This window comes from Mauremys mutica, chromosome 1 (assembly GCF_020497125.1).
Source record: "Mauremys mutica isolate MM-2020 ecotype Southern chromosome 1, ASM2049712v1, whole genome shotgun sequence".
Taxonomy (NCBI): Eukaryota; Metazoa; Chordata; order Testudines; family Geoemydidae; genus Mauremys; species Mauremys mutica.
This window is the reverse complement of record NC_059072.1, coordinates 82,955,348-83,243,705: the sequence shown is the minus strand read 5'-3', so window position 1 is coordinate 83,243,705 and position 288,358 is coordinate 82,955,348. Positions and strand designations below refer to the sequence as shown.

The 288,358-nt window shown below is 44.3% G+C and overlaps 3 protein-coding genes across 10 annotated transcripts; 2 read left to right on the top strand and 1 right to left on the bottom strand.

Moving 5' to 3' along the window:
• The first annotated feature begins 27,227 nt into the window (after positions 1-27,227).
• Positions 27,228-90,428, top strand: TMCC3 (transmembrane and coiled-coil domain family 3). Of its 2 annotated transcripts, none has more exons than XM_044981013.1 (4): positions 27,228-27,418; positions 83,283-84,199; positions 86,703-86,838; positions 88,915-90,428. In XM_044981013.1, exons 1-4 carry the CDS (start codon positions 27,341-27,343, stop codon positions 89,215-89,217), a joined length of 1,434 nt encoding a protein of 477 aa, XP_044836948.1. In that variant the 5' UTR covers positions 27,228-27,340; the 3' UTR covers positions 89,218-90,428. The 2 variants fall into 2 exon arrangements, with proteins under 2 accessions (XP_044836948.1, XP_044836957.1); XM_044981022.1 differs by having other exon boundaries at positions 27,229-27,777.
• A 9,892-nt stretch (positions 90,429-100,320) lies between these two features.
• On the top strand, positions 100,321-143,633 carry CEP83 (centrosomal protein 83). Of its 7 annotated transcripts, none has more exons than XM_045002056.1 (17): positions 100,321-100,457; positions 112,416-112,685; positions 113,249-113,399; positions 118,474-118,566; positions 118,780-118,911; positions 121,265-121,516; positions 124,385-124,516; positions 127,997-128,111; positions 129,791-129,935; positions 130,060-130,209; positions 130,921-130,996; positions 133,288-133,445; positions 134,559-134,688; positions 138,558-138,638; positions 139,087-139,190; positions 141,184-141,361; positions 142,758-143,633. In XM_045002056.1, the coding sequence occupies exons 2-17, from the start codon at positions 112,534-112,536 to the stop codon at positions 142,941-142,943; spliced, it is 2,235 nt and encodes a 744-aa protein (XP_044857991.1). In that variant the 5' UTR covers positions 100,321-100,457; positions 112,416-112,533; the 3' UTR covers positions 142,944-143,633. The 7 variants fall into 7 exon arrangements, with proteins under 7 accessions (XP_044857991.1, XP_044857993.1, XP_044857994.1 ...); XM_045002058.1 differs by lacking the exons at positions 100,321-100,457; positions 142,758-143,633 and adding exons at positions 100,761-101,108; positions 140,515-140,638 and having other exon boundaries at positions 141,188-141,284; XM_045002055.1 differs by lacking the exon at positions 100,321-100,457 and adding an exon at positions 100,850-101,108.
• Positions 143,634-147,305: 3,672 nt separating this feature from the next.
• PLXNC1 (plexin C1) lies at positions 147,306-233,421 on the bottom strand. The gene is made up of 30 exons (XM_045000887.1): positions 232,306-233,421; positions 222,155-222,283; positions 219,539-219,673; positions 217,698-217,798; positions 210,592-210,706; positions 208,370-208,529; positions 200,962-201,031; positions 199,860-199,959; positions 199,660-199,743; positions 197,336-197,475; positions 190,864-191,043; positions 189,634-189,721; positions 188,878-189,084; positions 187,439-187,541; positions 185,718-185,819; positions 185,212-185,315; positions 182,639-182,692; positions 181,120-181,244; positions 180,385-180,583; positions 179,001-179,147; positions 164,464-164,641; positions 163,429-163,532; positions 160,596-160,650; positions 159,490-159,521; positions 159,302-159,400; positions 156,774-156,937; positions 155,169-155,316; positions 152,788-152,925; positions 152,627-152,701; positions 147,306-150,826 (listed from the first exon to the last, which is right to left on the bottom strand). Exons 1-30 carry the CDS (start codon positions 233,287-233,289, stop codon positions 150,722-150,724), a joined length of 4,425 nt encoding a protein of 1,474 aa, XP_044856822.1. The 5' UTR covers positions 233,290-233,421; the 3' UTR covers positions 147,306-150,721.
• Between the last annotated feature and the right edge of the window lie 54,937 nt (positions 233,422-288,358).

Sequence of the window (288,358 nt, the reverse complement as noted above, 5' to 3'; positions counted from 1 at the left end):
AAGCCTGACTGAATTTTTTTCCTCTTCTCCTGGATTTGTAATGGAGTAGAAAGAAGACCGGAGAGATCAGCTGAGAAAAGTGTAAGCTTTATAGCCATTGGTGCCACTATTACAGCCTTCAGTGAGAGAGAACTCTCAGAAAAATAGCAGATGTGTTTGTAATAAAAGGACTTATGTTTTCTTTATGAACCTCACCCTGAAGGACCAATTGGCCCTGGACTAAGTCAATGTCTTGTAAGCGCAATTATCTCTATAAAAAGAGAGTGTGACAGATTTAAAATCTGGAAGATAGAAAAGGGTCAGAACTGTTTGCACTGTGATCTTTCTAGGCACCAGGGCCGGCTCTACCATTTTTGCTACCCCAAGCAAAAAAAAAAAAAAAGCCCCAACTGCCGAAGCAAAAAAAGAAAAGAAAAAAGCTGCCTGGCCTGTGCCGCCCCAAGAACGGACGGAATGCCGCCCCTTAGCATGTGCTGCCCCAGGCACGTGCTTTCTCTGCTGGTGCCTGGAGCCGGCCCTGCTAGGCACAGCAGAATCTAACAGGTTGTCCTCTTCTTTCTGAGATTAACGTATTTATCAAAATATTTGCAGAAACATCACACTGTCTCTGCAAAATAATGTAAAATTCAAAATACCGTAGGTAGTTCTGAATAAAATGTCTAGGTTTTTTTAAAACCCATTGTAGTTGGTATTATAACTAGCCCTGACATGGTTTACATCATAGATAAGCACAGAGAGAAATCTAAAAGTATTAAAAGAACTGTATGACCTACAGGATCAAATACAACTGTGATGTCCCATGACACTACCAGTGACACAGAGCCTTAGGGCTACACCCACAAAGGGACTTAGGCATTGCCATGGAGAGTGTTGCAGCGATAGCTTTTATCCACAGTATTGAGTTGGGCTCCCGTGCTCCCTGATCAATGTATGTGGAAAGCAAGGTACCCACAAAAGCCAGCAAACCGAGCCAGGAGCTGCCTAAAATAGCCAGTAGGAAATGGTGAGGAGAGGGGTGTGGCCTAATCCCTGCTGCTGAAGGAGAGTTAGGTGCCTGTCTCCACTTGGTGTTCTCATCCAGGAACCCTCTCCTGGAGTTAGGTGCCAAATCCAGGAGGAGGTGATGGTGGTGCCTCTTTGATAACTTTTAGCCCCATGGAAAGAGCACTCTCCTGGGAGAGGAGAGACCCAAATTCAAATCCCCACCTCTGCCTGATGTGAAAAAGGGTATTAAACCCAGGTGAGTGTCCCAACCACTGGGCTAAATGTTATAAGGCAGACAGCACCACCACCACCACCTCCTGCTTTGTGTGGGGTAAGACGTGCTCTGAGAATGCCTTCTGGCTTGGACCCTGCACAGGAAATAAGCAGAGGAAGGCCCAGTTTGAGGATCCCTCTTGGTCTTAGGTGCCCGAGTGACTACCCAGAGGTGGCTGTGTGCATGCTCACTGAAAGAAACTTAGGAGCCCAGGGGACTTTAACCATGGAAATTTAGGTATCTACAGGGTTAGGCAGTAACTGAGTGGGATTTTGAGGATCTGAGTGGCACCTAAATGTTGAACTTAGGTGCCTGTCTCTCTTTGTGGATCTAGCCCAGGGGTAGGCAACCTATGGCACAGGTGCCGAAGGTGGCATATGAGCTGATTTTCAGTGGCACTCAAACTGCCTGGGTCCTGGCCACCGGTCCAGGGGGCTCTGCATTTTAAATTTAATTTTAAATAAAGCTTCAACATTTTGAAACCTTATTTACTTTACATACAACAAAAGTTTAGCTATGTATTATAGACTTCTAGAAAGAGACCTTCTAAAAAAGGTTAAAATGTATAACTGGCACGCGAAATCTTAAGTTAGAGTGAATAAATGAAGACTCGGCACACCACTTCTGAAAGGTTGCCCACCCCTGATCTAGCCCTTAGCTATTAGTGGATTATCAGATGACCTCAATAATGTTGTTGTGGATTGTAATCCCTGATATTGCATCACAGTTCAAATATCTATCACAGAGCATTAGAGGAGTTTGACCATTCCAATTAGAAGACTAAACCCTCCCCCCTTTTCTGTGGTAGTCCCAGAGGAACCAGACGGGTTCAGCAGTGAAAGAGAATGAGGCAAGGTTTGGTGATCCCCACACAGGGGTCTGTGTACCTCAAATACCACAGAGCTCTGTATTATGAGGGCTCCCTTATATATGGAAGAGGACAGTGTGGGGAGTTAGGTTATTGGATACATGAGTACATGGATCCACTGGATATTCTGCTTATGGTGGGTTTTGGGTCACACCAGCCAGAAGAGCTACTGTATCACTGAGTCTGTAGTAGCCACCTCAGTGGTTTTCATGCTACTCTATACTCTTTACAGTCACCTCAAACTAAGAGCCTAGCTACTTGGGCTCCATGCTAGGATTTGCCCTTTAGTAAGATTTATTGTGTGGCTACTTCTTTAGCAGCCCTCAAGCAATGATGGCATAAAACTGAATGTAGTGTAGGATGGGACCCTTTTTTCCCACAAAGAAGGTTTCACTGTAGTCTAGTCTTTCTCCTCTTTGTTTGCTCTAACAATCAGATATTGTCTACTCAAGCTCCCAGACGGTTCATTGGGAACTTTCCTAGTGGCTTTTAATTTAATTTTAATTTAACTTTTATTCTTTTTTCTGGACTTTTTAAATTTTGACATTCACTGATTTTTCTCCAAATATAATATGACTCCATAAGTATTGGGATCAATCCCAGGGATATATGCTGAATTTGTTGATTTTATTAAGGATTTTCAATGATTTATTTTTTTTCAGCCTTTTCATGTTGAATTCATTCTCGTATTTCTTCATTTACCCTTCCTGTTCAATCACCTGCACAGTTTACTAACTTTCAGTCTTTCCCTTCATTAGCATGCACAGACTCAGCTGTTTATTCACAGTGATGTGTGTGTTTGGGTGAAGACTTGCCTTAATTAGTACAAAATGATGCAGAAATATAAAATAGTGTTCCTTGACTTTTGTGATCCACATTTCTATTAATTCTTGGTGCTCTCCTCAGAAATGGAAAAGCTCAAGGGACCATTGTCAGTAGAGGGATGCAGGGTGAAATTACAATGAAGAACATTTGGATTCTTTAGGCAATATGACATAGAAATCTCCTACATCTCAAAAGGAGGAGACCTGAGCATCTCTGAAAGCTAATAATTCCTCCAAAATCAACTGCATACCGCTCAGTAATCATCTCATTAAGTTAGTCATGTTCAGCATCTGCTTCCTTTCCCTGTCATGTTCCTCTAGGATCTGTTTTGAGGCTTCTTCTTTTAAGTATCTATATTCTTCCAAATGATCAGTCATAAGGAAACATTAGTTGCCCTTTCACTTGTATGCAGATGACACTCAATTGTTCTTCCTCCTATCCCTTATTGTGTTGTGATTTCTCCTATGTCTGCCCTGGTTTGCCCTAACAGGTTTAAAAATTTTATTAAGAAGATGTTTAAATAAAAAAAAATGGTACAGAGTATAAGCATAGAAGTTTCTGGTTATCAGGAAATAATGTACAGATTATCAAGAGGTGCAAAGTTCGGTTTAAGATCGAATGGCGTAAGGAATACATAATCTGCAATATCCGCAATTGGGGGTAAAAGGTTAACAGGTTGAAGTACAGACATTGAGATATGAGGGTATGTTGTTCATATAATGGCTATGTTCACATGAGGAGTATAATGAGTGGATACGATGATGAGGATGGATTGACCCTCATTTGTCGAGATTTAACGTTCAGTGAGTTTATGGTCCAACGTTCAGTGAGTTTATGGTCCAGTTCATATGGTGCAACGGATAAAGTCTCTTGGTCCCTTTCTCATAGTCGATGCACGATGTAGCTCCGGCTTATGCCTCCTGGTACTGTCAGTGGCCGGTCACTTGTTTGGTGTAGATGTCCCTAGACCATTGGCTGGTGTCTGAGACCACGAGGTGCTGCATGAGCCATGCGTAGCGTCGACCGATCCCACAGGTCCGCAGCACACGTTCATTGCAGGAGTCCCAGGTGCCCAGGGCTCTGACGATCAGGGCGTTCTATTAAACTGAATCTGAACACAATGGGAACTCTAGTTATTAGCTCCAAGTGGTGGCTGAGCGAATGCTCCCATCTTGGTGATTCTGTTACACAAAGTAGTACCGACTTGAGCCTCAAATATAAAATATCTGGATGCAGTTATGTCTTCATTTTTATTAATGGACATGCATCTTTGGTCTACTACTAGAAGCTAATTTTGATGTGTACAAATCATCTTCAGGCTGAGACCATTGCTCAGCAAAGTAAGTTTAAAGAATTACTGACAAACACCTTTGTTTTATTTTCAAGGCTAGATTGCTGTTGTTCGTTATCTTTTAGAAATCCATACTGGTATTACAACTAGGATGCAGTTAATTAAAAAAAACCAGCAACTCGCCTACTTATTGGAGCATGGCAGGCTGCGCACATTACCTGTGTTCTAATAACTGTGCACTGGCTTCCTCTTAAATCTTGTGTGTGTTTTAAAAGTTCTTGAACTTGCATATATGGATCTGTATAGCTGCTGGCCCAGTTTATCTAGTCAATCGTTTGTCTCTTTAAGTTCGTGTTAATTGTGATCAGAACCAGAAGGCTATTTGGTTTGCTTCAGTCAGTGGGAGCTAGGGCACTCAGTAGTTTATGTGCCAAGTTTATGGAATTTTCTTGTTTATAATTTGGTAGATCCCGTATGTGCCATCATTTTAAGGCAACTGGGATAAATATGTTCACGAAAACTTTTAATTCTCCCTGTATAGTGTTAGTTTAATTATGTTGATTTGGACAGCGTCCTTCAATGTTGTTGTGAAGCATACTATATCAGATCCACCTCAAATTTAAATCCTGCTCATTTCAGAGACTAAAACCAGTGTTGAGTAATTGGTTCCAGCTGTGCTCTCAGTTAATTGCGTGTGTACAATCAATTGCCTTCAATCAGTTTAGTGGGACAGAATTTGGCTCTTGAAATATATTAAATTTATCTCTTCTTGCACAGTCAACTTTACTATAGATACAGAAGAGTCAATGGTCAATGTTTAATGATTGTGCAAATTGTCATTGGCTATGAGGCCTAAATTGTTACTAGTTTGCTCAAAAGGGCTAGAGAAGTTAGTGGGTGTTCAAACTTCGTGTATTACCAAGACTTACTAAACAGAAACTTATCAATAGTAATTGAAGATGCTGTGAAGATCCTTAGCTGATGTCAATTGGTGAAGCTCCACAGAAGTCAATGGGCGTAGGCCAGTTTTATATCACCAGAGAATCTGATCCAATGACTATAATTACTAAGAACCAATTCAAACTCTGTGTGTATTAATTTAGATGGCATATATGGGCTAAAGGTGTTAACACAAATCATTCACTGTCCAACATTAAACAGTTTTAAAGGCGGTTTCGGATATGGTATGCAAAGTCCTCAGCCTGCTTAGTACTATGGCAAACACATCATTAAACATCCTTTCAACCTTTTATTAAAGTTACATAATCCGTTTATAAGCTGACCCCTCCAAAATGGATAGGTAAAAATAGTAAAAACTGTACGATCCTTTCATAAACCGACCCTATATTTCAGGGGTTGGAAAACTTTGGCTCCCGGCCTGTCAGGGTAAGCCGCTGGTAGGTTGGGACGTTTTGTTTACTTGGAGTGTCTGCTGGTATGGAGCCCCTCAGCTCCCTGTGGCCGTGGTTCACCGTTCCCAGCCAATGGGAGCTGCGGGAAGCGGCGAACCGTGGCCACGGAGAGCTGAGGGGCTCCATGCCTGCAGATGCTCCAGGTGAACAAAATGACAATGTATTAGATATTCAATTCAATGATTCCATAGCATTTAAAATGATCAAATTTTGGTGTAGACCCGTTTATAAGCCGATCCCCGCTCTTTGATGCGTCACTTTTTTACCAAAAATATTCAGCTTATGAACGAGTGTATACGGTATTAAGTAAGGATTTCATTTTAACAACACCCCTTGTTCCCTTACCCTTTAGCTGGAGAGAGTTTTTAGAGCATGGGTAGATTGGAGTCTCCAGGGCTTGGTTTGGGTGCGGCACTCCGCCTGCATATTGCACTATGCTGAAGCTATGCTCCAAGTGGTTCTCTCTTATCTACTTGTAAAATGCCATACTGTAGTGAAAATACATATGTATATGAAATATATAAAAATAAAGTCAATAGTGAACAAAGACTAAGACATCTTCCACAGTGTATTTAATATATGTTTTGTTTTTAACTTCTTGAAATTTTCTAAATAGGATCTGTTTAATTCCTGGGATTGTAGGTACTCAGATATTATGGTGATGGATGTGATATAAAAAGCTAATGAAGATAGCATTTTCTCACTGATTTACTGACTGCTTGGTTGTTAACGAATACTGGGCTGCTGGCACTGTTTTGCTAAGGAATATTGAAAGATTAAGAGAAAAACATGTTCATACAAAGAACTACAGTTATAAATGGATACAGTGGACCAAATTCCTGAAGTCTTTGGGGGGACAGCCATTGGCTCAACAGGAGTCTTGTCAAGTAAAAAAGAGTGTAAGGATTTCAGGATTTAGGTTCTAGGTATGAAATAAAAAAAATATGTCCATCAGTAAAATAACAACATGCCCTATTGTGGGATAGAGGGCAAGCTTTAGGCCTGCTAACTGAATATATTAAAATCACTGCATGACTTTCGGTGAGCCAAACCACATCTTGTTCAAAGCAATGATCACAATTTATTTGTTTTTTATTCTGATCTTAAAGGAGGATGTATTTAAAGCTATTTAAATGTTTAGGGAGAAAGTTTAATTTTAAAATGTTTATTCTGCTGCCTTGTCTATGTTCAGTGCATGGTAATGTGAGCATTCCCTGCTGGTCAACTGATCTGCCTCTTTTCCACATCAGTGAAACTGAGTGGCATACAGTTGTGTCTTTGACTTCATTATGATTTTGGGTAGTGGGCCAACAATGCTTGTATAATCAGAGGAATTTTCCAGCTCAGTAACAGAGAAGGAATTTTTATACAGATTTATTGAGACATCTCCAGAAGATTACACAGATTTAGAGAACAGAAGTACATGATTCTCCTGCTAGGTCACTTGTTCTGGAGTTATATGTAAAGATTTTTTTTCTTAACTACCGTATTCCAATTCATTCTTACAGTAATGTTTTAGATTTTTATTGTGCGGCTATACATGGCTTTTGTCCCCAAACTAGAAAGCTGTTTCAACTGTTAGCTCAGATGCTTTATTTCTGCAGACTCAGATTGACAGTGTCCTTGATGCCTCAAGAATCCCTGTTAGTTGTCTCCTCTCTATTCTATAACGTCAACTCTGTCTGCATGAGGACAAGTGTTCTCCCAGACACGAACTCTGATACTGAGTTACTCATCAGCAGAGCTCCCTTCAGAAGTTCCATACCTGTTCCTGAACATAATTCCATCTTGACTCATAAATCTTCAGATATAAATAAGAAAATAGAATTTGAATATGCCAGACCTGTATTGAAGTTCTGTTTGGAAAAGTCATGGAAGAGTGGCTCTGTTCTATGGTTGGTGGTTTCCGATGCCCATACTTGTACACCTTCTAATAAATAAAACTAAGAAGGCTTCAATGATGAATGAATTGTCATTCTCCTTCTTCTCGTCGGCTCACAAACCATTACAAACATAGACATTATGAACCTTTGAGTAGGAAAGTATCCCCCACATAGGGCTATGATAATTGAAAACCATGAGGCCTGATATTCAAAAATGTTGAACAGACCTACTGGGAGAAAGTCTGCACAAGACATTAAATTTTGGTTTTGATTTTTTTGACAAAAGAATTTTTTGGTTACTTTTAGTTTTCAAACTCCAAAACCTGTTGGGTATTTTGTCGAAAATGTTGAAGGAAATGAAAATTTTCATTTAGAAAAAAGGCTGATCTTCGTTGAAAAAATCTTTCAAATGAAAGATTTTTGATCAATTGTAGTGATGAACGTGCAGTTGAGGTCAATGGGAGATGCAGCTGCTCAGTAACTCTGAAAAATCAGGTTCTTGTGTATCTGAGATAACAGAAACCAATAGAGCCACTTGAGAGCCAGAACTGGCACCACTACACCAGAATTTTCTGTTAAACAGGGTGGATAAAAATCAATGATTTAAAAAAAAAATCGGATTCTTATTTTTAAATTGGATTTTTTTTTATAACATGCTTTTTGAGGAAAAAACCTATCTAAAGATAGGATACATAATTAATTAAGATACATTATAGCTCAAAGATCTCATCATGGAATAGAGATTATAAATTCTAATTCTGTAGTATGATACAATATGTTCATGTAATGTTTAAGAAAAGTTTTGTAAATGAGTTCCAATAGTTCATGGATTAGGGACCCAATCTTATGGGGTTCCACAGGCTTCTGTATAGATTATTTAGGTTAATCTTTCCATCTACCCAATGGGACTCAGTGCTCAGTCTAGAAGACACCATCAGAGATGCTTAGTTTTGCAGTTCTCAAACTGTGGATTTGTGTCTCCAGAGGTAACATGCTTGTTAACAGCAAAAATGTTTTAAAATAAATAAATAAATATATAGCAGTGAGAAATAACAGACCTCAACCCTATTGTCCCTCTGCAAATATCTGTACACAAAATCAGTCCCTTACCTCTCTCTACAAGTGCAAAGTTTCAAAAAGTTCAATGAATAGAAGATTGTTGGGGGTGGAATAGGTCTGGACAAGGAGAAGAAGTCTGGAGGTAAATGTGAGAAGCGAGGGACATATGCTTGTTTTGTTAAAATATGATGTTTGCTGTTGAAGAAAAAAATCCAGAATACTTAACATTGTTGTTTTAGTTAAATAAAACAATTTAAATGTCTGTCTGGTGATGTTCTCTTAATACAGCATGGCAAGAAAATCCTCCAAATATTAATGATTAACCCGTTGAATTTGAGATAGTTCAGCTCCCAATGACTTCATAAATATCTGCTTCAATTACCTTTGGTAAATGAAATAACCAATCAGTCATTTTCTGATATAGCTGTAAAACTAATCTGAAAAGTTTTCAAAATAAATCAGTTTAAAAATGTATAGTGTGTACCTTCTAAATATGAAACCTACATCTATCTCTGAGTTGTGAAGAATATGTATTAAGATTATAACAACCAACAAGAATGCACTTTTATGTAGAAAACCATGATTAAATCGAGTCTTCCTGACTAGTGATTTAAATAATGATTTAAATCAATTTGATTTAAATCAAATCCACCCTGCTGTTAAATGTACACCCAAAAATAGTTTGTCTTCTGAATAGTTTGTATTTCTCTGTTTATTATGAGTTCTACTGAGTTAAAACCTGAGAATGACATATTGTATTATTTTGGCAGAATTTGTAAATGCCCTGTAACAAAGAAGCCTGATTACTTAATAATTCTGTTTTTCTAATCACTCCACTAATTACCAAACCTCAGAATATGATGTGTCCATAGGCTGTTATACATCTGGCTGTAGGACTTTCTACTAAACAAAATTCATTATGATAAATATATCAGTGCCTGTAGGTGCTAATCAGCCTATGTCTTCAAAACAGGAAAGCTGATGCATTCAATTTCTCCTTACAATCTTAATAAAAAAGAAGTCCAGAGGGGTGTGTGTGTGTGTGTAATATATTAGTTCTTAACATATGATCTAAATGGAATAATTTGACTGGCCGATCTATAATTAGATTTACCAACTTTGTATTCATTTACAGGCATGTACATGCAGGATTCTTGTTGAGAATGACATTCTTGTCTACAGATCTTGAAAAATTTCCCAAAGACCTATTAAATTTGCATGCCTGAGGTGGTTACAAAAAATGAGATGGGGAGCTGCCCTAGCAACATCAGCAGCAATGCCCTAGTGAGAAGCTCAGATGACGATGATGATATTTGTAATAATATAATACTTAGCTCTTATATAGTGCTTTTCACCAGCAGATCTAAAAGTGCTTTACAAAGGAGATCAGACCAGCCTCAATCCAGCAACCAAAGCTGTTGGAGGAAGCGAGGCATATCTGTCCTCCAGAGCTCCATCTTTGGCCTTTGATAAAATTGAAGCCCCACACATTCTGGCCTCAGAAGGAAGAAGGAGCTTTCTGTCTTGTCTCACTCCAGAGCCTCCTGACTGCTGCTAGATGTCTCCTATTCTATCACTCCCCAGGAGCGTTCAGGCTTCTGTAAAAAGGGGTGGTTCTCCACTACTCTGTCTCTCTTAGGCCTGGTCTACCCTTAAAAGTTTTGCTGGCATAGTGCTGTTGGTTAGGAATGTGAAAAAAATCATACCCTCTAGTTGGCATAAAAGTGCTTGTGCCAATATAGATTATTTTGGTAACTGGTGTAAAATATATTGGCAAAAGAACCCTTTTACTGGTATAAGAGGCGTCTCCACTAGTCCACTTTCTAAGGTAGACAAGGCCTCAGGTTCCTGGTGTGAAATCCTGACCCCAGGGGGAAATTATGGACTTCAATGGAGCCAGTATTTCACCCCAGGTTGTTGCAAGTGGCTGCTGAAGATACTGAAAGTTGCTCACAAAATACAAAGGGGGGGAGGGGGAAGAGAGAGGGAGGAGGAAGAGATCTTTACTATATTAGATCTCCTAAAATTCAGTGGTTGTTCAAGAACTAAGTGGGGCCGGGGGAGGAGAGAAAAGCAGCCCTGACTTTTTATAGCTTAGTAACTTTTGTTAGCTGTGCAAATAATGAACTAACTACTTACCATGGGACTGAAAGGCACTTTTTTCCCTAGCTCCCATGTTTTCCTCAGTGGAACCACCACCAGCAGTGTTTGAAACATTTGTATTCATTTCTCTCCTAAAGACCTCTTCTTTAGCACAAAGGTTCGTTTACATTCTTCTATGTTTTCCTTTTCCTGCTAAATTTAGTTCAAAAGGCAGCTTTAGATCTCACCAGCAGCGCTGAAATAGAAGGTTAGTCGAGAAATACTGCTTTTATAAGCAAGTTCAGGAAACATGACACTTTATACTTGAGACAGATCAAAAGGACAGATCCAGCTCCTGGACCCACACATGGAGGGTGTCTCCCATGAGCAGATCTTCCCCTTCTCAGAAAGAGGAATTTAGCTACCTGCATGCCGCCATCATTCACCACCTCCTTGCCCATGCCAAGACTCTGCTAATACCTTTGCATGCAGTCTAGATCTGGGCTGGAGACTGCATGTGAAGAGTGGGTAGGACAGGACCCTGGTCTCCTGTTGATCCCCTGGGATCTACCAAGTTTGGGGGCTAGTCCAACAGACTTTTCTGTGTAAGGGCATGCCCTACCCACCATGGAATGATTGTCTGAGAGGGAACCATGGATATTTCCTTCCCCAGAGCCTACTCTCTCAATGCTTTTAATTGGAGGGGATAATCTGGGTTGATGTTCTTAACAACAGCTAGAATTCACTGGTAAATTGCAGTAAACTGAGGATGTTAAATGTATTGAGACTGTTAACTCCACTTCATCAAGAAAGACGTAATTTTATACTGTTAGATTCCTAAGCCTTGCATATCAAAAAAGAACTCTTGGAATTTCATATGAGCCTTCAACGGGGCAAAGAGCCAACCCAAAACAGCACTGGATTAAATTTTAAATATCATAAATAATTCATAGTCTCATGATTATTAGTATTGTGTTTAAATGTCATTTCCTCTAGCTGAGATTTCTTTTGGTTTCTGTCTAAAACCTTTATTAACTCCTAGGCCATCTAAATATAGGTTACAGTGCCAGGGTGGAATGAGGCAATATCTTATCACTTACTTTGTGGTGAACCAGACACATTTTTAAACCTCACTAAATCTAAGTCTATGTGACTCTGTCAATCAGAAATATGGTCTTGCTTCAGCAAAGCACTCACACATGTTTCATTTTAAGCACTGGAGTAATCTCATAAGAGTACTCATGGGCATTAAGCTATGCATGTTTATAGGTATTGTGGGATTGGGCCCTTAATAGTAAGTGAATTTGTCGTGGAAATATACAGAAACATAGAGTGAGACCCTGGCCTTATTAAAGTTATTGGCAAAACTTCCATTGACATCAGTGGGGTCAGGATTTCACCCACAGAAACTTCCTTGTACATGAAAGTAAAATAAACTTAATTCCAATAAACAGCCTTGTAAAGGCCCAAAGAAAACAATGCAAAGCATCATATTAAATAAAAAAATACGATAGGATTACATAGTCATGGCTCAGATCCCTGTGGCAACTTTATTGTAAATTGCAGAGTTCGGATGAGTAATATAAAATAATATTGTGTATTTGCTCAAATTAACGTTATATTTGCATTGGACTTTAATTATGCTTTCTACCTGAAATGCACATTTGGAATTATTAGAGTATTACAGAAAACAGGCAGGACTGGGCTTCTGTATAGTTTTCCATTTTGTCGATGCAGCAAGAACAAATTGTCCGAAGGGGAATCAATAATTGCTTTGGGGGCCACGGACCAGATTTGCACATCATTTGCAGACACACAAATCTGGAGTAACTCTTCTAATTTCAGTGCAGCTACTCCCTATTTACGCAGGTGTGACCAAAGCAGAATTTAACCGAAATATTTTTTAGTTAAATTAGCTGTAAAGAAAACTGTATCCTGGATCTCTGAGATACAATACTGCATTAAGAAGAATGGCTCTCCTTCATTTGAGACACAAATTTACTTATCCCCACACAGACTGCTGCTGCTGTTTTTTACTCTAGCTTTAAAAAGTCATGAAAGTCAGGTTATTGGGAACTTTATGCAAATTAAACATAATGGATGTGCATGTTGGCCTCTCCCCTATTAATAGCTATCGTTTCAGGTCCTTATCACACAACTCAGAGCCCCATGTGACATGTTTGGGCCTTGGCTGGTTAAGAGCTGCAACTGATGAGGGGCGGATAGAAATATCCTGTTTTTATTATGCTGATTTTAAATGGGCTATTAGACATATGTATTTAATGGCTCATTAAACAGCTTATTAGCCTGCTAGCTTACATACTTGACATTGCACTGTGCTCATGTCATTTTAAAGGAGGGCTTTCATACCAGAGTGAACTAAACTTGGAAGAGAAAACTATACAATTTGTCATTGTTATGCTATACAAAGCACACAAGATCTTTATAGAGGAGAAGGCAAAAACACTGCATTTATTGAAAATACGACAGTTAGCATATGCTTTTTAGTCTCTCTCTCTCTCTCTCCTGCCAGTTGATGTTTATAGTTACCAGTCTGTTGTAACTTGATGGCCAGTTAGATTGAGCACGAGTGAGGAGCTGGGCTCTTGTCGGTCGCGATCCGATGCTCCAAGGTTTTGCAGGACTGAACCCAGAGCAGTGCCGGCTTTAGGAAGTGCGGGGCCCGATTCAAACAGTTTCGACGGGGCCCCGGCAGGGATGACTAAAAAAACCACATGGGGCTTGTACTCATTGGGTGGTGCTCCTAGTCTTCGGCGGCGGGTCCTTCACTCACTCTGGGTCTTCGGCGGCACTGAAGGACCCGCCGCCGAAGTGCTGCCAAAGACCCGGAGCGAGTGAAGGACCCGCCGCCGAAGTGCCGCCGAAGACCTGGAGCGCCGCCGGGTGAGTAAAAATTAAAAAGGAGCCTCTAGCCAGGGAAGGGATTCTCGGCCACTTGCCCCCTACTTCCCCGGCGGCCCTGCCACTGGGCGCGGGGCCCTCTTAGGCGCGGGGCCCGATTCGGGGGAATTGGTGGAATTGGCCTAAAGCCAGCCCTGACCCAGAGTTCCATGGCAAAACACCCCAGCTTTATAGTTGTAAATTCCCATTTGAGGCCATGCATTTTGCAATGTCATCCTGTAATCATTAGTCCTTAAGTGGTGTTAATCTTGGGGTTTTCTGCTGTTATAATTTGATGGTTATTGTCAGGCTTCCCATCATTATCTCCTATTTGTTGTCTCGCCTTCGGGGGGGGGGGTGCCTGCCTCACCTCTGAGGTGCTGCTAACATGTTTAGCATCAGTTACAATGGATGTTTTCTGATTTTCTCCTGGTTTTTCCAAGTCTCTCACTTTTTCTTGACCATCTGGACATTTGTGATGGCTTTTACACCTTATCTTTTCCTGATGCATGCATTCCTCATGCACACAAACAATCTCTTAAAGTATTTCATATTCAGCAGAATACATTGTAAATCAAGCCTTGCTAAATCTTATAACTAAAACAATTCACACTGATGCCTCAGGCCCTCAACGTTCCTCTAATCTCCTTAACATAGACACAATACAAGATCCTGTCTCTTACTTACTAAAACTTTAAAACAAAGAAATGTATATTTAACTAGAGTGCCTAATTTGTAATACATATAGGAAACCATAGCAGACATCATAACTTATCCTAAAACAAAAGGGTGACCATAATCAGTCATAAGGATTGTTCTGGTTTGTCATTCCTTTCTGCTATTCAAAAAGAGTGGCTGACAGGATAAAATCAAATCATACATTAATTCTCATAGTACAATTATAAAATCCTGCTCCTACATCATCAATGTTCCCTTTGTTAGTACTAAAGGAACTTGGGTCTTATTCTCCTGTCACTTACTCCAGTGTAAATCAGGAGTAACTCCATTGAAGCCAGTGGAGTTGCATCCGTTGTGCATGACTTAGTGAGAGGAGATTCAGGCTCACTTATCTTGCCAGTAATTTCCCTATCCCCTCACAATCCAGTGTCGTTTTCTGGCTGACTTGCAAAGAAGTCCTAATACTGTGTTTCACGTCATTGTTTATTGCTATGGAAATAATTGATGTCATACATTTACTACTATATTATTTATGCAGTTCCATGGTACTTTGAATTTGACATTCCCTGCCTAGAAGAATTACAGTCTAAGCCCCAATCTTGGGAACTTTTTGTGTAAAGTTAAGAACGTGCCTAAAGGGAAGTCTACAATACAAAATTAAGTCGATGTGAGTTAGGTCGACCTAGAACCGCCAGAGTAATTAAATTGGCTCTTTGTGTCCCACTGTCTGTCGGTGGTGCGCGTCCTCACCAGGAGCACTTACATTGACTCATGGGGGGGCAGGGCTCCAGCTATCAGCCCCCCATGGGGCGGCAGGGCTCGGGCTATCAAAGGCAGCAACAGGCAATGTCAGCTACACAGTGTCTATACGGACACTGCATCGACCTAACTACATGAACCAAAGAGTTACACCCAGGAGCGCCGCCAGCTTTTTTGCTGCCCTAGGCAGCGGAAGGTCCTGCCCCTGAAATGCCACCCCTGACAGAGGCGGCGGAAGGTCCTGCCCCCGAAATACCGCTGATGACCGGGGCGGCCGAAGATCCGGCCGCCGCGGTCACCATCCCCCAAATGTTAGTGCCCCAGGCGACCACCTAGGTTGCCTAATGGGTTGCACTTGCCCTGGCTACGCCTCACATGGAGATAGAGTGATTAGGTTGGCATAGTGGGTGAGTTAAATTGGCAGGAGGAACATTGTGGTGTAGATGCCTTACGTCGACCTAACTCTGTAGTGTAGACCAGGCCTAAGTGTTTGCAGGACCATGGCCTAAATTCCAAGCATTCTACATTAGTGTGGCTCTAATTCTACAGTCTTTTAGTGGTAGGGTGTGTGCAGGGATGTGCTGTTGTTCAGGCGTAATGCCTTTGAGAGCTCAGACAAGAGTTGCCCCCAGCTTCATCATTTGAAAGGTGTCATGTGCATTTCTCCAAACCTTGGGCAAACTCAGATACCTATTAGGGAGGAAGGTCTGAATCCCACTGGGGAACCTAGCATCATTGCTTCCCAGGAGCAGTTCTTGTGCCCAGGGGCTACACTAAGGTTTTTGTTTGTTGGTCATTTTTTGTTTGGGCTAAAATGTCCCATTGCTACTACCATCAGTTCAGCTCTGCCAATGGTAGCAGCAGTGGGAGTGCTAGTGTAGACAGGATTCCAGGCATGTGAAGCACCGTGCCATTTAACCCTGCTAAGAACAAGTCTACATTTCAGTGTTTATAATGGTAGTGGGTGCTGGCACCTGGTCTGCACTAGCACCACTCTGACTATTGCTACCACTATGGGTAACAACAGTGGGGAGTTATTTAGCAAAAATATCCCATAGGAAACAAGGCCCGGGAGCACAAGAACTGAAATTGTGACAAGGCCTACACTGGAGCACAAGGGGTGGAGGGCCGGAAGGGGGATGGCTTCTTTCACTGTCTTCTGTATCTTCATGCTCCTTCCGCACACCTGAACAGAAGTTAGGCACAGTCCAATTGTATGAGTTTACTACTGGGTCAGATAGACAATGGGCACTAAGAGCTCAAACACTCATGTACACAAAAATTGCTTTGGTAAGTGGAAAACACAGCAAGAGATTCTTAATCCAAAAAAAGCCTGAAAGGAAATGGATGTAAGGTTTTAGTCTGAAATATCTGAATTTTCATCAGCATCACCATTCCAGAGCAACAAAGTGATTAGTAAACTTCACTCTGGTTTCATGGCAGCTGGACTGTGCACTGGTAAAGAGAATATCTCATTTCCAGTGGGTGTAAAAGGCTCACACTTTGGCAGATACAAACTGGGAATGCTGCTAAGGCAACATGCTCATGGATAACTGGATGTATGGTTTATTATATCAATCTGTAACCCAGTAGCCCCTCCACCCCTTTTTGTCCTTTGACTACAAGGATGTTAATGGGCCACTTCAACTTGAATGGTCCCTTAGGCTATGTGCTAACTACTTATGCTAAATTATCTGTTCCAAGGCTGTGGGAGCCTTCCCAAAAGTTGGGCGGCCAGGGGACCCCGGCCCTTGGCCAAGCGGGAGCAAGGCCAGAGAGCCCACCCCCCCACACACACTTGGGGGGGGGGCTGAAAGCAGCCTCCTGCCCATGTCTCTGCCCTCGGGGTCCCTCGCCCAGGGCAGGTGGAGGGACCCAGATTCCCCACAGCTGCCCATGTGGCTCTTACCCTGACCTGGCTCCGGAGTCACAGCCTGGCCATGATAAGAGCCGCCCGGGCAGCTGTAGGGAGCCATGGCAGACCCTCGACCTGTCTGCGGGCGGGGGGGCCTGAGGAGAGCAGCCCTCAGCCCATGTCCCTGCCCCCTGGGCCTCCCGCCCAGGGCAGGGTGGATGGTCCACAGCTCCCACACAGCTCTTACCATAGCTGGGCTGTGGCTCCGAGCCCCGCCCCTCCGGCCGGAGCCAGGTTGGGGAGAGCCAAGCGGGCAGCTGTGGGGAGCCATCGTGGACCCTTCACCTCCACCTGCCCTGCACCGGGTGGGGAGCCCGGGAGGCAGGGACATAGGTCAGGGGCTGCTCTCAGCCCGTGCCTGGGCTCCCCTGCCAGGCTTCACGTGGGTCTGGATGGGGGCAGGAGGAGGGGGAGGAAGTGGAGGGGAAAGGGTGAAGTCTGCCCTGGCAAAAAGTGGGCTGGCCAGGTCCATCCACTTTCCAAACACTGATCTGTTCTATTTTGTATTTAGCTGTGACACTCTGAGTACCTTTTCCAAACCTAAGAGCTCTGTGTAGCTCGAAAGTTTCTCTCTCACCAACAGAAGCTGGTCCAATAAAATATATTACCTCACCCACCTTGTCTCTGTGAGTCCTATATCATTACACTGAGTTCCATTACCTGTCTGACTAGAAGTGGCACTGATAGACTCCTTCACATAAACTTTTTGCTGGAGATGGTTGCTATAGCTGATGACCTTTTGGGAAAAGGCTTTTGAGTGCATGTTAAAACTCATATGAATACTCAGTACTCTGTGTAGGGAACAAAAGTTCCCATTGTAGGAAGAGAGGAGACCTCTGCCTTTTCAATGATTCTGCCTCTGCCAATACTGGATACTGTGCGTAATATTTCTTCTGCCAACAATAAAGTACTGCATATAATAGCACTTTTCATCCATTGATCTTAAAGGTCTTCACAAAGTAGGTACCATTGTCCCCACTTTACAGATGGGGTAATGAAAACACAGAGAGATCAAGTGATTTGCCCAAGGTCAAACAGCTGAAGAGGTAGGAACAGAACCAGTCCATCCCCATCCACTGGATCACCCTGCCTCCCATTTTTATAAAGAGAATCTTCTGCTGCCCCTCCAGCTACTTTGTGCTCCAGAGGCAATACAAAGCAGTGGGAGCCAGGGCTGGAAATCTGCCCTTCTCTGTGTAGAAATACAGATTGCGGGTTCCCACTTATGTGCCTTAATATCCTTTTAGTTTCTCTAAACATGCTGCATGGCATTTGTAAATCCTACTCCCATTCCCAATTCGCTTATTTTTAAAAGGTCACTTCTTGAATAGACGAGAAAAGCAGTGGAAGTGTTGGGAGTTATGAATTGTGGATAGTGTCAGTACAATATTGACAAGGGAGAAAACTGGAAAAGGATGGAATTGGAGTGTGTCTTTGAGAACAGTAAGTCATTGAATGCTTATGAGAAATTTGAACTTTAAAAATGATATGATGGATGGCTAGGATGATTTCACATTGTTTTCTCATAAACTTAACCATACAACTGAATTTTATAAAGTAGCTGGAGAAAACTACAGGAAGATAAGAGAATTTATCTACTGGTCACCAGTACTATATATGTCACTTTTAATCTAACTTCATATTCTTTAAGTGATGTTGCCAATATCAGGACAAAAATGGACACACAGATTTACACTGATGTGAATATACAAACTGAGAAATGAAGTGTGGTTTCTGAGATTAATGCAGAGAGAACATTTCATGGGGCCGTGAGAAATTCTGTGTTCATTTAACTGCTATGTTAAAGAGATGTATCTCTACTTTAGGGGTGGGGAAGGGACATTGCACAAAGCAGGGGGTGGGGTGGTTGGAATGGGTTTTTTTGTCTGTACTCAGCCAAGAAAAATTAAATATATTCAGTGACCATACTGTAGGATAATGGAGTCCTGGTGTTTATGCTATAGCCCATGGAGAATGTAGTAGTACATTAGTGAGAGTAGGGGAGGGAGAAGGAAGAAAGAGCAGCATTAGATTGGCTAGAACAGGGGTGGGCAAACTATGGGCTGCATCTGGCCTGCCAGCTGTTTTAATCCGGCCCTTGAGCTCCCGCTGGGGAGCAAGGTCTGGGGCTTGCCCCGCTCCAGCTGGGGAGCAGGGTCAGGGGCACTCTGCACAGCTCCTGGAAACAGCAGCATGTCCCTCCTCCAGCTCCTACACGTAGGGGCAGCCCAGGAGGCTCCGCTCCACATGCTGCCCCCACCCCAAGTGCCACCCCCGCAGCTCCCATTGGCCAGGAACCACAGCCAATGGGAGCTGCAGGGGTGGCGCCTGCGGACGGAGCAGCACGCAGCAGAGCCACTTGGCTGCACCTTCATGTAGGAGCTGCAGGGGGGACATGCTGCTTCTGGGAGCTGCTTGAGGCAAGCACCGCCCCTCCCCTTCACTCCTGAGCCACCTCCTCGAACCCCAACCCCCTGTCCCAACCCTGATCCCCCTCCAAACCCCTCATCCCCAGCCCCACCCAGAACCCTCCCCTGCACACCACCCACCCTGCCCCAGCCCGGAGCGCCCCCTTGCACTCTGAACTCCTCATTTCTGGCCCCACCCCAGAACCCACACCCCCTCCTGCACCCTAACCCCAATTTCCTGAACAGTCATGGCCTGCCATATAATTTCTATACCCAGATGTGGCCCTCAGGCCAAAAAGTTTGCCCACCTCTGGGCTAGAACCTTAAATGGTACCTCTAGACTTGCTTGCATTATGAAAATATAGTCTGGAACTTGCCTCTTCCTTCCATCTTCTTTCAAATGGAGGTGATGCAAAGAACTACTTACTAGGTCTGATTGGTAATCATGCCTTTAATGCAATTTCTAGGTCCTGTGGCGTTAAACACATTATTCTGTCTCCTCCTAATCCCCTTTACCAGAAACACTGCTTACTTTGTGCACGCATCATTCCACCAACGAACACTGCCTGCAGCATGCACGTGTTATTTATTACTTGTGTGGTGCTGCCCTGTCTCCCTCTTTGGTGGAGGGAATTGTAGGTTCCATCATTTTGTAGCCTCTTCAAACTTTTCCATGAACTAGGAATAGAACAAGTTCTATATTGTTAAATAGTCTGGCACTTGAAGCCTTCTGTATGTCCCTTCTCCAACTACTTATCTCCCAAACATTTTGCTCAGTTGAATTTGGGAAGAATATAAGGTCCTGCATGCTTCTGAAGAAATGAAGGGGACTAGGGAATGTGGAAGCTCCTTCTTTGGATCTGTAAATTGCATAGTCTGCTTCAGAAATGCATGGTTGTGGACTTTGCTATGAAAATCTGGGAACTAATGCTTCTTCCATTCTTTATTGCCCCATTATTATTGTATTACCATAGCACTTAGGGGCCCCAGTCATGGAGCAGGACCGCATTGTGCTAGGAACTGTGCAAACACAGAACAAAAAGACAGTCCCTGGCCCAAAGAGCTTTGTCCCCATACCCTAAACCAACCCCCCAAACATGTTTTGGATAATGAACCTTACTTCTGTGTTTATGTTGAGGACCTGAAGAAAGCCAACGCTTATTTTAAAGCATCTGCACAACAGCCTTCCAACCTCAACTACTGCCTTTGTCTTACAGCTACATAAAAGCTGCTGAGTGGAATGGCAGATAAGCACTTATGTACAGTTATACTGGATGATTTTGCCTACATGAATAAATCTATGGAGCAAATTGTGCTCCCTTTACACTAGAAGACCCACTGACTACTGGATTTGGCCCGATATTTGGAGATAACTGGAAAAAAAAAAGAGTTGTTAGAATAACAGAAGTAAAACCTACCAAAGGAGTGAGTTCTAGTTCTCTTTTCTTTTTACTTGAGACTCAGAATATTTCCTAGTATTTTACTACATGAAAACTAATTAGGCTCTTGTGTCACATAATTAACCCTCAACAGCAAATCTTGTTTCATACACAATGCTACTGAATTTCAGGTTTAACAAACAAAATGTAAAATGGACAATAAATCACTCAAGGGTGTGTGAGTTTAATGAGATGTATATGTATGCAGGCCTCAGGGGTGCTGTTCCCTGAAGGTTGAGAACAAAGGTGGTGTGACACCAGCCCCAGCGCCAAGAAATGCATTCACATGCATTTCATGAGAACTGAATGTGAAATCCTGCTCTTGTTACTACAGTGTGAAACTGAAACAACTCCAGATTTACACTAGTGTAACTTGGAGCAGAATTTGATCCCTGAACTGTTTAATTATTGCACTGAGGAGGGGAAAAATTGTAAATGCCTCCTGCAACATAAATGAGTAACTCTACAAAATGCTTTTATTTCTACATTGCTCCTGTTGTTAAGGTATTAGTTTAAGTGTATTCATCTAATAGGGTATTCAAAACACTTCTGGACTAGGTATGCTATACTTAGATGTCACTGGAAAGTATATTTTCCTTATATTTGCATAATGCTTGCAGATTTATTCCTGACTTCCATTTTCTATTATATGTAAAGATTTATCTCCATAGTGGTAATGTACAGTGCTGATAAGAAAAATATCAATGCAAGTTGGGTGCCTAACTCAACTCCTTTGAAAATCTGTGCCCTGTTTATTTTGTAGATTTGCTAGACCCTATAAAGCAGGTGTTACGTTAAAAGGAATGGCTCCTGAGTGCTCCACAGTGGTGGCACTGAAATGTTCAACAGAACTCAGTGTTGCCAATGTCAAGAGATCAAAAATCATGAGTCAGGCCCTCAAAATCATGAGATCTTAAAAAATAATAAATGTCAGATTCTTCTTATTTGTCTTTGCCATTTTTTGTCTGCAACCATGAGGGCTTGAAACTTAACTACTTTTTTTATTTTATTTTAGTGAAAGCTGAGATTGTCACATAATCACTGGCCTTGAGGAGCTGGAGCTTTCAGAAAAACTCCAAATATAGTGCGAGTTGACAACACTGGAAATGTGGTGTTCTGACCTTAGCCCATCTGCAACCACCGGAGAAATTACCACACAGTACTCTTTTTGAAGGGAGACACAGAGGACAAAATAGTAGCTGAGCAAGAGTTAGGGTATATCTACATTATGGAGACTATGGTGCTGTAGCTATACAGGCATAACCCCATAGTGCAGAAGCAGCCCATGCTGATGGAAAGGGTTTTTCTGAATCTGTGGGAACACCACCCACCTCCCCAAGCAAGAACAGCTGTGGGCTGTTCTACACTAGAAAGTTATGTAGACCTAGCGACATCATTCAGGGGTGAAAAATCCACACCACTGAGTGATGTAATTAAGCCTAACTCCTGGTGTAGACACTGCTAGGCTGGCGGAACAATTTGCCCATCTACCTAGAGACCACCTCTCGGGGAGGTGGATTAACTACACTGACGGGGTGTTGCTGTAGTGAGTGTCCACACTGAAGCACTACAGCAGCATACCTTTTTTAGAATGTAAGAATGGCCATACTGGGTCAGACCAATAGTTCTTCTAGCCCATTATCCTGTCTTTGCTTCTCTCCACTATGAAAACTGACTGTTAATTCTGCCCTTTGTTTCCTATCGATTAACCAGCTACTGATCCATGAGAGGACTTTCCCTCTTGTCCCTTGACTGTCTATTTTGCTTAAGAGCCTTTGATGAGGGATCTTGTCAAATGCTTTCTGAAGGTCCAAGTAAACTGTATCCATTGAATCAGCCTTGTCCACATGTTTGTTGACCCCCTCAAAGAACTGTAATTCTTGGTGAGGATGATTTCCCTTTATAAAAGCTGTGTTGACTCTTCCCCAACAGATTGCCTTCATCTATGTGTCTGACAATTCTGTTCTTTATTATCGTTTCAACCAATTTACCTGGTAATGAAGTTAGGCTTACTGGTTTGTAATTGCCACGATTGCCTCTGAAGCCTTTTTAAAAAATCTGCATCACACTAGCTATCCTCCAATCAGCTGGTACAGAAGCTAATTTAAGTGATAACCATCAGGAATTCTCATGACAAATTTTTTGGTGGCCTCAGAATGTAGCCACCAACTCCTGCTGGTGGCCACTCTGATACTTTTCCCTAAAATACTTAACTTTAGGAAAAACAAATATGCACATATACACATCCAAAACATTGTAATTTATTTATTGCTAGCTAGTATGTTTAAAAACTGATATAACTTTTCACAGCAGACTTGCTAGCTAGTAAGTCTGTTGTGAAGTTTGTGCTATTAGCCCTAACACAAATTAAGCACTGGATGGCAGAAGGGGGAGGCAGCGGGGCGCTAGGGCATGAGGAGATGGATGGGGGGATTGGGGGAGGGAATGGGGGCCAGGGGTGGGGAGTTGGAGCTGCCCCAGGGTTGGAGCCCAAAGCCCTACCATCCCCAGGAACTCACTGGCCACCCATTCCTCCAGCATGGTGCCCCATGTGTCTCCAAAGATGGTGCAAGGCGCCGAGCCCTGCTGGTGGCCCAAGCAACCAACCCCAAGGTGTTGCATCCAGGAGCAACAGGGGAGGGGTGGGTGCCACTGATTCTCTTCCCCTCACTCCCCCCGAGGCCCCAAGAAAAGCTACTGGTGACCACATGCAGCCATGGTGGCCACATTTGAGAAACGCTGTTACATACCCTAATTAGTAGTTCTGCAATTTCATATTTGAGTTCCTTCAGAACTCTTGGGTGAATCCCATCTGACCATGGGGACTTATTACTGTTTAAATTTATCAATTTGTTTCAGAACCTCCTCTAGGGACACCTCAATCTGGGACAGTTAGTCAGATTTGTCACTTAAAAAGAATGGCTCATATGTGGGAATCCTCCTCACATCCTCTGCAGTAAAGACTGATGCAAAGAATTCATTTAGCTTCTCTACAATGGCCTTGTCTTCCTTAAAGGATGATCTTATAATTAAGGCACTGGACTCTATGGCAGGAGAACTTAGTTTTATTTCTGGATTTGATGTGCACTTTCTGTGTGGCTTTGAGCTAGTCGCCTGCAATACTTTAGCTTCCCTCATCTGTAAAATGGATATTAACATATTTCTTGTCTTCACTGAGGTTTTATGAAGGGTAAATGCACTAATTGTATGTGGGACAATCAAATACTAAAATTGATGAGCATCACCGAAAACCACCTAAGTAATTACAGCAATAAACAAATGTTATTCTTCTGATTTATCTTACTCTGCTTTCAAAACCACATACTCTAACATGACACCATTACCGTGCATTATGAGGAAGAGTTCTGCATCAATAACCAATTTCACACATGCTTCCATAGTGCTTACAAATTGATGCAAGTACAGAGGAACTCTCCCATTTGTCATCATGGAGTTGCATCTTTATTATTTATAGCTACAAACCCAGGGTTTAGACAGGAGATCAAATAGTCTTTAACGAAATTGTTCAAAGTACTGAAGAGCACTGATAACAATCAGATTTTTTCTCACTCATTTGCTTAATTCTGTTTCTTGCTAGCTATTAAATAATATTTTTGTTAATACAAAAGGTGAAAAAGTCAACATCCTTTAATAGCACTAGGGAGAGACTTTCAGCTGGGAATGTAAGGAGACTTGGCCCACAGAAATGTTGGGGCTATTTGATTCCCTTGATCCTAACAGTTCTCTTTCCTGTATTTGTATGTATAAAGTGAGCAAATCTGGCCTGACATTTGTTGCAAGAGAAAACACAGAACCCCATTATACCCTTTTTACAGTCACTTCTCAGCATATAACTGCTCTTTTAAGAGGTTCCTGGAGCTCTTATTTAAACAGATGACATTCTGCTGCGTTGTGGGGCTGAAATGTGTGGAAACAATAGCAACACTAGTGATAATAGTGTGATTTATAGAAGAGGTAGAAAATAAACATCCTAATCTTTTTTGTGGTGGAAACTGTGTAGGGTAAAAATAATTCCCAACCTTTTAAATGGAGACAGTCTTGGGCATACCTGCTCTCAATCCACACATGCTGAATTTTCCACTGAAATTATCTCCTGGAAAGATGAGCAGAGTCACATCACTGGCAGAATAAGAACTCTGATTTCTGGAAAGTGAATGCCATATGGCACAGTTCTTTCTCATTTCATATTTTGTAGCTCAAAGAATCATATGACCATAACATCAGCTGACCCATAACATCAGCAAATGATGTTATCTGCCAGTCATCTGGTACTGAGACTGAGTTAAGTGATATGTTACATACCACAGTTAGTAGTTCCGCAATTATATATTTTACTTCCTTCAGAAATCTTGGATGAATATTATGTGGTCCTTGTGACTTGTTACTGTTTGATCAATTTCTTCCTAAGCCTCCTCCATTGACACCTCAATATGGGACAGTTCCTCAAATCTGTCACTTAAAAAGAATGGTGCAAGTGTGGGGATCTTCCTCACATTCTCTGCAGTGAAGATTGATGCGAAGAATTCATTTAGCTTCTCCGCCTTGTCTTCCTCAAGTACCCCTTTAGCACCTTGGTCATCCAGTGTCCCTACTGAATGTTTGGCAAGCTTTCTGCTTCTGATGTAATTAAAAAATGTGCTGTTCTTGATTCTTTTGCTAGTTGCTCTTCAAATCCTTTTTCAGCCTGCCTAATTATACTGCAGTGCAGCAGCTGTAGCCTTTCTAGTGTGGACATACACTATATTGATGGACGCATTGGACATTGGTGGACACTTACACCTGGAAATTAGGTCGGTAGAACTACCTTGCTCCACACCCATGAGCGACACAGTTAAACTGATCTAACCCGGGCTGTAGACAGTGCTAGGTCAACAGGAGAGTTCTCCTGTGACCTAGCTATGGCCTCTTGGGGAGGTGGAATACCTGTGTTGATGGGAGAATGCTTGCCTTTGGTCTAGGTCAGCCTAGGTGGTGATTGGGGGAGGGAATGGGGAAGCATTGGCCCCTCCCCTGGGTCTATAAGTAGGGGTTGGGCCATGCCCCCCTCTGGAGCCACAAACGCTGGAGGAGCAGACAGCCGGTGTGAGTGGCCAACCTTCCTGTGGGCAGTAGGGCTCAGGCTTCCGGCTTCAGCCCTGGGGTGGCAGGAGGCAAGCTTTGGCCATGTGGTGGCAGGCTCTGGCCACTAGGCTTCAGGCTTACCACCACCCTCATCGCATCTGGCCCCTGCTGCCTCCCCTCGCTCCTGACCCATCCTCCCTACCCCCTCTCCATCCAAGGCTTAATTTGTCCCCCGGCTTGCCAGGGCTGAGTAAGTCTGCTGTGAAAAGTGATATTTGCAAAAGAAACAACAATAACAAAAAAAAAACCCAACATAAATAATATATGGAGATTTACCTATCTGATAGAACTGGAAGGGACCCTGAAAGGTCATTGAGTCCAGCCCCCTGCCTTCACTAGCAGGACCAAGTACTGATTTTGCCCCAGATCCCTAAGTGGCCCCCTCAAGGATTAAACTCACAACCCTGGGTTGGCCAATGCTCAAACCACTGAGCTATCCCTCCCCTGCCACATGCAAAACACCTTATTTGTGTTTCTATTCTGTTTAGGTCCAGAAAAGAATAGGGATGCCTGTATGTTGTTGTTATTGAGTCTGGGGGGAAAAAACCCTACGTAAATACATTACAATGATTTGGACAGGTACGTGTGCATATTTATTTGTTTTTCCTGGAGTTAATTAAGTTTTTTGGAAAAATTGTCAAGTGCAGCAAGACCTGGTGGCTGCAGGCTGAGGCCACCAAACAATGTGTTGTGAGAACCCCAGGTTAGGGCATGTGTACAGGGAAGCGCTAGGGTGGTGCTGCTGCGGTGCTGTAAGTGCAGCCAAGCCCTTAGCCCTGGGAGGGAGAGGAGAGCGGAGGGCTTAGCTAGTACAAGTCCTATCTAGCCAGTGCCTCTCACCCAGGAGCACTAAACGGACCCCCAGATTTAAACGGGCTGAAAGGCAAGAGCAGGGCAGTTTTGGTATCTGCGGTTGAATGAAAGGGCGGAGAGACGCGAATGACACCGGGAGCAGAGCGAGGGCCATCGCCCCTGCCTTGTGCAGGCTGAGCCTCTGGGCTGCCCGGGAGCCGCACGGCGACACGAGCCTGCCAGAAAACAGGGGGTTGGGCCCCTTTCAGCCAAGCGCCGGTGCCTTCCCCCGGGAGCCGCTGTCTCGCTCAGCAGCGCCCTGCCCCCGCAGCCTCCGGCGCCCTGGCGCTGGGAATGAAGCCCGGCGCTGCTGCGGGACTGGTTTGCCCAGGGAGCGGCCCCAGCGCTCTCGGCGCCCCAGGCAGGGGCGCGGCTGCCGGAGGGTTAACGGGGTTACGGGCGGGGGCAGGAGGAGCCGCTGCCGGGCGTGTCCGCCGCTCGCGCACCGGGCTGCAGCCAGGGCGGGAGGAGGCAGAAGCGCCGAGGCGGCGAAGCCGGGCTCCCCTGCTCCGGCGCAGCTCCCGGGGGCGCTGCCGGGGCTCGGGGGGAACAGCCGCTCGGGGGCACCATGCCTGGAAGCGACACCGGCCTGGCTGTGGACAGGACTTACTCGGACCCGGAGAGGCACCAGCGCTCCAAGACCCGGGTAATGCCCCTCTCGCCGCGGGGGCTCGTCGCCCACCCGCCACTGCAGCGCCCGGCTCTTCCGTAGCAGGGGCTGCCCGGCGTCCCGGGGGGCTTGGTCCGGCCGCCCTGCGGGTCTGGGTTGGCAGTGGCTGGCCCGGGGGTTCCCGTCAGGAGCTGCGCGGCTTGGGGGCTTACAAGGCGCCTGTCAGCTTGGGAGCCGAACCCGACCGCTTCGGCCACGGTGCGGCTCCCCTCACGTTTCAGCGCCTCTCGGCCCGGAGCAGCCGCTGGGTGCCTGGGCAGAGAACGCACCTGGCCCGCTGCTCCATCGCTCCGCGCCGGATTGCGCTGGCGGTGGGGCACTGGTGGTGGCTGGAGGTTAGTGGGAGCGCGAGGGGTGAGGGATTCAGGGCCGGCGCGTGACACGCTCAGTTCCAGTCCAAAGGTAACAAACCAGCTTGCTTTGCTCCTCCCGAGGACTCAAAGCCGCGGCCGTTGTGGGGCTCGCAGCTGTGTATTTTTTTTTTTGAAGCGAGGTCAACACATTGAGAGACTGAGGCACTGCCATGTAACAAGCCCGCTGCAGCTCTGTGTAGTGTGTAAAGCAGTGGCAGCGTGAGCCTTGCATTCAGATGTGCTTTTGAAAACATGCTCTCGGTTGAAACCTGGACCAAAACGTAGGTTCTCTATTTTTAAATAAATATCACAAAAGAGCTATTTCGATGACTATTTTATTTAACCTAAAGGAAAACTTTTAATAAACTTTCCCATTCAGTGTTTAGAACCCAAACATTGCTTCATTGCTGTGTTGCGTAAGAAACTGAAACTGAATGACTGTTGACAGACTGTAGAAACTGAAGTTTAAGATAAATTCACTAAAGACACTAGCTCAAGCTGAGACTAATGGAAAACAACTACAAAACGTGAACAGAGAACTGGCTGTTTAATTCTTTGAATATTAACTGTTCATGCTTAGACACCCCTGGGATGTCTCCCTCAGAAATTGCTTAGGTAATACAAGCAAAGGCTCTTTTATTTCAATCTCTGTTAAAGTGAAGATCTGCAGAGCAAATTATTTCTCTACAGTAGGGAGCAATTATTACTGCTCACTCCATCTCCCCCTCCCTCCGTTGCTCGTTCTCCCCCATCCTCCCTCACTCGCTCGCTCATTTTCACCAGGCTGGGGAGGGTCCCTTTTCGACCTGGTGTTTGATTGAAAACTGGACACCTGGCAACCAACATGCTAAAATTACTTCTAAGAGGGTTGGAGCAATATATTTATATACTATAGATTCCATGATGTACAATTTCATTGGGGGCATTTTTCTCATGGTGCAGTGGAGGTTAGATTTGTCTTGTCTGATTATTTTGTGTCTTTTTTTTAAGAGACTGCATGATATCTGCATGTACATGCACCTGTTATATTAGTGATCATAATATGTGTGTGTAATTACATGTCTGACTGCACTATGGATGGGACTAATGGTTTGGCTAGCTTGTGTACAAATTTCAAATCTCCAGCTACCTGTTCAGTTTAAGCAGGTGAAGTACTCTCTGTGTTTATGACTCTGGTTAAGCAAAAGAAAGCAACCCTGCTCTTCATTGTATTGTAATTTCCTCTTGCTGGCTCTGGCTGTGGGCAAAAATAGCTGTTCTGCTTTCTCTCTTCTACTGAGACAAGATATTTAGTGCTTCAAAATAAATGAGCTTCACAGCTTGAAGTACTTGGATTATTTATCTGTAGAGGAAGACTGCTTCCTTTCCCTATATAGAATGCTAGTCTTTCTTTCCACCCCTCCCATCTCATTAAATGGCACTGCTAGACAAGAGATAGTGTGCTTCAGATTGTTTCTGCATAATGAAATGTTTTAAATTAAGTAACCTCATTCACTGTGGCTTTTACTGTTGGTATGCTATCAGCATATCATGGCCTTTGCACTATAAATTTGACACACGTTATACATAAACCAACAGTATTGATGTCTACTTCTTTGTATAGCGTTGAGCAAATTAGTTTTATACCTCCTAATTCTTTTCTTTCTGGAAGGTAAACATGGTATATCGCTTAGCATGATGACAGAAGAAAACTTGTGTATTATTCTTGATGTGTCTTGATTTATTTGTGAATTTAAACTGAAGTCTCTTCAAACCGGCAGATTGACTTAATAGCTCGAACAAAGCAGCATGACCAGTTTTCAGTATTGCCAACTCCAGGTGTCCAAAAATAATGAAATTTCTTTTTTATTTGCATTCTGATGGCTTAAACATCAGGGTTCATATTTTAAAGCTTTTCTCTGCAACCATGAGGACTAGAAACTTACTTTTTTTAAATGCAAGCTGAGGCACTGATCTAATCACATGACTCTAGGAGCCAAGGCTTTAAGAAAAAATCCCAATATAAAGAGACCAGTGATAAAATCAAAAGAGTTGGAAAAAACTGAGTCTTGTGTAACTGGATAGTTTTATGCATCATATGGCTGGAGGTTGGAAAAACTCTGCTCTCACTTACCCAGGACAAGTAGTTTTATCTGGATAAGTGAGCTGAATAGCTTCTGGCTCATTCCCTGAGAATTTGGAAAGGAAGGAGCAGAGTAGTTCAAACTCTGCTATCCTTTAGCTGGAGGGGTTGGGGTGAGTAGGAAGCAGAGCAGCAAGCCATGCTGCTGCTTTGTAGTGAAGGAGGGTCATTTCTTCTTTAATGCGAAGGGGAGTGGGAAGGAAGAGCAGAGCAACTGAAGCTGTATCAAGATGGTAGAATCTCCGGAAAGGGAAGAAAAGTAATTTTTAAACTTCACTGTAGTTAACATGCCAGAGGCTCTTCCTCCATTTCACTTTCTACCTGAGACCACGTAGAGAAGCCGTCAGACCTCTTTGGCTTGCCTGCTAGCTAAACAGCAATGACCCCAAGCTGGGGGGCAATCCCATTTTCTATACAGTCAACACCATCACAAAGATTCCACTGCCTAAAAGAGATGAGCACTTGAATGAAGAACAGCTGTCTCATTCTTGTCTGGGAAAATTAAATTGATGCTGGTCAAGAAGACGCAATGTTTTGAAGAACTAGCTAGGCCACTGTTTTCTCCTCCTTTCAAGGTGTCTTTTCCTCCCTAATTCATCAAAGAGGTGCAAAGCTTCAGGTTTCTGCAGAATTTAGTATCCGCATCAAGAAATTCTGTTTGCTAGGAGACTTTGCCCCATCCACCCCAGTGAGGATCTGGCCAAAGCAATCTATGCATTCATTGCTTCCATACTGGATTGCTGTAATTCTGGGGCTGAAGGTTGAAGTGATACAGAAACTTCAAATTGCACAGAATGCAGCAGCTCACCTTCTCAATCGGAAGAGCTGCTATAGTATGTCATCCCTGACTCTGAGCTCCACACCCTCCACTGGCTGGTTCCTACTCCACTTCTAGGCCTTGGTTAAGATTGTGGTCCATCAACAACTGCATCTCTATCTGTAATCCATTAAAACAACTGAAGTCTTTTGGAACAATGCAGTTAACAAAAGCCAGGCAAAGAAGTACAGGAATTCCTCACTTAAAGTCGTTCTGGTTAACGTTGTTTCGATGTTAAGTTGCTGATCAATTAGGGAACATGCTCGTTTAAAGTTGTGAAATGCTCCCTTCTAATGTTGTGTGGCAGCCACCTGTTTTGTCCGCTGCTTGCAGGAAGAGCAGCCCGTTGCAGCTAGCTGGTGGGTGGTTGGAACCAGGGTGGACCAGTAGCCCTCCTATCAGGGCCGGCTCTAGACCCCAGCACGCCAAGCGCGCGCTAGGGGCGGCATGCTGCGGGGGGCACTCTGCCTGTCGCCGAGAAGGCGGCAGGCGGCTCCAGTGGACCTCCCACAGGCGTGCCTGCGGAGGGTCCGCCGGAGCCGTGGGACCAGCAGACCCTCCGCAGGCACGTCTGCAAGAGGTCCACCAGAGCCGCGGGACCGGCGACCGCCAGAGCGCCCCCCCGCAGCGTGCCACTGTGCTTGGGGCAGCAAAATTCCTAGAGCCACCCCTGCCCCCTATCAGCTCCCCACTCTCCTAAATTCCCTGTGCAACAGCTGTCCCGCCGCCTCCACTGCCATGTGTTGCTCCTGCCCTCTGCCTTCGAGCTGCTCCCAGAGACTCCTGCTTGCTGTACGGAGGAAGAGGGGGGCTAATGTCAGGGTGTCTCCCCCTCCTCCCTGCTCCTGCACCCTGCTTACCCCATCTTCCATAGAGCAGGGGGGAGACACTACGGAGGGAGGCAGTAGCTGCCATCTCAGGTCTCAGCAAGCTGATTTAATTAACAAGGCAGTGTACTTAAGCCTGCGGTCAGCTACTTAAAGGGGGAATGTACATTTTTTTTTAAACACACAGGTTGTGTGTCTCTGTCTGCCCTCCCTCCTTTCCTGCTGCCTTGTAGATTGTTGTGAGAGTTAACCCTTGAGGGCTCAGTCAATTGCTAGTTCATTTAGCAGTAAGGCATTCCCTGGCAGGGGCGGCTCTAGGTATTTTGCAGGCCCAAGCATGGCAGGCAGGCTGCCTTCGACGGCTTGCCTGCGGGAGGTCCCCGGTCCCGCGGATTTGGTGGCATGCCTACGGGAGGTCTGCCGAAGCTGCGGGACCAGCAGACCCTCCGCAGGCATGCCGCTGAAGGCAAACTGCCTGCTGGCCTCGCGGCGACCGGCAGAGCACCCCCTGTGGCTTGCCGCCCCAGGCATGCGCTTGGCGTGCTGGTGCCTGGAGCCGCCCCTGTTCCCTGGGAAATATCCCACCCTCTGACTTCACCACCTCAACCAAGCTTCACAACCAAGCTTCACCTCAACCAATCATCATCACTGTGTACCAGTATTAAATTGTTTGTTTAAAACTTATAGTGTGTGTGTGTGTGTGTATCTCTCTCTCTCTCTCTCTCTCTCTCTCTCTCTATATATATATATATATATAGTCTTTTGTCTGGTGAAAAAAATTTCCCTGGAACCTAACCCCGTCGTTTACATTAATTCTTATGGGGAAATTGGATTTGCTTAACATTGTTTTGCTTAAAGTCGCATTTTTCAGGAATTTAACTACAATGTTAAGTGAGGAGTTCCTGTACCAAGAGTCTCATTGCTTTCACAATGTCCTTCAAGACAATCCTTTTTGGAAAAAAACCCAAACTTTTAAAGCATAACCAAATAGGGATTGCCCTACTCAGTCATATCAATGGTCCATGTAGTCAGATGCCCTGTCTGATTGACCAGTATCAGATGCTTCATAAGAAGGTGCAGGAAACTCTAATTACTGTATTTCCTGCCCATAAGTAAAGTTTTTTGTTTTTTGCCTTAATCCACATCAATTAGTGGCAGGTTTATAAACTGAAGGATGAGTTTATCCAGTGCTTAATTTGTAATGAAAAAGTTGCCAGGGCTCAAGGAATTTGGTGCTGGGGCTCAAGCAATTTTTTTACATTGATAATTGATGCAGCAAGCCCAGAAGTGCCGGGACTATGAACTGCCAAGCCTAGAGGTGCCTGGGCTCAGCCCTGACAAGCCCTATCACAAATTAAGCACCAAGTTTATCCCTTCTTAAAAAATGTAAATCTATCTAATATAACTGGATGTTCTCATTACTTGTATAAATGCCATGTGGTTATTTATTTATTTTATTATTACAAAAATTCCTTTTCTCGCCTAAGTCTACTTAGGAGTCCCCTTCTTTTTGCATTATTAGAAAAGGTAAAAAAAGAAGCATTTGATCCACCTTTGCTGCTGTCATTCATACTTTTTATGTTCTTCTCTCATGATCCCTTTCATCCAGCTCACCTCAGTCTTTTTAATCTCTCCTCATATAGAAGTCTTTTGTGGCCTCTAATCACTTTCTTTTCTAGATCATCTGTTTTTCTGCTATATCTTTCCTTGGAATCGCTAAGAGAGTTGGAGGAGAAACATGAAGAGACCTAAAGAGATCAGAAACACAGGGAAAATGCAACAATATGAGATTCAGCTTGGAAAAATGCAAGCTAATGCTGCTGGAGCTAATGAACTAAGTTTCTGTACCTGGCTTGGAGATAGGACCAGTAATATGATGTCTGGTGTGAAGATGGAATGGGGTCTGGGGTGAAGTAATGTTACACACATTTCATAGCTATCACAACAATTGGAATGAAATTAATACTTGGTGTAACTCCATTTAGTTTCAGTAGGTTTATGCCTGGGTGAATGTGGTTCACTGTGTTAAAACAATTAGTAGATATTTACTACAGTTCTACAGTACCTGGTGAATGACATGTTGTAAGTATCAGAGCTGGTAATTCCATATGTTTGAATGTTCTCTGCCCATATTCTTAACTAGTGTAAATTTTAAAGCATTACTACATATCCAAGTGTTATGTTTTTAGGCCTTGACTAATGCTCAACCCACATTTTTTTCTTATCAGCATTATTTTAGCCATGTTTTAAGAAACCATTGAGGACACATCATACCGTGTGTAATGCTAACAAAAATTATAGCAGGATGGTACTGGAGATCCAAAAACATTTTTTTAAAAAAAATCAATGACAAGTGTCTGCTTTTAAAAATTATTTCAAACAAGTGACAGTTTTGCTACAAAATTCAGATCTGGTTTTCAGACAAACTCAGGGTTTTAGATTTGGGGATTTACAGCATTTGATATAGAGAAATGGATCTGAACCAAAATCCTCAATGGAGCTTTATGCTACAGAAGCATAACTAGAATGTACATTTTCTGTTTATGATCAGTTTAACTAGCTATTGTAGCTCCACTATCCACGCTAAGTGCAGTGCAAAAGTAAACTGCATATATGGTGAAAAGGAAACCACACTTTTAACGTGTTTAAGTTTGATAGTCTAAGTTAATAATAGATACACAAGTTCTTTTACAAGTGCATTTTCAGAGTGCTGGATAAAATATTTTTTCTGTGATGGTAACATGAGGATTTCTATTACAATATAATCTATACTTTATATGTACATTTTACGAAATGGTATATTGACAGTGTCCCTGTAAATATCAAGCTATTTCTAATGAAAGTATTGTAAAAGAACCCCTCCAAAATATTTTGTATCCAGGCTACTTGAGCATCTGTACAAATGTTCCTACATTAGGGGAAAAAAATTCAAGATAATGTGATGAGCAAAACACTATTCAAGCCTCCTTAAAAGCTGATATGGCTATCATTATCTCACAGCATCTCTGAAGACTTGGGTGCCCTGTCCTGAGGTACACCTCTACCCCGATATAACGCTGTCCTCGGGAGCTAAAAAATCTTACCGCGTTATAGGTAAAACTGCATTATATCGAACTTGCTTTGATCTGCCGGAGTGCACCCCCCCCCCCCCGAGCACTGCTTTACCGCGTTATATCCGAATTTTTGTTATATCGAGTCACGTTATATTGGGGTAGAGGTGTACTATAAAATGACGGGATGCCTACTGCCAGGATGCTAGGAATAGGAGGGAAAAAAATCTAAAACTGCAGGGGAAAAAAAAGAAAATATAACTAGGATAAAATGAATGCTTTTTGTTTTAGAGGATGCTCCTAGCCAAACACGGATATTTCAACAATGTAATAGAAGAGTTTTCTAAATTGCTGACTTTCAAAACATTTTTAACTGAATACTCCAGTAGAACAATATTGAACAGCAGGGAGCTGACAAAGTAGATTTCTTTTGTATCCGTTCAATTTCCAGATTAAATACAGCAGAAATAATAATGGCTGCTGTTATTTAAAAAAAAAAATTGCTAAACCAAGTGAAATAAGGTAGGGTGAAAAAATTGTTACACAGTTCAGTATGTATTTTAAAATGTTTGCCTGTGTCTCAGTGTACTACTAGTTTATGCCTCAGTCCTGTGATCTGTGCAAATAGATTCTTGTGCCCACACATATTTCGGTGGTAGATTAAAGGCCACTGTTCTCCCCCCCCCCCACCATTGCTTCTATGAAGATGATTGCAAAATGGAAATGGGGACCAGAGTTCTCTTCGAAGTTTGAATGGATTTTTGACTGAGAATTTTTGAACCTGGGTAGATGTGTGTGAACTTCGCTTTGGGTCGCTGCCAGAAAATTTTGCACAGCTCTAGCCAAAACAGTGCAATGACTCATTCCTGTTGCTATGCCCCTCGTGGATCCTTGTTACTGTGCATATTGCTTGCAGGATCAGGGTCTAAGTTAACTAATTTAAACATAGTAAAAAAGATGTTTTGTGTACACACACACACACACGCTTGTTTTAATTATTTGGTTTGATTCTCTTGGTTTAGTTGGTTTGGGTAACTTTTAGAAGGACGCTTAATTTGGCAGCCTTGCAAAAGGACAGTTACTCTGGTGGAATGCAGACTGTGAAGCTGATTTGATTTGTACTGCTGTTCAGGTTATAAATCAAATGGGCACTGCTGGATATCAAGTTTCAGCATCTTGACACAATAGGCAAATGTGTTGCAATCCAAGCCTGACCTCAGTTTGGGGAGATGTTGAAGAGGGAGTGTAATTGGAGGGAGAGCTTAGGAATCATATGGTAGAATGAATGAAAGTATTGATACTTTTGGTATTTTCAGATAAAGTAATTTGTAACTTCCATTAGTGTTGTTAATTAAACCTCACATGTCAAAATATGCAAAATAGCCTTAAATCAAACTTTAATACATTTGAAAGCACCATTTTTCTTACTTTGCCTATTGGTAAAATTTTGATGATAATTTATGGGTGTATGAAGGAATTAATGTTTACCAACATTTACTGATAAAAATCTAATCCTAAACCTAGTTTTGAGTCAGGGAACCTGGGTTCTTCTATTCCAAATCCTTCCATCAACTGGCTGCATGGACTTGAATAAGTCAGTGACCTTTGGATCTTGCTTAGCCATTTGTACAATAGGATTAGTAATGCTTATGTGTCTTTATTTGATATCTCTGGATGAGAGAGGCTGTGTGAGTGCAAAGTATTATTTGTATTATTATGTTATTGATTAAAAATAACTAAGGACCTGATCCAATATACACTGAAATCAATTGGGGTCTTTTCATTTACTTCATTGGTCTCTGGAACAGGTCCTAAATGAATATATACAGCCTGTTTTCATAATTCTGTCCTAAATCAGTAGACTATAGTTGTAGTATAATAGATGTATCCTTGTAAAGTTTCATCTGGTTTAAGTCCAAGGGTTGGTGTTAAACTTCTAAAGGAGTGATCTTGTGTCAGTTTTGGTCCTAAATCGGTGTGGTGTTTGATAACTAAATTGAATTTTTTTTTTAAATCAGAGATAGTGTTAACAGAAACAAAGAAATGTCTGGGTTTTTTTTTAATTGACATGGTCCTTTGAAAGTGTCTATCCTTTTAATTGCTGACTAAGGACTAGATCTACCAAACACTGTATGTGTCTGTCTTTACTCATTTCATGTAGTTCCACTGAAATTAATAGGACTGTGCATTTCAGTAAAACTACTGACATACATAAAGATTTGCAGGATTGGACCCTAAAACAGTAATTAAGGGAAGCTTTCAAATGACGTAGCAATTGTCTCTCATTCAAGAGGACAAGTCACACAGACTGAAAGTGAATTATAGCCTGTAGATGACATTAAGTCAGGTATGTTGACTTCCATGTGTTGGACTTAAAAGTCATTGCAGTTTTTTGTATGCACTAAGGATTTATTAATTTAGTTAGTCTTGGGATTCAAACAAACCTTCAGGACAGGATTGACACATTTGAGATTAATCCTACTTCCTTTTTAAAAAAAACAGATTTATTTAAACACGTAACAAGAGATTACAGGAAAAATGAGGTGGGAATGCTTCAGTGTCATTGATTTAAAAAAAAAATATCCACAGTGGATTTGTAAGTGTGCTTCTGATATCTCAGTATCAGAAATACTATGATGGGAGGGACAAGTCATCGGGGTTGGCCAAGATGACTTGTATTTCTGGATTTGCAGCATTAACTTTTCTATTTCTATTCTAAATTATGTTACATTTCATACAAAAAGTATGAGCTAGCGCTTAATGTAAAATACACTGTCATATATCAGTGTCTGGTCATGTGAGTGCCACAAAATAGAAACACTTTAAAGTCAGAACTGGCACTAACATTTTCTAATTCAGTACAGTCTATCTTGGTAGCCTACAGTGCATAAAATATACCTAGGGCAGCTAAAGATGCATTATTTTTCTCACTTGGTGGGAGATTGGCTTATTTCTCTTCTGGCTTAAATCAATGGGAGGTAAGGCTATGGTTCATCAGACATGCTAAGTAAGAATTCCAGTGTCCATTAAACATGTTTCAGCAGTTATAGTAGACAAGATGCTTTGGTTTAAAATTGCAGATAGCCAAGAGGAAAGAATTGAAAACCTGGAGCTACTTAGTAATGAACTTGACCCCATTCTAAAAGGGCTCAAAAACTGAATGAACTAGAATTGTAATCTAGTTGGTAGCAGTCCTTAAAGTAGATGCTGTGAAGAAATTATAGAATTTTATTTGCAGTGAAGTATAAAGGTGCTGGAGAGGGATGACTTCAGTCTCACTTGCAGTGTTTAGGCTCCATGTATCATCTGAGACCTCAAGCCTCTTTGTGACTCTTGGAGAACAATGAGCAAAATTATAAAATTGCCACATGAACCATGGGGTGGGAAAGTAAACATTGGTGTAAGAAGCTTTAGCTGCTCTTTGTTTTTGGAGTTGGACTATTCTGCAGTAAAAACAGAAGAAATAAAATATTGCACATCAGCATGAGCAAGACTAATCAAATCCATTAAAATGTTAAGCAGTAAGACATACGTCACATAAATCCAATAACTCTAGTAGCAGTTCCATTTTTCTGGCTCTGTTTGCCAAACCATTTCTTCCTCCACTTGGGGCTGTTCTACCTTGTTCACTAGAAATTTGCAGTATCTTGGAGTGAAAGGGGAAAGATACTTATATGGCTGGCCTTTCAGCTCTACTGTCAGCCAGCCAGAAAAGGCCCAACCATGTTTCCAGGCCCATATTTTTTTGCTCTCTCTTGACCCACTTGGAATAAGCAAGAGGTGTTGCAGTCAGCAGCACTTCAAAGCAAGTGTGGAAAATGGGGACCTGTATACAGTTAGGCTTATTGTGCAAAGCTGAAAGTTCAGTCTTAAGGGCAGACATGGAAGTGTCTTTTTGTTTCTCTTTCTGACCCCACACACATGCAAATAGAAGAATAAAATTGTAATAGCTGCTATCTCTACAGTTACTGAGGTTTGTATGATGTACATATTATTGCTCAATATGCAAATTAGCTCATTTTTGTGACTTGTACTGTCATGCTAGGAGTTTCGGTTTCATTCTTACTGGAGACTGCATCAGGTTTCTTGTTGGTTCATGTCAGGACTGTCCTTAGCTTTCTCTGCCAGACCTGCAAAATATTTTGTCACTTGCTTCCTTACTCCCCCCAAAAGCTAATTTTCTGTGCAACGTTACCCTCTTCAGAAAATGACTGACTCTAGTCTGCCATGACCTCACACCTCACAGTGCATTAATGTAAATAAATGATCTGTTTGTTGATTTCATAAATGACAGAAGTATGTGCCCCAACCGTCCCACCCCAAAGGAGCTGGCAGCCACCTGATATGGTGAAGTGGATAGCAGACATGTGCACTTTGGATTGCATTCAGCTCTATCATACAAAAGCCCAGCAGATAGTACCCCCTCACACCTACTCAGATACAAGTGGAGTAGCACTCCTGTGAGTGGTGGTCATACAAGCAGTATAGCTGCACCAGCATCAGGTATCTGCATGTGTTAATGGCAGTGTTCCTTGTCCACACTAAAATAGTAAATACTTTGCTAATGGGATTTCAAGTAGCATTTTCTACAGAATATTTTAACTGGCTTATTGCATAGTTGTTGAGCACTACCAGCAACATTTCTGTATATCATCTGTAAACTAAGATATCCAAACAATTTTGACGCAGAATTACAGAAATTCCAGATTAAAACAACAACTGTGTTTCTCTGCTCTTTCTTTTCTTCCTTTCTTTGCCTGTCCCCATCCCTCTTGGCCCTTTTCATCCCTTCAACTTATGTATTCATCTGTCTTTTCTTCCCCAATTCTTTCTTTGCATTTACACTCATGGGGCAGAGCAATAATAGGGTAAAGCAGAGAGGAGAGGCACTTTCATTCTGGCTTTATGGGTCAGACTGCAAAGCAAAATTGACTCTTGTACAAAGTTGTGGAACCTTCTATTGCTCACCAAAAGGAGGCAGCCAGTCAGGAGCTCTGCCTGGCTCAGGGAGAGCCCACTCCGCCACCCAACACTTTTGTTGAACTATGTGACTTAAGTAGGGGGCATTGCTGTGCTGACAGATGCTCCGCTCCTGTGCCTTGCCTAGCAGGTTTTTCTACTACAGAACTTCAGTTAAATACCAGGTAGCGTTATATATATTTGCATGAAATATGTGGGTTTGATTGTTTTTAAAACCTGATGCTTCAAAAATTTCAAGAGTAGGCCCCTGCTCCACCCATTTTACTATTTTTCTGCCTCAGATTTTTCTACTGCTGAAATCTGAATGTTGTCATCTACCCCACCTAATATTTCAGACTGAAGTGGGTTTATACAGAGGGGTGTTGGAGAAGGAGAGGGCCTGTTGTGAAGAGTGATAGAAGAGTTGCAGTACTTGTATAACAAACTTACTAAGGTTTGGCTCACTGTCTTAATTGTTAATTGACCTAAGCTCCAGTATCTTACGACCAGTCAATTTCACCTTGACTCTAATAACTGGTTATTTCAACCCGTTTCTGTAGCTGACTTGTCCACAGGCAGCAAAAAGTTCTGTGCCTCATTGAGACACCACTTTTGCTCATCTGTGTTCTGGGATTAAACAATCCTCCTGGGAGACTGAGAGAGTGCAGTGGGTCTTCGCCGTTAAAGCACAAAAGCTTTGTGTTGGAAGAAAGGTTGGTAAGGTGATCAAGTTGCATTGGTATTGCTGTTTTTTATTGACGCAGCACCGTTAGTGTCCATGCATTTACAGATTTTAAAAAAGACAGGTCCCTAATTAAAGGAGCTACACTCTCAACTAGACACAACATAGAAAGGGATGCCTATAGGAAGGTGCGGGGGAGGAGGATGCAGGAGGACAAAGTTTACATAGCTGAAGGTTCATGAGGCACGCTCTTTGTATAAATATCTTAGTAGTTCCATTTTGTTACAGTTTTATATGTAAAAGTGTGAAGACAGTGTCCAGAATTTCCACCTACGGTGGAAGTCAGTGATGGAAGGCTACTTGAGAGAACTCATCACTTCAGTCACACAAGTTCTGGTCGTCCAATTGAAAGATGCTGTTGCATGCTCCTTTTTAGATCATTTTATTCAGTGCTTATGTTGTACTCTTGATTCTCAGAGTAAGAATACATTAGTGTTGTTGTAAGTTTCTGCTCAGATCAGATCGGTCAGTGCACTCTCAAAAGTTTAATATCTTACTTTCAAAATGTGACCTGTAATCTGCAGGGAGTAATTGCTGCAACTACTCCTGAATAGACACGTTGACATTTAAATATAGTTTTGGAGTGAGGGAAGGAGACTCATTCTGCCCTTCACCTTCCATATTTGGGTCAAATAAATGTTCCAGAGTTGTTAAAATCTGGAGGTGGTTAATTTCTGGAGGCTAGTTCTCAAATTTTATGGTACAGTATAGATCAGGGGTTGGCAACCTTTCAGAAATGCTGAGCCGAGTCTTCATTTATTCACTCTGATTTAAGGTTTTGCATGCTGGTAATACATTTTAACATTTTTAGAAGGTCGCTTTCTATAAGTCTATAATATATAATTAAACTATTGTTGTATGTAAAGTAAATAAGGTTTTTAAAATGTTTAAGAAGCTTCATTTAAAATTAAATTAAAATGCAGAGCCCCCTGGACCAGTGGCCAGGACCTGGGCTGTGTGAGTGCCACTGAAAATCACCTCGCATGCCGCCTTCGCGTTGCTTACCCCTGGTATAGATAATATTTTTGTGTCAGCTTTCTATATGGTGGCTTGTAATTTTTTGTGACAATACTTGGTGAACTGCAGCACAAATTCCTATTGTTAGAGAGAAATGCTCTTCCTCTCTCCCCACCCATGTTACCCTGGCAGTGAGAGAACACAAAGGTCACTCAATGTTGTACTATTTCCAGAGACTGCAGTCATAGCAATGTATTTTTAAAATGCTAAAATAAGAACCATAAAAATTTAACTAAGAAATTGTCAGAACATGAATTTAAAAATAACTGTAAGAAGGAAAAAATGGAGGTTTGTGTGTAAATAAGTGTGTTCAATTTTTGTACCTAGTCTTTTGACACATTCTGTATTAGATTTCTTAAATAAACTTTTTGTATCTGTAGACTGCCCACTGACAACTTGAATTTGTTATACTGAATTAAATTTTGCTATTGCTTACATCTCATGCAAACCCGTTGACTTGTGGAGTAACATTGACACAATATTTATTAAGAGAAATTCTGACTCCAGTTACATCCCATATGCTCTGTTAACTTTGGGAATTGTGGTGTCCTCAGAATAAACTAAAGCAGAATTTCTTCCACAACAGTAAAAAACGTTTTAATAACTGCCTCTGAATGTTTATTAAGAATATGTTGCTGTATGTTAGTGATAAATATTTTATTTGGAATGTTAATATACTAGTGACTAATAGACTGGCTAGACAGAGAAATATATACTCTGTTACTAAAGGATATTTGGTATGAAATGTAAACAAGAAGAATCGAGACTCCAAATAGCTTTTAAGAAGTCTCTTGTCATATCTTTAATATGTGAATCATCATATCAAGTGTGTTCAATGCCACATAGTTGTAGATGTCATATGACTACTAGAAAATCTTTCACAATATTAGTATTTGAGATGTTTTTAAAATTCACCTCAGTTATTCAAGTGTATCTTTGTTACATTATGAAAATATATATAAGTATACCAGCAAAAAATGAAAGTAGTAATTTATTTTCATGTACTAATTACTCCCCACTAATTTTTGAGAGGTTTTACTTTTATATCAGTAGTTCCTGGCATCGTCTGTGGCTTTGTTTAATATACTATGGAGATTCAGTACCCAACACTCTGACTTTCTCTGCTGATTTAAACAGGAGGTGGCTTCAATCTCTGTTATGATTCTCTCTCCTAGGGCAGAAGGTCTATTTGTAGTTCTTATCTTGGCAGTTGCAAAATAATTATTTAGGGGTTATTTATATTCATAACAGTACAAAGTGATTTCAGTCTAATACCTCTTTCCTAACATAGAAAAATTAGCAGTATCATGGCAGGGGCTTTTGTAATTCTTTTTTCTTTTAAAGACTGAAAGTATTAATCATATTATTACTAACACCCTCAGATTTGCAGGGAGAGACTGAGTAGGTATGTCTACACTGGCAGAGTTACAGCACCGCTCAGAGAGCATTGAAGGGAAACCGCTCTTGTGTGTTCACACTGTCAGCTGGCCTGTGCAGTAGCGTGTTCACACTTGGGGCACTTGCAGCGATATTTGGAGCAGTGCACTCTGGGCAGTTAGCCCACAGATCATCTCTTCCTCTTCTGTTGCTAAGAGTTGTGGGAAGGCGGAGGGGTTATGGGGCATCCTGGGTCCTGTCCCAATGCCCCATGATGAATTGCTTTGCATCCCAGCAATCCCTGTGCTTCTGTCCACATTTGGCACCATCTTTCTACTGTTTGTGTACTGTGCGCTCTGCTCTGCCTCTGGTCTGCAGGAATGGATCCTGCACTGTTGACCAATATGCTGCTCGCTCTGACTAATACATCATGAGTGGCTGTGGCATTATTCCTTCAACTACAAAGGCAAGAGGACTGCGACATTGATCTCGTCATGCGTAGTAGCTACGACACAAGATTGCTTGTTGCTTTCATCAAGGTGCTGACCACAAGCACTGGCTGTTGGGCTAAGTTCCCTCTAAGCTGTGCAGCTGCCTATTGAGCTCCGCACAGGGGCTCAGGGCTGTGGCAGAGAGAGAGCTCTCCCCCGCCACGGACCGGCCACAGGAGAGGTGCCCCTCCCCGCCAGCCGCAGGGCAGACCTGCTGCGGGAGAGGTGCCCCTCATCCCCGGCCTCACCCCAGAACCCACACCACCATCACCCGAATCCTCTGCCCCAGGCCTGAGCCCCCTCCCAAACCCCTCATCCCCAGCCCCACCCCAAAGCCCGCACCCCAGCCAGATCCCTCACCCCCCACTCCCACACACCAATCCTCTGTCCCAGCCTGAGCCCTCTCCCACACTCCGAACCCCTCGGCCCCCACCCCCACCACATGAATTTTGTTATGTGCACCAATATGAAGGTGATGTCACACATCAGACACAGGTTTGATACAGGAGTGGGTGGGTGAGATTCTGTGGCCTGCATTGTGCAGGAGGTCAGACTAGATGATCATAATGGTCCCTTCTGACTATGATTCTATGTCTATGATTCTGTCACCTCCATATTGGTGCACATAGACGTAAAAAATTAGCGGGAACTCCGCTGGTGGGATCATATTGTCATGCACATCTGGGATGACGAGCAGTGGTTGTAAAATTTTCGGATGAGGAAAGCCACGTTCGTGGGACTGTGTGATCTCGCCCCAGCCCTGTGGCACAAGGACACGAGAATGAGAGCTGCCCTGCCGTTGGAGAAGCGTGTGGCAATTGCTCTGTGGAAGCTGGCCACTCTAGACTGCTACCGATTGGTCGCTAACCAGTTCAGAGTGGGAAAGTCGACCATTGGACTCGTGTTGATGGACGTGTGCAGAGCCATTAATTGTATCCTGCTCCGAAAGACCGTGATTCTGGGCAACCTGCGTGACATTAGGGAAGCTGATTTGTGCAAATCCATCCACAACTGTGGAGGGGCGATAGATAGGATGCATATTCCAATTCTGGCACCAGACCACCTAACCACCGAGTACATTGATAGGAAGGGGTATTTTTCAATGGTTCTCCAGGTGCTTGTGGATCACTGTGGACATTTCATTAACATTAACATTAACATTAACGCAGGCTGGTCTGGAAAGGTGCATGATGCGCATCTTTTGGAACACTGGCCTGTTCAGGAAGCTGCAAGCAGGGACTTCCCCCCCCAGACCAGAAGATCACCGTAGGGGAAGTCAAAATGCCCATTGTGATCCTGGGAGATCCTGCCTACCCCTTAATGCCGGGGGCTTATGAAGCCATACACGGGGCACCTTGACAGCAGCAAGGAGCGGCTCAACAGGCTGAGCAAGTGCAAAATGACTGTTGAATGTGCTATTGGCCGTTTAAAGGCCCACAGGTGCTGCTTAAATGGGAGGATGGACCTGGTCTATGACAATATTCCTATGCTTATAACCACGAATCCCTCTAATTGTGTTGGTTTGAAAGCAATCTTTATTCTATTAATTGAAAGCAAACACAGCCCTGTAAAGCAACAGGTAATTTTCTTAAGACTTCATATTGCATCGTCTACACCAATCACAATCACCTCCTACCATTACAAGCACTGCGCTCCCAAGCATAGCAACAAATATTAGTGGCTTTCAGCTTCAAATTGCTGCCTCAAGGCATCCCTGATCTTTATGGCCCCGTGCTGCACCCCTCTAATAGCCTGGTCTCTGGCTGCTCAAATTCAGCCTCCAGGCGCTGAGCCTTAGCAGTCCAGCCCTGAGTGAAGCTTTCACCCTTCACAAATATTATGGAGCAGCTGGGACTGGACAGCCTTCTCTCCCCAAATGCTGATGAGGTCCAGCAGCTCGGCATTGCTCCAAGCGGGGGATCACTTGGTGCGTGGAGCAGGCGTGGTCACCTGGAAAGATGCACTGAGACCACTGCACATGTCACCGAGCAAACAGGAAGGGGAATTTCAAAATTTCCAAGGAATTTACGGGGTGCGGATGATGGTTGGCAGTAGACTTCAAAGCGATGACCAGAAAGGCAAGAATAGACATTGTGGGACACCTCTTGGAGGCCAATCACAGCGCTGTAATTGACCAGCACCATAGCGCTGTACCCCTGGCACAGAAAGTTGTACGCCTCTCAGGGTCTGTGGCGTGTGTGTGTGTGTTTGTGTGTATATATGTATATAATATATATATATTTTCCCCAGCGCTGCAACTGTGCAGTTTCTGCGCACTAAGTGGCTTGGCAGTGTGTACACCTCGGGAGGTACAATCCAGAAAGCTGCTTTACTGTGCAGAAACTTGCCAGTGTAGACAAGGCCTAAGTAATCTTTTTATACTGTACTCAGCCTTTTATCCTTTAAAAAGGGAGAATATGACTTGAAATGATAGCTTTGTAGACACCTCATGAGTTATGTGGAATTTTAAATATTGATTAGTCTGTTGAAACGCTTTTGTAGTTTTTTCTATCTGAAAAAGCAAATAAAAATTAGTGAGTTGGAAATATTGCAATGTTCTGGTATTTAAAGATAGAATATTTTAATAGATTTCTGACTGCCAATTTAGTCTCCTTATTGTGTTTTTTTCCTTCAGAGTCAGTTTCTTTGTGCATATTCATTATGATTCTGCCAGAATGATGCATGATCTGTTTATTGTAGATATTCAGATCTGTTTACTATTGTCCATTCTTTATGTAATGTAACTTTGCTTGGGAGAAACATATATTAGGTTCAAAGCTTGACATACTTGGGAGCCAACTATTACAATTATTGTCTTGGCTCAAAAACTGCACTACACAAAAGTGATCCAATCAATATGTCAGTTAAAAATTTACCAGTTTGGATTTAAGGCTGTCACTGCTAATAGCAGCAAATACTGATTTGGATGAGTCTATATGGAGGGAGTGGGAGGCAAAGAAGCTAAAGACACCATTTCAGTGGCAGGTGACTTACTCTATTTTTGAAGTCAGATTTTTTTTTTCTTTTCATAAAGCTTCTTTGAGGAAATGCCTTATGTTCTCCAATCACATTTAATTTGTTATGCTTTTTCAGTACTGCATACAACTGTCTCCCGTCCCCATCTCCTTGCCTTGTCCCCTTGGGAAAATGAGAATGTACTGAGCAGAAACATGACGAATGGTGACTGTTGTGTTGTAGGAAGTCATACTGACCTTTTTAGGTCGGAATTTTCCTTTTTTTTTCTTTTATAGCTGCATTGTATCAAACAGCTGGAGCTGTTTAAAATTAATTTAATTTTGACAAAAGATCTGCTTTTGAACCCCAGTGAAATAGATGCTACGTGCTTGCAGCAGTTTCTACAATTATTTTTTTCCATTTCTGAGAGAGCTTTCATAGACATTTTAGCTGAGTGACTTCACTTTATTCCTCCAGGAAGGAAGAGGTTGGGAAATGAGGATGGAGGGGGACATGGAGAGCAGGAAGGTAACATTAATTGTCATTAATAATGGTAGTTTGCAGCCCAACAAGGAATTTTATTGCCGTGTTAGTTCAGAGAAATTGCCTCTAACTACCAAATTAATATGACTAACGTAAAGGCAATTGCTGTAAGATTAAAAACCTTATTAATAGGGCTTTTCTTTTGAAAACTAAGTGTTGCCGCAATGACTGGATGTGCATGTTGCTGTGTGTGACCCAGTATATTCAGCCAGAAGTTTCTTGTGCTGAAACTTCAAAATAGCCTACAAAAATTATAGTTCTGGCAATGCTGATTATATTGTAACAAAAAACTCATGGTATCGTTCCATCATAAATTGTTTATGGCTTAATAAACTGCCTGACCAAAGGTTATATATAACCCATAATAAACTCTTCTAAATTGCACTGTAGAAATGTGACTTGGAAGGCAATTCCTTCCAATCCTGTGTAAGGTTTCATGAAAGTATGATATATTTCGGACTCTTCAGGCAGTTTTATACAACCTTCAGCCCCAAATATTCCCCAGCAGCTCCTGCAATGGGTTTTTGTCACATCCACCTGGAGGGGTGCCAGTGCACACAACACCTTCCATGGTGCGTTGGCACTGGAAAGCTACAGAAAATAAACAGGCTCATGCACTCTGGGAAACAAACAGTAGATCCAAACAGAATACTGTCAGGAGTTCTGCTTGGAATATAACTTCTGGATGGGAAAATAGAGGCAAAACTTTGGAGGGAGAGTAATAGGTATCAGTGTCTTGGATAGAATTTAATTATCCTAGGTGTGGGCTTGCTCTTACAAGCTGACTTCAATTGCTGGGTTGATCCCTCATGATTAAGGTTACGATTTAATCATGGGTATTTTTAGTAAAAGTCATAGGTCATGGGCAAGAAACAAAAAATCACGTCCTATGACTTATAGCATAAATACCCCAATTGACTCCGTGGCACCAGCAGCCGCTGTGGAGGGAGCCCTCAGGACCTGCTGCCCAGGGCCACCCGAGCAGTGGCCGGTGCGACTGGCCCCGGAGCCAGCTGCTCGGGTGGCCCTGGGATCAGCCATACTGGCCACTGCAGAAGTCACGGAGGTTGCAGGAAGTCATGGAATCCCGTCCCCCAGGAAGCCCTATCCATGATGTCCTCTGCAGGGCTTTGGAGCAGAGCCCGGAGCTGGAGCGCAGAGCAGCTCTGGAGCAGTGGAGCTGCGGTTTTTGCCTGGAGCTGGAGTGGAGCCGGAGCACAGCTCCAAAGCCCTGGTCCTCTGCGCTTCTTCGGAACTAAGTTCCAAATATACCGTACATAATCCCCTCGATTTTTTAGATTGCCTCTCTCCTGGATCCCTGTGACGTTCCCCTCTTGTGTTATCTGGACTGGTGATCTGCTAGGTCACTCCAGTCCTTGATTCTGGGAGCCAGCCTTACCCTGCTCTGCTGTGAGAACCCCCTCTCCTGGGCTGTTCATGCACAGCCTCTGGCATGTAAGCTGTTCCTTGGATTGTGCAACCAAATGACACTAGCCAATATCTCCAGTCCCAGACACAACCCTAGGAACCTCTGTCTTGCAGTGTCCAGTTATGCCCACTGGACACTGCAAGCTTATGAGTTTGTCAGTTTAACAGAGAAACTGATATGTACCAGGCTTGTTATCCCAACAAGAGTTTCTGACATGCGTCAAACCAAATGCACTGCTTCAGGTAGAATAACAAACAAATTTATTAACTATGAAAGATAGATTTTAAGTGATTATAGGTCAAAGCACAATAAGTCAGATTTGGTCAAATGAAATAAAAATAAAACACATTCTAAGTTGATCTTAACACTTTCAGTGCCCTTACAGACTTAGATGCTTCTCACCACAGGTTGGCTGGTTGCTCTTCAGCCAGGCTCTACCCTTTGATCAGAGCTTCAGTTGCTTGGTGGTGATGTCTGTAGATGGAGGTGGAAGAGAGAGGAAGAGCCTGGGAAACGTCTCTTCCTTTTATCATGTCCGTTCTTCCCCCTTGGCTTTGCCCCTCTTTCCTCCTCCCTCCCCCGCCCCGTTTCAGAGTCAGGTGAGCTTTACCTCATCGCAGTCCCAAACTGACTGAAGGAAGGGGGGTGACTCACTGGAGAGTCCAACAGATCCTTTGTTGCTGCCTAGGCCAGTGTCCTTTGTTCCTGTGAGGCTGGGCTGGGCATGTTCCATACATGCCCTGATGAGGAGTGAACTGTCCCTCTGCTCTTGGAGAGATTTTGCATGGGCTTGCTTTAAGCCATGAGGACACATTTTCAGCCTCATAACTATATACATGAAATTGTATACTAATTGAATCTATTTCCCTATGTTAAGTTCTCCTCACACCTTCTATGGGCCATCTTAATTATCACTTCAAAAAGTTTTTTTTCCTCCTGCTGATGATAGCTCATCTCAATTGATTAGACTTTGCCTGTTGTTATGCATACTTCCACCTTTTCATGTTCTCTGTATGTATAAATATCTCCTGTCTGTGTGTTCCATTCTATGCATCCGAAGAAGTGAGCTGTAGCTCACGAAAGCTCATGCTAAAATAAATTTGTTAGTCTTTAAGGTGCCACAAGTACTCCTGTTCTTTTTGCGGATACAGACTAACACGGCTGCTACTCTGATACATGAAATTATAACCTGTAACAATGATTACTGTAACATTACTATAACAACAATGTTCAGTGCATCATGAGCCTTCCGAAGACACCCTACATGACAAACTTTGCATTAGATACCACACAGCCATAAGGATGAACGTGGGGATGCTGGGTATTCCCCCGAGGTACAGAACGTCACAATCCCCTTAAACGATTTACTTAGAACTCAAGTACTTGTTAAAAACTCCTGTTGGACTATAGGAGTTCACACCTCTTTTTCACGCATTTTTAAAGATATTTGGAAACACCTCAACTATTTTAATATTTGATAGAATATTCAGTTATTGGCATTCTCAAAATTTGCAATCTGGAATACCAGGATACTGGCTGTGTACTCCTGGATCCTTCTAGTACAGGGGTTCTCAATCGGGGGGTTGGGACCCCTCAGGGGGTTGTGAGGTTTTTACATGGGGGGTTGCAACCTCCACCCCAAACCCTGCTTTGCTTCCAGCAATTATAATGGTGTTAAATATACAAAAAAGTGTTCTTTAATTTATAAGGGGGGGGCGGGTCGCACTCAGAGGGTTGCTATGTGAAAGGGGTCACCAGTACAAAAGTTTGAGAACTACTGTTCTAGTATGACTGTCACCAGTAAAATGGCTAACAATATTGGCATTTTAAATGGCCACAATAGTTTTTCAAAAGAATATGACAGTAGGAAAACCACACGTCTCCATGCTGTTGTTAGTCTGACTGCAAATTAAAAGGCAATAGTGAATGAGTTTATGTTGTGGAATTACCAATTTTCTGTTTTTTTCAATTGAAGTTTAGATTCTGGAGAACACTTGAAATACTATGTGTCTAACCTGCATAGCCTCACAATTCACATATTTTTCACTCCCATAGATTGTGTTTCCAGCTCATGGTTTAGGGTAGTAATCTCTGTTTGCTATATATTCAGCCTATGTAATTAACAAATCAGTATGTAAACCTCAATTTTATTTAATGGTACCACAGGTTGGAATACATTAGCTGAAGTGCCTCTTGTTAGCTGGCCACTGCTGATGTCTTTGGGCTTTTACTGAGAAGGCCCTATGAATGGGAGGATGCTGCTTGAGTTTATAGCTTGTAGGTTCAGATAATTGACCACAGATTATAGTAGGGTATTTAATTTTTAGCAAATGCATACTTGGCCATAGTGCATACCACTTTGTGTTAAATCACAATGCTACAGACGATTATTCACAAAAATGTTCCTGAAGCATTCAGTCTCTAGACAGCCAAGTAATTTTTGTGTGTGTCTCTGTGGTTTCTGGCACAGATCTGGAGATGTTTATGGGAAACAAACACAATAACACAAGTTCCTTGTATTTTAGTAGTAATCACTGATAGTGATAATTCAGTTAACTGATTATCCGTGATATAATGTGGGATGTCTGACTTCTGATGTGTGCATACTATATCACTAAACTGTCATGTTTGCTGTTAGTTTCATTTTAACCTTTTTGGTGACAAATCTGAAAGAAGGAACCACCAAAAAATAGGGTGTTTTTATAGAACTATTCTCTTTTCCTAATCTGTGGATGAGTTAGGGCTCATGAAAGAACAGAACTGTTCTAACAAATCTACGTTTTGTACCTGCTTTCTGAATTTCATTCCCAGAATATTTTATACTTGCTGTTCTCTAATATTTTCTTCATTCAACAGAGGCATTTAATTTTGTTTCTGGCTGCATTTTAAAAAACATTCCGGTATTTGATTAGATAGCATGGTAGAGTTCATGCTTCTGTGTGTGAACATGCTTGAGGAGACAAATGAATGGCAATTGATGATCTCACTCAAGTATTTGGAAATTTTTCCATGCCACTAATTGCTACTCAGTTTGGTAGAACTATTTTAGCTTAAGCAACTCTGGGTGCTACTGCTGAAACTCTAGATTGGGGTGCCTGGGCAGAGCTAAGTGAGTTTTTAGAATGATTGGTTCTAATGCATGCCATTAATAGTTCATCCTCAAAAGCACTGAAGGAAGAAAATCATGACATTCATAAAAAAATTAAATGAATGTTCTCTTTTTTTGGAGTGGACTGTTACATACTTTATTATCATCAAGTGTTAAATGTCTGTATTAAGGAAACTGTTAGCAGAATTGGTGGCTTTTTGGCTCTAGCAGCCATTTTTCAACACCAAAATGAAGCTGGAAGCATCAAACCTTAGGCCTAAAAGCTATGATTGTGTCTATAATTTATAAACTCTGATATAGCAAGCCCAACTCAGAACTTTCCTGTTATCCTCTGTAATATCTCAAGTATGTGACATACAGTGGATGTTAAGCAGGAATGTTCAGTAAAATAAATCAGCAAAGAGTGTGAACCGGTTCATGGAAGTACTTTTGCTGTTCCTTGATTAGATTATAAAGTGCTTTCATTGGTAAGCTAGTACATCTGGCATAATTTTAAATAATATTGACTGCTTAGTCATACCCACCAATGGTGTTCCAAATGGCAGGTTAGGGTTTTTAAGTTAGGAAATGCATACAAAACCAGCCTGACATTGGCAGGCTATCGTTACTTATTTCTGAACTAGCACAAACAAAATTTTGCTCTCTTTACCGAACTGAAAATATTTCTCTTCAGCTTTGTGGAGTTGGTTTATATACCTGTTTAGAAGTAGCTGAAAGGCACTGCTTGAGTTGCAGCTCAGACTGAGCTGCACATGTTGAGAAAACAATAGGGTTTTTTTAAAAACAAGATTCTGTCCACCTACACGCTTTCAGTGTGATACATTATGCCTTGTATGTAACACCTGCTATTACGAATAGGAGTTTATGCCTGTCAGTTTTAATGTGATGATGGAAATGTCCTGAAATATGATGGCAATGTGTGTGCTATTTCCCCCCGGATAGTCACTGGTCTACGTAAATCGTAACAGCCTACTTATTCTAGCATTTGTTGCTCAAGAGGAAGAGGTCTGTGCTGTGGGTGTGAACCTCCAGTAGTGACCTGTTCACCTCCCAATCAAGCAGGAAATGCAACATATACTGTTCCAGAGGGGCCCTAAGTCACCACTGTCACGGTGATGCTCTATTTCGTTCATGGTCCAAACCATCTGAACTATGCCTGTCTGCCACTACCACTCCTGCCTTGAGTTTTATGCGAAATTTGTCAGGACAGGGTGTGAGTCATTCTTATTGAGCCCATGGCACTGATCATTTTTCCAACATTTTCTGATCTCCTGATCCAGGGGAACACCAAGATCAAGCATCCCAATGCACTTCCGCTTCATCTCGGAGCCTGGTTTTTAGATGAGCATTGTCCTTAGAGCGATCATGTTTTGAAGCTGTACAGAACGTCCTTTCTAATAATAGGAAGGATTCACTAGAAAATGTTACCTAGCCAAGTGGAAGCATTTTTCTGTCTGGGTGTATCAAACACATGCTCCCAGAAGCTGCAGATGTTACTTCCATTCTGGACTATATTCTTTTCATAAAGACAGCAGGTTTGTCCATCAGCTTTTTATGGGTCCACTTGCCAGCAATCAGTGCACGCCATCCACCTTCAAAGGGCTACTCGATCTTTGTGCACCCACTGACTAGCAGATTCTGGAAAGGCCTAATCAGAACCTTTCTGCCTAAGAACTAGTACAGCTAAGCTTATGTTAAAAAACAAACAAACAAAAAAAAAGCACTACAGCTGCAACGATGGAGCTATGCTGCTGTTTCTTAGCGTATGTGCAATGTGCCTCAGGTGGCACATGACCAGGATTCATCACTAAATTTGGTCTGCTGATTGGATCATTAGCTTCCCCAGTTCGGGTTGGGTACTGACAGGGAGTGCGATGTGAATGCTGATCCATGCCCCCCGGAGCTACGCTGCTGCTGCAGCATTTTAAGTGTAAACAAGTCCTGAATATGAAGTCCTCAAAGTATTCTAGTCCTTTCCTTTCTTTTATAGATCATACGCATGTGATCATAAATAACTGTCAGTTTCCTGAAGCCAGAATTGTTTCTGAATGGCCAGTCATCTTATTGCTAATATTGGTTGAGTAGCAAAGAGCAAGCTATTTTCCTTATATGCTTTTCACTAATTACTGCATGTACTGATTGATTTTCAATTACTGCAAGCTTTCCCAACTACTTAAATGGTGGCAAAGTAAGTTTTAATTTGCAGTTTAATTTATGCTGTTGATATTGCAGGAGAAGGAGCCTGTGTCAATGTCCATAGTGGACTTCTCCGCAAGACTAAAATTTCTTTGAACTTTAATGTTTCTGCATTAAATACAATGCAATGCATTTGTTGGTTGAATTAGATTACACTTGTATTTGAGAACTGAGTGAAACATACTGATTTTAAACAAAAACTATTCCTACTTGTGCACAGAGAAGTGATAGACTGAATAGCTACACCAGTAGCTTAGGGTATATAATACTTAGCACTTTAAAGATACAAAGCAAACTAATGCTGAAAGTGTATGAAATTCTATCACTTAAGTCTTCCTCTAAGATAGCAAAAGCAAAGTAACTTCATGCCCTATAATATGGCTTTTGATTTCCAGTAGTTACCATTTCCGAATGTTTTCAGCTTCAGAAACCAAGCCCTGAAGGGGCAGACAATAGAGAGGCAAAAAAATGTAAGATTGTTTCTTCCAGCATTCAAGGCCGATTGAGTTGTCAAAGCCTGGCACGCAGTATGCTGCACTTGGTTTACACAATGGTTCATGTTTCTGCAACTGCATCTTGCTATTATTGGAAGCTTCCTGCAAAACTGTTTTCAGTAAAGTCGCTGCTGCTTTTATTGTAAAGTGCACAGGCAAAAAAGAATGGCACAGTGCTTGATCAAGCATCCTGTGAGAGACCTACACTAACCCTAGGAAAGACATAAGAAAGCTTGTATGCTTTAATAAACAAAAGGTTTTCCCTCAAACTCTCTCATACTAGGATGGAAAGTATCCCCTTACCTGTTGGCCAAAAGCTTGGTTTACAGGGGACTGTTAGAGAGTAGCTGGCCTTTTTAGAGGAGATGGTCACAGCGCTGCCTGTGACTAATCAGCTGCCTCCCAGCTGAGGCCATGTTGCTGGGGATTATAAAATAATAATAATTGTAAATATACCAATCTCCTAGAACTGGAAGGAACCTTGAAAGGTCATTGAGTCCAGCCCCCTGCCTTCACTAGCAGGACCAATTTTTGCCCCAGATCCCTAGGTAGCCCCCTCAAGGATTGAACTCACAACCCTGGGTTTAGCATGCCAATGCTTAAACCACTGAGCTATCCCTCCCCACCCAAATAGGATATAGGATACCTTGAAGAGCTCAGCTGAGCTCCAGGGAACAAGTTGATTCCTGTGAGAGTCCGCAGGTCAAGGGAAGGAACCCAGCTGTTAGGATACTTCCAGGCAGATGGCCTGGGGTGTGAGAACTGCAGGGAGTAAAAAAGCTCCCTGGGGCAGGGTACTGGCTGAGAGGGGCAAGGGAAAAGGGTCTGGGAACCGTAACTCATGTTAGCCAAAGGAAATATTTTGTTATTTACCAAAGTTTCTGTTTAACCAGTAAATTGTGCCCTAAGGCAAGGGCCTGAAACAGACGGTGGTCTGGCAAAGATCATTTCTATACTGGCGAACTAGCGCATTGGCATATGGGGAGAGACAGGTATTTTTTATTATGTACAAAGAGCATTTCATAACCCACCCTCCAATCCTGCATAGTGATTCTTCAGTCTCTCCCTGGTAAAGAGAGCTCCATTCCTGGATGCCATATGGCATCTACTGAAATGAGTACAATAAGGGGGAGTCTCAAAAAAGCAGAGAAGTTGAAGAAATACTAGTCTAATTTTTGACCTAAAATAGCAGAATCTGTAAGTATGGTGTCTAATTCAGAATGGTGTCTTATCTGAATCGATCCTAGGAGCTTCTTCATGTCTAAATCTGTGTAATTAACACTACGTGAGCCCAGAGTCTTCAGTTGTCAGTGGCACCTCAATACTTCTTTTCTCTTTCACCTGGCAACAGCTCCTTGGATGTTCACAACAATGATGGCACTAGTTGCACCAGCCAGCCTGTGGGTGGGAGTTTACATAATCCCATATTTCATCTTGCTAATAGTGCCAAGTAGCTTGAAAAGGCAACTCTGGCAGTAAAGAGAATATGGGTCATGTTCTCGCACTTGAAACTTGTGACCAGTTCGAAAGAGAGCTCTTTTACCACCCTTCCACTGCACACCAGTGACAGAAAAATCAAATCTCTGTTGAACAGAACACTGAACTGAACTATCTAAATGCAGGATTTGAGAACCTGGTGACTGTATTTGGACTAATGGCATCCTGTGATAATCCTGCACTGTGGTAAAAAATTCAGTTGAGACGATTCAAGCCGGTCATCGGGGAGGGGGGCAGGAATCCACAACTTTCACTTGTAAAGATTGCTTTAAAATTGTCTGTTGTAGTGCAGATGGGAACACTTCAGAAAGTGATCACAAAGGCATCTTGTACAACTACCAGAGCTTAGATATGAACTGCAAACATCTTTCAATCTTGCTAGACCTGTTCATCACAAGGAATGTTGGCAGGCTGCCTGGTGTGTCAGTAGTGATTTTGAATACCAAGTCCTTTCAGATTCCACACACCTGCTGTAAGAGGCTTTTGATCAGCCAATCTATTTAGATTTTATTACCTTGCTATGTGCAAAATAATACGTAATAATAATAATGCTATGTGCAAAAAGATATCACGTTGATATCTAGGTAATTTGGTCCCAAGTGCTTTATGGACCACAACCAGTACCTTAACTTCCATCCACAAGCTAATTTGAAATCTATACTGATTCTGGAGTGCTGTCAAGCTGAACACAATCTGGACCAGTGCTACTGTATGGGACTTACCAGGTCCTGTAATGAAGGTGAATACATCTTCATCTTCTATGCAGCCATGACGAAAAACTTTGAAAAACCTCAGTTCAGATAATCCAGTTTTGGGAAAAGATTTTCAACACCAGTGCTCTAACCAGATAGTACAATAATGTGGTCAGGCGAGTACCTAGATAGCCTTCAGTAAATTAGATAAGGGAACAGGTCTATATAAATAGGCGACCTATAAGAATGGGTCCAGGGAAGATGCCCCTCTATTGATAGCCGAGGATGAAATTTCATTATAAAGTCCAGCTAAGCCACTGACGCAATTATCTGTCAGTTGAATGGCAGGCTTTCTTAGAACTATTTGGAAATACAAATACTGATTCCATTAGCCTCAGAGAGTGAACAAATAAGGGCTTCACTCCAAGCAGATGCCCTGATCTTAAACTAGAGTAGGTATTGGCTGGTCTACAGCAAAAGTAAAATTCTCAGTCCCAGACCAAACTTGGGATCCAAGGAGTGGCCAAACGTGTCACCTGAGCCAGAAGCCATTTGGGGAAAGTCCCAGGATGGCAATGAGATGTTGTAGATTCTGTATTAGTCATGACTCCAAGTACCTTCATTTATTTAAACTTCATAAGCATCCCTCCCAACTGTACATCAATTAAAAAACTATTCCACATACATCTTTTAAAAAATGTGTTTGCACACGTAATAGCTTGCCAATACAGGAAGCTGAAGACTCATTGTGAGGGGGAGGAGGAAACCTCTTTACCAAATAGCCAAAAATGATTATATAGGATATGCTCTGTGTAAGAGTAAAAACGTTTAGAATAGACCGGCAAAAATGCTGACTGTAAAGGTGCTTAGAGGTAATACTTGTACCTGTATATATTATATTCTAGTGATTTCAGGACCTGAGACCTAGATAAATTTGAAATCTGAATATTCACTTCTGCTTATCAAACCCCCAAATATCAGCTAAATGCGAAATAGTCTTAACAAGCTTTTTCATGAATTCCTTCAGTACCTGTTAAAGATCTTTTAAGGCTGTTAGTATTTGTTCAAGATAGATGGATGTTGAAGATTGTTTTGTTTGTTTGTTTAAATACTTTTGAATAATTTTTTTCTTAGAGCTTAAAATAAATGCATTGGACGCTAACCCTTACAGAACCTTTATTTATTATGATAATCCCTTTAAATAAATTTAAAAAAAAGTAAAAACCCATATACCAAATGGGGAAATTAACCAGGAATGAATCTGATATTAACATGGTTTTTGGCTGCTAATACTAGAATCATATAGAGGGAAATCCTTTTTAAATGAATGCTTAGTAGAGGGAAATCTATTCAAGGACTAAATTCCAAGTGTATATAATGAGTTAGATTAATTTACCACCTACATCTGTGGTGTATTTGGCTCAACATTATTATTTGTGCCATACATGTTCCTGAATGTCTTTATTAAAAGATTGAGACCCTTTTTTGAGGTTATTGGGATGGTAAAACCAAAGTTTCTGTTCATAAACAAATATATTCATCTGGCAGGAGAATTAGAGCAAGTCTGCAGGAAAGGAGAGGGGAGTGAGTCTGGATTTAGAAGTTTTAATCTCAAGAATATAAAAATTGTTAGTTTCTCTTTTTCTCTGTAAAAAGAAGAGGCACCATACTTCTTTTATGGATTTATTGCTTTTTAAGAGGGGGGGAAAAAGCACTCTTCATTCCTGTGGTTCTGACGTTTTAAAAAATGTGTTCTATGTGTATGCAGAAATACTTGCTACACTATTTAAAAACAGTGTAGCAAATACTTAATCCAAACTTTTTTTAAGGGAGTTCCTGTATTACAATGGTTCCCAAACGTTAACAACCTGTGAACCCCTTTCACTAAAATGTCAAGTCTTGCCAACCCCCTCCTAAAAATGAATATTTCCAGGGATTTTCTCCTTTACCTGCATATAAATTATAAAAGCAATGATCTTGGAAATATAAAATTTGTTTTTATGACATGATTATTGCACACTATTTATTATTAATTATTATTTATCATTACAGTATTTTTTTTTACATTATGAAAACGGCAACACTTTCCCAAGATCTCACTTTTGTATCTTGTATCACTTTGAATAAGCCTGTTATAGAACAAGGCTCCTATGTTTCATCAAGGAGTATCAGATGTGAAACAGCATGAAGGTATTTAAGAAGCCAACTCAGAGAGTTCCTCCTACACAAGCATTCAGGTCTTGAGCAGTCCAGGCAAACAACGCACGTTACAACAAAGCTTAAACTTGTTCTTTATAATAATTTTAAAAACAATACTAGCTGCCTATTTAATTTTAAAAACAGCAAAAAATATCCACCTCCCTTTCCATTTCTTATAAGGAGTCTTGAAGTTTAAATCTCCTTAGTGTGATAGACATGCTTGCTTTGATCTGCTTAGCTCTTGGAAGTCCAGGGGCTCTGGGCTGCTGGTTCTGTGCTGCCCGGGGTCCCTAGAGAAAGCTCTGTCCACCATTAGGGAATTTTTTCCTGAGAACCCCCTGTAAACCCCAGTTTGGGAACCACTGCTGTATTACAATAAATTCCTGTATTTTGAATCTACTAAAAAAGCATATATGTGCAAGAGAAAAGTGTAAATTTTTCCACGAAGTGTTCTGCTATAATAGCTTTAAATGTTGGTAATAAAACTAAGTGTATCAGTGCTTCTGCTCCCCAAAAAAGCTGATGGACTGAAGAACACTCCCATGAAATGTCACCTCATTAGGTACCTTTTGAGAGAGCTTTATAATAAGCTCAGGGTTGTTATAAAGAGAAGAGTGTGTATGTTGGACCCCATTACGCTAAATTAGACCTCTTTGCACCAACTCAGACTCCCCTAGACCTACCTCACCCACTTTGCTCACATATTGAGCAGTCTACATTGGTGTAATATACATTCTGAGTAACCAGAAGATGCAAGTCAAAGTAGTTACCACCCTACTTTAAATTATAACTTTTTACAGCCTTCCACTTCATCAATTTCTAAGTTGCATTAACATAGACTCCTTAATATAGGGATAGAGTGGGTGTAAGATGTATGTCTAAAGGAGTCTAAATATGAAAAGGTCTAACTTACACCATCTTTTGTCACTTTTAAATTCAGCCTTATTTCACAGCAATATTGTGAAAGCTTGTAAATACAACATTTTAGATTTCAACAAAACATTAGCACCCTATATATGCTTTGTAGTAAATTCTATAAATAATGGACTGAAGTTAGTTTGGAGTCTTAACCATAGTGCTAACAGCAGCTGTAGTTATAAGGAAAAGGCAGTTCCTGAGGCAAGGAATTGTCAGCAACACCAACTTGTGAAGGAGCTAAGGTTTTGTTTTCTAAGATAACTATGACTTACACAATGTATTCACTTTTTGGTAACTTATTTTAAGGAGGACATCTGGAGAATGCTTTTCCCATAAATAACAAATTAATTTGTCTGAAAATTGTAAATAGTCTAATTAATAATTCAAATCATCACATGGGAGCCATATTTTTGAAGGCTTAATGGGGGAATGTTTTCATCTGTTCAGAGAGCTAATGTGAGATCTATTGATCATCGTTTATGCCTTGAAAAATACCTAGTCTTCTAGTTCCATCTTTGGAAATAGGATTTTCTTTTCAAAGGTCTCGTGGCTTCTGTCTGAATTTAACTTTGTTTGTTTGCTACAGGAACCAGCAGCATATAACTCCGTGAATGCATTAATTATTCAAATCCTGGTGGGAAGTGGGGGTAAAGCATAACCATAGACTATGTGACTTTTATCTGTGTCAAGATCACAACAAGGGCAATCAAGGCCCAGGGTCTGAGCAGGGGCAAACCTGAGGCTGGGAGTAGCAGAGGAGTTCATCAGGGCCTCCCAGAGGGGGGGCAAGAGGGGCAATTTGCCCTGGGCCCTGCAGGGATCCCCATGAGAGTTTTTCGGGGCCTCTGGAGCGGGGTCCTTCACTTGCTCTGGGGGCCCTGGAAAACTCTCGCGGGGCCTGGGCCCCCGGAGCTTCTTCTGCTCCGGGTTGTCATCGGCAATTCAGCAGCGGGGGGTCCTTCTGCTTCGGGACCCACCGCTGAAGTGCCCCGAAGACCCGTGTGGGGGGTCCTTCCGGCACTTCGGCGACAGGTCCCGGGGCAGGTCTTTGGCGGCAATTCGGCGGCGGAGGGTCCTTCCGCCCCGGAACCCGCCGCCGAAGTGCTGGGTCTTCACCCCAGGCCCCCTGAATCCTGTGGGTGGCCCTGGAGTTCATAGGTTCCAAGTCAGGATGGATACCAAGGGTCAGAATCTGAGTCAGATTTCAGGGTCTGAGCCAGGAGGTGAAATTCAAATCAAGTTTAGGTCAAAGCCAGGAATTCAGCAACAGTTGTCAGAGCTACAGGAGATCTGTGCTGGAGACTTCCTGGAATGCCGCTTGGGTTTATACAGGACAGGAAGCCAATCAGGAGCCAGGAGGTTTGTTGTCCCTCAAATCTTTGAGGTGGAACCTCCCATGGTGGCCTGTCTCCCCGTCTTCCCCCCCCCCCCCCACACACACACCTTGGGTCATGGGAAATGGAGTGCAAGCTAGTTTCATCTGCCCCTGGGTAGCATCCTGGAGATGTCAGCTGGCTGTTAGCTCTGCAGGCCTGGGTTCTAGACCTACAAAGCTTTGCAATCCGTTTTCTTTGCTGTTTAGTTCTGCTTGTACCTTTCCATCTGTTCAGAGAACAAAATACGCTAAAGGATGTTATTTTGTATTACTCTCTGTAAATTGTAGCAATAACATGCTTATAAATTGCATAGCAAAGCCACTCCGGTGATGCAAAGCATGTCCTTACGGATGGTATTAGTAGAAGTGGACCCAGGATGAAAAAGAATCTAGTCCAGCAGTTCTCAAACTTCATTGCACCGTGGCCCCCTTCTGACAACAAAAATTACTACACCACCCCAAGAGCAGGGACTGAAGCCCGAGCTCGCCCAAGCCCTGTCACCCTGGGCAGGGATGTCAAAGCTGTCCAGTGGCTTCTGCCCTGGGTGGGGGCATGTAACCTTAGCTCCCCGGCCCTGGGCGGTGAGGCTCGGGCTTCAGTTCTGGGCCCCAGCAAGTCTAACACCAGCTTTGGCAACTCCATTAAAATGGGGCCGTGACCCACTTTGGGGTCCCGACCCGCAGTTTGAGAACCTCTGATCTTGTCAGAAGGTTCATAAGAGGTGAAGGCAGGCTGGGAACAGTTTGGATGAGATGCTGATTGTGGCTTCATTTGTAATCAGATCATATTGTTGAATAGACTGCTAACATCTGCACCTTTAAACTAGAAAAATCTGATAGGATTTTTAATACATGGGTGCCACTGGAAAAATAAATGCCAGACTAGCTACGAAGAGACATCAAAAATACCAAATGCTTGAAAAATGCTCAGTCTTTCCCTTGAATGAATCTTGAACAGATGGCATTTCTCATTTTAAAAACATACCGTAAATTAAGTATTGAATGGCATTAACAAGTGCATCAGGCTTAAGGTAGCATTCAGTATTTTTCTACATGCAATGTCTTATTTACCATACATCAAACAAGAAACTTGATATATAGTTGTGATAACAAAGGTGAAAAATTGTTCCCTTAAACACAAAATATATCTGGAAAACTTTACCTCTACAGGAAGCACAAATTCCCACTATGTATGTTTACAAGTATGTTTTTTGGTGGTAGATGATATCTATAAATAACCCCATGAGCCTGTTTTTGCTATTAATAACCAACTTTTCAGTTTCTTTTCAATAAATGTGGATTGGGGAAGGATATGACTGGTCTTAACCACCCCATTTTTAAACTTTAAACGGTCAGCCTAAGGATGCAAACAGAGATATTACAATGAGGTGTGTATCTCTTGGATCTATAAAAGCCTTCCTCTGTAGCGTGGGGCACAGGTCACTTGCTGGAGGATTCTCTGCACCTTGAAGTCTTTAAACCATGATTTGAGGATTTCAATGGCTCAGATATAGGTTAGGGGTTTGTTACAGGAATGAGTGGTTGAGATTCTGTGGCCTGCGTTGTGCAGGAGGTCGGACTAGATGATCATAATGGTCCCTTCTGACCTTAAAGTCTATGATTCTATTAAAAGCATTTCAACAGAGAGCAAGCCTCTCAGAGTCCTCTTCCTATTTTTCTTACTTTAACTTCCCTTCCTCCGTGGTCTTGTATCATGTTCTTTCAGAGGACACTGTGAGGTAGTTAATGCTGCTGCTTAGTCAGCCATGGGGCCTGCTTTTAAAAATGCCCACTCCCTCTTCAAAAAATGAGAATTCCTGAGGTGAGTGTGTTTTCTGTATCTCTTCTTCCTATCCCCAGCCCAGTTGGCGTGTGTGTTACACAGATGAGCACACATTCACAGAAATACTGTTGGGACGCCTAAGCAAATGTCTTTTAGAAAAACACCATCACCCCATTCCCCTTTCTCTTTACACTGAAAGTATCGAGGGACAATTGGAATAATACTTTAAAAAAAAAATCTAAGGTATTTTGGGGCATGGAGTAAAATGGTTAGCCATGTTCCTTGGTTTTCGTTACTATCAAATGTAATACTTCCCTTTAGACTGTGAAATGAAAGTGCTGTGCAGGGTGTTTCAGCTTCCTACACAACTTCCCCAGCTTTGTGCTGATATGCACAGTAGGCTGTTAGCACAACAGAGGGTTTCTGCCTTTCACAGGGCTGGCACAGTTAACTTTTAACTGTTCGCTTTAACTGAATTTGGTCTGAGGCAGCATTTGTTGCATATGGGGATCAGGGCTTTGTCTTGTCCTCCGTATTGTATCTATACAGCCTCTGAAGCTGCAGAAGGATGTACTGGTGGCCCTGAAGTTGGCCAGACTATTACAGGAGACATCTTCCCTGGAGGACAGCCAAAAGCCTAAATCACAAGCAAAAAGGGAAGTAGGGGGCACGATGGGGAGGTGTGCGGGTGCTCATGCCAGGGAGTGCTCTGCCTTGCATTGCTTTTTCTAGATCTGTGTTCTAGGCCAGTGGTTCTCCACCGGGGTACACGTACCCCTGGGGTTAACACAGAGGTCTTCTGGGAGTACATCAACTCATCTAGATATTTCCCTAGTTTTATTACAGGCTACATAAAAAGCACTAGCGAAGTCAGTACAAATTATAATTTCATTCGGACAATGACTTGTTTATAACTGCTCTATATACTTTACACTGAAATGTAAGGACAATATTTTCCAATTGATTTATTTTATAATTCTATGGTGAATGAGAAAGTAAGCAATTTTTCAGTAACAGTGTGCTGTGACACTTCTGTATTTTTATGTCTGATTTTGTAAGCAAGTAGTTTTTAAGTGACGTGAAACTTGGGGGGTACTCAAGAGAAATCAGACTCCTGAAAGGGGTACAGTAGTCTGGAAAGGTTGAGAGCCACTCGTCTAGGCTTTCACAGCCTGTAGGTGAAAGTTAGCTTTCTGCATGGCCACAAGAGTGCAGATGGATGTGTCTTGAATCAGCTTCTATGTGGACACGGGCGGCTCTAGGAATTTCGCCGCCCCAAGCACGGCAGCACTCTGCGGGGGGCGCTCTGGCGGTCGCCGGTCCCGCGGCTCCGGTGGACCTCCTGCAGATGTGCCTGCGGATGCTCCACCGGAGCCGCGGGACCAGCAGACCCTCCGCAGGCACTCCTGCGGGAGGTCCACCGGAGCTGCCTGCCGCCCTCCCGGCAACAGGCAGAGCGCCCCCCGTGGCGTGCCGCCCCAAGCACTGGGGTCTGGAGCCGGCCCTGTATGTGGACTTCCCATTCTCTTTGTCTATTGTCTGACCAAGAGAGCAGTGGTTGTGGCAGGTGCCCATCTCCTCTCTACTACTTCCCTTGAGGCAGGGAAGCAGTAACTAGAATTGACATCAAAAGCTACTCTGAGCATCTTCTATTGTTCTCATATACTTGGCATAGAAATTGAGCTGGGTGGAGTATGTGACTCAGTTCCTTGGAAGGAGAGTCTTCAGTAACTAGAGGGAGTAGACTAGTAGCATCTATCTTCACTTTAGAAATGTGGTGATGGTAGTGTTTTTATTGCCACTCTAGAACAGAGCAATCTGTATTGCTTCATAGCCAGGCTGGAAACAATTTGGGGCTGGAGAGAAACCCATATTATCTTCCAACTTGGAAATCGTCTCTTCATCATACTGCTTCGTATAAGTCAGGTTACCCATCGCTGTGGAATTCACAATACATACTCCTGGGGATTTAATAAAGTCCACCTGATTTTGAGACTGTGCTATAATAATTAAGCATTATGTTATGAGCTGGCACATCAAAAATCTTTTCAAATAGAAAATGCATGGATTGCAGAGATATGGGGGTTTGGGATTTTGTATCATGTAGAATAAAAGCTTACATTTTAAAATGTTAAGTTTATCTATAACTGTTGCATATGTAGTCTTGTGGAAATTGTTGCTACTGTTGTACTGAGCCAGATTAGTCCAGGATAACTTTAATTTCCTGTACGCTTTGATATGAATATTTCCATCCAAACAGGTATCAGCATGTATTGTCTGCAAAGATTTACAGTCTAACTGCTAGGTAAAATACATCCCAGATAAACAGCAAAATAATAGAATTATTTTAAGATAATAAGAAAAAGAACATACAAGAATTAGTAAAGCCAGCACAAAAACGATAGCAGGAAAGATATAACTGAGGTATAAAGCACTACAAATTTGTCGATGCAGATTTTTATTTAAAACTCACTCTGCTGCAACATTTTAATCATTTGTATAAGGAGCGTGTTGAACAGAAAATCTCATTTTACTAACAGACTGTTTTTGTTAATTCAAATTGAATAGTGTGTGTGTGTGTTCTATATTTAAGTCTAAGCTATAGTTAACATTGCATATGACATCAGTTGGCTACAGTAGGCATCTGAATAAAGCAAATCTCTCTCTTAACTCAAATAAGATTTGCCAGAATATAATTTGAAGAATTCCTGCTCCCCTTTATCAGCATTGTACATTACCTGAGAGGAACTAGGTATCTCATCCTGGGACAAGGTGCAATTAGATATTGTGTAATATAGTCTTTTCTGATTGTAATCCTGAATTATTCTTTTAACTAGTATGGCCTCTGGAGGACTAATTTGAAATCGCCAAGATTTCCTTTAGGACATTTAGATCTAAATTAAATTGTGATCCTAAAAGTTAAAGACTGGCCCTTAATCCTCTCCTCCCTCCTCCAGTTTTAATGAAAGCAGAATAAATCAAAGAGCTTTTAATATGAAGGGTCAAACGCTCATAGCAGTTACCCAAAGGAAAGGCAGTGATGTCAATACATGCTGCAAACTGCCATACATGTCTGTCTCTGTCCGAGGCACCACTTACTACTGCCATTGGTATTATTACATTTTTTTATTGACCCCGCTGTCTCCTACAACAAAGTCTTTGACCAAACCTACTGTATGTAGAGCCAACTTTTATTTAAAGTATCTCTATGTAGGATGGGTTTCATATTGTATTAGTACAAGATACTTCTGTGTTTATACTTCTGTGGTCTTTGGCTCTGCCCCCTGTTGCTGGCAATCTCTCAGATAAGCGTTTGTTTAACTTTACTGCTTTTAAAAAGCTTTGTTCATTACCAGTGTACAAGTACTTTGCCAAATATGCCTCAAGGTAATACAATTAAGTCTGTGGGTAGTTCCTTCACTGATAGGTTCTTACACTGCACTTATCACTGTAGATCAGGGGTAGGCATCCGATGGCACGCTTGCCAAAGGTGGCACATGAGCTGATTTTCAGTGGCACTCACACTGCCTGCGTCCTGGCCACCGGTCCGGGAGCTGGAGCTCGGCATTTTAATTTAATTTTAAATGAAGCTTCTTAAACACTTTTCAAAACTGTATTTATTTTACATACAACAATAGTTTAGTTATATATTATAGACTTATAGAAACAGACCTTCTAAAAACGTTAAAATGCATTACTGGAATGCAAAACCTTAAATTAGAGTGAATAAATGAAGACTCAGCTCACCACTTCTGAAAGGTTGCCGACCCATGCTGTAGATTCTGAGCACCTTCCAGTAGTGGATTTAGCAGCATGAGTAATATCTCACATGTGGTTTGTTCGTGCTCTCATCCGCTCCCAAGGGGGAGAATTGTGTATGCAGGGTGGTGGTGTATTTTGGTAGGATTTTTTCTTGGTTGTTTGGGGTTATTTTGTGGGGATAGAGGGGTTGGTGGTTTTTTGGGGGGGGCGGGGGGGTTGGCAGTGTTTGGGTTTGCTAGTTTCTGTAGGGTGGATTTGTTTTGTTTAATGTCTGTGTTTTGTTAGAGAAAGAAAAGTCAAACAAAAGGCAGCTTGTTCTTGGAGCAGAAGGTGGTGAAGTTTGTGATGGTCCTTTAGTTCCTGGGGAAGTTCGTTCCACCCCTGACATTTTAATCCTAGCCAAACATTATAGATGGATAACTTTCAGTTCACAAACCTCCATATAAGGAAAAGTCTCCCTTGATTTGCTAGTAGGGGTATGTAGTACCGCATAAAGGATACAAAATTACTACTTCAGCTTGTTTTGAAACACTTCAAAGGTTTTTGAACTACATTTTAATAGCGGCCATGAATCTACATTTAAAAATTTTTCCTGAAATTTAATTAGAGGCTGTTGTTCAGCCAATTTTTTTTTAATCCCTGAAATTTAAATAAAATGAATGCTGTCATAAAATTATATCCATGTCAATTCAAAATTACTTGAACCTTTTTTATAATGTAGACCATTTTATAATTGATTTTTGCTTTTTAAACTCTATCTAATAAATCCCACTAATTGTGGAATTGTCCTGTTTCATGGATTAGATCATTTAACTATGGAATTTTAAATTTTCATTAACTGGGTGTATCATTTTGACTTTTCAGCTGGACAAGTCTCCTGTATTTTTAGTCTCTAATTAAAATGAATATAACTTATTGATTTGTAGTTTGTGAAATGGAATTTTTAGTGGACTAATGCAGTAGTGAAGGTTATGTTAGTAGATGTGTAGGTATTCAATATTTGTTTTAATACAGATTAGTAAGAACAGAGTCAAACTGATGGCAATCTATTGATAAAATAAGAAATGGACTGTGTTTTATGGTGAAAACAGGGAAGGGGGGATGGATTCCAACAGTTTTAGTCATGCATTGTTACAGATGAAATGCCACATTGCAAGGCATAGCGTTTTCAGTGATTAACTTTCTGTACTGGGCTTAATTGGATGCTGCCCAAAGGATTTGGTTTATCAATATTAATTTAAAAACAGCTAGCAAAATGCATTATTAATAAAGAATATATATGATAAAATGTTATCAGCAACCCCATGAAATATATTTGATCTTTGGATAATGGATTTCTAAAATGAGGGCTGTAGGAAGCGAAGTCATACTCTGATAAAGAACCAATCAGGATTCCTTTTCTTTGTCAGAGGCTGTCAACTTGGTTGTCTCCTAAAGTCATTCTAATAGCTGTCCGTACATTTTAGAACATCATAAGGGGACAAAAACAGGCATTAATAATTAATTTTCCTGTATTTAATATGCTTTTCACAGAAATTAGTACCAGCAGGAACAAAAACTCAGAATTCTTTCGCTTAAAAAACAAAACAAAACCCCAAAACACGTTTGGTTTTTTTTAACATAAACTGCTGCAGAGTCAACTTTAAAGTGTTGTTTTTTTCAGCATAAGGTTTTGTCACTTTGTGAACTCATATTTGGTGTAGAACTATTTTGAATTGACAGGTTGATATTTGAAAACATTATCTCACAAACCCCAGATTCACTAGAAAACACACTTGCAATTTTTTATTTATGTATTCATTTTTTGAGAGTCTGGCTTTATTTGATAGTTAAATATTTATGTAGTTATTTTATTTTCTCCAGTGCAGACTGCATTACACAGTTATAGGAGTGTTTTGCATATGCATTAGTGTACTTCTTTCACAATTCGGAGAACTGCCCTAGTTCAGCAGTTCTCAACCAGGGGTCTGGGGCCCTTTGTGGGGCCACGATCAGGTTTCAGGGGGCCAGCCAAGCAGGGTTGGCATTAGACTCTCTGGGGCCCAGGGCAGAAGGCAGAAAGCTGAAGCCCCGCCACCCAGGGCTGAAGCCAAAACCTGAGCAACTTAGCTTTGTATGGCCCCCTGTGCAGGGGCGGCTCTACGAATTCCGCCGCCCCAAGCAGGGCGGCGCGCTGCGCCGCTCGCGTTGCCGGGCGCCGGTCCCGCGCCTCCGCAGGACCTCACGCAGACGTGCCGCTGGTCCTGCGCCTACGGTGGAGCTTCCGCAGTAATGCCTGCGGGAGGTCCACACGAGCCGCGGGACCAGCGCACCTGCCGCAGTCATGCTTGCGGGAGGTCCGGTCGTCCTGCGGCTCCGTTGGACCTCCCACAGGCATGACTGCGGAAGGACCGCCGGACCCGCCTGCCGCCCTCCAGTTAAAATGCCGCCCCACGCGCGCGCTTGGCGCGCTGGGGTCTGGAGCCGGCCCTGCCCCTGTGCTACGAGGCCACGGGTAATTACCCTGCTTGCTACTCTCTAATGCTGGCCATGGCTTTTATATATAGAAAAATAGTTGTGGCACAGGTGGGCCGTGGAGTTTTATAGCATGTTACAGGGGTGGGAAAGGAGATGCTCAGAAAGAAAGGCTGAGGACTCCTTCCTAGTTGTTATAAAGAATAAAGATTTTATTGTTAGGAATCCTAATTGTAAATTATTCTTTACTGTGACACCAAATTAGTTCAGGAAGTTACCACAGTGGAAAACCTATTTCATTGCTGTACAAGGTTGTCTTTCAGTATTTCTTTAAATATTTTCAGTTTTGGCTAGTATTTTTATTTTGTAAATATGTCATCTATATTAACTTTTGGTAACAAAGACCTGTTTTGTTCTGGAGGAGAGAAACTTAAGGAAAACTGATTTTCTTGGGAGGAAAGTCTAGCTTTATAATCTGATATTTTTATTTTGATCTTAAATTAGTAAAAGAAGCACATAAGATGTTTCCAGTTATAGAAATGTAAGAAAGAAAATCCTGAAAACTTAAATCTTAAAACTTAGTAGCTCAAGGACCGAACCCACTTACTTCTGTGTATGGGGTGTGATGTGGGAAGAAAGAGGAGACCAGAAATATGTGTCATCTTCTTCATTACACACCCAAAACCATGCCCTCTGCAATTCAAAAGAATAAACAATCATGGATTGTTTTTGCATTACGATTAAGTACAGTAACACACAATCAATCAACGTTGGGTTTTTTAAATTGACTTTAAAATAACTACAAAAACAATGAAAGGAGGAAGACATTTAAATAAGACAATCATCACCATTACATTAGACTATACAATTTTGCATCCAGACAAAGACAAGTCTGTTGACTCTAGCTAGTTTCTGGCTTTCTTTTGTTTTCAAATTTGACACAGGAAACAGTCAGTGTAACTGTAAGGTCAGTGTAAATTAGTTTCAAATGCAATGTTAAAAACATTGTTTCTTCTTTGAGAGCTTGCTCAAGTCGATTCCATTCTAAGTGCGCATGCGCCCACGTGCATGGTCGTTGGAGGTTTTTGCCTTAGCGGTATCTGTAGGGCTGGCTGTGGCTCCCCCTTGAGTGCTGCATTCATGCATCGGTCTATCAGGCACGGCCGGCCCATGCCCTCTCAGTGCCTTCTTACTGTCTGTGGTGGTTAGTCAAAGCACCTTTCCTTGCATAGCAAGGGTTAGCAGTTTCTTCTCTCTGACTTCGAGCCTCAGGGCCTTGTAAATTGTTGTTTATAGTAGTTAGAGTTAAGTAGATAAGTGTAGTTAGGAATTAGAGTCCCAGGAGGGACTTCATCCCAGGCGGGGCATGCCCCAGTCTCTGGGGTTTAATCCCTGCACGGACAGTAACAGGCCCATGCCTTTAAATGACCCCCACAGCAGCTGCCTCAAGTGTTTGGGGGAATCACCATGTGAAGGACAAGTGTCGTATTTGTAAGCATTTTTGACCGAGGACTCAGAGTGTGGGATTTCATTTGCGGGCTCTCCTCCTGGAGGCTCCCCTTTGTCCGGCTTCTGACCCATCCCACCAAGACTCGCCTAGTGCCTAGCACACCCTTCCTAATCCTGAAAGCAAAAGAGGGTCTCAGACCAATTCTGGACCTGCATTGCCTCAACAAGTCTCTCAGAAAGTTGAAGTTCCGGCAGGGCCGGCTCCAGACCCCAGCGCGACAAGCACGCGCGTGGGGCGGCAGTTGTCGTCAGGGGTGGCAGATTGGGCCGGCGGACCTGCCGCAGTCATGCCTGCGGGAGGTCCACCGGAGCCCCGGGACGACCGGACCTGCCGCAGGCATGACTGCGGACGGTTCGCTGGTCGCGCGGCTCGGCTGGACCTCCCGCAGGCATGACTGCGGCAGCTCAACCGGAGCCACTGGACCAGCCAACCGTCCGCAGCTGCGGGAGGTCCAGCCGAGCCGCGCGACTAGCAGACCCTCACCAGTCAAGCCAGCGGGAGGTCCGCTGCTCCCGGGGCTCCGGGGCGTCTTCCGCGCATGACTGCTTGGGGCGGCCGAATATGTAGAGCCGGCCCTGAGTTCCGGATGGTCTCCCTGGCCTCCATCATCCCCTCCCTGAATCCAGGAGACTGGTACTCCGGCCTCGACTTATTTCCATGTTCCAAGGTCACAGATGTTTCCTCTGTTTCATAGTGGGCGGACGCCATTTTCAATTCACGGTGCTGAAAACATGAGACACCATGAACACTATTTTTCTCAACCGGGAAAAAATGTAAATGTTACACTTATGATAGCGTTGTCAAGTTTGATTATACTTTTATAATTTTTGTCAACAGTTGATTGTCTGCACAACATATTTGTTTAAATAGTGTATAAATTATACTCAGCAGCTGAATGAGAAACTGTGTGCGGGAGCTGACCCGCTCTTACCTGTGGTGCCCCAAATTTTCGGGTGCGCTACGCAGCCGCATATGCTGCGTATGCCTAAGGACGGCCATTGGGAGAACGTTGTTTCCTCACTTTTGAACAGTGCTCAAATTACAGGGGCACTTGGTGTGGAGTACTTTAACTATGTAACCTTAACATGCTCTTAACACTGAGCTAGATTGCCTTTAGGCCTCGCCTTCACCACCCCAATAGTAGCCCTGGGAAATATTGTGCCTCAGAGACATCTCTTTGAGGCTCAATTACCTCCCACCATCTTCCTTGCCTCAGGGAAGCAAATAGTAATATGCTGCTTCCCTATATCAGAAACAATTTCTGACATTCCCTGTGCTGGCAGAGCCAAGGTTTTGCCCTCTTCCCATCCCTTCCTGCCCACTTACTCTTATGCGCACAGGGCCCACTTTCTCCTGCATACCTGGACCCAAGGTGCAGGTAGCCATGTATGGTGTGTGTAAGGGGTAGTCAAATAGTTTTAGTCCAAGCCCATAGTCTTTATGGCATTTGCGTGTGTTGTAATGTAGGGGTGTGTCTTAATATTTTGAGCATTTTAATGTTACTATAAAGTTATGTGCTAGCATCAGTCGAGGTGCTACTAACCAGCAGCTGATAATGTTGGGTTCTTGAAAGCGTTTTGGCAGAATCTGAGCTGCTTTGCAGCTCTCATTATAATTGTACACAGCTGACTCAGGGCCCAGGCTGCTAGTGCAGCTCCAGTTTGCTGTTCTCAGCAGGTTGTGATGATACAGTAGAATGAAAGGACAGGGTATAAAACTTTACAGAGTGCACATATTTTTATGACCTGACTTGATCCAGTGCTGCCTTGAAAAGTAGCTGTTTGCTGTGGGTTGTGCTGGGTTTATTGCTACTTCTAGGTACACTGTGCATGGATTTTTAATCTAATAAAGTTATTTAGGATTGCCTACGGTACTAGTAAGATAAGCTTGCATACATTTTATTATTATATGGGATATGCATGCTCATTTTTTGGACTTGCATATATTGTTTACACTTTTAGACTAGTGACTATCTTTTTTACTAAGCTGAAGCTCTTGTGTTGCTGCATAATATGATAGGACCACTAAAACACATCATCATGCCTTATTTGCTGTGTCAGTTAAATCTACACAAATCTAGTCCCTGAAAGAACATATTGTATTTAATCCTGAAGTACAAGTTTGTGGTGAATATGGAGCAGCTCTATAATAACTTCAGAATATTCTGTGAGCTGGTTATTGGGGTGTTTACTTTTTAGTATATGGGGATAAATATTGGGATGTTTACTATAGGACTCTGCTGGGTTAAACTAACAGGACTGTTGGGGAAACAAACAAGAGGGAAATCAATGACTCGGAGATAAGATGCTCCAAGAACACTTGACAGGACAGTGGAAGAGCAGTTGTCCCAGAGGAGACTGACTCTCAGCCTCCTGTTAGAGTTGACCAAAGTGGTTTTGGGCAGCAGAACCAAAAGCCCAGGAAACTGAGAAGACAAGGCCTACTGGCTGGATGGAAAGTGACTCTCTCACACCACTGTTTGCAGAGTAGACCTACCCTCAGAGTGAGAGAATTGCATGTTTGCACCTGAGGAAAGGTAAAGGCATGAAGCCTGACACGTTGAGGGGGCGGCAAGGGAGGGAGAATTGCAGCTAGCCCTGGAACAATTACAATGTTTTGCATAGCACTGAAATTTGACATCTGCGTTTTATTTAATTTTGCCAACTCACTAATTGTTAGCTATTCCGCCTGTCATGTAGCTTTTGCAGATTTTTATCATCACTTAGACAATTCAGTATATTATATAGGATATTAAACTGTTTTCACCTGATTAATGAACTGTATATATCTGCAATTCTTTTGAGAGCAGACACTTGTATTTTTTGAGCTTCCTTTGTTGATCCAGTGTGAGGAGAAGGGAGTGAAGGAGAGGATAAGCAAATGACTCAGTTCATGTGCGGAACAAGATGCAATTGTTTGTATTCAGGATGTGCTGCTGCAGAATTAAAACAAATCAATCTGCTTGATGGAATCATTGTTCTGTTGTTTATAAATGAAACCTTGCAGCAGCATCAAAGAAATAATTCATGCAGACCAGTCATGGTGATTCTATCCAGTTTTAAAGTGATTTTAAAATCTCTAAATGGTAATGCTTCTGGACTCCACAGTAGGAACGAAACTTTAAAGGCCCCTGTGGCAGAGAGTTGGGGCTTAAAGAAAAACATAAAATAGCACAAGACTAGCAATAAAATCTAAAAAGTTGGCTACAGTGCAGAACAGGCACATTGCATGATTTTTTAGGGAATAGGGAAGTATTTGTGTAAGTAGAGGGTGATGAATCGGAGTGGGGAAAGGCTCTACAAACCAGAGAATGGGGGCATTGAGGAAGACGGGAGGACATAGGCGCTGACTCTGGGTGCTAAATTAGCAGGTGCTTTGCATCCACCAGCAGCCAAGCTCCCCTCCCGCTCGCTCACTGGCGGCCCCGCCGGTCAACTTTTCCCTTTTTCCCCCCCCAGTGCCTCCTGCCCACCGTGGATCAGCTGTTCTGTGGCATGCAGAAGGTGCTGGGAAGGAGGGAGAGGGATGGGAAGAGGTGGAATGGGGGCGGGAAGAGGCATTGGGGAAGGGGTGGTGTGGGGGTGGGGTCTGGGGCTTAGCTGGGATTGAGCACCCCTGGGGAAAGTTGGAAGCCGACACCTGTGTGGGAGGAAGATAAGCCTATGTTGTCACCACCATTTTAAACAGGCAGAAAACCCAGCATGATTTTCTGTCCAACTTTAAAAGGGTTTGAAAATTGCAGGTATATAACATTTCACTTGGCTCTTCAGAGATTTTTTTCACATTGCACTGGAAAATTTAACTTTTTAAAAAAGAAATCTATTACTGAATGGAAAAAATCCATAAATTCTAGTGCGGGGGAGGGAAGTGTTTCTCACAAGTAGTAAAAAAATGAGCAAGATAATCGATTTAGAAAAAGGAATACAAAATGTCTTGTATCAACTCTGAGAGGACACCCACACATTGAGGCCTTGTCTACACTAAGGAGTTTTGTTGACAAGTCAGCTTTCGTCGCAAAAAGGGTGGAGGTGTACACACTACAATGTTCCTTCCACCAACAAAACTCTCCTGCTTTGCTGACAAAATAAATCCACCTCGACGAGAGGCATAAAGCTTTTTGCGTCAAAGTTATATTGACAAAGTGTCAATGTAAATACTTGGCTATGTTGCTGTAAATGGCCTCCGGCAGATGACCCACAATGCCCATCCTGACCGCTTTGGTCAACGGTTCAAACTCCACTGCCATGCACCCAAGCACACAGGCTTCTGCCCCTCCTCCTTTAAAGGCCCAGGAATTTTTGAAATTCTACTTCCTGTTTGCTCGGCATGGACAGCTCATATTGCATCTTCCCAGCTGAACATGGTGGCTCCATGTGGCAAACAGTCTCCTGCTTGGAGCACACCTGAGTTCTTGGCTCTGCTGGCACTGTGGGGAGAGGAGGCTGTGCAGTGCCAGCTGCGCTCCAGCCGTAGGAACTTCAATACCATAGGGAGATGGGAGGAAGCTTGGGAAAGAGAGCAGAAGGAAACTGGCTGCACAGGAGAGAGGAAGAAAGAGACTGTCATTTGGAGGAGAAAGCCATGTGAAGAACTGGGATCCTGAACTCCTTAGAGCAAGGGTTCTCAGACTGTGGGTCGGGACCGCAAAGTGCATCGCGACCACATTTTAATGAGGTTGCCAGGGTTGGCGTTAGACTTTCTGGGCCCCACGGTTGAAGGCGAAGCCCAAGCGCCTCCACCTGGGGGCAAAGCCAGAGGGCTTCAGCCCTGGATGGCAGGGCTCAGGTTACAGGCCCCCCACCTGGGGCTGAAGCCCTTGGACTTTGGTTTTGGCTCCCCGCCCTGGGGCAGTGGGGCTTGGGCTTCCCCTCTGCCCCCCCCCCCGGGATCCTGTAGTAATTTTTGTTGTGAGAAGGGGGTCGCAGTGCAATGAAGTCTGAGAAGCACTGCCTTAGAGGACTCTGCCCTAAGCCCAAAGAATGTTTCAGAATGGTTAGAAAACTGAGGTAGGGAAATTCACACAGCTACAAAACTTGTCTGTTTGCTTCCTTTATCACATGTCCCCAAAGAGGTGAGCTGTAAACCCAGAGTGCCCCCTAGGGTGGAGCTCTGGGAAAGGGTGTGCTTTAAAACAACTGAGTGGGGGTCGAGTGCAGCTGGCCTGCAGGATCCCACTTCTGTGAAAGGGTAACCAACAGAGACAATGCCTGGGAAGTGTGCCACAGAGCCCAAGGAAAGAGGCAGCACTGCACCCTGCTTCAGACCTAGGGAAGCTTAAGACCACACAGGTCTAACTTGTTGGGACCCAAACACAGCAGCCTAATGAGGGGGAGCCCAATGAGGGCTGTGTGTGATACTGATGTTGGAAACGTAACTTCAGCTTTCCTGATGTGTCCTTGCTTACAGTCTCACAAATGGTAATGTTGTATTAAAACAATAGACTGGCTGTGATATGACATCAAGAGGAACAGGTTCCATACATCAGGGCCTCCTATGACAACCACCCCTCTCATTTTCCTGTGTGGCCACAGCTCAAGCTATGGACCTGTCAGAAGGTCTGCATAGTGCAGTATGGACAGGTTTGCATGGCGGTGAAACTTTGGTCCAACAATTTTAAACCTAGGCTTATAATGCAGTGTGGATGCTTAAACATGGGTTTGGAAAGACCGAGTCCACCAGCCTGTGTCCCACAGATCTGGGCTTGGAGTACAGTGTAGATATGCCCTGAGAGTATGTCTACACTGCAGAAAGACACCTGCAGCTGCAAGTCTTAGAGCCCTAGTCTACAGACTCAGATTTGAGGGACTTACATTATGGACAAAAAAATAGCTGGGTAGATGGTCCTGCTCAAGCTCTGAAATGAATCCGCCCCCCCTTTGGCATCAGAGCCCAAGCGGGAATGTCTCCATGGCTATTTTTAGTGCCATAGTATGAGCCACAGTCTGTAGACCTGGGCTCTGAATTGTGGTGCCGTGGGTTTTTTTTGCAGTGTAGACATACCCTGAAGGGCTAGCTTTAGGTTTCTGCATCAGAGACTGCTCCAGTAGACTTCAGGAAGAACAAAGGACTTGAAAGACACAGGAGGAGGAGGGAATTGTGAACTGAGCATATTTGATAAGGAGATCTCTCGTTGACTTTTTGGCTTTGTTTCCACTAGTAGGGGAAACCCCCCAAACTACCTATAGGCTGTGCACACAGTCAGTCTATAGAAAGTATATGCACTCGTCCCTGTTTCTCCATTCTCTTCTTGCGCTTTGTTTCACACACCTCTAAAAATATCATTTTAAGAAAAGACCGATGCTGTTTGAGGCATGAACTGTTTTTTTGCCATGTCCCTAATACAGTGGGACCCTGATCTGATTGGACATCATATAGGCACTACTTTAACACAAATAATTCCCCATTGCCATTTTTGTGGCACCAGTTTTCAAAGCACAAGCAGATGTCTAAAAACAATGCGCTTTATTTACATCAGGTTGCCTCTTACCCAACCCCCACTTCTCCAAAATGTGTTTATGCTAGACAGAGGATATGCATATTAATTGTTCGGCCAGTATTAAAGTCCTTAGCCCTGAACCTGATTCAGTGTTCTGAACAGCTGGTCTAATGTCCTCTCTGGATTACTGTACTTCAGCCCAGGAAGGGCTCACGTGTGTAGTCCAGGAAAGGTCTCTTAGTGCGTAAAGGCTGCGTAGGTGCTGGAACTAGGGGTTCTGGGGGTGCTGCCACACCCTGGCTTGAAGTGATTTCCATCATATACAGGGTTTGCAGTTTGGTTTAATGGCTCCCAGCATCCCCATTATACAAATTGTCCCAGCACCTCTGAAAGGCTCCCATCTGGCCTGCTGGGCTGTTTGTTTGCTTTTTATTTATTCTACACGTTTTAAACAGGCATTTGCAGATGCCCATCCAGTGCTCTGTTGAACTCTGGCTTCCCCAGCAGGAAAGGCCCTGGCTGCTCAGCTCCTGGACTATAAATCTCTAAACCTATCTTAAGCAGTGTAAATGGTACAAATACCTCTCGACTAGGCTTTTTGGGGATGGTGTGGTCCTTCCCTCCACAACATAGCACTGTTCCTCCCCACACCCCCACCTCTCTCCCCCATTCTCACACCTCACCCCGCAAAAAACGCCTAACGTTTCCGTTAACAGCCATTGCATGAGTCTGAGTCTCCTCAGGGAGTTAATGGGATGTGTGTCTAACACCACATAAGCACAGTAGATTCCTTCAGGCTCTTAGCTAATGCTTTGCGTTCCTCATTCTGGCCTAGTGCCACGTCTGTCTCAGGATTGCTTCCTCTGCTGCTCAACAGCTCCTATCCCAGTTTCCCATTTACTGCTCTTCTTTTAGTCAAGACAGCATATTTCCACTCCTTTCAGACCGCCCCCAGGTAGCCTTTGTTTTTTTTAAGGGCTCTCCTTCACTGATGCAAGACACAAATGGTCCCGATATGCTCCTTGCATGGTTAGCATGAAGGTAACTGGTGCTGCCACCGCCTGCAAAGGTGACTTGCTTGACACCGTTTTTGGCTGATGTGAACCCTCACTCCGTAGTTGCCTGATTTGCCTTTATACCTTCCTGACCTGGTAGGGAGGGGAAGGCACATAGCATAGGTAAGAACTGAACTTTGTGACCATTAGCTGTTCCAGCAGTAAGGGACATGAGGGAGAAGAGACCTGGTTCAGGCTTCTATCCAACTATTGCGAAATATTTTTAGAACACTTTTGTACTAAAGGAAGTAAACACTATAAAGATTGTAGTCAGAACCACCCATTTCTGGAAGCAATGTACAGTTTGTGCTGGATAACTTCAATGACAAGTCTGACGTGTGTGTGTGTGTGTGTATGTGTGGTTCACGGACTTATTTTAGGATAACTTTTGTGTCAAGGGTTATTCAAAAGTGATTTGCATTGTTTCTGGAAGCTAATATTTTATACTAGGCTTCCCGCCATCCCCTTTGTTGATTTAGCCAGATACAGTAAATGCTTCTGATCAAACATTCATTTATGTGGGCTAGTGGACTGACTACATAAACGCCTGAGTTATAATCCTGATTCTGACACTGATTCTCTGTGTGGCCTTGGGCAAGTCATCTAATGTCACTGTGCCTGAGTTTCGGCACATGTAATATTGGAGATGCTTATCTGTCACAAAAGTATTGTGAAGATTTATTAGCTATTGTTTGAAAAGTGGTATGTAAAGCTAAGAAATTATTTTTACTGTTAGTTATAATGTCTAAGACCATTCTGGAAATAAGATCTTGCATATCAGTGACCCACCTTAACAGTGTAGTATTTTTATCACAATTTTTGGATGGAACATTGAACCGCTGTGTGTGGAATCTAAGTTAATATAAAATGGGATTGGCTTAATAGAGCTGATTCTCCTCTTGATGCAGATATGTAATTATTATTAGCATTCTATGCAAGCACGAAGGGAGTAAATATTCCTGTTTGATTCATTAAGCATATTGCTCAATATTTTTTCATGTGAGCAAATTGGTGAGGTGCTCAGATACCACAGTGAGTGGACTGGCATAAGAACCTGAACAGACTGCCAGTAGTGAATGGCTCCTATCATAGTCCAGATGTCTTGGGGTACCTGCTTGTGGTCAGGCCTGGCGCTGAGGTTTAGGCCTCCCTTGATTTCCCTGCACATGGGATATAAACATTCAGGCAGACCTTCAGGTCTCTTTATTTGGAAGGTCTCTTTATTAACAGGAAAAAAAGCCAACAAAGTATAAGCAAAACCTCTACCCCAGGGTCTTAGGCTGGGAGACTGAGTCAGTTTTAGTTTCTGCCCCACATGAGTCCACTAGTCATCTCTTTCCAGTGTAGGAGCAGGATTTTATATTTGTACTATCAGAATTAATGTATGATTTGATCATCCTGCCAGCCACCCTTTTTGAATAGCAGAAAGGAATGACCCTCTGGGACATTGGTAGAGATGCATCTGACAGACTGCCAGTGTCTCTACTGATGTTCAGGCAGGGACCGATCAGAATAATCCTTATGACTGATTATGGTCACCTTTTTGTTTTAGGATAAGTTATAATGTCTATTATGGTTTCCTATATGTATTATAAATGAGGCACCCTAGTTAAATATACATTTCTTTGTTTTAAGGTTTAGTAAGTAAGAGACAGGATTTTGTATTGTGTCTATGTTAAGGAGATTAGAGGAATGTTGAAGGCCTTGGCCACAATGTGAACTGTTTTGATTACAAGATTTAGTAAGGTTTAATTTACAGTGCCTTTCTTGCTCAGCATAAAAACTGCTGTATACCTTTGAAGGTCTCTGTAAAAGACTGTTTGTGTGAATGAGGAAGGCCATTGTTATAGCCAGATGGTCAAGGAACAAGGACTGAAGAGACTTAATGACACCAGAGAACCATCAACGTACATCCATAATTAAGGAAGGGCAGATTGAGGATCCTGAGGTGGAGGCTGGCACCCCTAAAGACAAGACAATTGATTAAATCAAAACCAGGACAGGATGGTGTTTTGGAATGTTAACATCAAAAGATATCTCCAATTAAGGAGTAACTGGTCACAAACTGACACAGAAACATCCATAGACTTCAACAGAGAAAAAAAGACTAAGACCAGGGTGCTTGGCCATGGGACTTTGGGTTCATCTTGCCACAACTCTAGGAGCATCGGATCGCGACCAACAGAAGCCGGCTCCCCTCTGCGACCAATCTAGCTGGCCACTAGATTGATCCAGACTCTGGACTGGTAACTATGTAACCCTTCTGCTGAGCCGAAACGATAGCAGCAAGGGCCAGGTTCAATACATAGGGGTCCCTTCCCCACAACATAATGCAAAACCAGCTCGAGCCCCCACCCAGTGACCTGGGAAAATCTTACACACACCCCTGGGCGCCTCGAGGAGGCAATACTTCCCCTCTCGCAAGCACAGAGTCTTGGTGTCACAGAAAAGATTTAATTACATAAGATAAACAACAACAAGCATGAAATTTGGAAAATACCTCAACTGGAGTTCATAGGTCAAACCGTGAGCAAAGACCCACCCCAGCAACTTCTATAAACATCAACTGGCAGGACTGTGTGCATTGTGTGTGTGTGTGTGTGTGTAAAACTGAAAAGCATATGCTAACTGCTGTATTCTCCATAAATGCGGCGTATTGCCTTTTTCCCTGAAAAAGATCCTGTGTGCTTCTTATAAGCATAACACTAGGCCTATTACCACTAGGGTTTTCTCGACTTAGGCCCCTTTCTCTGGAGTTAGATCTCTTGCCTTTACATGGGTAAGGTCCTCCTTTGGGTCCAACTCCATGGAGACCAGTCAGCTGCCGCTCTTCTCCAAGGCAGCACATTGTTCCTGGCAGGCTGGGATTCCTACAACTGTTTGGGAGATCCTTTTGTTGAGACCAGGCGGCCTTGGCTGCCTGTCATCTGTAGCTCTCCTTTTAAGAATCTCCTGTCTCCAGAAGTACACCTTCTAGACTCTCTGCTCTGGTGAGCTCTCCTGATAGCTTCTTTCCTCAGAAGCTTCCCGTTTCCTTGGGAGTTCTTACCCTAACTAAACTCAGATAACCTTTTTATCAGGTCTGGCTGTCATTCACCAATTAACCTTTAAGTAGTCATCTGGGGCAGTGATTTAACCTTGGTGGTCCTGCAGAAGACAGTCACAAGCAGGCTGGACCCTGATTCCGCTTAAAGGGGCCAGTCACCCTGGGACATCAACAGTAACCAATATTCTTAACAAGAAATAATATCAGAACTGTGCTCTTTGCATTCTTAGGACTACTTGTCCCAAAACATAAGTATCAGTGTTACACTAGCTGCTTTTTATACTCTATCAATTCATAGAATATCAGAGTTGGAAGGGACCTCAGAAGGTCTTCCAGTCCAACCTGCTGCTCAAATTAGGACCAAACCTCAGACAGATTTTTGCCTCAGATCCCTAAATGGTCCCCTCAAGGATTGAACTCACAACTCTGGGTTGAGCAGGCCAATGCTCAAGCCACTGAGCTATCCCTTCCCCCTTTTGTAGTAGACAATGCTTGCAAGTCTAAAAAGGCATACAGTAGTTGGAAAAGAGTGATTCTGTTCACACTACATGAAGTTAAGTAGCCAAACCCTTTCTGTGCTATGTCCCAAACGAATTTTATTTTTTATTAATAGGCATTTGTATTGCATGTTTCTTACACAGGATCTTGAATAATTGATTCTTGCATCATCCATTCATATTCCTATAGTGGCAAAATGCAAGAAAGGCATACGTAAAAAGCCCTAACCATGCATGAGATTTATCTAAAAGCAGTTTTGCTATTGAATGCTCAACAAAATGCCCTTCTGTATGGATGAAATAAATGTCATACATGAGGAGAATTGACTATGCAAGGCTTAGTGTTCTTTCATCAGTTCTATTGTCACGGGGCAACTTGTGCTGTAAGTGCAGTGGGGGACTAGGATGAACCTACTACTCTTGCTTTCATTGATGGTCTAAACTGCCAAGACTAAAGCTCAGCTCTTCAGAGATGAAAAGGTCAATGTACTGCAAGTAACCCCTGGCATCCATTCTAGTTCTTCCTCTACATGCTATTTTTAGTGCTAAAATGCATTTATTTTAACTATTCAACTTTTAAAAAGCTGAATGCTCGTTTATCACAGCGGTGAATTAAATGCTTGCCAAACTCTGTGTGGTTTATGGTGCTATGTAGAAAAATACCCAAGGCATGACATTCAGAACAAAAATACAATGTGAGGACTTGGGGGAAGGAAGGGGGTGGTGATGGTGAAAGGGTTGTCCAAGATTTACTACCTATCACAGGGACTGTTTTGAGTCAGTACGAATGCCTTTAACTTATTTGGACTGGAGTTTTTTCCCTCCAAAGCTAGCTGAAGACAGGCTGTATTTTCTGGCACTTTTTTTAAATGAAGACTTTATGTGATGCATGGGAAATCCATTATGGCCAGTATATTTGAAAAAAGCAATCTCTATCAATTGGATGCTATGGCTGATTCAACAAAGTGCCCCCACTTATATCACAGGGGATATTTTGGTGTGATAGTGATCAGATATATGAAAATGTTGTCCTGAGATAAATCCTACTTCACTACTCCATAGTAATTTTATATGAGAAAATATTGTACTACTTATGGAAACTGAGGCTGTTTTGATATGATATCTAGATTATTAATCAAGCTTTAGTGCTCTGGCCAATTCTCATCATCAAGTGGCTTAATCACTATTCATCTACTTTATTACACTTCAGGAGAATACTTACCAAGTTCAATGTGCAAAACAGCTAAGCGATTACAATTGAATGCAATCATAGGATTCCAATACTTCAGACACTCTTCTTTTCTTGAGAGTTGTGGGGCATTTAAATCACACACTGCCAGGCTGATATTAAAATATAATCAATTTAGCAGAAACAAACCAGTCATTGGAAACCTTCAACAAACTTGAAAAGTCAGATGGGTGTCCAGTTCTCTCTGTAATGGCTACACTGAAAGCTAATGGATGCTGTTGGATCTGACTGTAAATTGGGGCTCATGCTGTCACTAAAGCTTACTGAAAATTGCAAGACACCTTCGTCTAGATGAGTAAGAACAAGTGTTTGTTTGATCAGTTGGATCCATAACAGGGCTTTAGCTCAGTAAAACATATTGGATAGTACAGTGAGAGATACAGAAAGAGAGAACTTGACCACTAATAAGTGTCCATCCAGCTACAATGGGATGTTTACCATTCATGAATGATATAAATCTTTTGATAATAGAAAATCTAAAGGGAATGTTTCCTGATGCTGGTAAGCATTTTTGTGTTTAAAAAAACAACACCCCGCCCCCCCCACCACGTGGCTTTACTTATAATGTTCTGGTTTTGATTCTTCGTATTACTTTTACCTTTTTTTAAGCAAAAGGCAAGCTACTTGGTTGTCATTTGTCAACTCAAGCATGTATTTTCATACCCATATTGTACATGGCTGAATAAGTAGCATGTCTTCGCTTTCTACATTATTTAACATAACTTGTGAGAAATACTTTAAAATATGTTCAACACATATTGAACTCGTAAGTTACTTTCTGACCAGTGTTTGATATAAATAGTTTGATGGGAAATCCAATTTTGGGTAGAATTGAAATATAAAATAGAAACAGCTGTCTTCAATTTGAATTTTAATCTCTTTTCAGGTGGAAAGACATGACATGAATACTCTGAGCTTGCCACTTAACATTCGCCGTGGGGGTTCAGATACCAACCTCAACTTTGATGTACCCGATGGGATCTTAGAATTTCACAAAGTCAAACTTAATGCAGATAGCCTGAAACAAAAAATTTTGAAAGTTACAGAACAGATCAAAATTGAACAAACAGCCCGTGATGGAAATGTGGCTGAATATTTAAAACTGGTGAACAGTGCAGACAAGCAGCAGGCCGGACGTATTAAACAAGTCTTTGAGAAGAAGAACCAGAAGTCTGCTCACTCCATTGCCCAGCTACAGAAGAAATTGGAACAGTATCACCGAAAGCTCAAAGACATTGAACAAAATGGATCCTCCAAAAGTTCCAAAGATATTTCGAAAGATAACTTGAAGGATATCCATCCCCCTTTAAAAGATGGCCATGGCAAATCTCGTGCCAGTGGCCAAGGTGCTGAGAGCAGCAAATCGGGTGTGCCAGGTGTCTCCTTGACACCACCAGTGTTTGTTTTCAGCAAGTCAAGGGAGTTTGCAAACTTGATCCGAAATAAATTTGGCAGTGCTGACAACATTTCTCACCTGAAAAATACCCTGGATGAATTTCGTCCAGAAACTAGTTCCAGGGCCTATGGTGGCAGTGCTACTATTGTGGCTAAACCAAAATATGTTAGTGATGATGAGTGCTCAAGTGGGACATCTGGCTCTGCAGATAGTAATGGGAACCATTCCTTTGGGCCTGGTGGGACAAACGCTCTGGACAGCCAAGCAAAGCTTTCCATGATCTTGGAGGAACTGAGAGAAATAAAGGAGACACAGTCCCAATTAGCTAATGACATAGAGAATTTAAAAGCACAGTTTCAAAGAGACTATGGTTTTATTTCTCAGACATTGCAGGAGGAAAGATACAGGTATTTTCTTTTTCTGTTCTTTTGAAGTGGCTTTTGCATGGCTATATGAACTGATTCAAAACTATGTGATGAATTTTTTTTTTAAAGGTGAACTTGTGTTCAGTAATCACTGTCAGGTACCAAAGTTCTTGATTTCTTCTGTTAACCTAAATTTGTGACAATACTACTTCACAATCTGATAGAACTGATAGTTCTGTGCAGTTGTCTAAGGCTTTTCTGGAAAGCTTCATTATCTGATACTTCACTGACATTACATTAAGTGAATATTGCATACAATTAGTGCCGGTGCTGTCATTGCCAATGGACTGCTCCTGATTTATTGTAATTTGGTGCCTAATAAGTGGTGTCTGATGTAATAGAGCTTTACAGTTGACAGTACTTCCTTATTAATGAGCCATTTCCTGCAATGTGCTATGGTATATGTTCTCAACCACATTGTTATGGGACTGTGAAGTTTGAAGACACAGTGTAACAAAGTATAGAGAGATTTGGTTTTAAATACTTGAACACGGTGTGACAGGTTGGATCACAGAAACCCCCCTGGGAGCTGCCAACTGATGTGCCAAGACTACCTCTGCTCCTATCTTCCCTGCCAGCTCAGGACTCTAGCACCCTGTCTTGCTGAGCCAGACACTCCAGTCTGCTCCAACAAATACCCAGGGCCTGAATTACTTGCCCCAAAGCTGCAGGTTTACCTGAAAGCAGCTCACAAAAGTGTGCTTGTCTTTAACACTCACATGCCCAACACCCAATGGGGTCTAAACCCAAATAAATCCGTTTTACCCTGTATAAAGCTTTTGCAGGGTAAACTCATAAATTGTTCGCCCTGATAACACTAATAAGAGAGAGATGCACAGTTGTTTGCTCCCCCAGGTATTAACACATACTCTGAGTTAATAAGTAAAAAGTGATGTTGTTAAATACAGAAACTAGGATTTAAGTGGTTCCAAGTGGTAACAGACAGAACAAAGTAAGTCAAGCAAAATAAAATAAAACACGCAAATCTGTGTCTAATCAAACTGAATACAGATAATCTCACCCTCAGAGATGCTTCAGTAAGTTTTTTCTCGGCCTGGACATGTTCCAGGCCTGGGCACAATTCTTTCCCCGGTACTGCTCTTGTTCCAGCTCAGGTGGTAGCTAGGGGATTCTTCATGATGGCTCTCCTCTTTGTTCTGTTTTACTCCTTTATATATCTTTTGCATAAGGCGGGAATCTTTTGTCTCTCTCTGGGTTTCCACCCCCCTCACTGGAAAAGCACCGGGTTAAAGATGGATTCCAGTTCATGTGACATGGTCACATGTCACTGTAAGAGCCCAAGCCTTCATTCCTCCCAGCCTGTCTCACAGGAAGGCCTGCAAGCAAACAGAGCCCCAGTCAATTGTGCTGGTTGATGGGAGCCATTAAGATTCCAAACCACCATTAATGGCCCACACTTTGCATAATTACAATAGGCCCTCAGAGTTATATTTCATATTTCTAGTCCCAGATACAAGAGTGGTACATTTATACAAATAGGATGATCACACTCAGTAGATTATAAGCTTTGTAATGATACCTTACAAGAGACCTTTTGCATGAAGCATATTCCAGTTACATTATATTCACTCATTACCATATTTTTATAAAACCATATAGATTGCACATCATCACACACGGCTTCCTTGTGGGCTCATTAGCTGCTTGGTAAACCCTTTAACATCCATTGTGGAGTGTGAGTTATGTTCTGCAGTGTATCAGCACCTGGTCCCAGAGACTGAAAGCAGACACAAGGTAAATTTTTTTAAGGTGACTAGTGACTTTTTAGATGCCTCAATTTTTGAGCTTCCCAGCTCAAGATACCTTAAAGGATCCTGCTTTTCAGAAAGTGCTGAACACCTGCCCTCTGAAAATCAGGACTATTTAAGCTCTAAAGTTTAGGCATCCAAAGTAACTAGTCACTGTTGAAAATCGTGGCCCCCTGAAACATATGCAGAACATCCCATTTGTCATATTAGTTGTGATAATAAGTGTATCGGTTAATGAGATCGATATAGTTTCTACTGTGCTAACAGATGAAGCATTCATACAAACACAATACTTATTAAAATTTCCTTGTGTAGTTCTCCAAGTGTAGGGAAGGCAATTTATTTCAGTTTGTTTATATGGTGGGGAAAATATGTAGAAACCCCCATGACAAGATTTGAATTGTGATCTGAAAGGAGGAAGAGCATGAATTGGATACACTTATCCACTGAGTTATTTTTATATTGCAGTATTAAAATGCCTTGGTCTTTCAAACATTGTTCTGTTATTTCACCAACCAGGAGCATTTACAAAGAGCTTTCAGCCTCCTGAGTAAGTCCTTGGGAAACTTCCCCCCAATCCCTTTCATTACAAACCAAAGTGGTGGTGACTTGAGATACAAGGAAAGATTACTTTAAAGTACAGATGCATTCTAACATGGTGTAACATCATTTGTGTAGAAGGAGCTAAATTCAGACTTCTTTTTTTCCTGAAAAAGGTATGAACGATTGGAAGACCAGCTAAACGATCTGACAGATCTTCATCAGCATGAGACTGCAAACTTGAAACAAGAGCTAGCCAGCATAGAAGAAAGAGTGGCATATCAGGCCTGTGAACGGTCACGAGATGTTCAGGTATTTTATAATCAACTTGTTACATAGCCTAGACATTTTGCAAAATTTGGAATAATGTTTGCATTTAAGGAATTTAGGCCCAATTTTTTACCTAACTAGAGTGAAATCTTGGCCTCACTGAAGTCAATGGCAGAATTCCCACTGAAGACAATGGGGCCAGGATTTTACCTGCTAGTGTTTCATAATTGAATGAATAAAATCCTGTGGATTCTATATGGTGTCTTACATCTACTGCTCTGTCATCACTAGAGGAATAAGGAATCTACTGCTCTAATGTAAAATGCTCCGAAATGCAATAATTTTGCTTTCCCTGCTGGCTCTGTAACAGCAGTAAGAGAACCCTATTCCCAGCTGTGTGCTTAACATAAAATAATGTCCAAACCCTTTCCTAGCTGAATACTAACATAGCATGGCAGAGCCCTATATAAATTTTGAATTTATTGTAGAAAAACGGTATAGTTGAAAGCTGACTGAGATCCCAAATTATTAGTAAAACACCCATGTAGACTTGTGAATTATAAATACAGTTTAAAGATGAACTGAGAAGTTTTTAACCTATCAAGACCTTTTGTTCCCTGTGTTTCGCCTGCAAGAGTTGTTCACTTTATTAACGCCTAAAGTAGTGAAAAGAAATTGCATTTCTTGTATTGGTTTATGTTTTTAGTGATGAGAACTTTACCACAGTCAACTAAACACAGTAAATAAAGTAGAAGATTTTAAACAGATTTGTTTTGGAAAGTATGTATTTATTTACTTGTCACTTATGTTTGCACATATGTTGGGTTAATAATTGTGTGGGGGGGTTATTTTTATTTAAAGAGCATTTAGTTCACCTTTAAACAACAGCCAGATATATACATTTGGGTTCAGAACAAAAGAAACATCAAATGAGAAAAGACCAAGTCACTAAGGGATGGGGAACTTAATTTCAAAATATAGACTAGAGATCCATGTACAGAAAGTATAAAATGATGATTGAAGAAAACAGTAAGTCTGAGTAGCTGTGTTTTTGAGTGCAGGACATTTCCTAAAGATTAATGGCAATCCTGGGGTCTTGGTTATCCTCTTTTCCCAGATGATCGGAATTTGTGATTTATTGTATAAAAGAACAAGTTGGAAAGTGAATTATAATTACAGTATTATTTAAACAGCTAAACATTTCTGCATTGTACTTGTTACAAGAAAATATTAAGAGGACTGTATCTCCATTTAAGCTGACATATTGATATTTAAATGATATAACTGTAAGCAAAGTTAGGCTGGAGAGTGGCCAGTGTGACTCAGTTTTATGTTCTCCAGAGACATGCGTGCTCACAATGCATTTATGACATGGATCATTGTACAGTGGGTGGCATTCAAGAGAATTAAAGTGAATGAATGGAGGTATAAACCTAATGGGTCCACATTGCAGTTGATTTAATTGGTGTCACAGCAAGCCACCAGTTTCAATGGTGTACGCGAAGAAACTAATTTTGGTGCTGGTTTGATATAGTGAAATTACCATGGTAACAGCTTACCCAGTTTTTCAGCTCACCAGAACAACTTGAACCTCTCTAGTCTGGCACCCTCAGGTCCTCCTCCTCCCTCCCAGAGCTCGAATGCCGTGAATCAGCTGTTCGCGGCACTCCGGAAGTGCTGGGAGGGAGAAGGAGATGGTAAGCACGGGGCCGCCGGTGTGCGTGAGGCACGGGGGGAGGGAGGCAAAAGGGGGAAATTGACAATGGTGGATGCTCAGCACCCACTGATTTTTCCCCGTGGGTGCTTCAGCCCCAGAGCACACATGGAGTTGGTGCCTATGCCGGACCACAGATGTTGCCGGACCAGGGAGTGCCAGGTTAGAGAGGTTCAACCTATACATTCAGAAAACATGAGACACCATGAACACTATTGTTCTCAACCAGGAAAAAATGTTACACTTATGATAGCGTTGTCAAGTTTGATTATACTTTTATAATTTTTGTCAACAGTTGATTGTCTGCACAACGTATTTGTTTAAATAGTTTATAAATTTATACTGAATGAGAAACTGTTTTGTGTAGAAATGTAGCTGACTCTTATTTTCCTTTTTGTCTTCAGGAAGCCTTGGAATCTTGCCAGACTCGGGTTTTTAAGCTGGAGTTCCATCAGCAAGAACAGCAAGCGCTGCAGTCAGAAACTGTGAATGCCAAAGTACTCCTAGGGAAGTGTATAAATGTAATCTTGGCCTTCATGACTGTCATTTTAGTGTGCGTTTCTACCATTGCAAAGTTTATAGCTCCTATGATGAAGAGCCGTTTCCATATCATCTGCACTTTTTTTGCAGTGACTCTGCTTGCAATATTTTGTAAAAATTGGGATCACATTATCTGTGCCATAGAAAGGATGATCATACCAAGATGAATCCAATAGTCCGGATCTTTCATTTTTTTAAAGAAATGTGTGTGTACAAACTACCAAAATTTTTTATTTTGCAATTTAAACATGCAGACTGGATGAAGGCTATAAAAACACTTGAATGCTAAGGTGTAAATACTTCAATTTATACTCCGTGGCAGTTATTTGCCTATTCAATTATACTGTATGTAATTGGCTAAATCTATTATAAACTGCTCACTGGTGTAAATCTTCTGCCTTAATCTTACCAGCTTTCCACTTTACAAACCAGCACATCTACAAGAGGTCATGCTACTGGTGGTGTAAGAAACCTGAAGTGTATTGTGTCATTAACTAGAGTGAGGAGGAGTAGTGGTGGGAGTGCATTATAATAAGCATGTACTTGCACCATTCCTATTGGATTAATTCAGTTGTCAAGCTTCCCATATGAACCAGGATAGAATGGCTAGCTATATTTTACAATATTAGGAAATACCAGCCATACTTATAGTATTTCCTAATGCTAGATGATTTAACATCTGTGAATTAGAAACTGGGAAGGTGCTTAATTACAATCCAGCACCGTTTTCTGATGTTTCTGCCAGTAGGCCCTTACTCAGACAGATTCTTTAAATGTTATATTTTCCCAACAATTTGATATGACTAGAGTCTCTTGTGATACAGATTAGTAAGTATTGTATCCTAGAGCTATTCTTTATCATGTTTAGGAAATATATAAATGTAATAACATGCCTCCAAATACGATGCAGTGAATGAATTATAAGATCACAAGGATATCTTAGAAGAATAAGTAAACTAGTAACCAGTGCTGATGCCACTATGTTGACTTCAGTACCTCTTCTGGTCATATTTCAAGCTTTGCAGATTGCAAAGGGAGAGCACATAAACAATTGTTTAACTTCTTAACAGTCAGTTGATAAGCTCTCCAACGAACATAAAATAGATAACACTAGGCCCCAAGTTGGAGTAGGAGTTAGTAATGCTGAAGGAAATTGGATGCCGAGAGGTTTTTTTGCTTCAGGGTTCCACAGGGGATGTGCAGGGACCACCAGGTCAGCAGGGTTGGGAAAGAATGTAAGTTTGTATATTAGAACTAACCGTGCAATGTCTTTTGTGAGAAATTCCTGAGAACAGTGTTTTAGACATCAGACAATAACACCACTATGAAACAGGTAGGTTGTTTTAAATATAATTTATTTTGCCTGCTCTAGAAACTACAAAATGTTTTTCTTGAAATCCTTTGTTTCCTGGGTAACCAGATATGATGTAAAATAATATATATGAAATAAAATACCAAGATTCTCCTCCACTCATATGTATCCAAAAAAATGACACGTCTGGTTATTTAATTTAATATTTAGTTCTGTTTGCTCTAAAGATATGTTGTCATGACAGCATTATTGTTACTTTGATCGCAGGGGTAATTATGCCTGAATTTTAATCAAGTGCAATAATTTGTATGGAAGTCTTTAGAAATTCTTACATGGAAAAAAGGGAAAAGCACTTTGTCCTTTCTTCACCATAACATGATTTATAATTAATCTAATAGCTTGCTGTGGCTTCAGGGGCTGAACAAAGAGCATGGTTAATGATGTAAATAATGATATAACCGAGACTTTAGAAAACTAAATTTTAAAAAAAGTCATTAAAGAAATTCTGATATGTGCAATGTTTTTTAATATAGAAAGGAACAGAATCCGGAAGGATTGTGATACTTGACTTGCTGCAGGCACAGGAAATTAATCAAATAGAATACACCCACTTTTTCCTAACTGGACCTTGTTCAATCTTCCAGAGGAAGGTGGAGGAAAATAAAACAAAAACTTGCTGATAGTGGCATGACCTTCCATACCTCAAACTTAACAGTCAGTTTAACACTGTATATGTAAGCAAGAATTGCCATATATTCATCCAAATCCATTTATTCTCAAAGTCACTATTGGTATCCAAGTAGTTAGTCCTCTTTTCCTTGATTTCTGAAAGCAAAGAATTCCAAACACTGATGACCCTTCTGAGGGGGAAAACAGTCAGTGTTATGTCTAAAGTTTACCTTTTTCAATTTGCAGGCAGGTCTTTGTGTGTTCCTGTTGCTGTTTAGTTCAATGGGATTCTTATTCCCAATTCTTTTATGATGCCCATTTAGGTATTGTTTGGATATATTGCATTAAAATTTCATCCCCTAACCAGTCCACCCACTCATAGCTACCTCATTTTTCCAGTTGATAGGCTGTGGAGATTACAAACTGTATCAGTTGAAGAGATTAAACAGATCTTTGAAAAACTTTGAAAAAACGTAGCTGCTCCTTTCTGGATTTACTCCAGAATTTGTACATCCTAACAGAGGATTTCCGTTGTTTTGTTTATATACTCTTTTGATGCAGCTTGGGAACCTTTTGGCCTTTACTGAATTAAACAATAAATTCCCATCTTCATTGCAGCTAACATGAATATTAAGTTCTTTTGTTGTCAGTACTTTCCAGTTCTTTAGCCAGCAATTATATTTTAGATTCAAAATCCTTTATGACTTGTATTAAAATCCATCAGCCATTTTATAAACCATTCCCCTAATGTATTTACATTTTTCTTACCAATTTATAACTTTAAATCTAAAGATGAGTTTGGAGGGGATGGACCTAAAAGGAAGAGCCCCAGTAATGACTCTTGACATAATATGCTAGTGACTTCTCTTCATTGTAATCCATTGCCACCCTTTTTGTATCCTCCATTTAATCATTTTGATATTCAATTTATATACCTGCATTCCAGGCTGTACAATAGAAAAATCAAGCATTGATATAGTACTTTTGTTAAATGGCTTACAAATGTCTACATATATGTAATATGGATGCTACTTGTCAGTAGCTTTACTGAACTCAGGAAAACCATTGTTTAGTTTAGCATAATTTAGATACCTTTATTAATTTAACCTTGCTGATTCCAATGTAGAAATCTTGAATTTGTGACCCATTCTGACTGATCTGTCTCTGACAATTTCCAGGATCAGGACATAACAAATTAAGCCTCTTTAACTATGCAGAAAAATCTGTTACAGCCATGCTTTGGGAATACAAAGACATTTCTACTCGGGTAGAATATGGTAACTACTAACAAGTGATCTCCATGTAAAATGAGAATGTAATAGTCAAAGGAACTGTTTTACACTTGACTGATAAATCTGGCTGACTCCAAATCAGAAATAGCGAGGTCTTACATAACAGATGCAGTACATTACCATATTGTCTTTGTATTGGAAATAAAACACATTTAAAAATCGCAAGACATCTCTAAAGTAAGAAAAAAGAAAATGCTTCTCAGTGCAAGTTAATACAGCCCTAACCACTCTGTCAATCAGGCACTTTCATCTTTATAGGTTCTCTTCTGAGCTCTATCTAAAACCATACCAATGTTCCATTGGCTGTCGCAACCAATAGCAATTTCAAGATCTTTTTCCATGAGAACTGCTCAGATTTCTTTATGGATCTCACATCTTCTGTCAAGTCTCCCCATCTTCTTCCCTTCTCTTTCCCTGCTGCTGTCCCAGTCCTTTGGTAATCTTTCCCTCATGTTCTATTTTAATATAAATTTAAAAAACTAATTAAAAATGCTTCAAGATACCATATTTTTCCTCATTTTTACTTCAGTAATTTGCATATGTCCTGTACTACTTGCTGACCCCAATCTTCACTTTCCCAACTCTTCCAACATTTTGTAATTTTTTTCTCCTTATGTACCCTTATCTGTGGTAAGCCAGGGTGTCTAACTTGTGTTAAGGAAGTGGAAGGTAGCCTTTAATGCACTACTGGCACTACAATGCTCATGGCACTCAATCCCTTTAAGTGTGCCAAACTCTTTGAAACTCCCTCTCCCAAAATATGTTGAATTCTTTTCTCTAGCTGATTCTGGCTGGCAATCAAAGAACCACTTCATTTCATTATGTTATGATCACTCTTGCCAAGTGTATCTTCAGTCTCAAGATCCTTAGAAAGTTAATCATAATTGGTTGGAACTGAATCTAGTAACCCTAGTCATTCTGGTTAGCATCCTGACTGCTTGAGAGATAAACACATCTTTGAAAGCCTCAAAGAGTTTGATGGTAGAATCCATACCTGTTGATTCCTGGAGAGTTAATTTCCCATGACAGTTACCTTCACTGTTAGTTTCACTGTTAGCTACCTTTCTAATTTCAGCCCATTGATCCAAATCAAGGGGTTTCTTTAGGGCTTCCCACACAAACCTAGTGAAAGATGCCCACATAAATTTAGTTCCACTGTTGTCCAAAGTCACTGATACTACTCTGACTGGATACTATCCTATTCAATTTCTTCCTGCCTTATATACTATAAGTTCAGTCCTTCATGTAACCCAGTGGTGCTTCTTGTTTTATTAAGCTCCAGTTATACTAGTTCTGGCTTTTCATAGATAGCTATTGAATCTGGCCACTGCTTGTTTAGTATTAAAATGCATAACATTAAGAAGTGGAACCGCTACTGGAATACTGTGTCCAGTTCTGGTGTCAAAATTTCAGGAAGGACGCTGATAAATTGGAGAGGTCACAGAAAGAACATTGAGAATGATTAAAGGGTTGGAAAACATGCCTCACAGTGAAAGATTCAAGGAGCTCAATCTGTTTAGTTTATCAAAGATAAAGTTAGGGGGTGACTTGGTCAGTCTATAAGATCCAGATGCTTAATGTATTTAGGCTCGTATTCTATTCTATATAGGTTTTCATACCATGCACATCACCATAGTATCTGAGCACCTTCCAGTAGTGCATTAAGCAACATGACTACACACATCTGTCACATATTGTTTGTGTTCTCATCCTCTTCCCCAGAGGGAGAAGCATGTGGAGTTGAGTGTCGTGTTTTGGTAGGGTGGGGTTTTGTTTTGTTTGTTAAATATAGCTGTTGCTATGTGTTCATGTTTGAGAAGAAAAGATCAAAGAAATGTGCCTTGCACTTGGAGTGGAAAGTGACAAGGTTTGTAGTCCTGGGGGAGTTTATTCCTGTCTCACACCATCCCTGGAGAAGGTTCTGTCTCCTGCATAGACAAGCTTTACTCTTATTGTTGAGAGTTGCATTGTGCCAGAGGAGTGAAGTTGTTGACCATGGTCTTCATTCCAGAACCTTTGGTCTTTTAGGTATTCTGAGCCCAGGCCATGGAATGCTTCGAAGATAAGGACTGAGACCTTGAACTTGATTTGAAATTCTATGGGAAGCCCATGTAGGGAGCAGAGGACAGATGTGATATGCTCATAGTAGTCTGTGTTGCTGAGGAGAGACGCACTGTAGCATTTTGTACTAGTTGGAGTTTCCTAAGTTCCCATTGATTTCAGTGAAAGTTAGGAGCCTAAATACCTTTCAGCATCTTTGCATAAGTACCAACATTGAGAACAGAGATTTGATAATAGAGGTCTCTTCAATCTAGCAAAGAAAGATATAACATGAATCAATGGCTGGAAGCTGAAGCTAGACAAACTCAAACTAGAAATAAGGTGCAAATTTTTAACAGTGAGGGTAATTAACCCTTGGAACAATTTACCATGGGGTGTGGTAGACTGTCCATCACTCAAAAGTTTTAAATCAAGATTGGATGCTTTTCTAAAAGATATGCTGTAGTTCAAACAGGAATAAATGCAGGAAAGTTCTATGGCCTGTGTTATACAGGACGTCAGACTAAGTGATCACAATGGTCCTATTGGCTTTATAATCTATAATTTACAAAAATTTGCTAAACAAGCTCAAAATACTAAGAGGATCCAGAATCACTTAGTGTAAAATTTTTCAAAAGCACCTAAGTCCTATTTTCAGATGTAACATGCTCTGAGACATAGGCGCCTAGATTTTATATTTATTTTTTTTAATAAGGCAGTTTTATAACTTCTTCCAGATAAACAAATATATATTCATAGTCAAAACTTGAAATACAGTACTGTAAAAACAGACAGGTTTTTAAATGAACTTTGAATGCCAACAGAATGAGCTTAATCTGGTAGTGAAGCAGAGTTCAGTTTAAAAAATGAACATTTTACATTAAAATAATGTAAGGGAAAAAGAAAATATTGCAATTTACTGAATTGCTTAATCACCCTTGAAGAACAAAAAGCACTATAAAATCCAGTTTTGAAGCCAGTAAAATCCTGTCATCTGTTTTCTAAGAAATTAGAAGACAATGTACATACAGATTGCATGGGGACTTGATTGAATTGTCTTGTAAATTTGATTTTATTGCATATGTGTGGTGTACTAAGTTGTACTGTTGGTAGAAAGCGCTTTCTTTCAATGAATCTATCTCCCTTCCTTTTTTGTAAGGTAATGCTGACTAGACAGTACCAAAGAGTACTGAAAGCTATTTATTTTTATTGACTGAAAATATTTGTGTCAGCATGTAACCTTTGTATTTCGTATCACTTTCATTTTGTGCAGCATGGTGTAAAAATGCATCTATTAATGTATGTAGTGTATTTGTATATTTCTTGGTGTGGTCATGATTGCTCAAAGGTGCCATTAACATTTTTTTAAAATAAAAGTATTTTAAATTTAATTTGCTGTTAAAAGTTCATTTTCTTACAACTATCATCTAATTAGTCAAATCCACCTCCGTATAGTGCTTTCTCTGTCCCTAACTACATTTCTTAATGGGAGAGCATTCTCCAGTTTCAAAATAGATGAAAACTATTCAGATTTTGAGTGCTATACCCTGTGGGTGTCAAAAATTGAGATCTTGGATTTTATTTACAGCTATGGCTTGGCAGTGGTGTAAAGGTCAGAGGAGGAACCACTAGACTTTTTTCCCCCAAATTCAGTGTGAACATGATATATGGTGAGTTGGTTTAATTTTATCAAGTGTTTGGAGTCATTTGGGACTTTTTCTCTGGACAATTGAAATAGAAGCTTGAAGTTTGTTTATTTATTCTAGTGTCAGAAAACAGGTTTAGGCACATCACAAAATATTACTACTGTTGAGAATATATTCTTAGAATGTTCATATTAAGTATAACAATTCTTAATTAAAAAAACAAGTGCTCATGAAAGGTGTTAGACTGACAGCCTTTGGGACTAAGGTCATGTATATCCAGACCACATACAGCACAGACATAAGCAGTACCAGCAGGCCATTTTGCTCTGTGGCTGTGCATCAAACCTGCTGTTGAGGAAATGGGATAAAATCGTTTTCATGTCCAATCAATTGCTTCCCCTTCTAAGTAATGCCAGTTTTAGTGCTAGGTTTTGATGTGACTGCTAGGTGCTTTAATCTTTAGTAAAGAGATCAAGGCTAACTCATTTCACAAACTGTAGGTTGTCCTCAGACTGTAATAATTGTTGGTTCTTGCTAATGTTGGCTGGATGCATGTTGGTGGCCCAGAGGAAAAAATGCTCTACATTACTAACCGTCATACTTAGCCCTCATAAAGGGTTTTATATGCTTGTACACATATAGCACCAAATTCAACTTGTTGAAAATGAAAGAGGCATCAGCACTGGGGTGGCACAAAGCATTGATTTGTGTAGTGGTAGCACAAGGAGGCCAGGGCCCAATTGTGCTAGGCAGTGTACAATGCCATCCTGTACAAGGATGAGGGTCCTTGCCATGGAAGAGTTTACACTCCAAGACAACAGTTCGATACAAGAAACAGACAAGAGTATATATGAGGAAATAATGAGATGATGCTGGTCAGCATGATAACCAATGGCTACAGGAAACAATTGTCAAGTTTTGGTAGGCATCATAGCAGAGAAATGTCTTAAGGGGGTATTTGAAGGACAACGTAGTTATGCAGATATTTACAGAGAACTCCACCCACACATAACAAGGTTACATGTTTGAAAAAGTATTTAAATGGCCAATGTAACCTGGGTTGTGGAGATGTCACTGAGGTCAGAATGTGGTGGGCCTGATGATGATGCACGATTCTGGTCCCCTTGATATTGACACCGGTCCTCCCACTTCAAACACCAGTCTCCGGCAAGGCAAAAAGAACCGTACTTGACCTTTAGGTAGAATGAACAGGGCTGACAAAAAATCTTTTCCTTTTAAACTGAACATGTTTGATATGGAAATCGAGAGTAACAAATATGGAATCTCCTGAGGCCTTTTTTTAAACAGTCATTTTTCTGAGAACTACACTTTACAGTCCTATAAAACTACTGTGCTTTGCATCCAAAACAAAAATCTTAACTTTTTAAAACAAAATCTTTGTTGACTTTGGAAAAAAACTCAATCTGTATTCATGTTGTTGCAGTATTACAACATATTGCTACAGATTTAATGCTTTTCTCCCTAAAAGCTCCACTTGTTACCATTTTGCTACTGAAATTGTCAAGATATTTATCATAACCTTATGATAACATTCTATATAAAATCATACATTTTCACATGATTTAATCTAAAGAGAAACAAATATTCAACCATTTTTCCTAGACTTATTGTTCTTGATCTTTGCGAAATAATTGTCACACGTACTAGCCTTTTCCATATCTAGGATCACAGCAACCTCTAGCGGAACTAATTGTAACTGTAATTTTTTATGCAAATCTATAAAAACATCCTGGTGATATTTAACTTTGTTTGTTTGTTTAATGGGGCTAGGAACATAAATGAATCACTCTTTGTGATATACAAAGTGAAGCCTTTTTTAATTCATTCCCTATTGAAAGGAAATGCATTACTAGACTAGAATGATTAAGGACTCTTCTTAGTCAAAATAAATCTTTCAAAATATGTTAAATATTTCATCAAAAGTACTTGATAACTGTTTTGACTGCTCTTACTGATTCATAAAATAGTATAAGTCCATTCAAATATAAATGAATTGGCACTATTAAGAATACTGTGAATGTATTTGTTCTTGTTAAACAGTTGTGTAATGGGGTACTGGCATTAGTAACATCCACCTGCCTTTATGATCTGGAGTTAGCATTGTTGAGTATAAAATATGATGTATAGCTTCCTCCTTATTTGTCTGAAGATGATTATTTAAAAGAGTTAGACACTGCAATTGTCAGAAACTGCTTCAAATTGTGTAAATTTACTTTAATTACAACCATTTTTGTATGTTTTATTATTCCCTTCTGTTACCCCAGAAGCACATCATAGGAATCAAGGGATTCTGGGTCTGAAATTTGGTATAATAGCTTGAACTTGTTTTTCAGTGTTGTCTGCAATGCATTTTGCACATTAAGTTTTGTTGTTCTGCAGAGGAGTTACCATGAACACAGGCATACAGCAGTTGAGCACTTTCACCTATTTTCTTTTATTGTCAAACACTTCTGCAATATAAGCAGACCCAGAAGAGCAAATATACCTTACCGTGTACACTGTATTTAATGCAATAATTAACTAGAGCAGTGTTTCCCAAACTTGGGACACCGCTTGTGTAGGGAAAGCCCCTAGCGGGCCGGGCCGGTTTACCTGCCGTGTCTGCCGGTTCGGCTCAGCGCGGCTCCCACTAGAAGCAGCAGTCAGTATGTCCCTCGGCCCATGCTGCTTCCAGCAGCTCCCGTTGACCTTGAGCAGTGAACCAGGGCCAGTGGGAGGCGTGATCAGCTGGACCTGCGGATGCGGCAGTTAAACAAACCGGACCGACCGGCCAGGGGCTTTCCTTACACAAGCAGCATCCCAAGTTTGGGAAACACTGAACTAGAGGTATATACTGCAGTACTGCTGGAAGTGCCCTGTTGGCATGACCTTGCATGGTGCATGTGAAGTAACACTGCGGGGGGGGCACACCGTTTTCAAGAGCTTGACCACACCCTGGTGGGGATGGAGTGGGGCACTCTTCAAAAAGTAGGATTGCCATATTTCAACAATCAAAAAAGAGGACGAGGGAGTCCTGCCCCCATCCACTCCCTCCCACTTCCTGTCCCCTGACTACCCCCCTGAGAACCTCCAACTTCTTGTCCCCTAACTGCCCCCTCCTGACACCTCCCCCACCCTAACTGCCCCCCCAGGACCCTACCCACTACCTGTCCCCTCACTGCCCCAACCGTTATCCACACCTCCACCCCCAGACAGACCCCTGGGACTCCCACACCCCATCCAACCACTCACTGTCCCCTGACAGGCCCCCCAAGAACTCCTGACCCACCCAACCCTTCCCCTGTTCCCGACTGCCCCCTCCAGAACCCTCCTGTCCCTTCTCACCCCCCCGCGCCCCTACCCCTCAGAACCGCGTGTCGGAGCGCACAGCCCGGTGCCCGCCCCCAGCGTGCCGCGGAGCAGCCCCCTGGCCAGCAGGGTCGGGAGGAGCTCGACGCCCGGCAGGTGTAGTGACCGATACCGCTCCCGTAGAAATGGGCCTGTCGGCATTTGCTACATCAGGTAGCCGTTTAATACAACAGCAGCTTCTAACATCGGTAAGTATCGGCATGTGCTGCCGGTGGCACAGTCCTACGGGGCACAGTATCCTTCGCTACACCGGAGCCCCCTGCGAGCGGCACGATCCGGCCGGCTGCCCTGTCAGCCGCACCCCGCTCTGCATTGGGGGGGGGAGGGGAATCCCGGACATTTTTAGATATTTACAAATTCCCCCGTTGCTATTTTTATCCCCAAAAGCCACATGTGGTAACCCTACAAAAGGGCATCACTCCCCTGCCTGATACCAGGCAAAATCCTGCTCTGGTTTGTTCCAGTACCGGGCAGGGCCCAGGCCAGCCACGAGCCCCGGGGATAAAGCCAGACCAGCGGCCGCCTTCCTCTGCACCCCGACAGGGGGGAGGGTGGCGCTGCCTCCAGCGGAGCTGGGGTGACCCGACTCCTGGGTGTAGGCGGTGCCGCGGGGGGGGGGCGGACTGGGCGCTTCCCCCCCCCCCCGGAAGGGGCAGCGCGGGCGAAAGGCTGGCAAGGAAAGCGGCGCTGAGCCGCCCTTGTGCTGCCGCCGGGGCCAGGCGGGGCGAGGGGCCAGGAGCCGGGCGCGGGCAATGGGGCGGCCAGGCAGCGCCAGCCGCGGCAGAGACGCGCCAGCCCAGCGCCCTTCCCACTGGGGGCGGGGCCCAGCGTTCGCGCGCCTCAGGCGCGAGCCGGTTTCCAGGGTCCCCTCGCTTCTCGTCGCTCAGCGCTTCCCGGCCTGGAGGCTGCACTTCCGCCTTCCCACGAGGCTTAGCGGCGTCAGCCTGATTGGGAATTCCGGGACGCTGACGGGTCCCGAGCGGGCTCACAGCCGGGCGGTATGGGGAGGGGGCGGGGCGGACGGCTACCGCGGGAGGCGAGGCGCCATTTTTAAACCCTCTTGGCGGCGGCTGCTGCGGGTGAGTGAGGGGGTGGCTCGGGCCCTTGCGTGGCGGTGTCCCGGTTGCCCCGCAGAGCGGTCCGGTCTCTGCCGCGGACGGGGCTCGGCGGTTGGTTCGAGGCTGGCGAGTCGCCGTTCTCTCCTCGGCCTGGCCCCGCGCCCGCTTCCCCCACCCCCGTGCCTGGCGCTGCACAGGGCCTGGCGCTGCACAGGGCTCCAGCCCCGGCCTGACGGGCGGCGACTTGTCCGGTCCGGGGTGAGCGGCACAGAAACCGGCTGCGCTGGGCGCTGCTCAGCGGGACAGGGGGGCACGTCTCCCTCCCTTGCAGCTGTGCTGCTGGAGCCCCGGGGCTGGGCGCCGCGCCCGCCGCGGGCTCCTGCTTCCACCGCTCGCTGCAGGGTGCGAGCCGCTCACGCCAGCTGTGGTCGCCTGACGGGAAAGGCCCCCGGGCCTGTGCATCAGCCCAAAGGGAGCGTGAAGGCGAGGACCAATGACTTGGCAACCGGCGAGAGAAAATCCTGTCAATTGTGACCTGCGAGTCACTGGGCGTTGAGTCCGCTCATCCGCCTCGGGGCGGATACAAATCTCATGCATGTTTGTGAAAATGGCTTAGCCCCTGTAACGAGTCCGAGAGGTTACATCAACACAACTTTGTTGGTTGCAGTCGCTGTAAGGGACGCTTATTTTTCTAGTGTAACCGAAACTAGGAAGTTCTCTAGCGTATATCACTTTATCAGCACTATTATAATTATCTATTGCTTCTGTGGTGGCTTTAAATAGCTCATGGCTATCTGAGAGCCATACTTCACACATTGTTAGGAAAGAAGTGGGGACTGCTGAATTGAGATGGGCGTCTCTCTCACAATATATGTAAGAGATTTAGGAATATTTTCCAGAAGGGGTGAGGTAATATCTACCTTGTCTCGCTAATATCCTGGGAGGACAGGGCTACAACTACACTGCTTACAACAATGTATTGATCTGTGTCAGAGTTCCTGAGTTAACTGCATGTCCAACCTCTTTGTGGCCTCAAGACACCCCACTTAGGTCACAGGCCTCCGGCATTCATCTTTCTCTGGGTGAAATCCCATGATTTGCTTCCTGCAGATTAGGGCCTTAGGGTGCAGACCTTTGCTATTTTTTATGATCACCTCATTAAGTCTGACTTCAGTTTAACACCTGAATTTGTTCTCTCAGGCCAATGATATTATCCAGCAACCAGCCAGCTTTCATAAAGCGAAGTACTATTTGTTCAGAACAAAACCTTTTAACAGAAAACATATCTTAAAGCAATAAACAGCTTATATCAACTGACATACTAGGTGGTCCTCCGTCTTCCATATGGAGACCCTGGTAGGCTTAAAATATTTAAGATCCTCCCACAGGGCCTGTGTCAGTTCTTGGGTGGTGGTATCCCTGTCCTTTCTCAATCAAGTCAAAGGCTTTCTGCTAAGGTCTTTGAACCAGGTCAAACCAGTCCATGTGCTTTTTCCCTAGGAGGGTGAAACTTCAAAAAGACTTGTTAGCTGGATTGTTTCAGTACTGGAGATTTGCATTAATTACTCCCCATTGTCTTTAATTCTTGCATGAAGCATTCTTTATCAGACCCATTTAGCCAGGAATACAATCACTAACAAGCCCATACAGATACATATTACATTTATAAAGTTAATACAATAGTATTTGAATATTCCACAATTCCATAGCATTATGTCTGTCCCTTCTCAATATAATAGGTGTTGGATATTCAAATATTCCATAACATCTGTTATAAAATATTTATGTAGGTATTTCTACTGCATTCCTCACTGTGGCATCTAAGGGTATGTCTACACTACAAGACTATTTCGAATCAACTTAATTCGAATTTGTGGAATCGACCTTATGAAGTCGAAGTTGTGTATCCACACTAAATACACTAGTTCGACTGTGTGAGTCCACAGTAACGGGGCCAGTGTCGACTTTGGAAGCGGTGCACTGTGGGAAGCTATCCCACAGTTCCCGCACTCCCCGCTGCCCATTGGAATTCTGGGATTTCCCCCCAATGCATGCTGGGGGGAAAAAATGTGTCGAGGGTGGTTTTGGGTAACTGTCATCATTGAACCGTCAATCACGCCCTCCCTCCCTCACTCCCTGAAAGCGCCTGCGGGCAATCTGTTCGTGCACTTTTCTGCTCAGTGACAGTGCGGGCGCCACAGCACTTTGAGCACGGATCCCGCTGCAGTTATGGCCGTTGTCAACTCCTCGCACCTTATCGTCCACCTCTTCCACAGTCAGCTGCTGAGAAATAGGGCTACTTTTCAATGGTGCTGCGAGCACTGGTGGACCATGGGGGACGTTTTACCAACATCAACGTCGGGTGGCCAGGCAAAGTTCATGACGTGCGTGTTTTCAGGAACTGTGGTCTGTTTAGACGCCTGCAGGAAGGTAGTTTCTTCCCGGACCACAAAATAAGTCTTGGGGATGTGCAGATGCCTATAGTGATCGTCGGGGACCCAGCCTACCCGCTAATGCCCTGGCTCGTGAAGCTCTGTGCAGGCGCCTTGCACAGCGACAAGGAACTCTTCAAGTACCAGCGAGCAGTGAGCAGCGTGACCTGAGACTGTTCAGTTTCTTTACAGAGAAGCTGAACCTGCCCCTGTTTCTTTACCAAGTTACTGTTGACTAGCATCTGCAGTTACATACCCCGCCCACCCCATTTCCCCAACTTCCAACACACGTTTAAAAATAAAATACATGTTCCACTGTAACTTTACAAAGGTTTCTTTATTGATGACTTTGCGTTACAGGGTTGAAACTGGGACACGGACTGTGCTGGGTAGGGTGTGCAGTGATGTAAAGACCGCCTGTAAACTCGAGGAATGACAGGCTCCTGCTCCCAGAGCGGTCTGCAGTGCCGGACTGGATGTTTCAACGGAGCCTGCCATCCCTCCTTTTTGGGACTCTGTGTGCGGGGGCTATGTGGCCTTTTGGCGGGGGAGGACGGATACAGATTTCTCTGCTGCGTGGCTCGGTGGTCCAGGACAGGGACCGTTGCATGAGATCTGTAACCCCCCTCCCCCGCTACAAAGTCACGTACCCCACCACCCACACAGAACCTGCAAACCACCTCCCATACCGACCAGGGTGCGTACTGACTGCAGTGTGTGTGTGACCTGCTGCTGATCCTGCTCCCATGTCTGTACCCTGGTAAAGGTGATTGTCCTGTCCAATTACCAACCCCCTTCCCCCCCTTCAAACACAGTCTCCTCTAAAAGAACATGACGGAAACAGTAATTAACAGAAAAGTATTTTTTATTATCAACTAGACAGTTAGGGGATGAAACTGGGATGGGGGCTTGGGTGAGGCGGGAAGGAAAGGACTTCTCAAAATTTAGGGTATGAAAGCTTTTGGGTACTTGAGCACTCTGCTGGGGTGCAGTGACAGTTTTCACGGCCTCTGGCGCCCGTCCTTCTGGTTATTTTGGGTGAGGGGGGTATGGGACTTTGTGGCGGGGGAGGCCGGTTGCAGATACACTGCAGGGGGGCTCTGTCCTCCTGCCTGAGGTCCTGCAGAACATGCACAAGGCGCAGGAGCATGTCCGTTTGCTCCCTCATTAGTCCAAGCAGCGTTTGAGTCGCCTCCTTGTCTTCCTCACGCCACCTCTCCTCCCGTTCGCTGTGTGAGTGCTGGTACAGAGAGAGGGTCTCCCTCCACTGGCTCTGCTGGTCCGCCTCGTCTCGGGAGCACCCCATAAGTTCAGCGAACATCTCGTCCCGTGTCTTTTTATTTCGCCGCCTAATCTTTGCCAGCCTCTGTGAGGGGGATGCTGTGGCAGGTCTGGACACAGTCGAAGCTGTGTGATGGGAAAAAGAGAGTGAATTCCTTGCAAAGATACATTTTTGCGAACAATGAACACAGTCTACTCTGTCTCTGTGAATTCTGGGTTGAGATCCCAGTGCCTGATGGGGCAAAAACCATTTTCGTGGGTGGTTCTGGGTAAATGTCGTCAGTCATCCCTTCCTCCGTGAAAGCTACAGCCGACAATCATTTCAAGCCCGTTTCCCCTGGATTGCCCTGGCAGATGCCACAGCGTGGAAACCATGGAGCCTGTTTTGCCTTTTGTGCCTGTCACCGTATGTGTACTAGATGCCGCTGACAGAGGTGGTCCAGCAGCGCTACACAGCAGCATGCTTTTGCTTTTGCATGACAGCAGAGATGGTTACCAGCCATACTGTACCATCTACCATACCATAAATTGGTAATAAGATGGGCATCGTTACCAGTCCTTTTGCACTGCACCATTTGCTGCTGTCATAAGTGCCCCTGGCTGCTCTTAGCCAGGGGCGCAAAAGCCAAAATTGGGAATGACTCCCTGAGTCAATCCCTCCTTTTTGGTATCTAAAAATAGAATCAGTCCTGCCTAGAATATGGGCAAGTGTACTAGAGAACCACTGTATCAGAGAACCAGAGAGCACAGCTGCTCTGTGTCAAATCCTGCATAGATTATGAGCTGTATGCTATTCACAGAGGGTGCTCCTGCAACAACCCCACCTGTTCATTCCATTCTTCCCCCAGCCTTCCTGGGCTACCATAGCATTGTCCCCCCACTTGTGTGATGAAGTAATAAAGAATGCAGGAATAAGACACAGTGACTTGTTAGTGAGAAATGAGTGGAAGGCAGCCTCCAGTTGCTATGATAGTCCAGATAGGACATTAAGGAGTGTGGAGGAGAGGAGCCCAGCATCCTGCTGCTAGTCCAGGGGCAATTGAATCTTTTCTTTACACATGAAGGGTGGGGGCTGATGAAGCTCAGCCCCCTGTTGCTATGATGAAGACGGTTACCAGCCATACTGCACCATCTACCATGAAAAATTAGGTTCACCTGACACTGGGGGACCTGATAGATGCGAGTCGGCATGGTTACCAGTCCTTTTGCACTGCCCCATGTGCCAATAGGCTGATGATGAGGACGGATACCAGCCATATTGTACCATCAGCCATCCATAGCGTGGGGGGAGCAAGGATGTTGGTGTTGAGTGCTGCACCATCGCGTCTATCTGCAGCATTCAGTAAAGATAGGGTGACATGTAAAAGAGTCAAGAGAGGATTGTTTTCCCTTTCACTTCTGGGGGTGGGTGGGGGGGTGCGTAAATTGCCTAGCTATGCCCTGACCCACCGCGGACACTGTTTTTGACCCTAGAAGCATTTGGAGCTCAGCCAAGAATGCAAATGCTTTTCGGAGACAGCAGGAACTGTGGGATACCTTGCGTGCTCAGTCCCCCCTCCCTCCATGAGCGTCCATTTGATTCTTTGGCTTTCCGTTACGCTCGTCACGCAGCAGCGTGCTGAGTCTCTGCTATGCCGTCTGTCCGGAGATTTTTTAAAAATACTTTGGACCAGGCGTAACATTACAGTAATTCCCCTAATTAGATGCAGGACTCTCCGAGCGAGATCACCCTGAGGACGGTCACTGAAGGAGATAGAGAGCGCATGCTGCGTGAAAGCCAGCACAAACCAGGGCCCTATGCAGCCGTGCTCGGGGAGGCAATGCTCCCTGAGTACCTCATGAAAGCCTCGCGCGGAAAAGTGTGCTACCATGGAGCACCCAATAAGGCAGCTCTCCCCAGGAACCTCCTGCGGAGGCTTTTCGATTACCTCCAGGAGAGCTTCGTGGAGATCTCCCAGGAGGATTTCTGTTCTATCCTCATATATAGAGAGACCTCCTTTTCACATACTTCAGATTCCTGTTATATTAAGAATAAAAGTTTACATGGTTAAAGCACTTACAGACTCCTCCTTCCCCTGATTCAGGATCCGGGTTAATGGCCGGGGACGGTTGGTAGGGGATCTCCGTGAGGGTGATGAAGAGATCCTGGCTGTCGGGGAAACCAGCGTTGTAAGCGCTGTCGCCTGCCTTGTCCTCCACAAACCCTTCCTCATCTTCCCCGTCCGCGAACATCGCCGAGGAACTGGCCGTCGACACTGTCCCATCGTCAGAGTCCATGGTCACTGGTGGGGCATGGACTCCACCATGAGGCTCCACCAAGTGAGGCTCCGTAGCGTCCGTTTGCCGCTTTGATATTTTGGTAGCCTTGTCTGGGGTCCTTGATTTTCACGCGGCGCTGCGTTGCATCCCGGCTGTATCCTCTGTCTCTCATGGCTTTGGAGACCTTCTCGTAGGTCTTTGCATTCCGTTTTTTGGAGCGCAGCTCCGAAAGCACAGACTCCTCGCCCCACACAGCGATCAGATCCAAGAGTTCCCGGTCAGTCTATGCTGGGTCCCTCTTTCTATTCAGAGATTACATGAACTCCTCTGCTGGAGAGCTCTGCATTGCTGCCGGTGCTGCTGAGCTCGCCCCGATGTCCAACCACGAAATGAGATTCTAACTGTCCAGACAGGAAAAGGAATTCAAATTTTCCCGGGACTTTTCCTGTGTGGCTGGTCAGAGCATCTAAGCTCGGACTGCTGTCCAGAGCGTCAACAGAGTGGTGCACTGTGGGATAGCTCCCGGAGCTAGTAAGTTCGATTTGCATCCACACCTAGCCTAATTCGACATAGCCATGTCGAATTTAGCGCTACTCCCCTCGTCGGGGTGGAGTACCGAATTCGAACTAAAGAGCCCTCTAGGTCGAATTAAATGGCTTCCTGGTGTGGACGGGTGCGCGGTTAATTCGAATTAACGCTGCTAAATTCGATTTAAAGTCCTAGTGTAGACCAGGCCTAAGAAAGTTACAGATTTTAGAAGTAAATACAGTATACCAAAGAATCTCCTATGTATCTCTCCATTCGCTGTTCCTTGTTGGTGGGTGGGTGTGTTTGGTTTTGGTTTTTATGGGAAAGGTAGGTCAAATCAATGACTTTCATGGTGGTTCTAATTTCTCCTAGTAGTGAGATCCTCAGTCATTAGTATATTGTCAGAAGATCTGTGTTTCCTGCAGCAGAGAGTCTTATTCTTTTAGGCTGATGGTAGTACTAATTCACAGTAACACAGGTGTACCGAGAGATCATGGGAGGTGATCTCAGGGAGGTGGTATTGGCTTTGCATTCTAGAACACTGAAATAAGTAGATAAACAGATTATTCTATACATTATATGAAACTACTGTTAAACTTTACACTTACAGTAATAACTGAAGGAGAGGGTGGTAATTTTTTTTTTTTTAATGTCTGATACAATTAGCTGACACAAGGCAGAATACTACTTGTCCTGTTCTGCGATGGCCAAAAAATTATGTTCAGCCTTGTTATCTAACTTCATTGATCATACGAGTGTTCAAATATGGTATTATTTTGTAGGTTAGACCAGGCTATAGTAATGAAAGCAGAGCCTTGAATGAGTTATGCAGGTAATCCTAAACAATTGCCATTGAACACTGAAACCACCATTATGTAACTTGGTTATGTCATATAACTCAGAGTGATGCTTTGGAGTTTTCAAAATTTAAATTAGTATGATTACATAATTTTCTCTAAATTTAGGTTGACTTACCATAGTTACCATTTACAACTGTTAGTAACAAAAATTCTATCAATATATTTTTAAAAAACAATGTTTTTAAATAAGATTTTTTTTTAAATGAATGGTGATATGGTGACTTAAAGGCCTGATATCTCTGAATTTGCCAGGACTTGAAGCAAAGGTTGTAGTCCATATTAAAAAACAAACAAACAAAAAAAACAGACACATTCTAACTCTCTAAGTGAGAGGGACAATAAGGGACAGAATTAAGGTGGTTGGAAGTTTAGCAGATAACTTATTCACGTTAACATTTTATTCTCCTCTCTAACATTATTTTAAAGTTAGATATTTAGCTTTTTAAAGGGACACATACACTCCTACACCCCTTGATCGAAGAATCAACACTCATTCCTATGGGTGTACATACGCAGGATGATATAGTAAAAGGTTTTACAGACATGAATTTGGGATGGCTGTTTTAGTCAATCACAACATGCCATCATATACTCTATATGCCAGATATTTTACAGAAAAACTATTTTTAGAAATGCTTGAGTTTTAATTTGAACTATATAAATATTTCATATTCCTCTTTTTCTAAAGTTAGATGACCTTAGTTATAATAAATTAAACTGTACAGTCCTCAGAGAGAGAGAAATTATAACTAATTATAACTCTTTTAAAAAAATAAAAAATCCCAAACTCTGTATGTATTATCTAATCATGTTGTGGATTTAATGTATGATATATGGCTGTAAGCAAGTGTCTTCCATTAGCTGGAAGTGATGCTTGCCTTACTAATGTAGCCCTAATAAGGCAATTCAATATTATCTACTTATCCAAGAATGAATATTGCCTGTCCTGGAGCATGCACTAATGTGATTTGGTGAAAGAAATACCGTGTTGGGGTGGCAAAGGAAAGAAACATTTTGGCATATTTTTTTGTTTTTAAAATGGTGATTTTGGATGTGGACAAATTGGAGAGAGTCCTGTGGAGGGCAACTAAAATGATCAGGAAGCTGTGGCATATGACTTACGAGGAGAGGCTGAGGAAGCTGGGATTGTTTAGTCTTGGGGGGGAGAGAGATTGGATAGCAGCCTTCAACTACCTGAAGGGGGTTCCAAAAAGGATGGAGCTTGGCTGTTCTCAGTGGTGGTAGATGACAGAACAAGGAGCAATGGTCTCAAGTTACAATGGGGGGAGGTCTAGGTTGGATATTAGGAAAAACTATTTCACTAGGAAGGTGGTGAAGCACTGGAATAGGTTACCTAGGGAGGTGGTAGAATCTCCATCCTTAGAGGTTTTTAAGGCCCTGCTTGACAAAGCACTGGCTGGGATGATTTAGTTGGTGTTGGTCCTGCTTTAAGCAGGGGATTGGACTCGATGACCTCCTGAGGTCTCTTCCAACCCTAATCTATGATTCTGTGATTCGATTGAATGTTAGAAGTCACTGACCATGGATTAATCAGCAGTGTTTATTAAATGGTCAAAGGTGCATGTTATATGCAATTTAGCACTTGGATGGCAACTGTGTACTTATGCAAGTCACTAACTTTAATGGGACAATGTAAAAGTGTTTTTAAAAACTGATAAGCTTCAGACTTTTATGCAGGTTTTAAAATCTACCACAAGATGTCACTGTAATCTAAAACAGGGTTATTTGGTTAAATAGGTACCACTTACTGTTTTGACATTTAAAAAACCTGTTTTGTAAACTATGCTTCTCTTTCCTGTTCTCAGAATCGGACCTTCTCAATATCCAGTTCTTCCTTATGAAGTGTCAAGTATCAGAGGGTTAGCCGTGTTAGTCTGGATCTGTAAATGCATCCGACGAAGTGGGCATTCACCCACGAAAGCTCATGCTCCAAAACGTCTGTTAGTCCATAAGGTGCCACAGGATTCTTTACTGCTTATGAAGTGTGTCACTGCAGGTGAACACTTTAGGTGCTGTGTGCCTTGCTCCTCAAGCCGTGGAGCATAAATAGCAAGAGCCATTAGAACAGGGGTGGGCAGACTTTTTGGTCTGAGGGCCATGTCAGGTTTCCTAAATTGTATGGAGGGCCAGTTAGGGGAGGGGTCGTGGACCGGCCCCCACATCCTATCTGCTCCCCCTCCCCCAGAACCCCTGCCCCATCCACACAGCCCCGCTCCCTGTCCCCTGACCACCCCTGGATCCCCGCTGCCCCATCCAACTCCTCCTCTCATTTCTGACAGCCTCCCTCCGGGACCCCTGCCCCATCCAACCACCCTTTCTCCCTGTCCCCTGGCTGCCCCCGGAACCCGTGCCCCTGGCTGCCCCCTGCTGCCTCATCCAACCCCCCCTCCTTCCTGACTGCTCCCTGGGACCCCTACCCCTATTCAACCCCCCTGTTCCCCTGCCGACCGCCCCGACCCCATCCACGCCCCGACCCCATCCACACCCCTACCCCCTGACCATCACCCCGAACTCCCCTGCCCTCTAGCCAACTCCTCCTGCCCCCTTACTGCACTGCCTGGAGCACTGGTGGCTGGTGGTGCTACTGCTGCGCTGCCCGGTTGGAGTTGAGCCATGCTGCCGCCGCCACCGCCCCACAGCACAGAGACTGGATCAGACTGTGCTCTGCAGCTGCACTGCCCTAGGAGCTCACAGCCCTGCCGCCCAGAGCATTGCACCAGCGGCAGAGCGAGCAAGCTGAGGCTGCGGGTGAGGGAGGATAGCGGGAGAGGGGCCAGGGGCGAGCCTCCGGGGCCAGGAGCTCGGGGCTGGGCAGGACAGTCCTGTAGGCCAGATGTGGCCTGCGGGCCATAGTTTGCCCACCTCTGCATTAGAAGGACTGTGGTATTTTGTAACTGAGGGTATAAAATTTTCCATTTCCCAACTCTCCCTCAGTTTCTCTTTTTTTGATGGCTGGTGTGTTCACAGAACCTCCACCTTGTTTTATTTGCTTCAGTTTTAGGCTCGTTCTGCTTGTTTGTGTGTGGTTTTTCTGCTCAAGCAAGGTAGTCGTCTTGACCAAATCTTTTGGGAGACTCAGATCCATTTTTTGGAATTAGGGATGTTTTGCTTATTTTCTTGTTCCTTATCTCTGAAAATTGCTTTCTCAATTCTGACGCCTTTACAGCTTGGGACTTGGAATTTAGTTTCATGAGAGTACAGATCTGAGTCACAGTAAAGTTGCATTTTAATGGTGGCCACCATAGTCCTTTTCAGATGGAAACTCTTGGCTTGGAAATTCCTGTGTGTTGTCTTGGCTTTCTTCATTTGGAAGGTCTGCCTAAACACTCTTTGTAGCCCTCAGAATTTTGATCTGTTTTTGACCACTTTTCCTTACACAGATATTGATGCACCTATTGAAAAATATTATGGGATTGTGCTTGTAATCGCTACCTGGTCCTTATTCTTGCTCTTGAAAAGCCTGGATTGAAAAGTAGATTGCTTATTCAGAGGGTTCTTCAGTATTTGTTTTCCTGAAGGATTAGTGCTCAGAATTGGAAAAGCAGAGGCAGGGAGAACAGTCACTGGAAGAATAGTCATAGTCCTTTTCCTCACTGGATGGCTCAATTCTAATTTCTTCCTCCTCTGGGCAAGTTTGGACAAGACAAGTCAAAAGTAAAGCCAGTCACTTCCGGCACTTTGCCTACATTAGCACTTCAGCTGTTACCAACACTGCCCTCACTATTAGTAATGGTGGGAAAAAATTCAGGAAAGAAATTAACATCAAGAAAGCCTTGGATTTCATACCATCTATTTTTATAATGTATGTAATATGGCATGTGTTTTTTCTCTGTGTGGGAGGCATGTGATTTTTGGGTAAGGTCTTGTAGATTGAAACACATTCTTCGGGATAAAATTGTTAGCATTAAAATGGATCCACAAGAGTTTAGTGAATGTTGGAATGCTAGAAAATGAGTTACGTGTAAGGCCCTAGTTGAATCGTGGGATGATTGTCAATAATTGTGGCTGAGTTGTGGATAAGAAATGGAAAATTGCAGAAAAGTAATAACAGACCTTTATAAATTGTAGTAATTTGGAAAAGCCAGAGAAGACCTATTTGTTTAAGAAATATTTGCTGGAACAATATAAACACTCAAGTATTATGTTATGCCTGCTAATTTTTTTGATAACAAGACATTTTGCTGCAACTATATTGCTGTCATTAATGTCCAAAGCTGATAGCAGGAGATTAATATTGTGAGATCTGTAATTTCTGCAATATCACAAATTACCGGTAAGTAGGGCCTTATATATAGTACTTCAACTATATTTGAAAACAAGTTAAAGTATTTGCTGTAATGATACCTAAAGTTTAGGGAATGGAATCGGAGTGGGGGCAATAAAAATATTAAAAAATAGAATAGCAAATAGAATTAACTTTGTTAAGACTCACGCATTGTCAACACTGGGATTTTACTTCCCAGTATAGCTGCTAAAATCAGAGTAGCCAATATTAAGGAAGTTATGAAGCTTTGTAATATGAAAGCATAAAATAGTGTGTGAAGCCTTTTGAACCATGAATGACTATTACTAATTAGTTGCACTTGTGTTTGTAACAGGTAATTTGGCCTCCTGGGATGCCATCAAGAGAAAAGGTGGAGGGAATACTTCTGAAGGTGGTAGATTTGGGCTGAATTCATTTTTACCTGGTTGTCAACTCAATAATATTTAGCCAGGATGGATACTTTCACCAGCATACTTCATCCAATAAGTGGAAATAGTGATCTTGCTGGTTCACAAGAAGAAATACAAAAGCTTTTAATTGATGAAAGAATGCGGTGTGAAAATCATAAAACAAATTATCAAACTCTAAAAGCAGAGCATACAAGGTACAGTACTTTACATGTCTGTTTTCCTTATTTTGTTTGAGCTGTTAAAATCTAAAATGGAAGGAAGGGTTTTTGTTTTTTTAGCTAATTATCTGTCTGACTTTAATTTGTAGGAGTAGCAGTACAAGTGTTTACTGGATTCAGTCATGAGTTCTGTAAATTGCTCCATTGAGGAAGGGCTTTGATTGTTAAAATACTCAGTGTCCAACAGAAATGTACATTACTACTCATTTGTGCTTAAGGACAAGTTTGACTGTTAGTTTTCTAAAATAATACTTTGTTATTTACACAATAACAATTTAAAGGTCTCAACATATGCGAGATGAGGGTTCTGAAATATTCAGTGTATCTGTAAATATGAAGTAATTTCAAGAATTTAGAATAGTAACCATGTCAAATGTATTTTGGTGGGAGGGCGGAAATGATACCTAGTAGATATTTTGTCAGATCTGATGTCTTTTTACTTTTGCTTCTGTACTTCTGTTATTCTGTAACTTCAGATCTGTTTTTAGAGGGTAAATGGGCAGCCTTAGTATAAAATAAAAATACTGTATATTTTGCAGGTTACAGGATGAGTATATGAAATCACAAAATGAGCTCAAACGGCTGTTAGTTGAAAAGCAAACCATCCATGACAAATTTCAATGTCTTCTTGCTGAACTCCGAGGGGAATTATTAGATAAAACTAGGGAACTAGAAGAACTGAAGATGCAGGTGAGACAATGGTTACTAGAACTTGATATGAATTTCTGTAGAAACATTTCTGTAATATATCTTTATCAATGTATTGTGTGTGTTAGCCTTAGGTTTTCTTTCTGCTTGTAATTGGATCTATTACAGCCATGTCCTCAAATCACAAATCCTCTTGTAATTTTACTGCAGGAGCACAAATGAAATGACAGTTAAAACTTCTGGTAGCATTTAGATCTTCTAAACTCTGTTATCATGCATTCCATGAATAGTAGTCTCTATCAGTCTCTTGAAAAAGTGCCACTGATGGCACACTCCTTCTTTACTATGTTCTAGTACAGGGGTGGGCAACCTGTGGGACGCATGCCAAAGATGGCACGCAAGCCGATTTTTAATGGCACGCGGCTGCCTGCTGGGACTCTGCGTGCCATTAAAAATCCTGCCAACGCGGCAAGCTGCAGAGTCCGTGCGCCCGGGCCAGAGCGTCCGGCCGAGCGCAGCAAGCCTCCGGCCCCTCCTCCGCCTTCCCCTGGAGCCTTGCCGCCGCGCACGCAGTGCTCTGGGGGCCGGGGCTGTGCACTCCCGCAGGGCAGCGTTTGGGTCCGTGGGAAGGGAAAGACATTCCCCGCTCATCCGGAGCCCTGCCGCCTCGCGCGCCGCGCTCTGAGGGGCGGGGCTGTGCACGCGCGGCGGCAAAGCTCCAGATGAGCGGGGAGCCTCATGGTAAGGGGTCCGGGGCCGGGGGGGTTGGGTAAGGGGTGGGGGCAGTCAAGGGACAGGGACCAGGGTGGATGGGATCCTGGGGAGGTGGTTAGGGGCGCGGGGGGGGTCTCTGGAGGGGGCAGTCAGGGAGCAGGGGGGGTTGGATGGGGCATGGGAGTCCCGGAGTTTGTGAGGGGGCAGGGGGTGGATAGGGGTTAGGGCAGTCAGGGGACCGGGAGCAAGGAGGGTCCGGGGGGGCAGTTAGGGTGGGGGGGGGTCTCTGGAGGGGGTGGTCAGGGGACAAGGAGCTGGGGGGGTTGGATGAGTTGGGAGTTCTGGGGGGGCTGTCAGGAGGTAGGCGTGTGGAGAGTGGTTGGGGCAGGCAGGGAGCAGGGGGGCGTTGTATGGGTCCAGAGTTCTGGGGGGGTCCCATCAGGGGGCAGGGAGCGGTTGGATGGGGCATGGGAGTCCAGGGAGTTCTGTCTGGGTGTGGATAAGGGTTGGGGCAGTCAGGGGGCGGGTAGGGTCCTAGGGGGGCAGTCAGGGGACAAGGGGCAGGGAGGCTTAGATAGGGGGTGGAGTCCCAGGAGGGGGTAGTCGGGACAAGGAGCGAGGGGGATTCGGGGGGGGGCAGTCACCCAGCCCTGAGCCCTGACCCCCCCCCCACACACACACCCAGCCCTCTGCCCTGAGCCCTGCACCCCCACACAACCCCAGGCCCCTGCCCTGAGCCCTGTACTACCTAGCCCTCTGTTGACTCCTTCACCCCCCCCCATGACCCCAGCCCTGACTCTGGCACCCCCACACATACCCAGCCCCCCTACCCTGACACCCCCCCTCACACGCCCCCAGCCCTCTGCCCTGACTCTTGCACCCCCCACATCCCAGGCACCCTGCACATCCCCACCCTGAGCACCAAACGGGAGCTCCTGCACCCCCACTCACATTCCCACCTGCACCCCTCACACCAAATGGGAGCTGCCCAGGTAAGTTCCCCCACACCCAAACCTCCTGCCCCAACCCTGAGCCCCCTTCCTCATTCTAGCTCCTTGCCAGACCCTTCACCCCCAGCCCTGTGCTCGGTCCACTCCCACCCTCAGCTCAGTGCAGAGAGAGGAAGAGAATGGGCCAGAACCAGGGAGAAGGTAGGTACCCACTGTATGTGGGCAGGGCTGGGACCCCAGACTGGCAGCGGGCTAAGCGGGTCCGGTAGCCGGGATCCCGGCTGGCAGGAGCCGGCGGATGGAACCACTGAGTGGCAGTGGGCTGAGCTGCTCAGCCCACTGCTGGTCTGGGGTCCCAGCTGCTGGCCTCGCACAGCCTGCTGCCAGTCTGGGGTTCTGGCTGCCAGACCCTTCCCAGCTGGTCCCGGCCACAGGCCCCACTCAGCCCACTGCCGGCCTAGGTGAACAGAACCCGAGACCAGCAGTGGGCTGAGCGGGCCGGTGGCATAAGATCAACATTTTAATTTAATTTTAAATGAAGCTTCTTAAACATTTTGAAAACCTTGTTTATTTTACAATACAACACTAGTTTAGTTATACAGTATATAGATTTGTATAGAGAGACCTTCTAAAAAACATTAAAATGTATTACCGGCACACGAAACCTTAAATTAGAGTGAATAAATGAAGACCCGGCACGTCACTTCTGAAAGGTTGCTGACCTCTGTTCTAGTATTAATAATGTCAGGTTCTCTCCTTTTTCGGGGATCAAAAATTAGTTGGACTGGTTATGAAGAAGGATGAAGAAAATTAGGGAGACACATATCTCTTCCCTGTGTCAATAGTGCAGCTGGGATTCTGCTATCCTCACTGGGATTTCAGTCAGCTTATGCAATGCATTAGGCCCTCTTGCTCTGTGAGATGGTGACACAAAAAGAAAAGAGTCTTTCATCCTGTGAATGAAGACCTACTGAAGGGAGAAAATTAAGCTTCCATTTTCCTTCAGCCTCTTTTCTTCCTCTTTCATCTGTTGTTTTTATGAACTTTTATCAGCAGTGCTTGTTTTCAGCCAAAGATACCACTTCTGCAATTTGTTGACTGAGAACATATTTTCCCTATTGCTAACCTCTTTAGTCAGATCGGTGCCTCATAAAGAAAGCTGTTTCACCTGTGGCACTCAAGGTCTGAACAGGTTCTGGGAAGAAGCGTATGATAATGCCACTATTCATCATTTGTCTTTTAACTATTCCAACCTGCAATATACTGCTTGCTTCAGCACATACATTGTACCTGGTACAGTGGGGTTAGCTAAAATTCAAATTGTGCAAATCACATGTTGACTATCAGGATAGTCTTTGGATGTTGATGACATTTTCAGTAACTATTTATCATTTCCCCACAGCTTGGAAAGACTAGAGTTGACTTTCCAATGACTAGTCCGTTTTGTGACCAGTGTTGATCTGAAGGTATTTTGGTAGTCAAGGGGAAGGTTTCATGTTAGCTATTCAGCTGCCAGTGAAATAACTTTCTAGCATTCTTTTTGAGCAAACCTTCATCTCCTGTATTGAGCCCTCTTCCGCAGATCAACATTTGCCTCAGGTCCTTCACTTACTTTTTGCCTGTGGTATCAGCCTCCCTGCAGTGGGATGGCTTTGTAATGATCCTGTTCCTGTCCAATCTACTCAAATAAGTTCTTCCTTAGTTTCTTTTACAACTGCAATCTGCTTGTCAGACTCCAAGGGTTTGTGTGATCCAGCATGACACATGAATCACAAGAGCTTTCTAGTTAACATAAAAACATAAATTCTTAGGAATTTAACAGAATGTGGTCAGGGAAAGGCAATCTTGTCTGATTGAAAATTCTAAAGATCTTCTGTCTACCCACAGTTCAGTATACTCTGAATGAAGAAGAGAAGTCTTTTGATGCTGCTTCCAGAGCTGATCTTCAGGGTCTGAAGCACTTCAGGGAAGGGGTGGCTCCAGGCCCCAGCACGCCAAGCGCGTGCTTGGGGCGGCATGCTGCGGGGGGCGCTCTGCCAGTTGCCGAGAGGGCGGCAGGTGGTTTCGGTGGACCTCCCGCAGGCGTGCCTGCGGAGGGTCCGGTGGACCTCCACCAAAGCCGCGGGACCAGCGGACCCTCTCCAGGCACGCCTGCGGGAGGTCCACCGGAGCCGCCTGCCGCCCTCCTGGCAAATGGCAGAGTGCCCCCCGCGGCATGCTGCCCTGCTTGGGGTGGCGAAATGTCTAGAGCCGCCCCTGCTTCAGGGGCCCAGAATGGCAAAAGAAAAGTGGAACTTGTCAGAGGCTTTGTTCTTATAGGAGGCAATTGAGAGTTGGTGCAGGGAGCTCCTTGGCCATCCAGCATCTTGCTATGTTGGATTTAAGCCATTATGGTCTGCTTTTTTTTTAGAATTCTAGGGGCATTTGTTCTTTTGTTTGTAGGACTCAGGTTTTTTTCCTGTCAAGGTGGAGAGAGTTCTTAAAGGCAGGCTATTTAGTTAAAAAAAAAATAATTTTTTTTTAGTGAATTGGCCTTATCTGTTGGCATATTCTACTAAAATCAAAATGGAGATATTTTAAACACTCTTCCCACCTCTTTTCCCAAAATTCTGTTTGTTTTAAGTAATAATGCCACATTTCTCTGGTTCTGCAGCTACCACTGAAATCCAGTCAAAATTCAATGAAGGGTTCAACCTATTGCCAATCTGATTTGATATATGCAAAAGCTAGACACCAACAGAGGTTCAAAAAATTGCTATAATTTAAAAAATACTATATCTCAGAGCAGGATGATCTGTATTCTTTAAAAACAAACAACAAAACTCTTTTTGGGCCTTAATGTGAGAACTGTAACCAGAAATCTTTCACTCTTCATCAGGAAAATGAGAATTCAGTAAGACCATGCCCAGTGCACTTTTCTGAGGGCTTTTTCTTTTCTGCCCTCATCTGCTTATGGATGTTTTCCTGAATCAATTCATAATTTTTTAATCTAGTAATAAAGAAAAGAGAGCAAATCACTGAAAAAGCAGAATGAGAATGGGAAGAAAACAAGTCCTTCACTCTTTGAGCATTAGACTTGAATTACAGCAATTAAGGAAGAAGGCAATAAAAAAGGTAGTGAATGTACTGTAAGGATCCTGAGTGTACCTTATCTGAAGAACCTGAAAGATGATGTAGTTGCTGGATTTATTTCATATATATTTAATATTGTTAACCTTTGGAATGTTAAATTTTTCCCTAGGAAAGCACATCAATTATAGCTGAATTGATTAGCTTTTTATGAAAGCAGGAAAAAATTAAAAATAAATTTTATAAATGGCATATGTTCATAAATAACTTTGTTTAAAATTGTATGTGAAATGTTTCATTGCTCAACATTTGTTTTACAATATGAATTGCTTAATATGTCTGTTGTTTGGTTAATTATTCTACAGTACATTTGTTTACATCAGGTACTAACTCCTCAAAAGCTTGAGTTGTTAAAAGCACAAATACAACATGAATTGGAAACCCCTATGAGAGAACGCTTTCGGAAACTAAATGAAGTAAGTAGTAAGACGTATTTAACTTCTCTTTGTCTAGATTGGGGGAGGGCTTGTTTGGTATTTTGCTTGGCATAAAAATGGCGTATGAAAAGATCATGGGGAAATTCCATGGATGATTCATGAAATAAAACAAAAGTATTAAGTATTTACTTTTATATGTTTATCTACTTCTGTGCTTGAGTGAATCTGTGTTCTACTTCCTAATTAATTTAGGAGGTAGAAAAATACAGAACAGAATATAACAAACTTCGTTATGAACATACCTTCCTCAAATCAGAATTTGAACACCAGAAGGAAGAACATGCACGTATTTTAGAAGAGAAAAAAATAAAGTACGAGTCTGAGGTAGGTAGAGAATATGTAATATAAGTTAAACAACTGTAAAATTGAAATATTTGAGGTATTTATAAAAAGATTTTTTTAAGGTTTTTGTCATTTTAGTGTAACTATTATAATTTTGTCATCTTTTTTTGTATTCTTGTAATATGTTGGTTATCAGAGTACTGTCAGCTCTCTTAAATTTTTGTCATGGTCTGGTCCATAACAATTTACATCAATTTGTTCAAGATATCTTATAGAAATATCAGTTGTCCTATTGCAAATAATAGGCTTGTCTTTAAATGACCGCCAATAACAATGCTTGCGAACCTTTTTTATTAGCGTTGAGAGATTTAAATAGATCAATACATCTTCTTCAGTCCTAACTTAGTAGCTCAAATAGCCTAAATAAAAGTAAATATAGAATTTGTTCTATATCTGATGACTAACCCAAGAAAAGGGCAGCAGAAAATACTGAGGTGAGCAGGAAAACTTGTCCGTTCTCAAATTTCTCAATATCCTTTTGTCTGCCATTTCTGAGAAATTTTCATGATCTCTCTCCTATTGACCCCTTAACTTGTTTCAAAATTTGTCCTCACCTATGATTTAGCTCTTGGATAAACTATTTAATGATCTGTTTTGTTTGGGGCCAAGTTTTCAAGAAAGAGTCAAAACTGCAAATGCAAATATATGCACAAGTAAGTATATAATTACCAGTTGCACCCCTGCATGTACCTCTTGCATATTATATTTAGGTGCTTACCTGAAAATTTAGTCCAAACTGATATTTATTCTGAGACAATATGTAAATCAGTTATGTGCACAATCAAGTCTTGAGACTCAAAATATTTCACGTCTTCTGTTTTATCAACTTTTTAAGATTCAAGAATTGCTGGTTAGCTTTTGAAGCTCTCTAGTTTTAAACCTACATTACTGTTAGAATTATAGGTGAAATTATTCCCATACTCTCCTATTGCAGAGACTGCTTTGTTTTCCGTATAGCTAAAGCAGGCTCTGCATTTCTTACATCTGCTGTTGGCTGTCATTCTTGTCAATTTAATGGATCCATGCTGGAGCCGTGAAATTGACAAGAAAGCTACAGGGCGGGTTGGAGGCTCCTGCTGCCCAGGGCTCCTTGCTCCCAGCCAGGCTGCACCCTCTCCACACAGATCCCGGCTTCCCCCTGGTGGCAGGGAGCAGGAAATGGAGAGCCCAGAGGGGCAGCTAGGCTCTCAGACCCCACCCCCTTCCCGCCACTTGTAAGTCAGTGGAAGCGCTCCAGGTGAGGATGCACACCACTGACAGAAGGAGGGTAGAGTGGACATGAACCACCACAGTAATTACATGGGACAACTTACCTTTCTAATGTAGACTTAAACTCAGGGGAAGTTGTCCCAACTGGCAGGCTCTTGAGGGAGGGACAATCCTTCCTGCCATTGACTGAGGGCCAGGGGCGGCTCTACCTTTTTGGCCGCCCCAAGCAGTCATGCGCGGGAGGTGCCCCGGAGCCGCGGGAGCAGCGGACCTCCCGCGGGCATGACTGCAGAGGGTCCGCTGGTCGCGCGGCTCGGCTGGACCTCCCGCGGCTGCGGACGGTTCGCAGGTCCGGCGGCTCCGCTTGAGCTGCCGCAGGCATGCCTGCGGGAGGTCCAGCCGAGCCGCGGGACCAGCAAACCGTCCGCAGTCATGCCAGCGGGAGGTCCACTGGAGCCGCGGGACGAGCGCCCCCTCCGCAGTCATGTCTGCGGCAGGTCCGGTCGTCCCGGGGCTCCGGTGGACCTCTCGCAGGCATGACTGCGGCAGGTCCGCCGGCCCAGCCTGCCGCCCCCCCGGGAAAGGGCCGCCCCACGCGCGTGTTTGCCGCGCTGGGGTCTGGAGCCGGCCCTGCTGAGGGCATTGCAATGAGATCCTGCAGCTGGCAAAGGCCAGCTGACTTGGGCTTGCGAGGCTCGGGTTAAGTGGCAGTTTAATTCCGGTGTAGATGGTTGGGCTCGGGCTATAGCCTGAGCTCTGGGATCCTTCCACCTCACGGTCCTATAGTCCTTGCTCCAGTCCGATCCTGAACACCTACACTGTTAAACAGTCCCTTAGCCTGAGCCCTGTGAGCCCGTGTCAGCTGGTTTGGGCCAGCCCTGGGTTTTTAATTGCAGGCGCTGTCAGGCCTACTTTTGTCCCCTGCACAGCCAGCAGTCTGAAGTCTGATTGTAGTGGTTCTGTGGATCTTATTACTCAAAGAAAATAAATTAACATTTAAATGCAGAAAGATTTCCCTGTTTAATGCAAATTGCTGATCTTTTCCTTAATTATCAACTTGGGTATTATTTTGGTGACTGACAGCTAAATAATGTAACAGTTGTATATTTTTCTGTATAACGATTAGATAGCAAGACTGGATCGAGATAAAGAAGAACTGCATAATCAGCTGCTTAGTGTTGATCCCACAAGAGACAATAAGCGAGTGGAGGTACTCCTAAGAGAAAAGGCTCAACTACATCAAAAATTAAAAGGTTTAGAAGCTGAGGTAGCAGAACTAAGAGCAGAGAGAGAAAATAGTGGTGTGCAAGCAGATAATGTCCAAAGAATACAGGTACGGCAGTTGGCGGAGATGCAGACTACAATGAGATCTCTGGAGGTAAGACGTTTGTCTCCCAGGGGAACACAGGAAATAAATTTGGAAGTTTTTGACCAGTAGGCTCTGGTTCCATGGACATGCTAAAGAATTAAACAGTTTGCATTTTCCGAACTTACTCTCTACTTCTGATTTTATTTTTAAGTCATCACTTCTCAAATTCTGCCATAGAATGGGCTACATCTTAACTGAAAGATTCTCACAGACCATGTCCCTTCTCACCCACAGTTCTATTTGCAGTCACTTAAGATGCATGTGTGAACTGCAGTTGCTTAACTGGAATTTAATATTGGGATAGTGTGTGTGTGTTAATTGTCTTTAACATTTTTTAAAAGGACAAAACTTTTATTGTATTAATTATATGTTCTACTTTTGCTCTTCATTTAAGCAGCCCCACTCACTTGTTATGGTCATGTGTTTTCTGCTTGCTTGCCTACCACATGGTACTCATGTTTCCTGCACATGTTGCCACAACTTCCTAGCTTCCTTTTCTTGTCCCCTTGCACATACTTCCCTACTGTAAGGTCCCATCTATCCTACTTCTCTTCTGTACATGCTTTTCAGGTTTCAGTTCTCCACTGAACATTCCTCACTGGCTTGAGGGCTTCCGCCCCATTAATGGTTCCTGTTTTTCGCCTGTTGGCAGCTCCAGTCTGTGGTGGCTTTTCTTCCTACTGTGTAGCTGCAGCCCATAGTTAGACTGGCTTCCTTTCCGTCTTACTTTTATAGGTGCCCAGGCTCTTCACTGCAATAGTTTGTCCAGACGTCCTGATTTTATAGGGACACTCCTGATATTCGGGGCTTTGTCTTGTATAAGCACCTATTACCCCCCACCCCTTGTCCCAGTTTTTCACACTTGCTATCTGGTCACCCTACACTGCAGTGAGCTGTATCTCTGTAAAAGCAGCTAGAAACAAGGAAGAACCAGCACTAGATGCCTGCCATATTGCTGTGGATTACCATCAAGTGGTCCTGAAGACCACAACTTGACAAACGCTGCTGTAGATTTCTTTTTAAATGGGCACGGCATATTAAAGACCTATTAAAATGCACTTCAGTTTGCTTAGATCTACTCTAATCTTAATTTAGTAATTGTTTAAATCTTATTGGAGAAAAATAACTTGATTGAAGTCAATAACCTGGGTTAAGCATCTACTTGAAATTTTACTAAAGTGCTCTCTTCCAACACCACAAAATGCAGAGTACTGAAACTGTTATTTATCCTTTATGATGTTGACTTTACAGTGGTACACTGTAGGTGTTTTGTGCTGGGGCATGCGTCTACAAAAGCCTTTTTGGAGCACTGCTTGCAGACACACGTCCTTACAGCCTAACAGTTTACTGTCGGAGTATATAAATACCTGACCCCTCTAACCAAGCTTCAGGTCCTCTTGCCTCCAGAAGGCTTAGAGGTGTGGGAGGTGCATGAGAGTCTGTGGGGGCAATGTAGTTGGAGAACAAGTGTTACTCTGAGTAAATTAGCGAGACAACATCTTGTACAGCAAACCTCTACTAAATATAGGCTATGTTTTAATCACGGGTAGTTTTAGTAAAAGTCATGGACAGGTCAGGGGTAGTAAAAAAAAATTCACGGCCCATGACCTGTCCATGACTTTTACTATATAACCCTAACTAAAACTTGGGCCGGGGGGCCGCGAGCGCTCTGGGTGGGGGGGTCGGGACCCCCACTGGTGCTGGGAGAGGGAGCTGGGCAGCAGTGCGTGGTCTGGGACCCCCCCAGTGCTGGCAGGGGCTGGCAGGCTACCTATCTGGCTCCAATCATTTTGTCGCTGCAGCTCCTACGGGGAGGGGCGGCCAGAGGGGCTCTGTGCACTGCTCCCGCCACAGGCGCCAGCTCCACAGCTCCCATTGGCTAGGAACAGCAGCTAATAGGAGCTGTGGGGGCAGCATCTGTGGGCACAGGCAGTGCGCGGAGCCCCCTGGGCCTTCTGCCTAGGACAGGGGTGAGCAAACTTTTTGGCCTGAGGGCCGCATCTGGGTATGGCAGTTGCATGGTGGGCTATGAATGCCCGGTGGGAGAGGGGGACTCTATGGGGTGTAGCATGGGAGGGCTCTATAAGGGATGTTACCGAGGTGGGGGCAGGGGGGACTCATCGGATGGGGGATGCTCTGTAGGGGTGGTGCCGGGGACTCCTAGGGGCCCTGCCGGCAGTGACACCACTGCCATAGGTGGAGGCACCCTAGCTGGGATCGGTGCAGCCCCTGGGCGGTTTCTAGGCTCTCAAGGGTGGGTCTGTAGGAGACCGGGAGGGGATTGGGCGAGCTGACGCATGTGGGGGCTGCTGTGTAGGGGTGAGGTTCCAATCCCGGAAACAGCGTGAAGTTGTCCTGCACAGTGCGGCTCTACATGCCAGAAGATGGTGCTCATCAAGGGAATTGAGAGTCGGGGGTTGGGGAGCACTGCGTGGGCAGAGCGGGGAAAGCCCCAGACCCCACTCCCCAGCAGGAGGTCGAGGGCCTGATAAAAAACGTCTGACGGGCCAGAAGTGGCCCGCAGGCCATAGTTTGCCCCCCGTGGCCTAGGAGCTGCAGGGACATGTCGGTGGGAGCCTGGGAGCGCCCCCGCACTCCTACCATACTCTAGCCCTGAGCCCCCCCCCACACCTCCAAACTGCTGCTGGCCCTGAGCCAGCACCAGCTGCTGCAGAAATCACAGAAGTCACTGAATCCATGGCTTCTCTGACCTCTGTGACAGACATGCAGCCTTACTATAAACATGTAATATGTAAGCCAGTAGTGCCCAAAAAGCCCTAATCAAGATTGGGACCCTATTATTCTATACAATGTACAAATGCATATCAAGAGATAGTTGCTGCTCCAAAAAGCTTCTAAATACTTTTTTTATTCAAGGCAGAAAAACAGTCAGCTAAGCTCCAGATTGATCGCATTGAAAAAGAACTACAGATGAGTAATGAGCAGAATACTGTCTTAACCAGCAAATTACACAAAGCTGAACGAGAAATCAGTGCCTTGGCCACTAAAGTAAGTGCTTTTGTGGTATCAGCAATATATTTTCACATCTGGTTTCAAGCTGAAGGAAAAGGCAGTTTCATCTGACTTTTTAAAACCATGTTTCACTTTATTTTTAAAGTAAACTATTTTCTGCCCTTTCAAAGTCTACAGTATCCATAATAAATGTTCTTTAATTATAGCTGGCAGGATAGATATGGAGTCTGTAATGCTAGAGAAAAACATGATCACTGTAAGTGTCTTTGGAATCTGAGATTTTGATCCTTATCTCATTCTGTGGATTTTTGTTTGTTTTTGTTTTTTTATGATGTGCTTGAAGAGCCACATTAGTACTATACTAGATTTTTCCAACCGCTAATAAAATATGTCTGGGTGCTATCAAATAAGGGTTGTGATTGCTTACTTTAATAAATATCATCAGGCTATAGTAATAAATCTAGCAACTTTGTTTAGAACTTGAAATGAAAAAGAAAATTGGATTATCAAGATTTAGTTTCTGGTGGTTTTTAAAAGAATTCTAGCTAAGAACAGTGTTACTTGTCTAATGAATCATTAATTTTATAGACTGAAGTAAAGAACTCTGTGTTTTTGTATTTTCCTTTCCTCATGGAATTGCTCTAAAAAGTGCCCATCTGGTAACTTTCTTCTAACAGTCAAAACAACTTAATTTTCCAGAAACATTATTTGACTTAATGTTAGCTTTACTTCTCATTTGTATATCAGAAAATACACTCAGAATTCTAGTCCCAGAGAAGAAGATGCTTGGACAGACATTATTTTAACAATCCTCACCGCTTCTTCCCAGTGCATCTTGGAGAGAAGTCCATTGGAAATAATAATATAAAGTAAACCTTAGTACCTTCAGTCTCTACTGGAGAGATTGTGGTTAGACTGCCCACACCATTTCTGAGATTGCCCACAGATCTGCAACTTCTGGTCACACACATACAATACTATGCAGAATACCTTCAACACAGGTTTGGTTTTGTCTTTTTTAAAATCAACAAACAAAAACTGAAACACTTATCTATTGCCTTTTGGAACATACCCCCCAAAATAATAAAGACATCCGTTCAAAATATTACGTTATTTAACAGCTGTTGTTATCACCATAGTATGGCTCAAAAAGAAACCTAACACAAGAAATGTGAAAGATGGAACAAATCACAGTCCAAATTTAACAATCCCAGAACTTGTTCAAGATGCGCTTAAGCACACCCAGTACTCACAATACAAATCAACAAAAAAGACAACCTCAGCCCTGAATTACATTTTCCCAGGCAGTATGATCCTAACCTTCTGTAGGAAGAGGACAAAACACCAAACAACCCACATGCCTACTCATGTAACATGCCACACCTAGTTCTTATTTATCTAATTATTTGATCTAATTATTTATATTATAGTAGCATCTGGGGATCAGGGCTCCATCAAGGTAGGCATTGTATGAACAAATAAGAAGAAAGCCCATGTCCTGGAAAGTGAGTGCCAGGTAACTTAACAAAAAAAAAAAAAAAAAAAAAAAGAGAGAGAGAGAAGAAAAAGAGTTAAAACAGCCTGGTCCTTCTGTCCCTTTTGTGTCTTGTTTGCTCCCCATCAGAAGCTGTACAAGGGGTATGGAGCCTTGGGATTGTGTTAATTTTTGTTCCCTGTAAGGCCGCAGGAGTGCTAAGGAATTTGACTAGATAGTACTGTTTTTGGAGAGTAGAAACTTCCATCTAAGCAGGTCTGCTCCAAGAATGTGGGCAGTAAGTCCCTCCAGCGCTGTGCTCCCCTCCCACTGTGCATCCAGACAAGCTTATTTCAGAACACAGGTCCTTTGAGTGCACAAGTGATTTATGTATCCTCCTTGGGTTTGTGCCTCAGAAGGCTCCTTAAGTATTTGCTGAATTGCCCTAAGATGTTCTCAACTTCATATTTAAGCATCCAAATCCACAACGTAGTTACTTAATAAGCTACTGTGTCATTCTTAACCTTTTACAACTTGTAAGTGCTAGCAGATTGTAATTACATTTGTCATTGCAAATGGATTTTCATTATAAGTGCTTTCCTCTAGATATTTAATTCTCACTGACCATGTAATTACTGTGCAGTAAGAGCCTAAACTATAGAAAGTTTCATGTAGGCAGTAATTGCCTTTAGTGATTTGATGTCCTATTTAAAACTACTGTTTTTATGAGGCAGCTTTTATGCATTACAGTTTCAGAAAAGATGCATCTGGTTTCAAATTATTTTAAAACTATGAACAATTGGATTTTTAAGAAAGTTGTGTAGCAAGCTATGATTTCTAGATGCTGTAAGTTGCTGTCAGACTGAACTGAATAGGGACTTTTTCAGAGGAATTATTATTTTTCCTGTATTTTTGTATCACTTCATATTATTAGAATCTCTGTAGCTTCATTTTGGCTAGAAGTTGAAGAGGTTTAAGCCAGGATGGAAAAACATGAAAGCTAGAGTGCTGGCAGGTTGACATAAAATGGAGAAAGCATCAAGGTCCATAATACTGGACCAATGTCTTAATGAGGCACTTCAAGTGAGCAGCCTTCTAAGCACAAGCTGCACAATTTTGGGACATCTGCTTGTAGAAGTGTACGCTTCAAAATATCAAGATACCACATTTTGTTTAGAAATCCAATCTGTCTCATTGGGTGTGCAAAATCACAGTAAATAAAAGAGCACAAGCTTTTTCTAAAAAGGAAGCTTTCCAGTCTGGTGCTTGTAGCTGGCTGGTTCAACATGACGTATTACAACTCTAGTATATGATACCTTAGGGCTAGTCTACACTTACCAGCCGGGTCGACGCGGTGAGTTCGACTTCTCGGAGTTCGAACTATCACGTCTAATCTGGACGCGATAGTTCGAACTCCGGAAGCGCCGCGGTCGACTCCGGTACTCCACCACTGCAAAAGGCGGTGGCGGAGTCGACCTTGGAGCCGCGGACTTCGATTCCGCGGCGTCTGGACGGGTGAGTTGTTCGAACTAGGGTACTTCGAATTCAGCTACGCTATTCACGTAGCTGAATTTGCGTACCCTAGTTCGACCCCCCTTCTTAGTGTGGACCAGCCCTTAGTAACTGGTTGAGTGTCTGCTCTGAGTGCATCTTTCCTATGGTGATGTATAGTGCAGAATTAAGCATGTGCAGTAACTCATATTGTTACTTGTAATTTATCCAATAATTTCCAGTGTCTTCAATTTGAAGGATTTATGGAAAGAAAGTGGCAATGGAGTATAATTTGGGGAGTGACAGCGTATTAATAGCCTTATTGTTGCTAAGCGGATATGGGATATATAGCCTGGATGCTTGGTTACTCTGAAGTGGCTATATGAAAAACAGTGGATGAAAAGAATTTTTCACAAAGTGTATTTTCTAGAATAAGCATGGATTGCCATTGTTTAAAGTATTTTCTTGTAAGGAAGATGCCATATGACAAGCTTGGATCAAAATAATTGCTAGGGTATATTAGTGATTTGGTTTTATTTTCTAATTAACAGGTAGATGAACTTAAGCATTCACACAAATTAGAAGTAACTAATGTCAGACTGGAGGCAGCAAGAGCCAAGAGTGAGGTAGAAAGAGAGAGAAACAAGATTCAAAGTGAAATGGATGGTAATGTGCAATTAGTATCTAATGGTTTCTGTTGTAACCTGCAGCTCCTACCACACTACAATAAAAATTAACCTCTGAAGAAACACATTGACTATCTGCACTACAATAGATAATCTGAAAATGAATTTGCTGTCTAAAAACATTGTCGTATCCCCTAATCCACCAGGTGTAGAAGCTGTGTATGAATGACTCTCATTTTATGTAAATTCATGAATCCAGGACATATTTTAGCATAATCTGTGCTATTTCACATATTTAGATAACTTGCCTTGTCAATTTTATTGAATATTGCCAATTGTATAGTCAGTTTCTTTTTCTCTCTGTTATAATTAGTGCTTGAGATAAGGGTTTAATGTCTACAGAAGACTGACAATGGGACCTCCTGTATTCCATGATTCTACAGCTGTAAAATTTGCCACAGAGTTAGGCTCAAGGATCTAGGGTTTCATCTGAAGAAAAGGATTGTTTCTAGCCTTCATGGTTTTGAAGAAAATCTTCCAAAAACAGTTGGAATGTTATCAGTGCATTTGTTATCTGCCTGAATAGGTTGACAGTCTGAAATAACAGCTTATAGGGGTGTGAATGCCAAAGCTTCCTGGGGGCCATTTAAATATCAAGACAGTTAACTGTTTCACAGCTGATCATTTTAGCAGAACATTCACTTTATCCAACAATCCCAAAATATATCCTTCATTTTCCTGGATGAAAAAAAGAAGCTGTCAAAATCTCTAGCTTCCTCCCCAAAGTTCTAGAAATATAGTTATTTGCTATCAATACAAAAATATGTAGTCTATTGAAAACTGAAAATGTCAGAACAAAGTAAAAACAGTTAATTTTAATATTAAAATAATGTACTTACTTCATTATTTATTTTGATATTTCATTCCACAAACCCCTTCACTTTTAAACTTACCTGAAGCTGTTGCAGCATTTTCAGTTTCTTACTGGATTGCCTAATAAATCAAGGGTCAGGTCCATCTTGCCATTGAGTACATGGGCCCTGAATATCACATTAGTTTTCTCATTTCACTCTTCTTACAGTCATAGTATTTAATCATTCAGAATCACGTGGGGCAGTAACTTTTCCACTACTGTTGATGTTTCCACAAATCTGTTTTCCATTGTAACTGGTCTCTGGTACATTAGAGTTTTAGGTTTTCAATATAGTCAGTATTCTTCCCAATTCCACTCCAGCTTGTTTTAGTGAATTAAAATAGGGGATATTCTCTAACTAGATCATTAAAGTTCCATTAGTGATTTATTATTAGTTTCCCATCAACTTCAGCTTGTACTCTCTAAGTATAATGCATTTGTTCACTTAACTCTTCCATATCCACAATGGAAGGTTTTATCCAGGGGCATTTGTTTAGCTAATATGGTTGTATACTAAATCTAAATTACAGACTCAGTTCTTAATCCAAGTCTATGCTGCTTATTTTAGTATTTTTAGAAAAATATTTAGTCATGGTTACATAAGAATTAGTCTCTAAATGTGTTTTCTATTTTAAAGTATTTTTATTTAACAGTAGTAAAAGCCTTGCACATTTTATCTCATTAAAATGATGGAATATTATGGGTGAGTGAAAAGTGGATTCACAGTTCCATTTTATCCGTGTTTGTAAAATGATTTTAATACTTTAAATATTTCATCATGCTGATGTATATATTGTATAAAACAGGATTGCATTCAGACAATGAAATTCTCAAGGCAGCAGTTGAACGCCACAAAGTGCTTTTAGTAGAAAAGGATCGTGAGCTCATTCGTAAAGTACAAGCTGCCAAAGAAGAAAGCTTTCAAAAACTTGCAGCATTACAGGAAGAAAAGTATGTCCACTTGTTTACTGCTCTGTTTTTAAAAAGGGTAGGGGACAGTATGACTTAACTTGTTTAATGTTATATTCAACTGAAAATTTTTGTTATCACTTTGTCCTTGTGAACATTGTTTCAGGTTAGAACTTGAGAACAGATTAGCTGAGTTAGAGAAAATGAAAGTGGAACAAGATGCTTGGAGGCAATCTGAAAAGGATGAGTATGAAGAGAAATTGCGTGTTATGCAGCTGGCAGAAGAGTCTATCAGAAGGGAGCTTCAGAATGTTAGGTAATGTATGTGGGTTTTTTAAAAAACCTTGTTTAAAATATACAAAGTGTTTGTCTTAAAATAATTTTTTTTAGCTTCATATAAAAAGGAAAACAAAGAATTAATAATAATTTAAAAAACAAAGCTCAGAGGAGTCATGGGTTACAGAATTTTAAGCAGAATATCTTTTTTCCCCCCAATAAATGCTGTTTAAAGTAATTTTTAATTAGTTAAATGTTAAAAACTGGTCTCTTGAGGCTGCTGGTTCAGGCCCACAGCCCCAGAAACCCCTCTCTTTCCCTAGAATTGAGTTTTTTGTGAACATGTGGCAAATCAAGAGGTCTAATTTGATTGCTCCTACTCTGTAAGCACCTTGTTCTGTACAAGTTTTAACTTAACAGTTGTCAAAGTTCTCAGTGGAGTTCTACAACTGTTTATCACATCCAAATACACACATGTATAAACCCCAGTGTCAAATCAAGGATATATAAAATCAGGCAAATCATTGGAATCTGACATTAGTGTAGTCTAATCATACAGTAGAAACACAACTTCTTATTTTATAATTGACGCAAGAGTGTATTGTTGAGTATCAGCCTTTCAAATGGTTAAACAGACTTATCTGTTTAACTACTAACAAGCTGAATAGTTGTTTTAGAATAGTTACATTTTAATTAATTATAATTATAATTAATTATAAACAAAAATAATTATACCTATATTAAATGTTAGGTTAAAACTTCAACAGCAAATTGTACAGTCTGAGGAGTTAGAAAAAGAGAAAAGTGAAAATGCTGACCTTAAACAGGTAAGAGTTTGTATCATACTGTGATATTTTACTGTGAATGGTCTTCCTCCCTTTATTCATTTAAAGCAAAGAACTCATGTTCATAGTGAAAATTCTTTTTTTTCAATGCTCTTTAAAACTCAAAGGGCAAAAATGGATAGAGGGACGGTCTTTTCTGAGCCCTTATAAATGGATTTATCACAATCTTTTGCTTCAGCTACTTATTTCTCTTTATGTAGTCTAAGGATTTCAGAACTCAGAATGTTGCTGGTCCTTTGGTCTAATAAATACTGTTAATTGGAGATCCAGGTTCCATACACTTATAAACTGTTTCTCGGTAATACTTCGTATTTACATTGCACCTTTCACCCAAGGTATTTCAAGTGCTTTACAAACATTTTATAGATTAATAAACTCAGGTGAAGTGGCTTGCCAGAACTGCACCATGAATTGGTAACAGTGTTGAAAATACAATCTTAAGTCTCCTAACTCCTGATAGGCCACGTTGTCTCCTGGGTAACTAATGAACCTGACAGATCCTTAAAGAAAGGGAGACTGCAGTACAGGTCTGTCCCATCTTAGGCGTATTTAACATGTGCGATTTCAGCTTTACGCGGTTGGCAAAAACAAGGGAAAAAAAGCAAACAAAAAAAGAGAAAAATAACAATTTAAATACAGTTTCTGTAGTGCGGGCGATTTGTCCTGCCATTACACTCAATGTAATTTTGACTAAACGTGATTTTCGCTTTACGCGCTGACTGTGGAACGTAACCCCAGCGTAAGATGAGACAGACCTGTACATATTTCATGCTTCCCTAGAATCTAGTTATGGAGCTGTGTCTTTGAAAAAGCTGGCTACTTATTTAGCCAGAGTGAATTTACCAATCACAGTTTCAGCTGATAGGGAAAATAGGTAGATGTCTACAGTGAAAAAGACCAGTTAAGAGTGAAGATATTAATAAGTATCTTAAAAAAGCCCACCTCATACCAAAGACAGTTTCGGTGGAATTATCAAAAATGTTCAAGTGTTGGCCAAACTGTTCCTGGTGAAATCAGGTAAAATTCTTATTTACTTCAATGGGAGCAGAGTCAGACCAATGCTTAACACTCCTGAAAATCCCACTTATTAACTTGATGAGTGAGTAAGTTCTGTGCCAAATGCTCTCTTCCAGATAATCATAATTTTTTTTTTTTAATTATAGAATATCAAGGTTGGAAGGGACCTCAGGAGGTCATCTAGTTCAACCTCCTGCTCAAAGCAGGACTAATCCCCAGCCACATTTTTACCCCAGTTCCCTAAATGGCCCCCTCAAGGATTGAACTTACAACCTTTGGTTTAGCAGGCCAATGCTCAAACCACTGAGCTATCCCTCCGCTCCCAAAAGCATGGAAGGGAAATAAAGCTCAAGTTTGGTTACCCAGGGATCTTCTAACGCAAAAGACAATACATAATATTTTTCACAGTTGCCACTATGAAACAGAGTTAAATTTAGAATTCTGGCACTTACCTGAGCTCCAGTTAGTTACCAGATTTAAATGTTGTCTAATACACCAAAACTCCTTCAACTTACTCTGCTCTTGTAAAATTTCATAACAGCATTGTAGTTATGGGTGAAGAGGCGCACATATTATGTGCTCTTGTCTTCAGGCACATGTAACTTTTTCCCAGAAAAAAAATCTCTTTGGACTGAAATGTCTCATACTTGTTTACGGTCTGGAGAAGAGTCTGCTTTTTGTTTGTTTTTTAGAGTTTGAGGAAAATCCATTTAGTGATTTTTGAGTTAATTGTCTGGCAAAATGTGTGTTCACATTAAAGAAAACTGTTCATCTGTTCTTTTGCACTTGCAGCTGACATGCAGGGTGGTTATGCAGGGGAGTGTAGAAGTTGTACTCCCCTTGACAGTCATGTAAGGTTGGGCCACAATCCTGGCCCTTTGTATTTTGGATAATTGACTTACTTATTCTGTTAAATTTGTCTGTGATGCTTCAATATTTTATGAGTGTCAATGTCTCACTGCTGGGCTCTGTAATTTCTGCAAGAGCTCCAGCAAGGGGTACTAAAGAGTAATGACTTTTGCTTATGCTATCTCTCCCTCCTTGTAACCTCAGAGGAAACCTCCTGCCTTATCCACAGAAAACGTATTGTAAAAGTTCCAGAGAGCAGGCAAAAAAGACATACATACTACAAAGACATAATGGGACAAATGGCCAGACATCATGGCAACCGCCTCCTCCTCCCTCCCATTATCCCAAACTACTTGTCACTTGTTCATATTTTCCCCCTCAAATAAAAACATCTTTTTCTTTGGTAGCAAATTCATGATATGCAACTCCAAGTGGCTTCACTTTCTCAGTCTGAAAATGACTTGCTCGACTCTAATCAAAAGCTGAAGGAAATGGTGGAGAGATTAAAACAAGAATGTCGAAATGCAAGAAGTCAAGCAGAAAAAGCTCAGCTAGAAGCAGAGAAGTATGATTTACTTTTTTGTCTGTTTAATTTTTTTTTCAAGCTTGCATGTAGTTCTTTAATAGTATTTCTCACCATTGCTATGGCTTACCGATAATATAACAACGCCCCTCTTCGTCCAGATCTTGACTGTATTATGAGAAAAATGAGAATTCTTAGAGTGTGCTTTTAATTTCAACTTCCTGATGTAAAAATGGATTTCTGTCTTGTGATAACTTTAACAATATGACAGGTTTCAGAGTAGCAGCTGTGTTAGTCTGTATCCGCAAAAAGAACAAGGAGTACTTGTGGCACCTTAGAGACTAACAAATTTATTTGAGCATAAGCTTTTGTGGGCTACAGCCCACTTCATCGGATGCATAGACTGGAATATACAGCAAGAAGATATTTATACATACAGCGAACATGAAAAGGTGGAAGTAGCCATACAAACTGTAAGAGGCCAATCAACTGAGATGAGCTATCATCAGCAGGAGGAAAAAAAACCTTTGAAGTGATAATCGAGATGACCCATAGAATAATATGGATACGCGTCCATTTTCTGTTCACAATTGACCCTTGTTGAAATAAGAAATATGTATGGGATTAAATTCTGGTCCCATTGAAGTCAATAGCAAAACTGCCATTGACTTGAGTGGGGACGGGATTTCCCCTATGGCTTCTGTTGTAGCAATTTTTGCAGTGGATAAAGGCAAAATGGCTTGTTTCTATATTTGAAAAGGGTTTGGCACTGCTCTGGCCAGTCTCCACTACATTCTAATGTGGCTCCCACAGGTAAAGGCAGAAATTTGTCCTCTGCACATAATTTATGGAGTATCAGAAGGCTAATCCAAAGAAAAAGCTTGTGCAGCCATCTGTTTTATTGGAATCAGTCTACAAAGTTAGCCATTTTATTTGAATTAAGCCAATAATGAAGTTATGAATTCAAAAGTTCAAATTTGCAGAACTTCGAGAGCAGTTCAAATTTAAGTTAGATACTTCAAACATATGGTTCAAGAAGGAAAGAGTGGGTGAAATAAAGTGTATATGTCAGAGATCCTAGAGGCTGACATTTATTAAAAGAATTAATCCAGCGTTTTGTTTACACCACCACTCTTTAAAATGTTGTTCTCCTAGGATGTTAGAATACCGACGTGTAGAGTGGTTGGAAGAAAAGCATAAATTTATTCAGCGCATCACAGAAAGAGAAGAGAAGTATGACCAGGTGAAAGAGAAACTACACCGGGCTGCTGTTGCTCAGAAAAAGGCATGTTGACTCTTATTTACTTCAATGCTTATGAAGAGAGAGAGAGCTCAGCTTTCAATTTGTGCATGCAGAATTATTTTTTATATTGACATTTTAATGGCAGCATCTATATACATTAGAATGGCCCTGTTGGGTTAGACCAAAGGTCCATCTAGCCCAGTATCCTGTCTACCGACAGTGGCCAGTGCCAGGTGCCCCAGAGGGAATGAACAGGTAATCATCAAGTGATCCATCCCTGCCCATCCTGGCTAATAGCCATTGATGGATCTATCCTCCATGAATTCGTCTAGTTCTTTTTTTGAAACCTGTTATGGTCTTGTCCTTCACAACATCTTCTGGCAAGGATTTCCATAGGTTGACTGTGCGTTGTGTGAAGAAATACTTCCTTTTATTTCTTTTAAATCTGCTGCCTACTAATTTAATTTGGTGACCTCTAGCTCTTGTGTTATGGGAAGTAGTAAACAACACTTCCTTATCTACTTTCTCTACACCAGTCATGATTTTATAGACCTCAATCATATCTCCCCTTAGCCGTCTCTTTTCCAAGCTGAAAAGTCCAGGTCTTTCCTCATACGGAAGCTGTTCCATACCCCTAATAACTTTTGTTTCCCTTTTCTGAACCTTTTCCAATTCCAATATACTTTTTTGAGATGAGGCGACCACATCTGCACACAGTATTCAAGATGTGGATGTACCATGGATTTATATAGAGGCAACATGGTATTTTCTGTCCTATTATCTATCCCTTTCTGAATTATTCCCAGCATTCTGTTTGCTTTTTTGACTGCCGCTGAACATTGAGTGGATGTTTTCAGAGAACTATCCACAATCATAGAATCACAGAGTTGGAAGGGGCCTCAGGAGGTCATCTAGTCCAGTGGTTCTCAAACTTTTGTACTGGTGACCCCTTTCACATAGCAAGCCTCTGAGTGCGACCCCTTCCCCCCTTATAAATGAAAAACACTTTAATATATTTACCACCCTTATAAATGCTGGAGGCAAAGCGGGGTTTGGGGTGGAGGCTGACCGCTCACGACCCCCCCATATAATAACCTTGCGACCCCCTCAGGGGTCCCGACCCCCAGTTTGAGAATCCCGATCTAGTCCAACCCCCTGCTCAAAGCAGGACCAATCCCCAACTAAATCATCCCAGTCAGGGCTTTGTCAAGCCTGACCTTAAAAACCTCTAAGGAAGGAGATTCCACCAGTTACCTATTCCAGTGCTTCACCACCCTCCTAGTGAAAAAGTTTGTCCTAATATCCAACCTAAACCTTCCCCACTGCAACCTGAGACCATTGCTCCTTGTTCTGTCATCTGCTACCCCTGAGAACAGTCTAGATCCAGCCTCTTTGGAACCCCCTTTCAGGTAGTTGAAAGCAGCTATCAAATCCCCCCTCATTCTTCTCTTCTGCCGACTAAATAATCCCAGTTCCCTCAGCCTCTCCTCATAAGTCATGTGCTCCAGCCTCCTAATCATTTTTGTTGCCCTCCGCTGGACTCTTCCCAATTTTTCCACATCCTTCTTGTAGTGTGGGGCCCAAACCTGGACACACTACTCCAGATGCGGCCTCATCAATGCCAAATAGAGGGAAACGATCACGTCCCTCTATGATGTTAGTCTTCTTGGCAACAAGGGCACACTGTTGACTTATATAGCTCCACATCCACTGTAACCCCTAGGTCCTTTTCTGCAGAACTGCTGCCTAGCCGCTCGGTCCCTAGTATGTAGCAGTGCATGGGATTTTTCTGTCCTAAGTACAGGACTCTGCACTTGTCCTTGTTGAACCTCATCAGATTTCTTTTGGCCCAATCGTCTAATTTGTCTAAGTCTCTCTGTATCCTATCCCTACCCTCCAGTGTATCTACCACTCCTCCCAGTCTAGTGTCATCTGCAAACTTGCTGAGGGTGCAATCCATGCCATCCTCCAGATCATTAATGACTCCAAGATCTCTTTCTTGAGTGGTAACAGCTAATTTAGACCCCATCATTTTATATGTATAGTTGGGATTATGCTTTCCAATGTGCATTACTTTGCATTTATCAACATTGAATTTCATCTGCCATTTTGTTGCCCAGTCACCCAGTTTTGAGAGATCCTTTTGTAGCTCTTTGGAGTCTGCCTGGGTCTTAAGTATCTTTAGTATTTTGTATCATCTGCAAATTTTGTCACCTCACTGTTTACCCCTTTTTCCATATCACTTATGAATATGTTGAATAGGACTGGTCCCAGAACAGACCCCTGGGGGACACCACTATTTACCTCTCTCCATTCTGAAAACTGACCATTTATACCTACCCTTTGTTTCCTATCTTTTAACCAGTTACCAGTACATAGGAGCACCTTCCCTCTTATCCCATGGCAGCTTTCTTTGTGTAAGAGCCTTTGGTAAGGAAACTTGTCAAAGGCTTTCTGAAGATCTAAGTACACTATATCCACTGGATCACCTTGGTCCACATGCTTGTTGACCCCCTCAAAGAATTCTAGTAGATTGGTGAGGCATGATTTCCCTTTACTAAAACCATGTTGACCCTTCCTCAACAAATTATGTTCATCTATATATCTGACAATATTGTTCTTTATTATAGATTCAACTAGTTTGCCCAGTACTGAAGTCAGGCTTACAGGCCTGTAATTGCCGGGATCACCTCTGGAGCCCTTTTTAAAAATTGGTGTCACATTAGCTATCCTCCGTTCATCTGGTACAGAAGCTGATTTAAATGATAGGTTACAGATTAGAGTTTTTAGTTCTGCAATTTCACATTTAAATTCCTTCAGAACTCTTGGGTGAATACCATCTGGTCCTGGTGATGTTGCTGTTTAATTTATCAATTTGTTCCAAAACCACCTCTAGTGATACCTCAATCTGGGACAGTTCCTCAGATCTGTCACCTAAAAAGAATGGCTCAGGTTTGGGAATCTCCCTCACATACTCAGCTGTGAAGACTGAAGAATTCATTTAGTTTCTCTGCAATGGCCTTGTCATCCTTGAGAGCTCCTTTGAACCTCGATTGTCCAGTGGCCCTACCGGTTGTTTAGCAGGGTTCCTGCTTCTGATGTACTTAAAAAAAAAAAAGCTATTACTTTTTGAGTCTTTGGCTAACTGTTCCTCAAATTCTTTTTTGGCCTTCCTAATTGTATTTTTACACGTCATTTGCCAGTGTTTATGCGCCTTTCTATTTTCCTCACTAGGATTTAACTTCCACTTTTTGAAGGATGCCTTTTTGCCTCTCACTGCTTCTTTTACTTTGTTGTTCAACCACAGTGGCTCTTTTTTGGTTCTCTTACTATGTTTTTTAAATTGAGTATATATTATATCAATATTCTCATTTAATATGAGGCACTCTAGTTCACCCATTTTATTATTTTGTAATTTTATATATTTATATATATTTATATATATATATATATATTTATATATATAAAAAATAGCAAAATATATCAGGTGTTTTAAGATAGGCATAAATTCATGTATTTGAGATTACAGTAGTTGTAATATGCTTTATAGAAGCCAAACATGTTGTTCAGTTAAATATTTTTTTGTTATTGGTGAGCTTGGAGATGGACCAAGATAGATACCAGTAGGATGACATTTCCCTTTTTAGTAACATCTATTTGGTACACTGTTCCTCCCCAAGCAACTATCTGTTACACACCCAGGGGTTGGTAATACTGTTAATGGAAATATTGAATTTTATATATTTGTTTCCCCCTAAAATTGCATGTTCTGGAACAGCTAGAACAAAAGGAGAAACTGGTTATTAATTTTTCCAAGTCCATGTGTTTTAGATCTTAATAAAGCATTAGTTAGTAATTTTAAGCACCATAAATATATAATACAGGATACCTGCATCTACTTTATAAAACAGAAAACAGGTGTCAGTTGTTTAACATTGATGTTGCCATCAGCAAGTGATGTCAGAGAGGAAATAAAATCTACAGTTTCTAAGGTATTATTTATATTTCTAAACAATGAGTACATGGTGAGCTTATCTAATTTGCCTATCAATTTGGCATTGTCTTACAAGACTTAGTAGCTGTTTCAATTTCCCAACAGCTGGTTTAGAATTATCTATAACCTACCCATACAACTGGATACTTTGTGTGTTGCTGCTTTACCTTCCTTTACAGCATGTTTCATTCAACACCGGGCATTTGGGGATTCCAAGCCTCTTTTCTGGTACATTACTTTTCTAAATCAAAGAAAGGATGGAAAGCAAATGTATGCTTATGTTTTCTTTCCGCCATTTTCAACAAAATTACATCTCTTCATAAGGAAATGCTAAAAATTATGGAATTTTGTAACTGAAATGCAAATGCAAAGTAGATGTAACTTGATCAAAATGATCAAAACAGTTGACACAACTTCTAAGTGTTCAAAATGTGTGTGTTTGACAGAGAAAGGCTCTCAATGACAATAAACAAAAGAGGCTGCAGGAGAAAATAGAACTCTTGGAAGCAAAGAGGGAAGAACTAGAAACTGAAAACCAGGTGTTAAACAGGTAATAAAATATTAGATTTTGTTTTAATTGGTCCTTAGAATTGTAAGCCAGTTGTTTTGAGGTATTTTGTTTCTAGATTGATTGGTGTAATAATTCTGTAAATGAATCTCCTAAATGATTTGATTTACCATTACAAAATATTTGAGATGTGTGTAACTTACAGGTTAGTCACCGGGGCCCAATCCAACTGCATTCTTGTGGGAGACCTCTGCTCCTGCATGGAGACCCATTGAAGTCAGTGTGCTGTTGCAGGATAGGGCTGTTGGAGCTATTTTTGTATTAGGAGGCCACCATACTCTTGAGAATTAACATACAAAATCCTCTTGTTAACTTATTTGCATGGTAGTGTTTATTTCCTTGTCGTGGCTTTAGCAGTTTAAAACTTGGTTGTAGTAGATTGTTAGAATGTCAATGAAAAGTTGAATTAATACTCCAAGACAATTAAATTTTTCCAATATTCCAAATATATTTAAAGTACCGAGGTTTAAATGTGAGATATTTTCCCTTTTGAAGGGATTTACTGCACATGAAAGTGAAGAAGCGTAAGCTCAGCCTAAAATGGCAGGTGCACCGTACAACAGGCTAGAAATAAGTTTTCTAAGGTGACTTTAAGGGCAAACTAAATTGTGGTGTCCAACAGGAAATATGGTTGCCTTAATTTGGTTTGTAGACATCCAAGTTATGTTTTTAAAAGTGTAATGAATTCTGATAAAGGTTTGTTGTAGATCCTGCTCACAAGGACAAACAGCTGATCTGGCTTTCACTTAAACAAATCTTTGGGTATCGATTGCCTGACATGTCCATCCAGCCAGGGTTGGAAATGAAACACTGATTTCCCATCTTTCCATCAGTGCTGAATTTGTTAAAAAAAAAAAAAAAATGGTGCTGGGGCTCAAGCAATAACGATGGCCTCCCTCGCACAGCATGATCTCGTGCACCACTGACAGAAGAAGTGCTGGGACTGCACCTCAGCATGAAAAGAAGTGCAGCGGTTGAGCCCCAACACAAATTAAACTCTGCTTTCCTTGTAAATTTCTCTGAGCTGCAGCTATGCCCTGTACTACACTTCACAGAGAGGAGATACACCATTAGCTATGTACTTTCTTCTTGATATGTAGAGTAGGGAGCAACTGCCTGAATGGAACAAGAGGATGATTATATCAAGCCAGTGGGCCAAGAAGGCAAATTATGTTTCTTGACCTGCTCAGTGACATTTACAAATAAACTGCCAAGAGAGGGTGACTTTCATCCTGTAGTTGAATGCACTAGTCAGTTAACAGATAATAGGGTGTACACACAGTGATGTTCAGTTTTCTTATGCTAGTCAGACTGAGCAGATGGCAGCAGGAAGCTCGCATCAGAAGGGTCCATCGCAATCAGATTTTGGACATTTGGGGAAAGAGGAGAAAAAGATATTATGACTGCACCAGGAGTCTCTTGAGGAGGAGGTTTGTTAGACTGGGAAGAACAGTGCTGAGAGAAGGTTAAAACAGATAGCAGGGTACAGTGTGTGAGACTAGCAGTATCACAGACATGCAGGTAAGTGGAAGGAAAGAAAAGGAAAAATAACCCAGAAGAGTGTAAGAGAACCAGACTAAAATCTTCTTGGAAAGATACGGCAGTTCCTGGTTCTTCCAGTGCCTTTAGAGCATATGAAGGGTCTGACTCATCTTTGATTTAAATATTTAAAAAACAGTCTTAACTATAGTACTACTCACTACTGTGAACAGTACATTAAAATCTGAATTTATTTCCCTGCTGTTCAGTAAATGCTAGTCTGTGAGACTGTAGTTTATATTGTTAGGTGTAAAATGGACTTCCCAAACATTTAAACACGAATAAAGTGCTTCTCCTTGTTCTATATGGGCTATACACGTCCATCCTGAAGCAGCTCTTTATTGGGACAGTGTATAGCAACGTGTTAGAGAGAGATGTGTTTCTGTGATATGGTACTCTTAAGCATTCTGAGCAATACGAACACCTTATTTCATAGACAGAATGTTCCCTATGAAGAATACACTCGCCTTCAGAAGAGATTAAAGGATTTACAGCGCAGACACAATGAATTCCGGAGTTTAATTCTGGTTCCTAACATACCATCGCTCAATCCAGTCAGTGGGATGTCATCTACCTTAGTTCCTGCGCCTGAAATATCTTTTCCCCATCTGCAGGTGGTGATGTATTAAATATTACTCAGATACACATTTATTATTTCATATATCTTAGCAAAGGATGGAGTTAGTTGCTAACCTGGGACATAAATAGTGGTTACCAAAGTAAAGTTTCTGCATTAATAGTTTAGGCTATTAGTACTGTTTAAAAGCATAAAGGGAGGAGTAATGAATGCTCTCATATTGTGGCCTAATATAGAGAGAATTGATCTTATAAAATACATCTCACTAGACCCACTTCAGATGTGAATCCCTTGTTTCATTTTTTGTTATGCAGTTGCCATGTGGTGGTGGTGGTTTGTGGGTAACATTTAGAGTTATCTGGGCAGTCTGTTGTGTTGTATTGAGAAATGTTTTCCTTTTTGTGAAAGTGCTCCCAGCCCTGGAGCAGTTACAATGGCCACAAAGTCAAAATTTGTAACAGGAAATGAAAACACCACAAGCACAGTTATAATTCTGCTGCACCCTGCTAGCAACTGCTTCCCTTCTGATTCCTCAGATTTACACATCATCCGCTACTCGCCCCATCCCAGGCTCCAGACTGTTTTGTCCCTTTTCTTATGGTTCCACCCCCAGCTGTGAATCTAGTCTTGAGCAATTCACTGGCTTCGTTATTTGGAAGAGTGGTGGAGAAATGAGAGCCTCATCTGTGCATGGGCGCAAACTGAGGGTAGGTCTACACACTGCAAAGGAAAACCCGGGGCACCTGGGTCAGTTGACTCGAGCTCAGGGCTAAAAATACAGTGTAGACATTTAGCCTGGGTTTGAGACCCTCCCCCATTGCTGGGGTTCAGAGTCTGGGCTCCAGGCTGAGCCCGAATGTCTACCCTGCTATTTTTACTCTGAAGCATGAGTCCTGCAAGCCCGAGTCAGTTGACCCAGGCTCTGAGACTTGGTGCCATGGGTTATTCTTCACAGTGTTAGATGTACCCACAGAAGGGAGATTCCAGTGGCACTTCCCTGCCCCCAGGATCAAAGAGGTGTTTGGTGAATGTGGATACTCCCCTTAAAAAAACAGGACAAAGTGTAACAGGGAGAAGAGGCAGCTCCCTCTGCCTCCCTCCGACCATATAGTTTGCTCTTCCACTAAGAGGGTGCCCTGGTATTGGCTCCTGCCTGTGTCATCTGTTAGGCTCTGAAGTGCACTGCCGAGGGAGCGACTGTCATTCACGTGCACATTCCCCACTGCTGTTCATGTCATGAACGTCAGGGGCAATGCTTGAAAGCAAATAGAATAAAGACTTTAACAAAAAATGTTGTTTTCACATAAGGTAACTTTAAAAGCACTTTTATTTAAAACAAGTAAAGGGGACAGAGTAGGGGACAATGTCTCTGCAAGTGTTAACAAAATGTAATGTTTTTGTGTTGTTTTTTTTGCTGTGTCCCGAACTCCAAGGAGGAACAGCATCAAAGGGAGCTCTCCCTACTTCGTAAGCGGCTAGAAGATCTAGAAACCACACAGAGAAAACAGCTGCAAGAGCTCGGGCCACGTGGAGAGCGAGTTAGGCTGGGAGTGGACAGTGACTCTGGTAGAAGCAGGATGGTGGAAGAGGATGATATACAAACCGAGGACTCCAAATAAAGCCTGCAGGTTTTAATTACCACTTGACTTCACTACGTTTTCCTTGTGTAGGGTTTTTATTGAGTGCTTTGCCAAAAACATATTTGTATGTGCCTCACATTGGAAGAAAGGATGAAATATAATCTGCATAGTTTTGTATTTTTGATGGAATGCAGTAATTTTAGTCAAACTTAGATATACAAGCAACCTGGAAGACAAATTTCTCAAAACATGCAATGATCGAGTTGCACAAAAAATGATTCTTTAAAAAGAATTGTCAAATTTTGGGTTGCATTTTAAGCCATTTAGAAAAAAAAAAAACTTGTTTGGAAAAATCCCTTGGAATAACTGTTTGTTCAGGGATTTTTCCCTGCCCCTCCACCCACCCACCCACTCAGCTTTTCTGTTACTGTGAAATTGTGCTGTGTTGCTAGCACATTTTTTCTTAAAAAAACCAACCATGATACGGGATCTGCAAAGAGATGAAGGAGGAGGAAAATAGGTCACATTTTGGACAAGAACAGGACCATAACAATGTACCTTTTGTATTTTTAATATAAAAAATAAAGTTATGGGAGAACATGGCTATGTTACAATCAAGGTTTTTATCAAATGCTGCATTATAGATGAAGTATGAATATTTACCTTTTATATCGTTTAGAGAAGTCTCAATTTGTATTTAATATATTGTCTTTGTTTACTTAAACCTGATCACATCTATTTATTCAAGGTTTAATATATTTTTTTTAATTCTCTGTCATCTTGTATTTGTTTTTCATTTAACTAGAGCACTGGTTTGATATCAGGAAACTTATAGGAACTGAGTCTTTTTCTCTGACCCGATGAGAGTTGAAATCTTTCTGGTAGTGCTGCAGTGGTTCTCTTTCCTATTTCATGTGCCCACAGCCACTTCCTGGAACGTGACGCTATAGCATGAACAAGCACATAATCTAGTTCTTTAATAGTTAATACTATTAGCTAAAACAGATCCCTTTATGTAAAGTACTACAAAGGAACGCAAAAGAGTGGCTCAATCACAGGAGTTAACACCTTTCCTTTAGCATCTGTCCAAACAGGGCCAGCTCTAGGTTTTTTGCCGCCTCAAGCAAAAAAATTTTTGGCTGCCTCCACCCCATCCCTGGGCTCTCCCCCGCACTCCCCTGATGCCCTAACCCTGGGCCTCCCGCCCCACCCACACCCCCCTGCCACCCCAGCCCTGGGCTCTCCCCCCAACACACACACTCCGTGCTGCCCTAGCTCTGGGTTCCTCCTCCTCTCCCCCCCACCAGTGCCCCCCCCCACCCACACACACACCCTGCTGCCCCAGCCCTGGGCTCTGCCCCCTCCACCCACACCCCCTGCTGCCCCAGCCCTGGGCTCCCCCGCACCTGCACCCTCCTTCCACCCCAGCCCTGGGTCACTGGTAACTTGCTCCCAGGGTGAGTTCATTCAGCAGGAATTTTGGATGTGCACAGAACACAGACAGGATTGGTTCCCATATAGTTACAGAGCTGCAGTAAAGTGGAACAATTTTCAGCTTGTGTGACTGGAGGATATCTGGATGCATATTATAAGACTGTCCTCCATAAATGAGGAAAAGTTGAGGTGCCTTTATTATTCTTTTGTTCCACTCTCTGTTTCTATAGGGAATTTGCCAGTGCAATATCACTGTCTTCCTTTTAAACAAATACAACTTTAAAAAAAGGCAACGGCTGTTGAAAATAGCAATTCCAGTCCTAATAACCACTGGGAAGCATTTCTTGCTCAATTTTATCCTACTTTTTCTACAGCAAGTTACAGTGGATCAGTATATTTGATTTGGGAGAAATGAAGTAACAGCTGCCCAAACTGAGCTTGAGCACTCCTGAATTTTGAGGTGTTCAAATCTGGAAGGCAGGTGCTAGATTCCATTTCTGAATATTAGCTAAATCTGGAAAGGAAAAGTCAATTTCTGCTTCCATGGCTCAGAAGTGGAAATCCTCCTACATGCCTAGTACTGTATCTAAAGCTGCCAAAGTCCTCTAGTAGAGCCTCCCCTCCCTTACTTTTCATTTTAAATTCTAGTGGGATCCACAGGGCCGGCTCCAGGCACCAGCAGGTGCTTGGGGTGGCAATCTACAAGGGCCCGCAGTCCCTGTGTTTTTTGCCTCCAACCAGCGTGCCGAATTGCCGCCATGGATGGCGGGGGCAGTCCATGTGCCGTTAGGGCGGCACGCGCATTTCCGCAGGGGCGGCAATTTGGCAGCAGCGTCTCTGTTTAGCTGTCCACGGCGGCGCAGCTTCTGTCTTCCGGCGGAAGACCAAAGCTGCACCGCCGCAGACAGCTAAACATAGAAGCTGCTGCCAAATTGCCGCCCCCAAGAAGCTGTGCCGCCGCGGACAGCTAAACATAGAAGCTGCCGCCAAATTGCCGCCCCTGCGGAAATGCGCATGCCACCCTAACGGCACACGGACTGCCCCCGCCGTCCGCGGCAGCAATTTGGCACGCTGCTTGGGGTGGCGAAAACAGTAGAGCCAGCCCTGGGGATCCACATACCTCTGTTGCTAGGCTTCAGATAGAAAGGGGCACTGTCCATTTAGTCCACCCAATTCCTCTTTTGAGGGTTGCAAGGTGAGGTCACACCAGTATCCCTAATCCAGTCTGGGGATGTCTTCTGAAGGGGGTATCTGGGCCAAAGCTGCCTTCTCTTTGGGCATACTTATTCCCCCATTCACAGTGCCACCCCACTCTAGCAGTGAGCTCTCGTTTCACAGCAAGCTGCAGCATAAGGTTTCAGCTACCATACTCCCTCCCCCTCCCTTTCCTGTTGATAGCAGCCAAGGGAATGCTGGGAAATGTAGTTTTTTCCCTGCTCCAGGGCTGGCTCTATAGGCAGGGAGCTAACGCAGGAACTACAGCTCCCAGGCTGGAACCCTGCTGCTGCCACCCCTACAAATGGGCTGCCCCAAGAACCTGCTTGCTTTGCTGGTGCCTAGAGCCGCCCCTGTATCCAAACTCCCCTCTTCTCTCCACCCCCTGCATTTCAGCTTCTCCCAGGAGTGCACACATTTGAACACTACTTCTTTTGGGGAAAAATCTAAAATTTCACATATACTTTCTAAAGAAAATTAATAAGCTGCATTTGTACGCCAAGCAGAGTATGGTAATTGCTTAACATAGTGGAAGTTGTTTCTAAAATCTTTAGAAGTGATCTGGAATAATTTAATCCTTGTTGGCGCTGGAACTAGGTTTCCCAAATTTAATGCACATTAAAATGTGTGTATATTAGTGCACAAATATATTAGTGCATAAATATTCAGATATAAAATGTAATTGGCAGAAATAAAAACTTACACTTTAACCTCTCCCCCCAGCTACATTCTATTCAGTAAAAAAAGACTTCATTGTGGGAGCGACCAGTGCATTGTCAGAAGGAATTTACAGAGTCTGGGTGCCTCTGTGGAGCCTGGCTCCTGTATGGGAGAAGAGAGGGCCATAGCAGGAGTAAGGACAAACAGTCTCTCCCCAGGTTTAGGGGGCCTTTCCCCACAGACCCTGGTGATATAGGGGTTTGGGAAGCCAAACCCATGTTCCTGCATTGGCTCTTTATGCCCTCCTCTTAACAACACTTGATGGAAACCCTGCAAGGTAAACCTTCAATTTCTTAAACATTGCCACCCTCTATCCCCTTCTGTGAACTAGCACAATGCATGTCTTAAATTGCCATCCTAACACTAGCATTTAAATGGCCTTTCAGGGCATTGACCTCAAGCCTTAGGACACTGAAAACATAGCGCTGCTCCTCAGAACTGCATTGCTGAACTCAGGATAAATCTACTTGTCCTGCATTCTTCCTGGCAGCCGCTACCTCTCTTGCACTGGGAACATGCACAGGGGATTTCCCCCACCTCCTCCTTCCTATACATCTGCAGAAAGTCAGTAGGTCAGAGTTTCATGCCAGTAACTTTCCACTGCACTCTCAGCTGATGCTGCGTGGCATGTGCCTTTTTTGTTTCCGAGCCACCTCTTTTTGGCTTCCAAGAAGGAAGCAAGACTTGTCATTCAGGTGGTTGATGGAGCATATGTTAGAGTCACTCCAGATAAGAAGTCTAACAGAGTTCCTAGGTGACATCCACTTTGATTGATTGGCTAATTCCTAAGTGCTAAACTTAGATGAACAGGAGGGGAGGGATTAGAGAGATTTTTGCAAAGCTGGAATAGCATGGTAGCCCTGTTGGAATGATTAATAGTACGTTTTACGCCAGTCACTTAACCCAGGTATCACTAGAAACCCAGGTTGCTCTGACATGCCTCCTATTATTACAGTAAGTAACTGTTTCAATTTGAACACTAGTAATTAAAAAAAAAAAAGACACTCTAAAGGACAAAATAAGTTGGTCAACTAAATTTCAAATACATTTTATTCTGAATAACTTATACACACATCAAGATGCATCTCTGCTCTGTACTTACTTGAAACATCCATTTTAAACAGCTTAAATTCTGTACAAAAGGGGCTACTTTACATGTTAGTAGGGTTTAACATTACATTATACTAACTGCAAAATAATGCTTTACAAGCTAGTGTTAGAAAAACAAATACTGTTTACAAATAGTTAATTTGCCTGTAAACATCTGAAAATAAGTTCAAGACAAGTTGGTTGTTTCCCTTACAACCAATGCTGTTAACTGGTAATTGTATCTGTACGAGGGCTTGCTTTAATCCACAGACTTTCCAAAACAGGTATGTGATTTGACTGTCAGTGTTCTCGGGGTGATGAAATGTCAGTGGAGTGCAAATACTAAGTGCATTCCATAATGGTTTACAATCTCACCCAAGGTTCTAAAACAATCTACAAACATTTGATTATACATTTAATTGCACTATAGGAGACCCACTTCACAGGTTGGTAAGCCCGGGTATATGTTTAAATGATTTACCAAAATTTGGAGTGAAGCTACTGCTGAGACTTAACTAAAATGCAGTAATCCTGGTCCTGTGTGGGATACAAGTGCATTACACCTGCTTCACCATTTTACCTCTTAGCTGGTAAGCAGTGGCCCCAAAACAAATACAAAACAGGACTGACTTTAATGTCTCTGCCCCTTTAAACACATGCTGATTACGTGCCTAAAGAGGGCTATTTCCATTCCTTCTTCCCAAGGGCAGGGAGCCTCAAGCAGCACTGTTTCTATGCCTGCTAACGGGCACTCTTGGAAGGCAGCCTCCACTACCCCATCTACACAAGCGGTTAGGCTTGGCCAGAACGATTGCATTTCCTTTTAAAGAACAGTCACCAGCACCCTGAACTGTAACCGACCTTTTACCCCTTCCTGCCTCTCAAATCTCCCTGCTCCACTCCTATAATAGTCACTTCAAATGTGTTGTTTAAAGGCTACAGCAGGACCATTAAACATTCCTAAAAAAACTCAACAGAGCAGCTAAGGTGGATGGCTGCAGTGAGTAGTGGTTGTACCCACAAGCACTGATTTTTGTTTTTGACAGTGGGTGTCCCCACACTGACTTTGTTCCCCTCCTGTGAGGTCCCACTCTGTGCCCCCCCTTTAAGGGAGTAGTGGGGGTGGGGGGCAGAGCGTGGCAGGGCAGCCCTGTCCAACAGCTGCTCGGTGGCACAGCTGCTGAAGAACTGATGGGGGCGTAGGGCCAGCCACTGAACAGCTGATTGGTGGCCAGCCCCATGGGTGCGAGCACTCCCTGGTTTTTCTCCAGCTTGTCCCCTGGGTATGTCACACGGTATTTTTACAGTGGCTACAGTCCATCAAATATAAACATCAGATAAAGTTATTTACTAAATACGTGTGAATTAAGGGCTCCCCTTTTGGGTAAAAGAAAGGGAAATGTGTGCATGTGCCAGACAAAGGCTGGGAGGGGAGGAAGCAGAGCTGCAGCCAACCTCCCCCTTTCCCCAAGTTAACAGCTGGGCCCTGCTGCCCTCAGCGGGTGGTTAGCACGCCTCAGATTTGGCCAGGCATAGTTGTGGCACTGCGCCTGACCAACCCCTAGCACTTCCTGCAGAGATAATTAATGCCTGCTGTGGGCCTTCTACCCGCTCACGGAGGCAGTAACTAGCAGCACAACTCCTAACTGAGCTATGCTGTCTGGGGTGCAGTGTCGAGGTGCTTGCTGTTCATGTGCACGGCTGTTCAGAGCCTCAGGAGTTCGAAGCAGCTCAAGGACCATGCTTCCTCCTTCAGGAAGTTACTGCACCAGTCTTTTCCCCCTTATCTACACCTCCTCCTGCAAGTGGTTGATGACTCAAACTCAGTGCAGGGCTTCCTAAGTAACTGTTTCCCTTTTGTGTCTTGCTGTGAAAGGAGAGATATCCTTTAGCTGCACACCAAACCTAGTAGAAGGCTTTAGCCTTAGCGAGCCCAGCTGGACAGCAGTTGCAACTGGGTCAGCGAATGTAGCTACAAAACAGTTCCAACATACAGCATAGACAGGACCTTACTCATGTGCCATAGGCTAAAGCTCTGCATGCTCCAGAATGGAAGTGCATTGTGTTTGGGATCCCTGACTCAGTTAATACTGTAATATACATGCAGCAAAGTAGTCTATAAGGTGCCACAGGCCTCTCTGCTGCTTTTACAGATCCAGACTAACAGGGCCACCCCTCTGATACTTGTAATATACAGGAGTCCTGAGCTAAATCTGATGGCCTATAGGAGTTTAAGGCAGTCAGGCACGGATCTCTTTAGCAAAGCCCAGGTGAACTGTATGTATCAAAAAGTAGCACCATAGCCACAGCAGTAAAAACATCAGCAACTATGACTGACTTTTTTTGCAATTTCTTAGAATAATCCTAAACTTCCAACAGAATACTTCACTTGTGCTCTCAGGCAAACTACTAGCTTTATACATTTGAGAAACTAGTAGCCACAGTGAAAACTAGAGTCCCCTCGTCCATACTAATCTACACGGCCACTAAGTAAATCTTTTATCACCCCAAAAAAACAAACTCCATTTGATTTAGTGAAATAATTGGAATGTTTGGATGCAGTGTATTTATATACCATCATCAAAACATAAATGTGTTCAAGAGTGTCTTGATACTCTCAAATCTTAGCAATGTAAACTATGGAACATGTCCTTGGAACAGTTGATTGCACCAGCAACCTAATGTTCTACCCACCTTTGGATTCCTTCACATTGAGAATTTCTAAAACAAGAATCCGTGTACCTTGAGTTAAAAAAAATGGCTCCTCACATCTAGCCCTGGAGCCTCTCCACCAGCTTTTCTGCTAATACTGAATTACCTGGGCATAAGTGCTACTCGTCTATTGTTGTCAAACAAAACTAGCACATTTTTGTGTTTAAGGGGGAACAAGGGAGGGGAATGGTACTTAAAATAGTATTTAAGACCACACTAAGATCAATGAGGTGTCAGGGTGTATGACCAATTAGCACTATTCTCTGTTAATAAGGTGGCAGTGACCTACGAAAAACATGCTTAGGGGAAAGTTTCTTTAACTTACAGTGAGTACATTGGTTTCTGCATGTTTATTTCATTTTGAACTACGTGGGGCAGACTTTCAAATCGGAGGGTCGGGGCACACAAATGTACTAAACAGGCTCAACGCATGAGTACAAGGCTCACATGCACTTTTACATGCCCATATTTGAAAGTCTAGCTCTGTATGTGTGCCTGTTGGTTATGCCCTACACTTCAAATACTTTAAATGGTCTGAATGGAGAACAATATCCAAATGGTAAAAAAAAGACATAACCAGCCAAAACACTAGTTTGGTACCAGCACCTGTAGTTTAAAAATCACAGTCTTGGGCCCGCGTCCTCTGTTCACATCCACTTGCATTTTTTCTTTTCATCAAATAAGGCTTTTATATGCAGGAGATCTTTCTGGGCATCTTCTAGCCCCTGTTCTCTCTCTAATTTACTTTGAATCTGTTGACAATTAATTAGAAAAAAAATTTACTTTTTTTGCTACTTGTTTTAAACACACACTTTCTTCTCATCTGAAGCTATCGGTGGTAAGATCTGGCTGAACTTGTGCCTTTAACATGTTCTTCAAACATTAACACTGTTTCTGTGCCTTGCTTCACACGTCATTACAATCACAGGATCTACAACACTTCTGCTGAAAATAGCAACCACAGTTTAAACCGTCCTTCCCCACCACCAAAAACCCCACACGACCTAGTTACTAAATGTAAGGCCAGCACACTACCCTGGGGCAAAGAGACTGCTTTAGAATTGCTCTTGTATCTCACCCCCCGCACTCCCGTGTAAGCTGGTGGGATAAATTATACACGTGGCCTTGGGCCAGAGGATGTAAAGCAGAGCAGCACTGCACTTCGAATGCCCTTTGCTGGCATTTAAATCCACAATATGGCAGAGGAAGGGCCAATAAGCTTGTAGTTGCTGTAGGTCAAAAGCTACATGGGGGCCAGGGGGCCCAGAATGGATGGGGTAGGTTTAGGTTTACCACATACTAACAAACCATAATTACTAGGTTAGAGGGGCTTGCAAAGAAAGGCTCTGGAGGCAATAGTTTAAGTACCCTAATAAAGACAGATGCGAGACACTTTAAAAACCACTACCAGAGTCATTTAGCAATTCTCGTTCTGCTTTGATGCAGAATTCAGGTGAGTTGAGTTGAAAACTGACCAGCAGACTGATAAATTCTGGGGAACCTGCTGGTGCTGTGCTGCATAGGAGCGTCTGGTCTGCTAGGAATGGACACTTCCCTGCAGTAAATCCCAACTGTCCCCCACACCATAGTCCCACTCCTCTTCCCCACCCAGCCCTGCTGCTGTGGCGCACATCACTCTAGGACCAGGCTCCGATCAGCACCCTTATTTCACCCGGTGTAGGGGGAGCCCACTCACAGCAGCGTGCAGGGATTTTTCTGGCATGGACGACTGAGTGGTCACTTGCTGACGAGGTGGCCGGGACCTGAGAGCAGATGCGCAGGGAGGTACCTCTCTTGACAGTCACAGCTGGGATTGGGGAGGACTAGCGAGGTGGGAGGTTATTTTCATGAGGACAGGATGTGGACCAATGGGGCCAGGCAAGAGGTCAGTAACAGCCAGGAGAATACTCCTCCTTGCTGTAATGTACTGAGGAGGAATTTGCTCTGCTGTAGGATTAAATGTAGCTATTGGTTTTCATAAAGTGACAGCCATACAACAATAAACTCTGGCCCAGCTCCTCAGTGGCATACAGGCTCTTACCTTCCATTGAAAACAATGGGAGTTAGGTGACTAAATAACTTTGGGGATCTGGGCCTCCCATTATCTGAATCCCAAAGAGTTCCAGGATCTCCAGGGAAATGCAACCCCCAGTCCTGGATGGGTTGTGACAGTTGTTTAACAGTCACTTAGCAACATTTCCAAACACTTTGGGGCAGGGAGCAGAACACAGTCTCCTTCTGCAAACTGCAGGGAGAATTTAAATTCACTTTTGTTAAAAGTGGTGGCAGGGAACGAGGTATGTTCTGAATCTTAACTCTATGACTTAGTCCAAAGATACTAAAAATATAGCACATTTATCCCCATGCGAGGTATTGGTTCTATTCTGACTCAGACAAGCTCTGAATTACCAGTAGCCTCTGACATTTTCGTGGAGGTCTCCCAAACAGGCACTCACCAAACTAAACCCTGCTTAGCTTGAAAAGTCAAACATCAGTGCCTGACGTGGTTAGTCTATATTAACTGCATAAATAGGAATAACAGGTGGTCTTACGTCATCATAATATTTTGCTACGTATTTGTAGATTTCAGTCAAGGCCACGTCCTCATTCAATTCATTTTCATGTTTCTAAAAAAGAAGAGAGATCTGATGAGACAGTTTTGCTTTTTAAAACGTAACAAAAAGTTAGTAAAGTGTCTGGTTATTAATGATACCTTAGATTCCTGAGTTAAAAATTCTTCTACCTCTGAGGGCAATAGAGGCAAATCCCTGATTGCTTTATAGTAAGCTTTCACCTCCTCCTTGTAGAGTGGAATATCCTTAGCATAGAGAAGTTTATTTGTTGGTGCATCCTTAAAAAGAAAACATATTATGAAGACTAGTAAATTTTAACAACACAAATTTGCTCAAGCTTCTGCCTCCACGCAGTGGATTTGCTGCAGTTTCTGGTTGCAGAGTGGGCACGTGCTAAGAGAGTCGAGCTTTTGCAAAATTGAATTTCATGAAAGTTACTGTAGAACTATTTCTACTGGGCTCAGGAGTACTAATTACTATATTTGCCCTGCTTGTGAGAGCTGAACTAACACTCTTGAGACTGAAATTCTATTTATGTACAGAACATGGGCAGCAGCTGTGTGAGTTTCCCTTACATTAACCTGCCAGTGGTCCTAGCCCTGCCTTGCAGTGGGCTCCTCTCTAAGGATGAGAGGACGGTTTAATATTACTGAAAGAGCAGGGAGATTATATGAATCTGATGCTTAGAAGAATGGCTTTTCGTCTTGGCTTTAACAGTCTAAAGCGATACTGACCAACAAGCCAGCCCAGCTATGCCACTGCTAATCTTCCTTGAGGAATGACCCTCAAAATATAAGAGATTTTTTTATATGAGCTAAAGCCCCTCTTTGAACCTAAGATTTCAGGGACTAACAGCTAGTGCTCTCCGATTTCAGTAATTGTTTATTTATTTTAAATAATGGGGAGTAAACTGTGTATGCTTATAATTAACTTTTTAAATATCCCGGCACTACTATTAGTGTTTTAAAATAAAAATAAACAAATAAGTTTATTTGACAAGTGACTGAAGAATATTTTAATCTTAAGCTTAGAAAAGTCATGCACAATCATGAAAATAACATTTGTTGTCTTTTTAAGAACTAAAAAACTCTTAACTGCACTTATAATACACATAGCAAGATTCAGCTTGATTTTTTTTTAAAACGGCTAATATAAGCCATTGCAGGGCCGCCCGGGGGGGGGGGGGCCAGTGGGGCAATCTGCCCCAGATCCCGGGCCCCGCAGGGGCCCCCATGAGAGTTTTTCGGGGCCCCTGGAGTGGGGTCCTTCACTCGCTCCAGGGTCCCCGGAAAACTCTCTCGGGGTCCAGGCCCCTGGAGCTTCTTCCGCTCCGGATCTTCGGTGGCAGGGGGTTCTTCTGCCCTGGGACTCACCGCCAAAGTGCCCCAAAGACCTGCGGCAGGGGGGTCCTTCCATCCCGGGACACATCGCCGAAGTGCCCCAAAGACCCGCAGCAGGGGGTCCTTCCGCCCCGGGACCCGCCGCTGAAGTGCCGGGTCTTCGGCGGCAATTCAGCAGCAGGGACTCCCCACCACCAAATCCTCTGGGCGGCCCTGAGCCATTGTATCAGTAATGGTTTCTAATGATGGTGAGAGCAGGGAGCATAAATCTAACAACAGGAGGGTTTTAATATGTAGGTGACAGCAGTTTGGAGTTTTCCATCGAATTATTGGTCAATTTAGCTTAGTTTCAAGAAATCTAAAGTCCTATTATCAAATAACTGTTTTTTTTAAAAAGCGTCCTTTCTCCAATATCCACCTATTTTGGATGAGCAAACTGGTACAGATCAAACAGGAAATAACTCAATTTTTGTCTGAAACTTTTTTGAGGCTCAGAATTGTCTAGTTAACATTTTAAAAAATCATTTTGTTTAACCCTGTATTTTCTGGTTTAAGCCAGAAGGGGAAATAGCAGAAAAAATGACTTTTTTTGAGCTGGACATTTTGTAAGAAAGGCTCGATCTGTGAGATTTCCAAACTGGCTTCTCCACCAAAGAAGTCTGGATATGTTCAGATAAGCAGCCAACATTTTCCAAAAGGAACTGCATCACATCTCCAATGCTTTTCAAGTTTACCTATTATTATTCTGGTTAGCAGCTTATCAGCAGTCTTTGCTGCATGCCTCATTAATGTATGGTAGAAAAATCTGGACTTCTGGTTTAATAATTTTAACAGCTCTAAAAACTTTTGATTAAGCACAGATGCAACTTTGACCAAATAATGTGGAACTTTTCCCCCTCTTCATCACACTCTTTAAAAATGGCAAGACGGAAAGGAACATAGAGCATGCCTGACGAAATTTAGACTAGCTATGACAATTCCTAGTTAAATTCTCTCTTAGGTACATCTATCTGGATTGTTCAATTTCTTATTTTCCTATGAGATAGAGTAACAATGGGTGAAATAGGAGTTTTATCACTGACTGTCACGTTAGCCAGGATTTCATCCAAACAGCATTACACAATTAAAAGTAACACTATTCAGTCTGGAAACAGCAAAAAAATATGAAGGCCAAGCTTTACCTTTCCCAGCTGCTGTTCTGTTAGAGAAAAGGCATCCATGAAAGCTTGTGCAATTACTGACAAACAGCCATCTATATGTGGTGTCTTCTTAATATCAAAGACAAACTGAGGGTTCTTCAATATATTCACCCAGAAGCGAAGAGGAAGACTAATCAGAGAAAGAACACACACTTGAAGTTCAGCAGCTCAAGCCACATGACTTATTCAGTATTTAGAATTCGTTACACCATGCAGACAGGCACAATTCTGAGCTGCTCATTCATGCAGTAATGGACATTAGTGAATGCCACAAAGCTACCAGACCAGTCAAATCCATGCTCTAGCTCAGGGCCGGCTCCAGGCACATGCTTGGGGCGGCACCTTGTGCCGGGGCGGCGCGCGGGGTTTTTTTGGGGTTTTTTTTTTTGTTCGGCGGGGCAGCGTTGGAGGGTTTTTTTTGGTTTGTTTTTGTTTCAGCCAGGCAGGGGGGAGGAGGGTGTTTTGGCAGCGCTCGGGGGGGGCAGGGGCTTGGGCGGCACGGTGCAGTGCTCAGGGGGGTGGGGGCTTGGGCAGCGTGGCGCTCGGGGGTACAGGTGGCTTGGGTGGCACGGCGCTTGCGGGGGACAGGTGGCTTGGGTGGCACAGCGCTCAGGGGGGCAGGGGGCTTGGGCAGCACGGCGCAGCACTCGGGGGGGTGGGGTGCTTGGGTGGCGCAGCGCTCGGGGGAGGTTTGGCGGCGTGGCGCTCACGGGGTGGGGGGGTGTCATGGCGGGGTGGCGCTCTTTTTTTTGCTTGGGGCGGCAAAAAATTTAGAGCCGGCCCTTCTCTAGCTTCAACCAGCACCAATTAATGTTCAAATCACTCTCTGTGGCTTTGTAAAGACTTCCTTTGGGTGAGCAAAATCTGTATTGAATCAAATTTCTAGCAGCTATGATGCCATATACCAGAATCTAACTGATGTGTTATTAGAGCTCCAGGCAGATAACTTGGATCCAGGTAGTCACACCACAAACGTTAGTGAGCACAGGGCCGCCCCGGGGGGGGGAGGGGGGCAATTTGCTCCAGGCCCCCACGAGAGTTTTTCAGGGCCCCTGGAGCGGGGTCCTTGACTTGCTCCAGGGCCCCCGGAAAACTCTTGCGGGGCCCAAGACCCCGGAGCTTCTTCCGCTCCGGGTCTTTGGCGGTAGCCGAAGTGCCCTGAAGACCCACGGCGGGGGGTCCTTCTGCCCCAGGACCTGCCGCCAAAGAGCTGGGTCTTTGGCGGTAATTCGGCGGCGGGGCCCCCCGCCGCAGGTCTTCGGGGCACTTCGGCGGCGGGTCCCGGAGCAGAAGGACCCCCCCACCGCCGAATTACCGCCGAAGCGGGGGCCCCCCCTCACCAAGGACCCCAGCCCCCCTGAATCCTCTGGGCAGCCCTGAGTGAATAATGCTCAATTTTAAGTGATACGTTTTTCACAAACAGCAACAAGGCAAGATTGTTTCAGAGTCATCACTACTTAGTCACAGCACACCACCTACACAGATTATGTAATAAGGTCTGGTTACAAGTATCCTGTTCCAATTGCACATAAGTACACTGAGAAAGCACACACACACACATGCACATGCACATACACACATACAAACCTGTTGGTTTTCCATATGTGGACCACATCAGGATCTGTAATTTTTTTACTTTCAGCTTGAGCATCCAAAAAGTCAAAAAAGTATTTGATGGCAACTGGGGCTTTATTGTTGGGTAAACTCCAAATGCTTTTGAAGAGGTTTTCAACAACTAAATGAATTGCAACCTGAAAAGCAAGAAAATGAGCAGTCCTGTTATTACAGGTGAAAAGGACAAACTTTCTCAAGCTGGCCGGGGCAGGAGAGTTGAAACACAATCCAAGAGAACCATACACAGAAATGAAGGCGAGGGGTTGGTGCGTGTGTGCATGCGTATTCATGTGCACTCTATAGAGCTTGGGTAAAATTGACTCAATAGGTATGGACAGAATCACAAATAAAAAAGAAACTGAAGACCTATCACCATCAGCTGTGCTAACGGCTCATCAGCGATGCTACAGGGTTTTGTCAACAGGGAGAATTGTGGTAAATGTAAAGCTGAACTCTGTGTGGGAGGAGGAACTGGCTTGAGCCCTTTCCAGCTTCTTTACGGTACATTTAGATAACACACAATTTTAACTAAAAGTATATTTTTTTCTACCTTTTTCAAAGAAGATCAGGACTACAACAGGTGCTCACTTTATTATTTTTTGGGAGGGGAGGAGCTTATCAAGATTTCTAGAGGACCTGATTAATGATGTCACATGAGACTGTAAGCCAAGCTGCTGTTCTCCCTCCCTGGTTCACAACTGAGAGAAGAGGTATTGCTGAGTCTTAAGATTCAGCTTTGGGCAATAGTCAGAGACCTTGAAAAGGGCCTCCATTAAAGAGAGGAATGGAGGATTGGCTATTATTAATGCAAAACAAACAAAACAATAGCTCAGTGGTTTGAGCATTGGCCTGTTAAACTGAGGCTTGTGAGTTCAATCCTTGAGGGGGCCACTTAAGGATCTGGGGCAAAATCAGTACTTGGTCCTGCTAGGGAAGGCAGGGGGCTGGACTTGATGACATTTCAGTCCTATGAGATAGGTTTATCTCCATTTATTATTATATTAAAACAAAAAACCCCAGAGGTGGTAGAAGGGCAAGGCAGGTTAACAAAAAATGTATGACACTATTCATACAATATGAATAAGAAGGAGGAAATGGCAAAAACCCAGGGCCGGCTCCAGACCCCAGTGCGCCGGGCGGCGTGCCGCGGGAGGGCGGCAGGCGGATCCGGTGGACCTCCCACAGGCATGCCTGCGGAGGGTCCATTGGTCCCGTGGCTCCGGTGGACCTCCCGCAGGCGTGGCTGCAGAGGGTCTGCTGGTCCCACGGCTTCGGTGGAGCATCCGCAGGCACGCCTGCAGGAGCTCCACCGGAGCCGCGGGACCAGCGGACCCTCCGCAGCCACGTCTGCAAGAGGTGCACCGGAGCCGCGGGACCGGCGACCGCCAGAGTGCCCCCCGCGGCGTGCCACCCTGCTTGGGGCGGCACAATTCCTAGAGCCGCCCCTGCAAAAACCAAATAACATTATGAAAGCCAAAAGTATAACTGGATTCAAATAAGACTTAGACAAGGCCTGAGGATAAGTCTATCAATGACTATAAGCCAAGATGGTCAGGGACTCAATCTCATGCTCTGGGTGTCCCTGAACCGCCAACTGCTAGGACCAGAGCTTATCTAAAGTGGCCCAACACAATGACATTTCCTGTAGACCATGGCACACATGGATAGGGTTTTAGTGTGATATTTTCAAAGCACGGTCCCATTCTAATGCTGACACTGGATGCAGCACACTATTATAAAGCAGTAGATGATGAATTTACTTTAAAGAAATTTAAAAGACTATTTCTGTTTTGTTGTTTCTCAGCCTCTAAACTGATCTTTTCCACAGCAGCCGGATTTTAGGTCAGTTTGCTAGCATTGGATGTTACTAGGGAACTTGGGGAATTGCAGAGGCAGGATTAATTTTTGTGGATCTTGGTCTTCATTCTCTTTGGAAAGCACCCTGGCACATTCTGGGTGCTTCCATAACCGTAATAATTATAGACTGCTAGATTTAAGGCCATGAGGGCCTTAAGGATCATCTAGTCTGACCCCCTGAATAACACAGAATTTTACCCAGTAAGGGAATTGGTAATATTTTTTTTAATGACCATAGTCTATCCATCCAGAAGGTGAAATCCTGGCTCTATGGAAGGCAACAGTAAAACTCACATTGACTCCAACAGGGCCAGGTTTCACCCGGAATGTTTATAAACACTAACCTTCTCCTTTGCCTGTACAATAAGTAGGAACCCCATCACCCCCAATAACTAAAAAGGCAAGGAGGTAACAATTGTGCTGAGTGGGGAGAATGCATAACTAGATGGCTATCTTAGGGCGCCACTTTGCCAATCTGTAAGATACATTTATTTTAGTGAATGATAAAAATCTGTAGCTAGTAGTGATTTTACAGTTTAACATTGTGTCATACACATACATCAGGTTTGCATAATTTCCAATCCAATTTCTGCTAAGTCAAACATGTCGCCCAACCTACCCCAAAATGAATCCTGAACTATTACCTTGGTAGACAGCAGCTTTGTCAGATACATTTCTTTCACTTCAAATTTTTGCTTTCCTTTGTGCATTGCTCCCTGTGGCTCTTGAGAGTCAGGTAAAATCTACAGGAAAGGGAGGATAGATGTTATCCTGATATAACTGGTCAATGTTAAATAAGTGAACAATTAAATGGTTGGTTTCTTTAACTCACCAAATGACAGTGTTTGTTAGAGTATTCCACATCTAGGCAATAGGAAAAAGGAGAAAGAGCGTGAACTGGTGTTGGTTAAATGCACGCAGCAATGGGCATCTTTATTTCAGACTAGACTGTGAGTTGGGCTATGTGCCCATGCAAGGGAGCAAGAACCTCATTGTACATTCCTAGGCAGGCTACAAGACCTTGGGTCAGAGTTCACAGGTCCTGCGTTTCACTTGCTCCCTCTACATAGGTGGGCAGGGAGAGGTTGGGGAAAAGGACAGAGCCATGATTCCAACTGCCCCTCCATTCTCTGGCCAGCAAACTGAGCCGGAACACGGCTAGCATAATTTGTTGTTGGTGTAGGCCAGCAGCAAATTACCTCTTTCTTGGTGCAAAGGAGAGGCATAGGAAGCATTGTAACTCCAAAATTTTAATCGTGGTTACAATTTTGTAATGCAGACAAATCCTGGAAGGGAGATGGAGGCCAGCTTCTGCCTGGGACAGCATACGAAGGGGGGAGGATGTGTTTACAGAAAAGAGGCCAGAAATGGATGATCCTGCTGCCTCTGGAATGGGAGAGAGCAACTTCAGCCCTCAACAATCTTAGACCACAACCCACTACCTAATGTGTATCTTGTAGTTACTGGTGTGTTATTGAAACAGCTGAGTCAAAAGTTCTAGGTTTACAAAGTGAATAATGGAGCTGACTTGAAGTTCTGTCTTTAACTGCTTATTACTATAGTTCATATAATTGTTCATAAGTTTCCTGTGCATAGTTTATGTTCTCATTAGCCAACATCTGTGATGTTTATGCTTCTTTGTCTTGTCATCTTGCCACTCAGTCTCTGCGTCTTTATACATTCCATTACCTAAGACTGTGTGTTTTCTATGGGTCTTTCTTTTTTTTTTTTGATCTCTTCCTCCCAATGACCTGTGGAGGTGTTGCCCGTCACAGGCTCAGAACAAGATTAAAATGGTTGTCCCTGTTCTCAGTTACAATTCAATGTCATGTTTTTTGACATTGTATCTATGAGATACAAACTACTATGAATGCAAATCTCTACAACTTTATTACAGTCTTCACATAAAAATAAACTAATTCTCAGTTCCTTTGTTACCTGATGTGAAATTAGTTTTCTTTTTAAAGACTTTTATAGTTGCTCCATCTGAAATCTGAAAACAAAAACAAGTATTTCTTACTGAAATATACGTGTCCATAATTAATGAAGCCCTAGATTTCATGTCCTCAGCCCGATGATAAATCTCAAATCATACAAAATGTGAGTTATGCCAGCACTATCCATTCTCAACATAGTACACATGATTCTCACTAAGCATTTAGACCCAGATCCTCAAAGGTATTTTGGCACCTAACTCTTCTTGATTTCATTACCTTTGAGGATCTGGGCTATAAAGCCTTATTTTCAGAGATGTTGAGCAGCTGCAGCTGCCACAGACATTAACTGAAGTTATAGAAATTCAGCGCTTCTGAAAAATCAGCTGCTTAAGGCTTTCCTCCTTGCCAGATTTTGCTGGTTTATTTACGCTCTGCATATATCTCCTTAGGTTTCATTAATCATTCCCAGGCACTGTTTTGTGCTCTCCATTCACATTCCTATTTCTATGGATTCCCTCCAGAATTGGTACAAGGATGATGTGTGACCCCCACTAGCCTGGCCTCCCACCCAATCCCTTCCCATGTGGGGATGGTGCTGTGGAGGCATATGATGCCTTCTATCACTTTTTGCAAGGGAGGGTGAGATCTGCATTTTGAGGGGATGCAGATGACCAGGCCTCAAGTTTCTAATAGTTATTTCCAGGCTTCAATTTCCAAAGCATTGAAGATCAAACTTGTGTATTGTAGATTTCTGCACTTCAGTTTTCTAGGCTTAAGGTACCTAGGCAGGTGGCTTGAGACTTCTAGGAAAATCCTCATCCTCCCTCCATGAATAAACTCCACTGCTAAGGCAGTAAATCTTCCCTTAAAAAGAAACTGGTGAGTCATACTGTTCCTGTCAAAGAACGGATCTAATGCTAATACTGTGTAGTGTTGAGTGTAGTCAGTTGTTGAAACCTGTGTTTTGCCAAGTGCTAGCACACTCTGCTCTATAATTACAAAAACAACTGGCCAATCCTACGAAGGGATCTCTGCCAAAATAATTTAAATGTCTTTTAAAACCTTGGCAGCCAGCCCACAGCTGGGAACCAGCATGAGCATTAAGATACTTTGTAGAAAGCTGCGTCTTGTGCCAAAGAAATCTTGCCCTTACACTTGCTCCTGGAAGGCAGACACGGAATATTTTATATTTATAAAGAAAAAGTTTCATTTGATAATGCAGTGTTTTGCAGCTCATCCAGAGCTGCAGGAATGTTTCAGCATATGGTACTTTAAGACCACTCAAAAGATGGGCAAATTCGTTAGGGCTAGACTGTGATTTGGACTACACACCCACACGAGAGAGAGAAGGAGTGAGAGTCCCTCTTACATCTCTGTGTGGGCTACCTGGACCATGGATCTGAGTACATAGGACTAGGCACCTGTTTCCTACCTCCCTAGAGTGGAGGCGCATAGAATAAGCAAAGCCTTGATTCTAGCCCTTCATACTCTCGCCAGCACAGAGGGAAGATTAATGCTGATATACACCAGCTACCAACCAGGGCGAGAGGAACAGGGAGGGAATTGTGGTTCCCTATAGAAACTGATGACCCGGGTGCAGTGCAGCTTTGCACCATCCCTACAATGGGTCATGTCTCTGTGACAAAAGCTAGCCCCTAGCACCTAATGGAATAAAAGTTTCTCTTTTCTATTGTCATTGTGACCAAATCCGCCATTTCTTCCTCCACAATATATGAACAACGAGGCCCTTCTTTTCTGTCCTGGTGCTTCAATTGCTTGTTCGTGTCCTAATCGTTTCCATAGGCAGTTAAAATTTTATTAATTTGTGAGATGCACAGCTTTGGGGGGAGACACTCATTTCTGTGCAGCATGGGGCATGTGCATTTCAGAACAGCTGAAGAGGCAGCAGTCTGCCCTTGCCTGTGCCTCTGCCTCTCGCCCAGCCCTCCAGGCCTCTTATCCTCCACAGAAAACTGTTTTTTGAATGAGGGATCACTGGATCTCACGTCCAATTCAAATTTCTTCAGCTTCGTGCCCCTAGAATTCACTGGTGACTCTGAAGCATGGGAAATTTAAAATCTATGACTGTAGAACAGATGTGTAAGCTGTTTCCCATCTCTACTTGCTTGGGGAGCAAGCAAGTAACCTCTTGTCATGGTCTCTTTGTCAAGGCTCTTGGCTGCGTTTACGAGAAAGTGGTGGAGATCTTGTAAAAAGCACAGCAGTGCCTCTACTGAGTGTGCATGCCCTGACGTGCCATCCAGGAGTAGTGTAGTGAAAGGAGTATACAATTCCTGGAGGTGAGCTTCTTTTTATTTTATTTTTTTCTAGTAAGAAAAAGCCAATAAAGCCCTAAGAAATTAAAAGCTAAAGCTCTATATTAATGCAACGTTAGGGTCACTTGGTTTAAAATTGAAAAGAAAAAAAGTTGAGCAATGCAAAAATTGAGAACCTACATTTTCAAAAGTGATCGGTATTTTTGGGTGCCTCTGATTTTGGACGTCGAACCTCAGACACTTTAATTAGTACTATTCACTGGACTGCACTACCAAGTACAGCATATCTGAGCTATCTAACTCTGGGTGATTCCCTAACAAACAAATCTCTCCACAAGTAACATGAAATAGCATGTGACTCAACACTAAGACCATTCCATGAATAGTGTATGAGATAAAAAAATGTCTAGGTCTCTGCATCAGATGTTCACCCTACAGAGCTTTCCCCACCTTGGTGAATGTTCAGACTTCTAATCAATCAAGATATTTCTGGGCAGGCAGTATGTGGGGGTTGGGAGAAATAGGTTCCTAATTCAATTGCACTATTTTTGTTCCTACCTCATAGTGACCTATAGTGTTTAGCTTTGTTATCCCATCTTCCAGAATCACAGAGGAACCATCTATATCTAACAGTTCTTTTTGCTGTGCACCAGACTGAAGTTCTGCAAAACAATGATATTGAAAAAACAATTACACACTAAATGTGGTCCCATAAAACAAAATACAGCATTGTTATTTTATTATTTTTGGACTAATGGTCCCAATCTGAGTTCTACTAATCACTGTCCATGTGCTAATTTCCATGAGCATGACTTGCATGCCCTGCCTGTAGAAACCCTCTGTACACGTAAGGCTATCTGGAGGATGAAGCTCTTGGAAGTGTCTCACCTTATCCTACTTCAGCCACAACCCAGAGAGGTGCTTTCAACTAAATCAAGCCCAAATGGATGCTGCATGAGCATTTTATGGAATTGTTTCTATAACTGGATATTTGGATGAACTGGATGAGTTTATTTTTGTACAGTTTATATAGCCATTTCAGATCAAGATTCAATGGTCTTAAGGGCATGTTGTTTGCCATCTGCCTTTGTAACGATCTCACTCCTCATCCCCTTGGCAGTCTTATACAGTCATCTGAGTTCTCTTAGGGTAGTAAAGGAAAACAGTAATGTCCTGGGGAAAGAAAGAGCCTACTTTTGAATGCAGTTGGGAATATTTTTGTTATTGCAATACCCTATGCACCAGAATTAATGCTGTTCTGCTGCACAAGTGTGCCCTGTCATTGTTGCTATGTTTATACTAAGGGGAAAAGGGGTATTTTTAACACGTGTTAGCTAATGTTTGTTAAAATTTTAATGCAGATAAAGGCAGTTGTAGTTTTAACATATTAACTTGTAAGAATGAAATCTTGCGGGCAAGCACAGGGTTACAGTCTTACTAGCTGTATGAATTCCCCCAGAATTTATTATGACAAAGCAGCATTAACTAACAGTAGCCAAAGTCAGTGATAGTATCTACGAACTAGGAATCTTCACAGAAACTGCAGCAAACGTAAGAGGATAATGGAAATAACACACAATGGCACTCTCTTACCAAGACCAATTTCACTGAGCTGAAGACCATAAAGGGAGCCATTCTTGTTTAGAAATGCTTGAAAGATCTTCTCTTTGGCTTGCTCTATGGTATCACAATCCAGAACATTAGCTTCGATATCAAGACAGGTATCTGCACACTCATCTTCTGGGATTTTTTCAAAGAAGACATTCAGTGCCTGCAAGAATACAAATGTTATTCAAATCTATGGAGAATGAGATGGGCTTCACAGTAGCAAACACTGTATATTGAGTTAGACACACTACACTAGGCTTTTCAAGCTATCCGCCTATTTAAACTATTTTTCCAATCAAAAAGTTTGTTTGGCGGAGTTAAATAATGAATCACGTAGATCTAATTAATTCATAGTGTTTGAAGGATCACTGGCATGCCCCTGTATATTTTCAAATATGCATTTTTTCCTTCTATATGTGTGCAAATGTATTTATTGAGTTACCACTGAAGATCAGAAGAAAGTATGCACCCTAAAATATGCATTTGTTTGATATAAGTAGGATTCCTAGAAAATGAAGTTGCAAGGTAAAGGTTTGAGAAGATAAAGGTTTGAGGTCACTTATTCAGCAAGCAGCCATGATATGCATAGTTGTTTCTTAAAATTGTTAAAATACACATAAGCACCAGCTGTTGCTATTGATGAGCACAGCAAATCACAAGAAACATTTCCTATCGAAATCTGCATCCATCAGAATCCAACCATTTCTCCACGGGAGAGAAAAGTCACTGTGCAGGGAGGTGAGGGGGGGGAAGAGAACGTGTGTGGTGTCAGACATACACAAAGTAGTCCACTGGCATATTGGTTGGACCCAAACCTGTATGAGGAGGTTGACATAGTTCATAATCAGCTGTGGCTGGAAGCCAGCTTGTTTACCAGACTATGCACAGAGTGGGGTCAGCCAGCTAGTAGGCCACAGATTTACTGCCTGAAATTTACTGCTAGCAATGGCCAATGAGAACAGGAGGGAGAGGGAGATGAGTATGGATGCATGACTAGGTTTTTAGTTTGAGGCAGTGATAAAGCTTTGCTAATATTGCAATTTGCTTATAGCAGAAGTAACTTCGCTCTGTTCACCTCAGTGTGTGAATAAAGGGGTTCTGACAGAACCTGTTCTATATGTGGCTGTAACAAATGTTGTTTTAAAAGTCTGCCACTGAATGCAAGCCACAGAGGAAAAAACTAATGTAATAACTCTACATTTAAGCAGTTGAACACCGGTGTTATAATAAACCCTAATTGAAACATGAGGATCGTGGGTGTGACTCACTAGAAGAAAGATTGTTAAAAGAGGAAGCAACCAAAAATGTTATTTTTTTTCCTTTCTGCTCTCATGAGAAGTAGAGACGAGTTAGCCTCAGGCCATTGTGTGGGCCTCTTTTCTCTCTCAGAAATATTAATAATTATAACAGATGAGTGGTTCTATTTTTTTTTATCAGCTATGAGTGGAAACTACTACATTGTGGTGAGGAAAGAAAAGGAAAGAACCGAAAGAGACATTAATTAACTTCCCTGTTTCTATAAAAACAGATGGAGTATTAAAAACTAGATTGCAAAACTGCAAACATCAGGATTTAATGAACAATACAATGTAACTGAAGTAACTGAGAATGACTTAATCAGGACATAGAGATGTTTAATTACCAGGGTAATGAGTCTACTGAAAGGACAGACTGAGTGGAAGGGGCGGAGATGTCGAAATAGTGACGGCGGACATGGTGCCTGAAGAAAGAAATGAATACTGACTGAGATTTGATGCAGAAAAACCAATAAAAGGAAGTATAAGTGACTTACACTTAGGGCCTGATCCAAAATTCTCTGGTGCTGATGGAAGTCTCCCTGTCAGCTTCAACAGGCTTTGTATCATAACATCCAAACAATAGAATAATAGAATCATTTTGGCAAAATGGCTTAATATTTTATCTAGGGCCTGATCCAAGATCATTAAAGTCTATGGGAAAACTCCCACAGACTTCAATGGCCTTTGGATCAAGCCTCTAGTTTAGTATTTGATCTGCACTCCCCCTTCTTTGTATCTGAGTTGTTTGTGACCACCCCCACCCCCCGGCCCAAGTTCATATACTGCCACCCAGCTCTGAAGGCAGCACTGCAGCTGCACAGAAGTCAGGGTGGCAATGTGAAAAGGGATATTCATCAATATCCCTTTTCATGGCAGACTTAGTGCCCCATTGGCACCCTTACTTCTGCGCTGCTGCCCTGGGGCTGACAGCCGGAGCCCCGCCGCCTCCAGGTGAGGGATTGGGGGCTGTGGGGAAGGAGAGCCACAGGGCTCTGTGGCAGGGCTTTATCTCCACTTACTGGGTGTGCATGGCCCTTCTGCATGAGCCCCAGCCACCCAGGACAGACACCCAGAGCTCTAAAAAAAAACCCAACAACACACAGATCGTGCCTCCCTTGACATATTCCCGCATGGCTCTAGCTCATTCCTCTGCTACTAGGTGGATTCCTAACTAAACACTTTCAAGGGTGCTTACTGAGTGTTAAATTGAAGATTTAAAATGAAGCTGATTCCTCTTCAACTTCTTGCAAACATGTTCTATTGTTCAGGTGATTTTCCTATTATAGCATTTGCCCCACAATATAATACAAACATCCCTGTTTCAATCTGAAACTCTCTTGCTTTTGGACTAACAGGAAAAGTTCTGTTTCCTCTGTGAAGTCTCCTTTCCTACACATACATTCCCACACAAATAGCTCCGTGGAAGGTGCTGTGAAACCGCTTCATATGTTAACATGCCAGAAATTCGAGTCCTCCCTCCATTTCTGCACTGCCCACCAGACAAACAGCAACGATTTGCATTCTTTATAATACGCAATGAAAAAAGGCGGAGAAGACACATAGCAGGGTGTATGTCTTGGTCTAAATTCACCCAGGACATTGCCCTTCCTCTAGGATTAGCTTGGTTAAGGCAGAATGTGAAACTAAAAGACCTGGTAATGGCACAGAGCCTTTAGGTTGCTAGGTCAAGTCCACCACAAGTTGGCGGGGACAAAAAGTTGCTTAATATTATGGATGTTCAGTAGTCTATTAGAAAATGAGTTGATTGTCTCAGTGCAGGTCCTTGTGAACAAGTATCCATGTCACAAATTTCACTACAGCCAGTACCCTTCAGGCAGTCTCAGCAGAGAGGCCTAAGACTGAATGGCAATTGAGATTGAACTAACTGGCCCAAGGTTAATGGCTCTGTGACGAGGTGTACCAACCTCGCATTGGCCCCACAAGAGTTAACCACTCGCTTTGGCCCAGGAGGTCACGTCCTCTCACCCCTGCTGTGCATGTTCCTGGTGGAGGGAGTATATATAAGAAAGCAGCTTGGGTCAGTCTGGGCTGACCAGAGCTGACGCAAGCTACAGGCTCCTGCGAGGGAGCTGCGAGAGCCCCAGCCTGAGGAGGCCAAGCACACTGAGTCCATCACGGGACCCCACTTGACCATGGAGGATGAGGGAGTTGGAAAGCTGCCACCCCAGGAGGAACTACAGGATCTGGGATCAAGGGTATGAAGTGGCCCAGGGAATGCATTTGTTGAGCGAGGGACCTAAGCCTGAAGCCAGGACTCCTGGTTCACAGGCTCTGGGTCAGAACCCGGTGCGGTAAGGTAGGCCTGGGTCCCCCTACCCCTCATAGACTCTAGTTGCTAGGCCCTACTGTTCTGAGGACAAAGGCAGCCTCATAGGCTCTGGCCTCTAGGCCTTGCTGCCCTGAGGACAAGAGCAGTTCCCTAATCTCCAACAGCTAGGCCTTGCAACCCCGACCGAGAGGAGCCACATTCACCAAAGGGGAGCATTCTCCCCTATAAGGCAGTCGCAGCTCTCTCCCCGTCCATCAGGGAGGGAGACCACGCCCCCTCGCTACAATGCTGCTGCAGCAACTCAGTTCAGGGGGAAATTCGCCGACAGTTAATGGCTCTGGCCTGCAGTCAGGCTGAACAGCAGAGAGTCTATAGGCCGGGAGGTCTCGGTCCAGGCAAAGCTGCAAACAGTTCATAGCTCTGGTCTGCAATCAGGCAGAGCAATGCAGAAGTCTAGGGGGACCAGCTGTCTGGCGGGACAAGCAGCAAAACCATCTGGCGTCCTAGCTCGGGCGGGTGACAGACCAATGCAGGTCTCTTGGTCAAACGTTGGGGAGGCTGCCACCGCCTCAGGGGTTGGATGGCAGGGGGTAAAGGGACACAGGCCCACCCGACTCCACTGCGTCTCAGCCCAGGGCCCTAACAGTGGCTTAGTGGTCCGCCACTGGGTCAACATGGAAATCTGGCCGCAACAGGCTGGTCGGCTTGCAGTCAGTAACACAGCCAAACCCTATTCGGCTTCCCTGGGCTCCTTCCTACACTCCCTTCAGGGGAGTACCTGGGTTCCAGGGTCATCATTTGTCTCACTGGGGTAAATGGCTAGTGGCAGCCCCAACAGCTCCTTTGTGTCCCCAGTGTCTGGCAGCTCCGGCAGTCCCTCTGGGTCTCTAGTGCTGTAGCAGCCTCCATCGGGTCTGAGCTCCAGCAGTGACGGGGAGACGCCCTGCTCCTCTGGCAGCTCTCCTCCAACTGAGCTGGAGGGCCTGCCTTTTATATTTCCAGTTCCTGTCCTGCCCCTCTGCCTTCCAGCGGGGCGGTGGCGGGTGTCCCAGCTCTGCCCACCAGGGGGCGGTCGTGGCCCTTTCCCCATCTGTCAGGGAGGGGGGCCATGCCCCCTCGCTACATCCCGCTATTCCTCCCCCCAGCTTCCCCCCCCCCGGCTACAGTTTCCAACTCAGGGTCAAGTCACATTAGCAGAGATGTAGAGAAATATGCCCAGGTGCTCCCCACATTCTTTGGATAAATGGAGCACTTGGGTCTGCAGCATAGTCAGTTGGAAGGGAAATCAGAAAATGCTTTGGAGAGCAAGCAGGCCAGACTTATGTTTAACTCTCCCATTCCCTCTGATAGAGAATCCCCAGGCTACTGGTGATGGGGGGAGAATGCAATCATTGGTAGTAATTATGTGAATGGAAACAGGGCATGTAATGTGGCAAACTGCCAATTAAACATGTTTGCCACTTGGCATCTGCCCACTATGGTTCCATCCCTGAAAAAGAAGATCCTTGTGGCTTTTAAAAGCTCTGTTTTTGTCTTTGAGTAAAATGAAGCTTTTGATGCTTCAAGAATAATTGTGATGGCATCCTAAAACGTGCAACATCATGTGGCAAATCAAGCAAAGGAACTATCTTCACCATAGGGAAAAATAAATAAAAATACTTAGCTCTCTACCCTGCTATCCAAATAGTAACTAATGAATGCTCAAAATATCTCTATAGAGTAGAGTAGGGAACATTACTGTCCCTAAGTTACCGATAAAGAAAGAAAATGCAGCAGAATTATGTGATTTGCCTAAAGACACATAAGTAAGTGCCAGAATTAGGATGAGAAATCAGGAATTCCTGACTCTCACTCTCATGTTCAAGCCAATATTTTATTTTATTTTATTTCAATTTATATCAATAGATTCAAAACAGCATCTAGATGCATTTTTCAAACTTTTAAAAATAAAATCAATTGGAAGTAAAACTAGAAGGTACTCCACATCCCACAAACAAAAAATAATCAGCCACAGTAAAATCAAACCCAATATAAACATCAGATCCTATCATGCCTCTGCTTCCCCAGCAGCCCTGGCTAAGAGATGGGCCTTGCAGTGTGCCCTAAAAGTAATCATATTCAAGCTATTTCCAGTCAGAGTGGATGAGAGGGGAGAATAGGTCTAAAAGCTGAGATTCCCCCGTCACAGTTCAGGTAACTAAATCTGTGTTCCCCCTCTTTGGTCCCTTAAGGACACCTGCTCTAGACTCCCTGTTCCTTAGCCACCACTTCTCTTGGATGGAGACCTGTGTCTCTCTCCCTCCTGACTGGGGTTTTTCCCCAGGCTGCCCAGTTCCCTGCCTATGCTGTGATACTTCCAGCAAACCAGACTGCTTAAACATGCTACCGTCTGTGCTTTGCTTTCTCTTCAAAGGCTATGAACAGCATAATCACCAGGAGTTTTATGTTACCACCCAGATCTTTATACGCAAGCACATTTATTCTTAAGGTAAAAGCATTACAGAGAAATCACATAAAAACAATAGAAGTTCCTATAAGAATGTTAAAAGATTACCAGAGGTCACCTACCAGTCTTATGAGGCCCTAATAGGTCAAGTCCCTCAAGGGACTGGGGCCCTGCCTCAGACAGAAGGTCCTGTCCATTTGCTAGATAAGGAAGAAAGCCCTAAGTCAATTTAAACTCAGGCTTTTTATCTAAAAGTCCTTTCTTTGCCTGTTGGCCTCTGAAGAATCCAGTTCGACCTGGTATATGTGAACCTCCCCAGGTGGTAGTACCTCTCTGGAGGTGTTACAACCTGAGTGAATCTGCCTAATCACCCTTCACTGCAGTTCATTCCTGGAGGAGCTGTGGTCACATTCCCCTGTGGAATTATATACAGTCCCTGGCCCACAATGATACATACACTTAATACAGTAAGATCTCCCATATCTATCAGACCCCTCACAGAGAATGTCCTCTCTTTTACACCAAGGGTGTCCCCACTCCAATGCTCCACTGATTGCAGCTGTAACAGTATCACACACAGAGAGAGGCAGCCTCTTAAGTATGCAGCATTGAAGCATTTATAGATTCACAGATCTAAACCTTGCATAAAATGGGCATAATAATACTTCTCTACCTCAAAGAGGTGCCAGGGAGATAAATTCACTGATGTGTGTGAGATGCTCAGATGATAAGAACATACATATGCATATACATAAAACAAAAAACTCCTCTAAAAACACAGAATCAGAGTGATGTAATGGTACACCTGCCAATAAAAAAACCAACAATTATTTTGTCTGTCTCTACAGCTGAAATTTTCATGAATCAGATTTTGCCTGACTGCTCAATGCCTAGCATGAGCAAGCTTTAATTAGAATCTAACCTTCATGAGCACCACATTTATCCACAAATTGTAAAACTAAAAAAGAAATCATAGATGATAAAATTATGAAAAGGCTCTTAAGATTGCTAAGGGCACTAAAGGTCAGACAACATTAAACAGACACATGGATGGAAGCACAGAAATCTTGGAGAAACATTAATAGGTATTTTTCTACTATTTCTGGTTTTGCATGAGAAACAAGGAAAAATACAAGTTAACTTAAGGAAAGATTCAGGAGGAAATTACAGGCCATTTAAGGTAACCCAGTAATATCCAGAGTTGAGATTGCATGCACTAGAAGTAAGTGCTTAGCAATAGTAAAGCACAACTCTGCACCAAAGGATTAACATAAGTTGCAAGAAAGGTTTAACAACTATTTTAAGAAGACCAAAACAAGCATTTGGAAAGGACCTACTTGACTGGAGATTGGCTTGGAAACTGGCTAAAGGACAGGGAAAATAAAGAGCATTTTTTTTCTTGCTACCAACAAAGTAAAAAAGAGGTTTGAATTCAACATTTAAAGACATTTTTCCAGACGTACAGTTGTTTCTGTAAATGAAAGCAAATTGTGATTGCTCTAGTTAAGTGAGGCATTTGAGCTAATAAACAGTAGCAGATGGCAACTATGCTGTGGTTTAAGACAGAGGTGTATGCAAAATAATGTTTCTTGCGTCAAAGAACAGAAAGAACCTGGGAAAAGGAAAGTTACCACATACAGCACATAGTTTTTACTCCAGCTCTACATGTATCTCAAATCTCTGTCTTGTCAGTGTTCTGTATGTAGTACTTTTCCATTTACTACACTGCGTGAAAAACTGAGATAGAATATTGTTCATTAAAAGGGAACTGGCAAAATTATATTTGCCACTGAAACTGCCCACCAGTCTAGCATTCTTCCCCTGTCTCTCAGACTACAAAATGCAATAGACATGGAGAAATTAGACTAGGCCATTTTACTGAAAATGTTCTGTCCATCTTTTCCTTTGTTCTTCTGTGCTAAGAGTCTTTTCATTTGCTCCTTTAATAGGGTCTCCACTGCTAAAGTTTCCTCTTAGCTATTTGATGTCTTTTACAAGATTGTACAGTCACCTCTTGGGCTAGCATCGTCAGCCCCTGGACATTTTACTAATATGCCCTTTTCTCTCTGCTGGCACTCCTTTTACTTCTCTGTCCAGAGCTCTGTATTCTTCTTGCCACTTGCTTGTCTCCTCATGTCTTAGCATTTAACAGTTTTTGGGTTGTTGTACACTTCTCTTTCCTACTGGCAGCCAAGTAGCATCACTAATCCAGTCTTCCCTTTTAGAGTTCATTGTTATTAGAAGTGTCTTGGCACTTTCCAGACAGCACACTCTGATGCTCTATGGGAAATCATCAATGTCTTAGTTCTCTTCAGTTAACGCCATTAAAACACTGAACCTGTTCTTCAGTTCAAGCTGAAAAACACTTTTTGTCAGGGCCATCCCTACCCATACACAAAATACGTGGCAGTGCAGGGCACCAGGAAATTTGGTGCACCACATTTCCTGGTGCCCTGTGCAGCTGTGTGCTGCTCCAGCCCCTGCTCCACCTTTTCTCCATGGCCCCCGCCCCTGCTCCGCCCCAGCCCCACCTCTTCCCATCCCTGCTCTGCCCCCACTCCACCTCTTCCCCAAAGCCCTTGCTCCTGTTCTGCCCCAGTCCTGCCCACACTCCACCCGTTCCCCAAAGCCCCACCCCTGCTCCGCCCCAGTCCCACCCCCACTCCACCCTTTCCCCAAAGCCCATGCCCCTGGTCCACCCCCACTCCCCTGAGGACTGCTGCAGGGGAGGGGCCTGCACTCACCGCGTGGTAAGTGGAGCGACCTGGCCCCCGCCTGCTCCGCTTCCCTGGCTCCCAGCCTCGTCGCTGGTGAGTGCTGGGGGGTGGTTCCCCCTGCCCCACCCCAAGGCTGGGAGTCAGGGGAGTGGAACAGGCTGGGGCCAGGGGGCTGTTTCCCCCCAGCCTCTCCCCCCATGGAGGCCTGGGACCCCACACAGCCCCCCCATGGGGGAGCTGCATACGGAACCAAAATGGCTAGGGACGGCCTTGCTTTTTGTGTTTCAGTCTTTTAATTGTGCGCTGTTGATGCACAGTTGTCTTTTAACTTTCTTCATCCTCTGTAACTTGACCTTCAATTAAGTGATACAAAGGTTATGGTCACTGCCCATGTCTGCTCCCCTGTATGCACGTATGAGCTGCAAAACATTTTTCTAAATACAGAAATGATCTATCTGGTTCTTTGTAGTATCATCTGGGGAGAATCATGTTGGACTTTAGTAGGAAAATATTGTTCCACCTATCATTGGGTAGTTTACACTGTAAATTTCTACTTTGTATTGAAATCACCCATAGTCACTATGATGTCATGTTTTGGGACCTTTGTTAACACATTCTGTAACAAATCATGAAAAGCATTTTTTTCCTCATCTTGCTTTTTGTTGGTTAGCGCATAGCACTGTATGACTGATAGTTTGAATAATCGAGTCTGAAAGCAAGCTCTAATAATACTTCCATTGACTGATTCCCACTCAGTCGGTGTCTGATCTGCTTCATTCAACATCAAGATTGCTACAACAGCTTCATGTCTATCATCCACATTCTCGAAGATGATGGTGTTATTTGTTCCTCTGAAGTGTCGTTTTTTCAGCCCTATCCATCTACACTCACTGATTCCAAGGACATCAAGATGGTATCTATCCATTTCTTTAATTACTTGGCCAGTTTTAGTAGCTTCATACATTGTTCTCACAGTCCAAAGTCCTATTTTCATTATTGATATGACCTTGAGCAAGGCACTTTTCATGACATGGGCTTCCTTATGGATTTGACCAATCCCCATCATATTCTTCACATGAAGCTGATCTCTTGTTCAAGCCTAAAAGACCAAGCCCGAGCAAATTACTAGAAATATATGATGAAGACCTATTCCTAGAGCTGCCTATTGATTTAGGAGATATTACAATGGGAATAAGTTAGAAAAGCCATCAGTAAACTCAAAAATGGGAAAGCAGCAGAAGAGGATAATAATAGTGGAGAGATGCTTAAAGCAAGTGATGAAACAGCCCTCCAGATTTTCCTTGTGTTTCTGGGCAGAATATGGAATGGAGAAAAAGAACCCAACCCAGCAAAGAGAGGCTTATAGTAAAATTGCCAAAGTAAGGTGACCTAAACAACTGCAGTAACTGGAGATGCATCAAAAGAAGTGGATTTTTTACCCACGAAAGCTTATGCCCAAATAAATCTGTTAGTCTTTAAGGTGCCACCAGACTCCCTGTTGTTTTTGTGATACAGACCAGCACAGCTACCCCCTGATACTAGTAACTGGAGAGGAATCCCATTACTCTTAGTGCCTGGGAAAATCATGTGCAACATCATCCTGGAATGAATCAAGAACCAAATAGCTCTTCAACTTAGAGAGAAACAAGCATATTTTAGACCCCTGAGATCAGGTGCAGGCCATATTGTTGTTCTCAGACATATTACAGAGCAAAGTATGGAGTGGCAAGCACAGCTTGTTATCAATTTTATACATTTCCACAAGGCTTTTGACAGCGTACAGAGAGATTGTATTATGTCCCCACTATTGTTTGCACTGGTCATTGACTATATTATGAAAGTAACTGCAGAAGGCAACTGAAGAATTTAATGGACACATATAAAGCACAATTGGATGACAACATATTTGCTGAGGACACTGTCCATCTTAGTTCAACCCATCAGTTAATCAAAGAAAATACTCAGCTTTTGGCTGATATGGTCAAACAAGTTGGCTTGTTCATCAACAAGGGGAAGACAAAATATATGGCTAAAGCAGGGGTCCCCAACGCGGTGCCCACGGGCGCCATCTTAATGCACCCGCGTCCTGGCCCCCGGGAGAGCACCCGCCGAAATGCCATCGAATTTCAGCGGCATTTCGGCGGAGACGCCTCTCGATGACGACGCTTGTCGTTGACAAGTGACGTCATCAAGAGGCGTCGCTCCCGAATTTCGGCGGGGACGTTTCTCGATGACGTTGCTTGTCGATGGCAAGCGACGTCATCGAGAGGCGTCGCCGCCGAAATGTCGCCAAAATTCGGCGACATTTCAGCGGGTGCTCCACCGCCGCAGTGGTCCTTCGGCAGGCGCCCGCCAGCCAAAAAGGTTGGGGACCACTGGGCTAAAGTAACCACTAGAGTGGATGAAGAAACACTAGAAGTAAGTCATATTAGTTATATAGGTTGTGAGATGTGCAAAGATGGTGACACCATGCCAGTTGTCACACAATGAATATCAAAAGCAGCAAACAATTTTCATAAACTTGAAAAGATTTGGAGAAGTAGCATGATTAGTACTGGCATAAAAGTATGAATTTATAACACTAAAATCATGTCCTCCTTTATGCAGCAGAGTCATGGAAATCTACAATGTAAATTGATATACTCAACTCATTCCAAAGTAACTGTCTGAGGAAGATGTTAAGAATCCATTGGAAAGAGTTTCTTTCAATAGCAGAAATTCTAAACAGAGCAAACCAAACTAAGGCATCAAACATGGTAAGACGACAATGGACATATTTAGGACAGACTTTAAGGATGCCACCAATGTGACGTCCATGGTAAGTGATAATATGCACATCCACCTGGAAAAAGAGAAAAAGGATGAGCTAAAGCAAGGGTGGGCAAACTACGGCCTGCAGGCCGGATCCGGCCTGTCAGGGCTTTGGATCTGGCCCACAGGATTGCCACTCCCATGGTGCCATGGGCCCCACACCACTGCTGGAAGCGGCCGGCACCACATCCCTGCAGTCCCTGGGAGATGGGGGGCAGAGGGCTCCATGCGCTGCCTTCGCCTCCAAACACTGCCCCCCGCAGCTCCCATTGGCCGGGATCAGGGAACTGCGGCCAATGGGCGCTTCGGGGAAGGTACCTACAGGGGAAGGCAGAGCACGGAGCCCTCTGCACCCCATCCCCCAGGGGCTGCAAGGACGTGGTGCCGGCCGCTTCTGGGAGTGGCGTGAGGCCAGGACAGGCAGGGAGCCGGTCTTAGCCCTGCTCTGTGCCACTGCCACCCTGGAACCGCTCCAGGTAAGCAGTGCTGGGCCAGAGCCCGCACCCCGAACCCCTTGGGCATCCCGTACCCCAATTCCCTGCCCTGAGCCCCCTGCCTGCACCCCAACCCCATGCCACACCCCGCATCCCTCCTGCACCCCAATCCCCTGCCCTGATCCCACTGCCGCATCCCTCCTGCACCCCAACCCCCTGCCCTGAGCCCCCTCCTGCAGTCCACATCCTCTCCCGCACCCCACACTCCTTCCCGCACCCCAACTCCCTGCCCCAGTCCTACATTCATAGCCCTGCATGCAATTTGCCCACCCAGATGTGGTCCTTGGGTCAAAAAGTTTGCCCACCCCTGAGCTAGAGAAATACTATGCAGAACAATGAAGAAAGAAGCCAAATCCAGCAACGTGACACTCAGAAGCCTGAACAAACCAACACAGGACTGAAATAAATGGTGGAAACTGGGGAACCTGAGGGTGTGGGAGGATAAAGAAAAGGAGAATATGAGTTTTCTAGGGCTGCAGGCATAATCAGCCACCAAGAGGTTCTAGAACTGTCAAACAGTGCTATAGAATTTAGTCTAAGATTAGATAAGTATTATCAATGGAGGGGACGCTCACTATTAGTCGCATTTATAATTCAGAATTCTCTCTGATCGCCACAGTTCATACTTCTGGCTTTCTATTGGGGATTGCTTGGATGCAATGGCTGCTGATGAGTATCTTCATAAATCACATGGCCTTCATCTAGTTTTCCTAGATCTAATAAAATGTGACCAAAATTAACATATCCAGGATGTTTTATTTGGAAACTACTGGATGTATTTCACTCTTATGCGGTAGGCCTACTTCTCATAACATTGCTGCTCCTCTGTGTTCAGGGATAAGGCTTCCAAGAGCCAATCATTTTCAGTGATGCCTTGCAGGACCTTTCTCTTTCTTGTCGGTAAAGTAGACTTGATTGTTCAAAATATTCAGTCTGCTATCATAAAGCTTTGTTTTCCATTTAGTAGGATGCTGTTGGTTGACCGGTCCATGTTAGACCTCACACTCCTATTGGACAGGGCTAATTTGTTTCAAAGAAAGGTCATTCATTTTGATAGTAATCTGCATCTTCCAACTGTCTGCTCTTCCACACTTGAAGTCTTCAGTTCCAAAGTTTGTGTTTCCTTTTTTCACTTTTCAAACCCACAGATTCCATCAAATACTATTCTGGGATCAGGCTCAAGTTTGTGTAATTTTCTGTTTTAAATATATGTTTAACTCTGGGCCAGACTGAGTGAACCTGGAGCAGGGTATTGGAACATTCTAACAAAAGTTATCGGTCTCTCACTTCCCCTTCTATTTCCAATCACACAAACCAACTCAGCCTCCCATGTAGTACTGCACAAACCATTTCCCTTCCCTTTTCTGATAGCATAATGGCCACACGGCAACAGCAGCAAATGCATACTTGAAAAACCAAGAAAGTATTAGATTAGCTTTCATTGAGAGCTCAGTACCTACGTCTCTTAGGTGCTTTTTGAAATCTCACCCTTAATATAGTGTTAAACATCTTTCAATGTATTTTAGAGCTAGAAATAAGGAGGAGAACCAATGCCATGGAACTAGCCACTTCTCTGTGGACCACTAGCATTTGGTGCATGGATCACAGTTGGGAAACCTCTGATCTAGACAGTTAATAATTTTAGCTATAACATATAAAACCTATCTTTATCACAGAACATTAAATGTGCAGCACCAAATATTTGTTACAAATCAGTAAAAACCCCAAGGATTCATAGCACACAGGAAACAGAACATGTTTACCTTTTTGCGATCATCTTTTTTTAAAAAAAAGGATATCTTGGTAATTCAGCGATAAGTGCAAAATGGTAAGAACGTTGTATTTGTTTTGATGAATGTAACAAATCTATGCATAGAGGAAAGTTCTGACACCACCACCCTGGAATTTTATGATTTAACTAAGTTTCATAGGGACCTTGTTTTTATTAAGGCAACTAATTAAAATCCACCACACTACAACTTTACTAATTTGCAGTTAATGACAGGAAAGCCCACAGTGAATTACTGAATTTTGAGGATTATTGAGTAAGCAAGCACAATAAAATCACAGGTATCCAGCATCACAAAATTTCCTGTGTACTGTTGATAAATCTAATCTAGTTTTAAATATTTATTTCAATACCTCATCGTGTACTTGCAAATGTTCTATAGTATAATTTTTAATAAGAATAACTTGAAGTATCACGAGCTTGGCTATTAGATCACTGCTATGAAGCAGAAGGTATCAGATTGGTGAAACGTGGGTTAATTCACATCTACTGTGTTTTGAAACTGTGTTAATAATAATTTTGTTTTTTCTGCCCATTTTTATCTGTGTAGGTACTTATATCACCACCATCACTGGAGTATCTAAGAGACTCCATTTAGCATCCTTCCATAAGAAGAATGTTGTGAGTTCTTTCAAAACATTTCAGTATTTGAAGGAAAAGCAGCTTGGCAAACATACCACTGGTTTGAATTCGGTCACTTGCCACAGAAGCCAGTCTTCATTTAGTGTATACAGGGCTTTGCAAGTTATTACATCTACCGGCCCTTTGTTTATCCTCTGGTTGAGGGCGGTCACAAGCTTATAGAATGGTTCTCCAACTGTCTCCTAAGAAATAAGACCAAACACAAACAAGCAACAGCTTTAGTTCTTTCTTCTGCATTCCCATTGGAACTCTAGTGGGACACCAACAATTTGAAGCCAGTCAAACTAACTTCCTTTTTAGCCAAGTTGCTCAGCTGTCCTGCAATTAAAAATACTTTCTGTGCAGGTTGATCTGTTCTTTCGTAACTCCCCACCCAACTCCTGTTTCTCTTACTCAAATGGGAAGAGCCACCTGGGGCTCCTGCCATGGCAGTTCAGAGCCCCATGCTGGGCACAGGCAGGCAGCTAGTGGAGAAAGCCTGCCTCCCCTGCCTCGTCTGGCCTGGCTTAGCTCGCCTCTGGAGCTCTCAGAGGGACCTGTCATCTTCTCTCAGACATCACTCACTCCCCAACCCTGTGTAGGTCACTCTACCATCCCAAGCTACCATTGCTCCTCAGCCCCATGAAGAGGACTGGGATGTAAAGAACAGGTTTTCTCTGACTGTCCCCTCGCTCTGTACTTGGGTCCCAGGAAAGTTGCCAGCTTCGAACTACCCTGCTGCTGTATTTTGCAGCCCCTAGGGCAAAGCATGTGAGCTCCCTGCAAAACAGGGCACAGGAGAGATGTCATCATATTAGTGCACAAAACAGGAAGTACAACCTCAAACAACAAAATTGTCTGCACACAAAACGCAACCAAATGGACTAAATTAAACAGACTAAAATGAGAGGGATCATTTCCCCCCAACCTCTTACAGTTCTATTAATCATAGGTGTTAGCTGTAACAACAATAGGCAAAAAAAATTCAAACAGAAGTGAGGTTTTCAAAATGACAGCCTCCCTTTAAACTCTCTCAAAGCATAGCTCTAGAATAGCTTTTGAGGAGGAGGATACACATTGCATTCTAACCACAATGTGAAACTTCTGCCATGATAAGAAAATATCTGATGGGGTTTGGATGATAATCTGTGAAGTAACAGAAGAAAATGTCAGAGTTTCAAAATTACCTGAAGTCCAACCCAAGTACAGATTGTTAGCATCATTTATACAGTTGCTCTTTTCTTACCTTTGCATAATGACAGCTCTCTATATAAGTGATCAGGATAGTAATAGGATAGAAAGTTACTGATCAGGATAGAAAGTTAGGTTTCATGCACAAACAGATCTCTCATGAGTTCTGCATGGAAGAAGTCAGCATGTGCTATGTTGAAAATATTCCTTATTCTAGTGTCTAAGGTGGTGGAAAGATGTCAAACTTACCCGAAGAAAACCAGAAAGGCAAACAGACATCCAATTTGTCAGCAGTTTTTCTACGACAGATTCTGTGCGCCTTAGCATGAGCTTAGGTTGCGTATTGCTAGACTGCTCCATCAAGTCCCTGGTCAAGACTTCTAGAATATGGGTTAGGTAGACTAGTTTACTTTGTAGTGCAATAGTCAAGAAGGATGCAAACAAGCACCTATTTACAAAAAACGAAAAAGTTATAGCTAAAAGGTCTGGAATTTGCTTTTCAAATCTATGACAATAGAAAGGTGATCCTAAGCCTTTCATAACAGCTTACTGTGAAATTAGTTCAAATAAACATACACCTTTCAGTTATGCCTATATGCTGAACCTTCATTTTTTAGGTACACCAAACACACACTAAAGTCTATAAAATTTAAAGTACACAGGATCATCCCATCCAGCAATTTAAAAAAAATGTATTTTGTGTATCTGAATAGTTTCCATTTCAATGAAAGAAAAGTTCCAAATTATAAAGCAAGAACTGCTTGCTCTGAGGTGAAGTATTTTGCTAGTTCAGTGTCTATAGGCATCTATAAATCTGCTGATCTCTTTTTAATGGCTTGTTTCAGGCGAAGAACAAGGAAAAATACTTTGGAAAAGCTTAAATTTGCTTTGTATGTAGTGAAAACTAGATGTGTGTGTCATAATCCATGTCATTTTTCTCTTAATTCTATGTCTTGAAGATTATAAGGCAAAATCATACTATACCTGTCTTTCACAGAGAAATTTTTCTGTTTTTCAAGGGTGTGAATGAGAGTAACAAGAAAATCCTTGTTACAAATTAAAGCATGCAACATGGTGAGGCTTTCATCCTTTTGCCTGGGGTCTCTGCTCTGGAACAGTTAAACAAAAATAAGGCAAACTGTAGTTGGGTATGACAGGTCCTTAATTCTTAGAAATGAGGGTAAGCAACACACAAGATGAAATCTTGGAACTAATGAAATCAATAGGAGTTTTGCTATTCATGTCAGTGGGGCCAGGATTTCACCCATAGCATATCTGTACACACACACACACACACACACACACATACACACTTTATATACAGGCAATACTACCTACAGTTAAAGTTGTCTGATACGTCCCATTATAAGATCCTGTTTTCATATATACATATATGTTACTACATTATATACATAAAGCCATGTAACTTTTCCCCACATGGGAAGGAATGTAGAGAAAATTTAATCTGACTGATCATTTGGAAGGTGCTCAGATTCTATGGTGATGACCATGATCACACGTACGGGTATGGCTACACTGGCGATTTGCAGCGCTGGAAAGCCTCCACCAGCGCTGCAATTAGTAAGTGGCCACACCTGCAGGGCACTTCCAGCGCTGCAACTCCCTGGCTGCAGCGCTGGCCGTACACCTCACTCAGCATGGGGAATAAGGATTCCAGCGCTGGTGCTGCAGCGCTGGTCATCAAGTGTGGCCACACACCAGCGCTGTGATTGGCCTCCAGGGAATAAGGTGTATCCCAGAATGCTTTTATAAATTACTCTCTTTGTTTTGTTATGCAGCCTTTCTTTGTTTTGTTGTGAACGAGCTCCGATCGGAGCTCCGTTCTGTACCTGGCTGTAAACAATCAAATGAGAGGCAGGCAGGGAGGGAGAGTGAATGAAACAGAACGGAGCCGTTTGAACTGCTTATCTAAAAAAACAAACACTGATCACAGCAAACAGGAGCTATCTATACCTGGCTGTGAACGATCAAATGAGAGGCAGGCAGGAAGAGTGAATGAAACAGAACGGAGCCGATCGCTCCGTTGAACTGCTTATCTAAAAAAACAAACACTGATCACAGCAAACAGGCAGGCTGTTTGCAATTAGAGTTAAGACTAAGGGCTCATGAACATTTTGTGATTTTTCCAATCCAGGAAGCTAACACTCAGTGTTGGCTCCAAAAATCCACTCTCTCTATCTTCCCCGCTCCCTGTCACAGTACACCACCCTCCACCCCCCTCTTTTGAAAAGCACGTTGGTGCACTTGAATGCTGGGATAGCTGCCCATAATGCAGCACTCCCAACAGCGCTGCAAATGCTCCAAATGTGGCCACACACCAGCGCTGGTAGCTGTGAGTGTGGCCACACACCAGCGCTGCTCCTACACAGCTGGATGACCAGCGCTGCAAACTACCAGCGCTGCAAACCGTAAGTGTAGCCATACCCGTAGACAGAAAAGAATAACCACTAAATAAAAGTAAAATTACATTACATAGACTTACCCGTGACACATTAGTGTGCATGTCTTCAATGAAAATGGATGCAAAGCCGCCTGACTAAAATAAAAGACAGGTGATGTATTACTGTTAGAAATATCAAAGGCTAAGCATGTACCCAAGGCAACAGACTTTGCTGACTAAAGATGATTTGGGCTTCTAAATGCACCTGCAATTTATGTATTCTGTGATTTCTGCAAAAGTTCTGGGATGTAACATAAAGGAAAACTGCAAAGAGAAACTCAGGATTAAGCTAGGCCAGATTTACTGGTATGCTGCTGAATGCCCTCACTCCCAGCTGTGGAGGTCAGTCACCGCAGCCATGTTCATATATGCCATAGGAAAGACTGTTTATTATCATCACACAAAAATCTGCTGCTTTTCCAGGTATGTGAGGACACCCCAGAATGCATTACTCCCGGATGTCACTATACCAATAGTATGACTCTTCTGGATGTCTGGGACCCCTGGGCTTAGCCAAATTTAGAGTTTTTCTCTGCAGTTATTATTACTGCTGACACTTTTAATACACTTACTAACAATGGATCTCAAAGTTCATGAATTAAGTCTGCCACAACCCTTTGAGGCAAGTCCGTATTATTAAACCACAGAGGAGCCATAGGGGACACTGGGTCCCACTGACCCCTGACCAGCACTGTGCTGCAAGCCTTGTTAGCAGTTAGCCGAAGTTTTCCAAGGGCAAATCTTAAAAGACCCCAGTTTCCTAGCAGCAGGGAGTACCAGGCCTTCACAGAGCCTGTATTTCTCCCAATCAGTATGTTTGGCCTCCAAACTCATTCAGAGGCACTTAATAGACTTTTCTGTTGGCATTTACTGTTATCCACTTTTTCACTGACACAGAGAATTCTTCCTGTGTGTTCTATCTTGCCACTCCTCCTGCTCCTGTCCCCTGATCCTTATCCCAACTTTTCCTCCCACTCTTTCCTCTTCCACATGCCTATTAGCCTTTGTAGTTCTCCTTCTCCATTAGCCTCTCCCTCCATCCTCGCCCTTCCATTTCCATCGCCTCTCTTCCATAAGCACCCCCACACAACACCAAAACACATACACACACACACACACAATGTGGTAAAGGTAAAAAACAATTACACAAAGCAGACATGGTTAAGATTAAACAAAACAGTTCAGGAAAAGGATAGAGACAGAGAAGGAAAGCATGAAAACCTGGGTAAAAATTAGGGTTAAATATAGAGAAATGTAATAAGGTTTTTAATATACATATATAAATAACAAAACACAAGCAGAAGTTAAAATACCAGAGTTAATAATGAAAATCAAAGCCATGGTTGCTAGATACGGGATTAAGTAACAAAACATGGGAAGTTGAAATGGTCATATAATATATTTTTAAATACATGAGATAAGTGTGGCGTATGCTAGTTGTCACCCTGACCACTTTGATAGCAAATGACACATTATAAACCCCATCCTGTTTGTTTCATAAGAGAGTTAAGATTTTTGATGAGGAGTAAGCAGAAAGAACAGATGAACTCCTAAAAATAATGATAATATTGTCATGTTAATATTCCTGGTAAAAAAAGAAAACAAAAGTAAACCATGCAGAATTTATAGCAACAGGAGCCCTATTATGATCTCCCAGTTGCAGCTTGGGTAAGTCCACTGATTTTGGTGGAGTTATTCCTGATTTACTCTGGTATAAATGAGATCTATATCAGATTTGGAAAGTTTTATTGTTATTCATATTTAATATTCACATTATAGTGTCAATTTTGGGACCCCATTGTATTAGGCACTATACAAACCATCTAGGGCCATCTTCTCCTTTGAGCCAGCTATACAACAAAATATTTTCTGTGTAAGTATTTGTTTTTGAAAAGCAGTTGTTCATATTGATACTCTTAGAAGATTAGTATGTGTACTAAAAACTCATGGGCTTTGGTTAGTCTCATAATATAACTTTGAAAGATATTTGAGACTGGTATTTTCTTCCCCAGTTTGGGATCATTCCAGCTATTCCAGGGAAATTATTTTCCCCATTCTTCTCATGCTATTAAATGTCATGATGTTGCAAGTAACACTGGCCCCAGCTCAGAAAACATATAAACACTTGCTTAAGCCCAGTCCCTATTTAGGATAACATTAAAGCACAGGCTTAAAGTTGAGCCAATGATATAAACATGTTAGCAGAACTGTTTAAGTTAACTTAATTAAGTTTTGTACAGACAGGTGAGCATGTGAGAGATAAAAAGCAACAGATAAAATGCAGGTTTAGGAATAGTAGTCTCATGAAGGGAGGCAGATCTAGTGAGGCAAGGCTATGAGAGACTCTTGCATGGCACACACAATCATTAAACACATATGAATTAAGGGGACACTAGGGTTAATTTAATTTAAAAATTTAGACTTAGAGCATATGAAGTTTTACAGAACCTACGATCAACAGATCTAAGCACTCCCCTGCAGTGTTTGCCCTGCACTATTCTACTGGATTTGGAGTAGTATACAAGGCCTCCTGTGAAAATCACATTTGGTCCTTACTTGATAACCACCTTCATTACCATGGAAGGATTACACCTAAAAGACTAGCAACCATTTACCTCTGGGAAGAAAGTTCTAAGAGCAAAATGTTTGTAGTCGAGGAAGGGAACAGTTCCAAAACTATCCACCACATCTAATTGATCCATCTGTAGCTCTGCAAATCCTGAAATAACAACCCCCTGGAATGTTAGTTTTGATAACACAAAATTATCTTCTCAGCTTTCAATGTGACCCTGAAAAGGTGTTCTTAAAAACAGTTCTAAGACTTGATGCATTATTTTTCTAGTTGAATCTCTGGGGGATGGAAAACATTGATTGGATGCAGTTTTTTTTATCTTCAATTTTGCTGAAGTAAATTGTTACACGGAATGCTATTAGCTTCTAGAATTAGCTCCTACTGCACACCAACATTAACAAGAAATTCTAATATTCACATTCCAAACTATTCTATTTCTGTTTAATGAAGCCTATGAAACAAAATATTTAAAAAATGTGAGTCTCTTCATGGCACTTTAATTTCAGAAATGATATATTTATTAAACAAAAGAAAGCTGTGCAGACCTACCATCACGTATTTTTTTCCGAATTTCACATTCTAACAGTTCAATTTGTTGACTCAGTTTACGGGTTAACTGTTTGGATTTGTACCTAGTTACTATGATTGCCACTAAAAAAAATTGAAAGAAAATTGTATTAGATATTTAATATAGAAATAACATGAACAAATCTGCTTTATATACCAATACTAACAATAAAATGAAAATGAGTGTAAGAAAAAAAGGATCTCTAGTAACATTCTTCTGTATTAATTATTATTATTATTAATTTCCATTTCAGTAGCACAGAGGAGTCCTAGTCATGGACCAGGCCTCAGGAGTAAAGCCCTGTAACTGCACCTGCTCTGTACTCCTGACACCTTAACAAACCAGTGAGGCTTCCTGACAGACCACTCTGTCTGACTAGTTGAGGAAGCCAGCAGGCCAGTTCTTAAACTCTGGAGCAGCAGTAGCTCACTGGCTGCTCAACACATAGGCCCACTGATTCTCTGCCTCATCTTTTGCCACAACCTGCTCCTCCACAGATCCAGCCCAGACATTGCCCTGTACCCAGCCTTGTTACTGTCCTGTCCCATCCTTGCTCCTGCCTCAGAAACAGCCCTGTTCCTGCCTTCCCTGACATCTGGTAAGTTGGATCCGACCCCCAGCACTGACTCCTGACTCCAACTCTGTCTCAACCCTAGTCTCTGGCATTCGGACTCTGACTTGGGTTCTGACCTTCGGCCCTGGTTACTGATTATAATCCTTTCTCAACCAAGCGGCTTTGGCTTTCAGACTCCGACGACCAGGCCTGCTTCCCGTTCTGAATACTAGGCCTGACTCCTGCTCTGACAACTAGGCTCGACTGCTTAAAACACAGTCCGCTGACAATAGTATCCCATTGTGCAAGGCACTCTTTAATAACACACTCCTTTTATTTAGATCTCAGAATTATCAGGCTGACTTTCTTTTAACAGATAACACACTCAAATCTGCATGCTAAGCAGCAGCATCTGACAGACGGTGGAATAAAACTCTTCAAACTTGACTGATTTTACAAGCAAGAGAAATATTTTAAGTTGTCATGTACATTTCCAAATTGCTTAGTTAACACTTGTGAGAGAGGAGAGGCATTGACAAGGGTAGCAGTAAAGGCTGAGACATGCCTCTCACTACAAAACATGATGGAGTAAAAATATGGCAGAATTAAAATAATGAAAAGAATGGGTGAGAAATAAACACCTGACCAAACTAACTACAATTAATTAAACTCATGAATCATCTAAAATGGGATGATCACAACCATTGTTTGATGATAAGCAACTGTGCTGGAGACACTCACCCTTGGGGAGCTTTGTTTTGACAACTGGGAAGGTGCTAACTTGTGATGTAGGAATGTAGGCTCAGATCACCAGAGGTATATAGCCATCCAACTCCCACTGATTTCAATGGGAATTAGGCACCTAAAGACATTTGAGGATCTGGGCTATAGTTCCTAGATCTTGCATGGCCACATGGTGCATTTCCTGGAAGAACTGGGTACTGAAACAGCCTTGTTACATCTTATAGTCTGTGATGATGAACTTTACCACCAGAGCAAAATAATCTACCTAGCTGTTCCCAACTGAACCTGGGAAAAATATCAGACTTTCTGTGATCATCCTGGACAATCCCAAATACTTTTAAGGTATACACAGTAATTATCTCTTTCAGCAAATCAAATTACAGGGTAATGCATAACAGTACTTACCAACAATTACACCCAGTAATAAGATAGGGAGCAAAGACAGAACATACAAATACTTGTGCGATGATTTCTTTTGAACTTCCTGTGAAAAGTTTCCTACTGTAACCTAATGGAAAAATAGACAGCTGTATTAGTGGAATGTAGCTACTCTAGTCCATGTTTGCAGAAGATCATGTTCAGTGGATAAAGCAGCTGGTCTCTTCAGCTGAAGTGATGAACCCTGACTAGGTAAATCATTGGGAAGGAAGAAGCAGTTTGGAAAAACATATATGAACTGATCTAAACATAACATTTACCATATCTTATGTTAAACCAAAAGAACAAAACTGTGCTGTGTGAAAAATGTAAAACTACCGACAATAAACCAAACGCTGCCATCACTTATATTTCAGGCTAGCCACATTGAAATTAATGTGGTGTAAGCAAAGGCAGATTTTGGCCTCAAACCAGCCAAATATCTGCACTCCCCAGAGTCACTGCAAACAAAAATGTCATTTTCAAGAGAGTAAAAACAAGTTTTCACAGACAAAAACTGCTCTTTTCACTACAGATGTCTACCCTGATTAGCAGAAAGACAAATGTAAGGCTCAAGTCAACACCAAAGAAAAACAACATTTCTGGTAGAGGCCTTGCACCGAACCTAGGTCATTTCCTTTCCCTTACCTAGGCTCACACCTCTGTAGCCCAGCCCCTGGATTACCTCCCCACCCTCCATGGGGAATTACTTCAGCCAATGGAGCTTCACAGTTACAACCAACCACACCCTGAAGGTGGCACAGATGGCACAGCTGCAAAGCATGCATCCTTCCCTCTTCTGCATTGGTTCTGCTCCAGGGAGGTTGAGAGGAGCAGCACTTAGTCCCTTGAACTCCTCATAAGACACTGTGATAGCTCACAGGTCTTGAAGTTTTCATATAGCTTTTCAGCTACACATGGACAAATCTTGCAAGTTCACCTAAACCTGAGCATGAGTAGCATCACAGCAAGACAACTTGGCTGTGAAATATTTTAGGTAAGATATGTTATAATGCTATTTCACTCTTTAATTATAAAGGAGATCCATGATCAGCTAATTAACATCGTAGGACCTATTTTATAAGCATAAAAACCAAACAATGTTAAATCACTACAGAAAGAATTTTTACTCACCCAAACTTTCACAGTGGATAACTCAATCTTGCCTTCTTTTTTCTTTTTGCCTTTGCACAGTATAGTAGTATGATCTCGGGTTTCGGTAATATTTTGAACGCTGAAGATGATACGTTCCAAAGTCATATTATTCATCATGTGAGTGAGAGTAACGCTAATCTCATTTTCAGAAATATTTAAGGTGTCTTTTTTTTTCTGAAGAGAACAAATTTGAAACGGGAAACTATTATTAAATGTGGTAAAACTTAAAACTATCATATGTGAATTTTTGTTTGATTTTTTTAAAAACTTACATATAATTTTAATTCCAGATGTGGGTCCATCTCAGTATGCAGTTGATAGTCAATAAATATAGGGTCAGGACAATATTTTAATTCAAAACAAGGTATAAGGACATTTTCCAGTTTTAGTGACACAGTAACATTTTTAAACTCTTTTGAAAGGCTAACATCTGGTGTTAGGAAACTACATGGAGAAGTACTTCCAGGACATCCAGAGACCTAGGAAAAAAACAGCAAAACTCTCAGTGCTGAAGTACTCCATGCTACATACAGTAAGAAACTGAGGCACTCAAGTAGCACTTTAAAATCCTGCTGACATCACATGGGAAACTGATAAACCTTCTATTTAAGAGAAATACTTTGTGTACTATATCTGAAGTAGTTTCTGTATTGGTCATTTATGTTCTTTTAAGCACCAATCATAGCACCAGCCATGCACGCTTCTAAGGCTGTATCTACGTTGGTGATGGAGAGTGTTGCTGGAATGCAAGGCCTTTCAGGAAGCGAAGAAACAGAAAAATCGGAGGGAGAATCCTTAGAACTTTAAGGCCTTGGAGAACTATGCATGGGAATTAACTATTTTAGACCCTGACTGCAAATATTTAAACACATACATCATTTTATGATATGAGTAGTCCCATTTAATTCAATGGGACTACTCACATGAGTAAAGTTAAGCATGTGCTTAAGCTTTTGAAAGAGCTTAAGAACAAAAATGATTCCTTTAAAAACACATATTTTGTTATTGCAAAGGAGTTCAAGACTTACAGTAAATTTTAATCTCTGGTCATCTGAAATAATGACACTGTCTGTCACATTAAAATTTCTCCCAGAGAGGGTTATTTTGCGACCACCACTATAAAAAAAAATTGAGGGGTTAATGTTAGTTTTTCCCCACAAATAAATACATATCTTGTTTTTCCTGTTTACATTTAAAATGTTTTATTCAAGAAGGAACTACTAGCCACAGTGTATAATGGTTTGCCTTGGTAACAGTAGATAAAATAAAAACAAGTTGCAGGGCTAGGTAAATTTATATGACTAATTTTTCAGTTATACAAAGTTACACTGAAAGTACTTTCAGAGATAAGATATAGTTACATGCCTGTTTCATGGTGCAAATCCTGTTTGCTCACGAGAGATCCAATGCAAGCCCCAAATGATCTAATAATCTATAGGTATATATTACTTCTCAGTTAGTCATACATTTTCTTCCATTCAAGTAGCTACAATGAATTTGCTTGTATTAACCAAAATTGTGCTCACTAAGGGCTAGCGCCAGAGCATAAGCCAAAGATCTACCTTGAGCAAGGAGCATCACATTGTTTTGCTGCTCCTGGAGCAACCTAGGACTATGCACAATTCCCATTGTCTTTTAGTAGGAGTTGAGGGTGTAGAGCACCTCACAGGAAGCATCTAGCACTTTGGCCCAAAGACAAGTCAGTGGGAGCATGTCATACATATTACGCAAGGAAGTGGAATTTTCATTTTATGTTCAGTTCACTTCTTTTTTTAAAAAGATACTTTTAACATCAAGGAGAAACTCTGCAGCTAGTCTTGAAGGGGAAATCCACAATGTATGGCCAAAATAAATTATGGGGGAAAATCAAAATATGTTTGTGGTATCCTGGCACTTTCATTCCAGAACTCAGTTTAGTACCAAGGTTTATTTTTCATTTCCTATTAAGGAGCGTTAAAAATAGTTTTGTACTTTTCCACAAATGTATCTTTTTTTTTTTCAGTTACAGTGATCATCTTTGCACATGAAATATTGCCCAGTTCAATTAATTGGGCTAAATTCTTCCTTGCCATACACCCAAATGGGTTATAGCGGTGATTAACTGGATTATTAGATCAGAACCTTATCTTGTGTAAATGAGTACAGCTTCACTGAAATCCAATACAGGTATCCCAATTTATACCAGTCGAGGACCTGGCAGCCAGTTAAGTTTTCTAATATTAACATAATATAAAACAAAAAACAAAAACAAGGATTACCTGGCCCAAGCGATGTTTGGCTGTATTTTAGTACATGATGGCTCAGAGACATAATATACTGTGATTGGTGGTGAACATTTACGCCCATTGGCCTTTATGTGTACACTCTTGGCCTCTTTGCGTCTAGGTGGGAGAGAGAATCTCACGTGTGTGTCATTTAACACCTTGCTGACTTGTATGCTGGAGGAGAAAGAAAAACAGTGAAGATGTTTTTGCAGCATTTTAACTAGGTCAGAGACTCTAGCTGTGACTCTAGAGCAGTGGTCTCCAAACTTTTCTGATCCTGCTCCCCTATCAGTAAAAAATTTTGAGCATGCATCCTTGCTGCGCCGCAGGGCTGGCTCTACCATTTTTGCCGCTCCAAGCAAAAAAAAAAGAGGGTGCTCAGACTCCTGCCCGAACTGCCAAAGCGGCGCTCCTCCTGCCATGCACCATAGAGCCCCAAGTGAAGATCCTGTAGAATCCCTTGGTCTGATCATGCAATGCAGTCCAAGTAGCACTAAACAAACTGACAGAAGCCCCAATCATCTCTCCATGTTACTGCAGGCAGGCCATAAACTGAAGAGACGGAGAGAGGAGAAAAGACTCCCAGAAAGAAGTTACTCACCTTGTGCAGTAATGATGGTTCTTTGAGATGTGTGTCCCTATGGGTGCTCCACTGTAGGTGTGTCTGAGTCCTTGCGCTGCTGGTTGGAGAACTTTTGTAGCTGTCCACCTGCCTGCACATGTGCTGCTCCTCACCTGCCACGAGGCTAGCCAGTATGTGTGGGCGACCCTCCTCAGTTCCTTCTCTACCACAGAGTCAATGACAAAAACTCCAAAGTAGAGGGGAGGAGGGTGGGTCATGGAGCACCCATAGGGACATACATCTCGAAGAACCATCATTACTGCACCAGGTGAGTAACCTCTTCCTCTTCTTCTTCAAGTAGAATCCCTATGGGTGCTCCACTGTAGGTGACTCCTGAGCAATGCCCACCACTGGAGGCAGGAACTTTTGGAGTCAAGACTGATATGGATGATAACACAGTAGCACCAAATTTGGCATCTGCAGCTGAATCCCCCAGGATGGCATAGTGTTCTGCAAAGGTATGTGCAGATTCCCAGGTCGCTGCTCTGCAGATTTCTGATATAGGGATACCCTTGGAGAAGGCAACCAATGAGGAGATCGACCTTGTAGAATGCATGCATATTACAGGGTAAGGTGTTACAATGAGCAATTGGTAACAGAGTATAATACAGCCCAAGACCCACTCGGAGAGTCTCTGAGCTGAAATCGCTGTACCTTTTGATCTATCTACAACGGTGAGGAAGAGTCTCGAAGATTTTCTGAAGGTTCTTGTCCTGTCCAAATAGAAGGCCAAAGCTCTCCTCACATCAAGCATATGAAGAATGGCTTCCCTATTATACTGATGAGGTTTGGGATAAAAGGTTGGAAGCTGAATAAGCTGATTTACGTGGAATGCAGAAGTCACCTTGGGAGTGAACTCTGGATGTGGTCTAAAGCATGACCTTGGGGATGCGCCATTGGAGCTGCTATTTCCCCTATCCTTCTTGAAGAAGTGATGGCTATGAGGAACGCTGTCTTCATGGAAAGGTGAGTTAATGAGCAAGTGGCCATAGGCTCAAATGGCAGTATACCTAGTACTTTTAGCACTAGGTTGAGATCCCATTGAGGAATGGGAAGTGTAGGTTGTGAGAAGAAGTTCATTATGCCCTTAAGAAACTTCTTTGTAGTTGGATGGGAGAAGACCAAGTAATCTTCTACCTGTTGGTGGAAGGTTGCAACTGCTGCTAAATGGACCTTTAGTGAACTAACGGAGAGTCACAATTTCTTGAAAGCCAACAGGTAGTCCAGGATTACCAGTAGGGAAGCTGTATAATGGGTGACGCCTTTAGGTTGGTACCATACCTGGAATCTTTTCCATTTTTGCAAATAGATACGACGAGTAGTTCCTTTACTACTGTGTAACAGCATGTCCTGTACCTCCTCAAAGCAAGGTGTCTCCATGTGCTGGCACCAGGAAGGAGCCATGCTTTGAGCTGGAAAACCCACAGATTGGGATGGAGAGTGCATCTCTCATTCTGCAACAGGAAATAAGGTGTGATTGGAAGAGTCATCGGTGGATATAATGACAGCTGTGACAGGTAAGGGTACCATGTCTGTCTGGGCCATGTAGGAGCCACGTGGGAGCAATCAGCATGATGTTTCCTTTTTCTCGAGGAGCTGTAGGCAATGTCTGGCTATAATTTGGGGGATGGATTGTACTGTCTCTATCAACGAGGAGAGACTATGGAATCTGTGATGTGAGAGGAGAGCCTTCACCTGAACAGAATCAAGGTTGGCTCCTATGAATTCTAGCCTCTGTACATGTGTTAAGGTCTATAGGCCCAGATTCAGAAACAGATCCAGTGTGGTCTGGGTGATTCATTGGGCCTCTGTGAAGGACCGTGCCCTGAGAAAGCAGTGATCCAGGTAAGGATAAATCAGGATGCCCTGAGAGTGTCAGTGGGCGGCCACTACCAAAAGGACCTTGGAGAATACCTAGGAGTCGATGAGAGGCTAAATGGGAGTACTCTGTACTAGTAGTGGTCCTGGCCCAGCATGAATCTGAGGTAATGTCTGAGACTCAGTATGACAGAAATGTGGAAGTAGGCATCTTGAAAGTCAAAGGCTGAGAACCCATCTCCTTTATCTAATGCTGGAATAATCATTGATAGGATAACCATCTTGAATTTCTGTGCTTTGATGTATTTGTTGAGCGCTCTGAGGTTCAGTATGGGTCTCCAACCTCTCTTTTTCTTTGGTATCAGGAAGTAGCGAGAGTAGAAGCCTTTGCCTCTGAGATGTATGGGCACAGGTTCTATGGCTCCTATGCTGAGGAGATGGTTTACCTCTAGATGTAGTAGACTCTCAAGAGAAGGGTCCCTGAAGAGGAACAGGGAAGGGTGTTTGGAAAGGGGGTGGGAGGAGAAATGAATGGCATATCCATTCTGGACGATCTCCAGCACCCACTTCTCAGAGGTTATCTGTTCTCATGTGCTGTGGAATGGGGAGATGGAATGATCTCGGAAGGGATGGGCGAGGTTTTACAGTTTGAGATAGCGAGGAGAGTGTTCTATGGGCACCTCAATCAACCCGTCAAAATTGCCACTTCAAAGTGGAGGGCTGAGATAAAGTCAGTTGGGGTCCTGATTACTTTCACCTGGGGAACCTCGGCTTCTTCCTCTGCGGCTCATAAGATCTTTGTGATGAGTACTGAGATGCATATTGCGCTGATTGGGGCTTGAATGGTGGCAGAAGACTGTACTTTCTTTTATAGATGGGAGTAAAGATCCCAAGGGATTGAAGAGTCGTCTAAGAATCCTTCAGTGTGTGGAGAGACATGTCAGTCTTCTCTGCAAATAACTTTGTTTTCTCAAAAGGAAGATCCTCTACTGTGGTTTGGACTTCTCTAAGGAAGCCGGACAAATGAAGCCACAAAGCCCATCTCATCACAACAGCCGTGGAAATTGATCATGCTGCTATGTCAGCCACATCTAACACAGACTGGAGGGACATCTTAGCCACCTGGTGGCCCTTGTTAATTACGGTTTTGAGAGTCAGGGAGTGGGTCAATAAAGGAACAGAGTTTTGTGTAGTTCTGGTAGTCATATTGTGCTAACAAGGCTTGGTAGTTTGCCACATGGAACTGAAGGGTGGCAGATGAGTACACTTGCCTACCAAACAGATCTAAACGTTTCTGGTCCCATTCATAAGGAGTGAACTTAAACTGGTGCTATCAGACCTTAGCGTTAATGGCATCCACAATGATGGAATTGGGAGGCGAGTGGGGAAAAAAGAAATTCTGTGTCCTTTGCCAGCACGTAATATTTTTTATCCACCCTTTTCCCCATTGGCGGGACAGATGTTGGGGTCTGCCATATGACTCTGGATGGGTCTGGTATGGCCTCATTAATCGGGAGGGCCACTCTGGAGGAGGTGGAAGAATGTAAGATGTCCACCAGTTTGTGATAGGATTTTGTCACTTCTTCTTGTAATGGTATTTGTAGGGCTTCTGCCACCTTCTGTGACAAGTCCTGGAATAACTTGAAATCATCCATCATCAATGGCAGTGGGGGTGAGGGGGTGGATCACCATCTCATCTGGTGAGGACGATGAGAGATGGGCTTGGGAGTGACTTCTTCTTCCACCTCTGTCTCAATTTTTTCCCCTTGTCCTGGGGGTTCAGAAGCCCTCCAAGCCACAACTGAAGAAGGGTGTCTCCTTGCTTGTTGGTATGCCATGCTGGAGGCATGGAAGGTTTGCTGCCTCTGAGCCTGTCAAGAGTCCCAGTATGGCCATTATGGTGGGTAGGGGCCCGGCAGCTGGTAGCATGAATGGCCAAACCAGGGAGGCAGTGGATCAGGTGGGCGATACGCCTGATGCCCATAGTGAAATTGGACCCAGTATGGCAAGTGAGAAGAGCATGAGGAACCCACGTCTTCTTTCTCAGTTTCCAACTCCAATGATAATGGTGGTGCATTGCAAGGAGACCTCAGTGAACCCGGGGCTCTGAGTGAGCTAGGGACCTGGGCTCCAGTACTAAGTAAGTGTGAATCCAGTGCGTTGGACACCAAAAGATCCATCACACACCAGAAATCAGGCAGTGCTGATGGTGTCAGTACTGGCAGTGGTTGTCAGTGCCGAGCAGCTTGCACTGATGGAGTCAGGGATATGGACCTGGTCACAATGTCCGTCGGTGCCACGTGCACTGAAGTCAGTACTGGTGCAGATGTCTGTACTGATGGAGTCTTCCCCAGGGTGGAACTTCTGTGTCTTTCACATTTCTGCAGTACCAGTGCTTCTTTGCCCATGCCCATTGGGTCCTTGAGCAGTCCAACTTGTTCTGTTGGCTTGGTACCATGCGTTCCCTGGGTACCAGTTTTAGCCAGCTTCTGTGCCATTGGTACTGATTATACTGATGGAGCCAGGGATTGTTTTTGGCTTGATGGGCTCGCTACGGGGACTCACAAACCTCTTAGTGGTCCTGTGAGTGGCTAATCACTCTGGGTTCACTTCCCTATAACACAGAAAATTGCATTGAGACTTCCCGCTGGGATTCTGGGGGCTGAAGGGCTGACTCCATGAGCAGGAGTTTAAGCCTTAACTCTTTCTTTCCTGGACCTGGGCTTCAGTTGTTGGGGCACAAGTTACAGTTTTGTGGAATGTGCTTTTCCCCCAGGCAATGTCTATCTGGTATAGATTCCTTGCAACTGAGGCACTTTTTAAAGCATGGAGAGGGTCCCCCCCAAACAAATTTGATAGGAGGCAAACCCTTTCTTCTTCATTTTTCTTTCTTCTTATACTTTTTTTTTAGGCAAGGCCAAATAAAATGCAAACAAGGAAACAAAGAAAAAATGGCTTCAAGGAAGCTAAAATTAGCACATCTAAAGGGAGTTGTTAATCCATGAAAGGACTGCTTTAGCTCTGTCTCTAGCAAAGGGTGGTGGAGAAGGAACTGAGGAAGGTCACCCATACATGCTGGCTAGCATCATGGCAGGCAAGGAGCGACACATGCGCAGGCAGGACGGACTGCTACTAAAGTTCTCTGATCAGCAGCACAGGGACGCAGACACACCTACAGTGAAGCACCCATAGGGATACTACTTGAAGAAGAAGGGGTAGGAGGAGAAGGCAGATAGTCAGCTGAATGAAGTAGCTGTGTGCCACAAACACTGCATTCTGGCTATTTGATGAAGTTGTGTAAAGCCATGTCAGGTTTCCATTGCACAATTAGTGTGCAACTCTCTGTGCCTCTGAAGTGACTCTTCAAGATTGAATATCATTAATCGAGGATAATCTAGTCTATTTCACTAAGGGTTACACTGTGCAATTCTTATTCACATTGGTGAACAGGCACTTACACAAACAGTCCCACTGAGCACTGCACAGTCTATGCACTCAGTTGTCACAGAAGTCTCCAGTACCGGCAGAGTTCTGAAGCATGGTTGGGATTTGTTGGGGTGGGTCAAAACATGGCTGAGGTATTCCTATGCCCCAACTATTTTCTGCCTGCTGCAAAGCCCAGAGGGGCAATGGCACCTGAGTGTGAGATAGGGAAGCCTTCAGAACATCCCTTACTACCAAGGGCTGAACCAGGATCACTCTGGCAGCTCCAGGATCCAGAATCAGATGTGCCCCTCCCACCTACCCACATCATCCCTTGGGCTGTGCACTAATGCAGGGCTGTATTTCCTCCATTGTTTTCAGTGGGAGTTGAGAGCCAGAGCACCTTACCGGATGTGTTCAGCACCTGGCTAATTAACGGGTCATTGATGTAAATAATGGGCCACATTTTACCCTTGACTCTAAGTCAATGAGAGCTGTATACTTGCCTGTGCATCTAAAGGCAAAATTTAGCTCTGGGGTATGTGTGTAATTTTCACTGTACTTAAAATATAAACATAAATATTTGTATTATTTTGGACTCACTTGTCTTGTTTGCAGCTACTGGTTCCAGTCAACACCACTGTAATGTTTGATGCTTCTGTAAAGTTTGCTCCTTTGATTATCACGTCTCTTCTACCTAACACTGATATCCATAAAGGTTCTATGGAAATATTGCAGATAGGCTATTGGAAACAAAAAAAAACCTGGTTAAAAAAACAAGCTATTGAAAAAAATGAACATTGAGCTTATGCATTTAAAATATTTTTAAATGAATCAGAATTCATCTTTCTTGTTAATTTTAACATATTTGAATCTGATCCTGAGAGGTGCTGAACAAGCCACAACTCCTTTTCAGGTCTTCTAATTTTAGCAATGTTAACGTTTGCATTTCTACTGAAATAAAACTACCACCAGGAAGTGCAATCTAACATACTGATAGATATGTATCACAGAAATCAACTTTAAAATGCAGCTTTATATGTTACTGTTCCACAATTCAGAAAAAGCACAACCTGAAACAATACCTATGATCAGAGAAACAAACTGTAACTCTAGCCAATGTCTTGAAAACGGTATGGCTGGCTAGATTTCTAGAATGAAAAGACAAGAAACAGGATAAAGTTGGTTCACTGGACGCTTTTTAAAGCCATACACAGGTTTTTGAATACTATATAGCCACATTTCAAGGGAAAGTAATTTACATGTGCATCTTCCTGTGCATAAAAATGACACTATGTGTGGTGATGTCCCAATAGATAGCCAGTAATGTTTTAAAGAAACATGGCCAATTTTAATAGTCACATTTCTTTCTGGACTTCTTATTTTTACTTATGATTGTTAAAAAAATAACATGTTATTTCAGTTTGTTCATTTGGTGCATTTGACACCAGAGTGTGTGTAGTTGGTTTAGCTCTTTCCACTGTATTATAATCAGTTAGTCAGTTTCCTCTGTGCGCATTATTCACGCAACAGGGGTGAGAAAAAAATATCTAAAAATATAGGAAGGTCTGATTCTAAAACCACAAATTGGTTGGGGCCTTCAAGGGTAAATTATTTTTAACTATTTTTTAAAAGCTAGTTACATTACAAGTTAAAAACGACCCTTTAGGATTTCGAGTTTTGTGATTATCCAGATTTTTAATGAGTTTGTTTGTGGGCAGACCCATTGACACACTCCCTTGCCCGGTTTTGAGCTTGGTTCAGCATGGCTGCTGAAATATCAAAAGCTTCTCCCATGTGTTCTCCAGCTCATTTTATGCATGTATGTCAAGAAAACATTGCTAATTTATTCTGTGAGAGCACACTGTGTTCATCATGATTTGCTGCTTTTCCTCTCTACTCTCAGAGCAGTGTCATTCACACCAGTGTTTCCTCTAATTTTTTACAGGCATGTGCAGAATGAAGTTTGTTATGTACACCAAAATGAAAGAGATGAATTTTGTTATGCGCACCCCTTCATATTGGTGCACATAACAAAATTCATGCGGTGGGGGTGGGGCTGAGGGATTTGAAGTGTGGAAAGGGGCTCAGGGCTGGGGCAGAGGGTTGGGGTGGGGGGTGGAGGCGAGGGCTCTGGCTGGGGGTGAAGGCTCTGGCCTGGGGCCGGGGATGAGGGGTTTAGGGTACAGGAGGGAGCTCAGGGCTGTGGCAGAGGGTTGGGGTTTGGGGGACGTGAGGGCTCTGGCTGGGGGTGCAAGCTCTGAGGTGGGGCTGGGGATGAGGGGTTCAGGATGCAGGAGTGGGCTCAGGGCTGGGGCAGAGGGTTGGGTGTAGGGGGTGAGGGCTCCGGCTAGGGTTGAAGGCTCTGGGGTGGGGTTGGGGATGAAGGGTTTGGGAGGGGGATCAGTGCTGGGGCAGAGGGCTGGGGTGCAGGCTCTGGGGTAGGGCCAGGGATGAGGGGTTTGGGGTGCAGGCTGCCCAGAAAGCAAGAATAGTCTTGTGGTTAAGGCACTTAGGACACCGGAGATCTGAGTTCAGTTTCTGGTTCTGCCATAGAATCCTCATGTGACTTTGCACAAGTCATTTAATCTCTCTTTGCCTCATTCTCCATCTGTAAAGTAGGGTTGGTAATACTTCCTACCCACCCTTTATCTATGTACTTTGTGTGGTGTTTGAGGGAAGTACTATCTCTTTCTATGTATATGTACAACACCTAGCAGAGTGGAGCCCGAATCCTAGTTTGTGCCACTAAGCGCTATTTAATATAATTAATAATAATAATAATAACAAGCTTGTGCAATAATTATATACCAATTAATTCTCTTATAATTACCCTTGCCTTCCTTCCAACCTTCCCTCCTTTAATATGAGCATTTCCCCTGATCAATTTGTGCATCATTTACATCTATCTAAAAATGTTAGCTAACCTCTGACATCTGTGTAGTAGCTTTCATTTGGGAAGCAGTAGTGGCTGGCACATCCCCTTGTTTGTCAATCGGATGACAATCATCCTGAAAAATTCCAAACAGTCTGTCACATCAAAATGAATAGGAAACATACATTTACTTAAATAATAAAAAAGGTACCACCGAAAATGTTAAGTTCTATAAATCCCAAAGAATTTTACCTGAATTTGCCCAGAATCATCAGGCTTGCAGGCAACAAAGGGAGAGATATGCTTTATTTCACAGAAGGCACAAACACCAGTGCTGATACATCTTGAGCAACTGGCAATACATAAAACAGATAGTTTGCATCAAATACAGGGATTAAGCAAATACATTAAGAAATACATTTGTGAACATGAAATTTCAGTTATGCAAAAAGTACAAACCTAACAGGACAACACTGTAAATCTTTAAACTATATTAAAATGAGCAAAACACTTATCTGTGTTATAACCTCCAGTAGGTCCAGAGTTCTACCCACCAAGGAGAAAGAAGAGATGCTCCCTGCAACTCTTCCCTATCTCAATGTTTATTACAGTCAGAAAAGGAAAAGTGTTGATTAAGGGGTATAGGAACAGAGGACACAGAACTGGAAGGGACCTCCTTGGATCATTAAATCCAGTCCTCTGCTATCGCAGGCAACCCTGCCATATATATAATCTTGTTCATAATCTATCCACATCCTGTATGAGTAACTCCCACTGCTCTCAGTAAGAGTTCTCAGTTCAAAATAAGCCCAGAATATGGTGCTAAAGAATGGATGTGTAGATATAACTGCTCCTTGGGTTTCAATATTACCACTATTTCATTAGGTGTTACTTCCTGCTGTTAACATCACAACAAATGGCATCACTGCTTTAATAGGAGAAAACACCTTAAGATGAACTTCACACACTTTTCTGGGTCTTCTGTATCCATTCATCCGGGTTAGACCATGGGAGGGTACAACATGGCCCTCAGCCCTTACACACGTAAAATGTCCACTGACATCCAGGTTACAGCCTTTATTATTTCAGTGGGAGTTAGCATTGTTATAACGACCCTCCTGTAGCTGCCAGGGGCTTATTAGAAATATCTCTTTTTATCATTTGATTTTAAAACAGACACCACATGAAAGCAGCTTTATAAAGCCACAAAAAAGGGGAGAGGATATAGGCCAGGAAAAGGGATTTCTCAGCCTCTGGTGAAGTGCATCCCCCTTTTTAAATACTTAAAAAAATAACATGCACACACCTCCGATACACAGTCCTTAGTGAATGTATTTAGAAAACAAACTCTTACTTTTTCAACTGAAATGTTTCTGACAAATTCCAAGAATCAGCGATGAGTGTCACTTCAACAGCTGAAATATCTGGAAAAAAGTTACCTGTATTAGATGTATGTTGGTTACCATGCTACAAGAAATAACTGAATATACATTGACTTAATCTTAGCAGACAACATACATCAAGCTGCATCCTGGTTGGTATGTTTGTCCTCTCTCTCTCCCTCTTCCCTCACATATACACTTTTGCTTTATATAACAACAACAACAACAACATAATTTTGTCTTTCTACAGCACCTTCCATCCGAAATTCTCAAAACACTTTACACACTTTCATGATTTAAGCTTGGCATCACCCCTGTGAGGTAGGAAAGTAATATTATCTTCATGCCAAGAGATGAGGAAACTCCCCTACAGAGGAATTCAGAGAATCATAGAATATCACAGTTGGAGGGGACCTCAGGAAGTCATCTAGTCCAACCCCCTGCTCAAAGCAGGACCAATCCCCAACTAAATCATCCCAGCCAGGGCTTTGTCAAGCCTGACCTTAAAAATCTCGAAGGAAGGAGATTCCACCACCTCCCTAGGTAACCTATTCCAGTGCTTCACCACCCTCCCAATGAAAAAGTTTTTCCTAATATCCAATCTAAACCTCCCCCACTGCAACTTGAGACCATTACTCCTTGTTTTGTCATCTGCTACCACTTGAGAACAGTCTAGATCCAACCTCTTTGGAACCCCTTTTCAGGTAGTTGAAAGCAGCTATCAAATCCCCCTTCATTTTTCTCTTCTGCAGACTAAACAATCCAGGTTCCCTCAGCCTCTCCTCATAAGTCATGTGCTCCAGCCCCCTAATCATTTTTGTTGCCCTCCGCTGGACTCTTTCCAATTTTTCTTGTAGTGTGGGGCCCAAAACAGTACTCCAGATGAAGCCTCACCAATGTCAAATAGAGGAGAATCCCTCGATCTGCTGGCAATGCCCCTACTTATACAGCCGAAAATGCCCTTAGCCTTCTTGGCAACAAGGGCACACAGTTGACTCATATCCAGCTTCTCATCCACTGTAACTCCTAGGTCCTTTTCTGCAGAACTGCTTCCTAGCCATTCAGTCCCTAGTCTGTAGCAGTGCATGGGATTCTTCCATCCTAAGTGTAGGACTCTGCACTTGTCCTTGTTGACAGGGGCGGCTCCAGGCCCCAGCATGCCAAGCGCGTGCTTGGGGAGGCAAGCCGCGGGGGGCGCTCTGCCGGTCGCTGCGAGGGCAGCAGGCAGGCTGCCTTCAGCAGCTTGCCTGTGGAGGGTCCGCTGCTCCCGCGGCTTCGGTGGACCTCCCGCAGGCGTGCCTGCAGAAGGTCCGCTGGTCCCGTGGCTTTGGACCTCCCACAGGTTTGCCGAAGCTGTGGGAGCAGCGGACCCTCCGCAGGCAAGCTGCCAAAGGCAGCCTGCCTGCCGTGCTTGGGGCGGCAAAATCCCTAGAGCCGCCCCTGCTTGTTGAACCTCATCAGATTATTTTTGGCCCAATCCTCTTATTTGTCTAGGTCCCTCTGTATCCTATCCCTACCCTCCAGTGTATCTACCACTCCTCCCACTTTAGTGTCATCTGCAAACTTGCTGAGCGTGCAGTCCACACCATCCTCCAGATCATTAATGAAGATATTGAACAAAACCGGCCCCAGGACCGACCCTTGGGGAACTCTGCTTGATACTGGCTGCCAACTAGACATGGAGACATTGATCACTACCCATTGAGCCCAACGATCTAGCCAGCTTTCTATCCAGCTTATAGTCCATTCATCCAGCCCATACTTCTTTAAGTTGCTGGCAAGAATACTCTGGGAGACCGTATCAAAAGCTTTGCTAAAGTCAAGGAATATCACATTCACTGTTTTCCCCTCATTCACAGAGCCAGTTATCTCCTCATAGAAGGCAATTAGGTTAGTCAGGCATGACTTGCCCTTGGTGAATCCATACTGACTGTTCCTGATCAGTTTCCTCTCCTCTAAGTGCTTCAGAATTGATTCCTTGAGGACCTGCTCCATGATTTTTCCAGGGACTGAGGTGAGGCTGACTGGCCTGTAGTTCCCCGGATCCTCCTTCTTCCCTTTTTTAAAGATGGCCACTACATTAGCCTTTTTCCAATCATCTGGGACCTCCTCCGTTTGCCATGAATTTTCAAAGATAATGGCCCATGGCTTTGCAATCACATCTGCCAACTCCTTTAGCACCCTCAGATGCAGCGCATCCAGCCTCATGGACTTGTGCTTGTCCAGCTTTTCTATATAGTCCTGAACCACTTCTTTCTCCACAGAGGGCTGGTCACCTCCTCCCCATGCTGTGCTGCCCAGTGCAGTAGTCTGGGAGCTAACCATGTTCGTGAAGACAGAGGCAAAAAAAAGCATTGAGTACATTAGCTTTTTCCACATCCTCTGTCACTAGGCTGCCTCCCTCATTCAGTAAGGGGCCCACACTTTCCTTGACTTTCTTCTTGTTCCTAACATACCTGAAGAAACCCTTCTTGTTGCCCTTCAAATCCCTTGCTAGCTGCAAATTAAGTGACTTCCCCAGGATTACACCGCATGTCTGTGGCAAAACCCGAATTTCCCAGCTTCCAGGCTTGTGCTTTAACCACTAGACAGGTGCTTCTCTTCACAAACAATACTTCCTTCTCTTTCTGTCTCAAACTCTTCTACAAACTGTGCTATCTACACAGTAGCTATTTTTATCCTGTTTAAATATTTTATGACTATAAAATATGATTTGCTATTATTTCAGCCAGTAATTACTATACCAACAATTCGTTGGCAGCTATGCAATGAAAGAATACCTTCCTCTCTCATAAGCTGAATACCACACTCAAAAGTATAGCCAGGCATTTGCCACTTAAGCTATGATGTGTGCTTTGCAATGGTCCCATATTTTTCTGAGTGTGTGTGCGAGCCTGCATGCACATGCATGCAGAACAAATAACTGCCCGAGCTCAAGTTACACCTACCCACCTATGTGTGTTAGCTGGTCATGGTCAACCCTGGGATGAACACTTACTTTGGGACTACTCATAGGGTTAAGTATCAGAGGGGTAGCCGTGCTAGTCTGGATCTGTAAAAGCAGCAAAGAATCCTGTGGCACCTTATAGACTAACAGACGTTTTGCAGCATGAGCTTTCGTGGGTGCATCCGACGAAGTGGGTATTCACCCACGAAAGCTCATGCTGCAAAACGTCTGTTAGTCTATAAGGTGCCACAGGATTCTTTGCTGCTTTCATAGGGTTAAGTACTTTGCCGCAATGGGGCCAGAATGCCAGATTTTTAAAGGTATTTTAGTTATCTAAAGATGCAGATAGGCACCTAGCAGGATTTGAAAATTCACACTAAGGCATATCTGCATCTTTAGGCACGTGAAAACCTTTAAAAATCTGGTCCATAGTGCATAAAGTTAACCATGCGCCTAAGTCACTGCATGATCAGAGACTTAAGTGGTCATAATTCACCATTTATTAATAAGTGCTTGAATGGGGGGAGGGGAGAGAGAATGAGCAAAGGAAAGATATTTCGCTGCTTCTGGTGGAGTTTATGCCTTCTTTAAATACTAAAAACAAATTACTCTTATCCTTGGCTGATCAAGTTGTTAGCGGAAAAACAGCTGTTGATTTCAGTATGAGCTGGACTGAGCTGAAGAAGAATGCATCAGATTGCACTGAGCAGTAGCTGTTTTCAAAGCATTTTCCCTGGTGAGAAGATCACAGGAGTCTCGCAAAGGCCCTTTCTCACAGGGTGAGGGCAACTCAATATCAGATAGCGTGTACTTTTCAACATACTTGCCACACCCATGGTTCTATTAGTAACTGATGTGTAGCAGTAGTCATAACTGTAGTAAAATGACAGTAACACCTAGAAGCTCTAGTTGAATTCAGGGCCCCATTTGTGCTAGGCATTATACAAACACATTGTAAGCAACAGACCCCCCCCACCATAAAAAAAGAGGGGGGAAGTGACAAATTCTACAACTGTGCTAACGTGGCTCATGTGAGTGGGTCAATAATAGGCATTATAAAAGTTCCTAATGTATTTATGACACTACTTGCATTTTTAAAAGTCCATTAATATGTATTTACAACGGACAGCTTAATGCCCTGGAGTCATCCTCTATTATCCCAGCTGTCACACACTTATGACAATAGCTTTTCCTTTTGTTTTTAACAATAAATATTAGAAAAAGATGTCAACACACACAGAAATACATTTAAGTAACAGCTCGGGCTGTGAAGCCTGTGACTCCAGTGGGAGTTTTGCCTGAGCAAAGACTGCAGGATGAGACCTTAAGACCTCGACACTGCAAGTAGCTCCCAATGGGAACAAGACTCCATCTGTGCAGAGCTCTTTGCAGGTTTGGGGTCTACAATAAAATCAAGACTGTTCAGAAATTAAAGCTGATGTTTCATTTATCCCTTTACATGGGAGTATTAAAAGAGGACCAGATCTACGCATACTGTTATGTATCTTTTGGTCTACAATACTTAGGAAAAGAGAAAAGGTTAATGCTAGCGTTTTAGCGTCTACGTTAAATTTCCTTATCCCACTGTTTTTTGACAAACTCTCAGTACATTTTAAAGATGTTTTATTTTTGTGTTCACTAATATGATTGCATCCTTGCCTGTCATTTGTTTTAGAGCTCTCTTTTCTGCTTTGGCACCAGCAGTTTCTAGTGGACTAGAGAAAAATTGTAAAACAGATCTTTAAAAGATCCATATACATCCACACAGATCCATGAAGCAATGCACAGGGAAAAAAGATTATGTTACTAATTGAACAGAAATTGGTGTCATGGATTACCTTCTGAGCTATTTTGGGACTGAATCCTGAATTCCAGAAAGTGAATTCCAAGCTTATAATAATTCACAACCTGATTCTAAGACTTACACTCATCCAAGTCAGGAAACATACCACATGACCTATCTGTCCAATCAGAATAATTCAGATTTTTAATACTCACAACTAACTGCTCATGAACAAAGCCATGGACTAAGAATTACTGCAGAATGATACAGTGAATAACTCTGAATAATGAATGAAATCAAGAATAGATTTGTTCACAGTCAGTTCACTGTCTTTTTGCAGGCAATTCACAAACATGAAGAGGCAAAATTTATCAAATACATTAATCTTTACAATTATCACTCAGCCAATCACCATTGAACCCTAAGTTTTTCTATCTACAGTTGATAAACAATGTATTGTAAAAACACTGTTCACTAACGTTAAACTATAATTCAGATATACATACAAATTTTTCTCTCATTTCACACTGGTACAACAGTATTAAAAGCCAAATTCTGGTCTCCAATATGAGAACAGAATTTGATTCTTAACCACTAATTCACATTAGTTTTCAACATCTCTTGCCAGTAGTCTCCAAACAAAGCTATTTTCCAGAAAAAAATTGAGAGACTGTATGAGAAGGTATTAAACAGCATATTTTGCAGTATAAACAAAATCAACCCTGCCCCTCAGTTTAATTCAGATTGAAATCAATAGGCCTTTTAGCATGTAATTGAGGACAAAATTGAGCCCAAAGTAGGTATAACATTATAATCATGAATGTATGTGTGACAGCTGCTATCTTAGCCAACACAGCAGGGGCTGGACCAAGCACTTCCAGAGCTAAAAGACTGAACTAGTATAGGTTGAGCTAAAGAGACACGGCTTCCCAGATGGCAGTTGAAACAACTCAAATTCTCTGCAGATTGGCGCAGAAGGGGACCTATAACATCTTCAGTAGAGGGTTACATATAAACAAAACTTGAACGATCAAGCACACTCTAATATGTTCAAATCACTTGCCAAAATAAGAATCAAGTGTTTTTCAAATGAAAAACCTTAATACAAAGTATGGTCTACATCAGTGGTCACCAACTGGTCGATCGCTATCGACTGGTTGATCCTGGAGCCTCTGCCAGTCGATCGCGATCTCTGGCTGCTAAAAGCCGGCAGCGCAGCGGGGCTCATGCAGGCTGCCTGCCTTCCCTAGCCCCATGCGGCCCCAAGCGGCTGGCTGCTGGCACATCTCTGTGGCCCCAGGGATGTGTGTGTCTGAGGCAGCTCTGTGCGCTGCCCCCTGCCCCCAGCACTGTCCCTGCCCTGCGGGGGCAGCGCTTGCGGGTGCAGACAGTGCATGGAGACATGAGAGCAGAGACGTGACAGCACCCAGCTGCTTCCGGGAGCGGTGTGGGGCCAGGGCAGGCAGGCAGCCGACCGGGAGCTGCCTGTGGTAAGCACCTCCCAGCTGGAGCCTGCACCTTGCACCCCCTCTTGCATCCCAAACCTCTGCCCCAGCCCGGAGCATCTGTCCCCTCGTTAGGGTGACCAGACGTTCTGATAAAATCAGGACTGTCCCGATATCAAGCAGTTTGTCCCGCGTCCCGACCAAAGTACGGTTGGGATGCCAGTTGTCCCGATATTTTGTTTCAGGTGGGTTTTTGTTTTTTTTTCCTTGTTGCTCTGGGCGGCGGTGACAGGCAGGGGAGTGCCTTTTCAATTGTTACACTCACCCGGCATGTCTGGGTCTCGGCGGCATTTCCGCAGAGGGTACTTCCTTCTTTGGTGGCAAGGCTTATTACCTGCTGCCGAAATGCCGCCGAAGACCGTCAATGACTGAGGGCCCCTCCGCCGAAGTGCCGCCGAAGACTCAGACGGGTGAGTGTAACAATTGAAAAGGATGTGGTGGTTCCGATATTTTGGACTTCTCATCTGGTCACCCTACCGCTCGTATACCCAAACTCCCTCCCAGAGCCCGCACCCCGACCTGCACCCCAACCCTCTGCCCCAGTCCAGACACTCCGCCCCAGCCTGGACACCCCACAGTTGAAAATGTTACACTGATTTGTGACAATCCCTGAAGGATTTTGGATCTATAAACCACAAATGACACTAACAAAAAGTAAAACTCATGAACTGTCCAGTGGATTCTATGAAATTAGGTACAGTGTGACCATATGACCCCTGCACCCAAATTCCCTCCCAGAATTGCACCCCTCACTCCTGCATCCCAACCCTCTGCCCAAGGCTCAGCCCAGAGCCCACTCCCACACTCTGAACCCCTTGGCCCCAGCCCAGACTCTGCATCCCCTCCCCCACCCCAACCCCAATCCCAACCCAAACCCACTGCCCCAGCCCAGTGAAAGTGAGTGAGGGTGTGGGAGAGTGAGCGATGGAGGATGGGGGGAATGGAGTGAGTGGGAAGGGGCCGTGGGGAAGGAGCGGGGCAGATCCTGGGTTGATCTTAAATTCAAAAAGTGATCTTGTGAGTAAAAAGATTGGAGACCACTGATCTACATCTTATGCTCACTGGGCATGTATTCACTGTTGGTTTTAATCAGTTATAAAGGATAATGAATAAGTATTTAACATGTGGATGCTAAATAAACATACCCTTGTTATTTAGTGCTGCACTATTTAGATTGCAAGAACAGTTCATGATTTGTGGCTCTTCCTTTTTACAAAGTACTTGGTTGGTTTTTGTATCTTTCATAATACAAACAAAGTGTCCTTTGGAGACTGCCGAAACATCTCCAACTGCAGTCACAACAATCTAAAAAAAAGTAAAAATACAATTGATTACTTGCAATACTTATTAAATTGCCTTCCTGTCTTCACACAAGTTCAAACTATAGAAAGTGCAGAGAAAAACTACCATGTCAGAAGCAGACAGATTCACCAGAGGCCTGTCAAAGGGAATTCCAAGCAGGGAAGGATGCAAAAAAGATGTTGATGAGAGCTACTGCACTACTGACTTTGTTAAAATCAGAGGTGTGTGAATAGGGAGAAAAATTATTTTTGAATATTTTAACAACTGTTTAATTGAATTTTGCTTTGGCGGTGTTCTGCTCCTTTATATTCCCTTTTCGCAAATATTTGTGCAGGTCTGTATAAATGTTCATGGAAAGTTAACTTTGGGGTCTATATCCAAAATACATTTAATTACAATATAAAATCTGTTTTGTACTAAATTGGTTGGAAGTAATTTATAAATGTTAGCTCATGCAATCAAGAAACAAAATGAATATCATACAAATTGGGTGGCCAACTACACAGCTCAAAAAATGAATACTCAAAGCAATACTTGTGGCGAACAGATAATGAGCAAATCCATAAACCGAAATTTGTTTGCAAGAGACCTCCAAACAAGCTCAGATAGTGAGCAAATTAGTACAAAATGCAGTCTGTTCCTGGCCAATTCTCCAAAGGACAAAGGGGCTGTGTTTGCCCAATATATTAATCATTATGAATTGTTTACCCCACTCAAGTCAAGAATAATTGATCAGGTGATAGTGGTAGTGCTGATTGCAGGTGGGACATTTGTAATGGTGGCAGGAGCAGTAAGACTGACACTTAAGTTGCATCTGAATAAGCTATAAACAGCTTTAGGCCTCATGGTGTTTAGCAAACATATTTCAATCTTTTTCTTATTGCCAGAAATATGTCTCAGAAATGGAGGGAATATAGAAAAGAGAAGCAAAAACAATCATGATGCTGGAGTGACTGATGTATGAGGAAAGATTAACAGAGGTAAAGATGAATAGGCTGGCAAAGAAACAACTAAGCTGGGGGACATGAAACCAGCCTACAATGATTTAAAGGACGCGATCAATGAGGCGATAGAAGAATTATTTAAGAGGGTGCAGGGGATATATCAATACAAAGGGATGAAATTAAGGCTATTGAGACTGAACACCAGAAAAAAAAATCAAAAGGAGCGAAAGCTGCACTGGTATTCATATATAAAACTAGACTCCACAGTACATATTCTTTTTTTTGTGCTAACAGGGGGACCTTTTTGGAACTCCTATAGAATTTTAAAATAACCCTGTAGTGCATAGAGCACTGGGCTGGGACTCAGGAGACCTAGGCTCTATTCCCAGGTTGACCATTGGCCTGCTGGTGACCTTGAGCAAGTCACTTCAACTCCCCGTGCCTCAGTTTCCCCACACGGGATATCAATGCTTACTTCTTTTGTGAACCATTCAGATTTACTGACAAAAAGCACTGTGCAGGAGCTAGGTATTAATAGTATTATATATCAGTTATTAGAGCAATTTCTATAGAATCTTACTGATTTCATCCCTATTAAGTTCTCTGTGGGCTTCCATCTGTACATATATTCCATTTTTCATTCCTAGGATCCTGTGATTTTTTTTCTCTATTCATTTTCACCTCAATGTTTTTGCAAACACTAGCATCACAGTCTCAAAGATCACATTTGTGTTTGTGTGCATATGCTACCTTGTAGACTGACTTCTTATAAAACCTGGAATCCAGTTAGTGCATTTCATTGATATTCCCTGGACAACGTAAGTGATAAAGTCACAATATAACTAAATCACTCCCTTGGGCAGTATAATGAAGTACTGAGTCAGCACAATAAAGCAAGGCCTTATGACCCATCTTGTGGCTGAGAAGCAAAGAGGTATAAGGGGAGCATCTATCATATCTATCAATTCACCCAGTTAGAGTCTCCACTATATTTGTCAGTTTTTGAGATGGGCAGGGGCTTGTTTATGGAGTGTAGTGAGCAAAAGTGGAACGTTCCTGTAAGTGATGCAAGAGCACATTTAAAATGACAAACAAATACACATAAAACTGTTTTTACATACCTCGTTTCTACCAATGAGTCGTATCTGGATTGTAAGGCATTTATCAGCTTCATGTGAAATGTTAACCCAGTGCCTTGAGTTATTTGAATGTGAACAATTTCCTTTTAAAGTGCACCTAAAAATAATACCACATATACACACACAAAATTTCACTAGTCAATACTTCTTTATACTAGCTTCAGTACCAGATGCAGTGCTTTAATTTATTCAGTATCTTATTGATTTTTAAAAGGAACCCAGCTGCTACCACAAAAAGCTATAGGAAAACAGTCAGACAGATCTTCTAGTCGTATTTAGCATTTTGAAATAAATACACAGCACAGTCATTTATGCATTTAGGCCCAGATTCAGCAAAGTATTCTGAAGTCAGTGGGACTTTGTTTACAAATGCACGTACACATCTGAGTTAAGATGGTCTTAGGGGGCCTGAAGTCTGGTCCCAAAGCCCACTGATGCCAATGAGACTCTTCCCACTGACGCTAATGGGCTTTGGTTCAGACCCGTCTCTGACAAGGTTTAACAAAATATATTTTGCTAGTATTAAAGTATAAATTAAATCAGAGCTGGGAGGGGTAAGCACATGAAGTTCAATTAATATCAAATTGTTGTAGAAAATATACACTGTAAATCAGACTGCACAGAAGTATGTTTAGACAGAAGACCAAGGAGCGACTAGGAATTTTTGAAATGTTTTAATAAAGCATTCATTTCCAGGAGGCAGATAATATCAAAACTATTCAAAAATGGTTTATTTGAACCACATGGAATGAAAAATATTATGCCTCAATCCTGAAACACTTATGTGGATGATTAACTTTACTTAAATGGAACTACTCAAGTATCTACAATTAAGCATGTTTGGGGCTTTAATTAATAAAATTCCTCAAGTAACAGATCCTGACATGGGATTCAATGACATTTTTCAGGGTTCACTATATGAAAGCATGTTTAGACAAACATTGAATTATCCTAAAAGGAAAAACTAATAAAAGACTGAAGAACAACCCCCACCCACACCCACACACACACGAGGCCTAAAAATCAAGATGTTGGTAGCACAAACAGAGTCAAGCAAGAGGCCACTGTTGCACCAGAACCTGCTGAAGTCCTCACAGACAATGCTCAGATCCTAACCTTACTGCAAGAAATTAAAAATGTGGTTGACAAAGTTTCACCTGAATGAAATGTGACAAATTCAGCTCTCATGTTCATTCTTGCAACCATACTGACTTCAGTAGGATCACATGGGTGCACCTGAGAGTAATATTAGACCCACTGAGTGAAAAGTTTGATCAAAGGTGCTCAGTGTTAAAGAAAGAAGGAATGCAAAACTCTGTATCTACTGTATCTTGCAGTTTATAAACAGGGAGACAGACTAACTTAGCAATATTAGCAGAAAGACAGTGATGAGTTTAAGACTGAATCTCTTAAATTATATCCAGGGCAAAGATATTTGCCAGAAGGGTCGAGAGTGAGAAACTTTCTTCTAGATTATCAGAATATCTAATGTATGTGATTTTAAAAAGAAAATTCTAACACCTACATGGCAAAAACAAGAAATGATATTTCCTGAGTTCTGTTTGTTTCAGGCCCTGGACAATGTGTCCTTCTCTGCCCGAAAGGTGGCCTTTAATGCTCATGCACAGTACTAAAAGGAAAGGTGATTTTATAGGAAACAGTGACAATGGAAAGGTATAACACACAGACCCCCATCACACCAAGTTCTTATTACTCCCCAGTACCAACTGAAATAATGCTTGACATGTCAGTAAAGCACACTTACTTAAGGGTGAGATTATCTTGTTATATCCCTATCCTTAGGCCTGGTCTACACTACAACATTAGGTCAATATAAGTCGCCTTGCCTCGACCTGTTTATGCACGTCTACACTCAAATTTGACTCCAGACAAAGTAAGAATCCCATTACGGCAATATAGTAAAACCACTTCCCTGAACGGTGCAGAGCCATGATCAACCTCCTCTGATTGATGCAGTGTGAGTGTAGAAACTGCATGACCTGAGTCAACCCTAAGAGTCCTCCCGCTACTGTCCCACAATGCCCCTCTCCCTGCAACAGTGACTGCTCTTCTCACAATATTAAATTCCACTGCCCAAGGGTGAAAGAGACCAGAAGCCTGCCCCCTTCCTGCCTTGAAAACCCTCACGTTTTTGAAATACCCTTTCCTAGTTGCCTAACTTGACGAACACATCTGGCAGCTCACTCAGTGAAGTTCTATTTTCGGAGAATCACAGTATCTTTATTAGTTCACAACAAATATTACAGAATGCGTAGTGACAGTCAAGAAATCAAACAGTACTTACAAATGCATATCATGCACCCTAGAATTCAGAGAGTGTCAGAAAACACCCTGCCATATTTATAAAGGTACAGCAAGCACCACACAACTCCTAGTGGCAGGGAAAGCCCCAGGCACAGCAGTATTTATTATTTTGCAGCAGGCACAAGGGAATAGACGCCAGCAGGCAAAAACCAAAACAATACATACTTTAAACTATAGAAGAGAGACACTCTCTCAAGACAGCAAGAGAGAACACTAATGTGGCTAACTGTAAAAAGGAATCTTTAAAGCTGCCCTCAAATGCATAGCTCCACGTTGGGCTCCTGTAATAGCCCTGGTGTCAGGTTGTTCAAACTCAGCAGACAGCCACTCCATCCTGATGGCAGCTTTTCTCTCTTTGCCTCATGTATATGATGCCTATACAACACGCAGCTATAACCACTGGGATTTTTTCCTCGCGGAGATCTAATCTCTAGTGAATAAAACACCAGCAACCCTTCAATCTACCAAAGAACATTCCACAGTCATTCTGCACCTACTGAGCCTGTAGTTAAATCTTTCCTTGGTGCTGTCAAGATGGCAGGTGTATGGTTTCATGAGGCAGGGGAGCAAGGTGTAGGCTAGGTCCCCCAGAATCACTACTGGCATTTCCACATCACCAAAGGTAATCCACTGGTCAGGATAGAATATCCCTGCATTCAGCTTTCTCAGCCATCCTGTGTTCTTAAAGATGAGAGCATTATGCACCTTCCCTTACCAGCCTACATTGATTTCAATGAAGCAGCCCTGGTGATCCACTAGCACTTATATTACCATAGAAAAGTAGCCCTTTCTGTTGGTGTACTTACTAGCGGAAGGCTGGTGCCAAAATAGGGATATGTGTTCCATCTATCACCTCGCCATGGTTCAGGAATTCCATGGCTTCAAATCCATCCACTATTTCTTGCACATTGCCAAGAATCACAGTCCTGCATAGCAGGAGACAATTAACAGCCCCACACACTTGCATGACAATGGACTCCACTGTGGATTTTCCAACTCCAAAATGATTTCTCACTGAACAGTAGCAATCTGGTATTGCAATCTTCCAGAGCATGATCACCACACTCTTCTCTACTGTTGGTGCACCTCTCATTCTGGTGTCCCTGCACTGGAGGCCTGGGGCAAGCTTGGAACAGAGATCCAGGAACATGGCCTTTTGCATCTGAAAGTTCTGCCGCCACTGCTCATCATCCCATACCTGCATTACAATGCAATCCCACCAGTCAGTGCTCGTTTCTTGGGCCCAGAAGTGGTGCTCCACCATCTGCAGCTGCTCATGAACACCAACAACAACCTGGAATTTTTGTTTTTCTATGTCCATCAACAAACTCTCCTCAGAGACATCATCATCTTCCTCATCTTGGTTGTTGCAGTACTTCCTGAAGGTCAGCAGTCTGTATTTGCAATGGTCATGAGACTAGTGCTGAGCTCTGAGGGCTCCCTGCTTGTGTCAGAGACAGCAGACACTGAAAAGTACCATACAAGTTTGTGGCATTTTTAAAAAAAAGTCATAAAAATTATGGGACGTGGAAGGTACTATGGGATGGAGAAACTTGCATGCTGGGAACTTGACACCTCGCTTCCCAAAATGCCTGGCGAATCATTACTATCCCAGAAAACCCTGAGAAAATGTTCCAAAAGGCAGTGACTCAGGTGGGGGTGCATGGCCCACTGGGATACCTACCCGTGGTGCATCACACTACATAAACACAAGCACTCCTGGTGAGTACACACAGCACCAACACAAGCAGCCAAGTTTACTCATAGACTTTGAGAATTGTACATTGACATAACTTGCAATGACTGTAGTTTGTAGTGTAGACAAGGCCTTAGCCCATACTGTATAAATAATAAATTGGGATCTAACAAAGCCACATACTTTTTTGATCCACTGGGTACTTACAAGTGGCTACTGGTATCTGGCAGACAGTTAGCAGCAATCAGCATTCAGATTCAGAAAATTAGTAGGGAGGGAAAGAACTATGCATTAAGAGTGAGCAGGTGAGGGTATCTGGAGCCCAGTCATGATGGAGGCAGAGAACTGGGACTGGATCAGTGGCACTGTATATGAGGGAGATGGGACATGTAAGCAAGGGAGGACACAAAGAAATTGATGTGAATGACTGGGAACCTTGAAGATGGGAGCAAGTTTAGAAGGACAGAGTCTGGCAATGTCTGAGAGCAGGTGGCAGATTTGACAGAGTCAAGGTGGCCTGGTCCAGGTTAAGTATTTGCAATTAATTTCACAATGAGATTTGCAAAATGCACGAATTTGTGTACAGACAGATGCAGAATTGAGAATTTGTCACATCTTTACCAGCAAGCAAAATATTTATTCTGTTAAAGATCCCTTTTCACAATGTGCATCACTTCATTCATATACCATGAAGAGCACTATATCTAGATGCACAGATTCATTACTATATGATTAAGTCAATAAAGGACCTTCACCTAGGTTACCACTGTGTTAACCAAAAAGCCATTTTGGTTTACTGTACTTCATCTCTTTATTGTCTTGCTGCAACATGCTGGTTTCCTGGTGCAAAAGCCCAGCCCTTTCTGAAGAAATGTGGCCTGATTTCAAAAGTGCTGATCAACTCATTTCCCACTGAAGTCAAGGGGAGCTGCAAGTGCGCAGTACATTTGAAAATTAAGGTGCTCTTCAGTAAGAAAAAGAACACAGATGTGTTGTATTCTTTTCCTATGTGAAATGCATAAAAAATATTAGCACCTCCAATTGGATTCATTCCAACACACTTCAGTTAAGCACGTGGAAATTAAATACAATCCAGATGAAACGCTCTATTCTGTTATTAAAAGTTTTGACAGACTGAAGGGAATGTATGCACTAGCCCTTATTTAATGAAAAAGTAGAAAAAAAATGTTTTGTTTCATGTATACAGATGTGACAAGATGTACACATTTTCATATCAGAACACCATCATTTAAATCAATACTGATAATTTTATCCCTTTAAAATCAGATGATAATAAGTTTTATTCAAATAAAGGGAAAGTGTGTTTAAGACAAACATTCATCCTTAAGTAAAAGAGCAGATAAGGATAAATTATTGTACAAAGAACAAGTTGGGCACTGCCCTTTTATCTGCTGACAACAACAAGTGTACTTCTGGCACATGATAAAGATGTACTACAGAGTATATTGTTTTTAGTGTATATGTAGAAACTTAAATAAAAACATCTGTTAAAAACATCTCCACCTCTTTTTCTAAAAATTCACTTTTCATCCTCAATCTGCAAAAACAAATCCATTAATACTGAAAAATCGTTTGGGTGTTAAGTAGGTTGTATATTACAATAATTTGGTTTCTTAAAAATGCAGATTTTCTTTCTCTCCAACAGATGGAAACTTTTGGTGATATCTCTCCCCTTCATTAACAGGATATTTACTGACTAATAGTTCTTGTCTATTCTATGTGTAACTTCTCACATAGAAAACCTGAAACCTGAAAAGCTCAATACGGGTAACATAAATAACGAAAGAACATAAAAACAGGAACAGCCATGCTGGGTCAGACCAATGGCACATCTAGCCCAGTACCTGGTAGTGGCCCATCCCAGATGCTGCATGGGCAATGAATAGAACACGGCAAATACTGAGTGATCCATTCCCTGTTGTCCAGTCGCAGCTTCTGGCAATCAAAGATTTAAGGACACCCAGAGCCTTGGGTTACATCCCTGACCATCTTGGCTAATAGCCATTGATGGATCTATCCTCCAAACTGATGGACCTATCCTCCATTAACAACATAGTTTTGGTGGAACTTCTGTTCTGGGTCAGCAAAAGACAACTTGGATAAAACAACTTAAAAGATACTTGATTACTGTCCACCAATATCCACCTATACCTGAGTCTTCAACAGCAGTCTGTTAACATCAAGGCAAAACAAACTGGATGGGATTAAAATTTACAGCAGTCTGCCAATCCTGCCCATGCAGCTTCAAACAAAGCAACAAAACTAATGGCAAAAATGGGAGATGCTTAGGAAGTTATTCCCTACAAACCTAGAAGAAAAATCCTCCTAACATTTTACATTGAGAATCAGGGAAGAATTCTAATACAATGAACCCTAACTGCTGAAGGAGATTCAGGACTTTATTTATATTTTCACATACAAAATATGCCTAGCATTAAAAAGAGGGTCTCTGGATACCTGTTCATGATTTAATACAACAAATGATTTTTTAAAACAGAAGAATTCACTCTTCTCACCAGTCCTACATACATTTCATAGGGAGATCCTAAATGTCCATAGGTTAACACAGCCCCTGGAAGGCATGGAGACCCTTCTCATGTGACATGTCATATATTTATAGCTAGAGGGCTTCATAAAAATTCCCATATAGCTGAAGACACACTTAGGGCTTGTCTACCCTTAAAACACTACAGTGGCACAGCAGCATTGCTGCAGCTGAGCCACTGTAGCATTTCAGTGTAGACATTACCTACACTGATGGAAGGGGGTCTCCTGTTGGTGTAGGTAATCCATCTCCCCAAGAGGTGGCATCTAGGTTGACAGAAGAATTTTTCCGTCACCCTAGCACTGACTAAACGGGGGAGGGTAAGGCTGGTTTGGCTATGTCTCTCGGGGTGTGAATTTTTCACACCCCTAAAAGACAGCTATAACGATATAAATTCCTAGTGTAGACCAGGACTAAGTTTATTATGAATACAGCCCTGAATTATTAAAAAATAACATTTAATTATGTTTTTGTATGAAAGTCTAAAATACCAGACAATACCTTTTGCTTAAATAACACCATCCACAGTGTGGATCCTTTGCAGATAAACATTCTTTACAGGAACCATATTTACTGCAGTTTGCAACCTGTATTCTTCTCACCTAAAAATACAGAAAGCAATAACTTACACTGAACCGCATTAGCTCTGCTCAAAAAGGGCAAAAGGAGTAGGGGATCCAAAGATATTTTAATGTTTATACTAATCATCAAACTAACATCAGTACAAAATGAATGTTTATTCTTTGCCTTTAAAAAAATCTACAGCAAGCAAGTGGTATACTTAAAAAAATAGATATCCACTGGATATCTGTGGAGTTTTCTCATTAGTTAACTCGCAAAGTAAGGTAAATTTTAGTCTGGAAAACTAGCTATTAGGTTCTAACTTCTGAAAAATCTAGTGTTACCATAAGTGGATACAGGAGAAATACTGGAGTAGCATAGTGAATTATGTATAATAGAAAGGGGCATGTTTATGATGAATCTTCTAGTTTAGCAAAGAATGGATTTTTGCCTCTTAAAAATCAAATTTTTAAATGTTGCAATGAGTGTGCATCCAAAAATGCATGTGCAAAAAATGCATCTGTGCATGCAAATAGATATTTGCATGTATGCATTGGGTAACTACACATGCAAACTGGTACAAATGCATGGAATTATGAAACGTGTTCAAAATTCCATTTTAGTGTGCAAAAACAGGTTAGTGTGCATACATGTGTATTTGAAAATTTGTCTCTAATATTCCAATTAACCATTTTCAATAGGAAATAATTTAAATGAAAACTATGAACATTATTTATAAATGCTAAACATTTTCCTGATTCAAAATATTTGCTTATAAATTGTATTTCAGGCATTAAGATTGTTTGGTTTTGTTTATTGTGGTTTTGCTCAGACCCTCGATCAACTCTTACTCCAAATATATACAACAGAACCCAATTTGTTTGAAGGTGTCTGAAATAATTAGGGGTTCAGTTCATTAGGGGAATTTACTAACAAACTTAAGTTTGTACTTAGGATCAGAAGTCTCCTTTTATGAAAGATCTTGCTAAGCCCCTAAGCAAGGTTTTGGAGAGGTATTTATTCCTAAATGTTTCTCCATAGTAATTTGCTCTTCCAACAAGACTAAAGAATATCAAGCTCTTTCTTCTAAAGATCTAGACCTATTTTTAGAACAGTAAACTTTTGCACTTTGAGATTCTCCATCCTTGAAAGTCAAGGGGTGTCTATAACAATTTGTAATCATTCTGCTAGATTTTAGGGTAAAAATATGATTTTCACTGGCACTGAACAGACTTTATCTTAAGGGAAGGTATAAAAGTCATGGGTGAAATCCTGCCCCCCATTGACTTCGATAAGGCCAGGATTTCAAACCCATATCTCGAATTAACATAATTCAATAGTACAGACTGCAAAGCCTGCTACCAAATGCCGTACATTATAGAGAACTAGACCACTGGCTCAGCGCTTTGTTCCCACAGAGTTTATGGAACCTGTTCATCAGCAGGTCTTCTATGCAGCTTGAGTTCAATCGTGACTAGTTCCAAACACTCTAGTCTCGATCCAGCAAAACACTTAACCATGTGCTTAACTTTAATCATATGAGTACTCCCTCAATGGGAGAACATAAAAGTCATCATGGGTTTAAGTGCCTATTATGAGCTCTGCAGATCTAAAGCCAAACTTTGGGGGATGCAGCCAACCTTTGGTTAACTGCAGCTTGGATAATCAAGGTTTGATTGTAATTCAAATGAAAAGCTCTACTTATACAATAACAGAAAACTTATTAAAGTCTTCAAGATAGCAGTTAATCATTTAATCATTTTATCTAGTATTGTACCAACCTCGTTAGCAAATGACAGATATATGTAGTCACTATCCACTGGGTCAAGTACAAGTTTGGGAAAAACAGAAGATTCTTCTTCAATTTCATACAAAATCTCTGGGCAGTTCGGTTCCATATTGTTGTTAAGAATAGCCTAAAAACATGAGATATAAAATTATCCACTAAACCCCTTAACTAACAAGAAGACAGTTAATATTTTAATCATAAATCCTTTCCATGCTCTGACAGTGGCTACATCATTAGACCACTTAGAGGACTTATTGTGACCTGATTTCTTCAGAAATGCATCTGGTTCTCATAATTCATAAAGTTGGAGGACAAGAACATCAGATCATATTTTCTGTAGCATAGAAACTGGATATATTTTGTATTGAATCTGGATCTTGGAGTAGGGTAGATAATGTAATTTTTATCAGTATTAAATAACTAACTGACATCAACATCAAACGAGGAGGAAGAGAGAGATATACCCATGCGATATGAAGTGTGTAACAATTTCTATCGGTAGAGTGGAGGGTGAAGGGGTCCACAGTACGAACTAAGGTCTAAGATGTAGACCAGTGGTCCCCAAACCTTTCACATCGGGCCGCTCCTTACCCGTCCATGCCCAGGAGACATGGCTGGGGCTGAGTTGTGGCTCCCGGGGGAAGGAGGGCACAGATAGGGATAAGGGAGTCAAGGCTCGGGCCAGAGCTGCAGCTGGGCTGGGAGCCAGGGGCCGAGGCCAGGGCCAGGGCTGGAGCTGGGAGTGGGGTCAGGGCTGGGAGCAGAGCCTTGGCCAGGCAGCAGTTGGGGCCGGCAGCAGGAGCCGCATGCGGAGTTGCGGCCAGGCCAGGGACCGAGGCTGAGGGCAGAACCAGGGGCAGAGTCTCAGCCAGCAGCCGGGACCGCAGCTGGGGGTGGGCCAGAGCAGAGCTGGGAGCAGAGCATGGCTGGGTGGTCCCACCATGGCCCCCCAAATGTTGCACCACACCCCTTTGTGCCCCACAGTTTGGGAACCACTAACGTAGACCGATCTTATGCTTTCTTCTCTCAGAAGATGGAGAGTGGCCCCTACCCTGCTTCATGGCAGAGTTTCAGCCCCCTAAATCCATGGGTACTCCCAGAGGCAAAGACTATCTGGGTAGAGGCTCCATGTTTCCACACTGCCACCTTAATCCCAATACTCCCTGCAGCCCCTTGACACTACAGCTCTTGTGTGAGTAATGCTGTAAGGGACTTGGCTCCCTGGACCTCTGCTTCCCAGGACCACCCCTCAAGGGGGAGTTTCCACAGCATGAAAAGGAACCTACACAAGTTATTGCTGACTCTGTCTCCAATACCAGGAGTTGCTTTGCCCTGGGGCTTTTGGGGTTGATGAGAGGATGCTTGTGAGTTGCTATTCCTCTTCCATATCTCACCCAACCCAAATCCACAAGTTTCTACGCCTCTCTTCTCACAAAAGTAAAAGGAGTAGGGGATCCAAAGATATTTTAATGTTTATACTAATCAGCAAACTAACATCAGTACAAAATTTGCCCTGAGTTTATTTCTTATTTCCAAAAACGAGGCTAAGCAACAGAGACGTGTTCATGGTCTCCACTGAGCTATAGAAACACGAAAGCCTTCAGTTTTATTTAATTATCAAAAATTGGTCTCCAGCACCCTGGAAACAAACAGGAGAAAGTTTTTCATAGTGTATTCTACTCTACTCCAGCTGTCTGTTTAATAAAAACAAAAAGTCATCTTTTGCAGTGTAGACAGGAAATGCACTGTTACAGAACTCTGGGGGAAAAAATCTAAAATAAAAGAGAGTTGCCTCCCGGGTTTGATGGTGAGATAGGAAGCCTTTCATTTCTAAGTTTTTGATTCAAAACAGGCAAAGGTCAACTGCTCAGCACCCTTAATAAAATGAGTCTGGTCTTGGTTCCTAATGGACAGATAACCACACAACACAGAAAAGTGTTTTTTTTAAAAACAACTAGAGAAATCTAATAATATTTGGTCTCCACTGGTAAGCACAGACTAACTAAATGTGGTACAAACAATAAATAAGGACTATAGGTATTATTTAATTAGTGAAATATATTTGTGGATTTTAAACAGGACATATAATCTCATCTGGATGTTATTTTGTTCTCTGTGGCAGGGCTGTCCGGGGGGCGGGAGGGGGGGCAAGTGGGGCAATTTGCCCCAGGTCCTGGGCCCCACAGGGGCCCTGCGAGCCCCGGCCTGGCAGCGGTCCGGGTCTTCGGCGGCATTTCAGCGGCGGGGGGGCCAAAGACGCGGAGCGACTGAAGGGCCCCCCGTCGCCAAAATGCTGCTGAAGACCCGGACCACTGCCGGGTGAGTACAAGCACCGCAGCTCCCCCGCTTTGCCCCAGGCCCCCTGAATCCTCTGGGCAGCCCTGCTCTGTGTCCTCTGTCACCAAGGGACTGTAAACCAATAATTGTGCATTTGAATGTTTAGAAAGTGAAAGTAACAATACTGAAGTTCTTTAAAATGCAAACAAAACAGAATTCAGAGATATGCAGATGATGATGTTAATTTACAATATAATGTATAAAACAGAACACAGGAAACATTTACTCATTAAAACACATTGATTAGGAAAAAATCCCACATTCCACTAACCTTCAGTAACTGTCCATATTTTGTTCCCAAAAACAAAACTGTCTTGTTCAAAACTATAGTAGCATAAACAGCTGATAAATCAGAGTGAATCAAGGTGGGTGACTTTTTGACTGGTGATAACAGTTTTTGCTGAAAATCAGACAAGAGAAGAACATGTGACAAAATTATTCAACAATACTCTAAAATGCCCTCCCCTTATGAACCACAATTTTTGGAGATATTTCTATTCTCAACAGGGTGTCAACACAATATACTCTTGGAAATGTAGAGAGAGATGTGACAGTCCTTTTGTCAATCTGGCCTGTTTAGCCACTGACTTCAATGGGACAAAGATTTGACCTAAAATCAAGTACCCAATGAATATGTAAGTTTACCATAGAGTAGCTTTTTTTAATGCAAATACAAGTACTAAATAATTACTAACATGAATGGGGAGGGAAAGAAAGAATTGAAGCAAATACAGCCATTTGTTCCTTGATACACTGTGAGTATCTATCCAGATACGAAGCCTGTTATTGGTACTACTTCTCTGGCCAATTGTCTACATGTCCACCCCTGCTGTACCATACTGAAAAGTCGCTCTGCTGTTTTAAAGTCTATAATGTCCAGATCTACTATGAATTACTGGCTCCCACTCCATGCAATCCTCAGTGTGCCTTCAGCTGGGCCCATGGAACCCTGCTTCAGACCTGAAATATGTTCAGTAGCCTCTTTTAATGAATGCAGTTACCCAGGATACAGCAGGTATAGATTCAAACAAATAGGTATTGTTGTTTTTTCTCTTGCCAGAAAATGAAGGGCTTCACCCTTCCTTTTTTGGTTTCCTGCTTTGCAGTAAAGGAAGCTGAATCTTATATAACATATTGCTAGACTATAAGAACTAGAAAGTGCCATACAATTTGTGACATTGTAGGCATTAAATGCAGTTTATTCCCTTGCTTTCCTCTCCATCAGAACTCTGTTATGCATAAAATTAAAGTTTCTGTATTTAATTTAGATCCAGTCTTAGTAACAGTCTTCATGATAAAAATATAGTAACTAAATACTATAACAAAAATTAAAAAACTCTGTGAAGATGTAACTATGATATTATTATAGACATATTTTAATAACGAATTAATTACTTTATTAACAGGCTGGGCCAAAATACTGGTGTAAGATTTACACTACAGAGACAAAAAACAGTGTTTGACCCACTATGTCTAAACAAAATGTATCTGTGGGAATTTCCATTCCAAGCATCACCCACAATTCTTCATTGAAGCTGAGTTGTAAAACTATATTAATTTATGGAAATGCCTGGGCAACTGCAGCATAAGAAAATGTAGGGCAATATCACTTTAGAAAATTATTTTTATATCATGCAAAAATATGTACAATTTATTATTAATTGTATTATAGGGCCCTCCAGAGACCCCAACCAAGATGGGGGCTCCATTGTGCTACATGTTTTAGAAACACATAGTCAGAGACATTCCCTGCCCAAAATGGCTTACAATCTAAAACAGCAAACCTAGACTCTGTTCCTCACAGGCAGATCCCTATACCTGTATGGAGCTTCATCAAAGTCAGGAACCTAACTAGCTCCCTTGGAAGGTCTGGTCATAAACAGACAAAGGATGGGAGATGGGAAGCATTATCCTCCCCATTTTACAATGGGATTTTAGAAAAATGACACGACTTCCCACATTCACAGTGTGAACCTGTGACAGAGCATGCCAAGTCCAAGTACAGTGTCAAGGCCCTCCTCCGATGGAGAGAGAATATTTTTCTACAATGAAAATCCACTCTCAGTTAAAATATTTTCCTGTAACTTAAATTAGTTACTTTCAATTAGTTTGTAGAAAGCATATTTGAAAAAAAACAAAAACTTGATTAACTTTGATATTAAAAAAATATATTTCTCTTTCAAGGGGTTGGAAAACACAGAGAGATTGTGATGCATCAGTACAGAAATGTAAAGTACTCAGTTTAGGCATGAGACTTCTGTACAATGGTGCTCTGTTTTAAATAAGGACATCATATGATTGCAAACATTTTAAGAAAAAAAGTTAATTGACCTTTCATTTTTTTTAGCAGATCAAAGGAAGACAAACTTGAACAATTAGCCCATACAGTGAATTTTAGTTAAGACTGAGGAGCAAGGAGGTCACCAACTGTTCCAAGATTGGATTTCTGGGAACATTATGATTTTTTCAGGGAATGTTGTGCAGGAGTCAGGGGTGAAAGTAAGGCAGTACGGGCTGGTATGGTGTACTGGTAAAAAGTGGCTGCCAGTATCAGCCCATACCACTGACTCTAAAGCGCTGCCATGGCAGCACGTTAATGTCAGTGCCCCTTTTGTGGCCTCTGGGGCTGCGATTTAAAAGGGCCTGGGTCTCCAGCCGCTGCTGCTGCGGCCGGAGACCCGGGCCCTTTAAATCACCACTGGAGCCCCACGTGGCACAGATCAGGCGGCGCAGATGGGCTGGCTGGGGGAGCTGACCCCCAGCCCCACCCCTTCCACTCGAGGCCCCACCCCTTCCGGGGCGGCAGGGGGCAGAGCTGGCCCCGTACTGGTAAGAGCTTAATTTTACTTCCACCCCTGGCAGGAGTGAAAGGAAGACAAGCTACTGAAGGTGTCTTGCAGAAGCTGCACAGTTAGACCCTGGAAGGAAGGAGGAACTACCTAGACATTGAAACACCACGTTTTATTTTAACTTATATACTAGATGAGTGGTGCCATTCTTTAGCATCCTCTCTTTCTGACTGAAGAAGCAACCCTAACAAGTTTGAGAAAACATCACCCCAATTCTCCTTGCTAGATGGAGGGGCACTATAATATTAAGCTTACATGGATGGTGAAAGGTTTGGTGGACCATCAAAACAAAAAAAAATTGCATTCACTCTTTTACAGCCTATTTCCTATCTTGTCCCCTCCCTTTGAGGGGCAGCTGCTGTTCCTTTCATCCTTCTCATCCTTTTTTCACATGGATTTACACCAGCCCTTTTACTTATTCCACTGTGACTAAATGGGTTATAGCAGTGCAGGGTCTTCCCAGGCTTTTCCTTTCATAAGTAAAACCAATCTTGATTCAGCCTAAAAATGTATTTACAGTTGGAGCTTCCTCTATGCTTCATTAGTCATACTTCTCCTCCCTTCCATGTTCCTCTATTCCAGAACATTTCTGTGACATAGGGCCAGAAAGGGATACACAACTAGCAGGCTAATTGACCCAGATTCAACCTTTAGAGACATATTAGTAGATAATGATTGTGTTTGACGTTGACAGTGTAACCAAATGGTTCCTGTCTATCGCTATATTCTGTTAATTCAAAGATCAAAGGGAGATGTTAATATTTAGGTAAACTGTGAATGTTGTAATATCATTGACTTTATTTCTCTTTGAAGTTTGTGGAAACTACCTGTAAATGGCAGGAGATGGGCAATTGCTTTTTATTAATCCATGCAGCTAATCACTGGTGGTTCTTAGGACATAGGAGGTTACGTCAAAGACACTATTGTTCACCCAAGGACTGCACGCTGTCAAGAGGCTACTAGATAACTCTAAAAAGAACTCTAGGGCCCTGATCCAATCATCTCAGATCTGCTTAAGCTTCATCAGGGGAAATTTGAGTTGCAAGACTGAGGTCCCCAGCTCCAAACTGGGTCACCCTGACATTGGACTATAATTTATAGAACTAATTCTGAAAGAACTTTTTACAACTCTGAAGCTCGCCATCTCTACTATGAACTGACCTTAGAACTTTATTCATATCTGTATGTATAATGATCTTTTAACCCATACTCACTCTCTTTTAATAAATTTTAGTTTAGTTAATAAAAATTGGATTTAAGTGTGTATTTGGGTAAGATCTGAAATATTCATTGACCTGATAGCACTTTTTATATAAGACAAAAAAGGTTTTCACTAATTCTCATCATATTTGACTAGGCTGTCTGGGTGGGAGCTCGAAGGTGGGTTGCTTTAAGGGAACTGTATTTCTGGCTTCTGGGTAACCAGTACGGTATTGCAGAAGCTTTTCTGTTGCTGGCTCGATGAATCTAAGTATTAGAATAACCACCAGTTTTGGGGATTGTTTGCCCCATTCTTTGCAGTTTGCCCTAATTGAGCAATCTCAGTGTGGCCACCCCTGGAGCCTTGGCACAACTTCCAAGAACCATAAGAACACAAGAAATGTACCCAGAAAAGACCACCCTGTCCAACATGGTTGCTGTCTCCAGTTCTTAAATCCCACTTTTCTGCTTTATTCTACACTCCTCAATCTCCTTCACTTTCACCAACAAACCCAGATGTCTCCTGGATTAATTTAGACTGTGTTACAACCACCTCATCTTGTAATGTATCCTGTTTATGACCCTTTGCATGAAATTACTTATACATGTTCTATAATTTACATCTAGATTTCTTCCACTTTGAGTACAGCTGCGACTGCTAAATGCATGCCTCTATGTTCTGTCTTAATTTTATTTAAATGTTTTAGAGTGCAAGCTCCTTGGGGAAAGGACTGTGCTTTCCTGTTTGTACAGCTCCAAACTTACTGCAGCTGCTCAGTAAGTAAAGATACAAAGCCAGGTCCTTAGCTGGTGTAAATGGACACAGCTCTGCTAACTTCACTGGAACTGCCCCTATTTACACCAACTGAGGACCTGGCTCATAACTCTTCATTCCTTTTTGGCTGCAAAATAGGCCCTATTTTAGTTTTGCAATATATCAAGCAGGTAGTAAGTAGACTCTCTCCTTTAGTATGTTCATTCCCTTGCAATAATTAGTTAGCAGCTGCTTTCCACCTAGAACAGTCACAGATAAATCTCAGAACAGAGTTTCTTGCCTAAGCTAAATTGATTCTGAACATTCATCTAGATTAAGCCACTCTCCCTATTTACAGAGTCATGTATAATATTCCAGTAGTTCCCACAGGGCAGGCCCAAAGCCCACTGAAAGGAAAGACTCCCATTGACTTCAAAGGGCATCGGAACAAGTATTCCTCATGTATTTTAGCCATGGAGCTTCCATTTCAGAATTGTAGGCATCCAAAAATGCTCACTGGTACACAGCCAAATTTCTGAAAACAAATTCAGATTGAATTTGGTGATTTCTCAGTGGGAAAAGCAGTCAATAATTTGAGAAGAAAAGGTGCTCATCTGCACGTACCGTATTTTCCAGCGTATAAGACGACTTTTTATACTAAAAAACAACCCCCAAAAATCGGGGGTCGTCTTATACGCCGGGTATAAACATACTGTAGCTTCGGCTACATACAGAACGTCCCTGTGCTGATACTGTATGTACCGCGCTGAGCCAATCCCGGCAAGCGGTGTCATCTATTAATGCATACAAAGCCTGCTCGGATTGGCAAAGGTTGTAATAGCCCGCCTCTCTGACTCAGCCAATCCGAGCAGGCTTTGTATGCATTAATAGATGACACCGCTTGCCGTGATTGGCTCAGCGCGGTACATACAATATCAGCACAGGGACGTTCTGTTTTGATTTTGCAGTTCGGTGGAGCTGGCCCTGCATCCCTAGGTATGGGGGGGGGAGTGGGATTCAAAGGGCTCTGGGCTGCTGGCAGCCGCGGGGAGCCCTGAGCCCTTTAAATCCCAGCCGCGGCCGGGAATCAGAGGGCTCTGAGCTGCCCGCTGTGGCGGGGCGCCCAGAGCCTTTTAAATCCCAGCCGCAGCGGGCAGCCCAGAGCCCTCTGATTCCCGGCCGCGGCTGGGATTTAAAAGGCTCTGTGCTCCCCGCCGCAGCGGGCAGCCCAGAGCCCTCTGACTCCCCGCCGTGGCTGGGATTTAAAAGGCTCTGTGCTCCCCGCCGCAGCGGGCAGCCCAGAGCCCTCTGACTCCCCGCCGCGGCTGGGATTTAAAAGGCTCTGGGCTCCCCGCCGCAGCGGGCAGCCCAGAGCCCTCTGATTCCCGGCTGCGGCTGGGATTTAAAAGGCTCTGTGCTCCCCGCCGCAGCGGGCAGCCCAGAGCCCTCTGACTCCCCGCCGCGGCTGGGATTTAAAAGGCTCTGGGCTCCCCGCCGCAGCGGGCAGCCCAGAGCCCTCTGACTCCCGGTAAGTACCGGTAAGTCAAAACCATTTTAATTAAAATTATTTAAATCAAATCTGATGTTATTAAATGGTGTTGCCTCGGAAGGGGGGGTAGTCTTATACGGCGAGTATAGGCCAAAACCTATGTTTTAACTGGAAAATTAGGGGGTCGTCTTATACGCCCAGTCGCCTTATACGCCGGAAAATACGGAAATTTCTATTGCAGGGTACATTAAGACATATATTTCAGCTGTATTTATAATTTGATATACCCAAAATTAAGGCAAGAGAAATTTGGATCAGAGTAAAGCAAGGAGAACAAAAAAAATTACAAAACTATAAAATTCTGTTTGAGGTATAGTTCTGTCCCCTTGCTCCCCTCAATGCTAACATGGGTCATGAGTTGCTGGGAATTCCACGTCATATAGCTATGAATTGTGTATATATTCTATATTGCTATAAATGTAGCAACCTAGGACAAAATGCCATGTGCAAACCCCACTGTATGAAATCATAGCATAATTGGTCCAGTCTCATAAACAAAAATGCAACATATGGCCTAGTGAGCACTGGAGTTATATGTTTTGAAATAAAGCTGGTGGAGACAGATTTTAAACGTACTTGTCTGGAATGCTACACTTAAATCCATTGCTAAAACAAAAGCATGAGTTCTGTTTGACCACAGTAGCAATACTGTATCAAATCACACCCACACACCCACACCCTCTGGTTTCAATCCAGTAATGTATTAAAACTTATGCTTAATTTTAAACACGAGTAGTTCCTTTCAAGTCAACAGGATTATTGGTGTACTTAAAGTTAAGCACATGCTTAAGTACTTTGCTAAATCAGGGCCAGAGTGCTCAGTACCTTTCAGGATCAAGTTTCTAGTGGAATCTCCAAACCATTGTCCCATGAAATGCAGGAATACAAATGATCCAGTATGCATATACCCCTAGCAATACAGACCCTTTGCATGTCACTCAGAACCACAATGCAGAGGCAACATTCACAAAGTGCAAGCAGCAATGTGAATGTGGACAAATAGGAGATTCCCACACAAATCAGTCAGAAAAACAGTGCTGTCACAAAGCTGTGGTATGTCACCATATGCTCTTGCTGAAGGCTGCAGTCCCAGTACCAAAATGTAGCATCCTGAACCATGGCAGAGAGCCAACATGATGGATCTATGTACATTGGCCTGGACCATACCACACATCACTGATTTAGAACATGGTCAAGAGGACCGGGATTTGCAATATTTTTTTAAAAGGGCATTTTTTTAAGGGAGGCTGGCAGAAGGCAGGGTTATGTTCAGATGAGTTCACCAGCCACAAGAGTTGCTCAGAGCTCCAATTCCAGGCAGTGGTAATAGGCCTGGACCTTATCTTTAAAAGATCTGGAATGTAAAGCATACACATTGCCAACTACGTGCTGCATTTCTACACATTTTTTATGATGCACAGTTGATGTTCTGGGATACATGGTGCTCCTTTGTGCCCAAAAGCCCTATCGATTTCTATAGGTTTTTTTTTTAAGTTTTGCATATTGAATGACAAGTTGTGCATTATTTTTCTGACGATTCCGAACCCATGCATACTTTTGACTCGAAGAGGCATCACATTATACAAGTGAACCACCTTGCACTTTTTTGAGAGAAGATGACAGAAGAATGCGAGTAGAAATATCTGGAAGATGAAGCATGCATGCATGAAGTGAGCACATGTGTTATGTTTACCTATCCTAGCCTTTCATGCTTGTAAAATGACTTTTTAAAATGGAATTGAATTTGTTTCTGTGTCTTTCCTGCAAATGTGTATAATGAACAATGAATTATCATTAGGGATGTTAATTAATCGCAGTTAACTCACACAATTAACTCAAAAAAATTAATCCTGATTAAAAAAATTATTTGCAATTAATTGCAGTTTTAACTGCACTGTTAAACAATAGAATACCAATTGAATTTTATTAAATATTTTTTGATATTTTTATACATTTTCAAATATATTGATTTCAATTACAACATAGAGTACAAAGTGTACAGTGCTCACTTTCTATTTTTTTTATTACAAATATTTGCAGTGTAAAAATGATAAACCAAAGAAATAGTATTTTTCAATTCACCTCATACAAGTACTGTAGCGCAATCTCTTTGTCATGAAAATGCAACTTACAAATGTACTTTTTTTTGTTATATAACTTCACTCAAAAACAAAACAATGTAAAACTTCAGAGCCTACAAGTCTACTCAGTCCTACTTTTTGTTCAGCCAATCACTAAGACAAACAAGTTTGTTTACATTTACAGGAGATAATATTGCCCTCTTCTTATTAACAATGTTATCACAAGGTGAGAACAGGTATTTGCATGGCACTTTTGTAGCCAGCACTGAAAGGTATTTATGTGCCAGATATACTAAATATTCGTATGCCCCTTCATGCTTTGGCCATCATTCCAGAGGACGTTTCCATGCTGATGACGCTCATTAAAAAAACATGTGTTAATTAAATTTGTGACTGAACTCCTTGGAGGAGAATTGTATGTCCCCTGCTCTGTTTTACCCACAATCTGCCATATATTTCATGTTATGGCAATCTCGGGTGATGACCCAGCACATGTTGTTCATTTTAAGAACACTTTCACTGCAGATTTCACAAAACACAAAGAAGATACCAATGTGAGATTTCTAAAGATAGCTACAGCACTTGACCCAAGATTTAAAAATCTGAAGTGCCTTCCAAACTCTAAGAGGGATGAGGTGTAGCGCATGCTTTCAGAAGTCTTAAAAGAGCAACACTTCAATGCAGAAACTACAGAACCCAAACCACCAAAAAAGAAAATCAACCTTATGCTCGAGGCATCTGAAAACAGAAGGTGAAATCCTGGCTCCATAGAAATCAATGGGAGTTTTGCCATTGATTTCAATACAGCCAGGATTTCACCCACCTAATCTTATGATTCCATTTGGAAGGGGACAGATTTTTAATCTGATTTGATGTGACTAGCTATTTTTAATATAATATTTTACATTTATATTGCAGCTTTTATTTGAAAAGATCTCAAGAGTGCTTCAGGGAAGCAACCTCTTCTCATGCAGTTTCCCAAATACTCCATCCATTACTGGACAAGGCTGTCCTAATTGAGAAGGGGCAGGGGGTTAAACTGCAGAATGCTTGGGTGTTGCAGGATCTGCCAGAGACCAGAGCTCTCTTTACACATCATGTTCTTGTCTTTTTTGTTGTTGTTTCTTTTGCCTGTTCTCACTTTCAGGTGACATTGTAAATAAGAAGCCAGCAGCAGAATCTCCTGACAATGTAAACAAACTTGTTTGTCTTAGCTATTGGCAGAACAAGAAGTAGGACTGATTGGACTTGTAGGCTCTAAAGTTTTACACTGTTTTGTTTTTGAGTGCAGCTATGTAACCAAAAAAAAATCTGCATTTGTAAGTTATACTTTCAAGATAAAGAGATTGCACTTCAGTACTTGTATGAGGTGAATTGAAAAATACTATTTCTTTTATCATTTTACAGTGCATATTTGTAATAAAAATAATAATATAAAGTGAACACTGTGAAAAACATCCAAAACACTGAATACATTTTAATTGGTATTCTATTGTTATAAGTATCATTAATAGATTAATGTTTTTGAGTTAAGTGTGTGGGTTAACTGTGATTGACAGCCCTAATATTTAGTATTCATTATTATTATTATTATTTATACAGCCCCAGAGATGTGCATGGTGCACTAGGGGTCGGGTGGAGGAAGCATGTCTAGATGGCAACAGGACGTAGGAGGATTTGAAGCAAGGTCTCCCAAACTGCAACCCTGGCTCTACCCCTCATTTGAGATGTAACCGTGAACATGTCTGTCTTCCCACATCTGCAGAGGGGAATGAGTCTATCTACCTCAAGGACCAGCCAGCACACAAGGCTTTTAAAATATAAAGCTCTCTAGTCTCTACGCCTTCTGGTGAGCCAGGTCCCTGGGTGCTGGCTCCGGACCAGAATTCCCCTGCAGCTCAGGGGCTCTCGGACGGCGATTTTGACTGGGGCCAGCTGAGCTATTTCTCCGCAGGCAACAAGCTTAACCGAAGTGAAGGGGAGACTCACACAATGACGATTTTCATTGATGTTGTTTAACGATTTGCAAATGTCGTTTGTCCCCTTCCACTGCTCGGCCACCTGCTTCATGTCGCGCGTGGCGAAGATGCAGAGCGCGGTGGAGTCCCAGCGCCGCTCGCCCGGCCCGGCGCTGAAGACCCCGGCCCACAAGCCCGCCCGCTCCAGGAGGCTGGAGGAGAGGAGGGTGCTGTGGCCGCCGCAGTCCAGGAGCAGCTCGCCGACGAGATGGGGGATGGACTCCGTGAACTTCAGCACGGCCACGCTGGGCAGCCCCGCCGGGGGTAAGGGGTAGTAGGGGAAGAAGAGGTGCTCGCCCCACTGGAAGGCGTCCACGAAGTGCAGCGGGTTCCCTTTGGCGCGCTTCAGCGTCGCTGAATCCCCCTTGATCAGGCTCAGGTCCGGCAGGTTGCGCACGGTGAGCACCGTGTCGGCGTCCGAGGCCGAGGGAGCGCACGGCAGAGACTCATTGGGCAGCGAGTAGGTGGCGGCCAGCGCCAGCACGCGGGGGCCGGACGGCGGCGCGAAGAGCACCCCGGTGGTGGAGCCCTGCGGCAGGCAGCTCACCACCTCGCTCTGGTTGAACAGCGCCGTCAGGTTGCCCAGGAGCCGCACCTGGCAGCTGCCGCCGTGCAGGGTCCAGCCGGTCAGCAGGCGGCCGCCCTCCAGGTCGGGCAGCAGCAGCTTGTTGCGGGTGCCCGCCGGCTGCGCGCAGTCCTGCGCCCCCGGGCGCGCCAGGTGCAGCGGCGCGCAGGACTCCTGGCCCAGGGACGGGTCCAGCTTGTAGAGGCAGTTGCCGCCCGCCACCAGGAGGCTGTCGCCGCTCGCCGCGATGTTGTCGATGCGCACGGGCAGGGTGAAGCGCGGCTGGCACACCACGACCCCGGCCCCAACCAGGGCGGTCAGCAGCGCCCAGGGCAGCGGGGGCGCGGCGGGGCCGGGGCGCCGGGGGTCCTTCCTCCTGCACGGCCCCATGGGCACGGCCAGCTCCTCGATCGGCTCCGCGGCTGCTCTAGCTGCCTGGCGGCGGGAGCTGCCCCATGCTGTGCTGCGGGGCGGGAGAGGCGCTGTGTCGTTCAGCCCCGGCTTCCTCCGTCTGGCTGCGGCGATGGGAAGTTCCTCTCCGGGAGGCTGGGCTGGGCTCCTGGGTGGGGGTTTGGGCCTTATACTTGCTCTTGCACTTTGCTCTTGCGCAAGTTTCCTTCCCCAGCCACCCCACGCCCTGCGCCCTCCAGGATCCAGCGGGCTGGGGCCGCACTGCCATCTGCCCAGCTTTGTTCCTGGGTGCACTGCAAAACCAGCGCTGGGCTCCTGCTGTGAGTGAAACATCCGACAGCCTCTCAGCCTAGATGGGCACAAAGCACCCCTGTGCGCCAGGCAGCCTTTGGCAGGCTTCTTGGAGAGCATGTCTGGGGCCCACTTAGACTAGGGTGACCAGATAGTAAGGGTGGAAAATGGGGAGTTTGGGGCGGGAGGTGGAGGGAAAGGGGGTATAGTTGCATATATAAGATAAAGAGACTAATATAAGGATGGTCTTGACAATATGGGGACATCTGGTCACCCTAATTTGGACTGCCAGGCTGACACAGGTTTTAAACCTCTTTGGGGGGGGATATTGGAACAAGGAGACCCCCACACAGTTGATTTTCCAGCATAGATGGGACTGTAGCCCTGGCCAGTACAGAGTGTGACTTTCTCTAACCATCTCATCTTTATTACAGAGACCCATCAGGGTTCTCACAACACATATTTTGGTGGCCTCAGTGTGCAACAACCAACTCTTGCCGGCAATGGCTTTGACATTTTTTCTTAAAATACTTAATTAACAAATAACAGGAAAAACAAATCAATATGCACATATACATGTCCAGTGTAATTTCTTTATATAAGGATTTGATTTGTGCAGATTCAGTAATAAAAATAATGTATAGTTGTCTCTATTCTTTACTGGACCTACACAGAATAGAAACAAATAATGTGTTTTGCATGTTCTTGTCCCTTTTTGTTGTTGTTTCTTTTGCTTTTTTGGCTGGTTGTTCTTTTTAGACTTGCTAGCTAGTAAGTCTGCTGCTGTGAAAAGTGATACCATTCTATGCATCCGAAGAAGTGAGCTGTAGCCCACGAAAGCTCGTGCTGAAATAAATTTGTTAGTCTCTAAGGTGCCACAAGTACTCCTGTTCTTTTTGCTGTATATTAATATCACTTTTCACAGCCTCCCAGCTAGTTGCTAAGTCTGCTGTGAAAAGTGATATCAACATACAAATATAACTTTTCACAGCAGACTTACTCAGCCACGGCAAATCTGGGGATAAATTAAGCCCTGGATGGGGAAGTGAGTAAGGAGGCAGCAGGGGCCAGGGACCATGGGGGGAATTGATAGGGGGCCAGGGGAGGGCCTGGATGGGGACTGAGGGAGGCAGTGGGGCCCAGGGGCAATGGACTGGGTGGGTGAAGTGCCAGAGGGTGCAGTGGGGGCCAGCACCCACCACTGCACAGCCAGGGCCCAACCCAAAGCCCTTTGGCTGGGGCCTGAGGCCCAGCGGCTGGCGAAGGCAGCAGGGGCCAAGGGCAATGGGAAAGGAGTGGTGAGCCTGGGGCCCAGCAGTCAGGGGACAGAGCATGCCTGCCACTGCACAGATAAAGCCTGGGGCTGGAGAAGGCAGCAGTTGCCGGGGCGATGTGGGAGAGGGGCAGGGTGATGAGCCTGGAGCCAGAAGATGGAGCCCATGGCCAAAGCCCGAAGCTCTGCAACTGGAGTCTGCCACCCACTACCCCTGAAGTCTGACCCCACCCCAGGGAAGGTGGGAAATTCACTGGCTTGCCTTCTCCTCCAGTGTTTGTGTCTTCAGGAGGGGGCAGGGCCCAACCCCTGCTGGAGGTCCCAGGGCAGGGGCTGCTGCTTTGCCCCTGCACTCCAATTGCCGCCCAGGAGGCTGTGGCTGGACTGCATGAAGCCATGGTGGCCACATTTGAGAAATGCTGCCCTGGTTGGCTTCTGAGACCTAGATATTGGCTTCTTCCTTCTAAGCAAAGCCAGGCTAATTTGGGATTCTTGCTAACATTTATCTCAGTACAGGATGGCCCTTCACACAATGTCATGAAATTAAAACAGTCAATTTTATACAAGCTTGTCCTGGGAGCTGCAAAATCCGCACACTTTGCTAATTTCAAGGAAGCATAAAACAGATCCTTCCCACCTGTAGTCATGATAGATCAGTATTTTCATAACAGTAGGATAAATTAATCCCAGACTTTTGGGTGAACCTTATCTAAATTCCCCTTGTTGATGTGGAATTACATTGAATATTGTGTTTTTTCACTTCCTTTCTTAAGCTGTTGTGTCATGTTGTGGTTAAACAGTTGCTGCAATTCACTCCTCAAAAGGTGGTTGCAGTGATTTTTATTTAGTCTGTTAATAACAATTGCAAAGCCTGTTGTGAGGTGTTTGGATTTGTCCATCTTTGGGTGGCAGTTGTCTAATTTAGTGCCTCCTTCTGCAAGGTGCTGAGCACTTTGAACTCCCACTACTGTCATGGACACTCAGCACCTCACAGGACTGGATGCTCTTTGAAGCTTACTAGATCATTTCCAGTAAGACTCAGCAAAAGCAGAACTGTGTATTGCAGGCTCAGCAAATGGCAGATATTCTGCTTTTGCTGAGTCCTAAGTAAAGATATAATTATACAAGAAAAGAAACAATATTTTATCAACTTCTCCTGTCCTAGTGGGGCAGACTTTAATGTTGCTGGAGCAGTGTAAAGTGGCCTTAATATAAATAAGAATCCATCCCCAAATTTGCAAATAGAAGGTATAATGCAGATGTTAGCAGTTTGAATACATACATAAAATCATAGAATATCAGGGTTGGAAGGGACCTCCAGAGGTCTTCTAGTCCAACCCCCTGCTCAAAGCAGGACCAATCCCCAACTAAATCAGCCCAGCCAGGGCTTTTTCAAGCCTGACCTTAAAAACCTCGAAGGAAGGAGATTCCACCACCTCCCTAGGTAACCCATTCCAGTGCTTCACCACCCTCCCAATGAAAAAGTTTTTCCTAATATCCAACCTAAACCTCCCCCACTGCAACTTGAGACCATTACTCCTTGTTTTGTCATCTGCTACCACTGAGAACAGTCTAGATCCATCCTCTTTGGAACCCCCTTTCCGGTAGTTGAAAGCAGCTATCAAATCCTCTCTCATTCTTTTCTTCTGCAGACTAAACAATCCCAGTTCCCTCAGCCTCTCCTCATAAGTCATGTGCTCCAGCCTCCTAATCATTTTTGTTGCCCTCCGCTGGACTTTTTCCAATTTTTCCACATTCTTTATATAGCCAGTGGCCCAAAACTGAGGCCTCACCAATGTTGAGTAGAGGGGAATGATCACGTCCCTCGATCTGCTGGCAATGCCCCTACTTATACAGCCCAAAATGCCGTTAGCCTTCTTGGCAACAAGGGCACACTGTTGACTCATATCCAGCTTCTCATCCACTGTAATCCTTAGGTCCTTTTCTGCAGAAATTGCAAATGTACAGCAAATGTACATTTCCTTCCTCAAAATGTAGACTGCACCCTGCAGCAGTTATTGCTTAAGGCAATTTATTTTGCTCTGGATCTGAAGCAACATTTATCACTGGCACTTTTCCAGTTGCAGCAGTCAGAGTCCATGACATATCCTGTTCCCACATCCAGAACCCCCAACCTTTTATACTACTCCACAGGCAGTGACTTAAATGGTGTGTACAGGCCTTGCACAACACAGTGGAACAGAACTGCTACACTGGGTAGTTTTTTTTATATGTATATATACTGTATCAGAAAAGCTAAGCAAAGCAGGCTACTTCTGGTGCTACACACTTTCTGAAGATGTGCTTTCCTGTACAAGACTGGGTTCTTAGTCAACATGTAAATCAAATAATGTTCAAACCAATCTCACTGAAATAGATTGTCCAAGCACAGGAGTCCACTTACGTGACAGGACAACACAAGCTGAACACAGTACATATGTGCCCCATCTATTACATTGACTTCCAATTTGTTTCTTAGTACAATACAAGATGTTAAAATAGAAAGCTCTATTTGGTTTAGGTATTAGCTTATGTGACATCCTGAGACACATGGTCAATTGGTGACTTCTAACAGACCCTAGTTTCAATTTTTAGGGCCCTGGTAACAGGCTATATTCAGCAACAAGTCCACATCTTTGGAAGTTGCTTTCCTTGTAAAGTCACTAAAGCCCCAGGTTTCTGGCTTTCAGGGCAGAGCATATGCAGGAGAGCAGGAGGAGAAACCAAACTAATTCTCCCCCAAGATGTACAATGGAATTGATTGGTTGACTGTTTAGAGCTATTTATTAAGAACTAGCATATTCTGATGACAATTTGTGAAGAAAATTGTGACAAAATAGATGGAACGACCACAGCCAAATTAGTCAACATTGGTCTAAAGAGAAATGTAGAAGGTGTGCTGAATATACTGAAACCTACTTCCATAGCCTTGGACAAACTGCAGAAAGATTGCTGCTGTATTGCTGATGCTGTTGAAATTTGGAAAAAACTTCAAGAGACATTTATTCACACAGAACAAATAGTCAAGGGGATGTTGTGAAGGCCAAGACTATAACAGGGTTCAATAAAGAACTAGATAAGTTCATGCAGGATAGGTCCATCAGTGGTTATTAGGCAGGATGGGCAGGGATGGTGTCCCTAGCCTCTGTTTTCCAGAAGCTAGGAATGGGCAACAGTCAGGGCTAAATTGATGCAGGGGCTTTAAGGGCTGCAGCCAAGGGCCTCGGGCTAAGGGGGGCCCCACAGGCTGGATGCGGCCCACCGCTTCTTTTCATTGGGCCCATGGCAAGTCTCCGCGCCGTGGGCTGGACACTGGTCCTCAAGCCTCGGTGCCTCTCCCAGGCTGAAGCCGCGAGCGCTGACTCACCGATGTGCCCCTGCAGTCCCTGAATGAGGGGCATTCAGGGAATCTCTGTGCACTGCCCCTGCCCCCAGTGCTGGCTCCACAGGTCACATTGGACCTGTGGCACCTGGCCCTCTGTCTAGGGGCCGGACATGCCAGCCACCTCGGTGAGCAGAATAGCGAGGAGCCAGAGCAGGCAGGGATCCTGCCTTAGCCCTGCTGCACCGCTGACCAGGAGCTGCCCGAAGTAAGTGCTTCCCGGCTGGAGCCCACACCCCAACCTCCTACCCCAGCCTGGAGCCCCCTTCTGCACCCAAACTCCCTCCCAGACCCCACATCCCCACCTTCATCCCAACCCCTTGTCCCAGCCTTGAGCCCCCTCCTGCACCCAAACTCCCACCCAGAGTCAGGGGCAGCTCTAGGAATCTGGCCGCCCCAAGCAGGGCGGCATGCCGCAGGGGGCGCACTGCCGGTCGCCGGACCCGCGGCTCCGGGGGACCTCTTGCAGACGTGCCTGAGGAGGGTCCGCTGGTCCCGCGGCTCCGGTGCAGCTTCTGCAGGCACGTCTGCGGGAGGTCCACCCGAGCCGTGGGACCAGCGGACCCTCCGCAGTCATGCTGGGGCTCCGGTGGCATGACTGCGGAAGGTCCGCCGGAGCTGCCTGCCGCCCTGCCGGCAAAATGCCGCCCCAAGCGCGCGCTTGGCGCGCTGGGGTCTGGAGCCGGCCCTGCCCAGAGTCCACACCCTAAACATCCTGCTGCACCCAACCCTCTGTCCCATCCTGGCCCCACTCTAGAACCCCCATCCAGCTGGAACTGCATCCCCTCCCATGCCTTCTCACACCCCAATTCCCTGCCCCAGCCCTGAGCCCACTCCCCCACTCCAAACCCCCAGAGGTCCCACAAAATCTAATAGCCCCGGGCCCACAAGAGAGTTAATTGAGCCCTGGCAACAGAGGATGGATCACTTGATGATTACCTGTTCTGTTCATTCCCTCTGAAGGACCTGGCATTGGCCACTGTCGGAAGACAGGATAGTGCACTAGATGGACCTTTGGTCTAACCTAGGGTGACCAGTCATCCTGTTTTTAAAGAGACGGTCCCATTTTTTGGGACTTTTTCTTATATTGGCACCTATTACCCCCCACCCCTCTCCCGTTTTTTCACAGTTGCTAACTGGTAACCCTAGTCTGACCCAGTATGGCTCTTCTTATGACATTGAAGAAACAAATATCCTACAGCAAAGTTAATTTGCAGGCAGTAAAGAAACAGATGGATCAAGCACTCAATCAATCTCATTTTCTTGCCAATATTCTCAACCCAAAGTACCAAGGTAGATGCCTAACTACTGAAGAAGATGCTGCTGCTATGACATGGGCATCTAATAATCACCCATTAGTCAGGCCAATCATAATATCAGGGCTGGAGATGAACCATTCAAGCAGGGCCTGTTTGTTGATGATATTTTAGAAAAGTCACACCATTGAACAGGTGATAATCACTAGCTAAGAACCTGGAACCAGAGTTTGTTGAAGTGCTAAACCAGTTTTGGACAGCAGTAGCCTCTTCAGCAGGCACAGAAAGAATATTTACTTCATTTAGACAAAAAAATTAAAAACTGAGAAATCTATTGGGAGTTGAAAACTTATCTTTCTCTTCCAGTCTATGAATAAAAACAAGGAAGGAAGGGAAGAGAGCTACTAGTTTTAAAAGTTTGAAGGACAGTCCATGTAATTTAGGAGACTGTTTCATTTTGAAGAGACTTAAGGTTGGGCTACACTTGCAGGTGTGCAGCGCTGGGAGTTACAGCTGTCTTCGTACAGCTGTGTAGGGAAAGCGCTGGAGTGTGGCCACACTGACAGCTACCAGCGCTGCAGTGTGGCCACATTTGCAGCATTTGCAGCACTGTTGGGAGTGGTGCATTCTGGGCAGCTATCTCACAGAGCACCTCACCCCATTTTGGTGCCGTGGGTTGTGGGAAGGGGGCGGAGGGTGCGGGTCATTCTGCTTCCTGTCCCAACGCCCTGTGATGCATCGCTTCACATCCCAGCAATCCCTGTTTTTCCATCCACGTTTGGCGCCATCTTGAATCTCTCAACGGTTTCTGTGCAGCGCGATTTCTGTGGGAAATAGAGCCCGAACTGCTGAGGAGTATGCTGACGAGTCTCGCCTGCACATCACATTTGGAAGTTGAGCTATTCCTTAAGATACAAAGTGATGAGGAGTCTGACGATGATAGCGAGTTGCCTGATGCGTATGACACTAAATTGCGTCTGGTATTCATGGAAATACTCAGCACCGTGGAATGCCGCTTTTGGGCTTGGGAAACAAGCACTGAGTGGTGGGATCACATCGTCATGGAAGTCTGGGATGACGAGCGGTGGCTGCAGAACTTTCAGATGAGAAAAGCCACGTTCATGGGACTGTGTGCTGACCTCGCCCGCACCCTGCGGCGCGAGGACACGAGATTGAGAGCTGCCCTGACAGTGGAGAAGCGGGTGGCTATTGCAGTCTGGAAGCTGGCAACTCCAGACAGCTACCGATCGGTCGGGAACCAGTTTGAAGTGGGAAAGTCGACCGTTGGAATCGTGTTGATGCAAGTTTGCAGGGCCATTAATTGCATCCTGCTAAGAAGAACCGTGACTCTGGGGAACGTGCAGGACATTGTGGATGTCTTTGCACAAATGGGTTTCCCTAACTGTGGAGGGGCGCTAGATGGGAGGCATATTCCTATTCTGGCACCACCCCACCTAGCATCCGAGTACATTAATCGGAAAGAGTATTTCTCTATGGTTCTCCAGGCACTTGTGGATCACCGTGGGCATTTCATTGACATTAACACAGGCTGGCCTGGAAAGGTGCATGACGCAAGCATCTTTCAGAACACTGGCCTGTTCAGGAAGCTGCAGGCAGGGACTTTTTTCCCAGACCGGAAGATCACAGTAGGGGACATTGAAATGCCCATTGTGATCCTTGGAGACCTCGCTTACCCGTTAATGCCGTGGCTCATGAAACTGTATACAGGGAAGCTTGACAGGAGCAAGGACCGGTTCAACTACAGGCTGAGCCGGTGCCGAATGACTGTGGAGTGTGCTTTTGGCCATTTAAAGGGGTTCTGGCGATCTCTGTATGGGAAGCTAGACTTGGGGGAAAGCAGCATCCCTGCGGTTATATCCGCGTGCTGTACCTCCATAATATTTGTGAAGGGAAGGGTGAAAGATTCAGTCAGGCATGGACCTCTGAGGTTCAACGCCTGGAGGCTGAATTTGCACAGCCAGAGAGCAGGACTACTAGAGAGGCCTAGCACAGGGCTGCATGGATTAGGGATGCCTTGAGGGAGGAATTTGAGGCTGAAAGCCAACAGTAATGTTTGTTGCCTTGTATGGGAGTGAAGTGCAGTGGTTACAATGTTAGTAGGAATCTGTGTTTCCTAAGCTGATTTGCAGTGCCTGTTTCTTTCCTGGGCTAAGGTATCTTTGACTTTCTGCAAGAATAAAGACTGTTTTCAAAGCCAAGAATTCATTTATTGAAAAGAAAATAACTTTATTGACAGACACCCAACATTTTGGGAACCTAAAAGGGCAGGGGCTGGGGTGGGGAACTGTGCAGTCACAGGTTTGAATATGTCCTGTCCGGGGTGCTGTGCAATGATTGCTGCACTTCAGGATGGCTATACTGCATGGTGATGGGGGTTGAGTGCAGAGGGTAAGGGTCGTAGTTCTCAGGGCTGGTTGGTGAACGTACAGGTGTTGGAGGCAGCTGGTGGTGGTAAGAAACTGGATGCTGGGGAAGAGGGTTTTGAGCTGACATTGGGGCCCAAGGGAAAGAGCTTTGGGACGGGGGGGGGGGGGCGGCGCGGTAGTGCTCTGCCTGCAGGGCTACGAGCGTCTCAATAGAGTCTGCTTGGCGCGCCAGGATGCTTATCAGCTGCTTTGTGCTTTTCTTCCTGGCCGCTGCGTTTTTCTGGCGGATCCTGCTTTCCCTTTCCCTCCAGTCCTGCACTTTTTTATTCTCTCTGGAAGAGTGATCCATAACTGCTTGCAGCAGGTCTTCTTTGCTTTACGTGACTTCTTCCGGAGGTTTTGGAGCCTTTGAGCTGTTGATAATATGGGCAGCTGAGAATTCAAGGTTGCTTGTGGAAAGGCAAAAAAGAATACACTTAATAGAGGTAGCATTGTTTATATCTCAGACAGTTATTCCCACACAGTGAAGGAGTAACATTCTTCACAATCAGGGGCGGCTCTAGAAATTCCGCCGCCCCAAGCAGGGCGGCGCGCCGTGCCGCTCGCGCCGCCCTTCCCCGGTCCCGCGGCCGGGGCAGAAGTGCCTGCGGACGGTCCCGTGGTCCCGCGGCTCCGGTGGAGCATCCGCAGGCATGCCTGCGGGAGCTCCGTCCGAGCCGCGGGACCAGCGCACCCGCCGCAGTCATGCCTGCGGGAGCTCAAGCGGAGCCGCGGGAAGAGGGGACCCTCCGCAGTCATGCCTGCGGCAGGTCTGCTCGTCCCAGGGCTCCGGTGGACCTCCCACAGGCATGACTGCGGAAGGTCCGCCGGAGCCAAATGCCGCCCTGCCAGGACAATGCCGCCCCACGCGCCTGCTTGGCGCGCTGGGGTCTGGAGCCGGCCCTGTTCACAATAGCATGATTTGCCCATACCAAAGAGAGCATACAGAACCCACAGGAGCCCTGAAATGGTGAGTAAGGGGGACTGATTGCTTCAGGGCTGATATCTCACTGCTGCCAGTCACCTGGGAAGGGGAACTGAGTGCTTCAGGGCTGTAATGGGGTTTCTGTGCATCGGGAAAAGCAAACAGCTGCAGGGGGCACCTACACTGAACACTCTCCCAACATTTTCCACAGGAGTTGATCCTGGAAGATATCTCGCTGCTGCGGGTCACCTGGGAAGAGCGGGAGGGTCTTCTACAGCATGCGGATTCCGCCCTGGCCCCTATGCAGCTTGCCTGTGTGCAGCAATGGTCCCCCCACCCATCGCGGCACAGTGGCGTGGACGTGTTAGCCTGACTGGGACAAGGACCACGGTGGCTCTCCCAATAAACTTGCGCAAGTGCATTGCCCACGCTCTGACTGAAACTTTTGAAGAGATTACCGAGGCCGATTACCGCGATGTGATAGACCACATCAATGCGCTATTCCACTAAGCATGCATGCATGCAGCCCTAACCCTCCCTTCTCTCCAGAAAAATTTCCATCTTGAAAATAAAAAAACGCTTACCGGGAACCCGCTCCTCTGTTTGTCCTCCACCAAGTACCGGCTGCTGTGACTGGCTACCTTCCTCCTGGCTTGAGAAGAGCTCCTGGCTGCATGCCTCCAGGGACTCCGGGGTGTCTCCCCCCAACCCAGTACCCTCACTCTCGGTTTCCTCCTTCCCCTTCCTCCTCCGCTCCTCCCCCACTCTGATGTGTCCTTTGTGGTCCTCGGATTGGCAGTGGGGTCACCCCCAAGTATCGCGTCCAGATCTTTGTAAAAAGGCGGGTCGTGGGGGCAGCACCGGAGCGGCGTTTTCCCTCGCAGACTTTGCAATAGGCACTCTGCAGCTTCTTCACTTTAACCCTGCACTGCACCGCGTCCCGGTCATGGCCCCTTTCCAGCATGGCCTTTGATACCTGCCCATAGATATCGTAATTCCTACGGCGAAGCGCAACTGGGACTGCACAGCTTCCTCCCCCCAAACACTGATGAGGTTCAGCAACTCGCCATTGCTCCATGCTGGGGCTCGTTTGGCGCGTGGAGGCATGGTCACCTGGAAAGATTCACTGATTGCACTCCACACCTGGCTGAGCAAACAGGAAGGGGATTTTTAAAATTCTCGGGGCATTTAAAGGGCGGGTCACCTGAGGCCAGGGCAGTAGAGTTCGAACTGATGAGCAGAGTGGCTGAACAGGCATTCTGGGATACCTCCAAATACCTCTGGAGGCCAATAACAGCGCTTTTGGTGGCCACACTGGCAGAGCAGCGCTGCATCACCAGCGCTGCAGTCTTTATTCCCGTATTCTGACACCAGGACAGGTTCTGTTTATTCCAGTTAAATACTGGCATTATGTATGATCTCTCGATGTCAGCTTCTCTGTCAGTTTCTGGTGGTTATAAACCATTATTTGATGTGGATAAATCTCTGTTGTGCAATTTAAAGTAATATAAAAATGCGGCATGCTGTACTCTTGATTAGTGAAAGAATTTTCAGACCTTCAACAGAGGAAAGTTTTTTCTTAACATGAGAATGTTCTCATTATCTTCTGCTTAAAGTGCAGAGCTGGGTTAAGAAATTCAGTTCTTTCTGCTTCCCGACATAGCAAGAAATCTAAACAAAGAATCAGAAATGAGGTAGCTGCAGCAGCCACTGTTTTGTGAATGTTTCCAATACAAATAGCATCTGTCAAATGATCAGCTCAAGTATACATACCCAAAACAAGACTATATATGGGTATTATCAAGAGACTGGGCCCCAAATGGTATGATTGTCAAAGTGGATCTGAAGGGAGCATGTGATCCATTGTAAGTTTACCATCCATCTGAATTTAATAATAGTTGCATAGCCATGACTTCCATTATGGTGGATAACATTTATACAAAATCTCTGATAATAAAAAGGAGCCAAGCCCGCAGTAAAGTCGATTGCTAATGAGGGCTGAAAGAGCAGTACCCGGGATTATTATATAATTCAGTTATAGAGCTCAGCTGTAGTACGTGTTGTGCCCTTTGCGGGGAGATGGACTGTATTCCTTTCATTCTGACCAGCAGTTAATTCATTACCATCCTCGCTGTTGCAGCTGGCAGAGTCTGGTGCTTCTCTCCCTTCCAAGCCATTGTAAGGAAACAGACAATTCTAAAATGATTTTTTTTAAATAGCTGCTGGAGAAATACATTAATATATAACACATGGGCACTGCAGTGACTTCTCATCTGCTGATCTAACTAAAAGCCCATTTGCTCACAGGGGAAATATGAAATGAAGATTTCATTTTCTTGATTAAAGCTCTGATATTACTAATCATTGCAAATGCAGAGTTCTCTCTCACTGTTATGCAAACCCTAAGTGCATGTTTGCTTAGAATGAAGCTTCAACATGAGCTCTGGTGCAGTGAGCCAGTGAAGGAATCAGCACGTGGTGTTTGGAGACTGCTCCTTCATCTGGTGCTCACTCCCATTAGGCTCCTCTCTCCCACAGTAAACCACTTTCTGAGGTATTATGTAAAAACAATTATAACAGAAGGAACTGTGAAAGAGATGCTCAACTTCTACTCTCCGGCATTCTGGGCTGGAAAGACTACCCACCTGCTTCTGTGCCTGCGAAACTGAGACTGAAGGTGCTTTGAGAGCCAAGAAATGAAGATGCAGCAGAAGTGCTAACTTAGCATTATTTATTATAACCAACAATTATCACGAAATCGTGGGATTAAAAGGAGGCTTAATAGATGCTCTTAAATCTTGGGAAACCCTGAGATGTGCTTCTGGCACCACCTCTTTGTCAGATTTGCAGCAATGAAGAATGAATGTGTATGTGAATACTCAGACTGTGTTTAAAAGCATCCTTTCAGAGAAGGGCTGGACCTAGGTGGGGATGAGATGTTAATACTGAGCCCTGTCAGAGGCACCTTCACTGAATTCAACCAGGATGACAGAATGGTTGACAAACCTCATTGATTTTACCGATTTTAAAACAGTTTAAAATGGAAGTCTAAATAGGTCTTGTCTCTTTTTAAAAGTTTTATTTTTGGAGGATTTGCACAAACTCCTCTGCACTGAGCTCTCCTGTCCCAGTTGCACGTTCAGACCTGTGCAGATGGACCCCTGCACCTGGGCAGGGCCCCATTTAATTTAACAAGACTGGGCATGGCATAAAGGTCTGTCTATGTGGCTCAGCTTACACAACTGAGGCAGCAGCAGTCAAATCTCCCATTCCTACACAGGTGTAATGCCCGCTCCCCCCCTTTGGCAATAATGATATGTATGTACACATACCATGACAGCCTCCACTGTAGCTATGCTGACCTTCTTAACAGTGCTGGAACTAAGCAGGACCTTTGAGCAGGGAGGCCAAAGTCACAACAGTTTTATTTTCAAACTTCTAGCAAGATTTTAGTCGAGTAAAAACAAACCATAAAAAGAAAGTTGACTTTGTTCCCTAGGCATTCCTACTTTCAGAATGACACATTTTACACCAACGCGGAAGTAAACTGCAATTGGGCATCTGTAAGAGAGCAAAAGAAAATGGCCGCTGGCCGCTCTAACTGAAGCTGGTCTTTCTAACGCCGCCTTGTTCCTGAGGATGGGGTTCTTCTCCTCTCCCTCGGGGCACTTGAAGGCAACTGGGAATCTGGCCGATTTATTTCTGTGTTAAGAAACAATGCAATGTTAGTGAACAAATGTTTTGTGTGTTACCGTGACAATACACTTTCATGAGCTCCAAATTCGCTCTAAAGGGCTAAAAATGTGTAAACTCGTATTTGCTTGTGACTTCCATTAGAACTGTTCCATTTCATCAGTTAAATTGAGGAATTCCAAGAAGCTTCTGCTTCAGTGTAACTGAATATTTCCAGATTTTTTTTTCACTCAACATACTGCTGGTAGCAGAGAGGGTCTAGGACTCCGGGAGTAAAGGCACAACCCTGATAGTTATAGGTGCACAAAATTACCAAAGAAAGATCCACCAGCTAAAATACTTGAAGTTTCCAGTAAGTAAGAAAGTTCAATCCACTGTCACCTCTTCATGACTACAGTAACTTAAGTATCACCATTAAATATCTCAGTCCATGCCCAAGTATTATTATACAAGAGTTTTAAAATGGGTTGCTTGCTACCTGGAATCTCATGTGGCCAAAACTCATTGCAGTTGGGACAGTGTGGTTCCGTCTGAGCTTTGAAATATTTTCCAGCACAAGGCAAGTGCATTCCAATTCCACAGGTTTCACATACTTGACTCTGAAATGAGAAATGTTACTGTTAATAGAAAGCATTTCTGGTCTCCCTCTCAGTGCTACAAAGCATGTCATCTTTGGAAAAAGTCTGCCTTACTGACCCAAAGTAAGAGCATTACCTTGAGAGAATTTTACTTCATTGCCAGCCGGAGGATCCTTGTAAACAGAGGCTGGTATAGGTTACAGGGAAATACGTACTTGGGAGCTGGGAAATGGGCATTTGTTGGGGTGACGGAAAGAATCATAGCAAGAAGGCTTGGAAGCCACAGGTGGGTGGGAAAAGGAGTGTCAGAACAGCGTGCCTGTTGGGGAAACCTTGGAAAAGAAGTAGCTGCAGGAGGCAGGGAATGAGTAATGGGGAATCGGCAGCTGAGGCCTGGTCTACACTAGGACTTTAATTCGAATTTATCAGCGTTAATTCGAACTAACCGCTCAACCGTCCACACCAGGAAGCCATTTAATTCGAACTAGAGGGCTCTTTAGTTCGAATTTGGTACTCCACCCCGGCAGGTGGAGTAACGCTAAATTCGCACTTGCTAGCTCGAATTAGGCTTGGTGTGGATGCTAATCGAACTTAGCAGCTCCGGGAGCTATCCCACAGTGCACCACTCTGTTGACGCTCTGGACAGCAGTCCGAGCTTGGATTCTCTGGCCAGCCACACAGGAAATGACCCGCGAAAATTTGAATTCATTTTCCTGTCTGGGCGGTTTGAATCTGACGTTCTGGTTGCACATCGGGGCGAGCTCCGCAGCACCTGCAACGATGCAGAGCTCTCCAGCAGAGGAGTCCGGGCAATCCCAGACTAGAAAGAGGTCCCCAGCATGGACTGACCGGGAAGTCCAGGATCTGATCGCTGTGTGGGGCGAGGAGTCTGTGCTCTCGGAGCTGCGCTCCAACAAGCGGAACGCGAAGACCTTCGAGAAGGTCTCTAAAGCCATGAAAGACAAAGGATACAGCCGGGATGCGATGCAGTGCCGCGTGAAAGTGAAGGACCTAAGACAAGGGTATCAAAAAGTCAGAGCGGCAAACGGACGCTCCGGAGCCCAGCCCCAGACATGCCGCTTCTACGAGGCACTGCATGCCATTCTCGGTGGGTCTGCCACCAGTGCCCCACCAGTGACGGTGGACTCCGAGGACGGAATAGTGTACCGGGACAGTTCCCCCTCCCTGTTCGCCGATGGGGAAGATGAGGAAGGGTCTTTAGAGGACGGCGCAGGCGACATGGAACCCACTCCCGCTTTCCCTGACAGCCAGGATCTCTTCATCACCCTCACAGAGATCCCCTACCAACCCTCCCCGCCCGTTAACCAGGACTCGGAATCAGGGGAAGGATCAGGCGGTAAGTGCAACACACGTATAAACATTTATTTTTTATAACATTGTTATAGAAAAAATAGAAACAGTATTTACAAAATTCTAAATATTAAACTATAATATATATTAAATTATATGAAGAGAAGGTCCACACAAATGGACTTTAAGAAATTCTAAATATTTACAAATTAAAACATTCTAAATATTAAACTATAATATATATTAAACTATATAAAGAGAAGGTCCACACAAATGGGGATAGAAAAATAGTCCTCTAGCGACATTTCTACGAAGGTGTCATTCAGTTCCTCGCAAAGCCTCCGCATGAGGTTCGTCGGAAGAGGTCGCTTGTTGGGCGCTCCGTGGAAGCAGACTCTTCCACGCCAGGACATCCGAATATAGAGTGGAACCATCGCCTCTACTAGCATTGCTGCATATGGTCCTGGTCTGTGCAGTGCGTCCCGTAACATGCGGTCTTTCTGGGCACGAGTGACCCGCCTCAGGGTGATCTCGGTCTGCAAATACTGCATCTAAGTAGGGCAATTAGTGTAGTGTTACTATTGTTAATGGTTTACAATTAGGTTGCATAACAATGACCCTCGCCTAACAGCCACGTGCGAGAGTCCACAGAGAACAAGCATGCATTGATCGTTCCCGTGCGCTGGCGGGAGGGGCTGCTAAAGGCTTATCCTTTCTGCTTTGCACATTGCCTTTAGCAGGAGAGCACAGCTAACCAGTAACTGATAAGCAGTATGTACTGTAAGGCTTACCAGGACTTTGTGCAAGAGGGATGCAGCTATCTTTCCTCGCTTGTGCGCTCTCCAGTGCAATGGCGCCGCCAATGAGAGCGTATTCCGAAATCTCGGACTAGTTCTGAGATCTCCTGAGACTTGGTTCCCTCTTTGGTCTTGTTAACTGAAACTGACTAGACTGTGTTTACTGTTGGCAAACATGTATGTGTTCAAGGAAATCACCTACTTTTTCACATCACACAGCTTCGGCTCCTTCCCGGACTGCCCCGCCATCCCCCTCGCAGAGGCTGGCTCGGATTAGACGCCGAAAGAAAAAGACAAGGGACGACATGTTCCAGGAACTGATGGCCAGCTCCAGAGCGGAGGCGGCGCAGAGCAGAGACAGTCGAGGGAGAGCCTGTGTCAGCAGCATCGCACACACCTGGAACGGGAGGATAGGTGGCGGCAGGAAGACCAGCAGGCGACTCAAACGCTGCTTGGTCTAATGAGGGAGCAAACGGAGACGCTCCGGCGCCTTGTAGATGTTCTGCAAGACCGCAGTCAGGAGGAGAGAGCCCCCCTGCAGTGCATCTGCAACCGCCCTCCAACGCCAAGAAGTCCTGTCCCCCCCTCACCCAAAGTGACAAGACGGAGGGGCGGTAGGGGCCGTGAGAACTGTCCCTGCACCGCAGCACACCGATAATGTTAGAGACAACTGTCGCGCTGTAAATTTGTACAAGCTCTTTCTTTACAGCATCAACCAGTCCCAACTCCAAGTTCAAACCCCCCACTGTGTATTACATTATTAAAAGCGGTTTGGTGTTACTGACTGTTTCCGTCACGTTTCTGGTGTCAGAAGACTTTCTGTTGTTCTGTGGGGGGGGGGGGGAATTGTAATGTCACTGCATAGCCCACAGTGCCATGCTACAGACTTGGCTGCAGGGTCAACTGCAGGGCACACACAGACTGCAGTCACTAGGCACCAGGGACAGTCTGTGTGGTGTATGCTGCCCCGGGTCTTTCCTTGATGTGTATGCTTGTGCAGGGTCCTGGTGCCTGACATCCCCGAATGTAAAGGCAGGCTTCCCTTCACATGCATTTGGACCGTAGTCACGATCCTCCCCGGTGCCACGAGCCCCAAAAAGAGACCTCATCCAGGGGCAGATACTCACCCTTCCCCCCCACCCCTCCCCCCGTCCAACGCCCAAACCCACAGCCGTCATGGTAACCCCTATCCAAGGACAGCACCCCTCGCCCCTTCCTGCAAACCCACCCATCAGTGCACACCTTAACCAGCACAGAATGCTTCCATGTTTCAACGAATAAACAGAAATGCAAAGTCAACGAAAGATTTATTATTAATTACTAAAACATGTCCTTAGTTTTAAAACGTCCTTGGGAAGTGGGGAAAACTTGGTTTATGATCAGGCTCTCTTAAAATCAAGTGGACAGTCACAGGTTACCCTGCTCTGCGAGGAAACTCGCTTTCAAAGCCTCCCTGATGCATATCGCTTCCCGCTGGGATATTCTCTCAGCACGGGTGTCTGGCTGATCGTAAACAGCAGCCAGGCGATTTGCCTCAACCTCCCAAGCGGCCAAAAAGGTCTCGCCCTTGCTCTCACAGAGATTGTGGAGCACACAGCAAGCAGCAATAACTACGGGGATATTCTTTTCGCTGATGTCCGAGCGAGTCAGTAAGGTCCGCCATCTCCCCTTGAGACGTCCGAAAGCACACTCCACCACCATTCTGCACTTGCTCAGCCGGTAGTTGAAGAGTTCCTTTTCAGTGTCCAAGGCGCCTGTATAGGGCTTCATGAGCCAGGGCATTAGCGGGTAGGCCGGGTCCCCGAGGATCACTGTAGGCATCTGCACATCCCCAACCGTTATTTTGTGGTCCGGGAAGAAAGTGCCTGCCTGGAGGCGTATAAACAGACCAGAGTTCCTGAACACACGCGCATCATGAACCTTGCCCGCCCACCCGACGTTGATGTTGGTAAAACGTCCCCTATGGTCCACCACAGCTTGCAGCACCATTGAAAAGTAGCCCTTTCGGTTAATGTACTCGCTGGCCTGGTGGGCTGGTGCCAGGATAGGGATGTGAGTCCCATCTATAGCCCCACCGCAGTTTGGGAATCCCATCGCGGCGAAGCCATCTATGATGGCCTGGACATTTCCGACAGTCACTACCTTTGAGAGCAGTTGCTCAACGATTGCGTGGGCTACTTGAATGACAGCAATCCCCACGGTAGATTTGCCCACGCCAAAGTGGTTCGCTACTGACCGGTAGCTGTCTGGCGTGGCAAGTTTCCAGAGGGCTATGGCCACTCGCTTCTGCACAGTCAGGGCTGCTCGCATCCTTGTGTCCTGGCGCTTCAGGGCAGGGGACAGCAAGTCACACAGTTCAAGGAAAGTGCCCTTACGCATCCTGAAGTTTCGCAGCCACTCTGTGTCATCCCAGACCTGCAGCACTATGCGGTCCCACCAGTCTGTGCTTGTTTCCCGGGCCCAGAATCGCCGTTCCACACCATGAACTTGACCCATTGCCACCATGATCTCCACTGCCCGGCGTACCCTGCTTTGTGAGAGGTCTGCGCCACTCTCCTCACCGTGCTGCCGGAGCCTCCTCGCCCGGTTTCTCAGCATCTGACTGTGGAAGAGGTGGACGATAATGTGCGAGGAGTTGACAACGGCCATAAGTGCAGCGATGATCGCAGCGGGCTCCATGCTCGCAGTGCTGTGGCGTCCACGCTGTAACCGACCAGAGAAGGGCGCGAACAGATTTCCCGCCGGCGCTTTCAAGGAAGACAGGGAGGGCGGGATTGACGGTTCAATGACGACACATTTTTCCCCCCAGCATGCATTGGGGGGAAATCCCACAATTCAAATGGGCAGCGGGGAGTGCGGGAACTGTGGGATAGGTTCCCACAGTGCACCGCTTCCAAAGTCGAAGCTGGCCCCGTGAATGTGGACTAAGAAGTTCGAATTTGTGTATTTAGTATGGATACACAAATTCGACTTATTAAGGTCGAATCCACAAATTCGACTTAAGTAGATTCGAAATAGTCCTGTAGTGTAGACAAGCCCTGAGAAGAGGAGCTCTAGTCCCCCTGATAAGAGGCTGGAACAAGATTGGGTGCTTATGGGGGTGTCACTGCCCAGCTCCTCAATGCAGCTTATTCTAGAGCTCTTGACGCAAGCAATTCCAGAGCATCCACCACCAAGAGTGAAGATGGATGCATGTGCCAAACAGGGAAATCACCATGTGCTGAGCCCAGTGGTTTAGAATAGCTAACAACAGTTATGCCCATGTAAAAATGGAAAAGATTCATCCCCAGCTAAGCTGACTGGGACAGGAGTCAACATGATGGATGCAGGGTTCTCACTGGCTGAGCTCGCTTTCTCCAAGTTCATATAGTGTTTTTTCAGTGACAGAAAGCAGCAACAGAATAGGTCAGAATAGGTATTTTGTGTACTGGGGACACCATTGCCAGGTTACAACAGCAGTCTGAACATAGAACAAAAGCTCAGAAAGAAAAATATCACATATGTGAAATTTATGTAGGGGAAGGGATAGCTCAGTGGTTTGAGCATTGGCCTGCTAAACCCAGGGTTGTGAGTTCAACCCTTGAGGGGGCCATTTAGGGATCTGGGGCAAAAAATTGGTCCTGCTAGTGAAGGCAGGGGGCTGGACTCAATGACCTTTCAAGGTCCCTTCCAGTTCTAGGAGATTGGTATTGGTATACAGCACTGTATGTGCCTTGCAAGTGTGGACAGTGAGTGAGTTGCAGCACTGTAAAGCCACTACCAGTGCTGCAACTCTCCAGTGTAGCCAAGCCCTTAGGTGAATACAAACTCAAACTCCCATCACTTTTACTTAGGCATATTTGAACATTTTCCCAGGCTGACCTGAAATAATCAGTTTAATTCACTGATTACAGTTAATCTCTCTGTTCCTTTAATAAATTATTTCGTTGTAAACGTGAAACATGTTTTGATAAGAGAAATGTATGTATCCAAAACATGTAAAGTTGTTTTGTTTAATAAACAAATTTAACATGCTGTTTTGTGCATTTATAAAGCACTAAGGGCCAAATCCTGAACTCTTTACTCAGAGGAAAATTCCCAATGAAGTCAATGAACCAACTTCATCTGTAATTACACCTTGAGCAGTTTCAGTTACTTCAGTGGGATTACATGAGAACAGAATCTTACCCAATGTGAGTTTTGCCTGAATAAGAACTGCATAAGGACTTCAGGCCTTGGCTGTTTGTGGATGAGTTAAAACAAAGTTTGACCCCTTTTTACATAATTTCTTTAATCTGAGACAGAACACAGCCTCTGTTAACATATTACTCACTATTCTCTCTCTCCACTGACTCAGCTGCCGCCTTTTCTCTGTTCTTCTCTCTCATTTGCATGACAAATTTAGGACTCTATGTAGAGATCTGGCAAAAGGGAAGCCACTGTAGTTAATTTTATTTTTTTCTTAATGTTGTCTATTTTGAATTTAGCTTAAACTTGGTACTCTTCCTACATTGAAAAAACTTTTTGGGATTTATGTACACTTATTTTGACATGGATGATAATTTATACTGCTCTATTGCTGGCTAAACAGCCTGTGCTGTTGTATAGTGGTAACAGGCAGAGTTAACATTACTATGCATTTTGTTCTCAGTGCCACATCTGAAAACAGGGCAATAACTGTTTTTCACCTAATATATTACAAGTCAATTTTCTACTACATCTACACATGGATTAAATGCAACAGGAAAACCAAGAGGCTATGTTGAAAGACTCCTTCTTTACAGAGTAAGTGCACCTTAATACTTTGAATATTATTCACATGGATTCTGCAATGTTGGATTTTAATTCTACTGTGATGTTTTGTTTGGCTTTTGTTTTTTGTTTTTACTGTTTTGTTGTTGTTGGTTTTTGGTGGTCGATCTAAGAATTATTGGGCATTCTGCACCCTTTTCTGCTTGTCTTGCCTTATACGATGGGGAGAGTCCAGATACACAAATAGGCTGCTCTGTGGCCTACAAGAGGAAATTCAAGTGAGTGCCACAAGAAGCTGAACTGTTACACCACAAATAATACAACAGCTTGAAAAAGTCCAGTACCTGAAGTGAAGGGAATGACAAAGTCTAATATTTTTGTACAGCAGAATCCTGACAGCTACCAACCCTTTTGTGCATTGTTAAAAAAAAAAAGGATGTTCAGTTTGCCTCCATTCTAAATAATACAAACTATTGTAGATGACTGACCAAAGAAATCATGAACATGCACCCAGTGCATGATGTTTTCAATCACATAATTTTTTTTTGCACCAAAGGTGACTTGTTATTGAAAGCTTTTGTGATACAGTGGTAAGGAGAAAGAGAAGCAACTCAGAATTGCATATAAAAAGTAACAGAAATATATTGCTGTTCCACATATCTATGTGTTCATATTCTGTGTCACAAACTGTGACACCAAGTAAGAATGGTTTGTAGCAAAAACAAGAACGTGAGACAGGAAACTCAGGTTTTGTTCCCTCTTTGTCGCCAACTTCTTGTGTCTCTATCAGCCCATGAAGGGGTGTACTTGCCCTATCAGCCAACAAGTTGAATTAGGCCAGGTGGGCCCAATCAGTCAATTAAGCTGCAAACAGGGGAGATTTAGGCTTTGTGGGGGCACTAATTAGAAGGGAGATCACCTGTAAGGGAACAAGCGGGAATTCTATAAAGCCAGGAGGCTGGCAACAGGAAATCTACAGACTCACCCCCTGAGATAAGAGAGAAGGAAGGGGGAATAGGAGCCTGTGAAGAAGGGTTTACCCAGTAGGCCTAGGACAGAGGGTGCTGACTAGGAAGGCTGGTGAGGGCATAGGTGTTGGATCTAGGAGTCCTGGGTGTGTGGCCGCATCCCCGGCTTGAAGTAGTTACCATCATATTATACAAGGTTTACAGTTTGGTTCAATGGCTCTCAGCACCCCCATTGTATAAATTGTTCCAGCACCCCTGGGTGAAGGAGAAACTTAAAGAAGCACAGTAGGCAGTAGTCCAGGGAAGAGAGCAGTAAGACTGGTGAAGACCCAGAATTTTAACTGCTCACTGGGGGGCCCTGGACTGGACCCCAGAGTAGAGGGTGTGCCTGGGTTCCCCGTACTATCCACTGCAGAGTGGTATTGCTTCGGACAGTGAATGGCAAGACTGCAGGAGTAACATAGTAAGGGTAGCAGGCATGAGGGCTGCCTGATGCTGCTTGTGCAGAGAGACTTTGAAAGACACCCCTTCCACACACACACACACACACACACACACACACAAAGGGGGAAATCAGAGTGTAACATGGCCGGAGGGCTGAGTCACAAAGCAGCTGTACTGCGACTCTGTAAGCAGGAGGAAAACCGCAACAGTGGAAGGCTAGAAAGGCGGTATTGTAGAGGGAGGAGCTAATTGCCAGAAGGGGGTGCCACCCAGTGGTGGGTAGAATACATTGTTGTACTACCTCATTTGTAAATGGAGTTTGGCAATATTCCCTTGCCTTGCAGGGATGCTGTAGCTGTTATCTCACAGGGGAGCCAAGATAACTCTAATTGTGTAATGGGTGTAGGTAACAGAATATAAACAAGCCCCTTTTTCTCAGAAGAGCAGACCCACCCTCTGCTGTATCTGTCAGCGGTGGACTGGTGCAGAGCTCCTTCCCTCTTCCCTATGTGGTGCACAAATAATAAAGACTGAGCAGAAATAAGGGTTAAACAACAGGTAAGTGTATTAAGGGATAAATTATAGATAAGGGAAGGGATAAATGTAACGAGCAACAACTATATAAGCAACACAAACCCAGTGACACAGCAGCTCTTCCTGTGAGCATAAAGCTCAGGCCCAAAAATACAGAACCCACCCTGGCAATTGAAAATGTAACCCCAGCTAAGAAAACCCTAATTATTATGTCTCTGTACTATTGGGTTATCCGGGAGAGGGGGCGGGCGGAAGCCCGCCCCATGCTAACGGATCCCCCCCCCAGCCCAAGGGGAGGATCTACAGGGCCACGGAAACCCACTAAGTGCGGGGGACAACTAATAAAAGAACAGGGACAGGAGTGAGGTCAAAGGGTCATAAGGAGGGAGCCTGATGGGGACACCGAGCAGAGAACCCCGGACAGCGCCCACTGCTCCTCGAAGGCGTCAAGGGAGCCAGCGGACGCCGCCCAGAGGAACTCTGCCCGGAGACGTGAGCGGACGAGGGACCGGAAACAAGCCCCACAGTCGCAGGAGTCTCCGTCGGCCAACCTCCTCTCCCTGGTCGCGTGGATGGCTTTTTTTGCCAGGGCGAGGAGGAGGTTGACCAGGAGGTCCCGCGACTTTGTGGGGCCACGGATAGGGAGTGCATGGATAAGGAGGTGAGGGGAAAAGTGCAGCCAGAAACGTAACAGAATGTCGGTGAGGAGCCGGTATAGGGGCTGCAACCTGGCGCACTCTAGGTAAGCATGCGCCAGGGTCTCCCTCACGCCGCAGAAGGGGCAGGTGTCCGGGACAGGGGTGAACCGCGCCAAGTACACGCCCGTGCTCACGGCCCCGTGGAGGAGCCGCCAGCTGATATCCCCGGCGGGCCTCGGGACCAGGGTGGAGTACAGGCTGGCCCACCGGGGCTCCTCACCCTCCACAGGTGGCAAGAGGTCCCGCCACTTGGTGTCGGGGCGGGACACGAGGGTGAGGAAGTGGACGGTATGGAGCACGAGCGCGTAGAGTTGTTTCCTTGGCGCGGTTTGGAAATGGACCGGCTGCAGATCGTGCAGCCGGCTGGCGGAGAAGGGGCGGGGGGGCCGGTCGGGTCCACGGGGCAGGGGCCCGATGAAGAGGTCCGGAGGGCTCGGGGTGGAGGGTGGGCGGGGCGTGCCCTCGCGCAGGACCCGGTCGAGGTAAACCCGAGCAGCGGGCGGCAAAGCGGCCTTCACCTCCTGTAGTACGCGCCGGGGAGTACAAGGTCTGGAGAGCCCCATCCGCCGAGCGAGCGTCAGGGGATCCAGCCAGTCTCCCCGGTCGTAGTCCAGGAGGTCTCCGACCCTGGTGGCTTCTGCCAGGACCAACCTCTGGCGCACCGCGGGGGACTCCGCCACCTGCACACGAAGCTGTGGGTTGTGTAGCAGGGGCTCCGCGAGGAGGTCTGCCCCCTCGGTGGCCGCCACAGACCTGGTCGCAGAGAACAGCTTCCAGGTCCGGAGGAGGTCCTGGTAGAAGACCGGCAGCCCGGAGAGGTCTCGCGGAAGGCCCCTCGGGTTGAGATAAAGGAGCTGCCGGTCGTATCGGAGCCCTCGGAAGCGGCGCAGGAAGGCGTGCGCCAGGGCTCTCCATGCCGGACTACCCGCACCATAAAGGAGCCTCTGCAGTGCCTGGAGGCGGAAGACGTGGACCTGAGTGCGGAGGCACTTCAGGCCCTGCCCTCCCTCCTCCAGGGGCAGGTGGAGTACCCCTGCAGGGACCCAGTGCAGTCCTGGCCAAAAGAACTCCAGCACCACCCGCCGGAGGTCGGTCAGGAACACCGGGCCGGGACCAGGGTGTTGAGCCGGTACCAGAGCATGGACAGGACCAGTTGATTGAGCACCAGTGCCCTCCCTCGGAGGGAAAGGCACCGGAGGAGTCCTGTCCATTTCCGGAGCCGCTCCGCCACCCTGCCCTGCAAACCGTGCCAGTTCTCCGGCGGAGAGGGATGCGTGGCAGAAAGGTAAACGCCGAGATAGAGCAGCGGACCCGCGCTCCACCGGATGGCCTGAAGCGCGGGTGGGAGGGAGCTCGCCTGCCACCCGTCCCCTACCACCAAGCCAGAGCTCTTGACCCAGTTGACCCGGGCGGAGGAGGCCGCCGAGTACACGGCCTGGCAGGCCTCCACCCGCGCCAAGTCGCCCGGGTCCTGGACCACGAGGAGCACATCGTCGGCGTACGCCGACAGGACCAGCCGCAGCTCCGGCTCCCGAAGCACCAACCCCGTCAACCTCCTGCGGAGGAGACAGAGGAAGGGCTCGATCGCCAGGGCGTACAGCTGGCCCGAGAGGGGGCACCCCTGCCGCACTCCCCGCCCGAAGCTGACTGGCTCGGTCAGGGTCCAGTTGAGCCTGACCAGACACTCTGCGGAGGCGTACAGCACCTGGAGAAAACCCACAAACTGGGACCCGAAGCCTAACGCCTGCAGAGTGCCCAGGAGATACCCGTGGTCCACCCTGTCGAACGCCTTCTCCTGATCCAGGGACAGGAGGGCGAACGACAGACCATCCCTGCACCCAAGCTCCAAGAGATCCCGGACCAGATACAGGTTATCGAAGATGGTACGGCCCGGGACGGTGTAGGTCTGGTCTGGGTGGATCACGTCCTCCAGCACGGACCCTAGCCGAATCGAAATGGCCTTCGCGACAATTTTATAGTCCGTACTGAGGAGCGAGATGGGACGCCAATTCCGTAAATCGCGGAGGTCCCCCCTCTTCGGCAATAAAGCGAGCACGGCTCGCCTGCACGAGAGAGGGAGGACCCCGCTCCGCAAGGACTCGGCCCAGACGGTGACTAGGTCCGGGCCGAGGACGTCCCAGAACACGCGGTAGAACTCCACGGTCAGCCCGTCCATGCCCGGGGATTTATTGGTGGGCATGCGACGGAGGGCTTCCGAGAACTCGGCCAGAGTGAGAGGCAGCTCTAGCCGGTCCCGGTCGCCCGCGCTGACCGTCGGGAGTCCGTCCCAGAGCACTTTGCAAGCGGCAGGATCGGTCGGATCCGGGGAGAAAAGGCGCGCGTAGAAGGTCCGGGCCCTCTCGCACATCTCCGCCGGATCCGTGAGGGGGGAGCCGTCCTCCGCCAGGAGGCAGGTGACGTGCTTCTTGGCCCCCCTCCGTTTCTCCAGGGCGTAGAAGAAGCGGGAGCCGCGATCCATCTCCCGAAGGAGGCGGATGCGGGATCGAACAAAGGCGCCCCGGGCCCGATGGTCTTCGAGGACCCGGAGCTCCTCCCGCTTCTCCCGGCACGCTCCGCAAAGGGATGGATCCTCGGGGCTGGCGGCCAGACGCCTCTCCAGCTCTAAGACCTCCCGCTCCAACTGCCCTATCGCCGCATCCCTCCGTCGGCTGGCGCCCCGGGTGTAGTCACGGCAGAAGAGCCGGGCGCGCACCTTCCCCACGTCCCACCACCGCCGCGCCGAGGGAAAGGCGCGCCGCTGCCCTCGCCAGGCCAGCCAGAACTCCCGGAAGGACGCCACGAAGCCCCCATCCTCCAGCAAGCTGTTGTTGAAGTGCCAATAGGCCGGCCCCGGCCTCTCCGCGCAGAGAGAGGCCGTCACAGTGACGAGGTGGTGGTCCGAAAAAGGGGCCGGCCGGATGCTGGAGGACTGGGCCCGTGAGAGATGGAACCGGGACAGATAGATGCGGTCCAACCGGGAGTGGCACGACCGATGGGCTTCCACCCGGACATAGGTGTACGTGGAGGCGTCGTCCGGGTGGTGGTCGCGCCAGACGTCCACCAGGGAGTGATGGGCGACGATCTCCCTGAGGACGTCCGCGGCGGCCGGGCTCTGCTCGGTTCCCGACCGGTCCCGCTCCTCGAGGACGGTGTTAAAGTCCCCGCCCAGGACCAGGCACTCGCGAGGATCCAGGGAGCCGAGGAAGGCGGACGCCTGCCGATAGAACTGCAGCCGCTCCGGGGCAAATGCCGGGGCATAGATGTTGATGAGGTTGACCACAAGCCCCGCCATGCGGACCCGGAGGTGCAGCAGGCGGCCCGGCACAGCCTCGGCGACCCCCAGCACCTCTGGCCGTAGGTCGGGGGAGAACAGGGTAGCCACTCCAGCCTGATGGGTGGTGAGATGGCTGAAGTAGACCCCGTCCCCCCACTCCAGCCGCCAGTTAGCTTCGGCGGCCGGATCCGTGTGGGTCTCCTGCAGGAAAACCACGGAGTACCCCCCCTCCCGAAGGAAGGAGAGCACCTGGCTCCTGCGGAAACCCACCCTACAGCTCCGGGTGTTTAGTGTGGCAAAGGTGATGACTGCCATGAGGAGGGCTGGGGGGGATCTACGTCAGCAGGGGCGCTCACGGCTCCCGTTGGGCCGCGCAGCAAACTGTGGCCCACCCCGAAGGCGAGCAGGGAGTCACGGAAGCCGCGCGCCCGGTGGTAAGCCGCGACATTCCGCTTCCCGGTCCCCTTGCCCTCCCCTATGAGGGCCCGCGTGGCCAGGAGGAGCTGGTGGAAATCCCCCCAGCGCTGGAGAGCAAGCACGACCTTGTTGCGGGAGCCCCGGACGTCCTCCAGGAACTCCTGCAACTCCTCTCTCAGCACATGGGGGGGTGGGGCCTCTGGCGCAGCCCCGTGGCCGACTGGGACGGGCAAGCAAGGGGCGGACCCCGGCTCAGTGGGGGGCGGCGGAGGGAAGATTGCAGCCCCTAGTGGGTCGGGACTGTGAAATTCAAAGGCCGCTCCCTGGGAGTCATCCTCTGGGAAAGGGAAGGAGACAGCCCCAGGGGCGGCAATAATATCATGGGAGGTGGAGGGGGCAGGGTTGGGGTCAGGAGCAGGGGTGGGGGGAGGGAGAGAGACGGGACCCTGGGCCTCAGGAGCTGAGCCATCAGTAAGAGGCTCCTCGCGGCCAGGTAGGGGAGTTGGAGGGGAAGGGAGGGGGTCCCCAACGACACCGGGCTCAGGCTCAACGGCAGGCAGAGCAGCCTCGGCACGGGGAGATGTGGAACCCTCAGGGGGGCCCCCACCCGGGAAGGAACTCGATTGCTCCGCACCACCGAGGGACACCCCCGGTAGCCCATCACCCTGCCACGAGGCACCGGCCGTCGCCTCAACAGGCTCGGCGGCCAGCAGCGGGGTGCTATCCGCAGCCGGGCAGGTCAAGGAGTCCAGGGGACCCGCGGAGGCGGGAGCGGACGTAGCAGGAGGGATGGTGGAGCAAGGGGAAGGGGGAGCTGGGGTGAGGTCGGCTAAGTCGAGGCCCGTTGGCAGAGGGTCGTCTTCCCCCGGGGTGACCGGGGTCAGACCCAGGGCCTCGATCTCCGCGAAGATGGAGGGGAGCTCACCTTCCACCACCCCGGGGTCCTCCCCGCTCGCGCCCAAGGCGACGCTCGCCTCGGGTATTGCGGGGGGCGCTGGTGGCAAGGGGACAGGAGGGGCTGCATCGGAGGCCTCCGCAAGAAGGGACTGCGGAGGAGGGATGGTGGTACCCTCCGGCGCTGCCACGTCTGCCCTAGCCGTCATCGGCGGATGGGTTGTCCCCGTGGGCATGGCGGAAGGCTCGGTGCCTGCGGCCCCCCGTCTGGTCTTACAGGGGGCTTCCGCCTCAGGTGGCACGGGCGGAGCCCGAGCCTTCCGCTTACCCCGCTTACCCTCCACCCGGGTCCAGCCCTCCATGGCATCGCCTGCGGGCTGGTCAACAGGGATCGGGTCGGGGGGTAGGGAAGACAGTTTGGGGGCTGGGAGAGGCACTGGTGGAACAACAGGAGGGAGGGAGGAGTCCCCCTGGGGAGAGCCCCCTCCCACGCCCGGCAGTACCCCTGCCGCACCCTCCTCCACAGGCCCCGCCAGAGTGCAGGCAGCGGAGGCGGGGCTCTCCCGCTCATCTGGGCGCCCCGGAGAACGCACCCCTGAGGCCCGAGCGGGAGCAGTGACGGACCGAGGGGGAGGAGGGGCGGCTCTGGGTACCAGGCGGTCAGGGGCACCGGCGATGGCGGGGCCGGCACCCTGCCGGGGCTCGGGGGTCCCGAGAACTCCTCCGAGCCGGGCCAAGGGGCAGTCCCTCCGGACGTGCCCCGTCGCCCGGCAGAGGAAGCACCGGGCCTCCCCCGTCGAATAGTGCACCCGGTAATGGGCCCCCTGGTAGGGGACCAGGAAAGACCCCTCAAGTGCCTCTCCGCCACGCGCCGCCGGCGGCAGTTGAAGCTGCACCTGCCGGCGGAACGAGAGAGAACGTGACGGAGGGCGGGGTCTTTGCAGCCCAAGGGGAGAGGGCTCACAATGGAAATGGGCTTCCCCAGGGTCGAGAGGGCGGGTAACAGGGCGGCATTGGGCAGGAAGGGAGGGACGGAGGTCAGGACGACACGGACCCCCAGGTCCTCCAGCGGCTCCAGGGGGACGAACACGCCCCCCACCGCCAGGCCCTTCTCCACCGCCTCCTGTGCGGCGGCCTCCGAGGCAAGGAAGAAGACCACCTTGCCGTACATTTTGGAGGCCGCCACGATGGCCGTGGGCCCCACCACCCTCGCCAACGCCCGCACGTAGGTCTCCACGTGGGGCGAGGCGGGCACCAGGAGGCAACGGACGCCGTGCTTCCGGGTCAAGGTGGGGAAGGGGCCCCGGCCGCTGTAGATGGTAGCGGAGGCGGCGGTCGGGGGAGATGACGTAGCGGCGGGCGGGGGGGGCCGCCGCCACCTGGGCGTACGCTCTGGGGGCCGAGGGAGGGACACCCGCAGAGCTGGTGGAGGGAACAGCGGGGAGGGACGCCGCGGCCGGTGGCGGGGCCGCGGCAGCGGGGGCAGGCTCCGCCATGGAGGGCTTCGTCTTCCTAGCGGGGCCCTTTCCCTTCTTTTTGCCCTGGCCCTTTCCGCCGGCTGGGGGGGCTCCCCCAGAGGCGGAAGGGGCGAGGGACGTGGCAGCAGCAGAGGGCACCCCGTCGGTCGCCGCTGCCGGCGCCTCAGCGGGAGCGGTGGCAGGTGGTCCGGCAGCGGCGGGAGAGGTCGAGACCGGGAGACGTTTGGGGGGAGCAGGCGAGGGAGGGGGGACAGACGTCGTCCCGGGAATCCCACCCGCCGTGCCTCCCGCCATGCTGAATGGGGAGGGAGGGCAAACACCGGAGAAAGGGGGTGGGGGCAAGGGACAGGTCACCTACTCCTCCCTGCTAGGCTGTGGGCAGGGAGGAGGGTGCCAACAATAGAGAGGGGGGGGCAGATACGAGGACTATCGAGGACTTCGGGGGGGGGGGTAGTCACCGACAGAAGATCGAAAACCGGCTCCTCTAGCTGCACTAGGGGAGGGGAGGGGAAACAAGAGCAATGGGGGTGCAGTGCAAGAGGGGCAACTTAAACAAGGGAGAGGCACAAGCGCACTGATGGGGCTATGGGCGCACGAGGGGAGGGGCAAATCAGGGCGAGGGGCCGCGGAGGGAGGGGAGCAACCAGGCTGGGAGTGGGGCAGAGGGACTAAGGGGCTGGCTTCAGGGCTGGGGCAGGACAAACAAAGCTGCAAAGGGAGACGGGCAGGGCAGGCAAACAAACTGAAGCTGGGCGGGGCGGGGGAGGGGGGGCCACAAGGGGCAAACGGGGCAGGCAACAAGGGGCAAAGCTAGGGGGCCTGTTGCAGAGGGGCAGGGGGGAGTCCGGGGAAGGAGGGGGGTGCGTGCACCCACAAGCGCTTGTGCAAAGTCAATGGCTGGCTGGCTGCTGCTGGAGGCCCAAACGGTGGCAATAGGGCGCGGCAGGCCAGGCAAGCAGCTGAGTCCCAGAGGCAGGAACTGAGGCAGATGGTAAGGGGCCAGCAGGGGTGGTGGAGGGGGCAGCGGTGGTGGTGGGGGTTGGGGGGGACACAGATGGACCAGGGGGCAGGCTCAACGCCTCACCCCCTGTGTCCCCACAAACACAGTCTAAACCCCCACCACTAGAGCACAGTCAAAGAGTTACTCAGTTTTTAAGGCCCCCTCCACAGTGGTCTTCAGATTCCTGTGCACTTCCCAGCAGCCGGTGGTCTTCTCAATCCTCCTCCAGGCTCCAGCAGCTCCCTGGGACAAACACAGCTCCAGCAGCAGCAGCAGCCTCTCCTCCTCCAGCAGCCCTGGTGGCCAGGCAGGAAGGACCCCCCCAGGTGGTAGCTGTAGTGGTGGGGTCCTGGCTTCTCCCTCCAGAGGTGGGGGAGTGGGGGCTGGCCAGCAAGGCCCCCCCACCCCTCACTCACCCACTCAGCAGCAGTTGTAGCAGGAGCAGCAGTCCTGGGAAGAAGCACTCCAGCCAGCAGCAGCAGCCCAGGAAAGGAAGAAGGAGCTCCAGCCAGCAAGGCAGCCAGAGAAGGGGGGAAGCCCTCCAGCCAGCAGGGCAGCCCAAGCAGGCAGAGCGCTCCCTGTAGCAGGGTGGACCCTGCTCCGGCTCTGAGGGCTTTGAGAAAGCATCCTGGCAGGGCTTGAGAGCTGTGGCTGGAGGCTGGGCTGATGGGGAAAGTGGCTGCAGCTGGGGCCACGCCCCAAACTGAAGCCCTGGGGCTTATATGAGGCAGGGAAGCCAGAGCCCAGACAGAGTCTCTCTCTGCCTGCAGAGAGGGATGGGCCTGGCTGCTTAGCTGGAGGCTAGATACCTGAGGGAAGCAGAGCTGGGGGAGAGGCTGAGGAGCCAGGGAAGCTCTAGCCAGGAAAGCCCCAGGCTGCGGCCTAGTAAAGGGCCTATAGGTACTGTGGGTTGCAGAGGGCAGCCCAGGGGTAGGACGAAGCAGCATGTCCAAACCCCCTTTGCCTGTGATGAGTGGGCTGATACTGCAGTCTGCCCCAGGGAGTGGGGCTAGACCATGACTGTCAGTAGCCACTACTGAGGCAAGGCGGGGATAGTAGCGCGGGGTTCCCCTGGGAGGGGGAGACCCAATTGTAGATAGCGGGCACCGGGTCCAGGGAGGGACGCCGGGGCCAGGGAACAGGCGGGTCACCGGCCTGCTGGGGGCGCTCCAGGGCCGGACCGAGGGACATTCCGGGACCGACCGGCAGGAGGCGCGGCAGGGGTGAGTACCACCCGCTTACAGTGGCACCTGACCAGGGACCGTTAGAACCGCCCCTGATACAAAGGGCCTGGGCAAGAACTGTGGGACAGTTGCCCAGAGGACGACGGCCTTGGGGGAAAAAAAAAAAATGGAGACAGAGGCTCTCGTTACATTCCTGGCTGAAAGCCAGCGGCAGCAGCAGGAGCAGCTCATAGACCAGCTGGGGGTCCTCCAGCAGCAATGGCTGCAGACCGTGGAGGCCCAGTATCAGGGCCTACAGCACGAATGGCTCCAGCAACTCGCCACCCTGTGGCCGAGCCCCGGTGGCAGCACACCAGGGGGCGCCGCTTCATCCGCACCCCCTGCGCCGCCTGTGCGGCTGACCAAGATGGGGCCCGAGGACGACCCCGACGCATACCTGGTGACGTTCGAACGGGTGGCGGCCGTCGCCGGGTGGCCATCGGACCGGTGGGCGACCATCCTCGCCCCCTATTTGACGGGGCCGGCTCAGAGGGCCTACCGGGACCTCCCCGACGCTGAGGCCCGGGTTTACGGTCGGCTGAAGGCAGCCATCTTGGACAGCTTTGAGGTAACCCCGGAGGCCTATCGTCGACAGTTTCGGGGAAGGCTTTACCCTCCGGGTGTCCGGCCCCGGGCTGTGGCCCAGGAGTTAAAGGATGCGGCGACTCGATGGCTGCAGCCGGAGCATAGAGCTCCCGCGGACATCACCGAGCAGATAGTGCTTGAACAGTTCCTGCACATCCTCCCGGCCTCCGCGAGGGCGTGGGTATTGCGGCACCGGCCGCAAACGTTGAAAACGGCCGTTAGCCTTGTGGAGGACTTCCTCGAGGCTGAGACCCCTGTAGGACCGGCCGCCCGGGCCCCGAGTCCGGGGCCGGGCACTCTGGGACCGGCCGCTCAGGAACGGCCCAGGGCACATGGACCTCAACAGGGGCCAGGCACCTTGGTCTGGAGGCCAGTGCCGGGGCCTAAAGGCTGTTTCGCCTGTGGGCGACGGGGGCATTTCAGGAGGGAGTGTCCCTACCAGACTCGAGTGCCCCCTGTGAAGTTAACAGGGGGCCTCCGAACTTGTTGGGCATGTGGGGAGCAGGGACACATAAAGAGACTATGCCCTCATAAGGCTCCCAAAGCCCGGGCCAAAGCCCACAACCCAGGGGCTGAGGCAGGGGAGAGGCAGCGAGCATGCTTCCTCTCCCATACTCCGTCCCCTATCAAGGGGCAAGGGCCCCTGGGGAAAAGGGGGGACGGGCCGGTAAAGCCTCGCCGTGAGTGGGGGACCCAGACAACGGCCGGGAGGGCCGACATGGGGACCCAAACGCGCGGGGAAACCCACAGAGAACTGGGGAGGTCTACAGTCCGGTCCCAGAACCTGAGGGAAGTAGACAGGCTTCTCCGGGAAATCGAGGGCCTGCGGAGAGAAAGAGACTCCCTGCGGGTCCAGCTACGAAGAAGCCTGGGCCGGTAGAGCACCCTGCCCCCCCCCCCCCCCCCGGTGGAGGGGTTCTTGAGGGGGAGGGTGTGTAGCAGGGTGGACCCTGCTCCGGCTCTGAGGGCTTTGAGAAAGCATCCTGGCAGGGCTTGAGAGCTGTGGCTGGAGGCTGGGCTGATGGGGAAAGTGGCTGCAGCTGGGGCCACGCCCCAAACTGAAGCCCTGGGGCTTATATGAGGCAGGGAAGCCAGAGCCCAGACAGAGTCTCTCTCTGCCTGCAGAGAGGGATGGGCCTGGCTGCTTAGCTGGAGGCTAGATACCTGAGGGAAGCAGAGCTGGGGGAGAGGCTGAGGAGCCAGGGAAGCTCTAGCCAGGAAAGCCCCAGGCTGCGGCCTAGTAAAGGGCCTATAGGTACTGTGGGTTGCAGAGGGCAGCCCAGGGGTAGGACGAAGCAGCATGTCCAAACCCCCTTTGCCTGTGATGAGTGGGCTGATACTGCAGTCTGCCCCAGGGAGTGGGGCTAGACCATGACTGTCAGTAGCCACTACTGAGGCAAGGCGGGGATAGTAGCGCGGGGTTCCCCTGGGAGGGGGAGACCCAATTGTAGATAGCGGGCACCGGGTCCAGGGAGGGACGCCGGGGCCAGGGAACAGGCGGGTCACCGGCCTGCTGGGGGCGCTCCAGGGCCGGACCGAGGGACATTCCGGGACCGACCGGCAGGAGGTGCGGCAGGGGTGAGTACCCACCCGCTTACAGTCTCACTATATTCCCATCACTTCCGTGGCGGCGGTGAAGTCCAGGACCTCCACTCCAGGGGCAACTGGAACCCGTAGAGGAGGAGCACTGGAGAGTCCCTCGATGACAGTTGGGATGGAAGAAACGGACCGAGGACCCTCTGGTTGTTGACGTTCCCAGCAGCAGGTAAGGTGGAATGCGTCTTCTTTCCTCTCACTTCGGGAGTGAATGGTATTCTTCGATGGTGCACTAGTGCCACGAAGACCCGAGCTGCCCATGCACAGTCACTAAGATGGACTGCACCACCAGTCTGTGATTACAGTTCTTTTGTACAGTTTGTGGCGGGAAAACATGGTATGATCCTGGGAAAGGCGGGAAACAGTCTGAGGTGGTAGAATCTTGGGGATAGCCCAGTGGCAGGAAAAAACAGTTAAATCCAGTTACATCCAGGCTAAGCTGACAGAGCATAGAGGGGTCACAAGATGGAGTCACAAGATGACAGCTTAGACTCCTCTTGGATTGCTGCAATATCCTTAAAAACTGATTATTGGGTCTAATACATACATGTAACTTAACAAACCATGAACAATATAACATTTCATACCCAACATAGCTATTGTAAAGAATTTTGAAAACCTCAGATGCAAGACACTATATAAGTCCAAAATATTACAAGAATAGTACAGCACATTTCCAATATTGATTTTATAACATGACATAAGGAAAAATAATGAAAAACCCTAACTTACCTTAAAAATCAGTTTAATCTAACCTAGATCTGCCAACAGTAAATTGCTATAATTGTAATTGTATGGTGTCACTAAAAGGAAGAGTTAAGGTTATTTGGGTGCTTTACTTACACATTTCCATACCTTAAACATGTTTGGATTTCTTTTAAATTTAACTCTCAATTTCTTGGGTTTGCAATACTTATTTTTAGAAAAGTTGCAACATTTTTGTAATGCCTTCTATCCTTAAATTGATATGTACTTTCAACCTTTACTTAAGCATACAGGTGAATCTGGTGCTTAATTTGCAATTGATTTACTAAATTGGTTTTTCCAGGATACACACACACACAACAGATAGTACTGCAGAGATCCTAGGCGGTGGTGCTGCCCAGAGGCTGCCAAGGATGGGCTGCTGTAACTTTAGAGTCCCCCAAAGCTGGTTAAATCACACATAGGCTACACCAGTGCTCAGAACAGCTCAGGATCAGGAGGGTGAAAAGGTATCTTCAAGATATCTTGGTTCCTCCCACACCTTGGGTGGTGCCTGTATGTGTTGCACTTCCAAGTGGCACAGGACATAATCTCACTCATTGCTTCATTTTCCAGTTTGGATTATCTGTGAGAGCCCAGAGGCAGACTTGGTAGAATGAGGTAGGTGATGGGTGAGATCACGCCTTTGTGGGTGTGGAAGGGGGAGATGATGGGATATAAACAGGAATGTCTGAGGAGTATGGGAGGGATGACTGGGGATTACAGAGTGAAAGGGTAAAAGAGGGTTCAGTGGGGGTTGTCAGTATGGGTGAGCAGGAATGTGGAGGTGGGGGTCAAGGGGATTCAGTAACAATGTCTAGTTAGAGGAAGCCGAAGAATGGATGGAACAAGGTTATGTGCACAGGAGGCCTGTGGTAGGGAGACCAGGGGTATGAACTAGGCAGGTGATAAGTGGGGATGTGCGGGGAATGGGTGGTATCCATATCCTCCTATTGATGTTCGTATAGAGAAAGTGTTCATCCTGTCCAGCGGGTGTCCCGACCCTCTCCAGTGAACTTAATCCAGTAGGTTGAAAAGAGACTCCCATATGATGGAGCACAGGAACCTACATGCAATCACAGAACCATCTACTGCTGTGGCAGTGGCAGCGAAGTGATCTACCAGTAAGAACTGTGGAAAAAGACATATAGTTCCCTTCACAGTGCTGGTTCGTTACAACCAATAGAATAATTGCATGCAAATTAGCTGTAAAGGAAGGATGATGATTGGTTGCGTTACTTCTGATAGCACAATGGCTCCTCTTAAGAGTGATCTGAGCTGTTGATCTGGTCACTGGCTATAGTCTGTGCAATCATAACAATTCAATACAATCTTTAATAACATAGCTTAACAAACTAATTTTTCCAATGTACCTTCTGCACAAGATTTCAGTAAATTTTAACTACATGGAAAGTTTGAAGAGGCCGTGTTATGCCATTATTAAAGTAATCAAAGTCAAAGAAAGATCTAAAAATAAGTTCTAAATTTCCTTAAGAGCTCATTATACATTATTTTAACTCAGGCTAACAGATTTACTTGTAACTTCTCCAAATGTTCATTTGGTATTCAAAAAGTAAGAGCTATGAGTTGGGGTATAATTATTCCTACGGGAATTCTGCGCCAAAAAATAAAAAATTTTGTTCGGCATATTTTATTTGTTAAAATAGCGCAATATAATCATATTACTTTCAATTATTTTGGTAATTTCTTTAAGCTACAATACAGAAAAAAGTCACTAACTATTCAGCATTTCCTAAATACATGGAAGTTAAGTTACAGATACTTGGTAACAAATACCCTGCATTCCAGTTATAGTCCTGGCTGATTACTTGGGGAAATGCTTGGTTCTAACTGTCCTGACATTTTATTGACTGCTTGATAAAAGTTTTATTTGCCCTGAAATTCTTTTTTTTTTAAATGTGGAAAAAAGTGAGACAGCACATAGATCTTCCTAGCTGAGGATTCCCTCACTGTCATTTACAATAAGGCTTGGGCAGCATAAAGGAGCCATAAAACTTTTACATCTGTTTTATGCTGGGGGAATTCACTAAGAATGGGAACAATTTCCTAACAATAGGAACAACTAGGCAGGCAGGCCGCTATATTTTCTGTTCTGCTTGAGGGAACAGAGCCTGCCTCATGCCTACCTCCAAACAACCTGAAGCCTTACCCCTCCACGCCAGGTGCGCCACAAAAGCGAGCCAGCATGAGGGACAGAGTCTTGCTCACTCACATGCATGCCCCCACAACCCTGCCCCCCCAGTGATGATTGATGTCTCCCCATCCACACATGCCCAGCCTCCCACCCCCCCCCCCACACCAATGCACGCCTCCGCTGGCTGCTCCAGGCACTCGAACAGATGTGCCCAGGCTTCTGGGGCAGGGGTGAGTGTCCTCCACTGATTTCTTTGCTTCCCCATTTTTCTGCAGGGAAGCAAAGAAATCTGTGGGTGACATGAATTCTGTGTGCACACACAGTGGTACAGAATTCCCACAGAAGTAAATGATATACTGCAATGTTTATCTATAACAAATGATGAACCTCTGCTTTAAAATTCAGGACTTAACTCAACTTTTTACTATGGAATTGTTACCAGCATCTGCAGAATGGAGTTGCATAATAAGTGCCTCTAGAATAAGAATAGGCTAGAGTATGGAAGAAGCAAAATCCCTGTTAAGACAACTCTTTTCTATGGTCTCCCAGAATGATTTCACTGTTCCACCATTTGTAAAATATGATGTTACATATTCCCCAAACAACCTTAACTCTGTCATATCTTTACCCAGCCTCCATTATAAATCTGAAACCCTTTTACCTCCATCTACCATCAACCCATCATTCACCTGTCACACCTGGCTCTTAAACCTTACTACAGACCGTCCTGCAGTTAATGCTCTCATTATTTTATTAGCTAGAGATACCCACAGCTTGCCATTTTACTCTTCATAGGCAGATCAGAGACTTAACTCTCCCAAATCCCAACTATCCATCACAGTGAAGGGACCACAATATTTCACAGCTCATTCTCCAAAACAGTCTAACAACTCCATCCAACATATATTGAGGCAAAAAAACCCAATTTACTCCCTCTAGCTTCTCTACATGGCTTGGAAATCCTAAGACTAGTGGATGAGTGGTGGGGAGCAGTAGATGTGACATATATTGACTTTAGTAAGGCTTTTGATACTGTCTCTCATGATCTTCTCATAAATAAGCAGAGAAATATAGTCTAGACAAGCCTACTCTAACGTGGCTGCACAACTGGCTGGAAAACTGTACTCAGAGTAGTTATCAATGGTTCACAATTAAGCCAGAAGGGCATATCGAGTGGGGTCCCGCAGGGATCGGTACTGGTTGTGTTCAATATCTTCATAAATGATGTGGATAATGACATAGAGAGTATACTTATAAAGTATGCAGACAATATACATCTTGGAGATGTTTCAAGAGCTTTGGAAGACTGGATTATAATTCAACTTGATTTTGACAAACTGGAGAAATGGTCTGAAATAAATAGGATGAAATTCAATAAGGACAAATGCAAAGTACTACACTTAGGAAGGAATAATTTCTTATTTTGTATTTGTGCAACTGATGACTGCCTAGGAAGGAGTACTGCAGAAAAGGATCTGGGGGTTATAGTGGATCACAAACTAAATGAGTCAACAATGTAATATTGTTGCAAAACAAAACATCATCATTCTGGGATGTATTAGCAAGACCCAATAAATAATTCTTCCACTCTACTCAGCACTGATAAGGCCTCAACTGGAGTAGTGTGTTCAGTTCTGGGCACCACACTTTGGGAAAGATGTGGACAAGTTGGAGACAGTCCAAAATGATTACAGGTCTAGAAAACATGACCTACAAGGAAAGACTGAAAAAAATGGGTTTGTTTAGTTTGGAGAAGAGAAGACTGAGGGGGGCAAAACAGTCTATAACAATATTTTACATACTTGAAAAGAGGAGGGTGATAAATTGTTCTCCTTAGCCATTGAGGTCAGGACAAGAAGTAATGGGCTTAAATTGCACCAAAAGAGATTTAGGCTATACATTAGGAAAAACATTCCAACTGTAAGGGTGGATGAGCACTGGAACAAATTACCTAGGGAGATCATGGAATGTCCATCATTGGTGGTTTTTAAGAATAGGTTAGGCAAACATCTGTCAGGGATGGTCAGAATACTTAGTCCTGTCTCAGTGCAGGGGACTAGATGACCTATCAAAATCCCTTTCAGTCCTACATTTCTATGATCTCAATTATTATATCTTCCCTATTCACCTTCCACTGTGAGTCAGAGACGTCACCTCACACACGTGCACTATCATCCAGTCTTTTCCAGATGTCTAGGCCTCAGTTTCAACAAATCAGGCTCGTAAAATATTTATTTACCTTAGAGAGAAGAGAATCAACAAGTCTATAGAATGTATAGTATATGCTCATTTGTAATCAATCATTGTAAAGACTTCATAAGTTGTGATTCTTATGTTAGCTAGATGGTGAGTGGCTACACAGGGGTAGAGTTAATGTTGAATTTTGAATATGCAATGTGATATTTTTGCAAATGTATACTTATTTAAGTCTGTATAACTGAATATGTTTGAATATACATCTACCTTCCCTGAAGTGTTGATTTCCATACTTTTTAATGCTATTGGATAGATAACTTAAAATTTGCAGGGGAGAGAACTCTCTCATTCTCCAAAGACTCTGCAGCGAAGTTAAAGACTTTCTCTTTAGCAATAATTCTGCTTAGGCTGTGGTAAACTGGTGGAATGACTTAGCAGAAAAAAGCTTATAGTCAGCAGGCTCTTGTCCTCTTCCTCAGTGTTTCATGTTTACAGCAAGGGAATGAAACAAGTTCATAATGAGACTCCCAGTCCTGGGGTGCAGGCCAGACCTGTGGCCCCCAGCTGTGGAACACAACCTTCTCAAAGGCATTCTCTCTCCAATCAGTCTCTCAAACAGCCTTTCATTTAGCCCTTTCATAAGCAGGGAGGGGAAAGCTTACCAATGTTGACATCTCATTGACAGTTTCTAGACAATACCCATATAGTGTACATCTATTCCATTTCCTCTTTTTTTGTTTTTGCTTGTAAAGACTCACAGTGGAAACAGGATGTTAGGATCAGATAAAGCAGCATCAAGCTACCAGCTATTAGGGCTCAGATTCTCAAAAGTACTTAGGCATTTGTCCACTCAGCATTGCAATAGCTAACCCCTAGGCAGCCTGCTGACTAATGGAATCCTCAGCTCTGACTTAGGCTCTCAGCTCCCCATACAAACCACCAGGAGAGTTAGGTTCCCAAGGAGGGATCCCCCAAAGCCAGCAAGCTGAGTGGAGAGCTGCTGAAGCTAGTCAGGAGTGACATACCAAGGAGACAGGTGAGGAGAGATTCAGGGAGAAGAGAGGAATTTAGGTGCCTAAATAGCTGACCTAGGTGATAGGTACCTCCTTCTGCTTGGAATCCACAGCCATGAACCTGCTTCTGGAGTGAGATATCAAAGCCAGATCAGCTGCTTAGGTAGCCTATACCATAGACATGAAACCATGTTTCTCTCTCTCTTTCTGTTTTCTACTTATGTTCAATTCTTCTCTTACACTCACCATACACTTCCCAGTGCCTCAGCTGTCTTCTGTAGCAGTGCTGCCTGCCTCGCCTCTCCATCTCTCTCTCTCACACTCGCATGTGCGCACATGTGCACACACACACTCTCTCTCTCCCTCCCTAGCAGTGGCCTCTGCCTGGCCCTCCTGTTGCAAAGTCTGACAGGTCTAAGGTGTGCTCAGAGCACATCTACAGGATTGGGCCCTGCCTAGTTTGAGAATCCTGTTTCAGGGCCTTTGGCTTGAGCTAGGATTTGAGAGGCTCATTATCTGTAAGGTGACATCAGGGCTACAGTGGATTTGTGAATGCCAACTAGTGGAAACTAGGCACCATGTGGACTTAGGCAGCAGCAGAGTGGTGGTTTTGAGGCTGTCCACCCAAATGGCAGACTTCGGTGACTAAAGAGGCAGATAAGCACTTAAATACCTCTAAGGATCTGGGTCCAACTGCCCGAAGATCAGGCTGTAGAAATAAATATTTTCTCTCATGTGGCTATCTTTAGAAATTATAACAAAAGAGAGAGAATTGAAGGAAAGCTGAACACGTGACATATTAGAACAGTTTCTATGGGGACCACTTTTTTAGAGCTTTCCCAAGTGTCAGTGGCCTTGTAATGTAACCCTTCTGCCAGGTGGAGCCAGCAGCAACCAGGACCGGGTTCAATATCTAGGGTTACTTTCCATTGATACAACACAGAACTGGCTCGAGCCCCCACCCAGTAAGCTGGGAAAACTACACACCACCCGGGTGCCTCTGAGATCAATACTTCCCCACTCAGAAGCACAGAGTCCAAGTGTAGAAAATAAACTTTTATTAAAAGGAGGAAAGTAACTCAGCGTTAATTTGGGAAAACACCACAAACAGGGCTCATAAACATAAACCATGATCGAAAGACCCACCCGCAAGTAAGTTGGGCAGTGTCCTTTTCCCCTCAGGGTCTTAAGTCCAGCAACCCAAAAGTCCCTTTCATGTGCCTGACCCCTCTCTGCACCCCACTCTCAGTTGCTCTCCTTAGTCAGTGCAGACCCACAGTTCAGAGGTGCATCTGCAGAGTTCACCTCCCACCCTGGGTGGAGGGGGATGGTAAAGAGGCATCTTACTTGTTCCACTGCTCAGTCACTCACTCGCTGCCCCTCTCTGTGGGGCTCTGCTTTGGCCTTCTCTGCTAGCTGGCTGCTCACCAGCTGCTCCTGCTGTCTGCCTGCTCACTGCACCTGTCTGCCAGCTGCCCTGCTGGCTACTTGTTCACCAGCTGACTGTCAGTCACCTTTTGCTGCCACCTGCCTCTCTGCTGTGACTTCTGCACATCAGTCTCTTAGTGATTTTCAGCTCTTTGCAGGCTGAGCAGAAACATTGCCCCCTCTCCAGTGATTTCAGCTCTCAGTGATTTTTAGCTCCTAGCAGGTAGGGCAGAAACTCAGTCCTACCACAAATGATTTCAGCTCTGATTGAGCATTTAAAATAAGAAAATATGCTGGCAGGGGGGGGCAGGGAGGAATAGATCAGTGGTTTGAGCATTAGCCTGCTGAAACCCAGGGTTGTGAGCTCAATCCTTGAGGGGGGCCACTTAGGGATCTGGGGCAAAAATCTGTCTGGGGATTAGTCCTGCTCTGAGCAGCAGGTTGGACTAGATGACCTCCTGAGGTCCCTCCCAACCCTCATATTCTATGAAATTTATGAAGCCTATTTAGCTCTTTGAAGAGGGGGCAAAGAGAACAGGATAAACCAGCCCAGGAAGGACCCTTGGGGGAAGGGTCCACACCTTCTGGCTAGGGGCACCTGTCCTCATCCCTCTTACCACCAAAGGCCTCTGGCATTTGAGCCCCTGGCTTAACAATGTCCTTTCAGCTGAGGGTGACCCCCCACATTTGGGACAGGTTAAGCACAGTTCTGCTCCCCTTTATTCACAATAATGCTAACATTGGTACTAGCATTTCACTACCCCTGCATTCAGTACTAAGGTGATTTGTAACCCAACACAAGCCAAAGTTGATCACTTTGAGCAACACACCACTCTATCTGTTGAATAGCTAAGCAGAGTAGGTGTGTTCATGTAAATACAGTTTGCTCTTGAAGTCTCTCCCCCTCTCAGCTAGCTGTCAGGGAAGAATTCAGCAGAACCTCCTTACAGTAATGAACAGTTCTCTAAAGTCACTGTCAACAAAGATGAGTCATTAATTTCTCTTTCCATCTGCTTTAATTAAAGGCTATTTAATTCAGCAAGAGAAGTTTCAGTTGTATTTGTAGAAGTTATGAAAATACAGTTTCTGTCAAATGATCCTCTGTTCATTCACTGTGTTAATACCCATAATACAGAAGCCACTGGCTGAAATTATTAATTATTGTAATTTTAATTCTTGTTATTCAATGCAGTGTGTTAACATGAATTCAGGATTTCCTTGTACTTTATTTAACACTGATGTGTCTGAAGGAGGCAACAATGGTAGCAATATGAAACAATCTTTTCTTTCCCTTTAAATTATTTTTCCCTTGCTAAATTCATTCAAAAAATGACCTGAATGAGGATAGCCCTGCCACTGCTAATTTATAGAGCAGGGGATGTGTTTGGAAGAGCTGATCAGCAGTGTCAAAGGCAGTCATCATGATTAGTAATTCAGCTTAATGCCAGCTGAAATAGCAAAAAGAATGAGGAGTACTTGTGGCACCTTAGAGACTAACAAATTTATTTGAGCATAAGCTTTCATAAGCTTTCATAAGCTTATGCTCAAATAAATTTGTTAGTCTCTAAGGTGCCACAAGTACTCCTCATTCTTTTTGCTGATACAGACTAACACGGCTGAAACCTGTCAGAAACCTGTCAGCTGGAGCAGTGGCTCCCAGACTTTTTATTGAAGCACCTCTTGTGGTGGATCTCTGCCCTGCCCTTCCTTTCCTGCCTCTGTTCCTTTTTCTCCTTATCTTTTTTCCTTTTTGTGATTTAATTTGTTTCCTCTATTTAAAAAAATATTGTTAGCTCTTGCCTCTCATGGAAATTGTCTCTATCATCAAATGTTTCTGTGTCCATACAAGCCCATGGTGGCCTCCCATTCTCCCAATCACCAGAAGGTTTGCATTCTGTGTAGCTCAAGAACTGGGAGTTGGCTGATGACTCTTCAGTGTATGGCTGCTTACGCTCTCATGGCTGAGCTGAGTGCCATAGGGGCTGTGACTGGAAGAGATATTTGGCCTGGTGGGAGGCTGTCCATGTCAACTTCTTCTATCACATTAGGGATTGGAATTCAGGAAAACAGGCAAGGTTCATGGAATACCTGCTTCTTTACCTGTATGTACATGGATGGCAGATGAAGGGGGGAGTAGTAGGGGTATCTGGGATCAAGCAGCTTCGCCACATTACAGATGCCACTGAGGCAATTACTTTTCGGTGGGAATATCTTGCTTATTTTCCCTTTTGCAAAGAATGTTCACATCTCATTGTAAAGAGTGGCTTACACCTCAGATCCTACATGCACCAGAGCATGTTAGGTGTCATGCCCACTGTGCTCCAACACTTCCCCAACTAATCAGTTGGAAGAGACATAAGATAGAATTTCCTTCTTTGCTAAGCATTATATTGCTCTTAATCTCCTAGATGAGATACAGTGGGGCAGATCCTCAGCTGAAATATCCTCATCTGATTTCAATGGAGCTATGACAATTTAGTGGAATTATGATAATTTACCCAAAATGAGAATCTGCCCCAATACAGGAAAATATTTCAATCTATCTGGTTAGGACAACTAATAGTTTACACAATTTATCATCTACAATGTCCATTAACAGTTGGTGATTTTTCTCATTCCCTGATTTCACTCATTCATAAAATGATCTAGTAGGAGACTTCCATTCTAAATAGCACTGTATTATAGCAACAGTGATTAACAGCTAAGCATACACATGGAGGCTTTTGCTGCTCAATAAACACTCAAAGACAATAAGGCCATTGTGGAGAAACTAAATGAATTCTTTGCATCGGTCTTCCCAGTTCAGGATATGAGGGAGATTCCCAAATCTGAGCCATTCTTTTTAGGTAACAAATCTGAGGAACTGCCCCAGACTGAGGTGTCATTAGAGGAGGTTTTGGAACAAAGTGATAAACTAAACAGTAATAAGTCACCAGGACCAGATGGCATTCACCCAAGAGTTCTGAAGGAACTCAAATGTGAAATTGCAGCACTACTAATTGTCATCTGTCACCTACTATTTAAATCAGCGTCTGAACCAAATAACTGGAGGATAGCTAATGTGACACCAATTTTTAAAAAGAGCTCCAGAGATGACAGGCTGGTAAACCTGACTTCAGTACTGTGCAAACTGGTTGCAACTGTAGTAAAGAACAAAATAGTCAGACACATAGATGAATATAATTTGTTGGGGAAGAGTCAACATGGTTTTTGTAAAGGGAAATCATGCCTCGCTAATCTATTAGAATTCTTTGAGGGGGGTCAACAAGCACGTGGACAAGGGGGATCCAGTGGATATAGTGTATTTAGATTTTTAGAAAGCCTTTGACAAGGCCCCTCACCAAAGGCTCTTAAGCAAAGTAAGCAGTCATGGTATAAGAGGGAAGGTCCTCTCATGGATTGGTAAGTGGTTAAAAGAGAGGAAACAAAGGGTAGGAATAAATGGTCAGTTTTCAGAATGGAGAAAAGTAAATAGTGGTGTCCCCCAGGGGTCTGTACTGGGACCAGTCCTATTCAACATATTCATAAATGATCTGGAAAAATGGGTAAACAGTGAGGTGGAAAAATTAGCAGATGACACAAAACTACTCAAGATAGTTAAGTCCCAGGCTGACTGCAAAGAGCTACAAAAGGATCTCACAAAACTGGATGGCTGGGCAACAAAATGGCAGATGAAATTCAATGTTGATAAATGCAAAGTAATGCGCATTGGAAAACAATCCCAACTATACATATAAAATGATGGGGTCTAAATTAGCTGTTATCACTCAAGAAAGAGCTTTTGGAGTCACTGTGGATAGTTTTCTGAAAACATCCACCCAATGTGCAATGGCAGTCAAAAAAGCAAATAAAAAAGGGATAGATAATAACACAGAAAATATCATATTGCCACTACATAAATCCATGGTTTGCCCACATCTTGAATACTGCATGCAGATTTGGTTGCCCCATCTCAAAAAAGATATATTGGACTTGGAAAAGGTTCAGAAAAGTGCAACAAAAATTATTAGGGGTATGGAACGGCTGCCGTATGAAGAGAGATTAATAAGACTGGGACTTTTCATCTTTGAAAAGAGACGACTAAGGAGGGATATGATAGAGGTCTATAATATCATGACTGGTGTGCAGAAAGTAAATAAGGAAGTGTTATTTACTCCTTCTCATAACACAAGAACTAGGGGTCACCAAATGAAATTAATAGGCAGCAGGTTTAAAACAACCAAAAGGAAGTTGTTTTTTTCACACAACACACAGTCAACCTGTGGAACTCTTTGCCAGAGGATGTTGTGCAAGCCAAGACTATAACCGGGTTCAAAAAAAGAACTAGATAAATTCATGGAGGATAGGTCCATCAATGGCTATTAGCCAAGATGGGCAGGGATGGTGTCCCTACCCTCTGTTTGCCAGAAGCTGGGAATGAGCGATAGGCGATGGATCACTTGATGATTACCTGTTCTGTTCTTTCCCTCTGGGGCACCTGGCATTGGCCACTGTCGGAAGACAAGATACGGGGCTAGATGGACCTTTGGTCTCACTCAGTGTGGCCATTTTTATGTTTTTATAGGCCTTGTTAGCAGAAATCCAGAAAACTAACATCTTTCCTTCTCACAATATATGCCCCCACTGTGCAGTGCTAGTTTTCTGAGTGTGCACTGATGCTCTGTTTCTGTACACATCCAGAATATACCTGTTATCATTTTATTAAAGATAATGTTAAAAGCAAAGAAACAGCATTACTGCACAGCAACTACAGTAAATTTAAGGTCTGGATTGTGGCCAGTTCTTAGACAGCTGTGCAAGTGGAGGGAGAAAGCAAAACTTTTTCAATTTATACTTCCAGATAGGAGCAGCAAGAAATATAGTCCTTGCCAGGACTGCTCTGGGCTACTATAGCTAGTCAGCTTGAATGGCTCCCTCCTCCTTAAGGGAGCAGCAGGTAAGGAAGTTCCTCTTACTGGCCAGCTGCTCTGAGAAATGTCTCACTAAAGCACAACACTTCCAGGACCACGCCCTTGGGTGACGCCACACTGCATCCATCCAACGGGGCCACTGCTTACAGTGAACAATTGAGTTTGAAAGCCTCTTGGAATCCATGTTTTTAATGATTAATGTTCTTAGTAAACACTAGCCTAAAGAAAATAATTGAGTCCAAAGGGAGGTGAAGGCAAAAGAATGACGAAATATATAGTCAGAGAGAGAGAGAGAGAGAGAGAGAGAGAACCACCACACTAGCAAAAGCATCTGGGGAATACATGTGGAACACATTCAAGATCGATGCTATCATTCCAAGCTCCTGGCAATACAAATTTTATAGTACCATATGTATCTTTTATTTTCCTAACCATTCCACCCTCTCCCTGTCTGTCCCTTATGCATCCTCCCCATCTCTCCCCAGATCTGGTTTTTCTATTTCTCTTTCACACCTCCATTTTACAGGACTCAGAGCTGTCACTATCAGGCCAGGAGTTGCTTGTTTCTCTCGTCCCACTGTGGAGGAGGAAGGTGTCTGACAGCGAGAGGTGAAGAGATTACTTTGCATGAGGAATCCAAACAAATATGAGAAAAACGGGACAAAATTTCAGAGATGTAGTGTTTCTAAGTGGTTCTTCTGCAAAAGCTAGGAAATACTTCACTATCAAATACTAAAAATGTAGTTGTTCTCTGAAACGTTATTGTGCCAAATTGGGAGGCTAAATTCAATCATTATGGTGAAATGGGTATTTTAGTCCTGCTTTAAGTATAAATCTCAATGCAACACTAACTATGAAGCTGCCAGGAATGCCCAATAAATTGGTCAAACTTGGTGACTAGGTAAGTAGTCAGCAGCTGGGTGCCTGATTTTTCTATTTTTATAAAGGTATATTCTGAGATAGAGGATGTTGACTTTACAAAATTAGGAACACCCAGGGGCTTTACATTTGCCACAAGCAAGTAGCGTCATTAGGTCTAAGCACTGGAGGAAAGACCTGTTGTGTTTTTACCTTTAGGCACTGTAATGAATGCAGAAGTTCCTTCTACATCAGCTTGAAATAATCTGGAGGCTAAAAATCCCAACCACAACAAGGAAGAAAACAAAATGTTATAGTTCACCGCAAAGCATAGCCAATGCACTTTTGCATCTACCTAGATTCAAACCGATCCACTTGCACAATACCAAAATTCTATAAAAGGATATTCTGGGCTCTTAACACTGGGTGGACAGAATGACTAAGTTGTGAATGCTGGTTTTTAAAGCATGTTATAAGAACATAAGAATGGCCACATCAGACCAATGGTCCATCTAGCCCAGTATCCTGTCTTCCGACAGCGGTCAGTGCTAGACATTTCAGAGAGAATGAAAAGGGCAATTACTGATTGATCCATCTCCAGTCACCCAGTCCCAGCTATGGCAATCAGAGGTTTAGGGATACCCAGAGCATGGGGTTGCATTCCCGGCCATCCTGGCTAATAGCCACTGATGTACCTATCCTCCGTGAATTTATCTAATCCCTTTTTTTAACCCCGTTCTATTTTTGACTTTCACAACAACCCCTGGTAAAAAGTTACACATGTTGATTGTGTATTTTGTGATGCAGTACTTCCTTATAGTTGTTTTAAGCCTGCTGCCTATTCATTTAATTGGGTGCCCCTTGGTTTTTGTGTTATGTGAAGGGGCAGAGGTGCCGGAATGGGGGGAGGAGTATCGCTTTTAAAAGTGAGAGGGCTATTCCGTCCCACTTTTACCAGCTGTAAGGGCAAGTGATGGGCGGAAGGGGTGGCACAGGGCCAGGCCTTGGGGAGTAGGGGGCACAGTTTGGAAACTGGTGGCCCCCTCACTTTTAGGGAGCTTCCGTTGCTCCTGTGAAGGGTAAATAACACTTCCTAATTCACTTTCTCCCCATCATTCATGATTTTATAGTCCTCTATCATATCCCCTCTTAGTCCGTAGGTGCTGGACCTAGGGGTGCTGCCACACCACCTGGCTTGAAGTGGTTTCCATTATACACAGGGTTTACAGTTTGATTCAGTGGCTCTCAGCACCCCCATTATACAAATTGTTCCAGCACCCCTGCCTTAGTCATCACTTTTCTACGCTGAACAGTCCCAGTCTTTTCCATCTCTCCTCATGTTGAAGCTGTTCCATACTCCTAGTCATTTTTGTTGCCCTTATCTGTCATTTTTCCAATTCTAATTTCTCTTTTTGAGGTGGGACAATCAGAACTGCACACAGTGTTCAAGGTGGTGGTGTACCATAGATTTATATAGTGGCATTATGATATTTTCTGTTTTGTTATCTATCCCTTTCCTAATGGTTCTTAACATTCTGTTAGTAAAAAACAAACAAACAAAAAAACCAAATCTCTTGCTGCACATTGAGCAGAAGTTTTCAGAGAATTAACCACTCACGAAAGGTCTTGAGTCATTGTGGAAACAGCTAATTTAGAACCCATCGTTTTGTATGTATAGCTGGGATTATCTCTTCTAATGTGCATTACTTTGCGTTTATCAACACTGAATTTCGTCTGCCATTTTGTTGCCCAGTCACCCACTTTTGTGAGATACCTTTAACTCATCAGTCAACGTTGAGTAATTTTGTATTGTCTCCAAACTTTTCCACCTCATTGTTTATCCCTTTTCCAGATCACTTATGAATATGTTGAACAGCACTGGTCCCAGTACAGACCTCTGGGAGACCCTGCTATTTACCTCTCTCTATTCTGAAAACTGACCACATATTCCTTCCCTTTGTTTCCTATCTTTTAACCAGTTACTGATCCATGAGAGGTCTTTTCCTTGTATCCCTTGACAGCCTACTTTGCTTAAAAGCCTTTAGTGAGGGACCTTGTCAAAGGCTTTCTGAAAGTCTAAGTACACTATATCCACTGGATCCCCCTTGTCCACATGCTTGTTGACCCCCTCAACAAATTCTAATAGATTGGTGAGACGTGATTTCCCTTTACAAAAGCCATGTTGACTCTTCCCCAACATATCAGACACACAGATAAATGTGATAATTCTGATCTTTTAAAAATCAGTGTACCATTAGCTATCCATCAGTTATCTGGTACAGAGGTTGATTTAAGTGATAGGTTAGTAGTGCTGCAATTTCATATTTAACTTCCATCAGAACTCTTGGATAAATATCATCTGGTCCTGGTGACTTAATTTATGAATTTGTTCCAAAACCTCCTCTATTGACACCTCAATCTGGGACAGTTCCTTAGATTTGTCACCTAAAAAGAATGGAAATCTGCCTCACATTGTCTGCAGTGAAGATCACTACAAAGAATTCATGTAGCTTCTCTGCAATGGCTTTGTCTTCCTTGAGTGCTCCTTTAGCACCTCCATGGTCCAGTGGCCCCACTGCTTGGCAGGCTTCCTGCTTCTGATGTACTTAACAGAAAAAAAAATTTAGTTCTTGTGTCTAGCTAGTTACCCTTAATTCTTTTTTGGCTTGCCTAATTCTACTTTTGCACTTGACTTGCTAAAGCTGATGCTCTTTTCTACTTTCCTCGGTAGGATTTCATTTCTAATTTTTAAGATGTCAGTCTCTAACTGCCTCTTTTATGCTGTTTAGCCGTGGTGGCATTTTTCGTCCTCTTATTTTCTTTTTTTTATTTGGGATATATACAGTGGTGAGCTGGAGCAGGTTCCCACAGGTTCTCAAGAACCAGTTGCTAAAATTAGACCTCCGTGGAGAACCGGTTGTTAAAGGGCCAGGGGGTGGGCAAAGAACTCTGGTCCGTGGGCCGGACCATCCTGTTGCTCCCAGGATTCCCAGCTGGGGAGGCTGAGGCTCCCCCGGCCCTTCCCCCGCTTCCCCCCAGCTGCAGCTTGGCCAGCCGCCGGCATCAGCTGGGCAGCTCAGCTGAGCTCTGGAGTCGTCCTGCTGCCACTTTTTGAATGGCCCAGCAAGGTGTGTGTGGAGGGGGCTGCTGCAAGCTCCAGGGCTGGCCAGAGGGGAGGGGAGGAAGCAAGTGGGGCAATTGGCCCAGGCCCTGCAGGGGCCCCTGGCCCCACGAGGATGTCTCCCCCGGCCCCTCCCCCGCTCCCTCCACCCCTTAAATCAGAACTTTTTATAGGGAACCGGTTGTTAAGATTTTGGCAGCTCATCACTGGATATATATAGTTTGAGCCATTATGGTTTTTTTTAAAGTTTCCCTGCAGCTTGTGGGCGTTTAACTCTTGTGACAGTTTCTGTTAACTTCCGTTTAACTAGCCTCCTCATTTTTGTGTAGTTCCCCTTTTTGAAGTTAAATGCTACTGTGATGGGTTTCCTTGGCATTTTCCCCCCAAACAAGAATGTTAAATTTAATTATATAGCAGTCCAGCTATAGTAACCTCTAGGACCAGATTCTGTGTGCCATTTAAGACTAAATCAAGAATTGCCTCTTCACTTCTGGGTACCAGAACTAACTGTTCCAAGAAGTGATCATTAATAATGCCTAGAAATTTTGCTCTCTGCATCCTGTCCTGTAGTGACATGTTCCCAGCCAACATGGGGGTAGTTGAAACCCCCCATTCTTATTGGGTGTTCTATTTTTGAGGCTCTCATCTCCTTGAGCATTTCACAATCATCATACTGGTCAGTAGTATACTGCTACTGCTCTATTCTTATTCATAGGCACTGACTTCTCTACCCGGGGGTGTTTGGCCTCTCCCTCCGCCCCTTCCCCCAAGCCCCGTCCTGCACTCCACTTCTTCCTGCCCCCACACCCACTCCACCCCTTCCCCCAAGCCCTCGTCTCTGCCCCGCCTCTTCCTGCCCCTGCTCTGCCCCTGCCCCACCTCTTCACACCCCCTCCCCCAAGCATGCCCCATCCCCGCACCTCCCCCACCCTCCCTGAGCCGATCTGTGCGCTGTGAAACAGCTGTTTGCAGCGGGCAGGAGGTGCTGGGAGGGAGAGGGAAGAGTGATCACTGGGGCCACTGGCAGGGGAGAGGTGCTGTGGGGGCGGGGGACAGTGGGGAGCTTGGCTGCCGGTGGGTGTTAAGCACCTGCTAATTTTTCTCCGTGGCTGCTCCAAGACTGGAGCTGGTGCCTATGTTCTTATTGTTCAAGCACTGCATTTCTATCAATAGAAATTCTGTGGTACTGTTTGATTCATTTAAGATTTTTACTATACCTGCCAGATCGGTGGGTAGTGATCTATCTTTGGGGATCGATTTATCGCATCTAGTGTAGATGCGATAAATCGATCCCTGATTGCTCTGCCATCGACTCCAGAACTCCACCACTGCCGAGAGGCAGAAGTGGAGTCGACGGGGGAGCAGCGGCAGTCAACCCCGCGCCGTGAGGACGCGAGGTAAGTCAATCTAAGATATGTCGACTTCAGCTACGCTATTCTCGTAGCTGAAGTTGAGTATCTTAGATCGATCCCTTCCCCCTACCCAGTGTAGACCAGGGCTATGACTCTGCTTTCTTTCACATGTAGTGCCATTCACACACCAGTGCAATCTACTCTCTCATTCCTATATATTTTTGTATCCTGCTATTACCATATCTCATTGATTATCATTGTTCCATTAAGGTTCTGTGATGCCTTTTATATCAATACCATTTTATACCAGGCACTCAAGTCCTTAGTATTTAGACTTCTTGCATATATATACAAGCACTTATAAAATTTGTCAATATATAGTTGTCTGCCTTCATATGATGTAATTGAATGAGACTCTTTTTTGCTTTCTCTTCAGTTCCTAACTCTACTTTATCAACTTCTTCTCTCTCTCTCTCCTCTTATCTAGGATATAGAGTGAGTATCCCCTTTAATAAATCCTCCCCTAAGGGATGCGTCTGTCTGAACCATGTGCTCCTCCACACCTGTCGGCTTTCTCCCAGCCCTTTGTTTAAGAACTGCTCTTAAACCTTATTAATTTTACATGCCAGCAATCTGGTTCCATTTTAGTTTAGGTGGATCCCATCTTTCCTGCATAAGCTCCTCCTTTCCCAAAATGTCCCCAGTTCCTAATAAACCTAAATCCCTCCTCCCAACACCATCTCCTCCATGCATTGAGACCCTGTAGTTCTGGCCCTGTGCATGGAATTGGAAGCATTTCAAAAGAACGCTACCATGGAAGTCCTAGACTCAACTTCTTACCTAGCAGCCTAAATTTGGCCTGCAGGACCTCTCCCCTACCTTTCCCTATGCCACTGGTACCTACATGTACCACAACCACTAGCTCCTCCCATTATTGCACATAAGTCTGTCTAGAGCCATAGGTGCTGGAACTATGAAGGGGGGGAGGCTGCTGTACCCCTGACTTGAAGTGATTTCCATCATATACAGGATTTACCGTTTGCTTCAATGGCTCACAGCACCCCCACTATAAAAATTGTTCCAGCACCCCAGTCTAGAGCTCTCGAGAGGTCTTCAACCTTTGGAGCCAGCAGTCAAGTCATCATGTGGTTTTCCTAGTCATCACAAACCCAACTATCTATATTTTCAGTAGTCAAATCCCCCATTACTATTATTTCTCTTCTTAATAACAGGGGTCACCTGCCCTGGAGAGGTATCTTCAGTGCAAGAGGCTCCCAGGATAACTTCTGGAAGGAGGGTCCCAACTATGGGATCATTTCCCAACATTCCAGCTTGATGTTCTCCTTTCTTGAGACTATCCTCCTCCTCAACAGCACAGAAGCTGTCAGACTGGGGGTGGGACTGTTCTACTGTGTCCTGGAAAGGCTCCTCTATGTACCTCTGTTTCCCTTGGCTCCTCCAGTTCAGCCACTCTGGTCTCAAGAGCCCATAGTCGGTCTCTGAAGGGCCATGTGCTCCTTGTATCTAATGCACACACATGCCACCTGCCCACAAGACAGGTAGTCATACATGCTACAGTCAGTGCAATAAACTGGATAGCCTTCTCTCTGCTGCTAGACTTCTGCCTGCATTATTTTTACTCTTGCTGTGTGTGTGTGTGTGAGAGAGACCTTCCCCTTAAGCCTCATCACCAGCTCTGAAAAGATACATGACCCACTCTTTGGAGCTCTCCCCATTCTATCTGTGGCTGGGAGGTGATAGTGTCTTTTCTGTGGTGAGCCCTTGTGTGTGAGCTCACTCCACCATGAAGCCTGTCTCAGTTTCCCACTTCTAAAAGCATCTAAAGAAATTAACTTACTCCTCGCCCCACACTAAAGCTGTTCAAATAACTAATTTGTCAGTTTGCTGGCAGTTCCAAAAAAACCCAACAAATCAGTTCAGGTCACACTAAGGGCTTGCCTACGCATAGAGCACTGCAGCAGTTAGTGAAGATGCTACCCATGGGTGGCGGGTGAAGCTTCCCCTGCCCCACCTCTTCGGGCCAAGGCCCCTCCCTCGCTGCTCTCAGCCCCCCTGTGGCCCTGGTCAGGGCGGAAGGGTGGGCTGAGAGCTCGGTCAGGGCCAGGGCGTGGGGGACTGAGAGCTTGGCCTCAGCCAGGGTCAAGCTCTCAGCCCCAGCCAGTACCATGGCACAGCTCTTGGCCTTGCTGGAGCCTCTCCCCAGTTCTGCTCCTTCCACCCATGGCCCCTTCCCTGTGAGTCTGCCCCCTTCTGTCTCTTCCCCCATGGCCCTGCTCCCCGCACACTCGTTCCCCTCTATTGCAGCTCTGAGTCTAGAAGCCACAGTGGGGAGTGAAAGCTCCTCCAGCCATGGAGTCAGGGCCGGCTCTGGCTTTTTTGCCGCCCCAAGCAAAAAAAAAATAACAAACCAGCGGGGCCGCTGGAGCCAGGGTGCAAACTTTCGGCTAGCAGAACTCCCTGCATTGCTGACGTGCCCCGGGCAGTGGAAGCGGGGGGAGGGGGAGGGAGCGGGGGGGGAGAGAGAGAAGGGGGACAGCCAGGGCTTCCTTCTGCCAGGGCGCTCACCACTCGGCCCCTCCCCCACGCCGCTCTGGTCAGCGGGGAGGGAAGGACGCGGACTGCTGGGCTTGCTGCAGACCTAGCACCGGCTGAGGCAGATGGAGCGCGGAGCCGGCTCCCAGCAGGGATCTCCCCTCCTTCGCGCCGCCGTCCCCTACAGGGCGGCCAGAGCAGCAAACAAACAACAACAAAAAAGGCTGCCCTAGGATTGGACGGAATGCCGCCCCTTAGAATCTGCTGCCCCAAGCATGAGCTTGCTTGGCTGGTGCCTGGAGCTGGCCCTGCATGGAGTGGGGGGTGGGATTTTTCCAGGGCCCCCAAATTGGCTGGGACCCCTGGGTACAGGCCCCATGGGCTTGTGTAGTAATCTGACATTGTTACCCCCATCAGTGAGAGGTTTGGGGCAGTTTAACCTTCCCTAGCCTCCATTATATGCCACCCATAAGCTACTGGTGCCAATGGAAGAGCTGCTCCCATTGGTGTAGGTACTCCACCATCCCAAAAGGCAGTAGCTATGTTGATGAGAAAAGCCCTCATGTTGACATAGTGCTGTCTACACCAGGAGTTTGGTCGGTATAACAGGGTTGCGGATTTTCCCACACACCCGAGTGACTTAGCTATACCAACATAAGTCTATAGTGCAGACCAAGCCTAAATGTATCCCTTAGCTTTCCAGCTCTCAAAGGGTTTTTATTTTTTAAATAAAATTGAAGGATTTTTTTTAAAGAAATCATTGAACCATTTTGATTTTTTTTTTCAGATTTATTTTGGGGGAGGGGGTTTAGACCAGAACAATTCAGCAAATTTGACTCACTTGCTAAATGTTGCAGTCACCACCCATCTGCATGTCTTTGCAGAAAGATCTTTGAAAATTTGCACCCAGCTCTACCACTTGTCTGTCTGCACCCCCCATCCCC

What these genes read in the sequence shown, in the direction of transcription:
- TMCC3 (XM_044981013.1), top strand. Translation starts at nt 27,341, where the DNA reads ATGCCTGGAAGCGACACCGGCCTGGCTGTGGACAGGACTTACTCGGAC. An exon ending in ACCAGCGCTCCAAGACCCGG is followed by an intron (nt 27,419 to 83,282) that starts GTAATGCCCCTC and finishes ATCTCTTTTCAG; the next exon opens with GTGGAAAGACATGACATGAA. An exon ending in AACGGTCACGAGATGTTCAG is followed by an intron (nt 86,839 to 88,914) that starts GTATTTTATAAT and finishes TTTTGTCTTCAG; the next exon opens with GAAGCCTTGGAATCTTGCCA.
- PLXNC1 (XM_045000887.1), bottom strand. Translation starts at nt 233,289, where the DNA reads ATGGGGCCGTGCAGGAGGAAGGACCCCCGGCGCCCCGGCCCCGCCGCG. An exon ending in CTACTACACAGATGTCAGAG is followed by an intron (nt 197,476 to 199,659) that starts GTTAGCTAACAT and finishes TGTTTCCAATAG; the next exon opens with CCTATCTGCAATATTTCCAT. An exon ending in CAGAACAGCAGCTGGGAAAG is followed by an intron (nt 152,926 to 155,168) that starts GTAAAGCTTGGC and finishes TTTCTTTTTAAG; the next exon opens with GATGCACCAACAAATAAACT.
- CEP83 (XM_045002056.1), top strand. Translation starts at nt 112,534, where the DNA reads ATGGATACTTTCACCAGCATACTTCATCCAATAAGTGGAAATAGTGAT. An exon ending in TAGAAGAACTGAAGATGCAG is followed by an intron (nt 113,400 to 118,473) that starts GTGAGACAATGG and finishes TGTTTACATCAG; the next exon opens with GTACTAACTCCTCAAAAGCT. An exon ending in AAATAAAGTACGAGTCTGAG is followed by an intron (nt 118,912 to 121,264) that starts GTAGGTAGAGAA and finishes TATAACGATTAG; the next exon opens with ATAGCAAGACTGGATCGAGA.